Here is a 217,172-nt window from a genome sequence, read left to right on the forward strand (position 1 = left end):
CAACACAATTATTAAACATATTATTTATTTATTAAATAAATAATAAAATTATCATACCAAATTATTTAACATGCATAGACTGAATAAAGGTGGTATCATCTGAACACACCAAAATCTAAACATGAGTCAAGTCAAGTCAAGTGGGTTTTATTGTCATTTCAACTACATACAGAGTACACAGTGAAACGAAACAACGTTCCTCCAGGACTATGGTGCAACATAGACAGTGCATACAAAACACAAGTGCAACACAGTACAAGTACGGACAGACAACACAACACAGTACAGACAGAGAATAATAAATAAATATTGGAGCTTATAAATAACCAGTAATAATGATGATTATGATGATGATGGGTCAAATCTGACAGTCACTAAAAGAAATAGTTTGTTAGATAGTCAGTCAGAAGGAGAACAGATATCAGTACTAACTGATGGTCAAAAAGCAGCTTTTGAGAAAAACCAAGACTAAAACAGGAAACCCGTTCTCCTCTGGTCGACACTAAATAGTAAACCAACAAAATTCAATTCAATTCCATTTTATTGTCATTATTCTCATACAGGGTTGTACAGTACAGTGAAACTGTTACGCAAAGTCCCAGAATAGATTAAGAATAGGTAGGACATGATGCAGGGACAGTTTGCAAAGATAATAAGAACAAAGAAAAGAAATAGTATACAAATACAAATATGTACATGTGCAAATGTGTACTTGAAGGCTGGATGATTAAGGTCTTAAATAAGTCACTATACTATTAAGTTACTTATACTAACTAAGTTACTATATGAATAGTAAAATGAAATAAATATGTAGATCAGCGATCATAAAGCATAAAATATATAAATTACTAATGGATGCACAATATAAAAACAAGAACCAGAAGTGAGCCTAATATTTCATATGATTGAAATTCCAAAGCTTTAGTTGCATGGTGGGAAATCACTTCTTTAACACTTTAAATATATGAGCCTAAATTTATACTAATTTATACTACTTAAAAGACAAAAAGACAGATGTTGTATGACAAATAGGAAAATGTACACAAGGTAAATGTATTATTGTTTCAGTAATTATATTTTCACTGGAAAATGAGAAAATACTAGAAAACACTTGTGAAACTTTACTGAGTTGAAATGGTAAAACAGGAATTAAAGAAAGATCTATGAAATGTCTAGGACCAAAAATATAGATTTTTTTTTGCACAACTAGTTCATTACTTTACAATTACAAGTAGTTTGTTGCTTTCACAGCATATATTTGTGATGCTGAATAATTTAAGCTTTATGCTTAATTATATACATATATACATATGTATGTATATATATATGATATACAATTCAGTACATACGTTTACTGAACATTGACTGAAACATTATACCAAAGTTTTGTACTAGACAGCTTCCCCCTTTATATGTCAACAACAGAATTGTGCAATCTGAACAGAATTGGACTGGCAGCATGTTTTGACAATACTGGAATGATATGGATAAGATGTCCAGTTCTTGTAAGAATGCTAACTGCTGCGATCTGGACTGAACAACAAAGGAAATACAGTAGTCTATCCTTGATGTAATGACAACATGAATATGTTAATTTCTGCATCACGTAAGGAATGTTTGTTTCTTAGTTTTGCAATATTTTAAAGATGAAGAAAGTCTGTTCTAGTATTATTGTACATATGTACATCAAGGGAAAAAATGCCAAGATTTGTTACTGTTGTTCCTGGTACAACTGAGAAGCTATCAAGATTAAGCACTAGGTCATACAATCTACTTTGAGTGGCTGTTCAGCAAAGTACCTTTGTTTTATCAAAATTTAGCAGGATGAAGTTATTTGGCATGCATTCGTTAATTCGTCTCCAATACAATAGTCTAACTAAGCTGAAGTGCATCATCTAGTTTGGCAGAAGTATACAACTATGTGTCATCTGCATAGCAGTGGAAACTGATGTCATCACCCAATGAACGAGCTAAACACCTTTTATGCTCGCTTTGATGCTGCAGCCGGCAACGTTAACTACAGTAACACCGGCACAGCTGATATAGAGGAGTACGTCAGAGAACAAAGAGCCTTCACCATCACAGAGAGAGATGTACGGCGGGTGTTCAGAAGAGTGAATACCAGGAAGGCTGCAGGACCCGATGGCATCTGTGGTCGAGTCCTAAAAGCCTGTGCAGATCAGCTAGCCCCGGTATTCACGGACATCTTCAATCTCTCACTGACGCAGGGGATTGTTCCATCGTGCTTCAAACAGTCCATCATCGTTCCTGTCCCGAAGAAACCACAGCCAGCCTGCCTCAACGACTACCGCCCAGTCGCCCTCACATCAGTCGTGATGAAGTGCTTCGAGAAGCTGGTGAGAGACTTCATCACATCCACGCTGCCTGACACCCTGGACCCGTTTCAGTTTGCATACCGTCCAAACCGTTCCACAGATGATGCCATCGCTCACCTTCTCCACACATCGATGACACATCTGGATGCTGGGAGGGGTAATTATGTTAAAATGCTGTTTGTGGACTACAGTTCAGCATTTAACACTATTATTCCCTCAAGACTCACCACAAAGCTGGAAGATCTAGGTCTCCACCCATCCATCTGTGACTGGATCTCCAACTTCCTGACTAACAGACCACAAGCTGTTCGGGTAGGCAAGCATGTCTCACCCACCCTCACCCTCAGTACCGGAGCCCCTCAGGGCTGTGTCCTTAGCCCTCTGCTGTACTCGCTGTACACCTCAGACTGCAAAGCCACTTCCAGCTCCACCAACATCATTAAGTTTGCTGACGACACAGTTGTGGTGGGCCTGATCTCAGGAAATAACGAGAAGGCCTACCTGGAAGAGATTAGAACCCTGGAGAACTGGTGCCAGGATAATAATCTCCAGCTAAATGCCAGCAAAACGAAGGAGCTGATTGTGGACTTTAGCAGGAAACAGCAGAGGAGCTACCAACCTGTTCACATCAGTGGAACGGCGGTGGATAGGGTAGGAAGCTTCAAATACCTTGGAGTGACCATCTCTCAGGACCTGTCATGGAGTTGCCACATCAACACCATAACGAAGAAGGCTCGTCAGCGCCTATACCACCTGAGACGACTGAGGGACTTCAGACTGCCCTCCAAGGTACTACGATCCTTCTACTCCTGCACCATCGAGAACATCCTCACGGGGAACATCACAGTCTGGTTTGGGAACAGCACCAAGCAGGACAGGCAAGCGCTACGACGAGTGAGACGTTCAGCAGAGCGAATCACTAGGATGGAGTTTCCTGACCTGCAGTCCATCTACAAGAAGCGGTGTTGGACCAAGGCCAAGAAGATTGTGAAGGACCCCAGTCATCCCAACAATGGACTGTTTTCTCTGTTGCCCTCGGAGAAACGCTTAAGAACCCTGAAGGCTAACACAGAGAGAATGAGGAGGAGCTTCTTTCCACAAGCCATCCGTGCCTTGAATGGGGACAGGGACTAGGACACTAAATCAAAGTATCTACATACACAAACTGGACCCTCACTCACTACAATACACACCCATGGCTCACGGAAAACACACTACGGACAATAATGAAAATATTTCTTTTTAACTCACACATACACTCACATACAGATAAATATGTACATATGTATATATATATATATATATATATATATATATATATATATATATATATATATATATATATATACACACACACACAGACACGCACTATTTCATCTCTGTATATATATTTGTATATTTGTATTCTGTATTTTTTTTGCTTATATTTTTATATTTTCATATTTTTATATTTTATTCTTTAACTTAAATGTAACTTATTCTATTTTTATTTTCTTTTTCTTTTGCACTTTTGCACTTTACTTCATTAAGTTAAGGTTTAGTTAAGTTTAAATGTAGATTTTTATTGTATAGCTTGATGTGGGCAGACTGTCAAAAAAGCATTTCACTGCAAGTTATACTGTGTATGACTATGTATGTGACAAATAAAATTTGATTTGATTTGATTTTTATAATGCAAATAATAGAGATCTCAGAATGGAACCTTGTTGAACACTGTCATAAATTTTTGCATGTTTTTGCATTTTTCACTTTTACATTTATAAACTAAAAGTCATCTTTCAGGTATGATCTGAACCAGAACAGGGCTAACCATGTGATCCAACCCCATTTTTAAGCTTGTTTAGCAGGATAGTGTGTCTGTGTGGGTCTACAGTGTGACACTGCACCAAGCTCATTCAAACTAACAAAGAGACACTTGGTCAGAAGATATAACAACCATACAATGACCATCTATAATTTTTACTAGTACTGCCTCTGTACTATGAAATCCTGACTGAGAGAATTTTTGCAAGAATGACCTGGGGTTGGATGTCTGCTTTTTCCAATATTTTAGCTATAAAGGGTTGATTTAAAACAGTTCTGTAATTTGATGATTCCCATGGGAGGATGTGTCAAACTCAATACCCAAATTTACACCTGATATCAGCTGTAAATTAATGTCCATAACAGAGTAAAATACATCCTTTGCGATGTCACAAAAACATTGGAAATGAATATGACTAGGTTAATATTTAATATGAGTAGGTTTTGCGTTCCCTGCTGTTGCTCTAAAAGTGTTCCTCCAACACTGCACATTTTCTGTTCCGTGTCTTTCTGTAAAGTAAAGAATGTTGAGATAGATTGGATCAAAATGGATTCAAATCTGCTACATTTGGACTTGTCTATGATCCTCTGAGAGTTGGTTGCAATTGTGAATCATACACACTAAAAAATGCTTCACCATGTGTCATTTATTTGTTTTAATATAATGCAATGCGATACAAACTGAGGTACAACAAGATCTCATCAAATTCGTACATATACGACTAAATGTAAAACTTCAATAAATTTGTAACATTTTGTACACATTTTATGACTCACATTACATCTCTTGTCCACTGATGGTGCTGTTTTACCAAATACACACAACCTGTCTGCCACATACACAAAGAAGAATTAAGAAAATAGTGTTGCTACAGTTTGGGACATTCTCAATGCAAAGTATGCCAAATTTGGACTAGTGTACTTGGTAGTACTGACTTGAACTAGTACTGTTTAATTTGGAACTGTATTGCGTGGTAATGTATTGTGGAATATCTGTGCCAAGTCCACACAAGTCACGTCTGGATGCATCCTTGAACACACAGGGAAAACAAGAACACAGCCTTTTAGTTAAGTTCAGTTAAGTTAGGTTAAAGTTAGACTTAGGTTTAGGTGATGTTGAAATATTTAGGATTAAGTTGATGTGTAGGTCGAGGTGACACAATTACATTAATTGCTTTGCAATATTTTCTGTTCAAATCTTGATTTCTGCCTGTCTGTGTTATGTCGGTACTTTGTGGCTATATATGAATTCTACTTGGAGCTAAAGTCTCTCATTAGGGTTGAAGGTGGGAGCTTGCCTGACTGAGCAGTAACAATGTAACTATGGAAGAACACAACAGTAACTACGGAAGAACACATCAGTGGGCGGAGTCTGAAGAGGTGAAGATGAGTTTATCATGTACGTGTACATGGCTAATAAAGTGATTCTGATCTGTGTGCGTGTGTGTGTGTGTGTGTATTTGTGTGTTGGGGGGTTGTCTGTAAAACAGGACGCGGGAGTCGATGTGTCACATTGCATCTGTTTATGTGAGTGTGTGTGTGTGTGTGTGTTTCCTCAGACAATGCTGTCCATCCATACATGCACACACACACACACACATACGCACTGATGGAGGCGAGGCGGCGGCCGGACGCGCATCATTAGCATGAGCTGAGAGTGTGTGGCGCAGTGACACATGTCACGGTCAGAACGTCACAACACACACACACCCTGACGCCGCAGCCTGACACATTGCGCATAATTTAAACACAATCTGCATGCAAGCCCTTTGATCTGCCCCGGCCTGGACACGCTGCTGTCAGCAGGAGCAGGGGCTTCGTTACAGTGTGTGTGTGTGTGTGTGTGTGTGTCTGTATGTGTTTGTTTGTTTGTGGTGTATCCATACCGATCTGACAGAGAGAGACACAGATTGGGCGAGCGAGCTGCAGTTTTACATTTGTCACGTCCACTGAGAGAAAACAGCCACCAACAGGAAGTGAAGCACAGCAGTGTGTGTGTGTGTGTGGTAGTCTGTCTTTGTGTGTGTGTGTGTGTGTGTGTGTGTGTGTGTGTGTGTGTGTATAATTCATTAAGACTGCATTTGTTCGGCCCCGCCCCCTAAACTTTAAATGATCAGCCTCATTAGAGCCGCATGGAGAGAGAGAGAAAACAGAGAGAAATTAGATCTGTGTACAGATCTACTATCAAGTCCAGGACAGTACAGATCCACTACGGCACAGGGGTCACCACTATGGCCTGGGGGTGTTGCTTTGTCATCAGCTGTCGGAGTCTGAGAGAGCACAACTGGCTGTGCTTTCTCCCCTTATCTTAATCAATGTTGTCTGGCACAGGCATCTGTTTATGTCAATTTATAATGTTTATTTAATTTTTAAAGTTTATTTATAATGTCTATATAATCTGTTTTCATCTTCCTAGTGCCAGGGCATTGCTAGTGCTAGGGCAGCTATGAATAGGTGGGTCAATTGCCAGTACCAAACTGGAAGAAAAGGGAAGGGAAAAATTTGACAAACAAATTTCTAGGTCTAAGTACAGATACTCTCTAGACCTTGACACAGAATGGATAGTGAAGGAGCAGCTTATTTTAAGTAATGTTAGCATGGGACCAAAGCAGCATTACAGTGTTCTTTTTCATACTCACTAGGGACACTAGTAATGTCAAAGGTATAGTGATGTATCCTGCTGTAAAAGCTGTGCATTCGTGCAGTCCAGGATACCACGGATGCACTGAGAGTGTTATTGGTGTTTCAGATATCATCTTAACCTCCACAGTTTCCCCGAACCACCAGACCAGACTGTAGAAACTGCATGTTGAAAAAGTTTGCCTTTCTTCTTCTAGCCTTTACCTGATCATTGTGATTTGTCACCAACACGACACTCACATCGAGTGTGTGTGTATGTTTATCTAAAGTGGCAGCTGTAATGAACTCTCTCTCTGAGCTCAGAATAAAGCATAGAGTCTGATTGGTCTGACCAGCCATGAACCACCCTGATGGTGGGCGGCTCCCGTTTGAGCTTCTGCCTATAGGTGGTCAGGAGCTGGATTGAGGAGTGATCTGATCTGTGAATAGGGAGTATGTATAATGTGTGTATATGTATAGTATAAGGTAGTTTTGAGGTTCTCCAGTCACAGAATGAAGCAGAGCTTCTACAGCCTCTGGGAGTGGAGCTGCAGTAATGAGCAGGTTTGTGTTTTAATGATGAAGGATTTAATTTATTCTAATAACAATCACACAGCCTCTAATTAGCAGTAGCACACGCAAAACAATACCAATATCTTCTCATGCTAATAAGGCTCTGGCTGCTGGCTTTCAGGTAATTTGATCCAACACTGAAAACCACGTTGCACGCTGATCAACAGTAACAGTTAACCTGAGTGTGATATTTTCACCCTTGTTTATAGTTCTGACCAGCAGTGCTTTTTCCATGAACACTTAGAGTCTTCACAGCCTGTGTTTATGGGTAATCAATCCAGTGGTCAGCTCAGTAGTCCACCGGACCTTCGTCCAGTAGTCCAGTAAACACTGTGTCTAACCTACCCCATTTGTGGGGTCAACTGTAACAGTTAGAGTAATTGGCTTGTTTATGTGCTGAGTGTTTTATATTTGACATATGTTGCAGAATGATTTGATATTATTTTATATCATTATGTATATGTTATATGTTATACATTGTATGTCCAAATGTTTGGGACAAGCCTACTAATGAATGCTTCAGCTTCTTTCTCAGAATCCAAAATTCGTTATTGATACCAGGAGGGAAAATGTTGTAGTTGTTAAAAATGTTTGTGTAAGAATAAACACAAAAAAATGTGTAAATATGTACATGTACAAATTATATGAAGTGGCAAAGTGGCAATAACTGTGATAATAAATGTGGAACTGTCCCTAAAGGTTGTGTTTACAAAACGACTCAGCCACCCAGAAGCGATGGTCGCAGAAGCAATATCTCCACTCAGGAATACTATTTCTTTCCATTAAAAACATCTTATGGATTGCTGCTTTAATGTGGGAACTAGTTAATCCAATTCTTGTTATGCCGATATTAAAACAAGTAGTTGCCTCAGGTGATTTTGGAATTTACTTTGTGGACCCTTGTCTAAATCTTAAGCTTGAATTATTATTTCTAAATCTTAATGTTGACATGAAATAAACATATTTAAATTTGCATGATTGTCACAAACAGGGTCTTAGCAGTGAAGGCGTGAGGCAGATGTTTCAGATTGTCTGAGTGTGTTTCCCAGCTGGGTGTGGGTGGGGTTAATTAACAATGCATTGTGAATCTGCTGATGATCCTGACAGTGCTCAGACAGGACTGATGGACAGCTCACTCCATTTACATGTTCATAGACCTAAACTTGGACAGGGCTGATATGTTTATAGGAGCTGTATGAGACACCTGTCCCCTCATAGTCCTGTTACGTACACAGCAGCACAGCTCTTCTGGGTGGTCTTATTGGGCTTTTGTAAAGAGCAAAATAGACTGAATAAATAAAAACTGTAAATGTGGTAAACAATACTAAATACTGCTTTGCAATGGCATCAATGCAGTTAAAAACAACATTTATTTCTGCACCAAAATACAGTTATAAGCAATATTAAATGCTGCACTGAATTGATGTTATTAACAATATTAAGTACTACACCAAAATACCATTACAACCATGCTAAATACCGCACTGAAATACCAATATTAACAATACGACAATGGACACTGAAATGCTGTTTGCACTGAAATGCTGTTTGCACTAAAAATATAATTATAAAAAACACTAAATATTGCACTGAAATACCATTATAAACAATGTTAAATGCTGCACTGAAATACCATTACACTACCAAAACACTATTAAATACTGCCCTGGAAGACCATTGTAAACAATACTAAATACTGTACAGAAATGTCATTATAAACAATATGAAATACTGCACTGAAATGCTGTTTGCACTGAAATTTCATTATAAACACTTAAATTATGTTATAAACACTGAATACTGTACAGAAATACCATTACAAACAATATTAAATACTGCACTGAAATATCATTATAAACAGTACTAAATACTGTACTGAAATGATGTTACAAACACTGAATTATGTACAGAAATACCCTTATAAACAATAATAAACACTGCACTAAAATATAATTATAAACAATACTAAATACTGTACTGAAATGTTATACACACTGAATACTGTACATAAATACCATTACAAACAATATTAAATACTGCACTAAAATATCATTATAAACAATACTAAATACTGTACAGAAATGCCATTATAAAATATAAATTGTAACTATAAATATTATGTAATATTATGTATTATGTACTAAGTGCTGTTATAAACACTAAATACTGTACAGAAAAAGCAATGCTAAATACCATACTAAAGTTCCTTTATACGTAATACTAAACACAGGACAAATTAATAGTCACATGATGGTATTATGCAATTAATATCATGCTAATTGGTGGTTACCTGCTTGTGTTTATTGTTAGCCAATGTTTGTGTATTGTGGCACTTGTTAACTACATTAGCCTTGTAACACCTCACACTTGGTGAATTGACCATGTTAGGAGTAAAAGGGGAGTATAAATGTTAATTCTCACTGAACTATAGCTTTAATGACACTGCTGGAGAACTGTAAGCTATGAAATTGAAGTTTAGTGTGTGTGGATGTTAAGTCGGTGTGTGTGTGTGTGTGTGTGTAAAGCAGCTGTTCTGCCTCCTACGACGCTGCTGTTCCTTTGTGAATGTAAAACACCTCCCCTGTAAGCACAGATGTAGCCCACTGCTGCAGATGCACCAAACTCAGCGTTCAATTACAGAAAGGCCAGTAAGTCTGTGAGAAGCAAGAAGAAATAACTAGTTTGAAAAGTGAGTTTAATTACAGTTCGATTGAATTTGTTTACAATGTGTGTGTGGACTCAAGCAGCAAACAAAAAGACAGCAAATAAGAAGAGTAAATAAAGAAATCAACCTGAAGCCTAAGGTCACTGTGCCCAATGTTGAGCATAGAGTCCCCCAGCATTGGGAAATGGAGCAGTAGACTTGGATAATTCAGTGTGATGAAGCTCCATCTAATACCTTTGGGATAAACTGGAGAAGCAGAACTAATCATCCAACATCAGTATCTGACCTTACTGATGCTCTCACTCTCAGGGCTGCAATTTATGCAATTAAATCCTCCTTACAGTAAGCCAACGTGGGGGAAGAGCTGATTGTTGCAGTTTTAAAATAGTAGATGCCAGAGGCATGGTGCAGAGTTAGTCATGAGGTATGAATAGATGGTAATAATCTTTTCTTCTAAAGTTTTTAGTAGTTTTGATAGCACACTGGTTTTTGAAACTGTTAAACCAAAATGGAGGACCGTTTACACAACTGTAACCACACATTTTGTGCGGTGGCGGAAAAATGTAAAAACCCATTGTAACCATGGCACGGCACAGTTCTCCCAAATTTTGTCCTGCCCGCTTTACCAAAGTTACATAGTGCAGTTCCTGACTTGCTGAGCCTGGATTAGCAATGATAGAGATGTTATTTTAAGGCACAAATGTTACATATCGTTGCCCAGAGAGGTGGAGCCTCAAGCGCACATGGCCCTGCTGCTGATTTTCCTTTCTTGAACCACTTTTTGTTAGATAACCGTTGCATACCAGGAACACCCCACAAGACCTGCCGCTTTTGGAAATGCTTTGACCCAGTCATCTAACTATCCCATTTTGGCCCTTGTGTAAGAGTGTCTCACATCCTCATTTTTCCAGCTTCCCACAACGTCAAGAACTGACTGTTCACTTGCTGCCTAATATATCCTACCCTTTCAAAGGTGCCATTGGGACCAGATAACCATTTTACTTGTCAGTTGTTTAATGTTCTGGCTGATTGATGTAAATGTGAAATTATGTGTATCATTACATCCCTAGTTGGTAGTGTGTGTGCGCGTAAGTGTGTGTGCAGTCAGCTGTAGTTTTGCTTCTCAATCAGCGGCTCTGACAGTAGCTCCAGATGGCATCACATCATCATTACCATCATTACCATACCCATAATGCTTCACAGCCGAAGGGTCAGAACCAGTCCTCTGTAAATCTGTTTCCTGAAAAAAGGTGTGTGTGCAAGTGTATGTGTGTCATGTGAGAAAGCTAGTGTAATGTTTTGTAATATAAGAGTCGTTAGTTTAACAGCTATTATCTCAAAATCAGAATTGAGTTTCATTTGTATGCAGTCAGATATTTTCCCTTGTTTATGCTGGCGTTCCACTGGAGAGCGATCCCCTGCTCTGTTTGACTTTCAACACACCAAATCTGACCTCCTACTGAGAAATGTGTGTTTAGTTGATTTCACACTCACACTAATGTTTCCTGTAAACAGGACGTGACATCCTCATAATAAATGTCCCACAGCGTCATCATTTCTGAATCTTTACTAAATCCACTCCTGCAGCATTTATTCCTGAAACTGGAACGCCACTGAAGAAGCAGAAGAAGAGCACAATCTCTCTGATTCACTGGCTTTACAGCACACACTCCACATTAGCACAGGGTTTATGAGCTCATGGCTGCTCTAGAGCATCCCATTCTATTGGCTAGCCATCTTAAAGCAGCTAAACTCTCTAATTAAGAGCACTGTCAAGATACTTTATTTATTGATAAACTTTAGACTTATCTTAATTAGCTTCAGTGAAATTAAAGTGTTCTGACAGATGATGCTAAGGATGTAACCTTATATTGGTTGTTATGACAACCTGTCCTTCAGTACAGTGTTACCACTTTAACCCAGAGTGCTCAACACCAATGTCTTGGAATCGTATCTGCCCCAAATGTTTGTGAAATAGAGAGAGAGCGAGAGAGTTTTAGACTGATAAGGGCAGCTGTTCTGTTTAGTACAGCTTGAGTGTGGAGAAGTCAGACAGAGCGAGACACTCATATTGATTTGCTGTGTTTATTGTGATGGTAATGAAAGAGTACTACCCCAGCAGGCAATATCACATGACTTATACTTAATAATGTGTGTAATCAGTATCAGCTCTGTGGAAATGTATATGTACAATATATGTTTTAAAATAAAAAATATAGTGTAATACATAAAAAAAAATTAAAATATATATTTGATAATTTTTGCAGATTTTTAGACACAATTGGTGTTTATGTAACTTAATATCTTGGAAAAACATGTTGCAACATGTTCTGTAAATAAACAGTAAATGTGTATTAGGATGTGCAAAAACTTGTCTCTGTAGAGGATGTATGTTTATTTTCCCCTAGAAAATCAAGAATTGTATGTATTTGACCAGTGGTGCACAAACATTTGCATAAGGTGTCCAAAATATTTGTTAAGTACAGAGAGTGAAAGAGAGAGAACAGTATTCAGCTGTAATTGTACGATCTCTCCTGCTCTGTATTACAAGGAAATTTTGGGTTCTGGTTAAAACTGAACTAAACCATTTATGTCCTTGTTTAGTTTAATTTGTGCCATAAACCCCCCACCTCCACCTCTCTCAATCAGCCAATGGTTAAGACATTCAATATGAATGTCTTCATAAGCTGTCTAAGAATGTATGCGAGTGTGTGTGTGCGTGTGTGTATGTATGTGTGATTGATGTTGATGTTGTCTTGTGTGTGCATGTCAAATTTATTGGGATGAATCCAAACATCTCTGTCATGAGGCTTGCAGGCAGAAGGACACAGGAAAAAACAAGTGTGACATGAATTAATACAATGTTAATGCAGGCAAACATTTTTTGTGTTTATTGTTGCATTTTTTTAGGATGCAAAGTTTAGAATTTGAGACTTCACCTGGGACTTACCTGTCTTGGCAAGTACCGAACTGGAGCTGCCTAGTTTTGATGTCTTTCCTGCCCTCAGACTTTTATGTCTAAACTGGGAACACGACTGTCGTGACTGGAGACTTGCCTGTCTATAAACCCAGGTTGGACTCAAAACTTGCCTGTCTATATGTTGGGCTTTCCTGTCTTGACTTGGAACTTGATTGTCTTCACTGGGATTTACCTGTCTTGACTTAAGACTTGATTTGGGACTCTCTTCATACAGGAATTGTCCTGTCTTCCCTTGAGGTTTGCTTGCCTTCGCTTGGGACTTAGCTGTGTTGACTTGAGATTTGGGAATTGCCAGTCTTCGCTTGTTTCTTACATTTCTTCAGTTGCCTGTTTTGACTTGAGAATCATCTGACTGTAGACTTGCTTCTCTGTACATTTGCTATTTTCTCATTAAAACTGGATAATTGCCTATCCTCACTAGATATTTGCCCATCTTTACTCAGGACTTCTTGTCTTCACTAGAGACTTGTCTTTCTGCACTAAAGACTTGCTTGTAATGACTGTTGAACTTGATTCACTTTGAATATCACACTTGTTTCCACCTCTAACCGAGACAAGTGTTAACTAACTAGCTAGGCATGTGACAGATTTTATATCCTTGCATCATCCGGTCTTCTCTCTATGTTTGTGTGTTTGTGTGTGTGTGTTGTCATTCTCAAGTCATGTTCAGACGTAACTTGGTCCTGCAGATTTCTCTTGTACAACATCCGGAGAATTCGACCCTTTCTCTCTAGAGAGGCCACCCAGGTGCTTGTTCAGTGTCTCGTCACTTCCAGACTTGACTACTGCAACTCTCTTCTGGCTGGTCTTCCTCTACGTACCATCAGGCCCCTGCAACTTATCCAGAATGCAGCGGCACGGGTCGTCTTCAATGTCCCTAAATTCAGCCATGTCACTCCACTGCTGCGTTCTCTTCACTGGCTTCCTGTAACTGCCTGCATCAGATTCAAAACCCTGATGCTGGCCTACAAAGCCAAGAACGGACCAGCCCCTCCATACTTGATGGCAATGGTCAAAAGCCGGTCTGCACCTAGAGCCCTTCGAGCTTCAAGTACAGCTCGGCTCGAACCCGCCATCCCTCAAAATCCGCGGAAGACACGCGTCCAGGCTTTTTTCTGTCCTGGCACCAAAGTGGTGGAACGAGCTTCCCCTGGGTGTCCGAACGGCTGAGTCGCTCGCTGTCTTCAAACGCAGACTGAAGACCCACCTCTTCAGAGAGTACTTGGACGATTAGAGTACTATGGTCACCTTATTGTCTTGTGTTTAGTAATGTCTAAGCTTAGAGGTATCCTTTGAATTATTGGTCTATTCTAACTAGCTAAGCTTTTTCTTGGGTAAAGAGCAAAGCACTTTGTAAGTCGCTCTGGATAAGAGCGTCTGCTAAATGCCGTAAATATAAATGTAAATGTAACTGTAAATGTTGGGGGGGGGGGGGGGGGGTGTAAGCTTGTGGGTGATGACACAACAAACACAAAGAGATTTACACAACTATGCAGAATGAATTAAAGGTAGAAACCCCTTACCTTTCATTTTTCTTACAGAACACAAAGAGTTCAGTGTCTACATAGACCTTAAACACACACACACACACACACACACACACACACAAACTCAATTCCTCAGAGATGGCTACTGAGGATTTAATAAAGGCACCCAGCTGAGGATTGAGGAGAGACACATAAATAAAGAGAGAGGAAGGGAGACAAAGAGAGAGGCAGAGAGAGAGAGAGACTTTGTGTGTATGGGTACCCCATTGAGCCTCCAGCGTCGTCTATACCTCCCTCCCTTTCAGTATGACCCCTGCCACTGTGTGAGAGAGTTTTTCTCTCTCTTAGATGTTTCTGTGCCTTCTCCACCTCTCTCTGTAGCTCTGGACTTTGCCTCTAGTCTGTTTTTCGCTTTTTCTCACTTTCTTTCTCCCCGTTCTTTTTCTTCCTTTATTTATTTTCTGCAGCTCTGCTGTTCAGATCATTGTGGCTTGAAGTGGGTTTGAAGTAAAACTAAAGAGGACGAGGGTTTAAAATTCAGAGACAAGGCAGAATATGCTTCTGCTTCAGCTCAGGCAAGACTGTGTGTGAGGTCACCTATTGTCTACCTTCTTCATCTACAGGCAAATTATAAATAAGTCAGAGCTGTTATAAACTGCTTCAAAGAAAGCAGTCACACACGCTAGACATTTCGCAAGTGTCTCCGGCCTCCGGAGTCTGATGTAAAGCAACAATGGTGTTGAAGGGTCTCTTGGAACATTTCTCTTACATATTAAACACGGAGTTACATGTGAATGTGTTTATGCATCTAATCTAAATAAAATAAAATAAAGATGCTCAGACTGCTGCATATCCACATCTAACTGATGCCTATCCAAGTCAAATTTATTTGTATAGCGCTTTTTACAACTGTTGTTGTCACAAAGCAGAGGAATTCAACAGATTCCTATTCAACTAATTAATATCCAACTGATTCCTATCAATCCCATGTCTGTCCATCCGATGCTAGTGATCTGACTATTCATATCCAACTGATTCCAATCCATCCAATGCTTATCTGTCTGATTCTTATTCAATCAGTTCATATTCAGCTGATTCCTATCTGATCCATGCCTGTCCAAAAGGATTCCTATCTAACTGATGCCTAATGTCCTTTGACTGAAACTTATATCCTATCCAACTATGCCAATTTGACGATCTGTCTGATTCCTAGCCAACCTATGCCTGTCCAACTAATTCCTTTTTGAGAAGAGTTGGTACAATTCCCAAGAGATTATAAGGAGGCTGTTGTGTAAACAAATACATTAGTAGGAAACACAGCCTGATTATATATTTTTTGCAGTTGTGTATTTTGTCAGATTATAGTGGCATACTGCTCCAAAGAAATGGCAAAATTTGCAGACCATTCTTGTGGGCTAAACTGTCTGTGCTGTGTGATGGAGTGGGGACCCTTTATTACTAAAACCACTCTGAACTCCATCAAAATGGTCTGTGCCAACTTGCCTTTTCTAATGACCACAATCCACGTATTTAAAAATGCCTGCAATTTAAATGGCTCAGTTAAGGGTGTGTGTGTGTTTGCGTGTGTGTTGAGTACACTCACTAACCATCAGCAGTTTATGCATCACTCTGTTTCCAGGTGTCTCTGGTCTGCATGATCACATCTGTGGACCATAATAACCGTCCTTAATTAAATAAGTAATTAACATATTCTAATTGTGCAACGAATGATTCTGACAGAAATCGCTTTGCATATCTAATGATATGCTAATTGAATCGGTTCCTCTTCCCTGCTCAACATGACCCTTCGCTGATTGAGTTTCACACTGTAGCCCTAACAAAACATTCGCACACATACATGCATACATACATACATACATACATACATACACAGAGCCATTCATTCTTCACTTATTCTTCATCTTCGTCTTTTCCCCTCCTTCTCTCTCATATCAGTAAAAGTGAGAGCCAGTGATAGTGTGTTTGAGGCCTGAGCCTCAGTGTGTGTCTGTGTGTGTGTGTGTGTGTGTGTGGTCTGTATTTCTGGGAAAAAGCAAGAATAATCTCTGTAGTGACTAAAGTCCAGCTGAAGGCCAGAGGAGTTCAGTTCCACTTTTTGCAAATCTGATGATCTCCCTAAAGGAATGTGTGTGTGTGTGTGTGTGTGTGTGTGTGTGTGTGCGCGTGGGAGGAACTGGTCCAGCTGTAGTTTGCTTTCCTCTACTGCTGGTCACCATCCTATACACACTCTTAATGTCTCACACAGCAGGGATGTGTGTTTAAACATGAGGCATCGTGATAATTAAAAAAATGATAAAAAAATAAGAAATTACAAATATAATAATACATTTAAAAAAATAGTTAAAGTAATGATTTACCCTCTCAGCACACAGCAGTTAAGCCCTACCCATTTAGCATACAGTAGTTTAGCCCCACCCATTTAGGCTTTATCAGTTTAGATCCGCACATTCAACCTACAGCAGTTTAGCTACACCCGTTCAACCTACAGTTGTTAAACCCCACCCATTCAACCTATAGAAATTTCCCGTCCATTCAGCCTACAGCAGTTTTTTTTTCATTATACTGTAGTCTTTTTATTTCTTTGTGACCTTTAAAAAAATGGAAAGCTGCAGGATACAGGACTGACCTTCAATTTCTCAAAATATGTGAGAGGGGGTCACCCTGATCCTAAACCTTTTCACATCTTTCACATCTGTGTGTAAACATTAGCCACACAAAAAACAGTGCTTGCGCGTTTCCCACTGAGGGTCAGCGGCAACCTCACAGTCCTTTACTCACATTACTCTGTCATAGCACGACCACAAACTCCATAAATATTACCAGAGTGAGTATGTGTGTGTGGTATGAGTTTTTTCCTCCCCTGATGTGTGTCTGTATTTGGATTAAAAATCTGTTTCTAAATTTTTATGTAGTCATGATTAATATGTATTTATTGCTTTAACATTCATTGCACTCACATTATTATCAATTCCATGTCTCTGGTGAAGGATTTGCTTTTAGATTCAGTTCAGACTCATAAGTAAGTATCCAAGTTATGGATTGTGTGAAAACTACATAGACACTTTATTCTGCATCAGTTAGTCAATTAGTCAAATATCTGCAAGATAACCTTACACAGCCTCTTCTGGAAAGAATGATTTAGCTCTAAGAGAGCTTTAGATAGCATGTACCATATGTGATGTAGTTGGTTAAATTGAGTCAGTAAGGTGTTGTAGCATGGTTAAGTCATTCTGTAGACGTTTGATTGGTAACAATTTGTGCAGACCTTGTCATGCTGTCAGACCTCACAAGCTGGACCTTTGTGTCGTCCTTCAGGGAACGACCTTTCCCTGTCCAGCGTTTATTCAGTTCCACTTCCTCTCGGAGAGTGTGTGATGCAGTCTTATACTGACAGTATAAATAGGCCTGTCTCTCTGAAGGATGTGTTCCAACAGGAATGTGTCACACTCAGGCCATATTTCTCCCATCTGAAGAATCTGCCTGATACACCAGTGACCTTTGGAATTCACTGGAGGTCCAGAGAAAGGCGTTTATTTCTGGGTGAAGGTGAACACATCTCCCAAAACACTGCCAAACCATCTTCACACACAAAACCACACATGCAGAGAGGAATCAGTTAGAACACAGTTACCTCAGATGGTCAAAGAAAAAAAAAGACGTATAATACAAATATAGTTGGTCATTCATGAGATGCTTGGTATCTGAAGATTTTTTCACACAGAAGCTACAAGACAAATGTAGATAACTGTAGATAACTAAAGCAGGTTTAACCCCATTCAACAGTTAGCGGTGGTGCTGTATTAAATGACCCATAAATGACTGCCGGTGTGAATGTGTATGTGTGTATGAGGACCTTGACTGGTCAACTGAAGGACAATGAGATGGAGGGTAAGTTGTATGTGTATGTACATATGTGTGTGTGGATTAAAGTTATAATAGTTGGAGGTGATGTGGGAGGAGTGTCTGTGACCACTGTCTCACACTAGCTGATGATTGTGTTCCGTTTTGATTTATGAAGGGCCAGTGTGTGTGTGTAGGCAAGGAATGTTACAGTGCATTAAATAGCTATTGCTGTATTGTGTGTGAGAGACAGAGAGACAGAGAGAGTAGAAGAAAGAGAGGTGAACTGACTGACTGGGATGTGTGCATTTCCTTGAATTTGTAAACAAAGTTTTGATTAAACATTAAGTTTCCCTCTAAAATGTAGTGTCTTGTACTGTAGGGTTTATCCAGCTTGCACCTGGATACTGAAAACACAAGCCACACCCCTTATGTCATTCCTTCATCCATGCCCACTTCAGTCTGGATGCTAATTTGATTAAAACAGGTTCATTGTTTTACAGGTTGTGGGTGTTAGTGTGTATGTGTTCTCCATCCCTTTTGAGATGTTTGTCCTGTAGGTTTATCTGGTTAATGGAGTTGCTGATGGTATTTCTGCTCCACCAACTAATGGAACTGGTGTCTGTTTGAACCTTAATCAAGAACTATGCTTATTGTATTACTGTGCTGTGCTGTGGTCTAGAACCCAACTGCATTCAGGGCCAATTTGATTTCTCTGTCAAGAGGTAAAAAGCAGCAGTTCCTTAAAGTTGCTCTGTGGATAATTTGGTGTAAAGCAGAGGCTCTTCAGGCCTTCTCTTCGCTTAAATTAAAGCGAGCCCTGCAGGGCTGTGCTCAGTAATCTGTATTGATGTTTATTCTCTCAGGGAGCGAGGGAGAAAAAAATCACTTTTCAGCTTTCATTAATTACCCCCCCCCCAATCTACTCCCTCCCACTCCATAACCCCACCACCCCCCACCCCTCCAGTGGCACATGAGGAAATGCTGCTGCTCCTGATGAGATATTAACTATCTTGCTGAAAACTGAAAACTCTGGGTTTAGATTATAAGAAGTACAATTAGCCAACAAAAGAAGGTTTGGTAAGTCAGTAGATTCTCTCTCTCTCCCTCAGCAGAAGCAATTTGTTTTATTGGGGAAATGTGAATATGTCCTTTTCTTTTCTGTAAATATATTTTTCAGCTCTTTATTACCTTTATTACCTTTAGTACTTTCTACTTTTTTTAATTTATCCCCTACCCTATTTATTGTTTAGTGTCATTTTCCTTTAGTTTAAGACTGTGTTCTGTGTTTCTTTGTTACTTGTCATGCGTGTTGCTCTCACCAAGACAAATTCCTTGTATGGGTAACATACTTGGTGAAATAAAGAGATTCTGATTCTGAATAAGCAAATTTAGAGCAGTAAACTTGCCTGCCTGTGTAATTTAATGCTTTAATGAAGTGTCTCTTTCTTTCTTTCTCTCTCTCTCTCTCTCTCTCTCTCTCTCTCTGATTCTGTCCATTAGTTGGACCTATGTGGTAGTAAGGTGACTTTTTATCAATAATTCATAAGTCATTTTGACAAGCGTCTTGGCTCCTCCCAGGGTTTCCTCCTACGGCTTTAGGGGAGGTTTATGTGCTAAATAAATCAGATTGATTTGATTTGATGGTTTGATATAGAATCGTTTCCTTCAGTAAAGATCCATTTTAAAGAGTGTTGCTTGCACCTGTATGCTGAAAAGAGAAGCCCCACCCCTTCCCTCATCCCTTCATCCACGCCCACTTTCTTCACACTCTCCACACTCTTTTATCTCTCCATCCTGAGCACGATAGCGGGACGCCGCGGGATTGTGGGTAATTACTGTGTCCACTAATAGCAGCTGAAGTAAAGCAGGCCGATGCATCTTGCGTGATGAGAACATGCATCAGCCGGCCTAATTGAGAGTAAAATGAGGCAGAGAGGAGCAGGACCTATTAATCAGCTCTGATGAATGAAAGTGTAATTAGAGGAGGAAATTCAGGGGAAAAATCCAGGAGAAAGGAAAAGAAAAGAGAGAGACGCTGCGTTTCACACTCCAGTTACTTTCGCTCGCCCTGCTGTAATACACACACACACAAACGCTCACACAAAAGCTCACCCTCTTTAGCTGTGGGTTGGTCCGGATTAGTCTGGAGGAAGTCCGGTTATAAGGATCTGTGATGGATTGCTGTATTTATCTGTTTATTTATTTATTTAGTTGTTTACTTCCATATGTACAGCTGCTGTGAACAGCGAGCAGGCCTATGGGAGGGGTGGTGGTGAGGGGGCGATATGTCCTCAGTTGGAATATTTATTGTTACCTCTCAGTTTTGTATTCCTGTAGGCTTTCCCACCCTTCATATTTTTAAAGTTGTTTGATAAATGCAATTGTTCAGCCAAGACTGATGTTTTGGTATCTAACGTGTGCTTCTTTAGTTTACAACGGGATATGCTAGGCTAACATTGCTAACAAACACATGACTGTTAAGAACAATCTCTGAATTAAGATTAAGTTACTGACCTCTAAAAAACAGCAGTCGGAAGAAGCAATAATTTAATAAATTTCTTCAATAATAAAATCATTCCCACTACAACAGATGGTACTAATAATGTTTATTTCCTCCTTAAAACCTTCTACTTGTGTACTTGATCCAGACAAGCTTACACAAATAAAGGCTACCAGAAATAATTTAGCCTCTTCTAATAATAGTAATAAACTGCTCTCCTAGTATGTACCCAAACCTCTAATACTGGCAGTAATAAATCATTACTCAAGAAACCTAACCTTAACACATGTGAAGGGGCGATGTGTCCTCAGTTGGAGTATTTATTGTTATCACTCAGTTTTTTAATCCTGCAGGATTTACCACTCTTCATATTTTTATATGAACCTATTCCATGATTAAATTACACACCCATTTCAAATCTTCCCCTAATTTTTTTGTTATTGGATGATCATGATCTTTATTATCTTCTGACCAAGGCTGTATCTCTTTGTTAGCTTTGCTCGATCTCAGTGCAGCATTTGACACTGTAGACCACACTATGCTACTAGACAGGCTTGGAAAATTTGGTTGGAATCATAGGATTCGCCCTGTCCTGGTTCAGATAGCTATGGGTTTATAAACATAAATAGTTAATTGTCTGTATATACAAAAGTAAGTGATGGCGTCTCACAGGGTTCCGTTCTAGTATCATTTGCATTATATATGCATACTATCACTGGGAAATGTTATTTGCATACATGACATTAGTTTCCACTGCTATGCAGATGACACAATTGTATGTATTTTGGCCAATGTTAACTTCAATCATAGATCTAAATCTCTGTTTCCCCTGATAATACTTTTAACAATAATCTCTGGTTTTAGTACATTTAAGTACCTTTGTAAAACATTAGGCTCACTTCTGTGTGTTCACACCAGTCTCAGTCAAAACACCAGTCATTAGCAAACCTCTCCTCTATCATTCATTATCACTTCAGCTTTAAAGATGGGTTAAATTCAATTTGACACGATTAGAATTTTCTGTAATATCACTTCCAATCATTTAATCAGGTGTGATTAAATTCTGATGTTGTAATTAATAACTGAACACCACTGCTTCCAGCAGGTAACATTTCTATGTTTAAACGTTTATATGTTCAGCCCGAATATGATTACACTGCTCTGATTTTTCTCGTTTCATTGATGTGTTTATTTGTTTTGTTTTTATTTATTGATGAAGCGAGACATGAGCTTTGTGGATAAAGACACACAGATGCTTTGTTGTAATAAAAGCTCTCTCTCTCTCCTTTGTAAAGCTCCTCTCTATTTATAGACTTTGATTTTGTAAACCTCTGAAATCTCCCTCTGGCTCACTCCACTTCACAAAAAATACAAAAAGCTGAGACAGAGAGATAAATAGAGAACAGAGAGAGAGAGGAGTAATTAGAGCTGGAGCAGAGGCAGATTAAGACACAGATCCACCAACAACACTCAATCGAGCGAGAGAGTGACACTGGAGCGAGTGTTTTATCTTTATTTATTCCATCCTCCTTTATTAGAGCAGAGGGACACACTGTATCTGCATACCCAGCTATACACACATACACTTAGTCACACTCAGTCAGGCTGCAGTTTTATCTGAAACTATCAATGATCTTTGAATTTGGCCCCATTTGGTGTCTCTAATAATTGTGTAATTGAACATTAACTATAACCACCAACTACTGGAGATTTTGACAAGCAGGCAATTAGACAGTCACTCCACTCTGGAGCTGTGGAACCATGTAGAATATTTCTGTGTCCAAGAAAAATAACAGTATAAACAGGAAACAAATAAGGGGAGGATCTAGAGAATGTTTTTAAGGCTCAATCCAATATGAATTGTTGATCAAACTGAAAAAGAGCTTTGAACTAAACTAAGTTGAGTTGACTCAAAGAACACTCTGTAGCCATTGACTCAGTCGGCCTGATTTTAAAGTGTGGATTTCCATTGTGAATCGACAGTGCACCATCTACAGTACAGCTACAGCGTCAGCAAGGAGGAGGAGAATAAGCTCATAGTGGAGCACTACCACACGACCAGTGTTCTAACACTCACACATCTTCAAGTGCCACAGTGAAGTGGACAGCAGTAAAAAAATATGACAGAGTGAGTTGTGTGTGTGTATGTGTGTGTGTGCGCTACAGCGCCAGGCTGGGATTAGTTTATCCTCCTCACTGTCTGATCTCCCTCCTCCGTTTTGGGCTTGTCATTACAAGCAGCCGGACACTGACCATCATAGCTGGCCTACGGGGTATCAGGTCTGATTGCTCACTTTAGATAATTCAGCCTGGCACATCTCTCTGTGTTAGGGTCAGCCTACAGTCAACTTCATTCTGCTTCAGTACATTCTTCTGCACACACACACACACACACACACACACACCCTAAAGCATATTTACTTCACTGAGACGGGTGTGCATCGGGTGGCAGCAGTTAGCTATCCGTCCACCCACTGTCCCAGAGTGTTGGTGGTGGGGGGGTGTATGTGTGTGTGTGTGTTGGGGGGGGGGGGTTATGGGCCCTTTCAGAGAGGGAGAGAGAGAGAGAGAGAGAGAGAGAGAAATATAGAGAAAGGCTAAATCAGGCAAATAAAATTTTTAGATGCAAATCAGGCTTTTTACAGTTTTACTCGCTAATGATTTAATTTACTAAGCTTAACCAGATGTGTTCACACCTGGAAACTTTATAGTATGTTATGTTACAGTTTTTGTAAATCAGTTTATGAACACAGGTGTGTATATTTATATGTGTGTGTCCGTGGTTCTGTGTGTGTTTGTGTGCTGACCAATGCAGAAACCAACACACACACACGCGCGTGTGTGCATAGACACACATAGAACACACATAGAATGTGCTAGGGCCATCTTCAAAAGAGCCTTTTAAGCAACTACATGTTTTTTTAAGAGTGTAAAACACATACACACACACACACACACACACACACGCAAAAGTGACGGATCCTCAGCGGCATGTAGGCAGGCAACTGGACACCATGTCAGCTCCCATATCAAACTGACCAACAACACGCCTGACCAGAAAGCTTTATAAATATGCCCTCAGTCTACTGTCAGAGACTGCTCATATGATGTCTGCAAAAACACACACGTGTATATGCGTGTGTATATCAATGTGTGTGTAAATAAACAGTCAAGTTGGAAAGTCTCCACACCTCTTTTACCGTCTCCTTATTTTACTACATTACAGACTTTTGGGTGTCATTTACCACATCTCCAATTAAGTTGTAGAAACATCTCAAGCATATCAGTGGAAACAAAATGCACTTCAGCTCAACTTTCGGTGTAATATCAAAAATTGTGTACACTTTGTGTACATTTTGATTTATAATAAATACATTTTAAGAAAATTAGCACAATTAGTCTCTACAAACCTGATTTCACTTTTTGGGATCATTTTGGGATATTTTGTGTAAAATTGTGTGACAGATATATACTCTAAATATTCTTTAGTAGCCTCTCATGATATTAACCCCATACACCCCTCTGCTATTGTCTACTCTCCCTCAGACCCAACAGAGCTTGATAGATTAACAGTTTAGAAACCATGTTAAAGTGAAACTCATACCCTAAAACAAATAATATAAATAATTTTTCAAATATTTAAATATTATTTTTAACCAACAATTTATCAAATGCAAGCTTAACAGGCACAAAATGAATCTATTAAGCACAGCCAGACAGCTTTTAAAGATGTTTGTATTTAATTTAAATTACAATACTATCTGAATTAAGTTAAATATTAATTTATAATATTCATTCATTCAATATTATTTCATTTTAACACGTGTTTACTAATGTAAATGTACTGATTAGGTGTGTTTACTGGTGCAAATGTAGAGGTTGAGTGTATGATTTATTTGTGGAAATGTACTGCTCGTGTGTGTTTACTGATTTTATTTTTGTAAAATATTGCTTTCATTCTTGTTGGATTGGCTGTGTGTATCCTGAGTGAGCATAGGTGTGAGCTTCCATAATTTCCAGTGCTTGTTAGCTACATACCTCCAGGTCTAATTGGTGTGGTATAAGCTTCCATTTGTCAGTTCTGTAAAACTAAAGAAGCACTAAACATGTCTTTGCTAATCAGCTATATTTTGGGGTAAAAAATATATTTTGGGGGGTGGAACTCTCACTTTAAAGTGTGGTGTATTCAAGTGTATATTTCCTGGCCTCGCTGCAGTGCTGGAGCTGCTGGCTGATGGAGTGGAGTTGTGTGGGAGGGATTCTTCTTTCCCTCTCCTGCTTTTCACACACACACACACACACACACACACACACACAGACACACACATACACACACATACACACACACACACACCATCTGCTTTACATTTGTTCAACAAAGATTTATTGTGTTGTAGAACAGTAATCCGAAACACACATACACACACATGTACACACACACATACACACACACCTCGGCATGTCGTGTCAGTAGGGAGTGAGATATGATGTTTTTCTCGGCTCTCGTCAGCAATTCGGATTTGACGAGAGGAAAGCTGGCAGTGAGAGGTGAGGAGAGCCAATTACCCCCAAAACAACAACACACTCTGCTATAATTACGCATGTTTAATTGTGTGTGTGTGTGTGCAAATGTTCTGAGTGTAAAGAAAAAGTAAACAGAAGAGTAATGAAGTGATATTGGTTCACAGATCCCTGTTCCTACATCTCCAAAATGTGAGCAGTAGGAAAAATGTACTGCTGACTATAGAAGTGGAAAACTGGGAGAAATGATTCCTTCTGGGAATAATGAAGGAAAACACACTCCTCATAGCTGCTCCCAGCTTTGTTAAAACACACAGTGTGCCCACAACTTCACTTTCCCCCACCAGCACCCTCTATACAGAAGGGGAACCTTTTCAGGAACCCTAAAACCCTAATGTTTCGGAATCTTTGCAACTTTGGAACTTTGCAAAACAATATCGAAATAGCACCAAATCTAAACAACCTTTTAACCGGGTAAACTAAAATCTTTTAAGCATCTGAACGGTTCTATGAGTTATCATAGCACTACTTCCATTTCTTAAAGATCCCTTAATGGGCCCTATTTCTTTCAGTGATTGCAATCGTTCATTTAACCCCCATTGTAAATTAGGTTTATCAGCACAAATGACCAATTTAGGAACAATTTATAGCTTAACACAATTAATATAACAAGTGGTTTACAAATGTATTACAAAATATCACTTTTAATGACTACTGTATTAGAATTGTTAAATCGCTTAATTACAAGCATCTTTATCAATTAGTAGAGCACCCTTTTGCTGTTATGACCTACTGCAAACGTGATGCATTGCCAGACAACAGCTTCTGGCAGTGCTCCTGAAGAATCTTAGCACATTCCTCATGAGCAATGGCATACTGTTTACTAACAGTCTTGGGTTTGTGTGCTGCAACCAACTTCTTCAAAGATTTTCTATGGGGTTGAAGTCAGGAGACGGACAGACTTCTCCTGAAACTAAGCCTTGGTGGACTTTCAGGTATGCTTGGGGTCATTGTTCTGTTGGATGGTCCAATGATGACCAAGGTTCAGCTTCTTTACAGAAGGCATGATGTTTTCTACTAGGATTTCTTATTTGTTTAAATCCATCTGGCCCTGGACATGCTGCAGGTTTCCAGTGCAAGTGGAAGCAAACCAGTCCCAGAGCATCAGCAAGCCACCACCATGCTTCACTGTAGGGTGCAGGGTGTCCTTTTCAGCCCCAAAAGTTCTGGCTTTGTTTCACTGCTCCACAGAACAGAATCACAATTTATGTGTTTTTTATTTGTATTGTTTTGAGCATATTGGAGCCATCTTTTCTTGTGCTTTTGGGTTAGTAGAGGTGTTTGTCTTGGAGTTTGGGAGACATTTGGTGGCATTTTGTGTTAAATTTGGAGAACCCACTTCTTATATTAGTTGGGTTGCACTATATAAACTATTTAAACTGTTCTTGTTTCTTTGGTTTATTGCAAATAGCTGGGTGTGTACTAATAAACCTAATTTGCAATGGAGGTTGAATAATTTAGATTGCTACTGTAGTACTGAAAAAAACTGTAGTACTTTTTTACTTGTAACAATTGTGTTCTACTACATAGAATCCTCCTATGTCATGTCATTGACATAAGCATTTCATCTGCTCTCTCTCTCTCTGTCTGTCTGTCTCACTTATATACACACAAATCCATGGCACAACATATTCAGAGTGGAACATGTGCAGAACCACATATGCACAGAGGCACTGTGGGTACGGACCACTGTGATCTTTGACCCTAAGGTCAAAGTCTTGCCAGTTCATCTGCCACTGCAGCACTTTGGGTCAGAGGTCACATACAAACACATCTCTACTGCCCTCCAAGGACAAGCACGCGCACACACACACACACACACACACACACACACACACCTTGTTGTATCCCTCAACACTTAACAGACACACAAACACACCTTGTCCATCGCTTTTTAAAACACACATTACCCCCTGCAGAGTGTTGGCTCATCAGGAGATTGCATGTTTGTTCCCTAGGGGTGCCACAGCCATCCGTGTCTGAGAGTCTCAGATAGCATAGCGACATCCATCAAGCCCAGTTCCCAGTTCCCAAAGGCAATCAGGGCAATGACATCAATCACATTACCTCCACATGTCCCACTCCAGCTAATCACAAACCTACATCCACATCACTGGAATACGATCTGTTTTCACTTGTTCATTTTACCTACAGTACAGGCCAAAAGTTTGGACACACCACCTCATTCAATGCGTTTTCTGTATTTTCATGACTATTTACATTGTAGATTCTCACTGAAGGCATCAAAACTATTAATGAACACATGTGGAGTTATGTACTTAACAAAAAAGGTGAAATAACTGAAAACATGTTTTATATTCTTCAAAATAGCCACCCTTTGTTCTGATTCCTAGCAAAGTACAGAAGAAAACCTTGCTGTCAAAAAACACCAGAGCAAGACTAACATTTTTCAGAGAACACCTAGACCAAGACATATAGAACAATTTGCATTGTGTCACGCCTGCCCAGTTGTCATGCTTCTGTTTTGTGTTGCCATGTGCTCCCAAGCAGGGTCTGATCTTCTGTCACTCACAGAATAGTTTAATACAAGAAAATAAAACAACAAACAGAAACCAAACAAGCAAAGCTTAACAAACAAACAACACAAGAATCACATAAACAGGTCAAACTGGAAAAGCAAACACAAGCACTTAAACTACCAAACACGGGAACACAGGAACACGGGAACAGAGACACAAGACCAGACAAGAAACTTCAGCTGGTGCAAAATGCTGCAGCCAGGGTCCTTACTAAAACTAGAAAATTTGACCATATCAGTCCAGTTCTATCAGCACTTCATTGGCTCCCAGTTAAATTCCGTATTGAATACAAAATTCTTCTATTAACATATAAGGCCCTACATGGCCTCGCTCCTGAGTACCTGCAGGATCTTATTGTATATTACGAACCATCAAGACTACTTAGATCTCAGGGTGATGGCCTCTTACTCGTTCCCAAAATTCAGAAAACCTCAGCAGGGGGAAGAGCCTTTTCTTATAAAGCCCCCCAACTCTGGAATAACCTTCCAGATAATGTTTGGGACTCAGACACAGTCTCAATCTTTAAATCTAAGCTGAAAACTTATATGTTTAGTTTAGCTTTTGATAATTAATGTTTCTTAGATAAGGGCTGCAGGTCCAGGGGTTCGCGGACCCAGGGAATTGTAGTACACTGAGATGCTGGAGCTGTCGTCTCGCTGCTTACACACGATCACTCAGGTTTGTTGACGGTGGAGCAGATAGATGCTGGTGTTCTCAGGGTGCGCCCGTGTCCGTGTTACCTTCTGGCTCTCTCCTTTTAATTATGCTGTGATAATCAGACCTGCCGGAGTCGTCAGACATACCCTGATGCTGATGCTCAACATTCTCTGCCCTCCATAAAATTCCTCTTAGAACTAACTTTTCTCTTTTAACCTTCTTCGAGTAAATGGCCACCCAGCCCGACCTGCTGGAAGATGGCCCGCTGAGGTCCCCTCTACCTGCGTCTAACCAGCTGCCACCTACCAGTCCGGCCAGCGGTTCCCCCCCAACCCGCCACCACCCATGGCTCACCCGCCTGCCGCTGCTGCCTGTTTGGTGGCCGTGCTGAAACCTAGATGGACTCGTGTCTGTCTGCCACTATTAATATCACCACTATTAACTTTCTGTTGTATCTGCTTTGGTAATTTTTATCATTAATGTTTAAATAGTCTGGCCAGAGGAGGATGGGTCCCCCTTGTGAGTCTTGGTTCCTCCCAAGGTTTCTTCCTCCAGCTCTGAGGGAGTTTTTCCTTGCCACTGTCGCCGTTGGCTTGCTCACAGGGGTCTTCGACCCTTCATGTTATTTCTTCTTTCTTCTCTATCTCTGTCCTTTATTAAGTACTAATTATGTAAAGCTGCTTTGTGACGACAACAGTTGTAAAAAGCGCTATACAAATAAATTTGACTTGACTTGACTTGACAAGAGACGACTGAAACAAAGGGGTACTTATACAGACACTAACAAGGGAGTCACGGGGAACAAGGGGGCGTGTCTACAGAGGAGACGCTGGTGGATAGGCGTGGCTAGGGCAGACAAGACACAAACAGAGCTATGTGCTTGGAAGCACATCTAACACAAAACAAAAGCAGACATGACAACAGGGGCAGGCATGACACATTGGACAAATGAATACAAAGCTGACGTATAGTTGCCAACCGAGAGCCCGTCAAACTACACAACACAGTCAATCAAAATCATTATTTTATCTGGGGAAACTCAAGAGTTGAGAGTCACATTTAAGAGTTAAAACCAACTAGAAAATCAATTTTTGGAAATTCACTCTTACAGTGTGTTTTTATGTGATTGTGTGATGCTGTGATGTGTGCGCACATTTGTGTGATGCTGCTGCTGATGTGCTATTTCTTGTTTTCCTGTAAAGTTACCTTTTTGGAGATAAGTATTTGTGTCAGCGGCAATGGTATATATAAAACATACTCCTATGAATACAGGTGCTACGAACGGTTCTTTGAGCAATGTCATATAAAAATATTATAGATAAACATAAAGAACCATTTAGTAAAGAAGCTGTTCAGTAATGTAATACAGGAGACTACAGACAAATAGAGCTCATATTCCCAACATTTCCATCTTTCCACTGTATGTGTTTTTCCTAAGCCCTGAAACTGGCCAGTCTCATTTTGCTTCTACATACCCCCAGGTGCCTTCATGTTATTAAATAAATGATGGAGGATGTGTGTGTTATCTATCTTTCCATCTGAGTGGGGTTCTCCATCTATTAAACATCATCAGGAGTAATTTATTCATTATAGCAAAACGGAAATCAGCTCAGACCTCAGTTAAAAAGGCAGCAGTGTATGCGTGTGTGCTAGTATACCACAGAGCAAATTAACAACCAGCAGCACACTCACAGAACAGAACTGATTTCCAGAGAGAATGTTGGCATCAAGTGAGGAGAATTGTCTGTGTGTAATGAATCCTATCACCATGCTGAGAGACATCCGCTTACCTCATAGCCAATAAATGACTGGGTGAATTCACCCAAATATCTTGACACAATGGAGTCATCCCACTAAGATGCAACAGTAATGCATGTCTCACACTGACCCCGTCGCCTTCCATCCCTGCAGGGGAAAGCAGGACATTACTGCACCTCCCCAGGGACACATAAACACCGGGGTGATATCAGGAGCACAAACGGCAAGAAAAGCAGAACAGCAGGAAAGACAGAGAAAAAGGGAGAGAAATGGGGGAGCTGGACCCACTCCAGCAGAGAGGACAGGAGTAATGGGGCTGTAGCAGGACTTTGCTCTTAATTACAGCTGGAACTGCAACACAAACAGAACCGGTGCACCATTAGTTACCCAAACGGATGTCTCTGTCTCACCTCCTAATAATAAAGAATGAAACTGCACACCTTGGGATATGATAAATAAAACACTAGGAATAAATACAGATCAGAATGGATGAAGGTCAAAGAGACAGGAGGCAGAGTGCAGAGGTTAGGAACCAGAGCAAGAGCCGTCTTCTTAGGGGAGAGACTGAGGGGAGGTGTCAGAGGGAGGTCAAGTGGGGTCATGGGTAAAAATGGTGGGAGGTACTGGACATAGAAGCAGAGGCATCTAAGTGGATGTTGAAAACAAGTGATTTCATCCCTGCCAGATAATATTGGAGAACCACAAACAATGACTTCATCTGCCAACTATGGAGTGCACTGAGTAGAGAGGATGCTCAGGCAATGTCATGGCATCACTAGATTTGCACATTGTGGGTCTTATGAAAACAGCAGTTTGAAAATTCTTTTTTAGCTTTAACACAGAAATGCAGAAACCTTAGCAAATCAGACCTCTTTAGTCTTTCAGTTGAGGATTAAGTCCCCAAGCTGTATTTAACCACCAATATGGGCACCAGAATGTAAACTAGTATAGTAGGTTGAAATCTATTTTAGTTATTTTATAACTGTACATTTTCTATTTACTGTGACAAAACAGATATATTCTGTAAAAAACATAATAATTACCATAAAATGTACTAAATACTCTTTGATGTGTCCTGCTATTACAGTAAAACGATGTCAGTACTGCCAGTACTTGCTGGCAAAATACCCCCTCACTCCCAAACAGAGACAGACTTTCTTGTAAAGAAAAGTCATTACCCAGTCTTTACTGGCTAAAGATGTAGACAGCAATAAAGACGGTGAGAGACAGACTAAGAGAAAAAAGAACAAGAGAGAGATATAATGAAAGAATGAATGAAAAAGTAAAATATAGAGAAATCGAGACAATGAGAAAAAGAAAGAGCTGTCCTCTCCATGTCCTTCTCCCAGCCAACTTATTTATCGCTTATCTTGTCATATTGAACTCCAGATGTTTATTTTCCCTACAGAACCATCTGTCTGAGAACATTTCTCTTCATTCTCCCTAACAATGTAGTAATGAAATAGGGATCTTTAGTTAAATTCATGTAGATGCTGATAGCTGTGCATTGATAAATCAGACCTGCCGGCTTGTCTGGTTACTGCTGATCTCCATGCTTAGTGAATTTTCTCTGTTCTCTTTTAAATATTTAGAATCATAACACAGTCAAGTAGTCCAATTGTGTTTGGTGTCTGAGGTTTAATTCTTTAGTTTTACACTGGAGCTATGAGGCGTAAGTACCTAAGTTGGTAGTTTATACTCCACCAAGCTTATGCAACACCAATTAGCCGATTTTAGTCTTGACTTGGCCTGGCCCACTCCTGGACACAGGTCTTGCACGCTCCTGGTCTTGGTCTTGTCCACTCCTGCCTCAGTCTCATCCAGTCCTGGTCTTATTGACTGTGTCTCACCTGATCCTTGTTTTGACCTTGACTTGAACTTGACTACTACAAAAACTACAATGAACTTAAGGATGGAGCAGAGCTGAACACACTAACTTAAATTTATTCCATACTATAGTCCAATTATACAGATAGACTTGTCTGAGACGTGTCTAGACATGTTTGTACAAAGTAATTTTAATAAAAGGAAATGATGGTTTAATGATCTGGTGGTTCGAGAGAAAGCGGAGAGAGCGTGAGAGAGCGAAGGAGGTAGAGCTGCTATTTCTATTATTTTTATGGTGTGATTACATCTTGGGAAATCAAAATTAAATGACACGATTCTCCATGTAGAAGCAGCCTATTAATAACATATATGCTTAACATTCACAGCTTTTGATAAGGAAGCATGGCTTGTTATCTTTCTAGTAATTATGTGAAGCAGCATATTATCATTATTATCAGATGTAGAGATTGGAATGTTGCCCATCCTTTGAGATTATACAGCATCCACTCTCTGCTTTTATTCAGAACAAGGAAAGGAACGCTGGACATGGACAGCTAATTTTACATGGTGGTTTCTGCAAACACCACAAAAGAGCTGCTCATTTACATTTTGTTGGTGATTTACCATGCAGTGCGCCACGACTCTCCCTAGTGCTTTTAGCAGTTGGTTTGTTTTAAGCCTGGTTTAGTGATGAAGGGCTCAGAGGATGGAGATGAATCCCAGGCTTCTTTTGTTAATGGTAACAATTCCTTAAAATGTAGCTGAAGCTGGGACTGTACATCTTTATTGTGCTGAATTTTGGATTTTCCTAATATTACATAATTTAACAGCACTAAGAGCATGAGGGAGAACCACTGAGAGAAATCAACACTTAAACAGATCAGAGGCTGATCACCTTCACACTTTCTGGCAGGATATTGGGTATGCCCTAGTGGATATATTTGGAATTCAGTTTGATTTTTCATGAACAAATCTTTACTTAACAAGGATGCTTCAACTAGTGGTTGACAATAATAAATACTTGCTAAAAATGTTGTTTGCAGCTGGTAACAAGACCATAGCTAGACAATGGATGCAGCAGGATCACCTAACAAAGGAGCACTGGACTGAAATTGTCAATGAAATCTAGGCAATGGAAAAAACACAGTTGTGTTACAATTAAGGATTTCAAGGAGTTGTTTTTCAAAATATTTGGGAAAATGGACTCTAACTTACACTTTAACCATGTGTCACATTTCCCTCTGTATCCGCATCGAGAGATGGGGACTTCTACTGCACTAAAATGGGAGAACCAAATTCAGATTAACCCAAACAGCAGTAAAATGTACTAAAGCAACAATTCAACAAGGATGTACGGCTAAAGTATGACTCACTGTAATCTAGAACATGCACACCACACTTGTCTGATTAAGTTTGTGTTCAATGCGTAAATGTGATTTAAAACTGGGAAATAATGAGGGTCAGATAAAATCCATTTCCAATAACAAGCTTAAATGAGGGGCTGTATTGATTATCTATCAGTTGTACATCATTGTTACTATCAAGGCTGCCCCACAGCCATAGAAGCCTCACACTTGACTCACTACTCACAAGACCAGAGACAGCCAGCAGCTCAAACGCTGCAGGAGGAAAAGATGGAGGAGGTGAAGACAGAGCAGCCGAAATGTTTCAGTCGCCATTTCAGAGTAATGAAGCGTAACAGGAGAGCATACCTGTGCTACATTCGATAAAGACAGCGTGACACACATGCTCAAATAGACCCCTCTGTATGCCAGACCCCGTCCATCCATCATCTGTCTGCACCTCAGACAGGACGAGCAAGCCAAAGAGATTTACAGAGAGAGAAAGAGAGCAGGGAAGGGAAGAGAGAGTGAACAAATCACATTATCCCTGACAGCTGCTGAATACCATCAAGGCCGGCTAGCTGCACAATTAGACCCAGTGTACAAGTGTGTGTATGTGTGTGTGCATGTCCTTGTGCCCGACGGTTTGTTTTAATTCACTCTCTCAGATTTCTGCAGCTTGTCACTGAAACAGGTTTTTCCTCCACTCATCACAGCGCTTCCATCCATCCTTCTGTCAGTGTATCAAAGTGGCAGGGTGGTGGAGAGGGAGGAGTTTTAACGGTGCTGACAGTTAAGCTAACGCTAAAGGCCAAGAGACACACGTAACAACCTGAAGGTAAGTATAAAATGTTATGTGCCATGAGGCAGAAAAGAGAGAAGAACTTAACAGCTTAAATCAGGACTGAGCATTCTATCAACTCTAAAAAATATCCATAAAAACATTGCCAAGGACCAGCCTGACCCTCAGCAATACATTTCGAACCCGACTGTAGACTTACATTGTTACATTGTCTGGGCCTGGAACTGTAGTTCCAACCGAGTCCAAGAGAAGCTAAAAGCCTCCAGCACTATATAACATGTGAAATGAGGGAAATCACGATACAAAAGAAAACCCTGTTTGAGAATGAGGACAAACCACTGAAAACAATCGAGATTCAAGTGAAGAACCTCCCTAACAGCATAAGAACAAATCACTGAGACAAATGAAAGCTTTAGTGAAGGTTCTACTAGAAGGGTCCAATGCTACATCACATTTACCTTGACCAATTACCAGCTTCCATCTGTCTTCAAAAGACCTCTACTTACATGCCTAATTTGCAGCTTTTAGATGCTGACGTTTCACTCTTCCCTCCTTCCTCCCTGCTGTCATTGGTCGTGCCTGGTTGTTCAGGGGGTTGGCTCTGCCCCTGCCTTCAATGTACAGTAGGATCTGCAAGGGTCCAGATGGTCTGAAAAGACCTGGGCTGACAATGGGGTCTACACCAAAGACTTTAACTTACAATTGTCAATCAAATTGTTGTTTTTTTTGTTGCCACAATTAAAGTTCTTCTTGCATGCTTGCCTCTGGAGTCCTCTGGTAGAACTGAGACGTAACAGAAACATGTGGACTGATACACTCAAGTAACATTACATAATTTCACACAAAATTTACTTGTTACACAGTGTGGCGCCGTTTTTGCGAGTGTTGTCCTTCCCGCTTTACCAAAGTTACATAGTGCAGTGGCACGCTTTAAGAGGAATCAACAACGGGTGGAACCTGCGGGTTCTATTCAGTTGTGTGTTGTCCAGCACTATATATTACACACAGGTGTTCATTTACATGGTTACTGAGGAATTTCTGTCTAAGGGAGTGTGATCAGTAAAAGCTTATTTTTGTTCTTTCAAATCAGACTGATGATACAGCGCCACTGATGTGTGAAACTACAACCTTTCATGTGTTTTATTCTCCACAGCAACAGTTTGCTGTGCTTCCGCTTTATTACAGATCAGAACCAGAGGAGCAGCAGCGGTGAGAGTTCCTACTATTAACAGAGAACAGAGGATAGAAAAAGCTTTGCTTCAAAAAAAGTGATTTTAAATATATAACAAAAAATCTGAATATATATAAACACAGTCCTGGCATATACTCACATACTCTGTTTACAAATCTAGTGTTTGAATATGTGTGTGTGTCTGTGTGTGTGTAAGCAATGTCAGTGGCACATTGTTAGCGTGCCTGCTAGCATCCCTGTGCAGTTTCACAGCTCTGTGCTTTAAAGATTATTTCTAGAAACTATTATTTGCTGAAAAAACAATCCCCCACCACACACAACATTCTTAAGCCCAATTTTTATGTCTCACACCTCTGAATCCCTCTTGTAGAAAACAATTTTCCAACATGGTTTTGTTTCGTAAGGAATGTTCTTGCCTGCATTGTTCTGTTTTTCACACCGTATCATTCTTGGCTATTGTTTGCAGCAGCAAGAGCTACACATTGCTCCTCAGAGAGAGAGAGAGAGAGAGAGAGAGAGAGAGAGAGAGAGAGAGAGAGAGACTTCATTAAAGCATTAAATTACACAGGTAGGCAAGTTTACTGCTCTAAATTTGCTTATTCACATTTCCCCAATAAAACAAATTGCTTCTGCTGAGGCAAGACATGGCCCACAGCCTTCCTTACACTTGTGTGTGTCCTATTTACAGTCAAAGAAAGCAGCATGCTCAATCTGTGTCATATTTTACTGCCCTTATCAGCTGTGTTGTAGTAGTTGATTTATGGACCAAATCAGAGTGTTTATAAACATACACTGTTATGCCTGAGTGAATAACTCGCATTGGACCAGCAGGTGAGCAACTTATTTTATATAAAGGTAAATATGAACTAAACAGACTCAACCTAAACTGTGTTGTTCTGTTTCCTGCTAGACCCAGAAGGGGGCGCTAGTACTATCAGGAGTTCAAATTAAACCCTGTCTGTGGAGTAAAATGAGCTGTGAAAGCAATTCCATGTCCTGAAGAACTATCAGTGAGCATTGTAACGTATGACTCTAAATATAATGTTATCAAACTGTTTAACATGTTTAGTGTGGAAAACAGCTGAGTTTAGATTGTGACGTGTATAGCCTGTGGTGAGTTTTTTGTTAATAGTAGTGGAGAGCATTTGTAAATGTTAACACCACTTCACATCTCAGACTAAAGACCAGCACTTACTGAGCTTCATTTTGGAGGAGAAAAAATCTGACATGTTTAATTCCTCCCATTCAGTTTATGTAAACATTAGGAAACCTGAACACCACAATTATCAAAGAGACACAGCATCGTATTTCTACAATACAACATAACCAGACACTGTTTAATGCTACCTTTTACGCTTTATAGTTTACTGCATTCTTGAACTCAGACATGTGATATTGATCTATAGAACAAAAAATCCCATCGTACCACACACCTTGCATTCTGATTGGCTGAGATGAAAGCTCTGAGTGTCTCACAATAAAATAATACCTAACAAACAAAAGAAACTGATGGCGCTTTTTACAACTGTTGTTGTCATCCCAAAGCAGCTTTACATAATTAGCCATTTTTAAAATACAGAAAAATAAGTAACATAAAAAAAAATCGAAGACACAGTGGGCAAGCCAAAGGCGACAGTGGCAAGGAAAAAGACTCACAGGGGGACCCATCCTCCTCTGGTCAGAACTATTTATAAATGATTGATAAAAGTTACCAAACCATCTATACTGTTGAACTGCTCTGATCATAATAATCAGGGTGTAGTATTAACAAACAGTCATGGCAGGGATGGTCAGAGTAATGAGAGTAATGATAGTTAATAGTGGTAATATTAATAGTGGCAGATAGTTAATTCCATTAAGTCCATTAAGTTAAGTCCATTTAGGTTTCAACATGGTCATTAGACAGGGAGCAGTGGTTGGAGGGTGTGCCGCTGGTCTGGCATGGGTGGTGTGTGTGTGTGTGAGGGGCTGTGGGTCATACTGGTAGGTGGCAGCTGGTCTGGTGCAGGTAAAGGGGACCTCAGCGGGAAGTCTTCCAGCAGGTCGGGCTGGGTCACCATTTATTCGGAGATGTTAAGAGACAGAGTTAGTTCTGAATGGATTTTTAGAGACCAGAGAATGTTGAGCAGTATCATAGTGTTTCGGACGTCTCTGGCAGGTCTGCCTATAACAGCCTAATTTAAAGAAGAGAGCCATAAGGTCAGACACGCGAGCTCCCTGAAACGCTAGCCTCCATCTGCTCCACCTTCCACAAACCTGAGTGATTGTGTGCAAGCAGCGAGACGACAGCTCCAGCATCTCAGTGTACTACAATTCCCTGTGTAGGTCCAACCCCTGGACCTGCAACCTTTATCTAAGAGGAAACATTAATGACCAAAGCTAAACTAAACAGATGAGTTTTCAGCCTAGATTTAAAGATTGAGATTGTTTCTGAGTCCCAAACATTATCTGGAAGGTTATTCCAGAGTTGAGGGGCTTTATAAGAAAAGGCTCTTCCCCCTGCTGAGTTTTTTTAAGTTTGGGAACTAAGAAGCCAGCATCCTGAGATCTAAGTAATCTTGATGGTTTGTAATATGTAATAAGATCCCGCAGGTACTGAGGAGCGAGGCCATGTAGGTCTTTGTATGTTAATAGCAGAATTTTGTATTCAATACGGAATGGAATTGGGAGCCAATAAAGTGCTGATAGAACTGGACTGATGGTCAAATATCCTAGTTTTAGTAAGGACCCTGGCTGCAGCTTTTTGAACTAGTTAATGTTTGAGGTTCCTGCTGGAACAACCTGACAAAATTAACCTTTTACTGGTTTATCTCCTTTTCTGACATAAACAGGCAAGTTTTTAATGACAATAATCATATTGTTTTTTTTAAATTGTAAAGAATAAAGAGCTGACTGTCCTGATTGGGTTTAAAGGGTACCCATTTAACCTGACAGTACCCCACTAACCAAGTTTGTGTTTAGTTCATGAACAGCAGGAATGCTTTTTAACTACCTTTAATAAAACATTTCAGCTCAGGCTGTTGAAGCCTGTAAGCCAACTAACTGACTAATGATTTGTAATATTTTTATTTTGCTGTATTTGGAAGATGCTTCTACACCATCAGGTTTTACTCAAAATCACAATAAACCCAGTAAAATACCATCAGTTGTCATGGCATGTATGGCCAGACCAACAGGGATGAACACTTGCAGAGATGGAGATTAAAGCAAGAGGGTTTATTAACCAAAACAAGCACAAACACAATGGGTATGAAACATGTGAGCAGCAACAAGGGGTTAAACAATAAACAGAACCAGAATGTGACTAACAAAATAGCGAACACAACAAACCTGGGACTGGGAGGAGCTAGGAGCCAAGCTAGAGTTAACAGGATACAATGGGAAAAAGCAAGGAGGGAACTAGAACAAAACTGCGCTCTATTAACTGAAGAGGGGTAGCTAGGGGAACCAGCCGCTAGAAAAAATGGCAAGGCCGACCTAATCTGGCTGTGCAGCGTGCTGCCTTTAATGTGGGTCGCCTTGGAACCTGAACAGGAAGCAAACGTACCTCGCTTGCCATGAGAGTTGACTGGAGAACTACTCCTGAACGTGAGTCGTGAACTAAAGCTGACCCGAACACACCGGTAACGCGTGAGGAACCTCAGGGTATCCTAGAGAATCCAAATGAGTCAATTCACAGGAGTGAACAAAGGGGGTAAAGCTCCTTAAGTACTCCCAGTCCCAGGTGAAACACATGAACCATAAATCAACACAAATGAATGTGAATCAAACACACATGAACACAAATGAACATGAATCAACTCAAACAACCAGGAAGTCCTTATTTGGGCCTGTGGGCGGCTCGGGATCGCCCCAGAGGAGGGCGCGATGACAAGGCCTGACATCAGTTTGGACAGGGTTTTGGATATGGTCCCTTTCACACACTCAGAATCATCCCACTCCACAGCCCCTGGACTAATTTCCATGGGAATTACTTTCTCCATTAATCATGCTGCTCTTCCGCTCACACAGAGTTCTAGTTAGACATTTACACACACCTACACACAAGGGTTTCTTTCTTTATCATTTTTCACAATTCAGAGAAACAGTGAGTATGTCAAAACCATGGTATTACACTTACAGAATCACACAATCAAAACTTTGGATCATCAACATTGCATTTTTCAGAAACCAGGACTTTTTTTAAAGAACCCAAAAAGTTCTAGGAGTGTTACCTTATGTTAGAAAATGTTACAAAATTACGTTGTCCACAAGGAAAACCTTTTATTTAGGAATGCAGAAACATTCAGGCATAATTTCAACAGAATGATGGATGAAACTGTAACATTACAGTGTTCACAGATGTAAAATAAACCAGATACATTAGCTCTACCTCAGTGTATATCACAATACCTACATTTACATTATGATGAAGACACAATTTAGTTAGAAACACTGCAACTGTGCAGACAGAGACAGAGACCAGCTGTAGTTAAACTCTGCTTGTCTGACAGTAAGGAGCTGTGAGAAGAAAAGGCACAATAATAACAGTGATTATTATTCCTCAATATAATACATCTTATTATAATATAACTCACAGCACATTGATCCTCCCCCCACCCACACAGACTTTACTCCCTCACACTCCATTCAAACAGTCTGTACGCACACTACATACACACTCCATACTCGCAGTGTTTTTTATCTATGTGGTAGCTCACTTTCAGTTTATGTTAAAGCACAGATTACTCCTTATTAATTAAACTATGCAGCAGTAATGACTGTAGGACTGTTCGGAGTAATGCAGCAGATTAATATGGGAGTGTGTGCGGTGGTCTGGAGTGTGTGTGCGCTCCACCATCACAATAACCTGCTTTTATGTTCACAATACAAATTCAATCCTCAAGTTCAGCTGATCAATATTTTCATTTTAAGGCTGCACATCACAGGATTCAGGAGGCAAAAAGCTTCTTTGACTTACATACAGAGAAGAGAATGGTATTAATCCTATAATACCTGCAGACCGTTCTGCCCTTACTCTACTTAATGTGGCATTATGTACCTTAAGATAACAGCTTTAAAATCATTTTGATGCTCCTTTGGTTTGTAATATTGAGAATAGCGTCTCTGTTATTGCCATTCTGGGATGCTTCAAACCTGTAATATGTAACTCTGGTGAAGCGGGCAGGACAACACTCATTAGAACTGTGTTATGTTTTTCTTATGTTTGTGTAAAATCCTATAATATTACTGTATCATGTCAGTCCACATGCTTCTTTCACTTTAGTGATGGTTCTGTATCTCTCAGCTTGTCCAGTTGTTAAGCATGTCCTTCAGATGGAACTTAAAGCATGAATTCCACTTTAGGGGAAACCCAGGAGCATGAAATACTGATCATAATACTGTTTAAAGCAGATCTAACAGAACTGACTTACTTACTTCTGTCCTCATTATCTCTTTTTCTTTTTCTGTATACTTTTTTCTATCTGGTACACCTGAAACGTATCCATGCTAGTAAAAGACCATATCCAACAAAATGTTTTTGTTGCTGTGTGTGCCTAGGTTTTTAAATCCACAACAAGTGGTATTGCGACCATCCGAGTGCTTTGGGAACCACATCTCCAGAGACGCAGGTAGGTGTTGTAACATGTGGGTTGAGGTAGGATGCATGTGCAGAGGGACTTTAATAGGGTTAAAGCAAAACTCATTGTGAGGACATCAGTTGTACATCCACCATAGACACCACAGTCGTAAAAAAGGAGCCCAAGACCCTGAGCCTGGCATGAGTCCCACAAGAGGCTAGGGGTTCCATTCAGTGCACCAGTCTGGTGAGAAACAGGAGCAGCTGGCACAGAGTCAGGAGCAGACATGGTGAATACCACCACTAAAATAGGAGCAGAGGTGGTGGGCGAGACTGCTGACACAGGAGCAGGAACAGAGACGGGTAGCCTCGCAGGCCTTGGAGCGGGAGCAGACAACCTGGGAATCAGCATGGGAGCATAGCCTGTGAATTCCCCAGCTGGGGCACCATAAGCTCCCCATTCCCTATGTTCCCTACCTTCTCTCAGGTTGACACAAGGCATGTGCTGAGAGTGGTATAGCCCCACCCGCCCCCTCAGAAATATCATGTCACAGTGACTTCACCAAGAACATTCTAAGAGTCCTAATCAGTCCGATCATGAACAGCACCTGTGTGCTGGAGATGAGCCTCAGGTGAAGGGCAGAGCTTAGTCCTTGCGCATTGGAGAACATGTCAAGTCAAGTCAAGTCAAGTCAGATTTATTTGTATAGCGCTTTTTACAACTGTTGTCTTCACAAAGCAGCTTTACATAATTAGTACTTAATAAAGGAAAGAGACAGAGAAGAAAGAAGAAATAACATGAAGGATCAAAGACCCCCCGTCAGCAAGCCAACGGCGACAGTGGCAAGGAAAAACTCCCTCAGAGCTGGAGGAAGAAACCTTGGGAGGAACCAAGACTCACAAGGGGAACCCATCCTCCTCTGGTCAGAACTATTTAAACATTAATGATAAAAATTACCAAACCAGATACAACAGATAGTTAAGAACATGACCTGTGCATAAGCTCCCCAGTGTGTGGGTTCGTCAGAACCATATCAAACGTGCATCAATGCAATTGACTAATTTGTTGTTGTTAAAACACGCTAATGTTAACTCCATTAGCGGTGGCAAATGAAGTAAATTTACTGCAGGGTGCAAGGTTTTCTTTTTTTTCTTTACCTTAAATTCTCATTCTCTCTCTCTCTCTCTCTCTCTCTCTCTCTCTCTAGCTCTTGTTCCCTTTCTCTTTTCTTTCTGTCTCTCTGTCTGGTACTTTGTAAAAGTGCCAAAGAGTGCAGCAGTGAGAGTTGAGTGATGGTGTGCATTTAGTGGTTGCACTTTTTCAGGTGGAATTCTTTAATGTTGTGACTCCTCAGAGACCAAGGTAAAAGCAGACAAAGATTTGTTACACACACTTCTGATCACTTGCTCTCTGCCACCAGTCCTGCTGGAGGCGCCTTGGAGCGGTTTGAGTATTGTGTTGTTGCTTGTGCTAAAGTTGTTTTGACGCTCAGATCCTGTCACCTCTTTGCTCTGTCATGAACCTCACATTTTTGCTGTCATGCATCTGAGATAACATAACAACCCCAACTCGACCTGCCAATCACAGCCTCTTAACACACACGTTTCTTAAAGAGCCAAGAGCCAAGCCCATTCAACAGTTTTGCTCTGTCCAATTCAGTCTTCAGCAGAGTTGCCATAAACATTAAGCATTTTGTCGTTTTGCCTCGTCTATTCACTCTAGCTGTTTAGCCACTCCCATGTAGCAGGTTAGCCCCACCTTTAAGCAGCAAAACTCACTCATTAGAAAAAGTGTCCAGATACTTTTGGACATACTTACTGTATGTATATGTGAGTGTTGGGAACGCATAACTTGTTTCACTGTGTAATTCATCACCACAACACACACAGTTTAATCTCCGGTGTGTGACTGACAGTTGGACATGTCCATCACTGTCCGTGGGCAGGGAATCCCTCAATCAAATAACCCAAATCACAGGATTTTACAGAATTGCGTGACAGATATCACACACACACTCATACAATCATACCCCTCACACATAGAGCTGTAGCGGAGCAGCAGGCAATGGTGTATGTGTGTGTGTGTGTGTGTGTGTGATATGTGTCGGCTCAATGCAGAGAGAGGCGGAGAAGCTGCTAAGGCAGAAGTGACACACTGTATTTCACGCAGCTTACAGTGACTTAACACACACACACATGCACACAGAAGCTTCCGTTTGAGTGACAGCTGTCACGCTGATTTAAAGCGGCTGCCTGACACTTTTACAGAGCATATGCCTGTATAAGTGTGTGTAAGGCAGCTGGATCTAAGTACATGTAAACACACACACACACACACACAGTATAGACCAGTAGGGGAGGATTATTTTATATATATATATATATAATGTAAAAACATTAAATAAAATTTTTATTTTCATAAATGTATATACAATGGCAAGAAAAAGTATGTGAAACCTTTGGAATTTCATGGTGTTCTGCATTAATTTGTCATAACATGTGATCTGATCCTCGCGTATTGACAAGTCAAGCGTATTGACAAATAATGTGTCTAAAATAATAACACAAAAATATGATCCTGTACGTCTTTATTGCTATTATTATTATTATCACTTATTCTTAAACAAAGAAAAGGCAAAGGGTCGAAATTCAAAAAAAAAGTCTAAAGGGTAAGACAAAAGGCAAAGTCGAAAATACAAAGGCAAAAGTTATACACAAAATAAACAATCAGAAATAAACATTCCGTAGTTCGCCAAGAAGGGATACAATCCTTCGAGAAGAACCTATTCTAAAGCCTGGGCTTATATACTAAGCTAGTGAACAAACACAGGTCATACAGATCAGTACTCAGGTGACTGGGAACGTGGAGGGATGGTAGGAGTAATATGATTACTCCTGCAACTGCCCGAGGGATTCTGGGACATGGAGTCGAGTCAGGGTGGCCCTGAGCCTTCCAGGATGATCACCACGGCTTCCTAGCTACTTGAGAAACCGAGGCGGACTCTGAGCTGCTGAGGCGCTGGAGCGAGGAGGACCGGCCACGCGAACAGACGAGCAGAGAGAGAGTGGAAAAGGCACCACCATGGGCGACCTCTAGGGCGAGGAGCAGGTTTGTCCGGATAACTTAACATCGAGAGCCGGATCCAGTCATTCTTTGCTGGAACCCCGCACTGTTCCTCCATGCCATAACCCTCCCAATCCACCAAGTATTGGAGGATACCACCTCGTCTCCGGGAGTCCAACAACCTCGGAGAGCGTAGACCGGGCCCCCATCCATGCCGAGTGAATCAGAAGTTAATGATGTCAGGAGAAGCCTCATCCAGAGGACCAGGAACCACTGGTTTATAAAGGGAGAAATAGAAAGAGCGTGAGACCTAAAAACACGGGGCTAATCCAAACAGTAAGTCACATCATTAATGCGTTTCACAATTCTAAAATGCTCAATATAGTGAGACAACAACTTCTTACTTTCCTTCATGTTCCTGAAATTTTTACAGGAAACCCCAGTCCATGGAGCCAGTGGAGGCTGATAGCCTAAGCAGCCCTGGAATAGAGTCAGTCCCATGGCAGAGCTTGTGAGGGAGTTCTGGGCTATCTCCACCCAAGCCAGATTTGTAGACCAGTCCACAGGGTTCTCATGACAAAAAAACCTTAAAAACTTTCCTAATTCTGGTTTCATCCTTTCACACTGACCGTTGGACTGAAAAATGTAGGCCAGACCTGAGAAGTAAACTGAGGACCTCTATCTAATACTATATCTTCAGGGATACAAAATTTTTTAGACATATTGGAACAAGACCTTGGCTGTTTGGAATGGTGTAGGGATAATAGCGAATGGAATAAACTGTCCACCTCTAGAAAAACTGACCAGAGGTGGGTGAGGAATGAGCCCAGTTGATAAATTGAGTCCAAAAAGCACTAGGTACATAGATTATATCCAGGGGGGCATTGCTTAAGAATGATTGTATTTTGTAGTTCTCTATAGATAGCCTCATCTATTTCCCAATGGATGGATGAAATCACTATGTCAGGTGGCAAAATGTTAGTAACAGATTCAATCTTACATTCATAAGGCATCCACCTTGGTGTTTTTGGAACCGGGATGATGTGTGATGTTGAAATGGAAAACGGGAGAAAAAGAAGGACCAACGGACTTGTGAGGCATTAAGACGTTTATCATTACGCAAATATTTTTAACGTATTTTTATGGTCCGTACGAACCGAAAAAGTTCTGATCACCCATAGTTATGCTCCGCCAGAGATTACTTATGCGAATAAAAGGCAGTGTGATATAACTTAGACAAAACTCCTAGATGCTGGGATAGAATAGCCCCAGCTTCTGTCTCAGATGCGTCTACCTCTACAACAAAAGCTTGTGAGGGGTCGGGGTGTTTCAATACCGGAGCTGAAGGGAAAGCTCACTTCAAAGCTTGAAATGCTTTGTCGACTGGTCTTAGTTCCCCCTTTTAGCAATGCAAATAAAAATGTGCAAAGCCTAAAAATCACTGTAAGCCCTTGACTGAAGAAGGGAGAGGCCACTGGACTACTGCGACCACCTTTTGGACCTCCATGAGAACTCCCTGACTGCTGCTGACATACCCCAAAAATGAAACGGATTCTAAATGGAATACGCATTTCTCTCTTTTTACAAACAGATAATACAGACCAGACATGACCTATGTGAGCGTCAAAAGAGGGCGAGTAAAATAGAATATCATCCAAATAGACTATAGCAAATTTACTCAACATGTCTCATTATTTATATAAGCGAGGAAAACAGAGGGCTCTATCGAGAGTCCGAAAGGCATTAGCAATTACTTGTAGTGCCCTCTAGTTACAAATGCTGTTTTCCATTCATCACCTGTTTTCACTCCTATTGAATTATAAGCACTGTGCAAATCGAGCTTGGTGAAAAATCGAGGTCCTTTAAGGTGGTCCAAGGCAACCAGCCAGGCTCACTGAGGTACTCAGCAGAGTTGTGACGATCCAGAGTTGGATGCCTCATGTGTACAGCTCTCTCTAAGTCAATCCATAACATATGTATAGTGCTCTATAAGGATTTGGGCTATGACTTGGCCACTCCAAAGGGCGGATTTTGTTTTTCACAAGTCATTTTGTTGTGGACTAGCTCTGGAGTTTTGGGTCATTGTCCTGTTGCATCACCCAACTCCTACAGAGTTTCAGTTGACATACAGACACTCTCACATCATCCTGTAGAATTTTTTGAAACACTTGGGAATTCATCTTCCCCTCAATATTTGTAAGCTGACCAGGCCCTGATGCAGCAAAGCAGGCCCAAATCATGATGTTCCCTCTACCAGACACCCTGCATTTTAAAGGTTTTACGGAGCATAGACTCATCAGCACAGATGTTAGCCTGTAGCACTTGTAACGGTCACTTTAAGGTGGGGTACAGTGAGCATGTGCATGGAGAGAGCTACCACTTGGGGTCATCTTGGCAGAGTAGCCACAGTTTTCAAATTGTCTCCATTTGTAGATTGTTTGCCTCACTGTAAACTGGAGAATTTATATAGTCTTTGAAATCACCCCTTCCAGCTTTATTATTTTAAGCACATTATATTTGTCAATTCGCTTGACTTGGATGAGGATAAGGATCACATTTTATGACAAATTACTGCAGAAAACCATAAAATTCAAAATGGTTCACATACATTTTCTAGCCACTGTATACACATAAAACAGCTAAATATATGTCTTTTTAATTTATTAAATTAACATAAAAATTAATTTACAAAATTTACTTTGTCAAATGTGACAAACCTCAGCAATAGAGAACCAACAATCTGCAGACGGGATAAATGGAATGTGAGCTCATTGCCTGCCTACAGGAATTTGGTCACTGGTGCTGGGAAAAGGTCATTTCCCAGAGCGTATTGGCTTATCTCCTTTCTGTGTTCTTCACTGTCGGATCAATCTGACGAGTTTATCCCAGAGGAACTAAAGAACTGACCAGCCTCTTACAGGGAATATTTAAGATGTATCTTCTGTATGTGGAGTGCATGGTCAGTTACCATCAATAATAACTGAATACAAGACGTGGAGACACAATATAATTGAGGCCAGTGAGCAGATGCTATAAATGTGTTTTCACTGATTTTCTAATTGTTCTAAGCATCATAACTACTACTGTCATGCATTAATTAGAGATTGGCTAAAATACTCATATTATATGGTTATGGCCCCATTCATACTAAGTGTCTGTTATAACTGTGTTATTACATATAATCAACATGCAATAGCAGTGTAACTAAAGGTTTTGTATTATATTTTTGGATTATAGCAATATGAATCATGTAAATACAATGACTTCATTTGTGATGCAAGTGTATCTCAAAACTTGTAACAGAACAAAGCAACAGTTCAAATGAATGTAATTGCACTTATCTTATTACACATCTATAACCACATATGAGAATTAATGCTCTTACGGCAATTAAGATACAGTTGTGTACAAAATTAACATTACAAGCATGTATATTTACACAAGCTGTACAGCTGTAATCCATATTTAACAGTGAACACATAATCAGTAGTTAGACTGTAATTGCATGCTAATGTGTAATTACACTGTTAAAGAGAGACTTTGTATAAAGCATGGCAGAGTGCCTCTGCATCTGCCTATTGACTTCTATTATGTGTGAGCTGTGAGTTTTAGGTGTTGTGTGATTTTAGGGGATGTTGTGAATATAACTGTCCATGTTTACCATGAAACTGTCCATGGTAATTGACTTGTGCTGTACAGAAAAAAACAAACAGAGTGTGTTAAATAACAATGGCTTGTCTCCTTTAACCATGTCCATGTCTTAGTCAGTGTCAGTGGGGTGGGTTGGTCAAAGGCAGAACTGCCCACTCAATGTGTATCCATTTAATGCCATCACTGCTGCCCCTCCAGGCTAAACACACAAAGCCACAGTCAGCAACAGATACTTGAATTAAATTACAGCTGGTAGCGTAGGCTTGCTCCACTGGGGCTGGGGGGTCATCAATGTTAAATGTAATCAGTTTCTCACTGTTCATTAGTGTGAAGCAGTGAATATGAACTGAAAGCTGCACATTTCTGCACACTCTGAGTGCCCTGTTGTTATTCACTGTTGTATATGTTTTTGTATGTGTGTTAGCCTGTCCTATTAGTAATGGAATTAAAATGTAGGTGTAAAACTATAAGATTCAACTATTTACAGAAAAATACTGTATATATAATTGAATATTAAGTGCTATAAAAAGCCTTATGCTTTATGTTTGTTTTGTGTATTTGTCACATTTAAATGTGTCATATCCTGGATATAATGTAATATATATTATGATATATTATAATATATTATGGATGTTGTAAAACATTTCAATCTGACAAATATACAAAAATAGAAGAAATTGTATATACATGTATCTTTTTTCCCCATTCATTACTGTCATAGTGTCCCCCCCCCCCCCCCCCCGAGGTCAGCCACTGGAGACTGTCACTCCACCGTCTGCGATAACCCGAGGCTCAGGGTCATGACCTTTCTGTGGCATTTAGCAGCTCCACAGCCCTTTGATTAGTGCCATATTTACATATTAACATATTTGAATATTCAAACAGTTACATATTTGCATAGTTGAGCGTGTGTGGCTGAAGTGAGTTCCAGACAGCTAAAGTGTGTAAATATGTTTGGCCTTTTCTTGGATTGCGGAGTGACGGTGCTGGCCTACACATACACATACCACCTCGACACACACAATTCCAATTCACGTGTGTGTAAATAGCCATATAAAATATTTTTAAATGTACACAGTTCTGTGCAAATTTTTTAGGCATGGAAAAATTTTACAGAAATTATTTTTGTGGTTATTTCAAGTCTTGTGTTTTAGTGTATCAATTAAAAAAATATATATTTCTAATTTCTAAACATTCGTTTTGCAAAAAAAAATTTTTTTACCATATTCTACACAGTATATAACAGACTTTCACTACTACTAAAAAGACAAGATTGTGGTACATCGTAGCAAGTTCATTGTGTTTCAGTTAAACTTTCAGGTAATTTTACACTATTTTAAAACATTTCCCAAATAACAGTAACGCTTTGGAGTGTAACAAAACTGGTTTTACAGTCCTTTACCAGTGTTTAATGGCAAATCGAACCAGAATGTTCCATTTTCTATGTCCCATTGTTGGCGATACTAGTTGATTACAACACATTATGTCATGTTTTGTGCATCCAAACACCATGCAAACACGCCCACCAAGTTGGACAGTACTCTGTGCATGACTGATTTAATGAAACACAAATGAATGTAAATGCTAATAAACTGCATAATACTACTGCTTTTACTACTGCTAATGTGCAGTGCAGCCATCTTAGATTTTAAAATCAGAACTAGCTAAAACCACTGGAACCCTGGTATACACATCTACAGTCCAGAGAAGTTTTGTCAGAAATTATCTTCATGTAAGAGTTGTGATGAAAAAGCTTAGAGGAAGAAACAAAGTCATCATATATGCACATAAACACAAGGACTGGGACGGCAGGTGCTCTGGACTAAAGAGGCAAAAACAGAAAGCAATCTGGCCACAAGGGCTGAAAAGCGCTACATAGATCGGTATTTGCATTTAACAGGGAAGCATGGTGGAGGTTGGCTGCAGGTTTGGGGCTATATTTCTGCAAATGGATTTGGTGATTTGGTCAAAATGAATGTCTCCCTCACTGCTAAGAAGTACAGACAGCTTTTTATCCATCGTGCAGTTCCTATCAGGTAGGCACCTGATTGGTCCCAAATTCATTCTCCAGCATGACAATGACCCCTGAACTAATTACATACAAAGACAGATAAGTAAGACAGCCAAATCAATTTGATTTATGTGTCTTTAGATTACTGCAGTTTCCAGGAAATATTTGATATAATATTTGACTTTTTTGTTTTACAGAATCTTCACTTTACAGCATTGTTCCACATGCGCCTAAACCTTTTGCACAGTATAGTTTTATAATATATAAAAAACTGTATGGCCCTTCACTCTTTTCCCACCGTCAGTCATCAACACTGGACCTTGGTGGCTTTAATAGAGCACAGTGTTGAAGCAGAACAACGCACAATGAGAGATAGCCAGGCTAAAGTACAGCCTTCACACATGGTGGAGGATAGTTTCACACACTGTCAACAGACACCTAAATCAAATCAATATTTGGTTTGTCCACATTTTGCTTTTAAAAGTCATCAATTGTCTTAGTATCTTGGTATGCAGTTTTAAGGTACACAGCTGGTAAGTGTTTTGGACAGATGGATAAGAAACATAATGTAATTAAGTTTGATGGAGCAGATATTTGCTGTTGGTGTAAAATAAATGTTCATTACAGCAACCTTTTTTACTGCTCAGATGTATATGGTTTCAGATATCTGGAAGTGTTAATATTGAAAAGTTGTTTGCTTTAAACTGTATAAAATTGTTTGTATGATTTATCTGACTGTTTAGTGACTAACAGCTCACCCTTCAGTCTGGTTTAGTTAATCTCCAGTGCTGATTAAGCTTCCACTGATGGCTAAACTAGCCTTTGGGACCAATCCAGTGTTAAACTAAAGAAGCGCTGAACCCAAATGAAAGTAATTTGTAGATGAGGTATTGCTTCAATCAGCTGTGTAAGGATGCTCTGTGAAGACTGTATCACACACACACAGTGGCACACATATGGTATCAGTGACAGACAGCTGGAGTGTGTGTATGTGTATGTGTGTGTGTGTGTGTGTGTGTGTGTGTGAGTGACAGTGAGTTAGAGTGTGTCTGCTGCTCCACCCGCAGGCCTCACGCACACTCCTGTCGAGTGCCATGTTACTGGCAGAGACCTGTCAATCAAATCTCACTTCACACTCACTCACTTATTCACTCACACACACACTTTAACACATCATTACCCGATTACCCCTCAGGGACCTGAGCACAGCCGTTGCACAGTCGCTCTGCAGCTGCAGTCATACCCTCCCTTCTATCATTAAAACATACAGTAATAAGGATGGAAGGAAAAAGAACCACTTGTTCTTATATGTGCATATATATATATATATGGTCATTTGTGTTGCACATATATAGATTTAACCTCCACCTTTAACTCACCTGTACAGTGAACATGAACACACACACACACACACACACACACAAATGGGGAAGGTGAGTACATATGCCTGGAGCAATGGTCAGCCCTGGATGCAATTCCCAGGGGTGCCCAGTAGTTTCCTGTTGGTTTAGGGGATTAAACCAGCAACCTTTTGGGTCATAAAGCCATTTCTTTATCCTTTGTGCCATAGCTGCCCCTACAAACCTGTGTATATAGTTGTACAATATGTCTTGGATTTTGAGATAAGGGACAAAATGTTCTATGTTGAAAAGTTTTGTTTGTGTTACATGTTTTGAAATGAATGATTAAAAATAATTACATTAACAAATGCTTAAATAAAATATTGCATAATACGTAATACACAAAGAAAAAAAATAGTCTTCCCTTTCCGTCAGCTCCATCAGATGTTTTGGTCAGCTCTAACCCTGAGATTCCCTTTTTCATTTCCTTAGTCAAACAATGTTAATATCACTGCAGTCACAGCTTTTATCCCATTATGATAATATTATTCAAGAATTGTGGAATAAATGTTGTTGTTAGAAAAAAACGAAATGGCTCCAGTGTACAAGATCTGGATAAGATGAAATCTGGCACTATAAAGCCACTTAAAGCTACATGAGAGTTGTCAATTATGTTGCCTGCCTTCTTCACACCTGTTTATAGTGCTTAGTAAACACATGGGTCTGGCCCCAAAGCAGGAATATTTGCAGACTGATGCAAGGACCAGGAGAAAGGGTCTTTTGGCGAGGAGGAAATGTAACCGCTAAATGTTCACGAAATAGTTTTTGTTTGCACGATCCAGCACTGAAGATGGCCATACAGCAAAAGAAACTGGTGTAGACACTCAGCACCAAGATGAGAAAGGGGAGTTTATGCAGCCTAATAGCCCAACAGCAAACATTCACCCACAACATTTAAGGAGAGTTGTGTATCTCCAGGGAGCAAAAGCACTTTGGAAACATAGCAGTTATTAGGTTGTCACATTAGTCAACTGCTGTAATCAATGTAGATTTTGCGCTGTTTGTAAATTCCTGTTAACTCAATAATAAAATACAATTTCAGAGTTGGATCTGTTTTAATTTTTTTCTGATTGTTTCATTTTTAATTTTATATGATTTTTGACAAAGGGATGTGATCCCCTCAGAACATTTTCCAGCTGTCTTCTCTGTGGCTGGTGCAGTTTACTGTACATACTGACATACATTCATTTAGTAGCAATACCTTTGTATATTTACAGTAATTATGTCTTTATATAATTACAGTAATTATATCTTCCTAGGGAAAAAAAACAGAAACAAAGTCTTCATACAGATGTATAATAGTAATGAGATTATTTGCATATTTTAAAAAATTGTTATATATCAAATGGCCAAACATTAATGCGTCAATTTCAATCAAAGCCAAGTTCATTTCCCTGAAAATGTATTAAATGTGCTCTACATTCTAAACAAAAAAGTTGATTTGATGCATGTCTCTTTAGGGAACCAAAAGAGACACACTGTAGAATAGAATAACAAAGAATGCATTTGTTGTTATTGATATACAAGACATACAACCAAATTAAGAGTGCACATAGAATGGTTTGATGTAAAGGATTTTGCACCAGCCCAAAAATACAATAATAATAATAATAATAATAATAATAATACAGGATTCTTTGATGGAATTAAATATTGCACTAAAATGTAATAATATAAACATATTTGTTGACCAGGACGGGGAAGGGTTCTTGGTTATTTGGCTCTACTAAGGCACCAGGAACTGTAGATGTGTTAAGTAATTTTATCTTCTATTGGCAGATACTGGCAAATTGTTTCATACATTATGTAATTTTTTACTGAGATGAGCAAAATGATCAGCCAAATACAATTAAGCACTTTTGGAAAATAAGCATGACTACTGTGTAGAATAAAATTAAATAATCCTATACAATATTTCACAACAATCTCAGAATCAGAGTTATTTGATATATTTTACCAGTGTGTGCAAAGAGGAAACTTAAACGTTAAGTCAATAAATACCCTAAAATGGCTTAGTTCAATAATTTTATTCTGTTCAGTTTAATAATTATTCACATCTAATATCAACTGTATATGGCCCCATTCTGACACCATTTCAGTTGAATAAAATCAGTTGAATAAAAACAGATTCAGAAAAAAACATAACTTTTAACTTATACACAATAACAAATATCAACAGCAGTAGTATCAAATATATATATGTATATATATATATATATATAGAGAGAGAGAGAGAGAGAGAGAATAAATATGTATACAATATGTACATAAATATATTAATGTGTGTATAGATATATAGTGTACATATATATGAATACATGTATACTATTTATATGCAAAAACTGTAGACCTACTTTCTTATATTCTTCCCTTTCAGGCTGGCTTTCACACACACACACACACACACACACACACAGACACACATATACACACCCAGAATTTAATTACAGTGACCTACAATCGCTCCAACTGCGCACATAAATAAACACACCTGAGCAAAACAAACGAGAATGCCATTTAATTGAACCTAATTATCATTTTGATAAATGGAAGAATAACAGAAAGAAAAAAAAATGGTTCAGGATATCACACACACACCTCCCACACACAGACACACACAACCGAAGAGAAAACCTAAAAGTGTGTATTACAATCAATCGCTATACATAATTAAAGAAAGGATCTCATCAGAATGAACACTTAGTGTTCTTAAATATATACCCATATGTTCCTTACACTGTGTGAATGTGATCATCATAAATAAACCAATAGAAATACTCTGGAATAAAAGTGAATTATTATCAGCATTTGTTAATAAGCAGGGATAAAAAACAGTAACTGTAATTCATTGCAGTAAAAAAAAGTGAGTAATTATATTACAGTTACATGTTATATTTTTAAATGGACTTTTTACTATCAAGGATTATTTGTAGTTATATTAGTATATAGGAATATATTTTAAAAGGATCACTTCTCCGATTTTACTCGGGTGAGCATGTGTGTGTGTGTGTGTGTGCGTGCGTGTGTGTGTGTGTGTGTGTGTGTGTGTGTGTGTTTGTGTTTTTGAGCTACTGATGTTGTTGATGTTTGTTTTGACATACAGAGCTAGTTGACTATGCCCTGTTGGAGATTCTGAAGTTTGTGTTTTTGATTTCATGTAGATGAGCTAGGACTGCTGTATGATCAGCTGACTGCTTGACGCTGTGTCTTTCTTTCTGTTGCTAAACAAGTGTGCAGGTGTAGTTCTGTGTAATATTGTAGTACTTACAATAACTTGTAAGCTAAATCTTATATATCATAAACTGACATAATGAAACACTCCCTTTACACTGCCCTGATAGAAAAAACAGCAAGCAAACCAGACCAAAAAAGGACACAAGACAGTTTCATGTGGACACGAGATTGTTTGGGGTAGATACAGTACAATATCATGTGAATTCGTACCTAAGGTTTTTTCTTTAGTCTTTATTTGAATATGTGGCTTTGAGAAGTAGTTCAAAAAGTAATTGGTAATGGTAATTGGTAATGGTCCTTTCATATAGTAATCTTTTTAATTAGATTACAATTAAATTTTTGATCAGGTACTGATTTTTAAAGTGACCTTCCCAGCCTTGTTATCATCAACAATGCTGAAAATGTGAGGATTAGCAACAAGAGCTTAAAAAAGCATAATAATCAAATTATCAAATGATCAAATTATCATTAGTGACGAAAAGCTCCTGTTGGTTGTTAATGGATCTCTGCTGACGCTGACAGGGATTTTTATTCAAATAGACTGTTGACACTGAGACACACTGTAGAATTGCCGGAGAGAAGAGAGAGCGAGAGAGCGAGAGCGAGAGCGAGAGAGAGAGAGAGAGAGAGAGAGAAGAGAGAGAGAGAGAGAGAGAGAGAGAGAGAGAGAGAGAGAGAGTGAGAGAGTGAGAGAGAGAGAACTGCCCTTTAACTGGGCAAAACTGGAGGGATGTCTGGCAGCTGGACTGAGGCCTTGAGAAACACAGGGTGGACTCCTTTCTCAAAAAGGTCACTTCACTGAATCTGACTTAAAGGTCTGTAAAAGTGTGACGATGTGACAGCATTATCATCATTGCTGCAAGCTTCATCTCTCTAACACACACACTCCTGCAGCAGCTCTGAGGGATGGGAATCTTTTAATACTCTGCTCAGGTCAGACTACGATCTCTGGTTTAAATACTTTAGGCTTTTATTGCTGGAGCTCAACACTTCAGTGTAGACATTTGTAGTCTTTGCTGTCATCTGCTGGAGAAGATCTGTTAGTTCAGGTTTACTGGGATACAGCTTAAATGTGAAAACAGTTAAAAATAAATAGTTAAATAAATACATCTAAATAAACCTTCCACCAACTCCTGTGACTCATGAACAAACTTACCATGCGTATTACCACATTCTGTTTAGAAATATTCGATAGAGTCAACTTACAAATATCTTTTGTGGTATTACAATCACATATGGTATGTACCATCAGTGTAAGATGGCCCTTGTCCTTGTATATGGTGAGGCTCTCACTGTAAGATGCTGATCTACTTCAAAATGGTGCTCTATTACAGCCACCAGAATGGAGATTTAAAAGTAGGGGTGAATTATGTGACTTCTACACACACTTGAAAAACACACTTCTACAGTCTTCTATGAAAATCTGGAGAAACATCTGTTTCAAAACTGGGAAAATCAGTATATACAGCATTGCTGTGGGAACCAGAGCAGATGTTGGTTCCTGAACCTGTTTAATGCATGAAAATATCCAGGTTACAGTTTAACTCATGCTAGTGCCCCACATTTTCTCGTGTGTTCAGAAAGTAGTGGGGACGTCATCTATACTACTTGTACATTTTGGTCATCTTCCAGGGCATCTAAGCTAGTCTTTCTTGGTCAAGGTAATTGCTTGATCAAGACAGTAGTCAAGTCATGCTGGTCAGGTTGTTTGGCCAGTTTGGTCATGCTGATCAACCATGGCCCAATTTCGTAAAAAGCATCTTAGTGTTAGGAACTAATAGATATGCTCATTGTGTTTGTACTAAAGATTTTTGGGGAAAAAAGCTCAGTTTGTTGAAACACAAAAACATATTCTATTCTGGTCACAAGCTGCTCAGTTTGAGTTTGCCAGGCTGCTGGAAAAAGTGTGTTTACAGGGTTTGTAAAGAATCCCCAGAGGCACTAGACTGTCTGTTTTAGTGGGTTTATTTGTTCTTTATCACCAGATTAAGGACTTAACCACTTTCAGTTAGTATCTCCCAGATTGAAGTTTCTGACTAATTACTGTGGAATAAATAAACAGGGCCCGTTTTGAACACAACAACCACCAATAATCAGTATTTGTGAAATATCAACGCTGAAGAGCCTCAGTTTTTATAAAACAGCAGTTTTGGTAGCTGCTGCTCTTCACTCTCCGCTGTGGCGGTGACGAACTCTGGCCGCCATCTTGAAGCGCAGCCCGTTCACAGCCCACCGTGCTGAGGGGAACTATGCCGCGGGGCCGACCACGCAAACAAGGGGGCAACGGCATTGAGGACACAGGTAACATGCACAACACACCGGCGCCGATAAAAAAACTACAAGGTTTTAGCCCTCCACAAAGGACCGCAGTCGGCGGAGGAACCCGCGGACAGCAGAGTAAAGAGCGTCTGAACGCGAGGGATATAGTCCCCGGATGCGCCGCCTTTGTGTTGGGACTGGCCGAGGCGGAATGATACCAATAAACTCCACTCGCTCGTGCACACTCGGGCTTTGGCGCGGAGAGCGAGAGCTGTGAACGGTGGGCAGTGTAGCGACCGGGGTTTGTCTTATTCCGCCACCGGCGCTCCAGTCTCCGCACTTTTACAGCGGATTTTCGTTCTCTTACAGAATCGGCGTTCCACTTAGCCTCGAGCTAACGGAGAGCTGACACAAAGCTAATACACAGCCAACGCAAAGTGAACCTACAGTTAAAGCAATGCGAGCCCAAAGCTAACGCGGCTAACGCAGAGCTTATACACTGCTAACGGAGCTAGCTAGCTAACACAAAACAAAACGCATAGCTAGTTAATGCGGATATATTATAGAACTGACTTAAAGTCAACAGGTAGCTAGTCAACGTAAAGCGAATGTAGAGAGAAACTGCAGCTGACACACAATTAACAGGTAGCTAGCTAGCTAACCGAAAGCTGAAATTGGCCTCTCATTCCTTGTTTTTCTCCCCCGAATTCATCTTTCCACCATTTAAGGTGGAACGGAAAATGTATCCCACAGTCCTAGTAGCCAGTTGGCTAGCCAAGTTTTCATCAGCTAAACTCGCTTAACGTCCCAGCTTCCTATCTAGCTATCCTAGCGGTCATTAATAAGGATGGCCCGCGTCCCCAAAAGAAAACAATCCGGAAAAAACACTTATCCTAACTAGTTTTAAAAAATAAAATAGACATCGAGTCAATCTTTCATACTTTACATTTTTCAGAATAAGAATGCTTCTGAGCGTCTAAAGTACTACAACAAAGGTAGAAAAGTAGCTAGCTAATATTTACATGCATAAACTTTCCTTCAGTTTTTTAATCAATATGATCTTTTTATCACGCTGAGTGAATTATTTCTTAAGTACCTAGAGGAAATGCTTTAATATATCGAGGAAACGTGAGAGTAAACAAGTACATAATGCACACACACTCTTCCATAAATACATAAGACTGTATATGCATACAGAAAGGTATGGGCGATATAAGCAATCTGTAGAAAAGGCAATGTCATATAGCAGTGTGTCGGTTTACTCCCTATAGTGTAAACCCTATAGTACTAAAAGCCTTTATTATATACATGATGTTGAAGTGCTTTTATAATGTGTGTAGTCTTAACATGAGAATAAGCTGCAAACCTATGTAAAGTCACAGTCATGTCAAACAAATTACATAAATAAAAATACTGTAATATACAGTAAAAATGCCAGAATCTTAAAAAATAGTGCACAATCATGCACATTTTGGCAATAGCCCCGAGTCCTTGTGCTTCTGCCTTGAGCAGTTGCATCATCAATGAAGTGCACCAGTAGTTGTGGCAGCCATTCTTGCCCAAACCATGACACCCACTGTGTCTCACAGATGAGGTGGTATGCTTTGGATAGTGGACAGTCCAGACTTCGCTCTTTCCATCATTCTGATACTGATAGTTCTGATAGTTAATCTCATTTAAGTACTTTTTGCTAATATAATCTGGACATTCTGTTTTGTGGTTTGCATCTTGAATTGTGGCCTGTAGACAGTAGTATGCCCTTATTTCCTGAAGGCTTTTTCTGATCAGACAGACAGTTGACAAACATTATAATGTCCTGAATTAAAGGGGCTGTTTAAAAGGTGTAATTTCTTTGTAACTTCTTGAAACAGTCATGCATGCAGAGACCCTTAACTTAAAGTCTGGCATATGTATTTAAGTCATGTCTGATTTGGTTTATTTTTTTAATTTGAAACTGTGGAGCAGAGGGGCATAGCAAGGAAAGTATGGCATTGTCCCAAACATTATGGAGGGCACTGTATTAATTTTGGATGAATACATATGGAAACAAACAGAAAAGAGAATATGACCTAAAAGATCTGACTCCTTCAGATCGCTGTATTGCAAACATTTTTATTTAGTTATAGTATTAAAGATTACAATTTATTTCTGTACTTACTGCTGCTGACACTCACTGTGTTTGTGTTTATCTGCAGATGGAGGTGAGGAGCTGAAAGCTGAGAGCTTTTGTGATGTGGAGCACAGGTGCAGCATCTGCTCTCAAATCTTCAGCACAGAGAACCAGCTACAGAGACACCTCCGTGATCATGAGGTCAACGACAAGGCAAGCTAATGCCCTTTAGTCTGTGTTAATCTCACATATTGTGCGCCTAGATGTGACCACTGCTCCAGAGCGTTCCGAAAGTGTGTAACATAGAAATGTTTGGCAGCTTAATTGTTGATGTTTGATATTTATGATATTGATGATATTTTTATTTATTTTATCCCCCCCCCCAGCCTCATCGCTGTGACCTCTGTCCCCAGTCTTTTAATGTGGAGTTTAACCTCCGACTCCATAAATCCACACACAACAGCGCTGACCCCACCTGCCCTGTGTGTGATAAGAAATTCTCCAGAGTGGCCAGCCTTAAGTCCCACATCATGGTGCATGAGAAAGAGGAGGTCAGGAACACATACAGCATGCCACCAACCAATCATATTTAGAGAATGAAGTCTTAAGTTTGGACTAACATTGGACTACCTTATAATATAATTATACAAAAAAGAAATGTGTGTGTGTGTGTGTATGTTTATTGCAGTGCAACATTTTAAACCTAAATATGTTATTTTAACCTGTTCTGTATTCTGCTGCAATTGTCAGAACTTCTTGTGTTCGGAGTGTGGGGATGAGTTCATCCTTCAGAGCCAGCTGTCCCTGCACCTGGAGGAACATCGGAAAGAACTTTCTGGAACCAAGGTGTACAGCTGCAGGAACTGTAGTAAAGAGTTAACATCACCCACCCTGCTAAAGGAGCACATGAAGACTCACATTAAGATCAGGTTTGTGTCTGCAGATATTGGGTTCTTGTGGAGAAACGTACAAACTCAGATTTTCCTTACAGTGGTGGTAATAGGAACCAAAGACTACAGTACAAATGTATCCATTTTATGTACGTTCCAAACCCACTAGTGAATGTACATGTGTCTTTTTTTTTTTTTAATGTAGTTTTTAAATGTATATTTAAATTAAATGTATTTTTTTTGTGATCTTAAAAACACATTTTACACCAATAGTCTTTCCAAAACAATGGTAAAACTGTGTCTTAGGCGTCAGGCAGTGTATTCATAACCATTTGGTTAACAAAATTTTGAGAGCAAGCTTTTAGAGGTTACAGTCTGGTTCATTATTCAAATATTTAATTCAAATTTATTAGTAATCAGTAAGAGGAGAGAGATTAACAACTTAAAAAGGTATAAAAAACTCCAGATTTCCAGTGAGCAAGCCAAAGGAGAACTCCCCTCCCTCATAACTATTTATAAATTATTGATAAAAGTCACCAAACCACCACATGAGACTGTTGGTGTGAGGTGTGCAACATAATCTTAATAGTGTAATCTAATAAAATAATGATAATAATATAGTATAACTTATACTCATAGTTAATGATGCTATATAATCATAGTAGTGATTGTACGAATACTGAGAGTAATGCTGGGCAAAGTTGGTAATAAAAATAGTGTCAGTTAGGAGTAATTTTAGTTTTAACTTTAGGCAGGTAGCAGTGGCAGGAGGGTGGGCAGCTAGACTGACATGAGTGGTTAGGAAGCCTGGTGGTCAGTCTGGTGGGTGGCAGCTGGTCTGCAGGTAAAGGGACCAGAGCAACGGGTGTCCATCTGCTCCACCATGCATAAACCTGAGTGATCGCATGCAAGCAGCGGGGCGACAGCTCCAGCATCTCAGGATACTACAATTCCCTGTGTCCTGGATCTGCAACCTTTATCTAAAGGGAAACATTACTTGCCAAAGCTAAGCTAAACAGATGAGTTTTCAGCCTAGATTTAAAGATTGAGACTGTGTCTGCATCCCGAACATTATCTGGAAGGTCATTCCAGAGCTGGGGGGCTTTATAAGAAAAGGCTTTTTCCTCACCTAGGTTTTCTGAATTTTGGGAATTAGTAAAAAGCCAGCACCCTGTGATCGTCATGGTTGATAATAGGAAATAAGAGCTTGCAGGTACTCAGGATTGAGGCCATGTAGGGCTTAGTATGTCAATAGAAGAATTTTATCATCAATATAGAATTTAACTGGAAGCCAATGCAATGCTTATAGAACTGGACTGAACTAGTTGAAGTTTACTGAGGTTCCTGCTGGAACAACCTGACAATAGTGCATCGCAATAATCTAGCTATGACATAATAAAAGCACGTACACATATTTCTGCATCATGTAGAGATAAAGAATTTCTTAGCTTGTTCCTAAGATGTAGAAATGCTATCCTCGTAATATTAGCTATATGTTGGTCAAATGACAGATCTGAATAAAATTTGTCGCCAAGATTTTTAGCTGACAAACCAGGAATAACAGAAAAATCAGCCAAGTTTAAGGACCTAAAAGGAGAACCTCTGTTTTGTCACTGTTTTGAAGCAGGAAGTTATGTGACATCCAGCATTTCACTCTTACACAGTCCTCAGTTTTCTTTGATCTAGATTTGTCATCAGGTTTGGCTGACATTGAGCTTTGTATCATCTGCATAACAATAAAAGTTAACTTCATTAGAGCACTTTACACCAACCCCAATGTGTGTATGCGTGTGCATATGGTACTTTGTTTATCTACTCATTTTAGACCCATCATAACCAGTTCAAGAAACTACAAGAAGAACATAGATCGGAGCGGCTTCACCAACACCTGCCATCACTGCGGAAAAACGTTTAAAAAACCCAGCCAGCTTGTCCGACACATTCGCATTCACACAGGTAAACAAGCACAGACATGCAAACACTAAACTACTGTAGGCTGAATTGGTGGGGCTAAATTAGCAGACACGTGACATAACAAATATAAAAGATATTGGTGTAAACAATATAGTTTTTGAACAAATAGCTGCAGCAGTAACTCACACCAGTCCTGTTTCAGACTGGGCTGAGTAAATTGTTGACCTTGAATGTCAATACAGTGGTATAGTAGAGTGTTTATGAAAAGCTTTTTAAAAAAAATCTTCAAAGTCAAAGAACCTTTATTTTTGTTTAGAGTGTACTTCATTAGTGGACAAAGTAAATGTAAATTACATTACTGTAATATGGAGCTAAGCAAGAAGAACCACTGAAGCATTCAAAGGATGCCTTGTAGTCTATATAAAAGCCCTTTATAAACCTTAAAAAACTGCGAAGCAAGAGTAAGTGAAATTTTATTAGTTTATTCTAGACAGTGTTCCAACACACTCTTTCCATTTGTTCCATAGTTGAAATTATAGACACAGATTAACAAGTGTATATTGTTTTATTTTTGTGTGTGTGTTTGTGTACGTGTGAACGCACAGGTGAGCGGCCATTTAAGTGCAGTCATTGTGGAAAAGCGTTTAACCAAAAGGTGGTGCTGCAGACCCATATGGTGCGACACACTGGAGAGAAACCCCATCTGTGTATGCTCTGCCCTGCCTCCTTCTCACAGAAAGGAAACCTGCACTCACATGTCCAGAGAGTACACTCTGAGGTGATCACTCCTGTAACCTTTCTACTGTAAAAAGGGGGGAAAGAAAGATAGAGAGGATATTGTTGTGGAAACTGTAGAAGCTCTTCTGAGAGAGACAGAGAGACAGACAGACAGAGAGAGAGTTTGGGCTGAGAGAGGTGCAGTAAAGCAGCAGGGCTCAGATAAGATGAGGCCGGCAGGGGCAGTTCTGCAGTCTGGTTAGTTTTCTGCCGACTATGTGCAAAACTTTTGTGTTTGTGCTGTTTACTTTATTCCTAAGACAGAATTGTTTTTGCTTGTTACATCACACTGAGGGTCACGGGGTTGACTTCTGTCTGAACTGACAACTTTAGTATTAACTTCAGTGTAACCTTAAAGCTAGATAAATAACCTAGCTAACTGAAGTAACATTCACCCCGTTCACAATGCTGGCTTTGACATTTGAACGTGGGTTCGTGGGTTTGAACGAGGAAATTGATTCTAATTGGTTCTGCTGCTTAGTTTCACTGTCTGCCTGTTGGTGTCTGTAAGCCAGTGTCTGTGCCTAAAACAGGTTAAAAAGATGAAAAGCCTGGATAATGTCTGGCTTTCTGAGGGTTAACCAGAAATGGACCACAGATTTTATCTATTCCACAAACCCTCTGTTGTGGAAGGCTCTTTCGATGTTTTAGTGTCTCAACTGTAAGGTAGAAAATAGTGGCGACGCTTTAGTAGAAAGAGCTTTCACTTTAAAATGCCCTACACCATCCTTCGCTGCCCAGGGTGTAGTGAAGAAGTGATGAAATGTGATGTAGAATAATTTCCGGAGCTGAATTGTGCAGCATAATAAGGCTTTAAACACACAGAGCCACACTGACTTACAATAATAAAACTCTTTGGTATAACTTTACTCGGATGGTCCATTGTAGATGCTGCATAGATGCTCACCTGACAACTAACTAAATGTCTCTTAAATGCAACTGGACTTTAAGTTGAATGTAAATGATTGCCCATTAAATGTTATGTTTTTTGTTTTTAAATTGCCTGAATCACTAAATCAATAATCTTACCTTGTGTTTGCCTCATTCTAGTGGCAGGTAATTTAGCTTGTTTCAGGTATTATTCTTTGCTGCTTTTGAAAAATAAGCAATTCAGGACACATCCAACATTTATTTTTATGTGGTTTTTTTACAGCAAATTATTTGAAATTATAAACATATAAAGTTGCATGGGACTACATTCAGGTTATACATTTACCACTGCCATACTACTACTACTTATTATTATTATTATTGTTGTTGTTGTTAATATATATGTTAATATGTATATTATTATTGTTAATATTAATTAAAAAAACATTTCTTATGATAAATTATCATCATTATGTTTTGTTATTGAAACAAGCTCTAGATAATAAATCTCTTTATCTTAACTGAAGTTTTTGCAGTGCATATACTTGTGTTACCATGATTAAGTATAGTTTTGATGTCTCTCTGTCTCTCTCTCTCTGTGTAGAGTGCAGGTGGTCCTGTATACCCCTGTATGGATTGCAGCTGTGTATATAAGAAGCTGGGCAGTTTAAATGCTCACATCAGTAAAATGCACATATCCATTATGGAGGTGGAGGAGCCAGCCAGTGCACAGGTTACAAACTCTCTCATTGCACTTAACACACACGCTCACACACACTGTAGCTACTGAACACTTCCCCAGTGGGGCAGTATCGTACACCTCTGTACTGAAATTTTTAAACTGAAGAGGGAGGGCCATCCTGCCCATCCAGAGAGAGCTGGACATGAATGGCTATGGCATCACCACGGATTGAACATGTTTAGTCCTACTTTATGTTTACACTGGAGTGATGAGCCTAATGTAACCTAATGAAGTCATGGAAGCTTATACCTCTATTTTTCCTAAACGATTCCCTTAATCTTTACACCATTTTCCTTTCAGGAAAAAAGAACAAGTTTTATAATCTCTTATAAGCTCTTTTACTATTAAATTCTGTTTAGTACAGTTGACACATAATGTTTAACTTCATCCAAACATGGATGGCTGCAGTATGTTTGTTGGTTGCTTAAAAAAAAAATATATATATATATATTATTAAACATGCCAGGCATGAGTCGTGTATTCCCTGTTGCCAATAGGAGGGTGTGGAGTCTGGACAGGGTGGAGCAGTTGACGGGGCAGAGGGAGTCACCGATGTGATCCAACAGCTTCTTGAACTTTCAGAACAAGTAACAGGCGACAGCACCCAGGCTCCGCCCCCTGGACCCGCTATTACCATGGAAACAGCCATCAACCAAGACATTCTGCAGGTGAGTCTTGTTTTCTTGCTGTTGTCCGACTTTAACTGCCTCAGACTTCACCTTTCTTCGACTTTAATGAGTTTTTAAGAGACTGTTTCAGAGTATTACAAGATTGTCTTAGACTTCATCTATCATGATGTTCTTTTGTGTGTTTGTGTGTTTCCACAGCAAGCCTTGGAGAACAGTGGTCTCAGTGCTATCCCAGTTCAGTCCAACACTCAGAACAGTGTGGGTTCCAGGCCCGAACCTGCAGCTCCTGCTCCAGCCACAGGAGGCACCAACATGCCCATCCAGAAACCAGCCATGCCTCAAAAAGTGTTAAAGAAGGAGAAGAGGAGCATCTTCAAAAAACCTATACAGATGCCTGGTGTGTGTGTGTGTGTGTGTGTGTGTGTGTGTGTGTGTGTGTGTGTGTGTGTGTGTGTGTGTGTGTGTTGATTGATTGATACTATGTGCGGATTGCTTGTTTGATTGTTATGTGTGGGTTGATTGATAGTGGTGGCTCAGCGGTTAGAGCGCCGGGATATCGATAACAGGGTTGTGGGTTCGATTCCCGGGCTCGGCAAGCTGCCACTGTTGGGTCCTTGAGCAAGGCCCTTTACCCTCTCTGCTCCCCGGGCGCTGGAGTTGGCTGCCCACCGCTCTGGGTGTGTGTGTGTGTACTCACTGCCCCTAACACATGTGTGTGTGTGAGTGTGTGTTCACTACCAGATGGGTTAAATGCGGAGGACGCATTTCGCTGTACAGTCCACACTGTACAGTGACAAATACGTGCACCTTTACCTTTACCTTTTTTTTAATTGTTGCTGTGTGTGAATGGATTGATTGATTGATTGATTGGTTAATTCATTGATTGATCAATGGATTGTGTATGTTTTGCAGGCACCATTAGAGAGGATCGTGGGGTGCGTTGGCATGGCTGCCCGTACTGCTCTAAAGAGTTTAAGAAGCCCAGTGACCTGGTGCGGCACATCCGCATACACACACATGAGAAGCCGTTCAAGTGTAAGCAGTGTTTTAGAGCATTCGCTGTGAAGAGCACGCTCACTGCACACACCAAGATACACACCGGCATCAAAGCTTTTCAGTGCCAGTACTGCATGAAGTGCTTCTCCACGTCCGGCAGCATGAAGGTCCACATGAGGCTGCACACAGGTGACAATGGGGCGATTTTAATATTCCACAAACAATGATAATACCAATTTAAGTATTGTGTTATTAAAATACTTTTAACAATTAATTTTATCCTCTTTACATTTGTTGATGAACAATATATTTCACGGGTTTGTCTTCGCTAGGGGCTGGAAAATGGTTGAATAGAAATTTGAATTCTGACTGCTTTTGGTGCAAATGTTACAAAGAATGTGTACCCTTTAAAAGAGTATATTGTTTTTAAATCAGAAAAAACAAAAGAGCCACTATTAATTACATGAGGCTGGTATACCTGCACGCGCCTCTTTAGAAAACTCAACTGTGCATATAAAACACAGTCATATAAGCATTGGCTCTGTTATCAGGAGGTCAGTGGTTTAATCCCCAGTGATGCCACAGCTATCCTTTTTCAGGGAGACCCAGAGAGCGTAACTGGCCTTGCTCTTTCTGGGAGGGTACGATGCTTTTATATAAAACATCAGGTTCTTTGAACACTAATAACAGAGTTTTCATGCAGCAACTCAACTGTTTGTTTACAAAACACCCACAATTAGAAAAGCCCATAAAATGTAATTATTGCCCTTCTCTCAACAATTATGAATTTACTTCCTGGTAATGTAAGCCACTGGTGTGTGGCGTGTAGTTTTGACTCCGTCTCTTAGCGCAGTAATTAGCCTCTGCATTAACATGGCTGTGAATATCAATGCTAGGGGTAATTATTTGTAATTACACACGTTCCTCTAAACCACAGACAATTTACAGCAAGCAGAGAGTCATTACATGATTAAATGCATAGATCTGCACAGAAAACAAAATCAGTAATGTAATGAGCTGTTTAACAAATCAAACTTTGATCATAATTATACATATCCTATAGTGTACAAACACTATATTGTGGTCTGGATTGAAAGTTTACAATCTGCATTTTCCACACTGTTCCACAAAAGAATCCACTGTGTTATGCTAAAGCTTGTGCCTCCCTTCTTTCAGGGATGACCACAGTTGAAGGCAGAATTGTTTTAATGGGTGTGTTTTTCTGCAGGTGTGCGGCCATTCCCTTGTCCTCACTGTGACAAGATTTTTCGGACGTCGGGCCACAGGAAGACTCACATCGCTTCACACTTCAAAAACATCCAGCAGAAAAAACACAAATTCCCCCGAAAACCTCACAGAGCCAGAGCAGCCAAAAGCAGTCTCCCACTGCCGGATATACCACTACAGGAGCCAATACTAATCACCGACCTGGGTAAATGCACACACACATACATTATATGGACAAACGCATTGGGCAGCTGCTCATTCATTGTTTCTCCTGAAATTAAGGGAATTAAAACTATCTCTGCTGTCAATGGAAGGCTTTCTATTAGATTTTGAAGTGTTGCAGTGAGGATTTTATTGCATTCAATGACTAGTATTAGTGAGGTCAGGATGTTCGATGATCCCCACCCCACCTCATCCCCAAATCATACCAAAAGTATTTGATGGAACACATTATACCCCTCTAGCTCACTCCTGTCATTAGGACTGGTGTCAATAGGTTCATTTTTAACTGCTCCGGAGAGACGTATTCTATTGGCAATACTTCTTTACAAGGACAAAACAAGCTGTGTGTGTGTATTTGCATATGTATCAGCAGTGGGTGCAACTGAATGCATTCATTAGAAGAGGTGTCCACAAACATTTGTGAATATAGTGTATGTCCCACCCATTTCACTCCAAAAACATGAACCCAGAAGCCTATAGAGGTTTGTAATAGCACACTAAACACATACACAAGTAAAAGGATTCAGTAAAAAAACTAAAGTAGCAGCTCAGCTTAAAGTAATACTTAAGTACTGAGTAATGACAACAAAAAAACAGAGGAAAAAGTATAGAACAAGTGTTCTGAGGGCTCTGAATGCCTCAGTGCTTCCACTATGGCTCAGGGATCAAAACATGGCGTTAAAATTTAGAGCCATGTTGCTTTGCCATCAGCTGCCAGAGAAATCTTGCTGCTTTCCCCTGAGCGTGTTGGCTGCATGGCAGTCCTCTATCGGCAGCAGTTCGAAAAGATGCAGTGGCTCACTTTGTATGTATTGGAGGATCTGTTTTAAGTCCTTACCTCCTAGTGTCAGGAGCATTGTTCATGCCAGGAGGAGCTACGTATGGGCAGGTTAATTAGCAGTACCAAGGTAGCATTTTCTAGTCAGCATTTCTGTTTGTCCTCTTCATGCTCGGCTGAGGTGGGGTCATTGCTAAATAAAAATAGTTTTTCTGGTTCTATTTTGATTAGTAGACTCATTATAACTGCATTATAACTTGCATAACTAGCTTACACACAGCTTCTACAGAACCAGCTTTTGTGTTGTAACTTCTGAGTACTTCCAGCATCTATCGGCATAAGAACTAAAGCAACACAACAAAAAACAGAACTAAGGGAAAAGTAGATTGTGGTCTTCACTGATATTCTCTAATAGAATGAATTAAAAAAATGTTAAATATTAAATGTCTGCAGGACTGATGCAGAGCCAGAATCCACGGGCTGCTCTTCAGCAGTACCTAGACATGGTGGACAACGACCGGCCATACAAGTGCACCTTCTGCAGTAAAGCGTACAAGAAGTCCAGCCACCTCAAGCAGCATGTCAGGTGTGATCTCTGTCTTGGAATGTTTTTGTCTTCACTTACTTGAAGCAAAAACAGGAGTTCTAAAGCTAGACATCACAGCAAGATTCATTTTGATCACTGATTACACTCTTAAACTTAAAAATCATCTAAATTGCGGTGCTGATGCTACAGGTGCTGGTCATAAAATTAGAAATCATGAAAAAGTTGATTTATTTCGGTAATTCCATTCAAAAAGTGAAACTTGTATATTATATGTATTCCTTATACACAGACTGATATATTTCAAGTGTTTATTTATTTTAATTTTGATGGTTATAACTGACAACTAATGAAACCCCAAATTCAGTATCTCAGAAAATTTGAATATTACTTAAGACCAATACAAAAAAAGGATTTTTAGAAATGTTGGCCAAATGAAAAGTATGAACATGAAAAGTATGAACATGTACAGCACTTAATACTTAGTTGGGGCTCCTTTAGCCTGGATTACTGCAGCAATGCGGCCAGGTTGCTCTGATAGTGGCCCTCAGCTCTTCTGCATTGTTGGGTCTGGCGTATCGCATCTTCCTCTTCCCAATACCCCATAGATTTAAAGGTCAGGCGAGTTTGCTGGCCAATTAAGAACAGGGATATCATGGACCTTAAACCAGGTACTGGTGTGCAGGGGCCAAGTCCTGTTGGAAAATGAAATCTGCATCTCCATAAAGTTGGTCAGCAGCAGGAAGCATGAAGTGCTCTAAAACGTTCTGGTAGACGGCTGTGTTGACCTTGGACCTCAGAAAACACAATGGACCAACACAAGCAGATGACATGGCTCCCCAAACCATCATGACTGTGGAAACTTTACACTGGACCTCAAGCAATGTGGATTCTGTGCATCTCCTCTCTTCCTCCAGACTTTGGAACCTTGATTTCCAAAAGAAAAATCCAAATTTACCTTCATCAGAGAACTAACTTTAGTTAGAATAACTTTGGACTCAGCAGCAGTCTTCTGACGCTGTCTCTTGTTAAAGAGTGGCTTGACACAAGGAATGCGACAGCTGAAACCCATGTCTTCCATATGTCTGTGCGTGGTGGTTCTTGAAGCACTGACTCCAACTGCAGTCCACTCTTTGTAAATCTCCCACACATTTTTGAATTGTTTCACAATCCTCTCCAGGGTGCGGTTATCCCTATTGCTCGTACACTTTTTTTCTACCACATCTTTTCCTTCCCTTCGCCTCTCTATTAATGCTCTTGGACACAGAGCTCTGTGAACAGCCAGCCTCTTTAGCAATGACCTTTTGTGTCTTGCCCTCCTTGTGCAAGGTGTCAATGGTTGTCTTTTGGACAACTGTCAAGTCAGCAGTCTTCCCCATGATTGTGTAGCCAACAGAACTAGACAGAGAGACCATTTAAAGGCCATTGCAGGTGTTTTGAGTTAATTAGCTGATTAGAGTGTGGCACCAGGTTTCTTCAATATTGAACCGTTTTACAATATTCAAATTTTCTGAGATATTGAATTTGAGGTTTTCATTAGTTGTCAGTTATAACCAAAATTAAAAGAAATAAACACTTGAAATATATCAGTCTGTGTGTAATGAATGAATATAATATAAAAAGTTTCACTTTTTGAATGGAATTACTGAAATAAAAATAAACTTTTTCATAATATTCTATTTTTATGACCAGCCCCTGTAAATCTCTACTGAAAACTTATTTTTGTTTAGGATTAGCCTTCAAATGCAAACAAAATTATCACCCATTTCACATTAGGTTTATTTGTAACATTTACAAACCGTCAGCTGTTTGCAATAAACCAATCAATGAACCAAACCCTGACTACTGCAGTTTAAGTACACACATAGACAAAATTGTAGGTACCCCTTGGTTAATGAAAGAAAAACCCACAATGGTCACAGAAATAACTTGCATCTGACAAAAGTAATAATAAATCAAATTCTATGAAAATTAACCAGTGAAAGTCAGACATTGTTTTTCAACCATGCTTCAACAGAATTATTTAAAAAAGTGAACTCATGAAACAGGCCTGGACAGAAATGATGGTACCCTTAAATTAATATTTTGTTGCACAACCTTTTCAGGCAATCACTGCAATCAAACGATTCCTATAACTGTCAATGAGACTTCTGCACCTCTCAGCAGGTATTTTGGCCCATTCCTTTTGAAGGGAGCTTTTCCAGACGGCATGTTTTAGCTCCTTTCAAAGATGATCAATAGGATTTAGGTCATGGCTCTTAGAAGGCTACTTCAGAACAGTCCAATGTTTTCCTCTTTGCCATTCTTGGATGTTTTTAGCCATGTGTTTTGGGTCATTATCATGTTGCAAGACCCATGACCTGTGACTAAGACCAAGCTTTCTGACACTGGGCAGCACATTGACAGCTCTAGAATCCCTTGAAAGTCTTGAGATTTCATTGTACCCTGCACAGATTCAAGACACCCTGTGCCAGATGCAGCAAAGCAGCCCCAGAACATAACAGAGCCTCCTCCATGTTTCACAGTAGGGACAGTGTTCTTTTCTTGATATGCATCATTTTTCCATCTGTGAACATAGAGCTGATGTGCCTTGGCAAAAAGTTCCATTTTTGTTTTATCTGTCCATAGGACATTCTCCCGGGAGTATAGGGGCTTGTCAACATGTAGTTTGGCAAATTCCTGTCTGGCTTTTTTATGATTTGTTTTCAACAATGGTGTCCTCCTTGTTCGTCTCCCATGAAGTCCACTTTGGTTCAAACAACAACGGATGGTGCGAGCTGACACTGATGTTCCTTGAGCTTGAAGTTCACCTTTAATCTCTTTTGAAGTTTTTCTGGGCTCTTTTGTTTTGTTGTTTTTTCCTACGGTGGCCACATCCAGGGATGTTGGCTACAGTCCCAGTCTTAAATTTCTAAATAATATGTGCAACTGTAGTCACAGGAACATCAAGCTGATTGGACATTGTCCTATAACCTTTACCTTTAACATGCTTGTCTATAAGTTTCTTTCTAATCTCCTGAGACAACTCTTTCCGTCGATTACTCTGGTCCATGTTGAGTGTGGCACGCACCAACCAAACAACCAAACAGCACAGTGACTACCTGTAGCCCTATATATAGGCCCACTGACTGATCATCAAGATTGTAGACACCTGTGATGCTAATTAGTGACACACCTTGATTTAAGATGTCTCTTTGGTCACATTATTTTTAGGGGTACCATCATTTTTGTCCAGGCCTGTTTAATAAGTTTACTTTTTAAAATAATTCTGTGAAAGCATGGTTCAAAATCAATGTCTGATTTTCATTTGTTCATTTTCATAGAATTTTTACTGACCTGCAGAAATCTGCTGGAAGGATTAAGTGACACCAGTAAGCTAGTCTTTAAAACCGAGTTCACTGGTGTCACTTAATCTTTTTAGACTTTTCTAGCCACCTTCAGACAGTTTTATTTGACTGTTTTAAACGTTGTCTTGTCCACTTATCCTTATGTCAAAATCTTATTAATTGCTATTTTGCTTTGGCTGATTTTACTTTTAAGTTTGTTTATGTATTTCTCTTTTTAGTTTACCTTACTAAACTCAAATTTTAATTTATTTCCCTTGAATCCCTTTAAGCTGTAAATAGTTGATTGCATTGCATTACTCTTAATGTATTTACATGTGAAAATAAAGTATTTTTGGTGTTTTGTTTATTTAATTTTTATTATGTACTTGATGGCAAGTATTATTTCTTGAAAAATAGAATAATGAAGAATTTATGGTTAGGAAGCAAAAAGAAACATCAGCGATGGTTAAGGTTTAGTGACATATAAAACTTTTGTTCACCTCACGTTTATTGTTCTAGTATTTACTGGTCAAAAGTGTCATTGAATTGTGTGTGTGTGTGTGTGTGTGTGTGTGTTTGTGTGTTCAGGTCACACACTGGAGAGAGGCCATATAAGTGTGTGCAATGCAGTAAAGGCTTTGCATCGTCTGGAGTGCTGAAGGCTCATATCCGCACACACTCTGGCCTGAAGGCGTACAAGTGCCTGCTGTGTGACACCACCTTCACCACCAACGGCAGCCTGCGCCGACATATGACCACGCACAGTGACATCCGACCATACATGTGTCCCTACTGCCAGAAAACCTTCAAATCCTCACCCAACTGCAGGAAGCACATGAAAACACACAGGTGAGAAAATACACCCTGACGTTATCACAAAACTGCAGGAAGCAAATGAAAACACACAAACAAGCCATAATGGAGGAAAAAAAACAATGGTATACAATTCTGTGCAGAAGTCTTAGGCAGCTATGAAAAGACTTTTTAAAGTGCACCATCCCAGCACCTGTGGACTGATCAGATGACTGAATATATTTAGTGTAATAAAAAAAGGAAAAGCCTGAATGTGACTGAGCTGTTGATGTTATTTGGCTTTTGTTTAAAGATAAAACTATATTAGACTGTATTTTCTGTACCCCAGCCTAATGAAGTTGTATACCTCCAAAATCACCAAATACAAACACATTGCTAAGTAAATAGATTTGCTTATGTGTTCTGACTCTTCTCCACACATTATTGTCTATTAATATGAACGAAAGTTTCACATTTACTTTTCTCTGCAGGTATGAATTGGCTCAGCAGCTCCGACAGCAGGGCTCAGCTGAGGCTGCAGCCCTGGAAGACCCCATGAGTGGTGCCAGCACAGTGGAGGACCATATGGGTGGAGCCAACTCTGTGGAGGATTCGATGGGTGGGGCTAATGCAGTAGAAGACCCGATGAGTGGAAATGGTGCGGTAGCACATGACCTACAGGTGGAGATGCAGGTGGGCCCTACAGGACTAACCCAGTCTGCTTCTACCATGGGGGCGGAGCCTCAGGCCATGCTGCAGGTGGTCGGCGGCAGCCAGCAGGTGGCAATGCAAACACAACTGGGGGATGGCACGCTTGTTCAAGATGCAGGTAAGAGCCAGGATTTTACTTCAGAACTGTAACAGCACTCTGTTATTAATGCCATCAAACCTTTAAATTGTGGGATCTGCTGAATAACTCAGAATCTTGCAGTGCCTTGTTCTTCAGAATAACAGAAAGTTCAAGCTCATTCACACTGTCTAACACTAATCTGCTCACCACATTGGGCAAGATTTATAAAGAGCACCATCAGATTCCAATCACCATCAGATTGCTCATGTGTTTTACTGTTTCTGCTTTACCAAATAATGGTCTCAAATTGTGCAAAACCAAACACACGCACACACTTAAATGCCTTCTTTTATGTGAAGTAAATGTTTTTCTCAAGGTTTTGTGTGAATGTCACCAGAGCATACTTGGATTGTGTGGGTAAAATGCAGTGACACTTAGATTAGAAATAAATCTCCATATTTTTACTTGTCTATAATTCCGCAGGCAGAATAACCCCAGGTGTCCCAGCATGGCCTAAATTATACTTTTTCTGCAGCACTTATCAACATATATTTAAAAATGAGGCTTTTCCTCATGACCAAGATTTTGACCAAGACAAAGACCGGTGGGTGTCCCTCCGTGCATGCAAAATATGTGAGCAGATGTTCCTTTTTTGACCTTGTGTGACAGGTTTTTAAATCTCCAGGAAAGCTGTTGACCTCTGTCAGGTTTGAGCTCTGTTTTAGGTCATCATTGGATTGGAATTTAAATTTAAATATGTGCTTTCTTTGCTCATCAAGTGAGGTTGTGATAAAACACTAGGGATAAAATCCTCTAGGGAGGAGAGACTGAATATAATTACCTGTGGTTCACCGTCCCCTGAAGGTTGAGGAGCTAAAAAAAAGGCTTTGAAGAGATCTCAGAGTGCTCTTTAAGAGAAAGTGTTAGGTGTGAACCACTTTGTTGATCTGTGTCAATAGTCTGTGATGTTTTATTTCCCTGGGCAGGGACAAAAACACTCATAAGGGCGTAAGAGGAATTGGTGCTTCAGAATTGAGAAGTGTGTGCGTGTCTGTGTGTACGAAGGGTATACGCTTACACGTTTTGGAATAATAGTAAATGCATCAAAACATTTAGATATAACAGATTTATGTAGGATTACTGAGCCTCTACATTGGTGTAATCAAGGAAATTAATGTAGTTTAACTCTAGAGTTCAGGGTAGCCATGAGTCAATGTGTAAATTGAAATATATTATATTATATTATATTATATTATATTATATTATATTTCTTTCTGTCCACAGATACATTTGTGAGCACACAACACATCAGCCAGTATGAAACACCAACACTTCCACAGCCTGCGTACGACCAGCCGCCACTGACGCAAGGTCTCTCTCTCTCACACACACACACACACACACACACACACACACACACACACACACACACACACACACACTACACACACCACTCTCACTCACTCACTCACTCACTCACTCTAGTGGCATATATAGTGATATATATCTCAGGAGCTAGTGTATCTCAGGAGCTGGTGTAATGTTATTGTTATTATGTAATGTGTAATGTTATTTGAAATTGGTTTATTACAACAAGGAAAAATTCTACCCATTGCCAAATCAGCTTTGGACTTTTGGAAATTGGTTATTGACTAAAGTAATACATCATTAGCCTTTTCAAACTGAATTGGCTGTATTCTAACCTTTGACAAGAAAGTTAATAAGATAATTTATTTCAGTTGAAAGTGGAAAGTGATGCTGAAAAGCCCTAATTGAAAATGATTCAAGTAAGGCATCTTAATATTTTATTTGTATTTATTGTTTTTTGTTCTTCAATCTGTTGATTTAAACTAATTGAAATGTCAGGATGGGATGACCGGATGAATAAGGGAGAAAAACAACAGTGATGGCTTTTCAATACATCAGTAAAGGAAGTCTGAACTACTTTTAGCATTACTTAATATTATCATTTTTGTTGTTATTGATTCTATATTTATTATCAAAGTATTTATTATATTTTGCTATATTATGTTTGTATAAAAAACTATAAATATTCAACACTATTGCGTTTTATCTCTATCAACTAATGATGAATATATGTAGAATACCAAGGCTGATATTTTTCTGTTGTGAATTGACGTGTTTGTGTGTGTGTGTGTGTGTGTGTGTGTGTGTGTGTGTATAGGTTTCTCCATCCCTGAAGGTTTTTCCCAGCAGCTCTCCACCGTACAGCAGCTTCAAGATTCCAGCACACTAGAGTCGCAAGCATTGACCTCAACATACCACACACAGAGCTTATTGACCCCTGAGGTACACACATACACACAGAGCTTACTGAATCATGGGGTACACACAGGAACACACAGAGCAAACTGAACTTACTGATATGCTTTATATGAATAGGTGAGTTAATTTACAGTGACAAATCTGCATGGTATGAAAATGACAAAAAATAATGCATAAAAAAACTTTTCTGCCTCTATAAGAAATAAGGAATTAATCATTACTTACAGAAAATCTTAATCATACTGAATATCTAAAGTATTCCACAGTACCATATTACAATTATTTGTATCTGGGACCAAATGGGATTAATTTTATTGACAGCATTGATTCTAGTACATTCACATGTACTGCATATCAGTGGAGCAAATGAGGCAGATGGGGAGGCCAGATAAAGTAAGGATCAGTTTTTATTTGCGTTTCAGTTTATGTGAAGCATGTGCAAACACAACCCACTAAAGGATCCATGAGGAAAACAAAGAAGAGTTTACAAACAAGCGCAAATAACATACAAATAAACAAATAGGGGTACTAACAGTGTAAACTGAACACACAAACTAAAAAAAAATAAAATGGCTTTATAAACACATTAGTAATGAGACACACCTGAAGGAGGGTGTTGATTACTGGTAAGAGTTACAGACTACACACAAATGATGAAATTGGGTAGAGCTAGAGTAAGCGGTTGAGAACTGGAAAAACAGAAAAACACAGTGCCTGAAGACAAAATAAAAGGTTTTTAAAAATATTATAAAATCGATTTGCCACCTCCAGACTAATGCGTAATTTTGCATTGAGTCATTTTTACACATCCAGACTAAGTCGACCTCGCTTTTAACAGAGGGCACACAGTTTAACAGAGCATAACTGAACAACTGAACAACTGACCTGGGTAAAATAAACTGTTGGTAAAAAAAAATATTATTATTAATTATTAATAAATTATGAATAACGGATTATAATATGGATAAGTCCCTCCTCAGTGGTATGATGCAGTTTACAGCAGTGTATAAACTATTTTCAGCATATATGGGATTTTAGGATTAATTTTTGGTAGTAAACCTTTTCACATTTGTGCTCCATTTGTGTATGTAAAGCAATAAATAATATGGATGGATGAGAATATTTCAGATTTTATTATTTGGCAAGCTTTTAAAAATAAAATTAGTCCGGTCTAACTCTCTGTCAGTTTTCTTTCCCAACACAGGGGTTATTACAATCTTCATTGTGTAGCAGTCAGCCATTGCCTATTAGAGTTCTGCCCAGCCTTGATTCTTAATATCCGCACCCACCTGGTCTGTTGACATTATACCTGCCCATGTTGGCCCACTGTGACATGGGCTGGTTCTTGTGCAGGCCCAACCATGTCATCTGTATCTTCACCTTTATCTCATGGGTTGATCTTGAATCTTGTGTGTATGTGTTTGTATGTAGGCGGCTAGTTTATTGCACGAGACCGCTGAGGGACAGTTGCAGTTGAGCAGACAGACGGACCAGTACCATGATGAAGAGGAAAGCAGGAGAGCCTACAGGTGGGAGATATATACACACACACATACACTTTGTCAAACATTAGCACATAACTTCAGCTCAGTTGAGCTTCATCATTAAAACTCATACCAAAGGTGTTCAGTTGAGCTCCATCATTCCAACCCATCCTTAAGGAGTTGAGAGGATTTGGATCACTCTAACTTATCCAAAAGGTTGTAAATGGACCCTCATTACTCCAGCTCATCTCAATGTAGTTCAGTGGAGGCATATCATACCTACTCATCCCAAAGGTGTTCAGTGGCACCCCATCACTCCAAACCAAAGAGAAAAAAACTTGTAACTCTAGAATACTAAATGTTGATTTTGCTATCCAAAGTCTAGATTGACCTTATTTGTACTCTGTCTTGTCCCAATCTTGCCTAGTCATACTGTTCTCATAGACTTCTCTTTTGGACTTCACAAAGGTGGCATCAGCGGTCTGCCCTTATTTCACATTACAGTAAACACTCCCCTATGTATAGAGAGACATTCACTCAGCAGTGTCATAGTCATCATGCTGATAAACAGTATTTATATGTTGTACTTTGGTACATTGGTGAAAGCTTTATATTAGCAAGCAAAGATTTAGTTTAATAATTTTTATTTTGTCATATTCATCAGAGGAACCCAAGTATTTTCACACAAAAGCGGGTGCCTTTGAAAACAACAAAGCTAAAAAATTGCAGATGTCGTACTGCTGTTTATGACTAGCTGTATGGTAATAATGTTTAGTTTTCCTTCCTTGTTTGTTGCTCCTGCTGCTCTCTAAACGACTTTTGGTCACTTTTAGAGAATAAAAACAAAATGAGTACATTTGGGAAAAACAGCTGAATTGTGGCTGAGCCACAATGTCATTAAAAGCTACGGCATCTGTTCTCCTGTGACTTGCAGAAGTTTTTCCAAACTCATCTGCACATTTAGTAGACCTACTTATTGTTGTTTACACATAGTTTTGCATGCTGACAGACTGTTTCTGTTGCCTCACATATGCCTAGATAGTATGAGTAGCTTTGACTCAATATTGTCTGGATTCATAGAACAAACATATATATATATATATATATATATATATATATATATATATATATATATATATATATATATATATATATATATATACAGTGAGTCCAAGAAGTATTTGATCCCTTGCTGATTTTCTTCGTTGGCCCACTAATAAAGACATGATCATTCTATACTTTTAATGGTAGATGTATTCTTACATGGAGAGACAGAATATTAAAAAGAAAATCCAGAAAATAAATCTAAGGAATATATATTAATTGATTTGTATTTCATGGAGTGAAATAAGTATTTGATCCCTTAGTATTCATTAGCAGTTCTGGCTTTTACAGACCAGTTAGACACTCCCAATCAACTTGTTACCTGACCTGAAGCCACCTGTTCTCACTAATCACTTGTGTGAAAAACACCTGTCCACAGAATCAGACAGATCACACAGATTTCAAGTCTCCAACATGGGTAAAACCAAAGAGCTGTCACAGGACCTCAGAGTCAGAATTGTTGACCTTCACAAAGCTGGAATGGGCTACAAAAAGATTAGTAAGGTGTTGGATGTGAAAGTAACAACTATTGGTGCAATTATCAGAAAGTTTAAAGAGTATAACATGACAATCAACAGACCTCGGCCCGGTGCTCCAAAGAAGATTTCGCCTCGTGGGGTGGCAATGATGCTGAAAACAGTCAGAAATCGTCCTGCAACCACTCGGCAGGAGTTAGCAAATGACCTGAAGGCAGCTGGGACCACAGTTTGCAAGGAAACAATTGGCAACACTTTGCGCAACAATGGATTCACATCCTGCAGTGCCCGAAAGGTACCCCTGCTGAAGAGAGCACATGTGGAGGCGCGCCTCAAGTATGCCAATGATCATTTGAAAGATGAACCAAGTTATTGGGAGAAGGTTTTGTGGTCAGACGAGACCAAAATTGAACTTTTTGGCCTCAACTCCACCCGCCATGTGTGGAGGAAGAAAAATGCTGCCTATGACCCCAAGAACACTGTGCCCACCGTCAAGCATGGAGGTGGAAGCATAATGTTTTGGGGGTGTTTCTCTGCCAAGGGTACAGGGCTACTTCACCGCATCACTGGGAAGATGGATGGAGCCATGTACCGCACAATCCTGAGGGACAACCTCCTCCCCTCTGCCAGGGATCTGAAAATGGGCCGTGGTTGGGTCTTCCAACATGATAACGACCCTAAACATACAGCAAAGGCAACAAAGGATTGGCTCAAGAAAAATCACATTAAGGTCATGGAGTGGCCCAGCCAGTCGCCAGACCTCAATCCGATCGAAAATCTATGGAGGGAGCTGAAGGTCAGAGTTGCCAAGCGACAGCCCACCAACCTTCATGATTTAGAGAGGATCTGCAAAGAAGAGTGGGCCAAAATTCCCCCTGGTGTGTGTGCTAAACTTGTGGTTAACTACAACAAACGTCTCACCGCTGTGCTTGCAAACAAAGGCTTTGCCACTAAGTATTGAGTGTGTTTGGCAAGAGGGATCAAATACTTATTTTCCTCATTGAAATACAAATTAATTAAAATATATTCTTTAAAATTATATTCTGGATTTTTGTCTTGATATTCTGTCTCTCCATGTTAGAATATATCTACCATTAAAAGTGCAGAAGGATAGTGTCTTTATTAGTGGGCAAACAAAGAAAATCAGCAAGGGATCAAATACTTCTTGGACTCACTGTATATATATATATATAAACAGTCATGCCCGAAAGTATTCATACCCCTGGCAAAGTTTGACTTAAATTTACTTTTATTTAACCAGAAGTTATATTTTTGCCTTGAAACGACACAGGCATCTCCCAGGAGATAACACGATGATGTACAAGAGGCATCATTGTGGGAAAAAGTATTTCTCAGCTTTTATACACATTTGAACAAAAAGTGGCATGTCCAAAATTATTCATACCCTTTGAAAACTGTCACAGTATATGGGAAAATCCAAAGTTCTATACCATTCCAAATAGTCCAAGCTGTTTTAAAGCATCCTAATTACACTGATTCATTGGGAACAGCTGTTTTAATCAACTCAACAGGAGAAAAACAGCAGCTCTCTGCAGTTGGTTTGTGGACAGTCATGGCTAAGACAAAGGAGCTCACTAAGGACCTGCGGCTGTGCATTGTGGCCGCTCACAAGTCAGGAAAGGGCTATAAAGCCATATCAAAATGTTTTCAAGTTCCAGTGGCTACAGTGCAAAGTATTATTAAAAAATACAAGAAGTTCCGCACTGTGGAAAATCTCAGAAGATGTGGTCGGAAGCCAAAAGTGACACCTGTGCTGGCCAGGAGAATAGTGAGAGAGGTGAAGAAAAATCCAAGGATCACCACCAAGGCCATCCTGGTGAATCTGGACTCTGCTGGTGGCGACATCTCAAGGCAGACAGTTCAACGGACACTGCACACTGCTGGGTTCCACGGACGCAGGCCAAGGAGGACACCACTTCTCCAGAAAAGGCACACAAAAGCCCGCTTGACCTTTGCAAATGCTCATCTGGACAAAGAAGAAGACTTCTGGTGTTCTGTTTTATGGTCAGATGAAACAAAAATTGAATTGTTTGGCCACAATGATGTGTGCACCATTTGGTGTAAAAAAGGAGAAGCCTTCAACCCTAAGAACACCATCCCCACTGTCAAACATGGTGGTGGGAACCTAATGTTTTGGGGGTGTTTTTCAGCCAATGGACCAGGGAACTTGATCACAGTAAATGGCACCATGAAAAAAGAGCAATACATCAAGATTCTCAACAACAACATCAGGCAGTCTGCAGAGAAACTTGGCCTTGGGAACCAATGGACATTTCAGCACGACAACGACCCAAAACACACAGCCAAAGTGGTGAAGAAATGGTTAGCAGACAAAAACATTAATGTTTTGCAGTGGCCCAGCCAGAGTCCTGACTTGAATCCAATTGAGAATCTGTGGAGGGAGCTAAAGAACAGGGTGATGGCAAGGAGACCCTCGAACCTCAAAGAGTTGGAGCTCATCACTAAAGATGAATGGGCAAAAATACCAGTGGAGACATGCAAAAAGCTGGTCAGCAATTACAGGAAGCGTTTGATTGCTGTAATAGCCAATAAAGGCTTTTCTATTAATTATTGAGAAGGGTATGAATAATTTTGGACATGCCACTTTTTGTTCAAATGTGTATAAAAGCTGAGAAATATTTTTTCCCACAATGATGCCTCTTGTACATCATCGTGTTATCTCCTGGGAGATGCCTGTGTCATTTCCAGGCAAAAATATAATTTCTGGTTAAATAAAAGTAAATTTAAGTCAAACTTTGCCAGGGGTATGAATACTTTCGGGCATGACTGTGTGTATATATATATATATATATATATATATATATATATATATATATATATATATATATATATATATATATATATATATATATATTTACCTTTGGTTCTTCTTTCCATTACACTCTACATGGCTGTAATTTAAGATATATATATTAAATTACAGCCATGTAGAGTGTAATGGAAAGAAGAACCAAAGGTAAAAAATAATTTGAGGGTTTGATAAATAGCTGGCCTGTAATGATAATAATAGTAGTAGTAACGCTAGTTGGTGTAGAGGGCAATATGACCATAATCCACTTGTACACACTCCCTAACACATTACCACTACATCAGTAGTGATCATCAAAGCATCAGTGCCTGCTTTGTGGAGGTCCTGTGGGGTCCTGGCCATTGAGCCTGCCTCTGTAGCCGCAGATAAGAGAACAATCTCCCTGATTTATGGGGCACCTTAGGCACACAAGTCAGCCTGTGTGGACAGATGGGGAAATGGATTTGAATGTAACATAGATAATAAAAGAATAAACAGCAGTGAAACAAAAGAAACCACAAAGATATATCACTCTGACCGGGATCAAAAAGTAATAAAAAACACTATTATGTATCCATTTCCGTTTTAACTTCTGTTGTAAATCCTCAAAAGCTGCCTTCCTTTGAGGTTTTTCTGGGAATGTCCTTGTCTTATTGATCTCTCTGGAGCTGTAGTGTCTATACTATACAGTGGCTAACAGTGGATCAGAGCATGCGATGGATGGGCTGTGTTACAAATGCTGTGACTGAATTACTGTGTTGTCAGGGATGCTGAGTACAAATCAGTTTGTTGCTAAGCTCTTTTACCAGAGAATATAAATCCACCTGGTGTCTGGGCTTAAACAAAAAATCCCAAATTTGTACTTCCTGCAGATGAATGAGGCGTTCTGCTAGGTATAGCTTTTTTATCTTTTTTCATTTCCACTCTCCAGCAAAGTTCTCCAAACTCTGGCCAACCAATAACACTGATTTGTTTTATCTTTGAATGGAGCAGGAAATGTGCAGAGCTCTGATTGTCGAAACACAGTCATCACAAGTCAGCATTCAATGTACTCTTCACACATTAGTGGGATGTTTACTGTTAAAACTGGGGCCAGTTTAACTAAATAGCTAATTTAATGAGCATCTCCTAAGACTAAAGAGCTACCAGAGAGATCAGCTGTTTAATACAGGATTTGTGTGCTGCAAGAGTAGAGCTGAGTTTCAGCAGTGAGGATTTCAAACCAAGTTCTGAACAGAAACTGTGTGTGGCAGCGTTCAATAATCATTAATAGACTTGCTTATGTGGTTTCTGACACTGTATTGCTTAGTGTTGTGTCATTTCTTGTTTTAGAAACATTATGTTTTTAGCTTAAAGTGTGCTATGTAGTTTTAGAAACCAGGGGCAAGGGATTTTATTCCCACCTGAACTCTCTTCTATTTTTCCACAGACGTCTGAAGTCAAGTGTGATTCTGTAGTCTGCCTTTGTGCCCAGATTAGAAGCTCTGAATCTGAGCTGGACTGCTCTCTGACCAAAATAAATAAGGTTTTAGAAAATTTCCTCTATATTCCAAACTCCATACTTTTAGTCCTGCATACATTTCTCCTGAATTCTTTAAACATATGAACTCAGGAAGGTGTAATATGAATGATGTTCAAGTCTCACACTGCACAACTACTACACATCTAACTGTATTATAGAACAACACCAGCTATTTAAACTATAACCTAAAACTGCCAAAGAAACCTCATTTGACAAAGATATATAGATGTATAATTTTTTTGGTTGCCAGTTTTGTGATGTCAGTTTTATTATTATTTTGATTTTGACTTAACAAACCTTATTCAGAGGAACCAGGGACATTTACAAGGAAAATGTAATAATAAGATACATCGGGTTTGGAACACTTTAGTTTACCACTGTGAGATTCAAAATTAGTTTCTATCATTCATAAATAAAACTTAGATAGAGGGTTCCTAATATAAGCATGGCTACAGAATTCTGACACTTCAGTCGTCTGTTTTCTCCTGTATCCACTATGCTATATTGATTTTCCTCAAATCCTATCTTGCACCGTATTACCTTCTCTAAACCTTTGTTTTTTCACATCTAAATTGCTGCTTTTGCTCTGTAGTTTAATGTGGGTATTTTATGTTTTTGTTTTACAGGTGCAACATGTGTGATAAAGGGTTTAAGAAGTCCAGCCATTTGAAGCAGCATGTTCGCTCACACACTGGCGAGAAACCATACAGGTGTAACCTCTGTGGTCGGAGCTTTGTTTCTGCAGGAGTGCTAAAATCCCACCTGAACACACACACAGGTGCGGAGTATGCGGTATTATCTAGGAGTGGCTTAATAGTTTTGCATTTTATATCATGTGTTTCCCTGTCCTATTTACAATTGTCACTCTACTCCAGGTCCACAGCTCAGTTAGTCATGAAAATGCCAACAATATTTCTGATCTCTGGCAGCAGTGTGTGCCCAAAAAAAGCTCCTAAAGTATGATCCCAGTTCCTAAGTTCATCACAATTCAGATTGATTTGATTATTATGGCACAAGTTAGAATTATTTACTACCCATATTTTTTCAGTGAAAACAATAAAAAGAATACACCTCAAGCATTGCACTCATAAAACTGATTTATAAGACAACCAAAGCAGTCCAAAACATTTTTAAATGCTAAAGGTATATTTTTATAAATGTTATTATAGTAGGTTTAAATTATTCCATAACAAACGCTGCTAAATCACTACACATCAGTGCATATAATTGTATTTTTACACCCCCAATGTGTTTAACATTTTGGTGATTACAGGAAAGGAAACTGGAATGTTCTGTCCAAATCCCAGACATATACATCATATCCCTTATATACCCTTTTCTTTTTCTCCCCAGGTGTGAAAGCTTTTAAGTGTAATGTGTGCGACTCCTCGTTCACCACTAATGGCAGTCTAAATCGGCACATGATCATCCATCTAAACACCAAGCCCTTCAAGTGCTCTGTGTGTGATGAAAGCTTCCGTACACACTTGTTACGCAGGAAACACATGAAGCTTTTCCATGCCATTGGACCCAGAGGTATAATAGCCATGGCACTGTCTGTATGCTTCTGTGAAGATACTTGGTGCATGAACAGAACAGAACCATATGGGAAAGCATATATTTTTTAAAAACATTTATAGTTTATTGACAGGCAACTTAATAACAAGCTATATGATTTTAGTAGCTTTAGGATTAAGAAACAGCTATGACAAATTGAAAAAAAAAACTATGTACAAGTTGAGCATGTACCTACAGTCAAAATTCTAAATAAAAGTTAAATATTTGTGAATTACAATTGAGGTTTTGTTAGCCAGATTTACAAAACGTTTCCCAGCTTTTTGGGAATGTCAATCAAACAATAAGATTTTAAATAGCTCAACACACTTGTTATAATAGTTGTGTTGAGCTATTTAAATAGTTCTTGTCCACACATTCTGCCCATTCTGACGGACTGCAATACACTACAGTTCTTTCAGAAAATGTTCCACATCTCCCAGAACATTGGCTATTGCAAATGCATTGGTATTTGTATGTTTATTTTTTTTTGTTTGCATTGGAACACCACAAAAAGCTGAGAAAAAAAGTCATGCTAAAAGAACCATGACTGGAAGACCAGGCTTCCACTGGACCCTGCATAGCACTTCAGAATTTGTTGGTAGTCTTCTGATTTTATAATGCCTCACAATCAATCTTAAATCCTTTTGGATCTTACAGACAGACACATTTTTGGTCCCGAAAGAAAATTTAACAGCCAGTAGCAGTTGCACAATACAGCACATTAATACAATACAATAATCACAATAATAACAATAAATAAAATAAATGTAAAAATATGCATTTGAATCCAATTGGAGATAAAAGGAAGTGCAGTTTTGTAGAACAGACAGATGGCAATACTGAATAAATATGTGCATATGTTAGTATTTAAGTAAAGTAAAGTGTCTGTGTGGCAAGTAACAGGTATGCATCTACACTCCTGGACACTACTTTCAAATTAAAGAAGAATCACATGATTAAAATCTGATTATTTCTATAATTCTATGCCAGTACTTTTGTCCAGTCCTATGGGGAATCAAATATTGCTTTGTTCCTAGCTTTTCTGTGTTGTCCCAATGCAAACAAAATGTATAATAAACCTGTGATTACAGTGAACAGAGTTACGCTTACATCAAAAGCAGTTTGAGTGGTCTCGGTAATAACCAAAAAGTAATTGAGTGAGATTCATTGGTTGTATAATTGTTTTTGTCGTCTAAATCTCCGGTTTTCAGTCACAGCATCGGTGAGTTGATTAGCACTACATATCTGGTTGTCTCTGATCATTGCAGTGCTGGATGGGGAAGAAGCAGGTGAGGAGGACTCTGGCACGGATCATTCTATGATGAAAAGGAACCGGGCAGGCATCATCACCTTCACAGAGGAGCAGACAGCTGAGCTAGCCAAGAGGGAACCTGGGGACAATGCCTCTGTCTCTGAGAAGGTTCTGGTCCAGTCAGCTGCAGAGCGGGACCGCATCAGTGAGATAAAGGACAAGGCAGTGGTTCTGGACCTAGAGCCAAAGTTTGCCAACCGCTGTCAATACTGCCCAAAAAGCTTCAAAAAGCCCAGCGACTTGGTCAGGTAACAACTGAGTTAAAAAAAAAAGAGGGACGCTGTGCTCTTTTTAGGTTTTCACCCATAGTTTTCCTCCTTCTTTTTTTGTGTTACATACATTTTCACCTGTTTTTATCTATGCTCCATACTTTTGTCCCTTTTTATAGATAATAGTGAATTATTCAGTGTCAAACACATAAGCAGGTCTATTAGCGATTAGTAAACACCTACACACGGTTTGAGGAAAGTATGATGATTTAGGCATGTAGTGTTACTTGTTAGCTATATTAGCTTTGTCTGCTTTGTGTATATCTGCTTTGTGACACATCCAGTAAGTCTGTGCTGCGCTCTTCTGTGTCTCTCAGACATATCCGGATCCACACTGGAGAGAAACCATATAAATGTGACGAGTGTGGGAAGAGTTTCACTGTGAAATCAACGCTGGACTGCCATGTGAAGACACACACAGGTGGGTGGCAAATCTCCAGATTCCAAGATTTTGTATACTTTATTGTCACAAAACAGCAATGTTATTATTTAATATTAGGGTGTAATGTTTGAGAATATATTTTATTTCCATTTTTTATATATTTGTTGATACCGTATTGCAATATATTGAATTTTCTTCTGAGTGCACTCAGTACAACTGTGTTTAACCCAGTTATGTTCTCTGAGGCCCACCATAAGTTCCGTCATCACCAGGAATCGACTATCATCTGATGATAAGGCTAAAGCTTAGATGGCTGCACCACTCAGAAGCCCCTTTCTGTCATTATTTACCCATTTGTTTCTCTGCAGGCCAGAAGCTGTTTAACTGTCACATGTGCAACACATCATTTTCCACAAAGGGCAGTCTGAAGGTGCACATGCGTCTGCACACCGGATCAAAACCTTTTAAGTGTCCGTACTGCGAGCTGCGTTTTAGAACATCCGGCCATCGCAAAACGCACATCCAGTGTCACCTGCGGCAGGGCTTGGAGGGCAGAAAAGTAAGGCGTGGTGGCGAAAGGCCAGTGGGTTCGTCCAGTCAGAACCACAATCAGGCCCATGTTCCTTCAGGCCAGCAGGGTTCCGCAACAGCAGAAACACTGCCCCCTGTAGGACTGCTGCATACTGCACCCACTGACCCCAACATCTACATCCCGACCAACCCTGTTCTCACCGGCCAGTACGAGCAGACACTGCTACAGCAGGGCATTGTGGGACAGGCAATACTGCCTGCAACTATGTCAGGTAATTTAGTACAGTGGAGTGGCAGTAAAGTTCACTGTATAGTGGTGGTAAAGTATTTATACACAGAATATCAGTATTTATACCAATATAAAGTTGAGGTAAAGTGACCGTAAAGTAGCTCTGAACAATCTGCTTGTTTTGCTTGTCGGATCTAGCACTTCGTTGTCTTTGATTCTCTGATGCAGATGGATTACTTTAGACAAATCATATAAAAAAAATAAAAACTCCTACAGGGAGCACATTGAGGTTACAGATATACCGCAGCCTGGTGAAGAGAGATCTTTAATTCAATGCCTGTTAAGTTCCACACCTTCCACAAAATGACATTATTAGGTTGAGCCAACTAAAAAACCAACTAGATCACCCCCTTTTCTTTCTTAATATTAAGTAGTAGTAAGCACTTACACAGTACACAGTCACAGCTCTGCTGTTGTGAAGTTTATGGGCACAGTACTGTAAGAATTAATTTGACTGATTTTATTGATGTTGCCTAATTAAAAAGGTAAAACCTTTTAAAATAGTAATCCATTAAAAGTAGCTGTAAAAGGTGTTTGAAGGTGTGTATTATTTTGACTCAAGGAGGTTTCGACACCTGAGAGTTTTGAATGCTGACATCACAACAAGGGAGAAAACAAGTGGTCTTAGGCTTTACACATATTATCGGAAGAAAGATGCTTTACATGTGCATTTATGCTTTCCAAGGTACAAACAGTGTAATGTACCGCATTTTACATCATACCAAATATCAGTAGTTTTAAATATGAAAATAAAAAGTCTGGAGTTTGCTTAAAGAGCGAGGGAAACCAGGTGAAAGAGGAGGAAACACTGGGCATATTGATAATCAGTGGTCTTGACACCTCTACTCTAAATGGCTGTCCCTGACTAATTCCAGGCAGGAAATTGAATCATCCATCAGAAACAGGGAGTATCAGTATCAACATTATCAACTTTGTTACTATGCAGTTTATACACTTAATCTATTCTGGTTGTTGTTGTTGTTGTTGTTTACAGTTTCTCTATAATTGGTCTAAATGTGTGTGTGTGTGTGTGTGTGTGTGTGTGTGTGTGTGTGTGTGTGTGTGTGTGTGTGTTTGTGTGTTTGTGTGTGTGTGTGTGTGTTTATGGTGCAGCCGGTGGTGATCTGACCGTCTCCCTGACTGAAGGTTTGGCCACTTTAGAGGGAATTCAGTTGCAGCTCGCTCCAGCCAGCCTCCTCTGCCCTAATGTACAGATCTCTGGCATAGACACCACAAACATCAACAACATTACATTGCAGGTAACACACAGACACCATTTGCCTGTTAGATGAGATTTTGGGTAAACTCCCTCCTAAAAATAATAGAAATGTCTCTGAAATGTGTGTGTGTGTGTGTGTGTGCAGATTGACTCCAGTATTCTTCAGCAGACCCTGCAGCAGAGTGGTCTACTCTCACACACCCTAAGCGGAGATTCTCACACACACTCTGCCACACACCTGCTGGCGACCACTGGTGAAGCTTCGGTTCCAGCCAACGTTGTCATCCAGCCAATTAGCAGCCTGCCTCTACAGACCCCGCCCACTCCAGCCAGTGTTGCTATTGGCAACCTCACAGAACAGGACAACACAGGTCTTGACACACACACACAGAGTGAAATTAATGGTTGGTTGTCATAGATAGCCTAAATTTGTGTCCATATACTTTTAATATCTGTAAATCCTACAAAAATGGCATTGCTGTTTTTGGGAGGTTGATGTGAGCAAGAAACTTGAGACATAAACCCTGTGAGCCATAAACTGCTGGTACTTGCTGCTCTGAAAATTGTTTAGTTCAAAGTATTTAATTAGCTTTTCATTCTGTTTAAAATAGATTTTAAACTTTCTATGTGAAATTTAATGGACATTTAATGCATTTTTACATATACAGTGGGGCAAAAAAGTATTTAGTCAGCCACTGATTGTCTGATTGACATTTTCCTACTTAGAAAGATGAGAGAGGTCTGTAATTTTCATCATAGGTACACTTCAACTATGAGAGACAAAATGAGAAAAAAACAAGAAATCACATTGTAGGATTTTTAAAGAATTTATTTGTAAATTATGGTGGAAAATAAGTATTTGGTCACCCACAAACAAGCAAGAATTCTGGCTCTCACAGACCTGTAACAACTTCTTTAAGAAGCTCTTCTGTCTTCCACCTGTATTAATGGCATCTGTTTGACCTCGTTATCTGTATAAAAGACACCTGTCCACAGCCTGAAACAGCTTTAACTTTACCATGGCCAAGACCAAAGAGCTGTCGAAGGACACCAGGAAGAAAATTGTAGACCTGCACCAGGCTGGGAGGAGTGAATCTACAAAAGGCAAGCATGATGATCCAAGATGATCCAGAAGGTGATTGGGAGAATATCATGTGGTCAGATGAAACCAAAATAGAACTTGGTAAAAACTCAAATTGTCGTGTTTGGAGGAAGAAGAATGCTGAGTTGCATCCTAGGAACACCATACCTACTGTGAAGCATGGGGGTGGAAACATCATGCTTTGGGGCTGTTTTTCTTTAAAGGGGACAGGACAACTGATCCGTGTTAAGGGAAGAATGAACAGGGCCATGTATCGTGAGATTTTAAGCCAAAACCTCCTTCCATCAATGAGAGCATTGAAGATGGCTGGGTCTTCCAGCATGACAATGATCCCAAACCGCTCAGGCAAGAAAGGAGTGTCTGTGTAAAAAGCATTTCAAGGTCCTGGAGTGGCCTAGCCAGTCTCCAGACCTCAACCCCATAGAAAATTTGTGGAGGGGTTGAAAGTCTGTGTTGCCAAGCGACAGCCTCAAAACATCACTCCGCTAGAGGAGATCTGCATGGAGGAATGGGCCAACATACCAGCTACAGTGTGTACAAACATGATAAAGATTTACAAGAAACGTTTGACCTCTGTCATTGTTAACAAAGGTTATGTTACGAAGTATTGAACTTTTGTTATTGACCAAATGCTTGTTTTCCACCATCATTTACAAATAAATTCTTTAAAAATTATACAATGTGATTTTTTTTTTCTCATTTTGTGTCTCATAGATGAAAATTACAGACCTCTCTCATCTTTCTAAGTTGAAGAACTTGCACAATCAGTGGCTGACTAAATACTTTTTTTATCCCACTGTACGTTTAGTCATCAGATAAATAGGGTCATTATAAACTGCCCAGAACCTGAAATGGAGAGGGCAGAAAAAAGTACTGGCAGCTGGTGAGAAGTCCCAGTATGCGAGATGTCATATTTATGTTCATGGTGGATTTGGTGTGTTTTGTGGTTTTACTGTAACACTTTGTGTATGTGTGTGTTTTTATTTTCAGGTTCGGAGCAGTTGGCCCAGGTGGTTGGGGGTGGGGCTGGAGGTCCAGAGATCACGCTTACCATTAGCAACTCCAGCCTCACCCAGGCTCTCACACACACACACTCCGTCAACACACCTTCCAGCAGCAACCAGGAGATCACGCTTACAATCTCAGGTACACATACACAAAGACGGAGCCAACACTCCAGAAAGCATCAGCCAGAAAAGCACATATAACTGTAATAGCTTTATCAGATACGTTATAAAATGTAGCTAAAATACCTTTTCAGAGAATTTTAGGAGCGTAAGCTCGCACCATACACATTGTAATTTAGTGGGTTTACAATTTAATATTTTAACAGTATTTTATTGCAAGATTTGAATAAAGAAAAATAATACTTACTTTTATTTTTTGACTATTTGTAAATGTATTATATTTTTAAAATAATTATTAGTGATTTGAGCATCTGAACACAAATAGCAAGTTTGATAAGATGCTATTATCTTTTTAGAAAACCTAATATGTCTCTAAGTAATATGTTCTACATTACTGTAAAAGGGATTGTATGGTTAAAACTCTCTCTGCCTTTAGGCCAGGATCTGTTGACCCAGTCCTGCGGGAATGTCGGAGCGGAAGTGGGCGGCCCATTGAGACTGACTGCATCCCATACCAGCCTCAGCTCTGAGCAGCTCCTCCCACATAGCCCTGCCCCCAGCAGTCTATCAGGTGAGAACCACTCCTATTATAATGCTTAACATGCAGCATGGATATAACATTGTTATTTTTTTAAACACATCAGGTTTAGAACATGTGTGTGTGTGTGTGTGTGTGTGTGTGTGTGCATGTGTGTGTGGCCACAGTTACCACGCTGGCCCCCAGCACCTCTCTCTCCCAGAACCTTGAGATGTCATCAGCTGGCGTGGTCACTGATGGCAGTGTCACGCTCACCCTCGCAGACACACACATGCTGGATGCAGTCACACTCAACCTGAATGCACAGGTACGTACACACCATTTGTGTTGCACACAGATAGAATTTGACCTGTGCCTTTAGTCCATCTGTGCAGTGAACACACACGAACATACTAGTGAGTGCAAACACAGACAGTGAGACAATGAGCTCACATGCCTGGAGCGGTGGGCAGTCTTTACTGTGGTGAGCAGAAAATGTGGCCCATCTTAGTGAACCTAGGTATCGAACCCTCTATTCTGTCAATGATAACTCAGTGCTCTAACCACTGAGTCACCACTGCCCCCAATTAGAGGAGATTGAGAGGAGCAGGGTACATGCATTATTACCTCATACCTTTACCAGGGTCAGCAGTTTCCAGCTGTGGGTGAACAGGGGTCAGCGGTGCAACCGGCCAGTAACACACAACAGGTTATTCTGGTCAACCACTCAACGGACAGCACACCACAGCAGGAGGTACTCAAGGTCAGTGTGGGTCTGATTCAATAAATCATTCAGACTGATTGATTAATTTTGGCTAATTAAAAGTGTGACTAATATTTGATAGGTCATGTCACAATGTCACATGACACTTTTTTGTCAGTATAAATGTGATGTTATAATGGTATAGAGTGATTATAAAGAGTAGAAAAAAAGGATAAACTAAAAAGTTTAGTTAAAGCCACCAGCTTTTTCAGTTAAACTGATTAAACTGAAATATTTAAATATATGAATGTGTGTGTATATGTTTAGATGGTGGAAAGCCATGCTGAAGGGAAAGGGTCAGAAGTGGATGTCCAGCAGAATCAGTGTTTTTACTGCAGTCAGACTTTACCCACTGCAAATGCTCTACGACGCCACTGCAGGATCACGCATGGCAAGGAGCGCTGCCATGTGTGCCGCATATGCAACAAAGCTTTCAAACGTGCAACACACCTCAAGGTAAAAATCAAGGCTGCGCAATATAGCATGAAGTGTTATTGCAATAATTTACATCACACTTTTATTATGTATATCAAGCACCAAATGTAAATATCAATCTACTGTAAATATGTGCTGTAATGTGCTGATTTATGTGTATGAAAATGAGTCGAAGTGAAGACCCACATACAGACCTTACAGTCTGGTTAGAACCAGGGAAAGCTAAATTGCAAAAGTAAATAAATTGTAAACACTGGCATGTGGATGTCTGGACTTCTACAGGGTTGTGAAACACTAACTCACGGATCTCTCTACACATTCTTTCTGTTTATTCATCCAACAATTAATCTTGACCCCTCTTGGAGTTACGCAGAGCCAAGGAGCACCTGATTCTGTAATGGATTGGTTCTCCAAGCTGTTTTTTTTTTCTGGTACTGAGAGCGAAATTTAACTGTGTGATACCAGCATTTTTATAAAGTTTTTTGTTTTGCATGGTTATTGTGTTGATTTTTAAAGGAGATGAGTGTATGCAGTGTGCATACAGGAGATGAGTGTATGAAGCTGCAGTGAAAATAGTAATTATTCATGAGCGCAGATGTTTCGCCACAGTCTCCAGAACTTTTATTCAGAAAACATTTTTCCAGGGCAACTGTGATGTTTTTAACCAAAACCACTTGGAGGTACTTCTGAGGATCACTTGAAGCAGCAAGTGTTACTTTAAGAACTGGTCTGAAGAGAAAGGACCTAATTAGAAGTGGCCAAATAAGCTTTGTGTGTGTGTGTGCGCGTGTGCGTGTGTACATAACTATGCACATATGTGTAAGCGTGTGTTTACTGAATGTAAAGGTTGAAGATTTGCTTTTGGTTTCATTTGTTTTGTAGCCACAGCCGCATGAACGCCGAGCACAAGCACTGCCATTTAACAGATTCAGTACCCTTATAAGGCCAGAGCTTGACGATGTGGAGATAATGTCCTCTACTGAACATTACAGCGTGCCCCTACACTTCCTATAGTGTATTACAGCCTGTCAGATTGATAAGTGGATCATATTTATTGAGCCTTTATTTAATAAACAATTTAAATACTTTCATTTCTTATCATGTGATTTTTCCAGCAGTATTGCTCTGCATTAGAGGGATGGAAATAGGGTAGGGTAGCCCCTCTGAATAATGTCTAAAGTTTTCTTTTGGAAAACAATGATTGATGGTTTTTATCTTAAAGATGGTCAGATGTGAGCGCTTCTTGCTTAAATGTAGAAAATTAGTTTCTAGCAGACTTCTTCAGGCTTAACGTGCAGTGTGTTGTAATGGCCTGTTTTGTTTTGCTTGAGGTACATTCTTTCTTTGGCTGCTCCTCGTAGATGGTCGAGCTGATTAAAGTGATGAATGGAGTGATAGATGAACAGGCTAATGGATGTGTGGACATTGACAGATGGAGCAGATGGAGACTATGCAGCTTCATCACGGCTTAGATTCTGATCTGAGATGGAAACACCGTTCAGCAGAGCTCACAAAGCCGGGCAATGATGTTAGAAGTTTTGGAGTATTTAAGGTTGTGTTATTGGGTGTGTTTGTGTGCATCACTGTATTCATCTCTCTGATCATCTCTAATGTGTCTAAAATTCCCACACTCATATTTGGTGCCTTTTTACCGTTTACCGTTCCAGAAACGACTGGCTTATTGGTGTTCTGTCTCTTAAATTATACGCTTGCGTAATGGGCAGTCCCCAGAACTGTAGGACACCCTAGCTAAATAAAATTTCCTGCACATCACTGCTGGCTGAAATTGCCTGTCATGGGTTTGAGGTTTATTTCACTCTAAAGCTGGTGGCTTTAGGGCTGAAACTAAAACAGCTGTTTTTTGGTAAGATTTAAGATCAGCTTTCACTGTAAAGCTTTTATGCAGTTGATTTCACATCACAACAAATGAAAAGAATGTTGTTGATCTGTAGTTAATGTCAAACAGACACAACAATTAGCATGTACAAACTTTGATATACTGGTGAATTCAGTCAGTAAATCAAATAAATAGTGGCTGTTTAATGAAGTAAATAAGACTACTAGGTTTATGGCTGGTTCTATGTTTGTTTATGAATGTTTTTGTTTAGAAAGACAAATAATTAATAAGCAGTGATCATTTCTGAAGCAGTGGCACATCATCATTTCTGAACGTCTGAACTTTTTATGACCCAGTAAGCAGAATTTCTGCTGTGGGAAATTGCATCTGCGCTGTGCAAAATTATGTGTGTGTGTGTGTTTGTTGCAGGAGCATGAGTATGTTCACCTAAATGGCCCAACTCTGAGCTCTCAGAAGCCACGTGTGTTTAAATGCTCCAGCTGCGACAAAGCCTTCGCCAAACCCAGCCAACTAGAAAGACATGTCCGCACACACACAGGTACATGCACACACACACTAAGTTCTGTATTTGGGTCGACAAGTTAAAATCATTAAAAAAGCTTTTATAGGGCTGCTTTCTTTGTAAAGGTCGGGACTAAGAGCATGATGTATGTGTGTTTGTTTGTGTGTAACATGCAGGTGAACGACCCTTTAAGTGTTCACAGTGTGACAAGGCGTTTAACCAGAAGAGTGCACTGCAAGTTCACACAGTCAAACACACTGGCGAGAAACCATACAGGTGTGAGGTGTGTACAATCAGCTTCACTCAGAAGAGCAACATGAAGTTGCACATGAAGAGGTCACACGGCTATGGTGAGAGCATATAACATGCGCACACACACAGCCTGATACATTACCAGCATACCATTACCCATTAAGTTGTAGGTTGTAGGAGCACAGCTGCATTCCTTTCTCTCACCTTTAATCTCTCGGGATTAAAAACAATATTTTTAGAGTATTACAAAAATCAGAGCCCTATCTTTCTCACACTTGTTGTTGCTCTCACCTTTAATCTCTCGGGATTAAAAACAATATTTTTAGAGTATTACAAAAATCAGAGCCCTATCTTTCTCACACTTGTTGTTGCTAATGATTAGCACATTGGGAAATGAGCAGCTTCAATAAGTATTGATAACCACTTTTTCTTTTCTCATTGTTCCACTCCTGTACATTAGAAGACGTCCATCATGCACCACTTTCCTCTACTGGAGCCTTCAGTCTTTCAAATATTTCCCATTTTTAGTTTCCTTTTTTCAGAAACCAAACTAATTAAAAAGTTTCATTCCTGGTGTCATGTCATTGACTAGCTATTGCAGCCCTGATTTCAAACACAGTTTCTCTTAGTATGTCCATAGTACATTAGAATGTCCACTCGTCCAGTTGCAGAAATTCACAGCTCTGGTGGCCATGTAGGGCACACAGCAAACATGTGGAAGAAGGTGCTGTGGTCAGATGAGACCAAAGTTTAATTTTTTGGCCTAAATGCAAAGCGCTATGTGTGGTGGAAAAGTAACACTGCTCATCACCCTGAACACACCATCCCCACTGTGAAACATGGTGGTGGCAGCATCATGCTGTGGGGATACTTTTCTTCAACAGAGACAGGGAAGCTGGTCAGAGTTGATGAGAAGATGGATGGAACTAAATACATGCCAGTCCTGGAAGGAAACCTGTTGGAGGCAATAGACTTGAGACTGGGAAAGAGATTCACCTTCCAGGAAGACAACAACCCTAAACATGCAGATAGAGCTACAGTGGAATGGTTTAGATTAAAGAATATCATGTGTTAGAATGACACAGTCAAAGTTCTGACCTAAATCCCATTGAGCATCTGTGGCAAGACATGAAAATCGCTCTGCATCCAACCTGGCTGAGCTGGAGTCATTTTGCAAAGAAGAATAGGCAAAAATCAAGATGCACAAAGCTGGTAGAGACATGCCCCAAAAGGCAGCTGTAATTGCAGCCAAAGGTGGCTCTACAAAGTATGGAAATAGGGGGGTCACACATTTCAGATTTTTATTTGATTAACATTTTTAAAACCATGTATCATTTCCGGTTGTAAGGTGACAAAATGTAAAGTACTTTTGCAAGTGTGATTCATTTCACGTTCAGAAGACCCTGCTTAGAAAGGCTGTTTTGGTAATTACAGTGGGGGAAAAAAAGTATTTAGTCAGTCACCAATTGTGCAAGTTCTTCCACTTAAAAAGATGAGAGAGGACTGTAATTGCCATCATAGGTAGACCTCAACTATGAGAGACAAAATGAGAAAATAAAAAAGCAGAAAATCACATTGTCTGATTTTTAAAGAATTTATTTGCAAATAATGGTGGAAAATAAGTATTTGGTCAATAACAAAAGTTCACCTCAATACTTTGTTATATATCCTTTGTTGGCAAACGTTTTCTGTAAGTCTTCACAAGGTTGGAACACACCGTTGCTGGTATGTTGGCCCATTCCTTCATGCAGATCTCCTCTAGAGCAGTGATGTTTTGGGGCTGACGGGTGGGCAACACGGACTTTCAACTCCCTCCAAAGGTTTTCTATGGGGTTGAGATCTGGAGACTGGCTAGGCCACTCCAGGACCTTAAAATGCTTCTTACGAAGCCACTCCTTTGTTGCCCTGGCAGTGTGCTTGGGATCATTGTCATGCTGAAAGACCCAGCCACATTTCATCTTCAGTGCCCTTGCTGATGGAAGGAGGTTTGCACTCAAAATCTCACAATACATGGCCCCATTCATTCTTTCATGTACACAGACCAGTCGTCCTAGTCCCTTTGCAGATAAACAGCCCCAAAGCATGATGTTGCCACCCCCATGCTTCACAGTTGGTATGGTGTTCTTTGGATGCAACTCAGCATTCACTCTCCTCCAAACACAACGAGTTGTGTTTGTACCAAACAGTTCTACTTTGGTTTCATCTGACCTGAAGACATTCTCCCAATACTCTTCCGGAACATCAAAATGCTCTCTAGCAAACTTCAGACGCGCCCGGATATGTACTGGCTTAAGCAGGGGAACACGTCTGGCACTGCAAGATCTGAGTCCCTGGCGGCGTAGTGTGTTACTGACGGTAGCCTTTGTAATGTTGGTCCCAGCTTTCTGCAGGTCATTCACTAGGTCCCCCTGTGTGGTTCTGGGATTTTTGCTCACCGTTCTTGTGATCATTTTGACCCCACGGGCTGAGATCTTGCCAGGAGCCCCTGATCGAGGGAGATTAGCAGTGGTCTTGTAGGTCTTCCATTTTCTGATAATTGCTCCCACAGTAGATTTCTTCACACCAAGCTGCTTGCCTATTGCAGATTTAGTCTTCCCAGCCTGGTGCAGGTCTACAATTTTGATTCAGGTGTCCTTCGACAGCTTTGGTCTTCACCATAGTAGAGTTTGGAGTGTGACTGTTTGAGGTTGTGGGCAGGTGTCTTTTATACTGTTAACGAGTTCAAACAGGTGCCATTAATACAGGTTATAAGTGGAGGACAGAGAGGCTTAAAGAAGTTGCTACAGGTCTGTGACAGCCAGAAATCTTGCTTCTTTGTAGGTGACCAAATACTTATTTTCCACCATTATTTGTAAATAAATTCTTTAAAAATCAGACAATGTGATTTTCAGAATTCTTTTTCTCATTTTGTCTAGTTGAGGTCTACCTATGATGTCAATTACAGGCCTCTCTCTTTTTTTTAAGTAGGAGAACTTGCACAATTGGTGACTGACTAAATACTTTTTTATCAGCATAGGCTGATATAAATGGGTGGATATTGAGGCCATGAGTGGGTGGTAGAGTAATAAGTGCTGATCAGTGTAACTGTGATTAGAGTAAAGATTGGGTGGGTATTAAGTTAATGAGTGGGTGGTGATGAGGGTAATTAGTAGGTGTTGATTAGTGTAATGTGTGGGTGGTGATCAAGGTAATTAATAGGCTGTGATTAGAGTGAGGATTGGGTGGCTGTTAAGGTAATGAGTGGGTGGTGATGAGTAATTAGTAGGCGGTGGTTAGAATACTGAGTATGGTGATGATTAGTCTGATATTATGGTAATAAATGGGTGGTGATTCAAGTGAGTGTTGAGTGGACAGTGACATGAGTGTACTAGAGTATGACCTGATGGTGAGCCTCCCCAGTTCATTGGAGAAGAGTGATGAAGCTGTTTTGAACAAGATGGACTGTAATATGAATGTGAATGGGCCCTGTGGACTGCACATGCATAAATATATTTAATAAAACTGAGTAATCTCAGAGCAGAATTGCCTCAGCTGACCCCTGCTCACCCCTGCTGTATGTCAGAGCTCCTGCCGAATGTTTCAGTGAAACTGAATTAGGGACGCTTGATTGGTGCAAAAGTATAAACACTTCTGTACAATCCTGTATTCAGGTGCACCAAACAAGAGGGTTATAGTCCTGGTCTTGGTTGTCTACCATTTTGCTGCTGAGAGGGACGTGTCTACTGTGGTCCGCATCAAGTGAAGGAACTTGAGGATCGCCTCTTTAGTATTTTGTCTGTGTACCATGGTTGGAATACCAGCCAATCAGCTCTAACATAAAAATTACTGCCAAGTAAAGTGTATAACATTTGATTGTGGTTCCAATGGCACCTGTCAAACGGTAGGATATATTAGGCAGCAAGTGAACAGTCAGTTCTTGAAGTTGGGGTGTGTCTGTGTCTGTGTCTGTCAGGTAAGCAGGAGGCAGAGCGAGAGACGGGCCAAGAGCAGGAGTGTGTGCCTGAGCCACCACAGACCACATCCTCCAGAGACAAGACTTCAGCAGAACTGGAATCAGGCGGAGATTGGCAGTGTTCCATTCCCAACGTCTTTCCCTAAACCCTACTCACTCTTTCAAGGACACAGACCCATTCTACACAGTCATTCCCTTAAAGGCTAGACTAATCCCCAACCTTTTAACATTTCCTTTAAGTGCCACAAACTCATCCCATAAACTCCATACACATATGCCCTAAACGTCACACACATGTCCACTAAATTTTACACACCTATCACTTAAAGTCTACAGACCTATGATTTGAACTCTCATGTTCAATAAATACTACAGACTTTTCCACTAAAGTCTACACACCTATCCTTAAACCATTTAGTCATGTGTTTAACGCTAAAAATATTACCTAAAGGCTCCAGAGTCATCTTCCTAAGCCTTCAGTCTCATTCTCTAAACCACACTCCACAGTCTTTCCCTATTCTTTAAAGCTTACAGACAACCTCATCTCCTAAACCCTATACATCCATGCCCTAATCCTTACTGGATCATCCCATAACATTTATGGATTTGTCCTCTTTACACACTCCTCCCATAGACCTATAGTATCTATAGACCTATTCCCCTGACCTCTACACACTCTCCCCCTAACCCCTAAAGACTCCAACTCGACAGAAAACACAATCCTACAATTTATCCCCACACCCCCACCCCCACCCTGTTTTCTCTGTTCTCCTGTAGTGGGCCACTGATCGATGTTTATGCTGCTACTGCTGCTGCAGTGTCTGTGAGCTGAGCTACCCTGCAGAGTTGTTAAAACCTCCCAGGCCGCTAACAAGTCACCAACCTTTTGTTTGTTAGTTTTCCACAAGCACTCGCAGGACGATAACAACACTCCTCTCGTTAAATTAGTTGGCTGACACTGTGGCTCACCTCGGCCTGGGAGGTAAAAAAAAATCAATGTGTTTTGCCACTTGGACTTGAGATAGGTTTCTAAATGTGTTTCTCTGTAATCCACTCTCTCCACAGTCTGGAAGTTTGTCTGCCCCCTCACTGTTTTCAGTCTTCTTTGACTTTTTCAATCTTGGACATTCGTGCAGCGTGTCCCAACACCCACACTGCTCATTTGAGATGCTGTGTGAACTGAACTGCGCAATTGATAACTTCTAGAAGAAGAAAACATGATGTAATTGAGTTATGTTTGTATAAAGTGTTTTTTACTGGTGAATTCTCTAATGTAAATAGTTTTTGGATGGAGAACCCTCTATGAGTCCTGCAGGTCACGCTGGATTTCATTATTATGAAATTATGATATTATGTTTCATTGATGGCTTTGCCAGTGTATAAAACTGAAGCAAAATAGTTTGTGGAGCACATGTTTTTTGTAACATTCAGAAATATTTAAAAATAAATTTGACTTTTTTTAAATAAAGATTGGTTATGTTTGATTTGATCTTTCACAGCTTTCTTCCAGCCTACGGAGTGGGAGAGCTAAGTGACCGAATCCATCCTACACACCAGGCTGTTCAAATGCCTGCTATTAGTATCCAAAACATTCCACTATAATTTCACAATCATAACGCAGAAAAACGTTTTCTAAATTGTATACCCTGACTCTGAATGGATAGTTTACACAAAGCTCGTTGGGGAACATAATGCCCTAGTAAGAAGGTGTGCTATTGTGCAAGTGCAAGTGAATTTGTCATGTTAATAAACACTAAAAGCATTAATAAATCCCATTTTCTAAATAGAACATTATTGAACTTTACTGAACTCCTGAATATTAAACTGTATTTACTGAATTACACATTATTAAACTTCCCCAAATTGTACATTTAATAAATCCTATTTAACACTGATTACTTTCACATTAATTAACTTACTGGATTCTTTATTATTGAACTCTGCCTACAAAATACAATGTTAAAATGTGATACATCATTTTGAGATTACTTTGTGGCCGTTCTTATAACTACTAAACTGTAAAACACTGTAATGCTCTTAGCTTACTGTTTTAATAAACCCTATGAAGCTAATATGCATGTGATGTAGTAATAAGACTGAACCCTTACAGCTTATCATTTAGGGTAGTTTTGGTGTGAAATTTTGGTTTATTGTAGATAAACTTACAGCCTGTTAACAGTGGAAGTGACCGCCATGGCACCTCCACTGGCATGGAATGTTGATGATGGATTCTGACAACTCTGTACAAATACATGTTTGCTTTGGGGACATTTTGCAGCACAGCGCACTCCACAATTTTAATTAAATGCAATGATCAGTGTATTGTTAACCATTTGGTGTAATAACTACCTGTGTGGGAGCTTTTAGTGGTTCAGGTCTGATTCCATTCTCCTTTAAACAATTACAGAAGCCAGTGTGATATTTCCAGGACTGGGAACGCTATTAAGTAGAGTGTTTTCACTTGTTTATTTTTGTAAAATTTTCACCACTTTCTGTTTTATCCTGTGACACACAGAAGTTCACAAAAGAAGATGAAAAAAACACATCTTTTTTTTGCAATTTTAATGGTTCCCATCACTCAATTAGCAGTCTTACTGACAAACACAGAAACAGACTTGTATGACTTTGTATGTAGCTGTGTAGAGTTTCTGCATGGCTTATTATTATTCTTGTTTAAAAGCTAAAAATCAGAGGTAGCGGTCAGCATTCAGGGCAGGGGGGTGGCCACAGCGCTTCGGGCCTATTCAGGAAACCTTCCACTACAGTCCAGAAACTTACACAGTTAATCCACATCCACCTACATCAGTTTATCAATGTAGACTATCAGTGTCTATAAGTGGTTACTATGAACATGACACTATTCAGTTATTTCAGGTAGTCTCATTTTTGGGTAGTTTGATGTTTTCTAAAGCAGTAAAGTTCCCAGCCAACAGTAGACCATATAAAACATTTGGAAAAAAGCAATTTCAGACAAGACCAAGAAGATGAGCATTAACATTTATATTAATATAGCTACAAATGTGCTGTAATGAGCTTCTGAGTAAGATTAGGCTTACAAGCTTACTGTCAGAGGTGTGTAGAGTAACATAAACCCCATTTTCAAGTTAAAGTATTACAATGAAATAATGACCGTTGCACTAAAAGAAACCTAGTTCTAGACCTGTTTCTATGAGAACAGAAACTGCTTGGATCCTTTTGGTGTAAAATAAAACATGGTGTTTCCGGTGTGAGAAGGGTGAGCTACAGTGAAGCCAGGGGCTGAGCCAACACAACACAATCAACTTAATCCAGAAATTAGGAGCTAAATGTTAATGACTAAAATGATACTGAGGAGCAAGTCCTCACTGATGTACTGGAGTGGAAGTTACAAGCATTTGAAAACACTACTGAAATGTTGCTGTAGAAATGAGAAACAAGTAAATGGAGTTTTTTACTCCCCACCTCTGCTCACTATCATAGCTGTGCAAGGATAGATAGGCCATGCTAGCCACATTTGTTTAAAGCTAGGCTGGAGAAAAACGACGGACAAAACGAAGACTGCACCACAGGACACAAGCAACCCGGGCCAGACCAAAGCCTCGAACGCTCTGGGAGGAGCTTTAGAAGGAGCCTTCCTCTGAGGTCCAGGAGAGTTAGAGCAGAATCAGTGAAATCAACGCAGATAGAGACGAAAAGTGGTGGACACTAAGGGAGTCTGACCATCTGGCTGGAACTGCGTGGACAGAAACTTTACATAAAGCCTTGTAAAGAAGCACATTCAGGTTTACGTTAGCGCAAGAGACTGATCAGGAAAAAGGTGTAAGTGTAAATAATAATAATAAGCTTGTCCATCTTCTATTCTGGTTCTCCGTTCACATCCTGATCTTCAAACAAGGGGGAAAAAAAAAAACAGTGCATGATCAGCGCTTGGCTGGCGAGGCGGTCCGGCTTCCTCCCTGCAAGAGAGAAAAAAGAGAGAACGTTACTCTCACTACTCTCCTTATTTCAAGTCAGTGGAGCATCCACATTATTTTGAAGCATTTATTGTAAGCTGCAAATACGTAATATTGCGTTAATATTCACCCTAATGAGTGTAAGTCACAGTTTCTCATTAGGGGTGAATGGGAAATTTAAATGATTTACATTTAATGTAAACATTAACAATACATTTTGTAGTATTTTCATAGGTCCTGGTGTTGGGAATCAGTGATGGCCCTCTCAGCAGAGAAGTCAAAGGTCAATGGATGTGCAGACATGACATTCCTTGTGCACACCGTAATAAAAATTCAGCAGCAGGACAACATAAAACAAAGGCAGAAACCAATCAGTATTCAGAGAGAGACGGAGGAGAATGATGGGAGTTTAGATAATCCACACTGGCCAAATCCTTCTGCCTTCTTTACACAAAGAAGCAGTCGAGTAGAGCAGCTGAAACCATGCAGAGAGCAGCTAATTAAAATTCACAAACATTGCTGAAACAAAAACAAGGATGAAATGAATAGAAACAAAAAAAAACGCAACAGGAAATAATGAAACTCTCCATCTGAAGCTAAAAGCTGATTAGCTTTCTCCCCTGGAAAAGAGTAGAGGAGTTTTGTGAGCTGTGGAAAGCACATTAAGAGGAAAATAGAGAAAGAGAATTCTGCTTTACTGCCAATGAGCTTTTATCCTGTACTGTAATGAGGTCAGATTTACCGTAATTGTGTCTTTCAGCTGAAATTCACATAATTATTTTCTGTGGCGTTGCAAGTATGAGGTGTACAGCCTTGCCAGAGCGGGTAATCAGGTTGGTGAGGAGAATTCTGGTGGGCTGGTAACCCTTTAGTTCTGGTGAGCTTCAATTTAAATGTTATTTTTAAAAACTTTAAGAATGAATCTTAAATTACTTGGAGTAAAAATTAGCAACATTAATTCACATGAAGGTTTAGAAAGTTATTTTGTTCTGTGATTCTAAAACGGTGTGGGACTATGATTATAAAACTGGTGGTACTTGGGTTGCCATCCATATCTGGGAGTGTAGCTGCTGTATATTCAGCCCTTTAGCCAGTACAAGCTGGCCTTTTCTAAATGGCTTAATTGTCTGGCCTTTCCTCTTGCTAATAATATCCTAGTGTGGAGAGGATGAAGACAGAACTCCACCACCAAAGTAAGAACATGCCCATTCCAAAGCATCCATTGTTGGGAGTTCTGGAGGTGCTTAAAATTGGTATGTTAAAGCTGAATATGACAAGCAAAAGCAGCGGCAAAACCTTTTGTTTAACAACTTTTTGTTTAACAAGACATACAGCTAGAAAATGATGAAGGACAGACTAAAATGATCAGAGCAGCGCTACAGGTGCAAAACTGTAGTCCATTATTCAGCCTCAATAATTTTCTCAAGAGAAGGGGATGGAAAATCAGACAAATAAAGTCAGAGCGTAATTTCATTTAATGTAATCCTAATAAATAATAAACACCATTTTCCTAGCCCTAATAATTCTAATATATAATAATCACATACTCTGAGTACTACCTTTCAGTTTAACTGAACACAGATACCTGTTTTACTGTACCCTTTTTAGATGTATCTGAGACAGGTCTCCACAGATAGAGCTGAGGATAAAGCTTGTAGAGCCAAACCAGACCAACAGAGCCCAAACAAACTATAGATATTCAAAAGGTAGCTGATACTATAAATAAAAGAACAAGGAGTCAAGACTCAAGACCCTCAGGGTCTATCTGTGCATCTGCTGGTCAAAGCACTAGTTTAAATTGAGCTGCTGTTTGCTTAGATGTTAGACTCCTTGTAATCGTGTAAAATAAATGAACAGAACCATGCAGAAATGTGGGGACATGTTTAAAGCCCTTGGCAGAAGCGAAGCAAGCAAGCCAGAGAGCGGATTACTCACTGGTGTAGGGGAGGATTCACATCACTGAGGAAGAGGAAGAAAAAACGTTTCTACACACTCCATATAAACTGAAACACTAAGGATGTAACAATGAAGCAATCTGGAAGCGACTATTTGATTGGAATATTTGATAACAATATTTATAAAAATACATTTTGTTAATTTTTTATTAATTTAATCTATTTATTTTCCACCTAGAAGTCTGGTGTGTTTTTATATTTGTTGTTTAATGTGTCCTGTGTATACAACTACTACAGCACAATAATGTATTCTTTGTTTTTGAAATAATTCGCATTTGTATACTTTTGTAAGAACTTGGTGCTAATTTACCATTTTGAAGATTTTGGTCAGGGTTCCCTGGCCGTCTGCTGACCGTCCTTTCTGGCCCTTAGCGGAAGCCTGCGTCTTCTGGTCTCCCTGTGGAGGAGAGGGCAGCATAAGAAGAGGAAGGGACTATTGGTAAGTATGTGTTTTGGTACCTGCAACAAAACCCTCATGTCAGCAGAATGTAGTCGAACATAAATTTAGTAAAAAAAAAAAAAAAAAATATATATATATATATATATATATATATATATATATATATATAATGTTATGCTGTTAAGCTACTGTATTCTATTTTCTGTTCTCTCTAACCCTGATACTGTCAACCCTGCTAGTCTCAAAACTGCTACTGTCCACCCTGTTATTGTCAACTTTGTACCTATCAACCTTATTCTTGTCAACCTTATTCTTGTCAACCCTATTGCAATTATAAAATTTCAACAGAAAAAATACAAAATAAGTTTTGCACTACAGGTATATGAAGAAACTCTAAATACCATAGGCTGCCTTTCAACAGTTCACTTTTTAGCATTTGTGTATGCTACAGCATTTGCTTGCTAACACTGTTTATTCCCTAGTGGATGAATCTCAACTTTACAGTCCCTGTAAGCTGTAATTTACTTTGTCTGTCTGGAAATGATCTGTATATTCTGCTCTCTTGCAGTTTAATTAAGCTCAATCAGGGTTGATTAGATGCAGCTCAGCTACAGCTACAGCTGTTAATAAGCTCAGAAGAATATTCATCACTTTTCAGAGTAATATCCTGTTACAAAAAGTTGAATTTTGTTTTTGTTTAGTTATTTTTGCTGAGGCTAATGTAATGCTGCCATGAATCATGTTATGAGAATGAATTTAGTCACAATAAAGGTGAACTGCAAATGCATTTGTTTGTAGGTTAGCTGGTTCTCTTTTGGTTGCTCCTCGGTCCTCACTCACACTGTTTTTTTATGTAATACATTTATGACAAAAACTCCCACGCAGAGTGGGGTTTGCAGGAGTGAATTGGATTAACTGTCAGGAAATCATACACAAAAGAACCAAAGAGATTAGAGGTTCAAGCACAAGCGTATGAAGGGAGGGCCTGCAGCTGGTCTGGGATCAGTTTGCATTTAAAACTGAAGCTCCATCCACAGAACTACACGGTATGCCATGTAGAGGTGAGTGGCACAGCACACTTTGCTTTTTTTCTAAATAATGTAAAAGTATTTGAACAGATTAATAATATGTGTATACACAACCAGTCTGAACATCTCTGCTAAACCCAAAACTGTGTTTCAGTTTAGACTATTTATGAATAGCAGAACTGTCCCAGTTGTTACTAGTCTGGTCAATTCTATGTAGTGTTTAAAACAGACAAGCTTTCCAACCTCAACACATGAAAACATTTGCTACTGTTCTTTAACTGTCTGAAACCTGCTCACCAGCCAAGAACCTCCAGAAGAGACTAGAGTGACCTTTTCACTCATGACCCACCCCACTGTAAATCACAATTCCTTGCTCTGTTGGTGGTTATTCTGTCATGCAAAACTGTCCTGGAGGACTAACCAATTGGAAAGATTACTTGGCTGAATCTGTCTCATTACCATAAATAACCCCATTTTTTACTTGTTTCCAATACAAACTTTGCATTGAAATTAAGAACATCACTGCAATATGTAAATACACACCTGTAGTTTTTCAGTTATTAGAAATCATTAGATCATTCTGAACATCTAGAAGACCAGAGTTCTCCCAATTGTTTTATTTAGTGTACTTTTGAATTCTCTTGTGCTTAAAAATGTCCACAAAAAGATACTGCAAGAACAATGGCCCATTTTTGGTTAGTTTGCCTGTAAATTACATAAGCACTTAGTGTAACAGTGGGCAGTTCTTGGACGTGCTTGGATCTGTTCTGTTCCCAGATCAGCAGCAGAACCCCAGACAGAAGTGCAGCATTAAACACATTCACTTCTCCTTCCTTTCTCCATTAGCACCTACCAGACCTAGCTTAGCTGTGAAAGAACGCCACTGTACACACACACAAACACACACACACACAGAAAGAGTGGGAGGAGAGGGGGAGAAAGGGAGAGAGAAGAAGGAGAGAAACAGAGTGTGTGAGAGATAGTGACAACGGGAGAGAGTGAGTGAAAATAGACAATTATAAAGAGAGAGAGAGAGAGTGAGTGAGTAAGAGAATGCATGAGAACAATAGAGCTGACCGATACAGATAAACACATGTCTAAACACTGCATTTACACACCTTGTTAGAGTGTGTATGTGTGTGTGTAAACACAACTATTATAATAAAGGTTATCATTTATAATTTGAACAAATTGTTGTTATTATTATTGTATTAAAACTAAAACACAATCAGTTAAGTACTCAAATATAATAGATGGGGCTCTGAGTGCCTCAGCTGTCTAGGGGGCCCAAAGTTTGAATCCGGAGTTTGAATCCTTTGCCATTAGCACCCGGCTTCCGAGAGCTCACATTTGGCTATATATATATATGAAATGATTTAATATCTTTGGCTGTGTGCCATCGAATCAGTGTCTGTTGGTCAGAGCTGGTCAGAGCTTTGAGAGCCTGGGTTGGGGGAAGGGTGTGAATCCTTACCCTAGACTTGGGTGGGGCTGGAGACACCTGCAGGACAAAGACCACACACATGCACGTGTTTATCAGCACCATAAGGAGTGATTTGCTGAGCATTCACTCCGCCTCGTGATTTATGGACAGGAGGTAGGAAGCGCAATTCAGGGCAAGTCTACTCAGCTTTCAGAATACATGATCTGATGTACATACACTACATGATTTAGTGCACTGAAATCATGTATGTATAGTGTATATTGCAAAATACAGAAAATAACAGAGAGAGATGGGTAGAGACCTGGAGGAGGAGGAAAGGAGGGAAGGAGAGGGAGGGAAGGAGAGAAGGAGAAGATGGAAGGGAGGGAGCTAGAGAGGGATAGGAGAAGAAGACAGAAAGAAGAGGGTAAACAGAGAAAGAGAGAAAAGAGAGAGAGAAACACTTACGATAGACCTGAAGAAGTGCACCACAGCATTTTGGTCTCCTTTGCGGCGGGGGGAGGAGTGTGTGGAGCGTTGGGGGGAGGCAGACAGAGCACCACGGAAAGAACCCTAAAACACACACAAACACAACTCATACTGACCCACAAGAACAACTTTTAAGGGGAAAGAGGTCTAAATAGACAAGGAAACAAAGGGTACGCCACTTTGTTGCAGCTCTTGTTACTTGTTGAGTCAAATCTCAAATTGAATCATTCTTAGACACTTGAAGTCATTTCAGGATCAAAGTCACCAATATCCTTTATTAACATGATAGCTGAACACTCATCACCCCCCACTCACCCCACTCCTGTGTGTAGATCTGTACTAAATACAGCTCTGCTTAGCAGATTTGGACAAGATATGTCAATCAATTGTTCTTATTTGCCTAGGCCATATCAGCTGATATTGTGCATAAACACTTTTAAAATTTCAAAACATACTAGTCACTCCCTCTGTCCATATAAACAACCTGTAGCACTCTAGCTCCACCCATTTAACCTACAGCAGTTTAGCCCGCCCATTCAATTGACAGCAGTTTAACTGCACCAAGTCTGCCTACAGCAGGTCAGCCCCACCCCTTCACCGTCTATAGTAGGTAAACTCCACCAATTCAACCTGCAGCAGTTTAGTCCCACCTGTTTAGCCTACTGAAGTTTATACTGTTAATATGTATATTGTTAAAAAAGGGTTTTCAAGGGTTCTTTAGTCAAAGCAATGGTTCCACATGGAAGCATTGCAACTTAAGGAAGCATTTGTATGCTTGAATGGCTCTTTGTCTAATTGAAGTGTTCTTCAGATTGGTAGAAAACCTTTTGTAGATGATTTTATATAGAACCATTGCTATACAGCATCTAAAAGAGTTCCACTGTTGTTTTGAGTCAAATAACCTTTTTCTGTATTATATAGAACCTGTTTTTGCTTAGAGTGTAAATAATGTTCATTACAGTAATATTAAAATCATTACACTCTAAGGGTTGCATTCACTTCTGGAAGCTTCAGCTGGAGAAATGCTTAGTGCTGTGCAGAGTGTATTATATGATTGTTATTAGTGTCAGATGGGAACCACACAGATGCAGACACACTCCCACACACAAGGACACATCACTGTAATTATCCAACTCCAAACACTTCACCACTCACATAATAACACTTATAAAGGGCTAATCAGCAGCGGATTCTTGGAACGCTTCAGTAAGGTTGTCTACTATTGCCATCTGAGTGTGTGTGTGTGCCAACGTGTTCATGTGTTATTAAAGAGATTCTCAGAAAGTATATGAAAAGAAACAGTACAATGGATTTTTAATGGCTGGTTTTAATGCAAATGAGTGAGTGAACGGAGGTTTGGTGAGTAGATGCTGCACTTTTTTCTTTTTAAACAGTTACAGCTATATTTACCTTCTTCTGTGCCTTACCAACACCTAAACAACTAAACCATTCTATAATTTATATGTCTATTGATAATAATATTATTTATTCTATTTCCTTAAAATTTCAATATTTTTCATATTAATGGAAACATATTAGAATATCATACAAACATTATTTTCATCCTTGTCCTGATAGAACTAAAGTGATTATTTTTTCCATTCAGTTGAGGGTGTCTCAGTGTCAAAACAACATTTCTATTTATTTCAAATTGTAAATAAATACTAAGGAAAAACTTTATTTTTTTAATTCAATAGCTTAATTTAATGGCCACTTAAGTTCTGCCAGTTGTTCCAGTATTTTCCTTTGTGGTGGGCATATTGAACACACTGTAGGAATAGTTCTAATATAACTATGATAGCATATAACATACATTGTTAAGGGTACACTTTTTAATGATTTAAAAACAAATATAACTATGATGGCATATAAATATTAGATGTTAACCTGATTAAGACATGGCAGCAAGAGAAGGCCTATCACTGAAGTAATGGGTCAAAATAGGTAAATTGTCAACTATGTTACCTGTCAACTAAGTTACCCTGTAGCCTGCATCATAACCATTATCAGTCAACATATGTCACAAGATATAAAATACAAAAACACAAATCCAGTGTGTTTTTAAATGGATGTCAGCAGCTGAGAAACAGCAGATACAGGATTTGTCAAATGTTTGTGTAAATGTAAACTGCTTACACTTCTGTTTGAACTGAATTATTTTAAATTAAATTTGAATTTAATGGATTGAAAGCGTTTTTTTCCAACCCTTCACTGGTTAACTGGTTTAACTGTACTCCTGCCTTTAAATAAATGTAGTGCAGATGGTTAATTATGGTTAATAGTGTGTCCAGTCAACTATGTTACTTGCGTCAACTTAATGAGTTTCATTGGCAACTATTTTTTTTAATACTAAAATGGTTCTTCTGATATCTTTTAGATTATAAAGTACATTTTTAAAGATAGATTCCTGTTTCCTGTTCTTCTGCAGTGCAGAATTTATTGCATGCAAAATTGTTAAACATCATTATATTAATGGCAGAACAGTCTTAAGAGTCAAAGTTCAATTGTATTTACTTGAACTGCAGGGTGTAGATATACAATTTGTCCATAGCATAGCTGACAAACTGAGTAGCGAAACATGTTTTCCCTTACAAATTTTTTAGAAAATAGAACCTATACTATATTCACTCACTCATCCAAATCATTCAATTCAGGAGTTCCAATCAATTCCATGGTCACAGGTGTATAAAATCAAGCATAAGGAGCTCAGTAAATTCCAGCATGGCACTGTGACAGGATGCCACTTCTGGAAGAATGGTCAAAAATTCCCATAAACACACTCCTACATCCTGTCGAAAGCCTTCCCAGAAGAGTTAAATCTGTTATGGATGTGAAGGGTGTCCCAACATCATGTAAAAGTGTATGGATGTCATTTCACTCAAGTTCATATGTGTGCATAGGCAGGCGAGCGAATACTTTTGGCAATATAGTGTATGACTTATATTGAGAGAGAACATTGGAGTTTGTATTTTTGGTTTTTAAACATTAAATGTAACCCAAATTATATAATTTGTGTGAATTCAGTGTGTTTAAAAATAACTTCATAATGGTGACCATGGTAATGACCCTACACAGTGAATAATTCCTAGTGGATTCAAAATAATTCAGTGTGGAATATAAATGTTTTATAGTGGATACTGAATAATAATAATAATAATAAAGTATGTACTCAGTAAGTCATAGTGGATTCTCTAAAAAATTTATATCGGATACTGAAAAATGTATGGGGCAGACTGAACAATTCATAGGGAATACTGAATAGTTTATTATGGATAATAAATAATTTAAAGAGGATACTCAAGAATTTAAAGTGGATATTAAATCATATAGTTCATAGTAGTTACTTAATAATGTAATGTAGCTACTCAATAATTCATAGCAGATATTGAATAATTAATCTTGAAGTTTACACCCGTAGATTAAGGGACTGATGTTAAAGGAAATTATCACACTGCTTTCTGTGAGTACTTTACTCTGCAGTTGTTAATAAACATATAAACATCTGACATTGTTAGACTCACATCTACCAAATAAGTCCATAGTGAATGTCCTTCACTGCAATGGATTCTAACATATCTCATTATTAGCTGCTGTACTAGACTTATTCTGAATAAATAGTTAACCTCTTTCACACCTCCAAACGCTTAACACAGTAATAACACATCGAGGCATGACCAGATATTATATCAGCCTGGTTCATGAGTCTGAGTCACTCAAATCAATAATTGACAGACTTTGATTGCTTAAATAAAACCTGCATAACATGGACGCCGGCGACCTTGATTATATAAATGACTGTAGAAAACATGAATGCTGTGGTTCAATTTCCTTTTGTTCTATAGAAATTTGTCCGTCATGTTGTCAAATTCGCAACCTGAGCCTGCAAAATAGAGATCAGTGGAGGAGCCAGAGTCGCATACTCATTTGGTAGACCCGCCTCCTTCTCCTAAATGGTCTCAGACCAGGGACCAAAGCAGATTTTCCCCCTGAATACCCAGTTTGTCCAAGTGTAATGTTTCAACAGTAAAAGTGCAGTTCCCTTTCACTCCCACTTTGAAGTTTTGAAGCCAAAAAAACATGCACAGTAGAAACAGGAGGCAAGGCTATGCGACCGTCTTAACCCTGCCCATACTTTTATTGGAAAGCCCTCCACCTGTCTCTATACTGGGAACGTACACAGTGACTAAACTTGACTTTCACCAGAAATTAGAAAACGTTCACAATATCAGACAGTAGGTAGTAGCTAACAACTTTCCCACAGCTGGCAAGCATCACCCCATCGCCATACCCCTTGAAGTAATGCAAAAATAACTTGATAAAATGTGTTAATTGTGAAACACTGGGGGACATTAATGTAGGAGGACTTTGCAGAATTGGCAGAATACAACTAAAGAAAAATGGTCTGTTTTGGGATGGGTGGAGCTACACATTATATTGCAACCAGCCAGCAGAGGCACTAGGCCTGTGGTTAGTGTTGGGAACTTTTTGTTGTTAGATTTATCAACTTTTTTGACGCCTCTGGCAAGTTTTTTTTTTATGTGAGTAGCAACAAATCTAGGGATTATAGCTACTTCCTACACTATATGGACAAAAATATTGGGACACTTGCTTATTTATTATTTCTTCCGAAATTAAGTGTAAAACAAAGTTTATCTTGCTTTTGTCAATGCCAGGCATTAGGCATGGTGCCAATAGGTTCATGTTTATCTTCTTTTCTATTACATATAGTTTAACATTTTATACCTTTGTAAATTTCAATGCAGCAATCAGTATGTACATGCTGTTAAATATGAAATATACGTAAATAAATAATTTTTTTGTTAAATATGAGCACATTATTCTTTACAGAGAGTAGGACAGAAGCAACAAGATGTGAAGAACTTTGAAACCATCCCTGTGAGTGTCTGAAACCATAAGACAGTAGGCAGCATATAAATATGAAGTGATGACAGTTGAAAATATGCAAATTGGCGCATTATGTCACCTAGCGACATTTAGAGACATTCTAAGCAGGATTTAGCTAGTACTACTTTTACTCTGCAAAGGTTGTCAGCACTGCCTGTGGTGGATTCACTTTTGAGAAATATTGCACTGTCTGTGTTTCCTACAGTAATCCATATTAACAATTAAGGCTACTATAGCTAATTAGGTTAACTTAGTTACTGTTTTCTAGCTAATGACAGAACAATTATTGGGTTAAACTTGTTTCTTATCAAAAATATGTGCTAAATATTCACTTGTCAAAGAGTGTATTCAGTATTTATTTTTCAGCAGATTGTTAGCATGACAAGTAGGCTATACACTGCAGGCTCAGTAACACTCTGCTAACACTCTGATAAGAGCATCTGCTAAATGTTAAATGTAATGTAAATGTAAATGTTACAAAAGTGCAAATTGCCATAAAAAAACCTTTTAATAAAGCTTACTGTTTAAACTAACTCTGGATAAGACTGGGCAGATAAATGTGAATGTAAATTATAGTCGTCATTTGGCTCAGGACACATGCACAAAGGGTCATTTCAGCAGTAGGTACACAGGATACAGGCACACTAATACACATGCCAGCCTTATACAGTACCTCATACATCAGGTAATTCACCTATACTAAATCATTTACATTTACATTTACATTTATGGCATTTAGCTGACGCTCTTATCCAGAGCGACTTACAAGGTTACTCTTTTACAGAGGTGGGCCAATGTAGTGTTCGGAGTCTTGCCCAAGGACTCTTATTGGTGTAGCGCAGCATAGTCACCCAGACCGGGAATCGAACCCTGGTCTCCCACATGGTGTTGTAACCCAGTGGCAGGTAGTGGTGTTATCTGTTGCGCCACACCAACCTCCTTTTAAAATATTCTTTATACCTGTATACTATTGTAGCCATGCTTTACATTATGTACCTGTATATTGCTGTACCTGTACATTCCTCAACCTGTATATTTACCTGTGTACTACTGTACTTGTATTTTACCTGTATTGTACTGTACTTGTATTTACCTGATTATTGTACCTGTACATTTACCCATATATTTATATGTATGTTAGTGTATATAAATATGTGTATGTTCTAATGTTTTTATATTTACCTGTACATTACTCTATTTATCTGCATATCATTGGTTATTTACCTGTATGCTTACCCTTTACAATTGAAGCGAAGCTGTTATTAATACACTGTGGTTATGCACAAAAATCACAAAGCAACACACAGGCAACAGAAATGCTGTTATGCAGTTTTAATCAAGCAAATATATTCAAAAACTACAGGATGGGTGTTTAGAGCAGTTTAGTAGGAGATAAAGGTTATCACAAGCACTGTATTAATATTTCAAAGCAAAAGTAAAAAAGAGACATGGTGTACAGAGACAGTCAGTTCTCTGACCTTAAGATACACTGATCAACCTGAGGCATTTTACTCTACACTGGCTTAAAGGAGTACTCCAGAATTTCACAGCCCGATCTCCATTCTGGAGTCTGTACAGTCAATTATCACTGCAAGTGAGTAAAGCATGTTACCCTGAACTTAACAACAAACAGAAACACACTTACTAAAACATCATTTATAACAGGACTCAATGGGCAGATAATAAACATGAATAAACATTTATGCAAAAGATAAACTAAACAGTATAAATGTGTCTGATACACTTGTACCAGTGCAACACACTAACACGCCGCCACCACGTCAGTGTAACTGTAGTACTGAGAATGATCCACCACCCAAATAATACCTGCTCTGTGGTGGTCCTGACCATTAAAGAACAGGGTGAAAAGGGGCCAACAAAAGGGGCTACAAAGTGTTCCTATATGATAAGTGGAGCTGATATAACAGGCCGAGTTCATTCCAAACCTGGGGTATACACAGTTACATGTTCACATGTTTCAAGCATTTATTCATGAAATTCAGCATCTGCCCATCAACTTATAAGCGAGTTAAGCATCCATAAATTATATTTTCTAAGTGTTTATGATTTCAGGGAAACATGCTGAATGTACTGCTAGTGGTAATAGAGTACTACAGATGCTGATGATCGGGTTGCCAGACTCCTTTAAAACACATTCCAAAAGTATGTGGCTCAGAAATTAGAAAACCCATAAAACAGCATTAAATCCTCAACAACTAGAAAACAGTACTTCAAATCAAGGTACCGTAATGGGTGAGATGTACACACTGAAAATAAAACCAAATACGAACCAGAAGAGTGAAAAGAAATAACTTTTAGGCCACATTATTTAAAAACAGCAGAAATAGAACAATAATTCTCATATTTTTAGAGATTGTGTCACAAATGTGTTTGCTTTCTAATCCTGCTGTTAATATCACCACAAACAAAAATCTCAGCAGCATTTAAAAAAGCAAGAAAGAAAAAAAAACCCCTTAATGCACACTCTATGACCAAAAGTGTCTAGATGGCCCTTCCAGTGATTGAGGTCAGGTGCTATAAGATGACTAAGGTTTACACACAGTTTGTAGAATGTCCATAGAAAAGCACTGACCAATAGAACAGGACATTCTGGAGCAGCAGTGAGCACCTGGGCTTAAGGTCACCGTGCCCAATGCTGAGCATGAGCTACAGGGGTTTAATTAAGCATTGGACGGTGGAGCACTGGGCTGTGGAGCACTGGGCTGTGGAGCATTGGAGCTTGTTTTTTGGAGTGCCCTTACCGATGCTCTCACTTTCAGGGCTGAATGCAAAAATCAAAGCCTCCTTATAGCAATGCACATATCTAGAAGAGTAGGGTCACTGCAGCAACAGCTCCATATTAATACCATTGATTTCAGGAGATTTCTGGAGAAGCAGGTGTCCACATTCAGTTATGGAGCGTTTCTACTGGTTCTACGAGTTCAAATGTGTAAAAATGAAAAACCAAAGACAGTTATGAGATATCTTAAGGACAGCAATGATACAATGTGATTTTTAAAAACTAACTGAACAGACTGAGGGGATCTAAACTCAGCATCTGAATCCCTTTAATACTAAAGATCGAATTGCCACAAACCAGCTTCTTTTATAGGCATCTGAGTGCGCATGCATGTTCCTGAGTGTTCCAAAATGTATTTGGTATATTTTCCACTCTTATTTAAGGTCCACCAACAGCATTACAAAAAATAATTACAAAAAAAATAATACATGAAAACATCCAGTAAGATAAAGTCGTTAATTTGACACAAACACTGATAAAACAAACACTGTCAGTTACAAAAGTCATTAGCAGCTGATCCATTTAACACCATGAGTAATAATGTGGCTGTTTTTTAAATGTAAGGAATTAAAGAAGAAAGAAAGTGAGGATTATTTAAAAGAAAAAGCAAAAAAAAGAAACCCAAAGCTCTAAATGTACATAAGAAAAAAAAGACAACTAATAATAATAATGAGCATGGGTTTGCTCTTAGATGATCATCTGATATGCACATAATCGATCTTTTCATTAACGGCTGTTAATAATCACCAATCATCAGAATATGAAAGTATAAATCTGTTCATTTTTCTGTGCATTCTGTTAATTTTACATAATGTTAAAATTGCATGTTATTACTGTTGAAAAATAATGCCATAAATGTTTATAAACCAACAACTTAGTTTATATAACCATAGTCCTAAACAACTGACAAATTTCAGATTCGGAATTTACTGAAGGTAAAGGTTTGGTGATCAGCTTGACACATGCAGAGATGATTAACTAGTAAAAACATATGCCAAACTACAGTTAAGAATAGAGAAGGTATTTTTCCACTCTGTACTTCAGCACTTTTGTTCTTTTTAAATATAAGACACATTCAAAGTTCAGTAAAGCTGCAGAATTCTGTAAAATATCGTACCTGTTCCTACAAACACTAAAAAAAGCACCTAAAATTTACTTGATTCAAACTTTACATAGAAAGACATTTGCACTTTATATGGCACAATCAGTTTTATTTTATCCATGAAAAAAAGCCATATGTAAGTTTCTTTCCTGTAGAGGATTTGTTCACTTACTTACATTTAAATGACCTTTACCTGTAACCACTGTATTTGCAATATTTCAGCCATGTAAACATTTGAATCAATTAAATCCTCAGTCACACGGGCAGAGAAGGCTTTTTTTCCCACAATGAAAAAAAAGCCTCCTCTGCCCGTGTGGCTAAACCCTTAAACAGATCCAATGCTAACGCGCAAAAAATGCTACTTTACCTCTCTGATCAGGTGGAAGAGTAAGGCAGGGAATTTGCATATTTATAGAGAAAACACTAAAGAATGTATAAAACGGAAGAAATTACAGTTCAGGGCCTGGGTGTGTAATAGGACGGGACATTTTCTTTTCATGAGATCAGTGAACAAAATTACCTCGGTTCTTCACATTCTAATATTCTATTCAGATACAATTGTTGACAATTGTTGAAGTTTTTAAGAAGCACTAGTATGGGTGCAACATTTTTACTTTTGAAACAAGATTTAAGTTAAATCTGTCAAAAAATATATTTTTGTCTATTAAATACTAATAAATTTAAATGTTCAATTTAAAACAGCTGGACAGCAGTTCCATTGCTATTTTTTACTGTTCAATTAAAGTTGTGTGCAAGATATAGGTCAATATATAGGACATGTAAAGTTACATACTCTACATAGACACACCTTTGCACATTTTAATACACAGTTTGATTTATTTGCTGAATTTAACAAATAACGGTTGTCAAATTAATTGACATATTTTGTATGTTTAAATTTTAAAAAACAGAAATTGTTTCTAAAATGTGCAGAAAATGTAGGGGATTTGTTCACTTTACATCAACAACATGACATTTGAATGTGTGCACAAACATTTGCATAAGACTTTTTTGATTGCCATTTCTGTCTGATTAATAAAAATATTTGCATATTCCTGGATAACTAAAATTAATCAGAGGTCAAATGACTATTATTGGGTTTTATGAAGCATCTTTCAAAATGGTCCCTGTCCCTATTTAATTCACTTTTCAGAATGAACAGCAGCTGAAATCAACCGGGTAACTCCAGATCTTTACACTCAGGGCAGTTTCAGCAATACTTGAAGAGGTAAAGTAGTCTCAATATTAAAACCATACCTCTAAAATGCTAAATTGTGCAGACTATTTACTGATTCTACCACAGATTTCTCACAGTCCCTGCTCTATAATACAGTAATACAGCTTCTTGAATTGTAAATGCCCGTATTTTTACACACAACTGCATAACAAAATACATCACTGTCAGATCATAAAATCTGTTCTATATTAAACATTTCATTATATATACACACATATTTTGAAAATCACTTTATGTTGTGTGACAAATTTGGGGTGAACAGACCAACAGAAATGCTTCAAAAGTATTCAGAATAAAACTTTAGTAGTATTAAGTTCTCATGTAAAGTTTAAAGATTGCGTTGAGCATAAAGACTGAGGTTAATTTATTATGCTTTTACACATAAGTTACAGTAAAACCTCATTTACACAATAAAAACATTTCATCTTGCTGTAATAATACTATGTCATACATTAAGGGGGTTATTACATATACTCTAAGCAAAGGAATCAGGGAAAATTAGTTTACGTGTAACATAATATTATGCATGTGGGCCATTTTCTTCATTTTTAAGGACAGTTAAGTTGAAAGTCTTAATCTATTAAAATTCATTTCTATTGGTCCACTCATCATCAAACGTTCACATAATTTGCAAAGTACCTCCGGGCTTTTCAAAAACGAGAATAAAGTTAGAAGATTTTGATACAACAGTGACAAAACGCAAGGTTGCTGTGCAGCAAGACGTTGAACTTACCCCTGTTTAACAGTCCCATACACACACACAACCCAACCACAGCACCGTCTGCTATAGCCCTACACACACACATACACACACACATACACATACACACACACACACACACACACACACACACACACACACACACACACACACACACACACACACACACACTCCTGTCTAGATTTTGGATGTGTAAAGCCCTGAGCTCAAACACGCACATCATCCTCATTATAACTGTAATTATTATCATAACACTTTATAATCTTACAACTGTATGATTCAAAAGTGATTAACAATTATTAAAGCAAAAAATGTCCTCAAGGTTTCATCTCTAAAAGGCATGACATGTCATCATCTTTCAGATTTGTTTGGATCAAAATGAGTTGGTTGTGTTTCTAAACTGCATTTTAAAACATAAAGAAAAGAAAATAACAGTGCTTTCATTGCTCTCCGTCCAAAAACGAGAAAAAAACAAAGAAAAAACAAAATGGAGAAACTGTAATAAACAACAAGAACAGCCCTCTTCACTCCATCTCATGAGCTCAAAGAGGTGTGTGTGTGTGTGTGGAGTATGTATCTGGTATCTTTCTCTAAATAAAATCCATCTCTCCTCACCTTGCCCTTCCTTTTCTTGTCCCCGCTGAAGAACTTTCCGATTTGGTCCAGAACGCCAGGGTTTTTCTTGCTGCGGCCCAGCCTGAAGCCGGACTGACCCGAGGAGCCTCCAGATGCCATGTCAGGTGCCTTTGCTCTGTGTGTCGGTGCTGCGCGCTAGCGAGGTGTTTTGGAGAGGGTTCGGAGGCGACGTCTCTCAGCAGAGAGCAACAGAAGGGCAAGGGGCTGCGGGAAGCGAGCGAGTCTAGTCAGCGTCCTGCTCTGCGTTTTCCGACAGGTCGTCCAGTCCGGCTCCAGCCTCTGGTATGGTGTGCAGCTCGTCAGACTCCGAAGGCCGCTCTTTGAAGGTGTTGTCCTCTCGGCCCGGGGCATCTCGGGAGAAAAGGCGGACCAAGTGTGGGCGTGGCCCCGACGCTCCGGGATCCACCTGATTGGCCTGCTCTGGAGCCGGGGAGGGGGTCGTCCCTGTACTCTTGCTGGAGCACTCTTTGTTCTGGTTGACATCTGGCTCGTTCAGGCCTGCACAGAAACAACAAGCGTTACACCCCACACTCCTCAAAACACAGTGCGCAGTCTGTATGGGCCGGACCCCTCTAACCCCGCACAGAGACCCTCAACAAGTAGTCTTTGTCAGCACCGCTGCGCCTCCTACAGCGAAAGCGCTTCTGTTACACTGCGGCAATTGCGCTAGCCGAGGCCTCTCCACGATGCAGGACGCAGGGAAGCACTGAGGGGGCTGAACCCAGACAAAGACTGACAGACAAAGATAACATTATATATAAGACCAGGTCTGTTTGCTAAATATTACTAAAACAAATATATGAAAAGGGGATATGATTCATTATTACATCACCATGAGTTTTGGGATAACTTTCATGACTCTTAGTAAAGTCTTATCATTATATTAATGTTATTACAACAGATGAACTTTGTGGTTTTGTTTTTTGCTCCAGAAAGAGAACTACATAGATCCATTAATACTTAACAACATTTTGAACAACTTAGCGCAACCTTACTAACCATATAGAACACACAGCAATATCCTAGCAACAACGTACCAACCACCAAATATACCACAGCAACAACTAGCAACACATTAGTAATCATATACATTACCAAGTCAATATCCTAGCAACAACCAAGCAACCACCAAATAAAACCATATTTAACACTGTGCTGTCATTTGGCAAATGTATAGATTGTAGCTAGGATATTTGTAGTGCCTTTTGACCTCCAAACATGGTGTGTATCATGGTTTAATGAGTTAGATTTTAGCCTTATATGATTAGACTATATTCTCTGGCTTGTCTAAACGTTGATGAGCAAACTTTAAAAACACTTCAACATGCTTTTTCTTCAGCAATGGAGTCTTGCGTGGTGAGTGTACATACAGGCCATCGCGGATGAGTGCATTACTGATTCCAGGTCTTCCTGTAGCTCCCAACAGTGCTAACTGGAACCCTCAGTAGTTTAGTAGTTTCTGTAACCAATGCCATCAGTATGTTTGCAACAATAAGGTTGCAAAGGACTTGAGAGAGCTCACTGGTTTTACCCATCATGAGGCGTTTCTTGTGTGGCACCTTGGTAATGAGACACCTTTTTATAGGCCATCGGTTGAACTAGGTAATATGGTCTTACCAACCAACCAACTTTGAAACCACCAAATACACCATAGCAACAACTGGCAACACCTTAGCAATCATTTAGATTACCAAAGCAATATCCAAGCAACCACCAAGGCCACTGAGTTTGCTCTCGGTGTCATAGCCACATCCAGCAAAACAAAGACTGCAGTGTCCCATGAGGAATGGTGCAGCAGAACACCGGAGAATCTGCATGCTAATATTTTCTTGACAGTGGCCCATTGTCTCGCCTGCAGCCCAACAAAGAGCCCAGTGTGGTTGGAATAACTCCTCTAAGTATGGATTTTAAACTCCTTCCATGGTGCCACTTATCTGATGTGGTGGAGATGGCAGGCTGGGTGTGGCTCCAACCACGCTTAGCCAACCAACTTTCATATTTATACTACAGCTAATCTGAGACAGTTTGCAAATTCAACACCAGTGATGCAAGACAATGTACAGTATCAGTCAAAGGTTTGGACAAACCTGACTAAATGTGTGCTGATTATTGTAAAAAAAAAACATTTGATCCAAATGCTAGGATTAACAAAAACATAATTAAGACATCTATTGTTTAATTTCTTTGCGTGTGTGGATTGAATGGGTTGTTACCGACATCTGGTAAGACTATCAATAGCACCTTTATATTTACTTTTAGAGTAAAATTGATGACGTGTTCAATACTTATTTTACCCGCTGTAGGCCTACTTGAAACCCCCCAGCCAAAATGGTGAGTAAATACATACTACTTTAGATTAAATGTTCAAAATTGTCATCTCATTTATGAGAAATAGTTTTTCATAGAAAGTAAACATAGAAAATACAGCATTACAATAAACACATGCATTAATTTTCGCTGCCTCTGGACAGGTCGTTTTTATGCATGTTGCAGGTAAGTGAACAAGACCGGTTCAAATATCTTAAGTGTCTAATTCATTTTTTGTCTAATTAAGGCTGGTCAGCAGAGTGGAACCAATTAAAATGAAAGGCCCAGTCAGCCTGCGGTCACCCACTCACCCAGATTACTGATATAAAGCGGTTTCAGAACCTTCTTCTTTGAAAATCTGATTTATGCAGCATCAGAATCAGGAAAGACTTCAAATCCTAGAGCGCCACCAAAACAGTTTCGCATGTAGAGGTCTGGGATATCTCTTAGACTGAACAGTCGTTTCTTACAGTTCTGTTAGATGTGGGAGAAATGAGCAGCTTCAAATAATTTTGTCCAGCCAACGTTTGAAGTGTCTCTTAAACGGCTCCAAGGCTTGTGGTGGGCTCCCTGTCAGCAGGAGTGAGTACCCCACTGCGGTGGTCCGAGGACACACTACCAACTGGCCAACTCGGGTGCCTAAGGCTCATTGATGCAGGAGGGTGAAGGAGGCTATTCCACCTTGGTGGAACCGATAGAAGAACTACTGGTACAAAACAGAAATGTCTAATAATGGTGATGAGGGGAACGCATCAACACGCAATGCAGCACCCCTGCTGTACATGGGTCTGGATTGCCATAGACTGGTCGCAGTGGCCAGTCAGAACTGGACCTCAGAGCGATGAAAGAAGGTGGCCTGATATCACAGATACCAGCTCCGGAAGTCTGTAGAGATGGCTAGTCGATCGCAGTCTAAGTTTTCAGTTTTCTTATGCTGATATGACAGATGGAAGCAATATTTAAATAATAGAAAATTAGAAATCATCTGTTCCAGGGTTTTATATCCAGTGTTATATCCATTACATTTACTTTCTGATAGTTGATGACTCAGTGGGTTTTTAAATGGTGTGCATATGTATGGCCTTATTTGTTGAAGAACTTAATGTGCATCTGAAACAGCAAAACCAGATTTGAGCGCAGCGATTTGAAATGCTTTGTTTTTTTTTCTTTTTTAATACCCTAACCACAATTCAGCTCTAGACAAAAAAACAGAACTAAATGGCTGATACAGCAAAACAGTGCCATACTTCTGAGGATGTATTCATGAGGTTTCAAAGTTTGTATCTTTGTTTAAAAACAGTGAAATTTAGGAGCTTGTATTTGTTCTGAATCTGCTCTTTTATTTAAGAGAACAAAGCAGATAAACAAAGTTTTGTCAAACATGGTTGTTTTTTGCTCTGATTGATTTTGGCAAGTAGCAGGGTTGGTCGATATGGGCAAAAACTTACCATAGCGTATTGGTCCACACTGTTGTACCTCAATAAATTTGCATATTTGCTGTGATGCTCATTTTAGTACACTGTCAGACTTTTCCAATAACTTTGCTTTTAGAAATATTCCACTCTTCCACTTCTTCTAGTCAACTAGTTGTCATTACTGTAGTAAACAAAAACGAGGAGTGTTCCAGATGTCAAAGGTTGCTAACAGGGGCTATTGTGGCATAAGCTGTGTTCTGAGGTGGGAGGTCTTCATGCCAGTAGAGTTTTTGCTCTACTGTACAGAAAACCACAGACTGATGTAAACTGCACACAACAGCTCATCAGAAGAATCACAGCGACTCTACCAAAACCATTTTTTCAAATATATTTGTACTCATCATTCATTTTTCTCCATCTTGTCCCATAAAATGTCTAGTCTTCTAGGACAGCTTGGGTCGAACCCAACCTGAACTCAGTACTCTGAATGCAACTTTGCACTACAAATGAGAGAAAGATAGATAATGCATAGATAGAGTTCTCGCAATCTTGTTTGTTCAGTCGCACCCACACCAAAAACTGTTCTGGTTCTCCTGATGGCTAGTCCATTCCTGGCTCATAAAATCTCATCTCACTGTCCTACCTCAGCAGTTTGGGACACACAAAATAAACATCAAGTTATCAACTTTATTACAGAATCATTAGAATCAGATTATTAACCGAGAGCAACAGAAGTAGCTGTATTTTTACGTGAGGCCTAGTGGAATAAATCCATCATCATTACTATAAAAAGGAATGACAACACCTGAAACAGTTGATACAGAGAAAGAAGGACACATTAGTCCTAAGAGCCTACTGGCTTTGTGGGTATTAAAGAAACACAGAAAGCAACTTATCTTCAAACAGTTCTAAAGTGCCCAGGCAAGTGTAATCAAACATTAACAATGTATGCAATAAGAGTAATGGCTGGCAGTGTACTATGTTATAGATGGATTACAGCTATACTATTTATGTACAGAAAGTACAGAAAATGTAGCAGCAGTCCATAAAAATATATTACACATGTAAAACCACATCTGAGAATCTGCTGTTAGTGTACTCAGTGTACATGTGTACAATGTAAATGTGTGAATTTACAATTACAGCTCTTATCCAAGGCTCTAACACAGGAACCATGCTACAGCAGAATGTAGTGTTATAAGTCTTAACCAAAGATTCTTATTGGTGTAGAGTGGTGATCTGACCGTGGAATTGAATCTATCCTGCCACAGGGTGACGTTACCCACTACACTAGGAGTTAAAGCTGGACGTTCATAAGGTGTACTACTGTAATCTGTAACATAGAATACACCATCACTGTAATTGTAAATATTTTCAATGTGTAATTATACAGTTATTATGAACATTTAAAATTGGAACCAGGTTCTTATAAAGCCCAATCACCGTCATCACCAACACTGATGACAGATTCACACTACTGAAATCTTTGTAACTGAGCTGCTTAGATATGTATATCAATTCATGGCAAAGTGGAAATATTGGTGCCTCTCAAAATATTGAATATAATAAACAATTTCAGTTTTGTTTTAAAAAGTGTTTAAAAAAATGTCATCAGTATGGCTTATAGCTCATGAGAATCAGAAATCTAGTATCTCAGATTATATGCATAGTTCATTTGTAGTTTAAAAAATTTACTATTTAGATTGTATAAATAATGTGTATCTATCAGTCTTGCTGACTTGACAGTTGTCCAGAAGTAAATCCTCAACCCCCTTCACAAGGAAATTCAGACCCAGGATGTCATTGCTGAAAAACTGGCTGTTCACAGACTGCTATATCAAAGCATACAATAGAAAGTTGTCTGGAAGGGGAAAATGTGGTATGGACAAAGTGCACAAGAAACAAGGATGATCGTAGCCTCATATGGACTGTCAAGAAAGTCGATTTAAAAACTGGTTTCAGTGCACCAAAAGCCACCACGTCTCCAGCAAAGGCGCTTTAACTGCCACATTCCTAATATCAAGCCACTCCAAAACCAGAGACATCAGAAGCATTTTACCTGGGCTAAGAAAAAAAAACTGGACTGCTGCTCTGTTCATCAGAGTAAAAGTACATTTTGAATCCTAAAGTCAGAAGGAAGAGTGGAGAAGCCAGGTATCTGAAGTACAGTGTGAAGATTCCACAGTGATGGTTTGGGGTGCTTGTCTTTAGCTAGTGATGGTCCACTGTTTTAGTGTCTACCAGCAGACTTTGGAGCACTTAAAGGTAAAGGTAAAAAGGTAAAGGTGCACGTATTTGTCACTGTACAGTGTACAGCGAAATGTGTCCTCCGCATTTAACCCATCTGGTAGTGAACACACACTCACACACACACATGTGTTAGGGGCAGTGAGTACACACACACACCCAGAGCGGTGGGCAGCCAACTCCAGCGCCCGGGGAGCAGAGAGGGTAAAGGGCCTTGCTCAAGGGCCCAACAGTGGCAGCTTGCCGAGCCCGGGAATCGAACTTCCATACTTCCATCTGCTGAGAAGTTTTATGGAGACGGAGCTACTACCAAATAGTTTGTTAATAATATTATGCTTGACTGGCTGGCCAACTAAACCGGACCTGAACCTCCTAGAGAATCTATGTAGGGTATTGTCAAGAGATGTGATAAACACCTGCTCCATCTATAGCTATGGACAAATTAAACAAAAACAGAAATGTACTTTTGTATGATATTCAAATCTGAGATGCACAACTAATGCTTCTGACATTTGATAAGAAGTTCTAGTTGCTAAAACACAACTGGAGGGAGCCAACAGGTGAGCTAATAATCACATTACTGAAAAATGACATTCAGTGTGTGAGATATTGTCAGTTATATCAGGAGTGTTGAAATCAATTTATTGACAACCAAATATATCACACTTGGAGAATTACTTTGGCAACAGTTGTTAATTACAGTTTGTGCCAATGAGAGAGAGTGAGATTTACTGTAAAGAATGAATACAGTAAAAGAACATTAATCAAATAGAGGACAAACTCTTGAGGAAGTTGAAAAGTGTAGCTATGTGAGAGATGCCCACAGCAATGGAGGAACAACGGGGAAAGAATTCAGAGTGTAGGCTTCAGCCTCCCTATATTCCTCTCTCTCTTTGTCACTCACTTTCTCTCTCTCCCTCTGCAGTAACAATGCGGGTCAGTTTAGAAGCCTGTGGGCAGTAGGCATTGCAGGCATGTATCTAAATGCCCTGCAGGCATGTGCACCCCCCCAGGCCACCCACCTGGGTGAAGCCTTCTGCTGCTCCCACAGTTTAGTGGACAGTTTCTCTCTGTTCATCTGCCCTCGGCCTGCATTCACCGAACAGCCCCCTGCGGACCCACCCTATGCAACTGTAACTAATACAGCTGAAAACTAGCAGACAGAGAGAGATCTAATATACAACCGGGAAACTAAAAGAGCGGAGAAACTGCACTATAGTAAAAGTAAGGGTACTGCATCACAATCAATCTCAATTAAAAGAGCAGTAACTATACTATAGTGAATATTGTATCACAATCAAAATTTATTAAAATTAAAAGTGTACTACAGTGAAAGTATGGGTACTGTCTCACTTTCCAATTGCATGAGCAAGTGAAAGTATAGGTATTGTATCACAATCCTACGAAACGAGTGTTCAACTATAAAAGGTCCAGTTTATATTTTACCCTCTTACTGTGTGGGTATATCACAATATGGAGTTTTGATCACTAATTTTAACACTATCGCTCCGAACTGTGAGTTGCTGTTCTCTCTTCCTCACTGAGATGAAGTTTTCACAAGCCTAAGTGTGTATGTGTGTTCAGTGTGTGCCTGCGAGCTAATATAGAGTGATGAGAGCAGAGCTGTAGGTCAACACACACACACTTACACAGACACACACTCCAATTGTCCAGCCAGATGGTCAAAGTTGTGACGTGAGCCCAAAGATTCAGTAGCCTCCTTACTCACCCTCACACACATACAATTTATATATAGACACACAGTTTCTGAATGAATGAGTCCATGACACAAGCTGGATCCCATTCTTGAGTGTCTGTGTGCTCTCAGTGATAGACACGCGTCCAAAACGCTTAATGAACACACACACACAAACACAGACACACACCATATCACTGTAAACCCCCTGACCGATGAGCATCTTTATGGCCACGTACTGATACTAAGTGGCTAAACATTCAAATGTATTTAGCACCATAACCTGGTATTGTGCTGTGGCATATTGTGATCATATTGTTTGTGATCTGGTGCAATAACATAGTATTGTGATATAATTCTTACTTTTATGATTTACTGATCATTAAGCCATCAGCCCCAACAAACGCAACTAGTTTAGATTTCTGCCACTGTATTGGTGGTGGTTCTCACACAGTTTACTTTGAGATCTTAGTTACAGTAACAGTGTGTGTGTGTGTGTGTGTGTGAGAAACCACACACACACACACACACACACACACACACACACACACACACACACACACACACACACACACACACACACACACACACACACACACACACACTGAGGCTATAACGTCCCACATCCACACAAATTCGTTTTTTCCCTCAGTTTACAACAGCATTTCTATAGGTCTCTCCTTCTGAGAGAGAGAGAGAGAGAGAGAGAGAGAGAGAGAGAGAGCGAGAGAGAGAGAGAGAGAGAGATAGAGAGAGTGTTGGGAGTGTGACACAATAGTGTGAGGGAGGGAGGAGAACACAGCCACAGTGATGAACAAGTTTACATCAACAATGGTGGCTTTACAGCAGAGAGGCTATAAAACAGCCTGTACCAGCTAGAACCAGCCTTACACACATTCTGAGGCGGTATCTGTTGAGAACACACTGCCGTCTGTGGAGCTGAGAGTGGTGCGCAAGCACTGACCTGAAGCACTGATGCGAGTCCAGGCTGCTGGTTAGATATGCAGAAAATGAAAGAGGCTAAAGACCCTGAACGCTAAAATCCTCGTTCCAATGACTGACCTAAAGTGGCTTATAGTTCAGCAAAAAAAAAAAAAAAATCATTTACCTACCCGAATCCCTGACCTCCTCACCACTCCACCACCACCTCATCTTACAACACCCCACGCCACCACTGCTCCACCCCACACCTCCACAAAAATACAGTCGAGTAGCTGAGTCATGTCCGGTAGCTAAATTTGCTTTTGTTTAATACTGGAGCTACAAAGCAAATGTAGATCACAAAAGCATATACAGTACTCCACCCATTAGTTGTATGACTTGCAGTTTTAAAATATCAAAATAATTAAACATAAATGATATAAGTAAAAAAATAAACATTTTAACATTTTACTTCATAAATTCTGTAGATTTATCTTCCTGAAGTCTTAATTTGACCTTTAATCAGGAAGTTAAATATTATCAGAACTTGTACTGGATTTTAATGTTATTAGAACTGTCATTGTTATTACAGTTTCAGTGAGTAAGAACTAACCCAGATTGGCTGTATGCATTACAAGCCTGACTTCCCCTGTGCAGTGAAGACTGGAACATCTATAACTTTAATGAAAGAGCTGAATTTGCTCAAAGGACTAATCTGTGTGGAAAACAGCGGTTCTCAGAGATAAAGAGCAGAACTGAAATCATGTACTGCAGGAACGACGTGGTTCTCCTGGTGCTGCAGGGGGTGAGAGCACAGGGTGTATTGTCTCAGTGCTGTATTAGCCCATCTCTGAGACACAATCATATCTGCTGCTCTATTAGAACCCCTCGATCAGCCTCAGCCATTCACAACATAAACACTGCACAACACACACTATACAGTATGCTTAGTGTCCTACTGCACTGTTTATAGAACTGAAGTAATATAAAGCTTACCAGTTTAAGGGCTCATCCTACAACATCTACATTATGTAAAGTGGGGCAAAAAAGTATTTAGTTAGCCACTGATTGTGCAAGTTCTTCTACTTGGAAAGATAAGAGAGGTCTGTACTTTTCATCATAGGTACCCTTCAACTATAAGAGACAAAATCCAGGAAATCCCATTGTAGGATTTTAAAAGAATTTATTTGTAAATGATGGTGGAAAATAAGTATTTGGTCAATAACAAAAGCTTCGATTAACTGGATTTGAGGCTTTTTACATCTGAGAAACACTCTCTAAATTCACTGGAGTGCTGATCAAAACACACAAAGTCCATTTAAGCTGGAGATGGGACAAATGACAAACAATCAAACCCACCAACAGAACCAAATCAAATCTTTATTTAAGGTGGGGAGCAGGAACGTAGGTAGTTTAAGGTTTGTTCTTGTTATGATTGCTGGATGACGTTTAGAGCAGAATCAGTACTGAACTGAATAATCAGACAAAACAAAAGTAACAACAAAATGAACAAATAAATATATAAAAATAATAAACTGCAGAACGCAAAGTCATCCTGGTATGTTTAGTTTTCAGCCCCTGATCAGACTACAAACAGAACAGATAGAAATAAGCTGTAATGAACCTCAACAATTATTTTCCTTCTTGCAGAAAAAAGGTAATAATAATTAAGTAATTAAGGTGATACAACTGGGGATCAACATTCTCAAATTGCCTGATCGGTTATAAATAGTTACAGTGTATACAGCCACTGAAAACACACTGGAAAAAACAAATGAGACTCCAGCAAGGTCTCTGTAAAATACTTTGAAAAAGACAACAAGAGCACAAGAAACTCCAGAAATTTCCTGGAGATTTCCAAAGTCTGGTTAGGACCTGTTTTTTCCCCCCAGAGACAACCAGAAACTGGAAACAACCACAAGACTCCAGAATTACAAAAAATAAAATAAACAGAAGTCCCACATCAGCGTATCCCCAGTCCAAACTACCAGTAAATGCAGTTTACTTTAGTCAAACACTGATGGAACTGCTCTCTATTCAGACACACTGCAGCAGCTTTTTCCATTGTCACTTAAAAGCACTTCCAACTCAGCAGCCCTGCTGTCTCCCACTGTTTACTGTCCAAACCCAGCCAGGCTCCACTCACTCAGCCTATCTCTCCTCACTGCCTCTTATCTGCCGCCTCTTCACCCAGCTTCACCACTGCTGTGTAGGCAAGATGATGGCCAAACCGTAAGCCAGTGTAAGCTGGGAGATGGGCATAACAACTGCCTGAGGAAGATGTAGAGCCACCTACTGTCAGAACCATAACACTGTTCTCACCAGGGATTATTCAGTATCTGTATTGAACTATTCAGTACCCACTATGAATGTAGGTGTGTGCTATGAATTATTCAATATCTGTGATGAATTACCCAATATTTACTATTAATTACATCAAGTCACTTCTAATTATGTAATATCCACTATTAATATGGTATGTTTTTAAATGATTTAGTATTTGTGATGAATTATTCAATATTCACTATGAATTATTTATTATTTATTATTAATTATAAGGTATCTTTTACCAATTATTTAGTATCCACTATGAATTATTCAATATATACTATAATCTGTTCACTCTCTGTTCACAAATGTTTGGGACTCTTATAAGAGCTTTTAGGACATTGGGGATTTTGGGTTTCAAGGGTTCAAAATTTTGTGTCCCCCAATTAAAACACGCCCCTGGTTTTTATAGGTACACTTTCTCCTAATACAATTGAGCAGACGGAACAAAGTCTGTGTTTCTCTAAAGCGCCCACGTCTTGCTCATCAGCACAGCTCAAAGCAGAACACGCATTAACCCAGCGCTCCGTGAGCTTAGCTCTGACTCAACAACTGAAACAGTACAGAGTTACACACCAGCATCCCAGCACACTGCACACTACACCCCAACTCACACTCACTTAACTCTCACTTTCAACACTGTAACCTCGATTAACCCACCGCAGGGGCTGCCCTGCTCAAACAGGCTCAGGGGTGCAGCATCTAATCGCCCTGCAGTGTGAGTAATAGCTCCAACACCTTAATACGTTAACCGGGCTGGGTGAAGGGTCAGCTAAGGTGCCTTAGATGAAGAGTATGACAGAGCGCAGAGATGCTCCTACACCTTCTCTCTACCGTACAGCTAATGGGCTTTTAATAGTAAACAGCCAATCTGATAGCAGTGTTTACCGTGAGTCACTGAAACGGTAGAAAACACACTCAGCAGGAGAAGGCCCAGGCTTCTGACAGCTAATGCAAACATATTGCACATTAGCACACACCCCTTCAACTCCCCTGCAGTAATGGGAGCTTATATCATGTTAAAGGTCCACATAAACACACACACTCAACTGGGTAAAGGCTTTAGTTGACATATTTTAAATGGAACAACTGGATAAAAAACAAAAAACAGAAGTTAAAACCCACCGGATCATAAAGTTAATTAGTGCCTTTGGGATTCTATTGGCACGTAACAGACAGTTAAAACAATGGATAGGCAGATAGACAGACAGAAAGATAGACAGATAGATAGACTAGTGGTCAAACCAACCATCAGATCAGACCACAGACAGTCAGACAAGAGAGATCAGATCATGAGAACCATGGATGCTGTATGTCTGTGTATGTGTCTGAACACCTTTTCTTTCTCCTTCTCTCTTCTCTTAAATTATTAAGCAGGTAAATCCGCGGAGGTGAGCAGGTGAACAAGTGCTACGTTGATGATCTTCACTATGCTGTTGGGGTTACATCATTATAGCACAGTCTTCATTCAGAAGAGAATAACAACACCACCCTCACTACACAACATGTCAACTAACTTAATCTACAGCAGTGGTCAGTCTATGCCTTAGAGCTTAGCTATGGCCAGTTTTCTAAACAAATGTTATACTTTGTTACGCTAAACTTCAGACGCCAAACATGACTTGGCTAATCCAACACTGCTGTAAGAAGGGAAACCTGAAGAGATCTGATATTTTGCTTAACACCAGCAACTGTGTAACGCCATAAACAGAGATAGAGGCATGTAGCACAGCTAATTAGCTAATTGAGCACAGCTAATTAGTTGGAGCAGGTGTGTTTTACAGGGAAAGAGCCAAAACCTCTGCAGGTGCTGCTCTCAGCTATCCTCAGACACTGTGCTCTCATCTTCTGAGGCCAACAGATTTAGCGTTGAAAGTAGTGACAGGTAAAGTGCAGCAGGCTTTTAACACGCCGGCTAGGCTTTAGCTTCACTTTGTTCTCAAACCTGAGAGCAGCACAGGCTTTCAGGCACCGCCGTGAAACGCAGCCATTACCAGCCCTTCCCTACAACTCTCAGCTTTGAGGATCCGTCAGACTGCATCTGTACAAGCAACACATCCTCCACAACAAACCCCAAAAAATAAATAAATAAGCAAAAGTGCAAAAAGACTGTTTACCAAAAACGTCGTCCTGTGACTCTGCTTCTGTGGTGGGTTGTGAGTCAGACAGAGCCTGAAGAGGAAACAAACAAACAGGAGAAAACACTTCAGTTCATCTTCAAGTGTGTTTAACACTGCAGTCTATGAATGATGATACCACATGTCCGTATGCACACACGGTCACGCGCGCACACACGGTCATGGCCCTTACTGTTAATTATTTTTTTACAGAAAGAGATACATTTCCATTCCCTACGTAGAGGTTTGAATCTGCACTCTTTGTTTAGTGTGTGGGATGGAAGTGTACCTGTGTGTGTGTGTGTGTGTGTATCTCTCTCTCTCTCTCTCTCTCTCTCTCTCTCTCTCTGAAATGTTTTACAGTTTGCTGTTCTGGAGCATTCTGAGGTTTGTTGACGCAATACCAAAGAGCCAAAGAGCCTCAATCATTTTTATACAAATCTGTATAAAAAGTATTTTAGTGTCAAACGTGAGGCCAAAATAGAGTCATGCAACAGGAGAATAATCCAAATCAGAAAATCAGCAAAACAACAGAAAGGCTCAAAAATAAAAGAATCAATAGGTTGCAATGGTCCATTTAATGTCCAGACTTTAACCCAAATGAAATGCTGTCACATGAACCTTACAGGTGCTTTGCCACTGAACGGCACCTACAGCCCTTTACAGCAGAGTAAGGACTAAAATGTCACATGTAAACTTTGGTGCTGACTGGCCAGAGTGAATAGTCACTCTATGGATGTGCATACATCCAGCACAAACTAGCCATTTGTAAAATCTCAAAGCTACTTTAGCGATCACATTTGTTTTTATCCAATTAATGCCAAGAACTGATTTAAAAAAAAAAAATTATCATGTCCAGATATGTAAAACCATAGAATTTAACAATTTTTTAAATGACCGAATTCACACACAGGGTTGGAAGAGTTTCTTTAAAAATGTAATCAGTTACAGATTACATGCTCAAAAATATAATTCTAACATATTCCAAGGGACTACTATATTAATGTAATCATATTACTTTCAGTTACTTTTAGGTTTCCTTTCTCATAGTCACATTTTCAAATAAAGACAAAAGAAAAACTTAACATACACTTTGTTACTTTATGTTAAGTTTATGTTTAGTTGCACACATTGCTGACAGATGTGCAAAAGCAGACACAGACAACTTGCCTAGTCTGTGTAGTGAAGTACTGCCAACACAGAATAGGACTCTGAATCAGTTCATCCAAAATTCTTACCTCACTAACGCCTCACTAGCAGCAATGCTCTATAATCTACAGGGTGGGCCATTTATATGGATACATCTAAATAAAAAGGGAATGGTTGGTGATATTAACTTCCTGTTTATGGCACATTAGTATATGGGAGGGGGAAAACTTTTCAAGATGGGTGGTGACCATGGTGGCCATTTTGAAGTCGCCCATTTTGGATCCAACTTTAGTTTTTTCAAGGGGAATGGGGTCATGTGACACATCAAACTTATTGAGAATTTCACAAGAAAAACAATTGGTTTTAACATAACTTTATTCTTTCATGAGTTATTTACAAGCTTCTCTTTGTTTACAGCCATTGACATGTTAGAGGTTAGAGGTTAACATGTGAGGAGCGGATAGAAATTGTATTGATGTCTGGTGAACGCAGTACACGGGTCATTGCAGCAGATTTCAATGCAAGACACCCTACAAGACCACCCATCTCCCATGTTACAGTTAGCAAACTGCTTGCCAAGTTTCGTGAAATTAGTTCAGTGTTGGATTTGCCAAAATGTGGTCGCATGAAAACTGTCACTAATGAAGAAACATCAGTGGCTGTCCTAGCTTCATTCAGCAAGAGCCCACAGCGTAGCACTCGCCGCATGTCACTGGAGAGTGGCATCAGTCGAACATCCCTTCGGCGGATATTAGCTACTCACAAATGGCACCCTTACAAACTCCAGCTGCTGCAGCATCTCAACAAGGATGACCCAGATCGGCGCACTGAATTTGCAGAATGGGCAAAACAAAAATTGTAACAGGACCCTCAGTTTACACAGAACATTTTGTTCAATGATGAGGCAAACTTTTATGTTAATGGTGAAGTTAACGGAAGAATGGTCTGACACTAACCCACATTGGATAGATCCCGCCAAGACTGTTGGAACACAAAAATTGATGGAATGGTGTGTTATATGGGGTACAAAGATAGTGGAACCATTCTTTATCAATGGAAACCTCAAGGCCACTGGATATTTTAAATTGCTACATGATAATGTGTTTCCCTCTTTATGCACTGAAGCTGGCACGTTCCCTGAGTTTTTCCAGCAAGATGGTGCACCACCACATTGTGGGTGTCTGGTTCAAGCATTCCTAGATGAACAGTTTCCTGGAAAGTGGATTGGTCGTCGAGAGCCAGTTGAATGGCCCCCAAGGTCTCCCGATCTGACCCCCTTAGACCTTTATCTTTGGGGTCATCTGAAGGCAATTGTCTATGCTGTGAAGATACGAGATGTGCAGCACCTGAAACTACAGATACTGGAAGCCTGTGCTAGCATTTCTTCTGCGGTGTTGCTATCAGTGTGTGAAGAGTGGGAGAAGAGGGTTGCATTGCAACACAATGGGCAGCACTTTGAACACATTTTATAAGTGGTCAGAAACTTGTAAATAACTCATGAAAGAATAAAGTTAGGGAAAACATTGTTTTTCTTGTGAAATTCTCAATAAGTTTGATGTGTCACATGACCTTCTTCCCATTGAAAAAACTGAAGTTGGATCCAAAATGGCCGACTTCAAAATGGCCACCATGGTCACCACCCATCATGAAAAGTTTCCCCCTCCCATATACTAATGTGGCACAAACAGGAAGTTAATATCACCACCCATTCCCATTTTATTTAGGTGTATCCATATAAATGGCCCACCCTGTAGTATAAAGCCTTCTGTGGACAGTACAACAAATTATCTCTTATCTACTTTTTCTTGTTGTTATATCCTCATAAAACAAATCCCCTCTCTATTACATTATATATGCCATTGCTGCTGGAACTAAACCTTATCTCCAAAACAGAAACACATGAAAAGCAAATCATACATTTCAAATTTAATGTTGAAAGACTTTTTTCCAAGTGATTTTGGATGCATTTATTGGTCCATTCATCATGTTTAAACATCCGGCTGAAACAAACAACTTAGACCAGCACAAATTCCATGTGTGTGTTTGTAATGGCTGTACCAGAAAAAGGCTTTGCAGAGTCATTGTGTATGGAGCATCCTGTTTTGTAAGACATTTCAAGCTTGTAGTGTAAAACATACTTGCTACTCACATGTTTCTCTTTTCTTTGTATCTTATTCCTTTTTGGAATTAAATTTTTATTTTAAATATTTTAAATAAAATCATAGACTATGCTGATGAGCTCTGGATTGAAACATATAATGCTGAAGGACAATATAACACTCGTCTCATGGAGGACTCTTCTGTTACATGAGCTTGCTCTTCCCTCTATTAGAGTGGACGCATTTGCGGTTCTTCTCCATGTTCAGGAGACGTGAGAAGATGACCGTCTATAGTAAGTGTGTGTTCTACAGACCATCTTCTCGAAGGTCACCAGCATCTTAACCTTGAAAACCGTGAAGAAAGTACCATGTTCAAACACCTCTCACTGGAGATTACATGTCTGGAAGGCACAAGCCTCTCTAAACCTCATCTCCAACCCACCCACTCCAGCTCAGTGACCTTCAGACACTGCAGCACTGCAGGTCCTGCAGAACCCCACTTTACACACCACACTAGCTCTACAAGATCCAGAGCTTTATAAAACATCTCCTCGTCTACTCTATCACCATCAAACAGAAGTTGTCTTGGATATGGAATTACATTTTAGACAGCAACACAATTATTTAGTCAAACCACAACCATTTCTAACAATGAATGGAAGCAAGTAGTCACTAATTAGCAATGATGCACGTGTATATTATATATATATATATATATATATATATATATATATATATATATATATATATACACATACATACATACATACATACACACAAATACACACACACACACATATACACACACACACACACATATATATATATTCTGAAGTCAACTGTACAATGTGTAAATATGTGCTGTACTATAAAATACTTCCGCAATGCAGGACTATCTCAAAATGAAGCCTCCAATGCTAACCACTTGTGGGTCCACACATGCGCAGACCCGCTAAGCAGCTCATATTTGTCTGCCAGCTTTATTGTTAAAGGAAATAACCACTGCCTGCCGCTTATGGCCACAGGACTGTGTGTTTACTACACAACCCTATTTATCGTTATACTTTGGAATACCATCACCCTGCAGTACAGTGCTCTAAAAGTGAGTAATTCCCCAGAAAAAAAGGTTACTCCCTACCGATCTATTAAAAGCGTAATCTAAGAAGCACTGAAGGTGAAAGTTTAACATAGTATTTCAATTATATCATTTGATGCATTCTTTACTAGTGTTAACAAAAAAGAGAGGAAAATTGGCTTTTGCTATGGAAATAACATTTTAAAATAACTAGTTGCCAAAAAAAAAAAAAGTTACAATTAGAGTGCAGGGCCAGCCATGCTGCGGTGCCCCCTGGAGCAGAGAGGGTTGAGGGCTTTGCTCAAAGGCCCAAAAAGGTAGACCTAGGTGTGCACGTAGGTGTCCTCCGCATTTAACCCATCTGTGGTAGTTAACACGCACACACACACACACTAGTGCACTAGGGGCAGTGAGTACACACAGCGCCCGGGGAGCAGAGAGGCGCCCGGGGAGCCCGGGAGCAGAGAGGGTAAAGGGCCTTGCTCAAGGGCCCAACAGTGGCAGCTTGCCGAGCCCGGGAATCGAACCCACAACCCTGTTATCGATAGCCCGGCGCTCTAACCGCTGAGCCACCACCGCCCCAACCAAGTGTGTAAAAGAGTTTTGCAGTCCAGTAGCAGATGCACAGTCATGCAGCTTCAGTTCAGCATGCGGTAGCGTTAGCTTAGCTTGTAGCATGGATGTAGCGTTGCTCAAATTTCACCTTATTAAAGATCCCTAAATTCAGAACATTTAGAGACACTCAGAAGGAACATACAGTACCAGTCAAAAGTGTCCGTATGTTTTACTCTAACTGATTAACAGCTGTAAGTCACACAGCTCTAGGGGTCTGGTATTGTGGGTTTAATTATTACTCCCGTCACAGTCTGCGAGTTTCCTCTGGGTACTTCTGTTTCTTCACACCTTCACACTTCACATATGATATTATGCTTACACAATGCAGTATGCAGTGTGTGTGCACCAAGAAGAATCACAAAAGCTTCATAAAGTGGTATCCATGGCAACTCCATAAACTGTAGAAGGACATCATTGCAAAAGTCTGAGCTGCAGACCTGATATAGGAATAGTAATTGTGTGTGTGTATGTGTGTGTGTTAGGACTGCACAATATATTGTTACAATCACAATATGCAAATGAGCCTGAAGGTGTGCTGTGGGTGTCCAGATCAATCACAGCTGCAGACATCTCTCTGATGCATTTTAAAGTAAAATTGACTAAATTAATACAGTGTAGTTCGGTGAGGCAGTTGGTTCTCAGGAGTTATTGATCACAGTGTTGTGGGTTCAATACTTGGGTCAGCTAAGCTTCCACTGTTAAGCCCTGGAGCAAGGGCCTTATCGCTCTCTGAAGCCCCGTTTACAGAACCTTTCCTGACATTACCCTGAGGATCTGTATTTGTGAATGCAAATGTCCAAATCAGTTGTATCAAGAGAGAGAAAGAAAGAGAGAGAGAGAGAGAGAGAGACAGAGAGAGAGAGAGAAAGACAAAGATACACAGAGAGAGAACAGGGGAGAGAAACTGACATATGTAAAGAGATGCACAGAGAGAGAGACAGGAAAAAAAAAAGAATACAGAGTGAGAAAAGAATAATGAGAGAGCATAGAGTGCTCTCCATCTCTGAGACAGTAATCACACACTCACTGCACTTCTCTCTCTGCACAGGTAAGCACTGCTGACGCCTTACAACTCTGTTCATCAACCTCACAGCTGCAGAGAACCGGGAGTTCTCAGATCAGCCCAAACTTCAGTGCTAGTCTACAAGTATGTGTGATTAATCTGCAGCTTGACCACAAATTCAGTGACTGAAGTCCTCAGCAACGATCGCACGTTATAGAGCAATCTAATGATCATAAAGACTGAGCTAGCAGCAGGCTAAACACACTGAGGGCCAGGAGCAGATTGGATCCACTCTGAACACACGCAATACACAGCAGACTTCATAACGGTCAGTCTGTCAAGGACATGTAATAAATGTCAAAAAGGAAAAAGCAGTAACAGTAGTCGATTTATCAGGGAGAGGTTATAATCCCTATTGCACATTTTCACGATAGGCAATCATCACTATTCACATGACTTGCAGACAAAATGCAGCATTAGCAACAGATTAATTACCAGACTAATTACACTGTTTGTAAAGAAATGTGCAGTTGGTCTGTGTTATTTAAGTATCCTTGGTATGCCTAGAAAAGCATAATGTGTATCATGATAACAAAATTTTGCACAATACAGTAAAATATCTCCATATTGCCCAACCATTATCCTAACAGGTCTGAATCAGTGGATCCATCTGACAGATGATCCGACGTGTTATGAATGTCAATGAAACCGAAATGTGCTTAATAACAGTCAGCTTGGCTAATCACAGAAATGCGTTCACTTGAACAAGAAGACAGCAACATGCACCAAAGGGTGGCTTGGGGCTCAACGGATTGGTAGGCAGTCTGTTAGGGGCATGTTACGAATATCCCTGACTGAGAAAACTGTCTGTCTGCCTATTTGCAATGACTAGCAAGATATCAAATCAACATCTCCATTCACAATTTTGTATTATGTGTGTGTTCTTATTTGTACCTTGGTCTCGGGTGAAGGCTCCCGTTTTCCCAGGTGCTGTCCCATGCTGCCAACAGCAACTGCAAACACAAACACACACAGGCACATACAACAAATCAGCAACAATAACACTGCAATTAACTCAAAGCAAAGTGAAAGGGTTTGCAGGAAGATCATGTGAGGCACAGGGAGAGGAAGTGGAAGAAAATGTCAAGCATCACAGCACACGCACACACACACACCTGTGGTCTTTCTGAATTCTATCAGAAAACAAAAGCTGCTGTGAGTGTGAGAAACACTGTCACACTCCTGGACTCATTGTTGAGGTCAAGTCAAGTCAAGTCAAGTCAAATTTATTTGTATAGCGCTTTTTACAACTGTTGTCATCACAAAGTAGCTTTACATAATTAGTAATTAGTAAAAGACAGAGACACAAAAGAAATAATGTAAGAAGACATGAAGGATCCCCTCACTGGATCCCCAGTGCCCAGTGAGCAAGCCAACGGTGACAGTGGCAAGGAAAAACTCCCTCAGAGCTGGAGGAAAAAAACTTTGGGAGGAACCAAGACTCACAAGGGGGACCAATCCTTCTCTGATCAGAATTCTTTATAAATTATTGATAAAAGTTACCAAACCATCTATACTGTTGAACTGCTCTGATCATAACCAGAATATATTAATCATGGTGTAGATAGTTAATAGTAGTGATATTAACAGTGGCAGATAGTTAAGAGTTCATTTTGGTTATAACATGGTCATTAGACAGGTCTCATGGAGGTAGGCCCCACACTTTTAAAAACAATGGTGCTACAAAGAATCCAATTAAACCTTTAAAATGTTATTCACAAGCATATTTATCCCCATTTCTCTTTAAGAAACCAAATTGTTTCTTCTATGGCATCTCACAAATGACCATTTGTAGCCTCTTTATTTTTAATAGTTGTATTGTTCTCTTTTTGTTTTCTACACTTTAAATGCATTATTTATTGGTTTTATCATTTAATGTCTAGGGTTAATTTGTAACAGCTTTCTTTAGAGGTTTTTATTCAAAGCTTGTTTACAGTGACTTTGTGTATTTTACAAAAAATGTCTCACTCACACACACACACACACACACACACACACACACACACACACACACACATATATATATAGGAACAGCCCCTCCTAGACCAAATAGTGGGGCAGTGGTGGCTCAGCGGTTAGAGCGCCGGGATATCGATAACAGGGTTGTGGGTTCGAGCCCGGTTCGATTCCCGGGCTCGGCAAGCTGCCACTGTTGGGCCCTTGAGCAAGGCCCTTTACCCTCTCTGCTCCCCGGGCGCTGGAGTTGGCTGCCCACCGCTCTGGGTGTGTACTCACTGCCCCTAACACATGTGTGCGTGTGAGTGTGTGTTCACTACCAGATGGGTTAAATGCGGAGGACACATTTCGCTGTACAGTCCACACTGTACAGTGACAAATATGTGCACCTTTATCCACCTTTACCTTTATCCTTTAAATAAAATGGAATTTGCCTGACATTTAATCAGCCTGTTAGCGCTGTAGGCAGCGAAGTGTGTGTGCAGCAGACTGACTGAACCAAGAAACCCCACCACATCCTTTAGTAAACACACCTGGGTGTGCGTGCAGGCAAACACAATCTCTCACAATGTCTACGTTCCAGGATTAATAGTTAAAAATAACACAAAACAACACAAAATCAGCCCAAGAACCTTATTTCCTGTAAAATCCTCAAATAAGACTCCCTTTAATGCTTATAAACTTCAGATAGTTGGTGACACTGCATTAGAGCTACTAGATACCAATATAAGTGTGTAAAAAATAACCTTCTATCATTTACTGACTTACAATCAATATTAAACACATTTCGTGTGCCCTTACTATCTGGAGGTCAAGGGTTTTTTTGCGTGGCAAGGTAGTTGCTATGGTACCCCACATTTGGTGTCATTAGTGTATCTGTATCATGGTGATTAAAAGCTGAAGATGAGACAGTGGACAAACTGGCCGAAGATGCAGCAGATGCAGAAGAATGAGAAGCAGCAGAATCTTCATATAACAACAACAACAAAAACAACAGTGTTAATGATAAACTCTTCCAGCTCAGCGGTACAGATCATGTGATTCAGACTTTGTACACGGATGTATTCTCCACTCTAGTGTGTTTGTGTGTGTGTGTGAGTCTCAGCTGGGTATGGGGTTTAATGTTTTACTCTGGGGTTCTCAGGCACCTTCAGTCTTAAAGAAGTCACCTTTCTTACTCTCTCACAGGTTGAGCGAGGAATGAAATACAGACACTCTAGAATGTGGTGCTACATTTAAGCACTACAGTCAGTAGGTCATGAACATAAGTGGCCAGGTTGACCCACAATAAAAACAAAGCTGCTGTGAGGATTCCTTGATGGAATATGTTCTGTAATTGAAGCATAAGCCCATTAAACATCTCCATTCTATAAATCTGACAGTGTTGTGGGCACACTGTGAGGTGCTATGCTATTAGTGTCAGTATGATTTATCTGCTGCCTTACAATACAATATTGCCCTACAATACAGTGTACCTTAATGTAGATTTAGCTCCAATTTCCTGACTTAAATGGTACCTACAAGCACAAAGACTAAAAAAAACAAAACAATCTGAGACCCAGTACATCAGGACCTGCTCTGGCCAGGCATATTTTAACATCAATTCAGTTCTGATCCTTTGTTTTTACACTCTGGTGTCCTCTAGGCACCCTTGACAGACATTATTCCCATTACACCCATTATTCCCTGCCTGCAACAGTGAGGAGCATTTGAGTCTGCAGTGTGAAACTACACACAGACATATCATAATATTATGACCACCCTTGGTTTGAAATGACCTCGGCCCATTATTTCAGCTCCACTTTATATGAACACTGTAGTTCTATAAATCCATCTGCTTCTCTTTAATCTTGTAAGCCTCTTTTAACCCTGTCACTTAATGGTCAGGACCCCACAGGACCACCACAGAGCAGGTATTATTTTGGCGGTGGATGACAATAAGGTGCTTAAAAACTCAGCAGCAGTGCTGTGTGTGATGGAATTGTACCAGTTCAACACACATGGTATGTGTCCACTGAACGAGCTGCGAAATTCTCCCTCTTCTCCAGCATGAACAGATGGACTACAGTCTGTAATTATAGAAATACAAAGTGCTCCTATATGGTAACAAAAGCTGGGTCAGGTTTATCCTTATATGACTAGTTTACAGTGAAACATGAGAACGTAACTTAATATCTGAGGTTTTAGAGCTTTGTATGCGTTAGAGATACATTTTCTGTAGATGACCGTCCATTCTCCTAAACCATGTGTGGAAACCCACATCTTTACTATAATATCACAGCATAGTTCAGGATGTGTGCCACTATTTATTAACAAAAAAGATCAGAACAGATCGGTATTGGTGATGATACTCATTGGATCAGACTAGGGCAATACAACCAGATTAGGCATCACTGCTTAAAAAAAATTACATTCATAAGTCCATAAGGTCTCATCAACAGCACATCACACCAAAATGACTACTAAATGTTAAATGTTGACAACATTCAGAAAAGAAAAGAAAAAAAAAAAAGCTGTGAAAAGTTGAAAGCTGTTGAAGGGACTGAATCCACAGCCACGTTATTACAGCTCTGCGATAAGAGACAATGCAGAGGGCAGGGAAAGCAGGGAAATGCAAATACTTTACCGATCCAACAGTCTGAGGTCAAACCAGGAATATGCAACTACAGCTTTCCCACGGCTCTTTAAAAAAGATCTCAAACTAAAAATGCAAGCTCACAAAATCTGTGGTACGAGTCTAGTTCAAAAGGCTTTGCTCTCGTTTCAACCATAAACAACCACGGCCAAAAATATTGGCACCCCTGCATTCCAGAAAATGCACCACTTCTCCCAGTAATTTATTTCAGTTACTAATGCTGTGGGTTTCACTTGTTTATTTCTTTTGTTTGCACTGGAGCACAGAATTCCAGTAGAAAGGTGTCAGAAATCTATTCATTGTTCCAGGAAATGACTTATTCATTCAGTCATTGTTTCAAAAAGGTTCAAAAAGGGTGTTCAACTAAATATTTGATATTGTAACAATGGCATGGGAGAAGTAGTGAATATGAAATAATTGCAGGGGTTCAAATGTTTTTGGCCATGACTGTAGTTGACAGTGGAGCAGGAGCAACACAGAGCAACACAACACTAAACAATACTACATTAAGTGTTTGTGTGCAACACAAAGCAAAGTAACAATACAATCTACACGACTCAAAAAGAGAGATATTTGGCTTTCGGGTGAACTTTCAGGACTCTAACCTTTACAGGTGAACTTTATGTGACCTTCTCTAAACTTTTGAATGCACATGTCCAACTGCTCAATGTTTCAATACTTTTTGCACAACTTGCTGTTCTCTAACAAGAAGCTGAACAGCAAAATTCACAACAGGTGTTTGATCCATGAATCGACCAATACATTTCCTGGTTCAATTAGAATTAGTATTTAAGCAGTACTCCTTATTATGCTGTTCACATTTTGACATCATGAGAACAAGACAACACCTAACAATTGATCAATAGCCTTTGCGCAGCTTTAAACAGGATGTTCTCAGACAGAAGTGGTCACTGAGCTTAAAGTGTTACAGAGTGTCATCAGCAGGTTGCAAAAGAGATACAGAGAGACTTGAAGAGTCACAGAAGGGCACAGAAGTGGACGGTCTTTGGACACATTCCACACTGACGACTGCTTTATTGTGAACAGTGCCCTGTGGAACTGGATAATGAATGCCACACTACTCCAGGCACAAGGTAGGTGAGAGGCACCCAAGTGCACCCATGCTGATGTAAATGAAACAGTTTACATCAGCACGGTCTGCGTGCTAGATGACCTGCAAGGGTTCATGACCACACCACCAGGCACAGGGAATGGGCCAGGGAGCATTTGTGCTGGACGAGGGACCAGTGGGCCTTAGTGCTGTTCACTGATAAGTCAATTCACGCAGAGGAGAAACGATGGCCGCCAACGATGTTGCAGACGTCAAGGAGAGCGCTATGCTTTGGCCACTGTTGTCACCAGACATGCCTTTGTGAATGGTACAGTGACAAGCCCATACTACTTGAATAATATCATTAATCCAGTCATTGCACCTCTGCATGAACAGCACAGGCCTGAATGGATCTGAATCTGAATGGATGACAATGCTCCAGCTCATCGAGGTTGTATCATTAGGAAACGGCTGCTGAAGACTGTGGTACTTCAAATTGAGTGTCTTGCAGTTTCTCCGGACCTGAATCACATAGAAAACCTATGGGATTAGCAGAGTCGCCGTGTAGAGGCTCGTAACTTTGTACCTCAGAACCTCAATGACCCAAGGGCCGCTCTTCAAGAAGAATGGGATGTCATGCCTCAGCAGACAATTAGTTGACTTGTGAACAGTATAAAACGTTGTTGTCATGCTGTAATTGATGCTTAAGGGCACATGACAAGTTATTGAGACATTGACAATTTTGGTTGGGGTATACCTACCACTGTTGGCTTTTGTTTCAATAAATTGTTTGAGATGATGAAATCACCATTAGTTCTTTAGTTCTACTTAAATGGCCTACTTTCATCATATAACATCATTGTAGTGTGAACTTTTTACGTTTTCCATAAATTTCACCTGAAAGCCAAATATCCCTAACTTTTTGTGAGTAGTGTATATGATAATTAGAAAGGACTGCAGTTACAGCAAACAGACTGGATATCACTACTGAGTGCTGACTGGCTGAGACTCCAACTACTGAATGCTGATTGGACAGCGTTGGGTAGTATCCACATTTTTTCTACAGATATATGTCATTTCAAAATATTACGATATTACAAGCTATACGGTTTTGCCCATGGTGGGAAGTAGTGCAAGTAGTGCAGATGATTCTGTGTTTTCGTGGCTTCCATACAATCTCATCTTGCGTTATTTATATGGCTCCTGTTGAAAGGAACGCAGAAATTAAAGTTTCTTCTCCCTGTGGTTTTAGATATGTAGCCAAGCTGCTAAGCTAATCTTGACTTAGCAAGCTCAGGTACAGATCCACAGAGTAGCAGACAACCCAGTGCAGCTAGTATAAGCTAACTGCTGAGCTGCTGAGTGTTCAGCTTCTCCATCTTGATTCAGAGCAGTTTAACATTTGCAGTTGCTGTTACTCTAAAACGCTGTCTGCATCTGGGGCCAGTAATCAATCATGTTAGATTGATTTTTCACTAAACTGCTCCTTTAAAAATTACACTTTTCTGCTAACTCATTACCAAAAACCCATAAATAAACTAACAAAATAAAAAAAATAAAAAAAAACACACACACACACACACACACACACACACAAGATCTCAGATGTATTGCACAGAAACAATTAAAGTCATGGAGCTGCTCTCGCCTGAATGTCTGAATATTTTTGGAATATGTTATTCGCTCTGCTGTTTTTTTAACGAGTGTGTGTAATCTTAAATCCACACCCTCATCCGCCTGACTGCAAAATATCCAGCCCAACAATTTCACAGCTCAGCTCCTGGAACGGATGACCCCAGCCCCAGCTGAACATAGAAATGAGGAATCCGAAAAGCCTTTCCAAATTTCACAGGTAGCTGAGAACAAATGAGTTCAGTCATGGCTGAAAGATTCATATACGATAACAGAACCTGCACAGCCAGCAGGTACCAGGGGGCCAATACACTGAAATTACACCATCCTCTACAAATACAGAGTGGCAAGAGAAAGAGGAGCTAGCACACTGGCTGGGGGCAGAGGTTTAGCCATTGAGATTTTTATTTTGTTTCTGAATTTTGTTCCACTCCGAGTCACTGTTTAAAAACCAAGATACACACAGCACACACATTTTCTGGGATTCTGCCGATAACAATAATTAGACGATACTTTGCATCCTTTAAAATGTGTATGTAAAAGTCCACAAAGTGAGTGACAAATGTCTGCTTACACATTGTTAAAACAAGAGTTAAGATATTATCATAGACGATACATATTGCACACCCCAATCTATATACTATTCTTACCCATTATATCCATCCACACCAATAACAAGTCACATTAATATCCATTCATCTGCAAATGTCAAATGGTTCTCTTATCATTCCTACATACGGCCGGAATAAATGCTGCTCTTTAGGCCCTACTGCTGTTGTGTACACACAACAGCAACATATTTATGCAGGACTAAACAGGGCTCAAATAGACAACAGTATGTACACAGGACAAACAGAACAATAAACACACATTGCATTTCTCTGTTTGTTCTTGAAGCTGGTTAACACCATGCCAAGCTTGCATCTGGTAGCTTTTGGAGTCTAAAGCTGCTTTATTTCTTTAATCTGTTCAACAAAGCCAGAGAAACACCAGGCAGGGGGAAGTCATTTCCCAGAAAGACCACACTGTCTTACTGTGTTCATCTACACCATCTTACTCTCTCCCTCTCTCCCTCTCTCTTACACACACATACACACACACATTCCTCTGGAACATGCAGAGACTTGAGCATTACACGAACATTGCATAACAGTGAGAGAGGAAAAAAAAACAATGTCTGTGTGCACTGATCTCAAAGCCTTCACTGAGCAACAAGAAAAACATAGCTCACCCTTTACTCTTTTTAATACACACACACACACACACACACACACACACACACACACACACAAATGTTAGTATTACACTGTGCTATAACACTTGCAGTTTGCCTTGCAGTATAATATATTAGTGAACACACTGGTGAATCAGTGTGAAATAAGTAGAGGTTGCTCCAGACTGTTTACACTAAAACAACTTTTGTTGGGTTACATTAAACCCTTGATTTATTCAAACTCTCCATTCTGCTCTCTGGAGAAGATAAATATGAACATGTTGGCATTATGACTAAAGGTATAAATCCCCCCAGCATTAAACTGTGGAGCAGTGGAACTGTGTTTTCTGGAATGCTCCAGCCAATGCATTTGGCATGAGCTGGAAAGTAGGGGATAATGTAGGGTGGCAATCATCCAACATCCACCGCTCTTGTAGCTGAATGCAGTCAAATCCTCACAAGAATGCTTCAACATCTAGTAGAAAGATATCAGTGGATAGTACAGACAGTTATTCTAACAAAAGCTTTTTTGATACATTTGATTTCAGAAGAAATGGAAATTGATGAGTAGGTGTCCCAATAATTGTGTTAATATAGTTTATGTCCCAAGACAAGCAACTCTGGCAGAAATCACATCCACACTCAAAGCAGGAGGTCCCACATGCATGTCCTGCAGGTAAACAAAGCACTCTTTAGCTTTCATTCGACACAGGAGCAGAAAACCCATAAGAGTATATGGTTACCCATACCCATAATCCCACAAAACAGGACACGGCACCTCATCTGGGCTTTGGGGGGTTGCTAACTGTACCCTAGAGGACTGGCAACCGTGTATTATGCTTCGATAAGTCATGGTTCTTAACTTATAGTATCTTAATATATATAAATGCTTTTTAAATAAAAAAGGTGCTATTAATAATTACTAATTAATAATAATGAAACCAAATCAATACTAGTATAATCAACAGTAAAAGCTGTATTTTCAATAACATCCAAGCACAGTTTCAATACAAAAGTGATATATCGCGCGATTATGGTAAATGTGAGAAAAGACATCTGCTTCAGGTACATTTGAAAAAGTTTCATTTTGTTCAGAAGCTCTTTTGCAGGATTGTTTTATGTGAAGAACATTTCTGCATGCTAATGGTCTTAAGGCAGCATTTCAATAAAGTACGTCAACGAAGTGGAGGCAGTAAAATAGAGCGTCTCTGTTCTTGTTTAAAAACCAAGGGTCTTTACTGAACACCCCAGGGTGTTTCTGAAAGTGTTTAACTCCTCACTACTTCATCTCTCTGCTCATATCACTAGATGCTTCCACTCAATCATTCATCTTACATGTCACCTAGCTGTTAAGTCTATATATAGTGCAAAGTATACAACTATCCTACACAAACACTTCACCTTTATTAGTCCATGTTAGTGTCACTAACATACATGGTAAGCCTTAAGTGGGGAAAAAGTGCAGTTTTCTTTATTTACGTTGAGCATCCCTACCCCATCAAACGTCTTAACACTTTTAAAGCCTCCGTCCTGCAGTCCTGGGGTGCTTATGCATTACAGCTAAAACAAAACTGCAAACTGAAAAGGTTTCAACTTGCTTTGCCTGGGTTTGGTGAGACCTTACCTTTTCAAAAAAAGTTATTATAAAAACATTTTACTGCCTGAACTTGTCACCTGAACATGCAGAAATGGCATTTATTAATTATTGTTGAATATAATATTAGCATTAATAAACACAGAAATACAGAATCTAAGGGTTAAAGGTGGGAGGAGCTAAAGTCAGACACGCTCACACCTACTCTCACAAACATGAAAATCATAACAGTTGTGTGTGAGCTGAGCATGGTGTAGTAACTATACTCTGTGTGTGTGTGTGTGTGTGTGTGTGTTGAGATTATAGAACAGCATGTATGTGTGTGTGTGTTTCATTGCGATGATAGTGCTAGGCTATTATGTAATCCACTCAGCCTCATGCAGCCAAGAGCAGCTGCTCTGATAAAGCAGCTGTCTTTTACACACACACACACACACACACACACACACACACACACACACACACACACACACACAGAGAGAGAGAAAAGTAACCACTGAATGCAGACTGCACTAAGCTCCACCGCTGGATGTAAACACACTACTGTAAATCTAAAAATCAGTGCAAGATCACAAAATTAACATTATTGAACAGCAGGTAGTCTGAGATTAATCATTTCATCATGAGGGCTGCAACGCTTTAGATCTTTACTCTCTTATATTTAGAGTCCATAAGAGTGCATCTGTTCATTGGGACTATTACGCTCATTTATATTTACTGTAGGTGGATCCCTACAGTATACAGCCCACAGAGCGCAGCCCTCGGCAAGGCCAACAGCGCACAACCCTCAGCACAGTCTATAGCATACAAACACAATCAGTACAGCACTCAGTACAGCCTACAGCCCTGAGTATAGCCTACAGCACACAGCCCTCGGCACAGTCTTTAGCATACAAACACAATCAGTACAGCACTCAGTACAGCCTACAGCCCTGAGTATAGCCTACAGCGCACAGCCCTCGGCACAGTCTATAGCATACAAACACAATCAGTACAGCCCTCAGTACAGCCCTCAGTACAGCCTACAGCGTATAGCACCCAGTGCAGCACCCAAAGATGCTCAGAACAGCATTTAATATTGACTACATCGCACAAACACATTTAAGACTACTAAATGCTACTTTCCTGTTTGTTTCACACTGAAGATTCACACTGTGTCCACACTCTATCCACATTCCGTCCATACTGTCCACTCCATCCATACACACTGGCCAGACTGTCCACAATGTCTACTTACTGTCCATACCATAAACCAATCATCCACACTGTCCATTTACTCTCTGTCCACTGTTAAATGCAGTTAAATGTCCTGGGGTGGAATCAGTGTGTGTGTGTGTGTGTGTGTGTGTGTGTGTGTGTGTGTGTGTGTGTGTGTGTAAGCACTTTGTACTCAACTCACACTACGTGTCCATATGTGTGTGGTGGGAAAGAGCAGAGGGACAGATTACAGCCCTTCAGTTTGATCACTCACACACACATACAGATACTCGCACAGCCACTTGGAAAATAGAGCAATTCTGGCAGTAACACACTCTCAACCATCTGCTCCAAATCCTTTCAACCCAATCACTGATAAGCTACCAACTGGCTCATTCTTTTAGTCACCATGGTTCTATATAGAACCAACACCTTTCATTTAAAAACAAAAACTTTTTTGGTAAATGTGCAAGCAAAGAGGGTTCTAAATGGTTATCTGATCTGTTACAATATAATCCAAAGAAAAAAGACATTCGATGTAACACTGAAAATAATACCCTAATAATAGTGTAAATCTTTTTTTTTAAACAACCTCCAAAGACCTTTTCCTTTCCGGATGGTACTTTGAGCTGTTATGATTGTATTGTAACTATTGTAACATTTTTCTTTAAGAAAGAACCCTTGATGAACCCTTATTTTAACCCTTCACATTAGAGTGTTCTGAATCAAATCCTGGTGAGGTCAGAGATACACACAGTGTGTGTGTGTGTGTTTTTTTCATTTTGCAGTAAAGGTGATACCAGCGTCTGATAAACAGGAAACAGTGAGGCAGAAATAGGAGTGGAGTGTGTGAGTGTGGGGCTGGATACTGCCCAACGAAATTACTATTTAAAGCTTATGACTTCACACACACTCTCACACACACACACACACACACACACACACACACCAGTGGATTGGGTTTAGACGCTGTGCTGCGGGTCAGCTCAGGCTCAGGTCAGGTTTAAACGTGGTGCTGCGGGTCAGCTCAGGTTTAGGTCAGGTTAAAACGTGGTGCTGCGGGTCAGGGCAGGCTCAGGTCAGGTTTAAACGTGGTGCTGCGGGTCAAGGCAGGCTCAGGACGGGTTTAAACATGGTGCTGCGGGTCAGGGCAGGCTCAGGTCGGGTTTGAATGTGGTGCTGCAGGTCAGGACAAGCTCAGGACAGGTTTGAACGTGGTGCTGCAGATCAGGACAAGCTCAGGACAGGTTTGAACGTGGTGCTGCAGGTCAGGGCAAGCTCAGGTCGGATTTGAACGTGGTGCTGCAGGTCAGGGCAAGCTCAGGTCGGATTTGAACGTGGTGCTGCAGCTCAAGTCGGGATCAGGTTGGGTTCCGATGCAATGCTGTTGGTCAGGGTAGGCTCAGGTTGGGTTTGAACGTGGTGCTGCAGGTCAAGTCGGGCTCAGGTTAGTTTCAGATGCAATGCTGTTGGTCAGGGCAGGCTCAGGACGGGTTTGAACGTGGTGCTGCAGATCAGGACAAGCTCAGGACAGGTTTGAACGTGGTGCTGCAGGTCAGGGCAAGCTCAGGTCGGATTTGAACGTGGTGCTGCAGGTCAGGGCAAGCTCAGGTCGGATTTGAACGTGGTGCTGCAGCTCAAGTCGGGATCAGGTTGGGTTCCGATGCAATGCTGTTGGTCAGGGTAGGCTCAGGTTGGGTTTGAACGTGGTGCTGCAGGTCATATCGGGCTCAGGTTGGTTTCAGATGCAATGCTGTTGGTCAGGGCAGGCTCAGGACGGGTTTGAACGTGGTGCGGCAGATCAGGACAAGCTCAGGACAGGTTTGAACGTGGTGCTGCAGGTCAGGGCAAGCTCAGGTCGGATTTGAACGTGGTGCTGCAGGTCAGGGCAAGCTCAGGTCGGATTTGAATGTGGTGCTGCAGCTCAAGTCGGGATCAGGTTGGGTTCTGATGCAATGCTGTTGGTCAGGGTAGGCTCAGGTTGGGTTTGAACGTGGTGCTGCAGGTCAAGTCGGGCTCAGGTTGGTTTCAGATGCAATGCTGTTGGTCAGGGCAGGCTCAGGACGGGTTTGAACGTGGTGCTGCAGATCAGGACAAGCTCAGGACAGGTTTGAACGTGGTGCTGCAGGTCAGGGCAAGCTCAGGTCGGATTTGAACGTGGTGCTGCAGGTCAGGGCAAGCTCAGGTCGGATTTGAACGTGGTGCTGCAGCTCAAGTCGGGATCAGGTTGGGTTCCGATGCAATGCTGTTGGTCAGGGTAGGCTCAGGTTGGGTTTGAACGTGGTGCTGCAGGTCATATCAGGCTCAGGTTGGTTTCAGATGCAATGCTGTTGGTCAGGGCAGGCTCAGGACGGGTTTGAACGTGGTGCTGCAGATCAGGACAAGCTCAGGACAGGTTTGAACGTGGTGCTGCAGGTCAGGGCAAGCTCAGGTCGGATTTGAACGTGGTGCTGCAGGTCAGGGCAAGCTCAGGTCGGATTTGAACGTGGTGCTGCAGCTCAAGTCGGGATCAGGTTGGGTTCTGATGCAATGCTGTTGGTCAGGGTAGGCTCAGGTTGGGTTTGAACGTGGTGCTGCAGGTCAAGTCGGGCTCAGGTTGGTTTCAGATGCAATGCTGTTGGTCAGGGCAGGCTCAGGACGGGTTTGAACGTGGTGCTGCAGGTCAAGTCGGGCTCAGGTTGGGTTCAGATGCAATGCTGCAGGTTAAGTCGGGCTCAGGTTGGGTTCAGATGCAATGCTGTTGGTCAAGTCCGGCTCAAGTTGGGTTTAGAAGCAATGCTGTTGGTCAAGTGGGGCTCAGGTTGGGATTGGACGTAGTGCTGTCGGTCAGGTCGGAATAAGACTTAAATATCAGGGCCGGCTAATACTCTGTTCCTGCTTTAGCACTGGACAAAACAAGGCCCAGCCCACAGCAGAAACAACATCACCATCTACTGCCGTTTCCTGCAGGTTCAGAAGACTTGGTCAGCAGGTTCTCCGACACTCCCTGCTTTGCTTACGCTTAGTCATCCTGGATCAGGAAGCATGCCTGCACAGGTGAGCTCTAGCATGGCCACTTCAGGTACATGCTTCAGGCCGTGCTGCACAAGCCAGCAAGGATAACTGCCGGATTCCAGCCCAAAGGAGGATCATTCCCTTTTTAATCCCTACGCTAACAGACTGAACTCTCCAAAAGCTGTTTAGGTTTACTGTTCAGAGTGGTTTAACATGATCCCCTGCTATGCTATGCTTTGCTGTCCTGATTAATGATTACAGGCTTTACACCCACCTGAGAGATTACAGCGACCGAACACTGTAGACTCATTCACTCAAAGTGATCACCACTTCTGGGGCTTGCCGATACCGATCAAATTTAAATGTATTCATATTTCACAGAATTACCAAATCAGATGATATTTTCATGATCTGAACAGTTTTGTTCTGTTCTCTTAAAATGACCACAAAGTGAATCTCACACAGATTCAGTGTAAACATTAACCAGACACAAACACATTTACAGAAACTGGGTGCTACAAACGACACACACTGTAGTTAAAACCCACATTATAGAACATTATAAACCTCAAAAACAGTAGCTGTGTCCCATTTACTATTCTCTACATGCAAAAATACAGATCACTGTACAGAGCACTTTTGTAGGAAACAACATTCGACAAGTCACTGAGAGATTTCGGACACCACATAATGTGTGTGAGCTCATTGCTGTTAGACAACAGATTGCATTACAAACAATCCGAATGTCCTCAGAGAAGTTGGGCACTAATGTTCAACTCAGACAGCGCAATGAATTACGCATATTCCCAGGACGGGTCTGACTTGACAAAATGTGTACAAACGCACAGCACCACGGTCAAGCCTGACCTGACCCACAGTGTCGTGTCCACACTCGGCCCTAGTGGACACGGCACTGTGGGGCAGGTCAGGCTTGGACGTGGTGCTGTGCGTTTGTACACATTTGTGCAACTTAAAAAGTAACCGGAATGCATTAGTTTGTTACAGCTGTCTGATGAACATGGCTGGGAGGATGATAATCATATGCGAGTAAAACTGTATTTGTTCATGAATTTAATTGGATGTTGAGCTGACTAAGGAATGATACGGTTCCTCTCTCGATCATCTACAAGGACCTACAGCCTTTTTTACCTACAGCCATTAGAATTTGTCACTGGTACACTGCCTGCAGTACTACCATCCTGTCTATGTGTGCGCGCACACACACACACACACACACACACACAGTGTGGAAAAGCTTATGTGGATGTGGTGTAGCAGCACGGCCTAACACCGGAAGTTGTGACACTGCTGCAGCTCTGCGCGCGCGCGTGCGTGCGTGCGTGTGTGTGTATGTTTCTGCTCAGTGAAAAGCAAAAGATCCTGAAAGCATCTCCACCACAACACGCACCCTGTAATGAAAGCACGCGGAACGGGCCCAAACCCCAACAGCCAATCAGTGTCTCCGCTTCAGTCCGATTCGATCGACGGGCTCAATATAATCGATACGTTAGATCTCCTCGCGCTGCTAGGCCAGGCAGCCCAGCGCAACAGATAACAGCTGAACACTGCTCGCGCGCACAGACACTATTGAGCACATATCACGAGTCTCGGTTAGCGCGTGTGCGCTAAACGCAGCTAAAGCAGCGCGAGCGCGTACACCGCAAGCAGCTAAGTGCATTTATTATATTGATACGTACCGTCTGCGCGCGGACTGCCGCTACTGCTCCCTCCTTGCGGGCGCGTTCGTGTGCTTTTGCTCGCGTGTGTGTGTGTGCGTGTTTTGCTTCCTGCTTTAGGTAGTAGATGTTTTTGAGGGGTGGGGCTCTCGAGCGCAAGTCAGCACACGCGCTGCTGTTCAGACTGCGTGTACGCGCGTGTGCCTATGACTGTGTAAAGTCTGAGCGTGTGTGCCTCGAAATGTGCACGGGATTCTGGGTTTCAGCTATGCGCGAGCTATGCGCGTTATCACGTCACCCATTCAGGTCGAATGCCTCTTACACACACACACACACAAACTATAAATATACAGCACCTCGCTGTTCTAGGGCGTCATTATTGACTAAAAATTGCTTTATAGGTGTTTTAAAGAAACTGAATTGTTCAGCGTGATGGTGAATGCCAGACTAGACGCCTGAACCTCTAAAAGCTCTCTTACATAAAGTTATTACGCCAAATTGTTGTTAATAGTGGATATACAGCCTGACGCCTTAGACAAAACTGTGTATACCATATGTTTAAGAAGGTTTTGGATTTAAACCGTATATTAACATGGCGGAGTGGTGTGTGCAAGGCCTTAAAATAGCCCTAAATAGTCCTGTAGCTAAAATAGTCCCCAAAGAAAACATATTTGTTCAGATTTCCATTAACCAGATTTTTAGTCCAGATTTTTCATTAACATTCTCAATCTCAGCCCCAGCAAGACAAAGCTGCTGTACATCCCAGAAACTGCTGGGCTTCACAATGATCTCGTTTGAGTCACTCCATCTACAGAAGCACAAAGCCCTGGTGTAGTCATGGATGACCAATTATCGTTCTTAAGTCACATTGCAAATCTGACTCATGATTTCTCCTTTTCAACATCCGGAGAATTCGACCCTTCCACTCTAGAGAGACCACCCAGGTGCTTGTTCAGTCTTTTGTCACTTCAAAACTTGATTATTGCAACTCCCTTCCGGCTGCTCTCCCTTTGCACACAATCAGGCCCCTGCAACTTATCCAGAATGCAGCGGCACGGGTCGTCTTCAACGTTCCTAAATTCAGCTATGTAACTCCTCTGCTCTGTTCTCTTCACTGGCTTTCTGACGCTGGCCTACAAAGCCAAGAATGGACCAGCCCCTCCGTACTTGATGGCAATGGTCCAAAGGCGATCAGTACCAAGAGCAAGAGCACTTTGAGCTTGCTCGGCTTCACTCGCCATCCCTCAAAATCCATGGAAGACAAGCATCCAGGCTTTTTTCTGTCCTCCACCGAAATGGTGGAACAAACTTCCCCTGGGTGTCTGAACGGCAGAGTCGCTCGCTGTCTTCAAACACAGACTGAAGACCCTCCTCTTCCTAGAGTACTTGGGCAAAGTGCTATGTTGAGTATTATGGTCTCCATACTGACCTTTATAACGTAATATCTGAGCTAAGGTGTCTTTGGATCTTAGTCTATACAAACTAGCTAAGCAGTAAACAGCGAAGCATTTTTGTAAGTCACTCTGGATAAGAGCATCTCCTAAATGTAAATAGTAGACCCGTAATAAACAGAGCTGCCAGCATATGCTGGTCTACGCATTTAGCCCGAAGCTTTGCATCTCTTCCAGACTGGTTATCTACACCCAGTGCAGCGAGCACAGGCTGGACTTCTTTTCACATGGATTTCTATGAATGGCTGAGTTTGTCAAATGCCTCCTGCCAACGTCTTATCTGCCTACTGTGTATCGAAATAGCATTTTCTAGCATTTATTTTCTGCTGTGCATACTGTGCCACATGTGCACCACACTGAGACAAAGCGGTGTGCAACAAAATGTATCAGCAAGTATTACGCCAAAACTTACCACACTGCATTTTGACACCTTTAAAACTGACACATAAAACCTAAAGTCATGCTCAAACAAAATCCAGGAATCCAGGAAGAAATAGTTGTCTGATTGGGTAATGACTGACTTACTGACACGCACATACAATGCAGAGAGAGTGTGTATAGCGTAAAGCCAGTGTTAAACCTATATCTGCCAGTGTTTTAATTTGGAGATTATAAAAGCTGTGAGTACACAACTGAATGCCTGTGTCAGCAAAGAGTTCACCTTAGAATTTACCAAGATCACTGAATAATTTAATAGTTGAGCTGTAAACAAAGTCATTCAGAGTGCGTTTGCTGTAAAACACATTATTCTAAAGAACAATGCCAACTCTAGTCTTCTTACTGTGGTGGTGAGTGGAACCACATGTCACCATGACCACAACACACATATAGCCATTTTATTTACTGTCCAAACTCACAAGCCCACTCACAAGCCAAGATCCACAAAGATTATTACTTGTATTAATGGTTTTTAATTTAATCCAATTGCAAAAAACACATACTGTTTACACTTGTATGTGTTTTGAGAGATCCATTCGTAATCAGTAATTTAAATCTTAGGGGTGTTTACATCTGGCTTTTCAAGCAGACAAGTGAAACCTGAATGTGATCCGATCATCCAAAAGCTGTAAACAGGCTTCATGTTTTTTGAGAACTAAAATCTGTAATATTGTACTTTTAACTTTTAATTAGACGGTTCCTAAAATGATCTACCAGTCTCTGACATCAACTAGGACAAAGGTTTTTCCTACTCCTCCATGCTGAATTCTTTCAGGTTTAGTTTTTAGATAGATGGAGACTGTAAGATGGAGAATTTCTAGTGGATTCAATGTTGGACAGCTGTCCAGGCCCTACTGCAGAAAATCAGCCTCAAACCATGAGATTTGCACTTCCATGCTTCACCGTTAATATGGGTTCTTGTGCTCAAATGTGTCTGGTTTATGGCAAACCTGTTATAGTGTAATACTGCATTTCTGATTTTCATTACCTATAATCCATGAAAAGTAAAGTAAAAAAAAAAACTCTTGGTTCCAGTATTGTTCTGCTGTACTCTAAGCTGGAGGTAGAGGCATCCAGCAAGGACTTACACACTAAACACACACACACACACACACACACACATTAATAAATCAGCAGTGAATGTGGATTGAAATGCTGTTGCTGCGACCTGGATCATCTGTGTTGGTGTTTATCCGCTCCACAGTTACACTGCAGAACTCTGAGGTGAGACGTAATGGAGCAGAACAGGCCCACACTAGGGAACAGCAGCTTTACAACATGTTTTTAACATAAATGACCATGTTTTTATCTGGGCGATGCAATAACGTGTCATATTAAAGGGCAGGCTTGTTTAGAGGAGAACAGCATCTCCATTGTTCTGATATCAGCACTCAGCAACTCTCTTCAGGCGAGCTTTAGACCAAAAGAGCTTCAATCTGTGCTTTTAACAACAATGTTGATGCTAAATATACCCAAAGCATTAGCCTGCAACTGCTTTATCAGCACGAATCCCAGGCTTTCTAACTTAATCCTCTAGACCCCACAGTGACCTCTGCTGGTGGCCACACTGCATTTCTCTGTAATAGCTGCGTTTGGCCATAATTTACTGACCGAAAGAGTACTAATTATCATTTAATGTAATTATATTTTAACTATATTTTACACAGCTCTATACAGTTAAAGGGCCCTATATTAGCGTTCTTTAGGCGAGCCGTCAACTGCGCAGCTTGATTTAGGGTGTGTCAGTCTGTCTTTGCAATTGCAACGAAGGTAAAAAGTCCGAAAAGGCTTGACATGCGCAAGGTATTTACTAAGTCTCTTAATTATTAATGGGTGTGTTTTGGGCGTAACGTGCAATAAACCAATCAGTGTGTCAGAATTTGGCGGATTGCTGTGTTTTGCATATGGTCTGGGAAGGCTTGCTGAAGCAGTGGAGCACCTCACCGCTAGAATAATGTTATTTTATTTTGAATTCTGTTTATTGTTGATGTAAAAGTTTGCATAGCTGCCAACTGGCACACACTGTGGGTTTGTGCACTGCTGCCTGTTTATGAGTGCGTAACAAGTGAGGGTATACATGTGTTGCGCAAACGCCTGTGAAAGTTTACTGCCAAAATAGCAACGAACGTCTGACTGTTGACGTCTGCCTAGGTTGTTTTCAGTCAGTAGGGCACTTGTGTTTTCCGTTGTCAAGATATCAATACGGTACAAATTTACCTGAACACACCTCATTTCGAGACCACCACATCCATCGAAGTAGATATATTTTCAAGCACTGGTGCTATTTAAATAACATATGCAGAAGGCGGGAAAATAGGCTGACTTTGAAGAAAGTAATAAATAAAAATTGCCTTAAAATTCCCTCTCTCATTATTCTAGCATTTAGCAATTAGAAATCATTTTGGTAATCCTAATTGACCTAAAACAGGAAAAGTTTATTCTAAATTCATGTCAGACAGTGAAAAAAAACATCAACAACATCTGGTTTTAACTGTATATACAGCTCTATGCTGGTAAACTCGATAGCTATACAGCTATGTATTTCAATTTACATACTAATACTATAAGGTATATAAGATATGCTCCCCTCTTTCTGTTTGTCATTGCATTGTGGGATAATAGTGTCCATTGCAACCACACTCAAAACAGGTACACTCCACACAGCTCTATATATGTATAGTTTACAGCTCTTAGTCTGGCAGGTACATCCCTAGCTCCATACAAGCAGCTCTATACAAGCTCTCTCTCTCTATCTCTCTCTCTCTATACACACACACACACACACACACACATATATATATATATATATATATATACATTCAGCAAATGTAGTTTAGTGGGAAATTTAGTTTTTCATGACAGAGGCTCTTTAAACAGTGATCAGTGGACATCTGTCCACAATTCTAGAATTCTGTTAGGGTCTAAAGGGTTAAGTAAGAAAGTAATTAATAAAATAATATGGAAAGTTGTGTCCTCAAACTTTTGATGAGGTCTTAGTTGAAGAGTAAACACAGAGCACTGTAGCGGAGCTTTTAATTCAGTGTGAAATAAACAGAGCAGGACAGAGGCTGATTTGAAGTGTTTGTTGGATCTGGTTTGATTAATAACGAGCTTTTGTTTTTCTGAGCTGTTATTTTACTTTATAATTTAGCCTGTGGCTATAATTAAATCAGTGAAAGTGCTGTTTACTATGAGAAATATATTCCAACAACAGAATATTATTGCATAGTTCACAGCCTCTACTCTTCTGGGAAGGCTTTACGCTAGATGTTAGAACATTGCTGTGAGAAGGATTTGCATTTACATATCAAGACTGAAAGCCTGTTTTAAATTAGTTGTTTTTGTCATTTACATTTGAGGGTACAGCCATTTAGCCACACCTATTTATCGCACAGCAGTTTAGCCACACCCACTCTGTGTACAGATGATTAGATCCACTTGTAATTCGTCCTATTTAACCATTTATATTGTGTATATAGTGGTCATTTATCTACGTTTTTGCATCTGAGTGTTTTGCTAATCCCTTGCTGCTGTGACACTGAGAATTTCTCCACTGTGGGACTAATAAAGGATTATCTTTTCTTATTTAGATTACAGATTATTAGCCCTGCCCATCCATTCTACAGTTGATTTGACCCCTCATTAATCCTACAGCAGTTCTGCCCTGCCCATTTGGCCTACATCAGTTAAGGCCCGCCCATGCACCCTACAGCTGTTTGTTTTCCCCCCATTTAGGACACAGCATTGTAGCCCCACCCATTCAGCCTAGAGCAGTTTAGCCTCTCTTTCAGTCTATAGCGGTTTAACCCTTCATTCAGTCTATAGCAGTTTATCCCCTCATTCAGCATATAGCAGTTTAGTCCCACCCATTCAGCACTACAACAATCTTTGCTTTTAGGCCGATGACGTATGAAGAGCTCCGCATGGTAGATTTGCTACAACCAACAGAGTTGCATAAAGCTACTGGACAAAATAAGGGACACAGGGAGGGGCGTACCAGTTGCCTTAATCCTGCTTTTGAACGTTTGTACCCTGGAGCCACTTATTCAGCCCACAGCACTTTAGTTCCACTCATTCAGCCTACAGCACTTTAGTTCCACTCATTCAGCCCACAGCAGTTTAGTTCCACTCATTCAGCCTACAGCAGTTTAGTTCCACTCATTCAGCCTACAGCAGTTTAGTTACACTCATTCAGCCTACAGCAGTTTAGTCCCACCTATTCAGCCAACAGCAGTTTAGTTCCATTCATTCAGCCTACAGCAGTTTAGTTCCATTCATTCAGCCTACAGCAGTTTAGTTCCATTCATTCAGCCTACAGCAGTTTAGTTCCACTCATTCAGTCTACAGCAGTTTAGTCCCACCTATTCAGCACTACGTCAATATCTGCTTTCAGATGGACTGCGCGACAAGAACAAATGCCAAATCCAGCAGGCTACCCAATGTGTTCAGAAACTACTGTGTTTTGTGTTTACGGAAACATGGATGACCCTGCTGGACCCTACTTTGCCTCCATGTGGCCAGAGACATTGAACAGTATGGTGAGACCCAAGGTGGGGGGCTGTGTGTTTACATCAACAATGAATGGTGTAAAAATGTGGCACTATTTTCCTGTCATTGCTCACTGTTACTGAAGCAATTGTCAGAGCCAGGTCCTTTTATTTACACAGGGAGCTGCCTACAGTGTACATAGTAGGGGTGTATATAACTCCTAGTGCCAATGCTAATGCCACACTAAATAAACTTTATGTGGCTATCAGTGAGTTTTGAGCACACTTCTTGGAACATGTCCAGGGAAGCAGGGACAGGGAGTATAAAGAATCAGGCTGGCTACATCAGCAAGTGCATTAATGATGTAACTGTCTCTAAACACATTACAATACACTCCAACCAGAAGCCATGCATGACTACTGAGGTCTGCATGCTGTTGAGGACATGCTTTAAATCAGGGGCTAAGGCAGGCATCAAACCAGCAAGGGCCAAGCTTTCCCGGGCCACCTGAGAGGAAAGCACACATACACAAAGAAAATCCATGAACACTTTTAGGACACTGCTGACACATTGCTTGTGTGGCAAGGCATCCAGGCCATCCCAAACTACAAGTCACCATCACCTGCTTGTGATAGTAGGTTGTGATGCCTCCCTTCCAGATGCGCTTCAAAACTTCTATGTTCAGTTTGAAGCACAGAACAACATGATGACCAAGTTCTGTGTCTGTCCACAACTGATGTGTGGAGAACTCTATACAGATTCAACCCACAAAAAGCCACAGGATCTGATAACATATCCAGTAGAGTGCTCAGAGAATGTGCAGAAAATTTTCAACAGCTCTCTGAGCACCGCAGTTGTCCCTACATGCTTCAAGACCACCACCTTTATCCCTGTGCCAAAGAAGTCCCTAGTGTCCTGCCAGCTATTGTCCCATTACACTTATACCCATCATGATGAATCAAAAACTAGCTCCCCGATTTACTAGACCTACTACAGTTTGTGTATTGTCCCAAACATTCTACAAACAATGCCATCTCCATCACACTCTACCTGGCTCTCACCCTCCTGGACTATAAACACATCTATGTCAGAATGCGGTTCATTGACTTCAGTTAAACATGTCCCCCTGCAACTGGCTCCAGTATTGCCTGACTGAGGGACCTCAATCAGTCGGATCAGCACCAACATGTTGAGCACCAGAACCCCCCAGAGCTGTGTGCTTAGTCCACTGCTGTTCACTCTGCTGACTCATGGCTGTACTACATAATACAGCTCAAACCACCTCATCAGCAAGAGCATACAGAGAGAAGGTGCAGCAACAAACATACTGATGCAGAACAAACAATTTATCTCAGAACGTGGACAAAACTAAAGAGATGATTGTTGACTTTTTGAGAGAGTGCTGTGGAAATCGTCTGGAGCACCAAGTTTCTCTGTGTTCACTTTGCAGAGAACCTCAGTTGGTCTCTCAACACCAGCTCCATAGCCAAGAGCAGTGCCTCATTTCCTGAAGAGACTGTGAAAAGCTTCCCCCCCCCCCCCCCCCGCATCTACTTGTAACCTTTTGACATAACTTGACTAGTCTACAGCAGTTTAGTCCCACCCATTCAGACTACTGCAGTTTAGCCCCTCCCATTCAGCCTGCAGATGACCAGCTCTATCCATCAAGGTAAATAACGTGTCAGCCTTTATTGTAAATTTACTTATTTGTAAATAAGATACCATACAAGACAACTAATCAGGACTGAGGTTATTTAAATACAGTATGTCAGTGTCAAAGGGGTGTATAAAAATTTGTCATGTAAAATAGAAGAGTATAAAAGAATTAGGGCATCAGGAACAAAAATGTAAATGTAGAATCTCTTTAAAAACAACCATAAGTAATGTGTCACTCAGGGCATCACTCATTCAGCTTTCATGAAATCCTCTCTGGATGAAATCTTTATTTGAGGCCAGCCTGCATTCACTCCTAATGTCAAATCTTTAGAAACTGAAACAGTTATTGCAGTGCTGTAAAGCCTGGCCTGTGTTTGGGTGCGATTGGGATAATGCTAAATGTGACTGAAGGGCATTGTGGATAGGAACAAAAACATCAATTATGAAAAATGACAAAGAGAAGGAAAAAACTCAGTTCTCTCTCTGATAAGCAGATGATGTGTTTTAAACTAGCTGGTTGCTATGGTGCCCAGAGCGCCCCTGAGCCCTTGTGGAAAGCAGAAATTAGGTTTGCAAAATCTAAACCTGCTAAATATTAGAGTCCTTTGTGTCTGATCCAGCAAGACTGTTAGTGCTCAAGGGGGACTGTATGGTCCAAAAATACTTGGACAGTGACCCATTTGAAATGTGAGGCTTGAAATCATGCTATCAACCTTATTTTGAGAATTAGATCTAATTTCAAAAATACTCTTAAGTATAAGTGCTACAACTGACCTGAGGACTAAAGTGCTACAGCAGTCCCCAATGAATGGGGGAATGGAACTAAACTGCTAAAATAGTATCTAACCAGGATCCAGGATCTTCCTTTAATTTTGGAAAGTAGAATGATGTTTTTCACTAACAAAGAAAAAAAAACTACCTGTATTTCCATTTTTCTACAGCAAACAGGTATTGGGCAGTAGAGATGCTACTGATGCTGGAGTTGTCATAACTGGAGCTATAAATAAAATGTCTGTAGTGCTGAAACATTTGATGCTGTTCTGTGTTAAAGAATTGAAATCTATATTGATGGCTGATTTGAAAATTGTAGACCAAAAATCGTCTTAAAACTATGGAAAAACATAATTGTCTGTGGTTTATTGTAGAGAAAATGACCAACTTGGATTTGTTGACAGTGGTGGTGGTGACAGGATCCCAGCGTTGCCGTCACTAAAACACAAATATAAACATTTTGTTTATTTTTGATTTGGCAGACGTAAGTCCAAAGTCCAAAATTGCTTTTGCCAGATTTGTTCAATAGTCAGATATAGTCTTGATGCAAAAAGAAGGAAAATAGAAGAAAGGGCACACATCATTAAATGTCTTGATTAAAATAACAGATTAACATAACTGAAATAAGAAAAGAATAATAACTGAAAATAAGAAAAGAATAGATCTCCAGAACATCTCTAGTTGAGCCTCATGATCAAAGGAAGCAGAGTGCATCCTATTCCATTGCCTTCTCTCCGCTCTCCAAACAAAAGCAATCTTGTTCCTCAGAATCTAACTTTCTCCCTCCATCGCTCCAGTCTTTCCTTCATCCCTGTGTGCCGTATCTCAACAAAACAAGTTCTACGACTGAGTCCAGTCAGAGGCCTTAACATTTTCAATTCTTAAAAACACCAACTTGATTGCTCCAAATTTTGATATGTACTTTAATTCTAAATGTAGTTATGATATGCTGAAGCTTACACATTGTAAACTTACATCTGTCTTCTGTATTTTGTAAAGATCTTTAGAGGCTCAAATGTTCCTTTTACCACCACTGTGAACAATTCTATCAAAGCTTACTGGAATATTTTGTTAATGTCTTAACTGTTTAATTATGCAGAGAAATGCATATTTGTGACTGATATTTTGTTTTTAATGTATCAATATTTTCTTAATGTTGAAATTATATTCCATGGCAAATGATATACCGTGCACAATACTAAGTGTCAGCTGAAAAGGTGTTTAACTCACTGCCATTAAAACTGTGGATATGTGCTCTCTTCAGTGATGTTGTGTTTTGTAACTTGTTTTATAAAAACAATAAAAGCCTCAAGATCTTGTGTTCCAGCGATTTGTCTCTGATTCATGTCATAACACCACCCTGATACCTTCAAAACAATATTGTGACACAAGGTCCACAATGCATTAGTGCTTCAAAACTGCCCAAAAACGTATAGACTCTGCTGAATGGCCTGCCCCTGCTACTCCACTAAGACAACATTAGCTGCTTATCTGTTCCATCAGCTCCATGATGCCATACAGGTATGCCAGCTGTTTCTGCTGACATCACCTCCTCATTAAGCTGAGTAGTAGCCAGTGGTCATCTGAATGGACGTTGAGTAAAAAGATAGAGATAAAGGCACAGAGGCACAAACATGACCTGTACTTAGCCTGAACAGGTGAGTCCAGGTTAGAGCTGCGATTAATATTTAATTGCATCTGGTAAATTCACTTTAGTCAGGCCAGGGAGGCAAACAGCACTTTTAACAAGATATTCTGATCAAAAATTCACCTTCAGAACAACAACAGTACAAATGCCACACCGGCCATACAGACAGTTAGGAGAGTGTGAAAACATATCTGCCTCTGAAAACACCTAGTTAACATCCCTGATGAACTGAAGAACTGAAGAAAAACAACACTGTCTGGAAGCTCCCATCATTGGTTACAACAGTTGAGTATAAAGTCTAATTTTAACAGCATTTTTAATTAATGTAAATGCATTTACCTTGGACATGTCCCAGGGGTGTTGAGTGTTAGTTTTTATCCTGAAGAAAGAACTATACACAAAAACCCTCTAATGTCTTTATGGTATACAGCTTATGTAAGCCTATGTACAGTATATGTACATAGGTAAAATATATACTTACCTATATAATGTACATGAGAGCAGCGGGTGATATTACACTGTGAGTATTACTGAGAACATCATGTTCAGTCTAAAGTATAAAATGAGAATAAGAGTGTGACATCAGTAGCGCTCCCTACTGTAAGGTGACTCATTCTAGTCTTTCTGCAGTGGGTAATAATAACTTTCTATGGTGAGAGATCACACTGACATGATTGCTAAGTGACCCCAGATTTGTCAATCAACTAAGAGTTTATGTTTGTGTTGGTCACACCATGTTCTAAACCATATCCATTTACCAAAAGAAGATCTGGTTGTGTTTTGAGAGAGGTTGAGAGGCAAAGGTTTATGGGCATAGCATTTCAATAAAGAATAAAATACACCTCTTTTATACTACTGTTTATTCTGGAGGGTATTTCACAAAGTAAATCTTGCTTTGTTGAGGTATCAAGTTTCTTCTTAGTGAATGACTCCCCTTGTGGTCTGTTTTAAAATCAAGCACACGCCTGTTGGAGAATGACATCACTATCACATATCCTATGATGTAGTGCTTAATATATACCATATCATATTGTCTTAGTAAAGTATTCTGCTGATTAATTGTGTTTGTAGGTGTTTGTATAAGGACAATAGTGTCAGGTATAATGTTTTATGTCTTAGAATACATGCAAATGAGTAAATGGAGATGTTTCCAATGTAACCAGCAGATGGCATCGTTTTGCAGTTTCTTTCCCCATATACACTTTGTGTATACATAGCAATGCTATCTTATCGCTTACATGGCAGACCTATCCTAAATGTGCTCTCACTTCCAAAAAACAGACATGCTTGAAGACAGAGCTATTACGTTTCTTCTTAATTTTAATGTCGATTAAAAATACATTAGAAATAGGTCAGGCCACTGTATGACTGGAGCTAATCGATGATCACCTAGTGAAACCTTAAGCCAAAAATGTTGCTAAGTACTGAATTGTTTCTAGAACTGCAGAGGAGCTTTGTCTGGCATCTTCCAACACAAGAACTGAAGTGTGTTAGACTCTTAGATTCATCTCTAACTGGATCCTGTTGGTATAAAATAAAAAAGTGAGAGGAGTGAACTACAGTAAAGCAGTTCAGAAGCTAAACACAACACAATCAGCTTAAACCCAGAAAAGGAAAGAAAGTGCAAACCCATCACACTTGTTTTGGAGTACATGGAACGGCGTGAATGGAGCTACTGCACAAAAATTACAAAAATGTGTCCACCTCTCTGTTTTAATGACAGTGTGCACTTGAGCTGCTTGGACAGGTTTGCGTGAGAACCTCTGATGAGCAAATCAGAGCTGACCTTTCTGTACAAAGGCCTTAACTTGGACCAACTGGTTTGTTTAACCTACCAACTAAAATGTTGCCATCGTGTTTATCAGCCAGGTAATTTGCTTACCAATAAATGCAAAATGGAAGAAAATTATTAAAAGTTAACCCTAAAAAAATGTGGTTCTCTGCACCTCAAATGGTCTAAATTAAACAAAGTTTTGCTCTAAGTGTTAATTACAGTGTACCGTGTACCGTGGTCAGGCCTGTCATCCCTCTCCTCCCATCACTCATCATGGGGCGATGCTTGCCAGCACAGGCATCTGCTAACTGACATAGCAGTTAGCGTTCTTCTCCAAGCATGTTGAGCTCCAGTGGTGTTGCATTAGCAGCAGTTTGAAAAGATGTGGTGGAGGAAGACTGTGCTAACCTTCCCGTTCACAGTGTGTGGGGGACAGTCCTGGAATGGGAGAAAGCTGGGAATCAGCATAACATGTTTTATAGCACAATGCAGGGAGGAACAGTAATCTACTGAATGATTCATTACAGTGAAATATGAAGACTATGGAGACGTTAAGTGTTCTTGACTGGAATTTATTGTTTGCAGTTGGGTTGGGTCTTATTAAATATGTGTTTTGTGTCGCTGGCTGCCATCTCCACAACACAGTGACACACTCAAATTGGTCCAGAGAGGTAAACCTGACAGAGCTAAAGCGCATCAATCTTTTCCGCTATTGCGAGTCAAACACTGAGCGCCTTTATCACACGCTTTCATGATTACACTGCAATTTCCCGCCATGCGACTTCTCACTTTGACTGATTTGTTTTCATTAGTTTCTGAGTGTTGCGCTATAAAATAATTACTTCAGCATACTGCAGGGAAGACAGAGTGCCACATTTTCCTCCCCTGACGGAGAGGTGAAGTGTAGACTGTGTGTGTAGCTGATCAGAGGCCCAATCAGACATGAAACAGCAACAATTTGAGCTTCTTCAAACACATACATCAATCAATTCACGTATAAACAAACAAATCCAAAGAAGTTGTGAGTTTGAGTAATGTCAGCAATAAACAAGTACACATACACACAAGCACACTGAATTGATTCCAAAGTAAGGCACTGTTTGTAGCTTTGACTCCAGTCTGTCTGTGAGTTCAAAAGCATCTCCAATGTTTCCACTAATGGTGCGGTAGAGACAGTGTGTGTGTGTGTGCTGGTTACACAGGGCCACTGGATGTGAGCTCTCTGTTGCCATAGAGTCAGAATCAGTGCACACACACACACACACACACACACACACACACACACACACAGCATCTCCAGTCCCATTAAAGTGAAAGTTTATTAAAAAATCTAATCTCATTAAGTGTCCCACCACAAATGTAATTGACCAACTCTGACATGTATGTGTTCTCAATTTATTTGGTAAACTACACAGTTAATGGTAAAACATACAGTTCAAGGCAAAACATGCCAGTTATTCTCATATTTGAATTAGATCATTTGTTTCCATGGCAATATTTACTCTTAACGTGAGGGTAAACTTAGAGGTGTGATTTGTACGTGTTACCCAGTGTCTCAGTCAATCCTGCTTCGTTAGGGCTGTTCTTCACTCTGCCTCTGTTGCATGAACCACAAAACCAACTGCTAATCAGATTAGCGGTGAGCCTCACGACATCCGACTCACAGTGGGCAGCAAGAACAGAAATCACTAATATCCACAACAGAGGGTCTGCAGCCTTTAGGGGCATTGAGAGAAGGTCACAGCTGATGGCTCTGATAACACTGATACACCTAGACATAAAAAGATTCAGCAAAAGATGTTGAAGAGTAAGAGGAGTATGAGAAGATGATGAGTAGGAAAAAATAAGCAGAAGTAGTAGAAGATGAGGAGTAGGAGACAATGAAAAACAAGAAAAAAGGAAGGCAAAAAAGAAGATAAAAAACAAAATGGAAGAGTCAAAGGCATCTAAAGAAGAAGATAAAAAAGAAGTAGATAAAAAGTCAGGTTAAAAAAGAATGAAACTAAAATTGAAACGGACAAAATAAAAAATGAACGATGAGGAGTAGAAGAAGATAAGAAAGAAAAAAGGAAGATAAAATAATAAAGAAAGGATTAAGATGAAACAAACCAAACGAAAGTGAGGAGATTAAATAAAAAAAGGAGATGAAAAAGAAGACAAAAGTGAAGTAGAAGATAAAAAAGATGGTATGAGGAGTATGAAAGGGAAACAAAATAATCACAATGACGAGGATGATGATCAAGGACTAATAATAAGGATGATGGTGATGATGATAATATATAAGGTGATTGTAATGATCAGAATGATGGTGATGATACTGAAAATGATCAAGAAGCTCATGATAATGATGGCCATGATGATGATGGTGATTAAGATAATAATATGATTATTAATGGTGATTAAGGTCATGATAATGAGGAGACTATGCTCACTTGCTGAGGCAAGGAAGGGGAACTTCAGAAACTTGGGCTAGACTTCAAATTAATCCAGACCCCCCTTTTTTGCCACGCAGAGATTGAGTTGAATTAGAAGGAGAAGCTGGGGCGGTGGTTTTTGTCACAAGAATGGGAGGAGTAGTTTTATAGTGTGCATAGTAATGGAGAGGAGGGGTTTGTGCATGATCCTTCTACCAAACTCAAAGGCCATAATAATTACGGTGATGCAAATGATAATGATGATGATGCTGTGAGTGATGATATTGATCAGGATAATAATGATGATGATGATAATGATGATGCTGATGCTGGGAGTGATGATATTGATGAGGATAACAATAATGATGATGGTGATAATCAGGATGATGATAATGGTGATAAGAATGATCACATAATCAAAAAAGGATAGTGATGATAGCAATGTTAATGTGCTGATCATTATGTTAATAATGGTGATGATGATAATTGTGATGATAGTGGCAGTGATGATAAGGATGATGATGATGATGATGATGATGATAAAGATAATGATCTAGATGACAATCATGATTATCAAGTTGATGGTGATGGTAATGATGGTCAAGGTAATTAAAATGGTTATGATGGTGATAATGATCAAGAAGAGGATAATGGTGATAATGAGGATAGTGATGACAGTGATACTAATAGTGATGATTAAGCTGTTGATAATGGTGATGATGGTTATAATGATGATGGTGGTGGCTGTGATTAAGAGAATTATAATGATGATTCTGATGATAATCAGGAAGATGATAATAGTGATGATCAAAATAAAGGCAATGATAGTGATGGTGATTTTAGTGATGATGCAGATGATTATGATGATGGTGATGATCAAAATGATGATGGTGAGGATGATGGTAGTGATGGTGATGATTAAGATGAGGATGAGGTTTCTCTCTCTCTCTTTCTCTCTCTCTCCCTCCCTCTCTTCCTCTCCCACTTCTGTGTGTGTGGCGTGGTGACGTGCCGCGCTGCCCGGACTATAACTAGAGCGCGCGAGCAGATCGCGCGCGCAAACGGAGCGGATCGCCGCGGACGCACGAGGACGCACCTCTTCCTCCTGCCTCTCTTTCAGCTCTCCTCCACACACGCATACATGGGCACACGCGCGCTTGCACACACGAACGTACACAGGCGTGTGCGCGCGGCACCAGCATGGTGGTGGTAGAGACCTGCGCAGGCGGAGCGCGTGCGTTTGGACGCAGCGGCACGAGATGAACAGCGCTCAGTAATTTTTGTGAGCGCGGGCTGTCACTTAAGTACGTGAGGGGGAAGGAGGGGGGGGGGGGTACTGCGTGAGGGGGGCGCGACGATGAACTCCTCGGACGGAAACGGCACGGACGCCCCCGGCGCGCAGATCGCGATGGAGATTGGCGCGGAGAACGTGGCCACGCTGTTGGTGTTCGCGCTGATCTTCGCGCTGGGCGTGTTGGGCAACGTTGTGGTCATCACGGTGCTGGCCCGCAGCCGGCCGGGCCGGGCTCGCAGCACCACCAACATCTTTATCCTGAACCTGAGCGTGGCCGACCTGTCCTACCTGCTCTTCTGCGTGCCCTTTCAGGCCACCGTCTATGTGCTGCCCACCTGGGTGCTTGGCGCATTCGCCTGCAAGTTCGTCCACTACTTCTTCACAGTCTCCATGCTAGTAAGCATCTTCACGTTGTCCGCGATGTCCGTGGACCGCTATGTGGCCATCGTGCGTGCCCGCAGCTCCTCATCCGTGCGCGTGGCCCGCAACGCCCTGCTGGCCGTAGTAGCCATCTGGTTGCTGTCCCTCGCCATGGCGGCACCGGTCGCATATCACCAGCGCATCATCGAACGTGAGGACAACGCGACCTATTGCTGGGAGCTGTGGCCGCAGGCGCACCACAGAAAGATCTACGTGGTGTGCACCTTCGTGTTTGGATATGTGCTGCCACTGCTGCTCATTTCTTTCTGCTACGCCAGGGTGAGTGCGCGCACCTGTACGCACTTACAAACACACCTCTAGAACTAAATACACATTTCTACTGCTGCACTCACCTGAACACACCTGCATGCAACCTGCACACATATCCACCTGTCACACCAGCATATATGTGGATGCGCTTGCACACACACTTGCACATGCCTGTTTGTGTGCAAGTCAGTTCAAGTATGTACACTCCTAGATGCATCTTCATGTAACTGCAAACATCTGCACAAGCCTTACCTGAACACATAGGGATGCATAATTTGTGTGTACCTGCACATTTCCATACATATGCACATATGCACGTCCACTATATGTCCAAATGTTTGTGGACACCCCTTCTAATGAATGCCTTCAGCTACTTTAAGCTGCACCCATTGCTGACACAGATGTGCAAATGCATGCAAACGATGCAAGCTTGTCTAGTCTCTGCAGAAAAGCCATTAATTGCCATTAAAATAGCAGATAAGCAGAGGCATAAGTACCCCCCACTGAGCTGTGGAGCAGTGGAACTGTGTTCTCTGGTATGAGGGTGCTCCATTCAATAAATTTGGGATGAATTTGGGAATTAGGGATAAGATATCTTGCTGTCACACCAAACATTTTCTAATGTGAATCTGCCAGTTGTTCTTTACATTGTGTAAACATTTTATGATGAATTAATTGATTAAAATCTTGAACACACATGCATGTACCTGCACACCTCTGAACACGCACAGCATGCAAATGCACACAACTGAATTAATCCTTATCTACTCACAAATACCTGAACATAAATACATGCATACACTTGAACATGCAACAATGCACTTTTAGACAAGATTAGTGCATTAATGTTTACTTTAATGCAAAGTAGCCAGAAACACTGTAAAACACAAGTTATCAGAAACACTGAATGTACAGGTGCAGCATGTAAGTGTACAGTTACAGACTGAAGCTCCCCTGTAAATGTACAGCAACATGTATTAACTGTGTATCAACTCCCTCTACCCTGTCCCCACTGCTGACCACAAATTATTGGGGTGATGTTAGGGTGTGCATGTGTCTATGAGTGTTTCCAATAAAGTGACAGCCCTGACACATTTTACATTCAAAAACACTTAAGAATTGTTTGTTTTATGTTTGCAGGTTTTAAACCACTTGCACAAAAAGCTCAAAAACATGTCCAAAAAATCGGAGGCTTCTAAAAGGAAGGTATGTCTCTGACTCCCACTGTGCAAATTTAGATCTGAGTTTATCTGTGTTGTTTGTTTCAGATTGGATTGTGATCTGACTGTGTTTTGTCACAGTGTTTTATCGCTGAACATGATTAAGTGTAAGTGTAGCTTATGGGGAAATAAGCACAGTTAATTTAATAACTACTGTCAGTTTCTGCCGGAAACTTTACTGTTTAAAATAGAAGTAGATGGCACAGTCGCTGTTTCAGTCCAGCCTAAAATTATGCACTTTCAACCCAAAACAAACTCTGCACTGAACTGGCTCTCCCATGCGTGCCCCCTTTCCACATAAATAAAAAATATATTGCAGTAAGTAAACTGAAAGACAGACAGACTGACTGAAGTCATGTTTTATTAATGTGAAAATGATGTGCGCACAGCACAGCCTGCCTGTGTTTTACTCTCCTGATAAGAGGCTGGGTGTCATGGAGATGTATACCTGTCTCACACCGTGTCATGTCAGGAGCACTTTCCGACCAGAGCAGGGCTGCGATGATCATTGCAGCACACTGATCTTGGTGGGCACCCCACCAGCCTTTCCAGCACAACTGGACATTTTCTAAGATGTACCTGAGGGAACGTTTGTTCAGTCAGGGAATGTAACTGTGCCAGATTTAGCTACAGCTGTTTGTGTGACGCCGTACTTATCCAAAGAGACGTCAGACTCTTTATTTTATTTTCTAATTATTTTCTATTTAAATTCTTAATACTTTGGGGAGCAAAATACATACATGTACAGACTTAGAACCACAGAGCTAACATTCAATAACAAAAAGAAAGAATCATAAAACCAAAAACAATAGTGGAAAATGCTTCTGTAGGCTGAATGGGTGGGGCTAAACTGCTGTTGGCTTAATGGGTGGGGTTAAATTGCTATTGGCTTAATGGGAGAGGCTAAACTGCTGCAATCTAAATGGAGAGGACTAAAGCTGTGATCCTAATGGATGGGGCTAAACCGAGGGAGGCTGAATGGGAGAGGCAAAATTGCTGTAGGCTGAATAAGTGGTGCTAAACTGCTGTAAACAGAATTGGTTGAGCTAAACTGCAATAGGCTGAATGGGTGTGGCTAAAGTGATGTAGGCTAAATGTAAAGTAATATGTAAATTTGTTTTTGTGAGATCACAAAAAAGACTGTTTTTGCTGTTTAGTGTCCATATATGGCTTTAAAACTTACACTCTTTCCATTCTTTCTACTAGTGTGTTCTATGTGTGTGTGTGTGTGTGTGTGTGTGTGTGTGTGTGTGTGTTTGAGTGTGTTTGTATTTTGAGTTTTTAGTAAGGTCCACACTGTTTGCATGTTGTTGTGCTTATTCTAATGCAGTGTGCTTGTTTTAATATAAATAAAGATAAGATAAAAATAAATGTTTACTGTTCTGGGAAGACCCTGTCCTTGAGTCCTGGAGTCTCAAGGCTGATCCTTGAATATTTGCAGCCTGTGTGTGTGTGTGTGCGTGTGTTTATTTCCAAACATTGACATATAGATAAGGCCTTTTGCTTTTGGCTTTGCTGAACACATGCAAACACCAACCGAAAGACAGGATTAGCATTAGACAGCATTAGACACTCAGTACAAACACTCTACTGGAACTGTTACGTTATACTGTGGATTTAATAAAGATTCAGTTCACTCCTTACTTTTTGCTCTATATGTTGTGGTGGATTCAATTTTAAACAAATGGTAATTTTACCATCAATCTACACCATCAGTCTGCACCCATAATGATGAAGTAAAAATATGTTTTAGAGAGTTTCCAAAATTAGAAAATCTAAAACTGAAATCTGATTCATAAAAGATTTTAGATCCTTCACTGTGCAACACCACATTTTGAACAGGTGAATCCTGTTTGCTTTAATCATCCTTAAATAGATTTGCCCATTGTCCATTTGCAGGTGATTGGGATTGATTGGACACACCTGGGTCTGTAGGGGCACACAGTTTGCACTGCACTGTCAAGACAAAAAAAAACAAGCCATAAAGTCTAAACAACTGTTTGTGGATCTCTGTGATCAGATTGTGGTAAGGCATACATCAGGGCAAGGATATGAAATAATATCTAAGATTTTACGTTTTCCTAGAAAGACAGTATCCTCTATCATTTTAAAATGGAAGCTTGGCACAACCTTAAACCTTCCTAAAATTGGACATCTAGCCAAATTGGACATGCAAGCAAGAAGGGTCTTGGTCAGGAAGGTAAGAAAGAACCCAACAGTCACTCTAAAAAAACTCAAGTGAACTTAAACGTTCAGTGGTAGAACGAGTTGATGGTCAACCATCTCTGCAGCAGGCCTTAATGGCAGTGTGATGAGATGAAAGCAGCTGTTAAGTAAAAGGCATATAACAGCCTGCTGCTTATCTAGAAAACAATGCATATAATCTGGCTAAAACTACACCTAACATGGAGGTGATAGTATCATGCTATGAGTGTATAGTGACAGGCGCAGGGAAACTGGTGGTGATTGAGGGAGAATTAATGCAGCCAAATACAGTAATTTCCTTGGCAAAATCCTCTAGAATGCACAAAAACTGGGGCAACAGTTCATCTTTCAACATCTTTTAGTGGCTGAGCCAAAGCCCAGACTTGAAACCCATTGAACCTTTGTGGAGGGATCTGAAGATGACAGTTTACAGATACTCACCATCCAGTCTGATGGAGCTTCAGAGGAGTACAAAACTACATTTTGTAAATAAGAGATTTCAGCATTTCAACATGACAAGTTTACATATATGTTATCATGATTTATATGATATTACCAAGGATATGCAACGTGCCATTGACACAAAGAACCAAAAGCTGTTTGAGTACTAATAGTGCCTCTTGTAGGCAATGTTCTGACTGTTAAACAGTGAACAGTGAGAGTGAGTTACAAACCAGGTTCATTAAGTTATTTTACATTTCAATAAATACTAAGCAAATATGTGTATATATTATGCACATACAGCAATTTGTAGCGTGGCATGATTGTTGGTGCTTGTTTGATATATTAACCTCATAGCTCCAGGGCCAATTGTTGGGGTATAGGCTAAAACTGACTGATAGACTGTGTTTGAGGCATTCCAGGGAAATCTGAGTTTTGGCCAAACTCTCACGCTGAAAGGTCAGAGAAGCAGCTGATAAAGAGTCTCTTTGGACTGTGTTTGTCTTCAAGGCATTACCTGGATTGATTTTGCTGAAAAGACACAAGTGCAGAGGCAGAGCTGAGCCGAAGTCATCTCTTATCAGTGTGATTAATGATGGCCTGGGGGAGCACATGAAGAAAATAAATAAATTAATTATAAGCAATAGGCAGATTACGGACTTGCTATTCAAATGGGCATTACTCTCTTCAGCCCTGCACTGAGAGCAAACCTGTCAGAGCCAGCTGTGCTTGCAAAACGTCAGTTCCTATCTGAGCACTACATACACAACGGGTCAAAGTTCTCATACAAGGAGAACAACTACAAGTATGTAATTTAAAGGAATACTTCATAAATTCAGAGGATTCATTTAGAGCCAGCATGCCAAGATAGCTCATCATTTCAGAGTCAGAATCACTTAAATATTAGTATTATTTAATATTAAAAGAATACAAAGACAAAAAGAATTAAATAAACATATATAATTGCTGGACAAGAAAGTATATATTAAATTGTCCTGTTTTTATTTCACATGTTACACACATGTTATACATGTTACAGATGGATAAGAGCATTTGTACAAAAATGCAAATTTATGGCATTGAGTGAGAGTTCTGGGGGGGATGGTAAAGTTCTAAACAGTACATATGTTTGTTAAGTTCTAGGTGACAATAAAGGGGTTTGTGAAGTTCTAAAGCCACATTAAGAGGGTTTTTATTAGGTTCTGGGCCACAGTAAGGGAGTTGTTTTACATGTTAGACCACTGTAGGGGGTCTGTAAACGTCTAGGCCACAGTAAGAAGGTTTGTAAAGTTTTGAGCCACAATAAGAGGGTTTGTAATGAGGTTTTTACGTTCTGGGTCACAGTAAGAGGAGTTTGTAATGTTCCGGGATGCATTAAGAGCATTAGTAAAGTTCTCGGTCACAGTAAGTGGGGGTGGAGTGTAAAGTTCTGGGCCACAGTAAAGTGGGATATAAAGTTTTGGGCCACAATAAGGTTTGTAACCATAGTAAGAAGAATTTGTAATGGCTTTAATGGGAGTTTGTATGGTTCTGCTACACAGTAAGGAAAGTCTTTTACAGTTTTACGCTAAATTAGTGTAAAACTGTAAAAACAATTTGTGATTCAGAGCAGCCTTGTAGCTTCTCAGTGTCTCCATTAGTTCACATCTTCAATGTTGTGACAACAGGATTGGTCTGTTTTAAGTCTCTGCCTGTAAGTTGGGATGAGATGAATGAGACAATGGACAAAATCCTCAAGAGTAGTTTGTGCAACTGCTTGATAGGCATCTTTATAGTGCTGGAGCAGTGATCCACAATGTTCTCTTGTAGCACAAGTGATAAGTTGTCTGCCATTTCCTTTGTTTGACTGGCTCTGTTAGTCTTTCAAATTGTTAGTCTTTTTACTTTTATTGCCCATTTTAAGCATCCGAGCCATAAATGTCCATTACCATACTTCCCCTTACATCCCCTGACTCTTCTGTGTGATAAAGTAAACACCTCAAGACCACACACTATATGTACACACATTTACCAGCCACTAGATGTTATTAGTAACACTTGTTTCTAAACCCATTGTCTATTTTCTTCTGCTCCACTGTTCATATAGGATACTTTATAGAATAAACTTTATTGAGAAACACAGAAACATAGTTTAAAATAGTGTTTTTCTGATAAGCAGTGCTGATAAAATGGACAAGGATATACTTACAAAAATACTTGAAAATGGTGTATTTATATTCAAGTACATTCATGGCAAGTTTCACAATTCTGTTTTTAAATACATATATATAATGAAATTATCACATTTACACAAAAACTCTATTTTTAGTGTAATAGCAGGGTTTTGGAGAGGTGCTACACTTAGTAGGTGTGCAAGTAGTCTTTTGTAAAGTGTATTACACTGCGATATATATTCATGTCCAATGCGTTCACAGTAAACTTCAACTAACGTTAACCAGAGCTGTATCCCAGTGGTTCTGACATTAGCCAGTGAGCGAACCTCTAATGTTTAATTATGCTAAACATGTCCCTCACTCGCTGCTGCCTCACCTGACACTGATCGTTTTCTGTGGGTGAGGGCTGGGGTTGATTTCTTTTAAAAAAGTTCTTATATCCATAGTTAGCTATGTTAGCTAGCTACCTAACCTGAACAGGTGTTCTGTTGTGCTACTCATTGAAATGTCTTACCTAGCAACTGTACGCATGCACAAACCCACAATTTAGAATGTTTTCATGCGTTTTTCTGTGATTATTCTGTGCTTCATACAATCTGATCTTACAGTTAATATTAGCTTGAGTGTTTCAAAAGTGTAAACTGTGATTTCAATAAAAAAAAAAACAATTCCTATCCCTTCGCAGTGTATATTTATAGCTATAGCCCCAGCAGAAGTGGGTAGCATAGTAAATCATAGTTCACACTTTTGAAACACTCTGAGGTGGTCACTAGATGGACATAATTTCTCAAACTGTTAAGCATCTATTTTTCCAGCCCAGTCAGAGACAGTAAGGAGAAATGACGATGTTATTTTTAAAGTAAATAATAAAAAAACATTCTGGGCTTTTGACCAGTCATCCGGGGCTTGAGCCCCATAAGCCACCCTCCCTCTGCCACTGAACTCTCTCTGCTCTCTGGTAGGGTAGAACAAATGGGAGAGGAGTCAACAGGAGAGGTGTGCTGTCCTCTCTTATGACTCCTTGCCAGGTTGAGGAAAACCACAGCAGCTCAATGAAAAATAGTTCTACATAGAACCATGACAATTCAAAGAACCTTTTGGTTCTTTACATTCTTTACAGAAGCTTTCTAAATGGATTCTGTGTAGCACCTAAAATTATTGAATTTGTTCAGTATGATTGAACATTGCTTATTTGAAATATTTTTATAGAATAAAAATTAAATTACTTTCCATATTGGTATTTTCTGACCTGTTTGTATGTTCTATCACCTAAATAAATCTAATTAATTGAGTGATACAATCTCAGTTTTAATTCATTTTAAATGTTCTTGCTTTACCAGTTGCAAATCAGTGCTGGTAGATTGGTCTGCTTTTCATACTAATTTGTTTTTAGAGCTGTAATTAGCTTCCAGCTCCGCAAGCACAGGGTGCTCATAATTAATCAGTAACTAAAGAGATGAGCTGTCTTCAGCACATTCAGTCAGATACTCACAGAGCTCAGAGAGGTGTTACATTGCATATTTGTTTATCAAATGATGCAGTGTGAACACACTTAGGCAGTCAACACCAGAGCTATGTGTAAATAGCTAGTATTCCTCAACTTAAGACCTCATAAAATCAACCAGTTTTAACTGAAGGTTTTGAGCAGATTTGAATAAGAATTATGTTTTTGTTTACATAAAATCAAGTTTTATCAGTGCTCTCCTTACCCCCACAGTAGTTTATCAGACAAGATACAATGTTTGAACCTAATAAAAGAAATTAATACATTCAGAGACATTCGGTATGGAATTGTGTTTTTTTGTACTCACTGATTTATTGCAATTTATTTTATATGGAACGTCAATGATGGTAAATGTCAATGTCAGTGGTGGCAAATCTGAACAAATATGTTTTATTTGAGGACTATATTTTGTCCTGCATGTACCCCCTCCACTGTTATCATGATATGCAATTTAAAACACATTTTAGACTCAAATCTATGGCAACTCAGGCACCAGGCAGTGTATTCATAGCCATTTGGTATTGTATCTCTCTATGAGGGAGCTTTTAGAGATTATGAACAATTCTGACTTATAAAGTTTCTCTAGAAACAAAATAAACAAAAATACTAAATGAGACTCTTTTGTGTATGTATGTGTGGTGGTTCTTTTATTTGTCTTTACTTCCTAACAGAGGTACAGCAGGGGTTTATTGATGATTGGCTTATAGCTCATTTTGCTCATTAATACACTCCACTTTTCTACACATGCTGAGAAAATGCTGTGACTAATTATTTTACTAAATCAGCTCACCCAGCATGTGTGTGGGGGTATGGGGAACAGGGCAGGTGTTGTGTAGCAGCTTTTACCCTTATGGGTGATATTAGTCCATAAACATCCTCAATGAACACTTTTATACACTTAAATAGGATATATTAGCCCAGGAACCACCTCAGAAATACCCCATACAGCCCATAAACACAGCAGTAAACACCCATTCATATTAGAAAAGGAAATATTGGTCCATAAACACATATAAACTTCTATAAAACACTCATATAGACCAGCATATGTTATATTATTCCATAACCACCTCAATAAAGAACACATTCGAATAGGAGATTAGTCTATACACACTTCAGTAAACACTTATTATTATTAGAATAGAACATATTAGTCCAAAATGACCCTAATAAACACCTTCAGTAGACTAGCAGACTCTACATTAGAAAAGGGGGTATTAGTACATAAACTGAATCTCAATAAACACACCAGTACACTAGAGTAGAATATATTAGTCTCTAACCACCTCAATAAACACGACAAGATATTAGTCCATAAACAACCTAAATAAACATCCCTTTACTATACACTAGCAAATAAACACCTCAATAAGCACTTCTATATACTAACAGCCCTAATCAGCTTATCCAGCACGGAGAGCACAGCAGGTGTTGTGTAGCACCTTATGGGTGACATTAGCCCATAAACACCACCTATAAACATTCCTATACACTAAAATAGGATATATTAGCCCATGAACAACCTCAGTTAATAACCCAATACAATAGCAATGGACCATTTACATTGGAAAATGAAATATTTCTCCATAAACACTTCTATACACTCTAATATGAGATAATAGTGGATAGGCAACCTTAGTAAACACACCAAGTACACTAGAATATGATATATTCATCCACAACCACCTCAATAAACACCTTCATACATTCGAATATGAACTATTAGTCCATCAACACAAAAAGCTTTCCTATATACTAGAAAAGGGGATATTAATGAATAAACAACCTCAGTAAAAACATTGGTAGATATTAGTTTATAATTACCTTGATGAACAATCCTATACACAAATTAGTTCATAAACAACATAAATAAATACACCGTACTATATACTAGCATAGGAGAAAGCCCACAAACTCCTTAATAGACACTCATAAACATTAGAATAGGAAACAAATAGTCCATAAACAGATAAACAACACTTCTGTATACTAGAATAAGTGACATTAGTCCATAACCACCTCAATGAAAATAGGAGATATTTGTCTAGATATATTTGTCTTAATAGTCTCTTCACAGTGTCTTCTTTACACTAGAATAGAAAATATTAGTTCATAAAAAACCTATACAAACACACCAATACACTGGCATGAGCGATATTAGCCCATGAACACCTTAATAAATATTCCTATGCATTCATAAATAAATAATAAAATATAAATATTAGTCCATAAACACTCCTATAAAGGAAAAAGGGGATACTAGTCCAAAACCACCCCAATAAACACTCCTGTATGTTAGAATATGAGATATTAGTCCAGAAACACATGACAAACACTCTTATACACTAGAATAGAAGCTATTGGCCCATAACCACCGTAGTTAACACTCCTATATATTAGAATAGAAAATGTACCTCAATGCAATTCAAGCTTTAGTCATTATACTAATACAGGTTTGTACAGTACAACAAAACACTGCTAGGCAAAGTCTCTAATGCAGATAGGACATACCATAGTGCAAGGTCAATAGACAAAACACGAGACAGTGTGCATAGCCAATAAGTACAAAGACAATAAATATAAAAATATATAAACAAATATGTGCACTCAATAAAGACTCCCATACACTAGCATAAGAATTATTAGTATATGAACATGACAAACACTTCTAAACACTCCTATACAATAGGAGATATAAGGCAATACCCACTTCAATAAACACACCTATGCACTATCAAGGAAAATGTTGAAAAAAATATTTCAATATTGAAATATTGTTTTGGAAATAATATCAACTGCACTGTTTATAAATTAGTCTTAGGAACAAAGTCTAACCATTTAAGCACACACCATTATACATATGTATTTAAGATTATGTGAAAATTAAATAGATGAGCCCAGACAGTATATGAATGTTCACTGGTCTCTAACTCTGTTTCACCACATTTCTCCACAGACGGCGCAGACAGTGTTGGTGGTGGTGGTGGTGTTCTGTCTCTCCTGGCTTCCCCACCATGTGGTACATTTGTGGGTGGAATTTGGTTCCTTCCCACTGAATCAGGCCTCCTTCATTTTTCGGGTGGTGGCCCACTGCCTGGCCTATAGCAACTCTTCAGTCAACCCAATCATCTACGCCTTCCTCTCCGAAAACTTCAGAAAGGCCTACAAGCAGGTGTTTAAGTGCCAAATCACTAGTGAGTCGCCACTAAATGACATTAAGGAGGTCCGCAGCAAAGCTGAAACCCCTCTCTCCACTAACTGCACTAATGTCTGATGGACTTGAGCATGCTGAAGCAGACTCGAGGAATAAGGCTGTCAACAATGCCTAAAGTTGGGCATAAACTATGACGGGCTGAAACTAATGCAGTTGACATTACTGTCCTCTTTTTATGCCAACTGTTTCTTCTAAGTCCTTCTGTTTCTTTTTGGTTAAAAGATTGGTTTATACAAAGAAATCCATCTTACTCCAAAAGTAGTCAAGACATGTTGGGTATTTAATTTGCATAGTGCAAAGCCTGAAGTGTGTCTGTCGTTTAATCCATGTTTATAGATAAGTTAGTCATACAGTGTCAGAAAGTACATTCTGTTAGAGATTATTGAGGAGAGTGTCTGGTTTGTGGAGAGTACATGTTTACGTATGCAGTTAGCCCCATGCTAATTGGTGTATGTATTAGCTACATTAGTCTTGCAGCTCCAGTGTAAAACTAAAGGCTGAACAACTGCATTGGTGGTAAGGTAATTGTAAAAATTGTATTTTTCCAATCTCTTCCTTTAAGCCCCCATTGTCACCGCTCTAGTTTAGATGTGTAGCATGGGCAGCATAATCTTGGAAATACGCTTTTATTCACAATAAGATGACTAATGGCCAGTCTTATTATTATAAAATATATATTAGGTTATTATTCATTTTAGTCTCTGGAGCAGATTAACTTATTTAACATGAACAATTTGGCTCCAGAAGGTGTCTTTTCTTAAAAATTACAGAATGTCAACAGAATTTTGACTTATAGAGAACTGTTCACAGTGGTGGTTAATATAACCAGATGTCTGAACCTCTAAAAGCTCCCTCACAAAAAGATATTACATCATATGGTTATATGGTTATAAATATAATGCCTGATGTTTTGATAATATTTTAGTTTTAAAATATGTTTGTAATAAATAGTAGTCCCCCCCCCCCCAAAAAAAAAAAGATTTTAAAGTCTTTCAAAGATTTGCCAATATGTTACCATCAGCATTTCACATAAAAATCAACACACACATGTAAGGTTCACTGGTGGGTCTGGAAAATAAATAAAATGGCTGTATTTGTGTTGTAGTCATGGTGACGCCTGGTTCCTATCACCACCACTGTAAGTAGTCTCTACATTTCTCTACAAGAAGCCAGAATTTCATACCAAACCCTACTCTAAATGTGTTCATCTCAATTAAACACACTGATATTTAAAACAATTCAATTGGCACTGAAAGTGCTAGACCAAGTTTTGGCACTCCACCATAAACTTGAGTTCTAGTTCATATTGTTGTTCACTGGTTTAGCATATTGTTGATAGTTCTGAATATGTTTATTTATTTGAATGCAGCCAACGGTGTGAATGCCTCTTGTGTTTACTGTGCCTTTATTTATGATACGCTCGGCTCAGAGAGAAAGGAGACATGCTAATGAAGTAGCTCATTTCAACAAGCGCATTCAGCCGTTGTAATGTAATTCAGCCGTTTTTTTAAATGTTTTTGTTTATTATGAGTAAATCATGCTGGCCACTGGTGGCTTTTCCTATGCGGACGTGCTTTATGAAGATTAATGGGTTGGTTCTGTTTGCCACTTACAGCAGTAACAGTGGCAGTGGCCTGTCAGATCTGCCCCTAAATGACCCACATTTTCTCCAATGACCAAACCAGAGACTGGATTCACCCCCTTTAAGCTCCATGTCTACTTCACCGTAATGAAATTGGACGTAACAGACTGGAAAGGGGCTAAATGCATTAGGGGATCCTGCAGAGAAGAGCAGACAAGAGCCATGATGTTCCCAGAATGGTGGCCCAAAAACTGTAGTGAGATTGGAAGTTCTCATTACAAGCCTCATTGCTTAATTCAGATTTGAGATGTGTGACCTGTATCAGACCTGTGCTCTGAAATGACCTGCATACAGACATCTTAAACAAATCATCACACGTATGTATCACAGCCTTAGCTGTGAAACCATGGCTTCTATGCTCAAATAGTGCACTTTAAAATGTGGTAACAGCGCTATAACACTTGAAATGTGTAATTAAGTAATTAAGTTTTTCATGAATTTATGGTGTCGTTTCACAGTGCTATTACCTCAGTAACAGTCAATCAAATTCTACATACTAAGTTCATGCATGTTATTGACCAAATTATTTGGAGCCAAACTGGACTGCAAGTCAGAGCTTTCCCCTGGCCAATAACACTAATAAGAGTCCTTGGGCAAGATTCTCAGTAATGTCAAACACGATGTTGATACAAAAAATCGAAAGTAAAAGTAAAAGTAAAAGCATCCAAATGTACTGAGTGTCCTAGCATTTTACATCCCTAAGTTTTGAGTCTTCTTTTAATTTCTGACAAGAAGAACCATCTCTCTTCAATCTATATCTGCAGCTTTGATGTTCATCATGATGATCAATCCCAACAGTTCAGAATAAGCTTTTAAATATGTGCTTAATCAGTGTGTTACAGCCATTAACACTCGCCTATGAGACCTTTTAGAACATTCAACAAAAGGTTGTTAAATCCACATCAGGACATAAGCCATTGTGAAGCCATTGTCAAGATTTGCATAGTTCTGAGCTGTTTGTTAAGGAGCAATGAAGGCCAATACAAGTCAGGTGTATTACAGCATTTACTATGAAACAGTAAACACATTAAAGAAATGTACACCAAAGAGAAGGTAGCCTGGGGAGAATGAATACATGCATGATGAGTGGAGAAGGCACCTAGTAGTCAAGTCAAGTCAAGTCAAGTCAAATTTATTTGTATAGCGCTTTTTACAACTGTTGTCGTCACAAAGCAGCTTTACATAATTATTACTTAATAAAGAACAGAGACAGAGAAGAAAGAAGAAATAACATGAAGCGTCAAAGACCCCCGTGAGCAAGCCAACGGCGACAGTGGCAAGGAAAAACTCCCTCAGAGCTGGAGGAAGAAACCTTGGGAGGAACCAAGACTCACAAGGGGGACCCATCCTCCTCTGGCCAGACTGTTTTAAACATTAATGATAAAAATTACCAAACCAGGTACAACAGAAAGTTAATAGTTGTGATATTAATAGTGTCAGACAGGCACGAGTCCATCTAGGTTTCAGCACGGCCACCAAACAGGCAGCAGCGGCTGGCGGGTGAGCCATGGGTGGTGGCGGGTTGGGGGGGACCCGCTGGCTGGACTGGTAGGTGGCAGCTGGTTAGATGCAGGTAGAGGGGACCTCAGCAGGCAATCTTCCTGCAGATCGGGCTGGGTGGCCATTTACTCGGGGAAGGTAAAGAGAGAGAAGTTAGTTCTAAGAGGAATTTTATGGAGTGCAGAGAATGTTGATCATCAGCATCTGGGTATGTCTGATGACTCCGGCAGGTCTGATTATCACAGCATAATTAAAAGGAGAGAGCCAGAAGGTAACACGGACACGGGCGTACCCTGAGAACACCAGCATCTATCTGCTCCACCGTCAACAAACCTGAGTGATCGCGTGTAAGCAGCGAGACGACAGCTCCAGCATCTCAGAGTACTACAATTCCCTGGGTCCGCGAACCCCTGGACCTGCAGCCCTTATCTAAGAAACATTAATTACCAAAAGCTAAACTAAACATATAAGTTTTCAGTTTAGATTTAAAGATTGAGACTGTGTCTGAGTCCCGAACATTATCTGGAAGGTTATTCCAGAGCTGGGGGGCTTTATAGGAAAAGGCTCTTCCCCCTGCTGAGGTTTTCAGAATTTTGGGAACGCGTAAGAGGCCAGCACCCTGAGATCTAAGTAGTCTTGATGGTTCGTAATATACTATAAGATCCTGCAGGTACTCAGGAGCGAGGCCATGTAGGGCTTTATATGTTAATAAAAGAATTTTGTATTCAATACGGAATTTAACTGGGAGCCAATGAAGTGCTGATAGAACTGGACTGATATGGTCAAATTTTCTAGTTTTAGTAAGGACCCTGGCTGCAGCATTTTGCACCAGCTGAAGTTTATTGAGGTTCCTGCTGGAACAACCTGACAGTAACGCATTACAGTAATCTAGCCTTGAGGTAATAAAAGCATGTACTAGCTTTTCTGCGTCTTGTAGTGATAAGGAGTTTCTTAGTTTGGAGATGTTCCTAAGCTGCATAAAGGCTGTTCTACTAATATTAGCTATATGTTGCTCAAATGATAAATCTGAGTCGAATGTGACGCCAAGATTTTTAGCTGCTAAACCAGGAATGATGGGAGAATCTGCCAAGTCTAACATTAAGTCTGATAGTTTATTTCTAGAGTCTTTTGGACCTAAAAGGAGAACTTCGGTTTTGTCACTGTTAAGGAGAAGGAAGTTATGTGACATCCAGAGTTTTATATCCTTTACACAGTCCTCCATTTTCTGTAGTCTAAATTTATCGTCAGGTTTGGCTGATATATAGAGCTGTGTGTCATCTGCATAGAAGTGGAAATTAACGCCATGTCTGCTTATAACTGAGCCCAGTGGTAACATGTATAATGTAAATAATAGTGGTCCTAAAATTGAGCCTTGCGGAACTCCATATCTTACTTCTGTGTAGTTTGAAGATAAATCATTTATCTTTACAAATTGGAAGCGTCCCGTTAGATATGACTGGAACCATGATAGGGCTGTCCCTGTGATTCCAACCATTTTCTCTAATCTTTCTAGTAATATAGAATGATCTATTGTATCAAAGGCTGCACTAAGGTCTAGTAGGACTAATAAAGATACGTAGCCTTGATCAGAGGCAAGAAGGAGATCATTCGTAATCTTCACTAGGGCTGTCTCTGTGCTGTGATTGAGTCTAAATCCAGACTGGAATTTCTCATACATGTCATTTTTACTCAGGTATAAGCAGAGTTGTTGGGCCACAGCTTTTTCTAATATCTTAGATACGAATGTTAAGTTTGAGATGGGTCTATAATTAGATAATACGCTAGGATCAAGATTTGGTTTTTTGATTAAAGGTTTTATAACTGCTATTTTAAGGGTTTGGGGTACATGCCCAAGGCTAAGGGATGAATTTACAATTGTTAAAAGAGGTCCGATTATAATTGGGAGAATTTCTTTTAGCAATTTAGAGGGAATCGGGTCGAGTGTACATGTTGTACAATTAGCTGAGGATATAATTTTTTCTAGTTCTGGCTGTGGAAGTGGGTAGAAGGCTTCCAGCCTTTGTTCTACAACTAAGTTTTGTTCTAAAGCAACTACATCGGGTGACGGCCATGTTTGATTTAATAAGCAGGGTTGGATTTGTTGTCTAATATTTTCTATTTTATTATTAAAATAGTCCATAAAAACATGACTAGTTAAAGATGTTGGGATCTGGGGTTGAGTATCTGCCTGGCTTTTAGTAAGTTTAGAGATCTCATTAAAAAGAACTCTGGGATTGTTTTTGTTTTTCTCGATCAGCGAGGCCAGATACGCTGAGCGAGCTTTAATGAGTGCCTTTCTATACTGACTAAGGCTGTCCTTCCACGCAGAGTGGAACACCTCTAGTTTGGTCGTCCGCCATTTACGCTCTAGTTTCCGCACTGTTTGTTTTAAGGTACGAGTTTGATCACTGTACCACGGTGCAAGCCTTTTTTGCCTCATCATTTTATTTTTGAACGGTGCTACTTTGTCTAAGGTTGATCGGAGGGTATTCTCTAGATCGTTTGTTAATTTGACGAGCTCCGTTTGGTCTGACGGAGTGTAAGCTAAGGTCGATAGGGGTGGGAGATTTTTAGTAAACTGTACAGTTGTCATTGGTGTTATTGTGCGTTTTAGGCAGTGTTGGGGAGAAGAATTTACATTTTGCCTTAGATGTAGCTCAAAGGAGATTAGATAATGATCTGATATCACTGAGCTTTGAGGTAGAATATTTAGCTGATCAATGCTAACACCCAGGGTCAGGACTAAATCTAGGGTATGATTACAGTAATGTGTGGGTCCAGTTATGTTTTGTATAATGCCGACAGAATCTAAAATTGATACAAACGCCTTTGTTAATGGATCGTCTGCTTTTTCAAAGTGAATATTAAAATCTCCTACTATTATAACTTTGTTGCTGCACACTGCCAAGTCTGCAGCAAAATCACTAAATTCTTTTAAAAATTCAGAGTAGGGCCCTGGAGGCCTATAAATATTAATCAGTGAGAAAACATTTTTATTTGTGGCTGGATTTGATATATTAATGTAGATAAGCTCAAAAGAAGTGAAGGTGTTACAGTGTTTTTGAATAATCTCTAGTGTATTCTGATAGATTATACATACTCCACCTCCTCTGCCTGATAATCTAGGGCTATGTACATATTTATAGCCTGCGGGGGTGGCTTCATTTAGTGCTATATATTGATCAGGTCTAATCCAGGTTTCGGTGAGGCAGAAAACATCTAGTTTCTGATCACATATAATTTCATTCACGATCACTGCTTTTGAGGATAGTGATCTAATGTTAAGTAGACCGAGCTTTAGGTCTGAGGTGCTGCTGTTATCGTTGAAATGAGAGATTTTAACACTGATTAAAGTATTAAAACGAGCTGATCTAGATGTTCTACGTTTGGGTTTAATTCGGGGCACAGACACAGTCTCAATACAGTGAAACCTGGGTGACGCCTCAAAGCAGCTCGCAGACGGTCGGTTTAGCCTGTCTGTCTGCGGCCTGGTCTCGGCTCTGGATTGTCAGCAGCCTTTTACACTCCTCTGCCGACTAACTAGCAGACTATGGGCTATGCTGCACGAAAGTAAGGCAGCACCCTCCCGCGTGGGGTGGACACCATCCCTACCTAAAAAACCAGGCTTGCCCTCAAACTTTGACCAATTATCTATGAAGCCCACATGATTTTCGGAACACCACTTGGACATCCAGCGGTTCAGCGCTGTGAGTCGGCTGTAGGACTCAGCGCCGCGCCTCATTGGGATGGGACCTAGTATGCAAATAGATGGTGTCAGGAGCATGTTGTGACCTTATGTGGGTGTACCTTATGTTTGGGCAGTGCAACCTTGATGGGTAAAACTCACACCTTTCCTATTGGCTCCTGACACCATCTATTTGCATACTAGGTGCCTTCTCCACTCATCATGCATGTATTCATTCTCCCCAGGCTACCTTCTCTTTGGTGTACATTTCTTTATTTATTGTGTAATGGTTACACTTGTCTCAGTGTTGTAGGTTATAAGATCAAGTTACCATTTTGAGTACCGTAGTGTCCACTCTTGCATCCTTAGATTATACTGTCAGTGTTTTGGCAGATTAATAGCTATCAATTAAGGAATGAAAGACTAAAATATTATTTTGAATAAATGTAATGATATTCCCCTTCAGTTGAGATTTTGGCTTAGGTTAAGGTATTAAGATATATTAGCGTTAGAGTTACAGCTATTTGAGTTGTTTTAGCATACACATTTAGTATCTTAAACACATTCACCATTTATGTTTTTATTTGTTTTTTTAATTTTAATTTGTTCAACAATGCTTAATTTATTTAAGGTAATGGGTTGCTTCATTTTTTATTTTTTATTTAGGTGAACCCTGGGCTTACAGTGTAAATAGGATAATTTGTGTGCGTGTTCAGAACTGTGTGTATTATGTGTTTTTTAAAGGTGTTGGGTTCCCAAGCTTACAATTCTCAAGACAGTAGCTGCTAATTAACTGACAGCTCATTTTTTTATTAGGTGATTATTCTTATGTTCTGTTATCAAGCCAGCGGCTGGCAATTAACTGTAGCAATAGAATTGAGCATTTTCCAGAGAACTATCAGATTAAATACATATGTATGTTCAATATCAGAGTGATCTGATATGTAGGTATCTTGCATGTTTTAGTCAGTCTAACAACATAGCTGTTTACCACAAGATTCTAATTATCAGAGTTCATATAGATTCCAAATTAGTTATTAGCCTATTTTCCTAAAAATGAAACCTCATTAGTATGTGTAACTATAAATCATCCTTTTAGAACAGGGCGTTTGCTTGTAGGTATTAATATAAAGAAAAACTGCACATTATAGATTCTATACATGGATTATGTTCCTGCTTATTTGCCTGTAGTTATTGCTTAATTAAGGAGTAATTAGAAGCCACTTAATTAGCAGTTGCTGGCTTGAAGGTTTAAAGTCACTGTAATAGTAGACACCTAATGAGTGCAAAACATCATAATGTATAATACTAATAAAAGTGCTGTGAAAATGCTTAATTCCTACATCGCCTACTTGTTAGGTTTTCCCTGAGCTACATTCATAATATTTATGAAGCAAAAACAGTCAAAAATCATTTCAAGCAATAATTTTCCAACCTCTTGAATCCTTTAAACTGCCTTTCTGTTACTTTCCCTTTATGATTGATATGTGTAAATGACCTGCAGTAGTTAAACAGCTGTTTACTGAAACTAATGTAAACTGAATGGCTGGGGCTAAACTAGTGTAGTCTGGTATAGGCTAAAATGGACTGATTGATAACCATTTGGTGCAATAAGGAGTTTTGCGGTGAGGAAGCTTGTAGAGGTTTACACGTCAGGTTCCACTACTCTCCACCACTGTGAACAATTTGTCTTTCCCTAAAACTCCTATCCCTTTTGGTGCTTTATAGAACTATATTTAAAGACAAAATATCTACAAAAGCATTTACTATAATAAATAACAATAAAAAACAGAGAAGACATCCTTTAATAACTGGTGAGTGTGCTTATATATGTGAGTGTTTTATAAAGGTTTTGGGTGTCCCAAGCCTGAAATTCTCTTATCATTAAGGCTTTATCTAGGTGATCATTCTTATGGTCAGTTATCAAGCTGGTGGCTGGTATTTAACTGCTATGTAATTACTTACTAATAAGCATTTTCTGTATGTCATAGCCTGGTGAAAGGACAGCCACCTAGCTTCAATCAGCTACCTTCAAACAGCAAATATTTAGAACAGGTTTTAAAACAGGTTTATCTTTATTTACAGGTATAAGTATAAAGGAAACGAGCACATATCAGATAAGTAAATGCTTAGACTATGTTCTTGCTTATTTCTCTCTAGTTTTTGCTTAATTAAAATAAATAAGCAGTCACTTAATTAGCAGATACTGGCTTAAAGATTTAAGAACACTGTAATATACATTATAACAATAGTGATAACAGTGGACACCTACATTTCTGTGCAAAAGATCATCATGTATAATACAAATAAAAATGCTGTGAAAATGCTTAATTCCTACATTGCCTAGTTTTTAGTTTTTCCCTGAGCTTCATTTATTAAAACAAAACAAAACAAAAAAGAAAACAGTCATGAATCATGTTAAATTAGGATTTTCGCTTTAAAACTGGTTACTAAAATGTGTGATGTCAGCCTAGAACCAAGCATGAGACACACACACACAGACACCAATCAGAGTCAGTCCCATTGTGTTTGTTTACACGTAAAGTGCACCAGTTAGACCCAAAGCAATGCACAACCCCATGTCTTGGCTGGTGCTGGGAAGGCAGAGCAGGTAGCACCTGCTGATTGCCCTGTAGGCAGCACTGTTGAGGCAGATGACAGGCTGACGATGTGGCTGTAGAATTACAACACTAGACTGGAGCAGACGACCTAAGAGTCGGCACTGGAACAGGAGCAGCGGGCGCCACTGAGAGTGGAGCTGGAGCGGCAGGGCGCCACTGGCACTGGAGCGGCGGGGGCACTGGCAAAGCTGGCACAGAAGTAGCCAATCAGAGAGCCGGCACTGGAGAAGAAGCAGAGGTGCCGCTGGCACTGGAGCAGAGGCGGTGGGCGCCACTGGCACAAGAGCGTTGGGCACCGTCATCACAGGAGCAGGAGCGGTGGGCACCGCCATCATAGGAGCGGTGAGCACCGTTATCACAGGAGAAGTGAGCACCGTCATCACAGGAGAAGTGAGCACCGTTATCACAGGAGCAGGAGCAGTGGGCACCGTCATCACAGGAACAGTGTGCACCACCGTCACAGCAACGGTGGGCGCCAGCATCACAGGGGCAGAGGCATTGGGCACCGCCATCAAAGGGGCAGAGGCGGTGGGCACCTCCGTCACAGGGGCAGAGTCTGGCTCTGCTGGCCTTGGGGTAGGCCCATGTGTCAATGCCGAGACAGAAGCTGGCAGCCTAGGCACAGACATGGGAGCCCGGGCTCGCTGAGGAGGAGACCTGGGAGCTTTGCAACAAAGGGGTACTTATACACAGGGACAACAAGGGACACACAAGAAACACCTGGAACTAACAAGAGGGCGTGGCTAGAGAGAAGACACTGGTAGGAACACTTATGAACAGGAGGGGCTTGAACTGAGAAGACACAAACAGAGCCATGTGCTGCAGAGCACATGCTTACACAAAACAGAGGCAGACATGATAGAACAGGGGCAGGCATGACAGGCCATCTCCAGGACTTTCATTGTGCCCATTCTGTTCTTTACACTGAGTAGCTGCATTTCATCAACTGCACTTTTACTGTTGAAACATTACACTTTCTGTACAAACTAGGTATCCAGGGGAATAATCTGTTTTGCTTCTGTGCTGTAAGTTAAATAAAAGTTTTCTGAGATATGTTTGTTCTGGGAGAAGGAGGCTGGTCTACCCAATCAGTAGGCAAGTGGGCTCTGCCTCTGGTTGTGACTGTGCAGCACAGATGCAAATGTAACAACATGGTAGACAATTTTGGCTTCATTTCAATGTTCTAGGTAACACTTTATTTGGAGTGGTTCTTTGTAGATTATTATTAAACTATTAACACATCAGCAACAAATTGCAGTATCAGCAGTGAATTATCTGAATACACTGAGGTAAACATTCTTACATACATTAAGTATATTTACTGTTGATCTGTTGCATGAAGTAGACTTCATATGTTACTTTCATGAAGCAAAACCTAATCCTAACCCTCATCCTGATCCAAATCCTAACCTTAACCTTAAGCAAAAACCTCATTGTAACCCTCACCCTTACCCCTTAATCTCAGTCTAATCCAGTCAAGATCCAGTCAAGACTCAGGTCTATAACTGCTTGTTGAGGATGTATTAGACCTTAGATTGTCAGTGGTTTCACAGGTGAACATCTACAGATGTGAATTTAGAATCTGCAACTTTAATAAGACACCTGAATTCAATAGACATCTTCAGTAAAAGTTTTTTGATAATCTACTGAATGTTTGTGAAAGTCTGATAAAATAAATTGTCACCACATTCTAGTGTATTCTAATGATGGGCTAAAAAGTTCTATTGCAGTTCTAATGGATATCCTGGTAAAGTGAGCTGTAAGTTCATGCAATAAGCTAACTAAGTGTTGTGTTTATCCTGCGACTGTGCAGCAGGTCGGGAACAAGCAGCTAGAACGTAGACTCTCATTAGCATGGCATGCACAGTACTGAGCAGTTATCAGAAATGAAAGACAATGAAGCATGAAATCAGTGACAGACACCAGGCTTTGATTACAAAATTCCACACACTGACGCAACTGAAGACCCAAACTCTCAGCTCAGAAATTTTTACAGAAAGTGTCTCCCGAGTCTCTTACTGAACATTTTAACTAATATACAGTGGAGAAATTGGGTATGGGCAACACTTTGCTGGAGGTGGCACACAAATAAACAGAATAGTGAAACTCACTTTTAACAACAATTATATCATAGTGTGCAACAGAACAGAGAAAATGTCCAAAGCATTGCCAGATCATGAAGCTTTTTATCGAATCACAAATGGTTACAGAAATAAAGGCACAACTACAAACACAACTGGAACCCCTAAAGCTGCCACAGTGATGGTGATTATAAAATTCAAAAGTAACAGTTTTTTTTTACAATACTACTACTACTACTACTACATAATTTCTCAAGAGCTAAATACAAGCCCCAAACAAGTGTAGGAGCACTCCTGTGCTGCAATTTGACTGTCAATGCATGAACTTTGTTAGATTGGGCACTCTATGCTGATTCTAATTGTGGTCTGAAGAGTGTGAGATGGGGAAAGGAAGATGGTAGGTTGACCTCTCGTCTTCCTACTGTTAACCCAAGGGAATCTATCAAATAGTGCACCGCTAACTTTGTACAGCACTTAGGCAGTTAGTAAAATTAGATCACACTATACAAATGTCTACCACACGAACCACAATTCTTTCATTCTATAAAAATATCTGCGGCTTGTACACCAAAAAGGTGAACTTGTTTAGTCTAGTTTGCAGATGGTACACCACCAAGGTGTACTGATTCAATCTTGACTTCTGGTTTACACTGCTTGAAGCTGGTGGTTTATTGATCCTCGAGTGTCAAATTGCGCAAGAGAAGAGAAGCTCTAAGCTATCAGGTGCCCAGTTTTGGAAAAGAAAGAAGAAGGCAAAAGCTCTAAAGATAAAGGTATGCAACCGATATGTCATCTCTTTATGAGTATAATATTATCATACACATAATGAATAGACTATACACTAATGTTTGAGCTTATGTTGCTATGTTGCTTACTATGCTTTTATAAATAGTATAGGCTGGGGTTCGGTTCACCATCACGAAAACTATTAAACTCTATAAATCAGAGGTGCAAATGGGTTCTATACAGCCCTGAAAAAGTGTTTTTTGACTAGTAACACAAATATAAACTTGTTACATGCTACAATCATTTTTCATGATAGACCCATTATGTTTACTTGCCTCCTAATGGCACCTTCCCCCCAACCGCCCCTTTTCCGCACTGCACCTTCATCCCAACTGTACCTTCACCCCAGCCACACTTTTGCCCATACCGCACCTTCACCGCCAACCGCACCTTCACATACACTATATGTCCAATTGGATGTGGACACCTAATCCATTCAGCTACTTTGTTGCACCCATTGCTGATACAGAAGTGCAAATGGACACGCAGCTTGTCAAGTCCCAGTAGAGAAGAAGAGACAATAGAATAGGACTCTCTGGAGCAGATAAAAATGAACCTATTGGCACCATGCCTAATGTCAGGCATGGGCTAGAGGAATATAAAGACATTGAGCTGTGGAGCAGGGAAACTGTGTTCTCTGGTACAATGATGCTCCATCTAAATCTTTCTAGTTTTAGTAAGGACCCTGGCTGCATCATTTTGAACTAATCGCAGTTTATTGAGGTTTCTGCTGGAACAACCTGACAAAAGTGCATTACAGTAATCTAGCCTTGAGGCAATAAAAGAGTGTAATAGCTTTTCTGCAACCTGTAGAGATAAGGAGTTTCTTAGTTTGGCGATGTTCCTAAGCTGCATAAAGGCTGTCCTTCTAATATTAGCTATATTGCTCAAATTATAAATCTGAGTCGAATATGATGCCTGCTTTTTAGCTGCTAGACCAGGAATAATGGAAGCATCAGTCAAGTCTAACAGGTCTAGCCAAAGTCGGATAGTTTATTTCTAGTGTCTTTTGGACCTAAAAGGAGGACCCCAGGTTTGTTACTGTTAAGAAGAAGGAAGTTATGTGACATCCAGAGTTTTATATCCTTTACACAGTCCTCTATTTAATTTAATATAAATTTATTGTCAGGTTTTGCTGATATATAGAGCTGTGTGCCATCTGCATAACAGTCTGTCTGCTTATAACTGAGCCCAGTGGTAACATGAATAATTTAAATAATACTGGTCCTAGAATTGAGCCTTGTGGAACTCTTTTGTGTAATTTAAGGATAAAGGATAAAAGTGCACGTATTCGTCACTGTACAGTGTGGACTGTACAGCGAAATGTGTCCTCCGCATTTAACCCATCTGGTAGTGAACACACTCACACACACACACACACACACACACGTGTTAGGGGCAGTGAGTACACACACACACCCAGAGCAGTGGGCAGCCAACTCCAGCGCCGGGGAACAGAGAGGGTAAAGGGCCTTGCTCAAGGGCCCAACAGTGGCAGCTTGCCGAGCCCGGGAATCGAACCCACAACCCTGTTATCGATATCCCGGCGCTCTAACCGCTGAGCCACCACTGCCCCTTAAATTTGAGGATAAATCTTTTATCTTTACAAACGAATAGTGCTCATTTAGATATGAACCACGATGGGGCTGTTCCTGTGATTCCAGCCATTTTCTCTAATCTTTTTAGTAGAATAGTACGATCTATTGTATCAAAGACTGCACTGAGGTTGAGTAGGGCTAATAAAGATACATAGCCTTGAATCAGAGGCAAGAAGGAGATTGTTTGTAATATTCACTAGGGCTGTCGTGCTGTGATGGGGTGTGAATCCAGATTGGAATTTCTCATACATGTCATTTTTACTCAGGTATAAGCAGAGTTGTTGGGCCACAGCTTTTTGAGCTTTAATGAGTGCCTTTCTATACTGACTAAAGCTGTCCTCCCAGGCAGAATGGAACACCTCTAGTTTGGTCATCCGCCATTTACATTCTAGTTTCCGCACTGTTTGTTTTAAGGTATGAGTATGATCACTGTACCACAGTGCAAGCCTTTTTTGCCTTGTCATTTTACTTTTAAACGGTGCTTTGTCTATGGTTGATCGAAGGATGTTTTCTAGACCATTTGTTAATTTAACTAGCTCTGTTTGGTCTGATGGAGTGTAAGCTAAGGTCGATAGGTCTAAGACTATAATCACAAGAATGAGATGAGTAGGTGAGTGAGGAAGGCTAGTGCAGAAGTCAAACCCAGAATTAGGCTGATCTGTAACACTTAAATTTTACTTTAATACATGTGACCGTGGGAAGCCAGTCTAGAATGAATTTGACATCATTACTGCAGCAGGGTGGATGATGTTCTAATAATTCTGCTGTCAGTGGATCTCCCAGAAGTCCTTCAATCAAACTGACAAGAGACATGTCAGAGCAGACTACCAGGATTGCTTGTCATGTGAGCAAGGTCATAGCCAGTTATCTTCAGTCTTTCTCTTGATGGGTCAACTGCTGTATTGCCATTCCACACCACAGTCAGAAACACCACTGCACTGCTCTGTAAACATATCTCTTGGTCTCCTCAGAAACATTGACCTTCCAATGTTGCAAAAATAATGTCTCTGTTACAGAGTGAAAAATAGCTGTGGTTTACTGAGTAGCGAGTTCAGGTTTTAAACCAAGTGTCATGGCGGGTCATGGTTAGGCCAGACACACAGGGATGAACACTCGCAGAGATGGGTCCAATGCAAGTACTTTAATAACACAACAGAAACAAATACAAGGAGCAAACCAAAGCAAACGAAGCAGCAGCTAATGGGAATAAATGGGAAAACAACGTAAAGGTAAAGGTAAACACGACAAACCTATGACCGGGAGGACCGCTGGGAGCTGAGCTTGGTGAACAAGGCTGGGAAACAAGGGGAATACTGATGTGTAACTTAAGAAGCACACATCAGATACCAAACATGTCTTGGCTGACTGACTGCATCTGGGATTTTTCACCAACTTGGTTCTTTAAGGGGAACACTATGGTGCATTTGGGGGAACATGTATAGCTTTGGGGACTGTAATGGACAGCATCAGTGGTTCGGAAAGTTCTGCATTGACCTCAAGACATGACATTTCACACCCTTAATATCCAAGCTCCAGTATATCTTATTAATTGAAGGCTGTTTGAATACCTTCACTATGACTGCACTTTAACATCTCACTTTTTTCTTATTTTTTCCTGAGCCCCACTAATAACACTGGAGTGGGGTTATGAACCAAAACAATCTGAAATTTGTGTTGACCAGTTAAAAATGTAAATTCTTCAGTCAGATTCGAACTGAATGTGCCAGCACCTCCATAAACCGATGATATTTTGCTAAGCTTTCATACAGCGCACATTTCACAATAAACAATAAAGACATTAATGAATGCCTGCATATTTAATAACATATTAAACACACAAATTAGGGATACATTTACATTTATGGCATTTAGCTAATGCTCTTATCCAGTGCAACTTACAAGGTTCTCGTATTACAGAGGAGGGTCAATGTAGTGTTAGGAGTCTTGCCCAAGGACTCTAATTGGTGTAGCACAGCACAGTCACCCAGACTGGGACTCAAACCCCAGTCTCCCACATGGTGAGGCAGCTGACTTACAGGTAGTGGTACTATCTGTTGCGCCACACCAACCACAGCCTGTTGTTTGTGAGCTGTACAGTTCCAGGGGCCTGGGGTTGTGGGTTCAATCCTTGTTTAAGGTCTTTAGTGTGTTTTCCATGTGTTTCCAAACTCCTTATCTCTACAGGATGTAGAAAAGCGAGTGGGACTCAGACACAGTCTCAATCTTTAAATCTAAGCTGAAAACTCATCTATTTAGTTTAGCTTTTGGTAATTAATGTTTCCCCTTAGATAAAGGTTGCAGGTCCAGGGGTTCATGGACACAGGGAATTGTAGTACACTGAGATGCTGGAGCTGTTGTCTCGCTGCTTACACGTGATCACACACAGGTTTGTGGACAGTGGGGCAGATGGACGCTAGCGTTTTAGGGTGCTATCGTGTCTGTGTTACCTTCTGGCTCTCTCTTTTTAATTAGGCTGTTATAGTCAGACCTGCCGGAATCATCCGAAACACTCTGATACTGCTCAACATTCTCTGCTCTCCATAAAAAACTCTCAGAACTAACTCTGTCTCTTTACCTTCTTCGAGTAAATGGCCACCCAGCCCAACCTGCTGGAAGACTGCCCGCTGAAGTCCCCTCTACCTGCGTCAGACCAGCTGCCACCTACCAGTCCGACCATGAGGCCCACCACCCATACCACACCAGCAGCATACTCTCCTACCGCTGCTACCTGTTTAATGGCCATGTTTAAACCTAAATGGACTCTAAAACCTAAATGGTAACTATCTTCTACTATTAATATCACCACTATTAACTATTTGTTGTATCTGGTTTGGTCATTTTTATCAATAATGTTTAAATAGCTCTGACCTCGAGGAGGATGGGTCCCTCGTTTTTCCTTGCCACTGTCGCGGTTGGCTTGCTCACTGGGGGTCTTTGATCCTTCATGTCTTACATTGTTTCTTTTTTTGTCTTTGTCTTTTACTAATTACTAATTATGTAAAGCTGCTTTGTGACGACAACAGTTGTAAAGAGCACTATACAAATAAATTTGACTTGACTTGACTTGTTTGTGTGGGTTTCCCTGGGTAATCTGATTACCTCCCATCTCCCAAAAACACACTGTAGTTGCTTGGCTATGCTAAATTGTCCCTAGGTACTGGTATGTGTGTGGTATCTTGCAATAGACTGTCATTCTGTCCAGTGGGTATTCTTGCTTAGCGCCTAATGATTCTGGGTGCACTCTGGGCCTACTGTGAACCTGACCAGAAAGAAGTGGATAAGAAGATGGATGGATGGATGGATGGATGGATGGACATTAAGTAAATGTAATTACATGTTCAATTACAAACTAGTTTCACAATGACTTACTGTGGATATTCTGTGACAACACACATTTGGTTTGGTGTAGTGGAGTGACATTCAGCCTCCACAGAGATAATCTGCTGAACAACCTGTCTTTGCCCAAAGTACATTTTAAAGTTTTCACAAGATGCATCTGCCAAAGTATGCCCACTCTTCAATCACTTCCTCCAGAGAGTCCATTGTCAGAACTGATGTTGGGACTTACAAAAGCGAAAATGTTTCATCAGCATTTCTTCAAATCAGCTAAATGTTTCTATACGTAACCCGACAAGGGATTGGGAGAAGGAACTGGGCGCGGAGACTATCACCTTTAGCCTGTTCTTAGCTCTCTATCACTGTTGTGTGCAGAATTGTGCACTTTGTAGCACACCTTATTGATAACTGAGTGCAGTTTATTATTTGTTAAAAATGTGAACACTATGTTGATTCAGGGAATGTTTATTTCCTCAATGCAACATCTTTTCCACCAGTTAAGGGTTCCATCCATTTGCATATTTGTTTTACTCTGTCTTACTCACCTATTAAGTGTGGTGTCTCTCCCCCACCTTCTCTTTCAGCAGAATAAACTGCCAGTTCCCCAGACCCCCATTAAGCCTAAACCATGACAAAACCAGGATTTTCACCTGTCAATTCAATATTGCCACACTAAGAAACTGACTTTCCTTATCAGTTGCTTTTGAAGGGACATAATCAAAGATTATAATAATACTCTTTCTTTCACACTTTCTGTGCTCTCTTTTGGCTCTCTCTTGTTAGCTAGGCTTAGCAAGACCTACCGGAGTCACTGTTTGCACTCTGTGTGCATTCTGCTGTACCTTACATATTGTGTCTAGTCATTCCATGCCAGACAGACCATCTCCACCATCTTGGAGCCATCTGCAAGTGCCATTCATGATCCTGCTGAGTCAGAGATTCCTACCAATTTGCTCTTCTTATACCCCTCTTACTAAAATTATTACTGCTAACATAACTAACCATATGGAGTTCTTTACACATTCATATTAACATCAATCATAAATCTAATCTCTGTTCCCGCTGATATTAATTTGTGGGTTTTTTTAGCAATACTTAAATGTAAGTACTTACAGTCATGTGACAAATTTAGGACATGCCAAAAACCATGCCAAATCTTTTTTAGTATGTTTAATCCTCTGGATATTTTTGTCCATTTTTGACTTTACCTGACCAATATTGGGAGATGGAGGTGAAGAAATGTCTAAAGAAAAATCATTTGTAAAGTGTAATCAAAATACTATTTTCCTGTGAGAAATATGTTAGAACACCCCCACATCTATTATTACTTCAAATTCCTAAAAATAGAAAAAAAGATGCACATTAGCTGCAGATGATTAGACCATCATTAGAGAGGATTTTTTAATAACTTCAGACATTTGTTTTGGTTTTTATTTTGCTCTTGATTGGTAAGGTGAATGTTATTACCATGATGAAAAAGCTTTCAGAAAGATGCATATGTGTCTAGGAAGGCATTTAAAAATATATCAGAATGATTAGAAATCAGCTGTTCCACTTTTCCACCGACTGCGAGGTGGTTATGTGAGACAAGAACCAAAGGTTTCAGTGCAAAGTGGTTTAATGACAAAGACGCACAAAAAGAGAAACAAAAACTGATTCAAACAAAAAGAAAACAGTAAGTAAAGGCTATACACTATTTACATGTATTTACAGGTGGTATCACCGCAAGGCTCCTCCTCCTCACCAAATGTATCCTCTCGCTCTCTCTCTCTCTCTCACTTACTCTTACCCAGACACATGCTCTGCTACTGCAAAAGAATCACATAGAGTAACAGAGCTAAATATAACCTCTAGTCTCATACTAGCACATCTCTAAAAGGCCATGGCTGATTTACTTACAGCTGCAATATATCCTTCGCCTCTGCTTGCACTTCTGCATCTTGTTTCTATCTCAGAGCAGCTTCCTCACTTAGACTTAGACAGACACTCATTCAAATTCACACTGCACTGTGCAAATAAAAGCAACATTTTGTTGCATTGGCTCAAGGTAGTTGTGAAGTCAACAGAAGTAATCATACAATGTTATTGTCACAGTGTATCAGGCATGGAGACGGAGGTGGATATACACACAGGATATTTATTAATAAAGGAAAATAAAACAGACTTAAAAGGGAATACAAACTAGGGAACAATGTAAACACAGACTAACAAAAGAACCAAACAAACAGAACCAACAGGAAAACCAGCCAAGTACTGAAACTAACCAAGGAAGCACACAAAAACAAAACAAACAGATTAAGCAAACATAACAGAATAGAGACTAACTAACAAAACAAACAAGCACCAAAAAAATACAAGAATTACATAAACATGCCAAGTCAACAAACCATAAAACCACCATGACCACACACAAACATAAACATGCACAAGACCAGACAAAAGAAGGCTGAAACAAAGGGTACTTATAGGAAGTATAACTTATAGGAAGTATTAAAGTACTTATAGAAAGGAAAACGAGGAACACATGGAAGTAACAAGGGGGTGCAGTTAAAAAAGGAGACACAGGTGAAAACACTAATGGACAGGCGGGGCTAGGACAGACAAGACGCAAACAGAACCATGTGCTTGGGAGAAACACAATACAATTTTTTGTGGCAACACAAAACAGAGGCAGACATGACAGAACAGGGGCAGGCATGACAGTTATTATATATGGTGTAGTGCCAAATGTAGTAAAAAATAAATACATGTATATAAATATGTAGAAATATATATATCAACAGTAATTTGATCACCATTAAGAACACTTAGATCTCAGGGTGCTTGCTTCTAAGTAGTTCCCAAAATTCAGAAACCTCAGCAGGGGGAAGAACCTTTTCTTCCTGCGTCAGACCAGCTGCCACCTACCAGTCCGACCAGCAGGTCTTTTCAGTGCGTTCTTCGCTGCCATCCTACTCTCATTCACAGTGGAGAAGTATAGGCCAATGCTTGTGTCAACTAGAAAAAAGCCAATTGCTGACAGAAATTCAAGGTTTAGAGACACTACAGGAAGCCTCAGGACCATAAGCCAGGGAGAGAGTCTGGCTGTCTCCCAGAGATATCCACCTTTATTTGCGTCCTTTGCAGTTTTCCTTGCACAGGAGGACAGTAATCTAGTATGAATCTGCTGTGTGTGCAGCTGTTACAGTCTTAACATAAGCATTTTGGACTGGTGTTAATTCAGTATGAATCTGTAGTGTGTGTAGTTCTCACAGTCTGCCATTAATAATTCTAGAGTGTTGTTAATCCAGTATGAATCTGTAGTGTGTAGTCTTTGCAGTCAGACAGTAATACATGTGAAGTATTGTTAATCCAGGGTAAATCTGCAGTGTGTGTAGTTTTTACAGTCAGACAGTCAGACATTAATAAATGTAAAGTCTTTATAATCCAGTATTAATCTGCTGCATAGATAGTGACAGGTCATGTGTATATATATTCTCTGATGTTTGTTTGCTCCTTCCATGGTTTTGTTTCTCTCGACTCAGTGCCACTTTGTTTATTTCTTGCTCTGTGACATTTATGCTAATAAATCTCTAAAGCATTTTTCCCACTTTGTCTCTGGCATCTGTTATTCCAGATGGCTCCTCTTGAAGCTGCCCGGGAGAATGTCAAGAGTGTGTCAAACTGCTTTGGAGGGTTGCTACTTTAAAGGCTTGAAAAATAGAATTAGTTTAACAGCCCAGTGCATAATTTCACACATGCTTAAGGGTTTATGGAGAAATATCATTACAAACACACATTTAGGTTCCTAAATAAATCTAAAATGAATAAAATATAAAAAACAAGGTTTATGCTAATTACCTCAAATGTAAATATAACATAATCCAAATGATTGCTATGTCAAAGTAATGCAATCCGATTACCTTTGGCTTATTTTTTAATACATACAGTGAGTCCAAGAAGTATTTGATCCCTTGCTGATTTTCTTTGTTTGCCCACTAATAAAGACACTATCCTTCTGCACTTTTAATGGTAGATATATTCTAACATGGAGAGACAGAATATCAAGACAAAAATCCAGAATATAATTTTAAAGAATATATTTTAATTAATTTGTATTTCAATGAGGAAAATAAGTATTTGATCCCTCTTGCCAAACACACTCAATACTTAGTGGCAAAGCCTTTGTTTGCAAGCACAGCGGTGAGACGTTTGTTGTAGTTAACCACAAGTTTAGCACACACACCAGGGGGAATTTTGGCCCACTCTTCTTTGCAGATCCTCTCTAAATCATGAAGGTTGGTGGGCTGTCGCTTGGCAACTCTGACCTTCAGCTCCCTCCATAGATTTTCGATCGGATTGAGGTCTGGCGACTGGCTGGGCCACTCCATGACCTTAATGTGATTTTTCTTGAGCCAATCCTTTGTTGCCTTTGCTGTATGTTTAGGGTCGTTATCATGTTGGAAGACCCAACCACGGCCCATTTTCAGATCCCTGGCAGAGGGGAGGAGGTTGTCCCTCAGGATTGTGCGGTACATGGCTCCATCCATCTTCCCAGTGATGCGGTGAAGTAGCCCTGTACCCTTGGCAGAGAAACACCCCCAAAACATTATGCTTCCACCTCCATGCTTGACGGTGGGCACAGTGTTCTTGGGGTCATAGGCAGCATTTTTCTTCCTCCACACATGGCGGGTGGAGTTGAGGCCAAAAAGTTCAATTTTGGTCTCGTCTGACCACAAAACCTTCTCCCAATAACTTGGTTCATCTTTCAAATGATCATTGGCATACTTGAGGCGCGCCTCCACATGTGCTCTCTTCAGCAGGGGTACCTTTGGGCACTGCAGGATGTGAATCCATTGTTGCGCAAAGTGTTGCCAATTGTTTCCTTGCAAACTGTGGTCCCAGCTGCCTTCAGGTCATTTGCTAACTCCTGCCGAGTGGTTGCAGGACGATTTCTGACTGTTCTCAGCATCATTGCCACCCCACGAGGCGAAATCTTCTTTGGAGCACCGGGCCGAGGTCTGTTGATTGTCATGTTATACTCTTTAAACTTTCTGATAATTGCACCAATAGTTGTTACTTTCACATCCAACACCTTACTAATCTTTTTGTAGCCCATTCCAGCTTTGTGAAGGTCAACAATTCTGACTCTGAGGTCCTGTGACAGCTCTTTGGTTTTACCCATGTTGGAGACTTGAAATCTGTGTGATCTGTCTGATTCTGTGGACAGGTGTTTTTCACACAAGTGATTAGTGAGAACAGGTGGCTTCAGGTCAGGTAACAAGTTGATTGGGAGTGTCTAACTGGTCTGTAAAAGCCAGAACTGCTAATGAATACTAAGGGATCAAATACTTATTTCACTCCATGAAATACAAATCAATTAATATATATTCCTTAGATTTATTTTCTGGATTTTCTTTTTAATATTCTGTCTCTCCATGTAAGAATACATCTACCATTAAAAGTATAGAATGATCATGTCTTTATTAGTGGGCCAACGAAGAAAATCAGCAAGGGATCAAATACTTCTTGGACTCACTGTATGTTTAAATTAAAACTTAACAGACACTATATGGTCAAAATATTGGGACACATTATTTAATCACTGAATTTAGGTGTTTCATTCAGTCCTATTGCCACATGTGTGTACAATTAACCACCTAGCCTTGCAGCCTGCCTCACAGAATTTTGGTCCTGTAATACTCAACCCCAGATTCCAACATCTTTAACCAGTCATGTTTTTATGGACTGTTTTAATAATAAAATAGAAAATATTAGACAACAAATCCAACCCTGCTTATTAAATCAAACATGGCCTTCACCTGGTGGAGCTGCTTTAGAACATAGTTGTAGAACAAAGACTGGAAGCCTTCTACCCACTTCCACAGCCAGAACTAGAAAAAAAAAATCCTCAGCAAATTGTACAACCTGTCCACTCGACCCAATTCCCTCTAAATTGCTAAAAGAAATACTCCCAATTATAATCAGACCTCTTTTAACAATTGTAAATTCATCCCTTAGCCTAGGGCATGTACCCCAAACCCTTAAATTAGCAGTCATAAAACCTTTAATCAAGAAACCAAATCTTGACCCCAGTGCATTGTCTAATTACAGACCCATCTCCAACTTAACATTCGTATCTAAGGTATTAGAAAAGGCTGTGGTCCAACAACTCTGCTTATACCTGTGTAAAAATGACACAGCAGCCAAAAAACATGTTTAGCAGCCAAAAATATTGGCGTCACATTCGACATTTGAGCAACATATACAGTGGGGAAAAAAGTATTTAGTCAGTCACCAATTGTGCAAGTTCTCCCACTTAAAAAAATGAAAGAGGCCTGTAACTGACATCATCGGTAGACCTCAACTATGAGAGACAAAATGAGAAAAAAAAATCAGAAAATCACATTGTCTGATTTTTAAAGAAATCATTTGCAAATAATGGTGGAAAATAAGTATTTGGTCAATAACAAAAGTTCATCTCAATACTTTGTTATATATCCTTTGGCAATGACAGAGGTCAAACGTTTTTTGTAAGTCTTCACAAGGTTGGCACACACTGTTGCTGGTATGTTGGCCCATTCCTCCATGCAGATCTCCTCTAGAGCAGTGATGTTTTGGGGCTGTCGGCGGGCAACACAGACTTTCAACTTCCTCCAAAGGTTTTCTATGGGGTTGAGATCTGGAGACTGGCTAGGCCACTCCAGGACCTTGAAATGCTTCTTATGAAGCCACTCCTTTGTTGCCCTGGCAGTGTGCTTGGGATCATTGTCATGCTGAAAGACCCAGCCATGTTTCATCTTCAATGCCCTTGCTGATGGAAGGAGGCTTGCTTGTGATTTTCTAAATTTTTTTTCTTATTTTGTCTCTCATAGTTGAGGTCTACCTATGATGTCAATTACAGTCCTCTCTCATTTTTTTAAGTGGGAGAACTTGCACAATTGGTGACTGACTAAATACTTTTTTCCCCCACTGTAGCTAATATTAGTAGGACAGCCTTTATGCAGCTTAGGAACATCTCCAAAGTAAGAAAGTCCTTATCTCTACAGAACGCAGAAAAGCTAGTATGTGCTATTGCTATATTCGGATCTTATTACATATTACAAACCATCAAGACTACTTAGATCTCAGGGTGCTGGCCTCTTACTTGTTCCCAAAATTCAGAAAACCTCAGCAGGGGGAAGAGCCTTTTCTTATAAAGCCCCCCAACTCTGGAATAACCTTCCAGATAATGTTCGGGACTCAGACACAGTCTCAATCTTTAAATCTAAGCTGAAAACTCATCTGTTTGGTTTAGCTTTTGGTAATTAATGTTTCGCCTTAGATAAAGATTGCAGGTCCAGGGGTTCGTGGACACAGGGAATTGTAGTACACTGAGATGCTGGAGCTGTTGTGTCGCTGCTTACACATGATCACACACAGGTTTGTGGACGGTGGGGCAGATGGACGCTAGCGTTTTAGGGTGCTCCTGTGTCTGTGTTACCTTCTGGCTCTCTCTTTTTAATTAGGCTGTTATAGTCAGACCTGCCGGAGTCGTCAGACACATTCTAATACTGCTTAGCATTCTCTGCCTTCCAGAAAATCCTCTCAGTACTAACTCTCTCTTTTTACCTTTCCGAGTAAATGGCCACCCCTGGAAGATTGCCCGCTGAGGTCCACTCTACCTGCGTCAGACCAGCTGCCACCTACCAATACGACCATCAGACTCGCCACCCACCACCACCCGTAACAGACCAGCGGCACACCCTCCTACCACTGCTACCTGTTTAATGACCATGTTAAAACCTAAATGGACACTATCTGCCACTATTAATATCACCCCTATTAACTATCTGTTTGGTCATTTTTATCAATAATATTTAAACAATTCTGACCAGAGGAGGATGGGTCCCCCTTGTGAGTCTTGGTTCCTCCCAAGGTTTCTTCCTCCAGCTCTGAGGGAGTTTTTCCTTGCCACTGTCGCCGTTGGCTTGCTCACTGGGGGTCTTGGATCCCTCATGTTTTATGTTATTTCTTCTTTTTGTCTCTGTCTTTTATTAATTTGTAATTACTAACTATGTAAAGCTGCTTTGTGATGACAACAGTAAAAAGCGTCATAAAAAATTAAATCTGACTTGACTTGACTTGACTAATAATAAAGCATGGTACTGTAATAGGATGCCTAATTCACCCTGTATACTCAGTCTAATCTAGTTCCAGACTGATATCAGCAGCACGTCCATGACAGTTTGTTGCTCCACAACACTCTGATCTTTTTGTGTTGTGTTGGAAAGCTTTGCCTAAATAATCTAACATCTAAAATCTAACTCTTAAAAGTGGGTATGGCAAAAAAAGGGAACAAAATAGGTGAAACAATCTTGGGGGTGTTCATCAGTTCATCCTGCTCAAGCCCAAAGTTAAGGTTAGTTCAATAAGAATGTTCTACATCTTTCATCAAAATTGGGAAATCCTGTTTTGTGAGAGACCTTGTCTTACTTTGCCTTTGTCTTCCCCCCCCCCCCCCTTTTTTACCTACTTGTTTTTTCAGTTCCTCCTTAGACTTGCCTCTTTGTCATTCTTCTCACTTATGTCTTGTCTGTAGCCTCGCATTGCAGCCTCATTGTCCCCAAGGTATTTCTTTATATCTCCTGAGAGGTGGTTCACAAAGCAGACCTTCTCAGTTTAACAATGCCCCCAGAAACATAGAAATGCCCCTTACCTCTTGTCTTATTTGGAAGGCTGGGTTTAAGCCATGTACTGTTTCATGTTGCTTGTTTTTGACTTGTCTTTTGGTTCTCACTGCCACCACAATGGACTTAAAAACTCCAAGAACACAAACAAATTAGCATAATGTCCAAATGTATGTGGGCACCCCTTCTAATAAATGCATGTTGCATGTTATGTTTCACCCATTGCAGACACAGATGTGATAAGCATAAACTTATTGACACCATTGAGCTATATATGAATATAATGATGGTGCTCCTTTCAATACATTTGGGGAGCTGGGATTGAGGTGGTGAGGGTGGTTATTATCAAACAACCTGACCTCACTTGTCGCCCCTTGTTGCTGAATGCAATCAAATGCTCACAACAATGCTATTACATTAAAAGCAAGATAAACTCATTGAACGAGAAATTTAACAATAAATCAGTGTCCCAATACTTTTGACTGTATAGTGTATTACACTGGCCGTGTCTTGCTGAAACTCTTTCTGTCCTTCCCCTTCTTTCCAAAAGTTATTTTCCAACCCCTGAAGAATCTAGAGGAGAAGAGCCATAGGAACTGAGAGAAACCAGCAGTAACCGGGGAAACGAGACAACTGGTCCACAGCACCATTACATTTTACTTTGGCTGTCGAAGAACTTGGCCAGTCCCTACACTGCTGGTAGCCAATCTAAATACACAACCCGAATCAGGAGTACAGCAGGACCTGATGTAGAGGTCTGCACAAGCTGGGGTTTCCTGCGTGTCTCTCAAGATCTGCAAAGTAATTAGTGATGGGCATTTTTTTAAAACTTAGTTAATGTGTGAAAACAAAAATGATGAAGATAAATGTGGGCTGATGACAAGAATGGAGTGGGCAGGTGTGGATATGAAAAATCAAGCCCCTGCTGGACTTAAGTGTGCCTCCAGCACACAAATCATAAACACAGCAACTGTGTCTGATGGGGGGTGATGGGACGGCTTGTAAGATGGAAGTGAAAAATCTGGTGGCAACAATTTCTCCTTGACAAATCAAAAGAGATGACTGTGGACTATCAGAGGAGGGCACAGCAGCACAAACCATTGCTGATTAATCAGACAGCAGTAGAAAGAGTGAGCACCTTCAGATTTCTTGGAGTTAGCATCACCATCATGTGTTGTGTGCACACCATAAGGAAACTGGAAAATTCTGAAAAACTTCTGGAGCATCAATGAAAGTATTCTCATTGCCATCACAGTCTGGTTTGGAAGCTGCTCCACCCAGGGCATTAAGCACTGTTTATTATTTTTATACTGCTTACATGTATACTTGTTATGGATAATTGAGTCTGTTAATTGTACTCACATTGCATATTTTCTACAAACACACACAGACGATTGTAAATGGCATATATATTACCATATATATGATATGTAGATATTGTGTTTCTTTACTTAGTATTTACATAATTGTTCGTTTGGTCAGTTAGTAGCTGTAGTCTGGGAAGTAGAGCAGGGTCAAAATTTAATTATAAAGTATTACAGATGTTGTGAAAAGTGGTGAATTATGAGTCAGATTTGATATCAAGATGATCAACACTCCAAATCTTTTTACAGATAACTGTGATTAGTTTGTGTGTAACGGGGGGGCAGGACACTAGAAGGGATTGCAGTGTTATTTAGCTTTGTTTGATCAGCATAGTAAGCATAAATATATGATGAGAATAAGAAACCATATTGAAAGCCAAAAAAAGAAAAGGAGAATAATGGCGCCCCATGGACAGATGCAAAAAAGGCAGCCATTAAAGACCCCAAGGAAAGCAGGTTTATTACTGTGGATTTTGACAGATACCAGACTGCAAGTGTCTAAAAAAGTTTTTAATGCATGCTGTAATTGGGAGGCAAAGTTTTTTCTAACAGTGAAAGGGAGGTCTGAAATTGGCTGGTATTTGTTTAGATCAGCTGAATCTTTGCCAAGAACTGTCCTGACTGTAAGAGTCTTTTCCATCTAATGGCATAAAACCAAGAGATATATTAATCTAGTGGGAATTAGAGCAGAACTATCAGGCAGACAAATTCAAAGTGGAGGTGTGGGTGTAGGATCTAGCTGGCATGAGTAGTTATGTTTCGCAATTAACTTTGGTGGTGATTGATGAAACAGGGAGAGGACTCAGAAACAGGAGCAGAGAGTTCAGAAATCCCAGAAGAGCAGTGACAAGTGGAAATATAGGCCTACCTACTGATTTCTCAAAACTAAAATATATGTATCTGTAGTGTTCAGTTCATTTCACAGAATCTTCATGTGAAGATTCAGCTTCCTGAATTGAAAGGAAAGTTATACCCAGGCATGCCACAGCAGAGAGGGTTTACCCCTTAACACAGCTAAACTTATTACACACTAAGGTGTATTCGTCAGTAACTACAGGGACCTCTGTAAAAACTGGTGGAGCTATAGTCTTTGTTAACAGAAGTTCAAAATAACACAGCTGGAAAGCCAAAGGCTATTTAAGGGGTTATAGGCACCTTGCTTAATGGACCCACATCACAAACTCACAACTCTATTATCAATAACCCAGCACTCTAACCACTGAGCCACCACTATATAAATTTACACTTTTGTGTAAAATATAGTGCAAAATAGTTCTACATTGTACTGGAAAAACGTTCTGTGATACGGAACAACAGAGGAAGCTTTTTTGATGCTATATACAACCTCAGTTGTGGCATCACCAAGGACTGAACCATGGACTGACGAATGCTAGACCAAATATTTAGCACCAGCACCAGTTGGGACCTACTGGGTGTGTTTTGAGCAGTGAAATTGATGAAACTGTGCTATTCACCAGACCTCAAGGATTCCTGTCCTACACCCATGTTATAGGTTGACATTTTTTGTAGGCCTAATGAGCATCACCACAACAGACAACAATTCATTTTCTGAGCTAGATGTCAATGCTTCCAGGGGGTCCCAGGGTTAAAGCGTGTAAAGCAGTAAAGCGTGAGAGCGAAAGAATGACTGCTCCAGTTAGAGGTTCTCCATTGTGGACTGTCATTGTTCCTTTTAATCTTCTCTTCTTTCTCTGTGTTCTTCTGAGATGTTTCTTTTTCGTGCTTTAAAATAATCCCGACTGCCAGGGGATCATTATATGCCACAGCAGACTTCTTAACAAGGAGGGTATAATACAAGAAAGAGTTAATGAGAAAGGTAGCAAGAGAGAACAAATGACTTGGATAGAGAGAAAGGAGTGAAATGGTGAAGAATAGAGGAACAACTACAAAGGAAAGAGTAGAGTGTAAGAGTGAAATGGAAAATAATAGAAAAAGAAAATACAAATGGATAGCTAGAAGGAGGAAAGCAGCAAAAGATAAACAGTGAAATTGGGGGAGTATAATAGACAGAGCAAAAACAGATAAAGGAGAGTATAAATAGACTGTAATTGTTTGTACATTTGTAGAGCTGGCTGTTTGCTTGCTAATTTACTTTTCAGGGTCATTTGAGGATTTGTTTTATAGTGCTGATTTATGCGTCAGTAAACATTTGAATACTTCTTAAATAACACTGCCTTGTTCTCCAACCTTCAATGTTACAGATAATATTCAGTTTTATGTTATGTAAGCTGGTCAACAAGCATAATAAGCATGACCACATTGGTTGACCAGCATGGCAAGCAAGATCAAGCTGTTTAATCTACATTGATCAAGCTAGTCGACCATATGACCAGAAAGACCAGCATGATCAGATAAATCGCCAGCATGACCAGCATCATCAAGTTGTTTGATCCACATTGACCAAGCTGTTCAACTCGCATGACCAAGCATGACCAAATTAAAATGCAACATACACTATACTGGTCAAAACTGGTTTACCAGCTAGCTTACCAACACAGGGTTTTGCCCAGGATCACCTTGACCTTTGTCAGCAGCTGTACAGTTTAAAGGCAGAAGCAAGCAGCCATGCTGCCTACTGTCATCTCACGAAACAAACTGGTAGGTCACAGTGATCGTATGAGAGTTGCCCTGCCAAAACCAGCCGGCACAGAAAGACCAATTACACCAACAATGGCCATTCCCAGAAATGGATTTGTGAGCTAGCATGGTTTCCTAGCTCAGTGCCTTTCTCACGCTCTTCCCCACTGAATATCCTGCTTATCTCTGCTGTAGATGCTGTTTTCCAGTCTGACAGAGAAACAGCAGATCCTTTAGGAACAGCCAGGAGTTATAGATTAGTGTTATTTGAGTCTATCAGAAGCAGAAGAGTGTTTTCTGCATGTTGTTTATCTTTCATTCTTGCTGCCCTCATACTGTTAAGATTTTACAATTTTTTCAGTGTTTTAATGTATGTGTATGATGTGATGGAAATACACTGATTTACATTTAGCCCAAAATGTAGATTCACACACCCAGTCTATCTGTTTTACCCAGTGTTCTGTTTTACATATTGCACACCCTCTAATACCCTCTAGATTTGTGTGGGCACATTTTTTAGGTTGTACAATCTGATGCTCTCAAAGCCGCTGTAAAAAGGCATGCATACAACAGACATAACTGACTTAACTACTGTGGTCTAAAACTATACAAACCCCACATTTCAGCCACAGTATCAAGGATTTGAAAAGGGTTAGACCACCGTAAAATGAGTTCCAAAAAAGAGGATTGTCATTTTTTGACAACAAAATTAATAGCAGCGTTCAGGTTAGTGGTGTGATGTAGTGGGTAACAACACCGCCTTTTTCGTGGCAGACTGAGGTTTCCAATTTCAAGCCCATCATGCCACACACAAGACTCCTAAGGTCACAACTGACTACATGTGTAACCAATGTAAGAGCTATAAAGTTTCAGCAAAATGCCATAAATGCACATAGAGAAATATTAAACCTCTAACCTACTAAAAACCACTTTTTGACTCGGTGCTGAAAGACCCTCCTAGTGCTTGGTCTACAGCGCCTCTATGTGGTCAAAATGAGCATGTACGCTTCAGTAACTACAGTTAATCGTTCTGCTAACTCACGTTTTTTGTTCACTTTCCCATATATTTAGTTTTATTAATTAAAATATATAAAAACATATATATAAAATATATAAAAAAGTTTATATTAATTTATTTACATATCAGTATATCAATGTCTGAAATATGCACATATAAGGTAGCAATGTCTGAGATTTGTATTACAATTTTGGAATTACACATAATACCGTGCCATTGAAATGTTTAAACATCGTATCACGGTGCAATGACATGATGAATAACATAGATTAAATCGCAAATCATCTGTACAGCATATAAATATTTGAAATATATTCACAATGTTAAAAATGGTTCTGAAAACATAATGTATGTACTAAAATCTAAATAAGCATACACTATCAATTGTTTTATTACTATGTAAATAAATTAATATATTACCATATTTATATATGGTAATATATAAACATAAATATATGATATTTGCAGGAAAAAAATTCAAACGTAAATATATGTAATATAATGTAAAATCTCTCGGACTTTTATTCTGTATTGGAAGTGTATCGAAGCCGCGGGGACCCAGAGTAGTGAGAAATTCCGGGCGAATTGTTCGCCATTTTGCGTGCAGGACTGAGAGGTAGGAGAAACAAAACCAGATAATCAACATTAAATCTAAATTTAAAATTACGTAAAAGTAAAACACGTTTATTCAGATAGATGTGGTTAAAGTAGGTGTACTACTTTACACTGAAGTGTGGGTTAGGAGTGGAGAAGGGAAGCGGGACGTGTTGGTGCTGTGGATGTGGGGCCTGCGCTGCGCACAAATAAATAATACACGATAAATAATTTTAAATGGACTAAATTCACGTTTTAAAGCCTCCCATTGCTGCTGTTATAGTAGGTGGTGTGTTTTAGGAGGTTAAAGCAGATGTTAATAATGTCTATAACTTGTTTTATATTGTATTAGTTATTTCGTTCCACCTTAAATGGTGCAGGAATCACATTAGCTAGCTGGTAACTGCTGCATTATTTAAGGTGGAACGGATAATTTGAGCGAGAAGCAGACTTAAATTTTAGATATTTGTTTAGATTTAATCACTTTAATCAGCAGAACTCTTCTTACTTTTCTTACAGTCTTTAGGAAGCTGCTGACAATAAATCACATCTTTACATACTTCAGAGAATTTTTGCAGTATTCCAACCACTTCTTTAAAAGACTAGCTGGAATGTTTTGATATTAGTGAGTCAACACAGATATCAGTAATGTTGCATATATAAACAAAAGGTAACTGTAATGTATAAAGTATATAAAAAAAATTATACAACATGAATGTAGTAGGAAAAGGTGAGTATTAACACTTCAGCATTTATCACTACTTAGGGACCAGAAAATTAGAATAGCCAGGCAGCATATACTAAATGAGGACTTCTGATGTGAATATTTACATTCCTCTAACAGTCTTCAGAGGTACACAGTAAAATGTGGAATCCGACAGGAGAAATCAATAGATCACTTAACTAATTAATGCATATTTAGAGCTCCTAATTGTCTCAGCATTTTGGTATTTACTGACAAAATCACTGAAAGGGTTCTGTCCAAATAATCTTCAAGATTGGTACGCAGTGCTGAGCATTGATAACAGGGTTTGCACAATAAGTTTGTTGTTGTTGTAACATAACGCTGAGGTGGCCTGTTTATATTTAGTTTTTAGAAAGTTCTCTTTGACTTTCTTTTGATGCAAATAATCCATTGTGTCAGACCGGATATCGCATTTTATGGAGTTTCGTTTTCTGAGAACATTTAAAGGTACAAGATATATAGGTTTCTGGGGCAAAAAGGTGCAAAAGGTTACAAAATCTTTTCCTTAAGATTTGTTAAAAGGGTCCTAGTTTGTTTTAAGACCTTTCCTGACTGTCATTGGTCCTAATCACCTTCTTGTTTGTTCTGAGAGTCGTCCCCCTGACTGGCATTGGTTTGTAATCACCACTTTATTTATTCATAGACCTTCACCGACGCGATGGGTTGAAAAAGACGCCACAAACTGCCACAGAGATGCGCACACAGCCAGGGGGCAGACATTTGTTGTCCATCACAGAACACAGAAAAACAAAACAAAAAGAAAAAAATTTAAACACAGAAATCTACATTGATTAAGGCAGTTGCCTACTGATCGGATATGTTTCTGAACATAACCACCCGTCTGTAACTACTTTGTTCTTTTTGAGACTTCTCCCCCTGACTGTGATTGGTTCTATACACATTGCTATTTGTTTTGAGAGTCGTTGCTAAAAGTGTGGCCAGTAGTCATGCAGTGTAAGTTTTCTTTTTTTTTTTCCCCAACCTAAGCGGAAGATTACACGGGGTACGAAGTAGGTTAAAGACACGGGTGGTAAATTTCTTAGGTGCTAGTTTGTAATCCTGAAGGTATTGTAAACATTGTGTGAGATGTCTGTGCTTGTTTTGTCGTGGCCAGGCTCAGGGGATAAAACCAACGAGACGGAATGTGGGACCAGGGAGGACAGCCCTGGCCGCAGTGGCCTCTGAGCCAGCAGCAGTGGATGCAATCGTTTCAGCACCAGCAGGATCCAGGTATGTTTGTATGTGTACTAACCTGTTCAACCATAACATGAAAACCACGTTTCTAATCATCTGTTACTTTCTGGTTTGTGGTTCTGCTCTGCTCTTCCCGCCACGCTATCTGACTACCCATTATAGAGTAATTTACACCTAGTCTATGTGTGTTTGTGTTTTGCAGGTCAGGTGGACTGGGCTGCTCTAGCTCAGGCGTGGATTGCTCAGAAGGAATCAAGTGGTGGATCGGCCGATCAGCAGCCCAATGGACAGGACATCCCTGGCCTGGACACTCATAACAACCACTCAACCTTCCAAAGTCCGGATTCAAACTTTGGGAGGATGTGGCAGCCAGGTATAAGCAATTCTTTTCATAAATATCATGAAAATCAGAATTCAAAGTCGTGAGGCTGTTAACAAATAGTCTTTTATTGCCTTTTTGTTGTTTAATCTGAGCTCACAATTTAGTCATATGTTTTTACAGAAGAGTGGCTTAAACTGAATTGTGTAAACATTGATTAAAAAACAGATTCTTTATAAAATGTCTTCTGTTTGTCTTCATTGTTGCTAGTAAATCGTGGTTTTAACTGAGCAATAAACTGTTCTAAGTTATTTTTGAACCTGTCTGTTGTTTAGACTGGGCAATGCATGGTCAGCCACCCCCACCTCCTGCAGATCAGGCCTGGATCCCTCCTGGGCCAGGGCCAATGGATGTTGTGAACCCATCAGAGGACAGCAACAGCCAGGACAGTGTGGAGTTCACCTCGGACACGCACCATGGGGTCTTCCCTCAAAACAGCCACGGCTTTGGAGGGCAGCCAGAACACTATCCCATTGCTACAATGGGAGTTAACCAGTTTGATTATCAGGTGTGATATTAAAACACGTTTTAGCGAGTGTTTGCATAAATTTTACTGTTTTTCTCTTATAATGTTTTGACTTTTGTCCACACAAGCCTCCTGGTTCTTGTGTTAACATTAAATAAATTGGGTGTTTGTAGTTTATGGTGGCCTAAGAAGTTAATTGTGTTGAATAATAATAAATAGATATCACTAGAAGACCTAGTGGACAGCCTCTGTATTGCTGGGCACAGTGGGCAGGCTCTCTCCCCCCCTTACCTCTTAATGGCTTGGTGCATTAGTCTGTGTGAAAGATTTCATGGCACAGTTCTTGTGTAAACTTTGACTCCTGTTGTGTCCAGCATGGAGCAGCAGCAGCAGGGGCGTTTGGTCCACCCGGCACTGGGTTCCATCCTCCTTACTGGCCTGATGGACCACAAAACAGAAGAGACAGACTTCCAGGATTCAGGCCAGACCGGCCAAGATCACCCAATCAACTGGGAATTAAAACACCAGACGCACCAACTCTTGGTAAGTTCTCTGCAGATGTTTGAAAAAGTGTCAGATTTTATTAAAGTGACCATTTGATCAAATCTCGTTACGCCAAGTGTAGATGATCAGCCAGGGCATCTTTAGTTTTTGTGCTGGAGGTATGATGCTAATGTGTCTAGTAAAAAGTGGGAGATTATGTTATATGATTATGTTTATGATATTACTATTGCGTTCATGTGAGTCATACAGTGTCAGAAACCACATGAACAAGTCTAAAAGAAATCCTTTGCACTGACTTTGAGGTACTTTGTTCTCTCACTTAGATGCTGTTAAACGGAGAACTCTGCCTGCATGGATTAGAG

At 39.9% G+C, this 217,172-nt stretch overlaps 5 protein-coding genes across 8 annotated transcripts in view; 3 read left to right on the top strand and 2 right to left on the bottom strand.

Annotated features, from left to right (window-relative positions):
* The first annotated feature begins 56,657 nt into the window (after positions 1-56,657).
* Positions 56,658-100,486, top strand: LOC140545913 (zinc finger protein 236-like). The gene is made up of 32 exons (XM_072668966.1): positions 56,658-56,748; positions 58,902-59,029; positions 59,203-59,367; positions 59,567-59,745; positions 61,532-61,662; positions 62,226-62,398; positions 63,872-64,000; positions 64,507-64,677; positions 64,837-65,035; positions 65,551-65,823; positions 66,863-67,066; positions 68,315-68,447; positions 72,320-72,580; positions 73,015-73,352; positions 74,598-74,684; positions 75,499-75,623; positions 77,031-77,128; positions 83,642-83,793; positions 84,369-84,551; positions 85,841-86,132; positions 86,471-86,574; positions 86,904-87,338; positions 88,469-88,614; positions 88,720-88,945; positions 90,667-90,822; positions 91,240-91,374; positions 91,509-91,648; positions 91,964-92,083; positions 92,351-92,539; positions 94,785-94,914; positions 95,055-95,228; positions 99,083-100,486. The coding sequence occupies exons 1-32, from the start codon at positions 56,697-56,699 to the stop codon at positions 99,226-99,228; spliced, it is 5,574 nt and encodes a 1,857-aa protein (XP_072525067.1). The 5' UTR covers positions 56,658-56,696; the 3' UTR covers positions 99,229-100,486.
* A 1,142-nt stretch (positions 100,487-101,628) lies between these two features.
* On the bottom strand, positions 101,629-119,809 carry LOC140545644 (myelin basic protein-like). 4 transcript variants are annotated; one of them, XM_072668546.1, is made up of 7 exons: positions 119,690-119,809; positions 108,289-108,393; positions 107,872-107,898; positions 107,251-107,280; positions 105,280-105,366; positions 104,950-104,973; positions 101,629-103,017 (listed from the first exon to the last, which is right to left on the bottom strand). In XM_072668546.1, the coding sequence occupies exons 1-6, from the start codon at positions 119,807-119,809 to the stop codon at positions 104,971-104,973; spliced, it is 372 nt and encodes a 123-aa protein (XP_072524647.1). In that variant the 3' UTR covers positions 101,629-103,017; positions 104,950-104,970. The 4 variants fall into 4 exon arrangements, with proteins under 4 accessions (XP_072524647.1, XP_072524645.1, XP_072524646.1 ...); XM_072668544.1 differs by lacking the exon at positions 104,950-104,973; XM_072668545.1 differs by lacking the exons at positions 104,950-104,973; positions 107,251-107,280.
* Positions 119,810-119,918: 109 nt separating this feature from the next.
* Positions 119,919-154,902, bottom strand: LOC140545645 (myelin basic protein-like). The gene is made up of 4 exons (XM_072668549.1): positions 154,712-154,902; positions 139,637-139,695; positions 132,742-132,796; positions 119,919-120,208 (listed from the first exon to the last, which is right to left on the bottom strand). Exons 2-4 carry the CDS (start codon positions 139,679-139,681, stop codon positions 119,934-119,936), a joined length of 375 nt encoding a protein of 124 aa, XP_072524650.1. The 5' UTR covers positions 139,682-139,695; positions 154,712-154,902; the 3' UTR covers positions 119,919-119,933.
* Positions 154,903-170,687: 15,785 nt separating this feature from the next.
* Positions 170,688-185,075, top strand: LOC140545597 (galanin receptor type 1-like). Its single transcript, XM_072668449.1, has 3 exons — positions 170,688-171,323; positions 172,455-172,520; positions 181,794-185,075. The coding sequence occupies exons 1-3, from the start codon at positions 170,688-170,690 to the stop codon at positions 182,109-182,111; spliced, it is 1,020 nt and encodes a 339-aa protein (XP_072524550.1). The 3' UTR covers positions 182,112-185,075.
* A 28,391-nt stretch (positions 185,076-213,466) lies between these two features.
* pnisr (PNN-interacting serine/arginine-rich protein) overlaps positions 213,467-217,172 on the top strand; it is an 8,912-nt gene continuing 5,206 nt past the window's right edge. The window contains exons 1-6 of the mRNA XM_072668805.1: positions 213,467-213,544; positions 215,382-215,497; positions 215,664-215,834; positions 216,116-216,348; positions 216,681-216,849; positions 217,134-217,172. The exon at positions 217,134-217,172 is cut by the window's right edge and continues 152 nt beyond it. Of these exons, the coding sequence (XP_072524906.1) occupies positions 215,410-215,497; positions 215,664-215,834; positions 216,116-216,348; positions 216,681-216,849; positions 217,134-217,172 (700 nt within the window). The 5' untranslated portion in view covers positions 213,467-213,544; positions 215,382-215,409. The remainder of the gene's footprint in view (positions 213,545-215,381; positions 215,498-215,663; positions 215,835-216,115; positions 216,349-216,680; positions 216,850-217,133) is intronic.

The sequence above is a fragment of the Salminus brasiliensis genome, chromosome 23 (assembly GCF_030463535.1).
Source record: "Salminus brasiliensis chromosome 23, fSalBra1.hap2, whole genome shotgun sequence".
Lineage (NCBI taxonomy): Eukaryota > Metazoa > Chordata > Actinopteri > Characiformes > Bryconidae > Salminus > Salminus brasiliensis.

Coding starts and splice junctions, on each gene's coding strand:
- LOC140545913 (XM_072668966.1), top strand. CDS start 56,697: ATGCCGCGGGGCCGACCACGCAAACAAGGGGGCAACGGCATTGAGGAC. Junction 59,746..61,531: donor AAGACTCACATTAAGATCAG/GTTTGTGTCTGC, acceptor TACTCATTTTAG/ACCCATCATAACCAGTTCAA. Junction 95,229..99,082: donor GAAGAGGTCACACGGCTATG/GTGAGAGCATAT, acceptor TGTGTCTGTCAG/GTAAGCAGGAGGCAGAGCGA.
- LOC140545644 (XM_072668544.1), bottom strand. CDS start 119,809: ATGGCATCTGGAGGCTCCTCGGGTCAGTCCGGCTTCAGGCTGGGCCGC. Junction 108,394..119,689: donor ACAAGAAAAGGAAGGGCAAG/GTGAGGAGAGAT, acceptor TGTGTGTTTTAG/GGTTCTTTCCGTGGTGCTCT. Junction 107,899..108,288: donor TGCACTTCTTCAGGTCTATC/GTAAGTGTTTCT, acceptor TTTGTCCTGCAG/GTGTCTCCAGCCCCACCCAA.
- LOC140545645 (XM_072668549.1), bottom strand. CDS start 139,681: ATGGGACAGCACCTGGGAAAACGGGAGCCTTCACCCGAGACCAAG. Junction 132,797..139,636: donor AGCCTTCACCCGAGACCAAG/GTACAAATAAGA, acceptor TTTCCTCTTCAG/GCTCTGTCTGACTCACAACC. Junction 120,209..132,741: donor GTCACAGGACGACGTTTTTG/GTAAACAGTCTT, acceptor GTTTCTGTGCAG/GCCTGAACGAGCCAGATGTC.
- LOC140545597 (XM_072668449.1), top strand. CDS start 170,688: ATGAACTCCTCGGACGGAAACGGCACGGACGCCCCCGGCGCGCAGATC. Junction 171,324..172,454: donor TTTCTTTCTGCTACGCCAGG/GTGAGTGCGCGC, acceptor TTATGTTTGCAG/GTTTTAAACCACTTGCACAA. Junction 172,521..181,793: donor CGGAGGCTTCTAAAAGGAAG/GTATGTCTCTGA, acceptor ATTTCTCCACAG/ACGGCGCAGACAGTGTTGGT.